The sequence below is a fragment of the Moschus berezovskii genome, chromosome 23 (assembly GCF_049115385.1).
Source record: "Moschus berezovskii isolate FMDL1 chromosome 23, NW_MosBer_1.0, whole genome shotgun sequence".
Classification (NCBI taxonomy): domain Eukaryota; kingdom Metazoa; phylum Chordata; class Mammalia; order Artiodactyla; family Moschidae; genus Moschus; species Moschus berezovskii.
The window spans coordinates 17,133,007-17,421,364 of record NC_142482.1 but is presented as its reverse complement, the minus strand read 5'-3'; the positions used below and the strand labels follow the sequence as shown (position 1 = coordinate 17,421,364).

General features: G+C 38.7%; 1 protein-coding gene across 1 annotated transcript; it reads left to right on the top strand.

Annotated features, from left to right (window-relative positions):
- Positions 1–136,439: 136,439 nt before the first annotated feature.
- On the top strand, positions 136,440–271,896 carry HCRTR2 (hypocretin receptor 2). The gene is made up of 7 exons (XM_055406761.2): positions 136,440–136,662; positions 226,417–226,595; positions 232,882–233,125; positions 250,464–250,579; positions 265,244–265,464; positions 268,435–268,556; positions 271,667–271,896. Exons 1-7 carry the CDS (start codon positions 136,440–136,442, stop codon positions 271,894–271,896), a joined length of 1,335 nt encoding a protein of 444 aa, XP_055262736.1.
- The last annotated feature ends 16,462 nt before the right edge of the window (positions 271,897–288,358 follow it).

Genomic DNA, 288,358 nt, shown 5'->3' with positions numbered 1-288,358 from the left:
CATCTGTATTACGACCAGGGACCAAATAGGAGCATAGAATGAGAAAAATGAATGCAGGAAAAAAAAAAAAAGAATGAATTGTGTGAGGTTGAGGTAAAGATTACCTTCAGAAATGGGAAGAGAAGAAAGGAAAGAGAAAAGGAAGATAACTGTGGGGCAACCCAGGTCAGTTTGGGATTCTTGTAAGGAGTGACTCACATTTGCCCTTAAAGCATGGGCTTTGTCCTTGGGAAGGATGAGTAATTTACTGCCATATTGTAAATGCATTTGAGAGATAAACTGAGACATTCCAGAAAGGCCAAGAGAGAAATGTGACTGAAAAGGGTGGGGAGTTACTGAGCAGGTGTGGAGGGTCTTTATTTACAAACTGAATGCAGATCTGACCCATTGCTTATATTGATGCATGAGTAGTATCAGTTCAGGTCAGTTCAGTCGCTCAGTCATGTCCGACTCTCCGCGACCCCATGAATCACAGCACGCCAGGCCTCCCTGTCCATCACTAACTCCCGGAGTTCACTCAAACTCATGTCCACAGAGTCGGTGATGCCATCCAGCCATCTCATTCTCTGTTGTCCCCTTCTCCTCCCGCCCCCAACCTTTCCCAGCATCAGAGTCTTTTCCAGTGAGTCAACTCATCGCATGAGGTGGCCAAAGTATTGAAGTTTCAGCTTTAGCATCAGTCCTTCCAATGAACACCCAGGATTGATCTCCCTTAGAATTGACTGGTTGGATCTCCTTGCAGTCCAAGGGACTCTCAAGAGTCTTCTCCAACACCACAGTTCAAAAGCATCAATTCTTTGGTGACCAGCTTTCTTCACAGTCCAACTCTCACTTCCATACATGACCACGGGAAAAACCATAGCCTTGACTAGACAGACCTTTGTTGGCAAAGTAATGTCTCTGCTTTTTAATATACTATCAAGGTTGGTCATAACTTTCCTTCCAAGGAGCAAGCGTCTTTTAATTTCATGGCTGCAATCAGCATCTGCAGTGATTTTGGAGCCCCCAAAAATAAAGTCTGACACTGTTTCCACTGTTTTTCCATCTATTTCCCATGAAGTGATGGGACCAGATGCCATGATCTTTGTTTTCTGAATGTTGAGCTTCAAGCCAACCTTTTCACTCTCCTCTTTCACTTTCATCAAGAGGCTTTTGAGTTCCTCTTCACTTTCTGCCATAAGGGTAGTGTCATCTGCATATCTGAGGTTATTGATATTTCTCCCAGCAATCTTGATTCCAGCTTGTGCTTCATCCAGCCCAGTGTTCCTCATGATGTACTCTGCATATAAGTTAAATAAGCAAGGTGACAATATACAGCCTTGACGGACTCCTTTTCCTATTTGGAACCAGTTTGTTGTTCCATGTACAGTTCTGACTGTTGCTTCCTGACCTGCATACAGGTTTCTCAAGAGGCAGGTCAGGTGGTCTGGTATTCCCATTTCTTTCAGAATTTATAGAGCATCACAAAAAGTGAACAATTTAGTTTTTAGTTATCCAGTCTCAGAATAAAGCCTCATACATAGTATATAGGATACCATGTGTTTTTCCAAATCAGTGCCTTGGAGAAAGTGTTAAAAAAGACAGCTATGGAGTCAAACAGGTGTGGATATGCAGAAAGGTAGCAGTTTGCTAGCTGACTGACCTTGAACATTTGCTTAATCTCTCCCCCCCTCAACTCCAAATTGCAGTGCTTTTTATTGGATTAATTTTAAGAATACACATAAATCACTCAGTGTTATGCCTGTCACAAGAAGGGATTAATAAATGTTATGATCATTATCATTATTAATGTATTGAATCAGAACATCTGATGTGGGTTCAGCCCCACAGTTTAGATTATTCTTTGGATTCAGAAGTACCAGCCAATTTCTTTTCTCTCTACCCATCAACTGGATGCTGATATATAGTGGTATCAATGATAAAAATGGTAGAGAATTAAATAAATGTTTCATGATGAAGAAAAATAAGTAGACTTATCTTGTAGGGTGCATAAATCACTGGGCTGAAAATTTCGAATATGGACATTTTGCATATCACAAATAGGCATGTTGCTTTATCTTAAAATGGAATTTTAAAAATAAAACTATATGAATATAATTTTATGTTCAGCTTTATGTTCAACTTATAATGGAATGAATGTATTTTTGGAAAGTTTATTTATTTATTCACAGTCACTCACTGAGCTGACATTGTACCCATTCACTTTCTATGAATTTGGGAAATATGGTGCATAAAAGCAAACCTGGTCTTCTTCTCTCAGAACTTACTGGACAGACATTCATCCACAATTTTAAAAAGTCAAGTTATAGTTTGGTAAGTGCTATAAAAGAGAGCAAGATAGTTCCCAGAGATTTTAAAATGAATCTTACTGAAAACAAAAATTTATAGAAAAATATTTAATGGTTACATTAACTTGCTTTTAGAACACAGTGTCTCCATGGCTGAGTGAGAAAAGGGATCTATTACAACAAGTCAAATGTTTTTTAATGAAAATACAATAAAACTATGGTTAGTTTTTTGTCATATTGAATATGGTACAATAAATTAAGCATCATCATTCAGTCTTCACATATCATTTATAGCTGTGTGCATGTATGTACTCATGAATGTATGGGTGAATATGTACGTATCTACGTATGCCTTTTTCTAAATAGTGTTTCCCTGGAAGAAGCACAAGCTGGAATCAAGATTGCTGGGAGAAATATCAATAACCTCAGATAAGCAGATGACACCACCCTTATGGCAGAAAGTGAAGAGGAACTCAAAAGCCTCTTGATGAAAGTGAAAGAGGAGAGTGAAAAAGTTGGCTTGAAGCTCAACATTCAGAAAACTAAGATCATGGCATCTGGTCCCATCACTTCATGGGAAACAGATGGGGAAACAGTGGAAACAGTGTCAGACTTTATTTTCTGGGGCTCCAAAATCACTGCGGATGCTGATTGCAGCCATGAAATTAAAAGACGCTTACTCCTTGGAAGGAAAGTTATGACCAACCTAGATAGCATATTAGAAAGCAGAGACATTATTTTGCCAACCAAGGTCCATCTAGTCAAGGCTATGATCTTTCCAGTGGTCATGTATGGATGTGAGAGTTGGACTGTGAAGAAAGCTGATCGCCGAAGAATTGATGTTTTGAACTGTGGTGCTGGAGAAGACTCTTGAGAGTCCCTTGGACTGCAAGGAGATCCAACCAGTCCATTCTAAAGGAGATCAGTCCTGGGTGTTCATTGGAAGGACTGATGCTAAAGCTGAAGCTCCAATACTTTGGCCACCTCATGAGAAGAGTTGACTCACTGGAAAAGACTCTGATGCTGGGAGGGATTGGGGGCAGGAGGAGAAGTGGACGACAGAGAATGAGATAGCTGGATGGCATTACCGACTCGATGGAGGTGGGTTTAAGTGAACTCTGGTAGTTGCTGATGGACAGGGAGGCCTGGCGTGCTGTGATTCATGGGGTCGCAAAGAGTCGGACATGACTGAGCGACTGAACTGAAGAAAGGATCCTTGATCATTCCTATTAATTTGTTCAAAGTGTGTTCTGCTTTCCTTTTTGTCTTTTTTGAGAAAATGCTGGTAAAATAGGGGGCTTTTTCATCAGACTTCGTCAGCCTTTACTTCTATTTCTAAGCTACGAAATCTCCACAGTTGAACATTTTCTCTGAGTTCCAGCCTCAATGTATAACTTTATTCTAAATCTATGCACTTAAATGTCATCTTGTCTGAAATTTTAGTTATTATTTTTCAGTTCTGATTGTTCTCATGTATTCTAATTCTTGGTGAATGATTATCACCATCCATCTTGAAGCTCAGGTCAGTCGTGGAGGCTGTTCTGGAGCCTCTTTATAGTCAGCTTGTGAACCGGGACTGTCAGGATCGACTCTCCTTTTACCATACGCGGCACCTCCTCTCTGTTCTCACGGCTACAGCCCCAGATTGGCTCTAAATCTCCTCTCATGCATGCTGATTCAGTAGTGTTCTAAGCTTCTCTCCATTTATTAAGTTCTCACTTTTCCCCTCCTCCAATCTAGTTATTTCTCCCTCTGTCTTCCGTTTTATCATTAGAACGAATGCCTCAGTTTTCAACGTTGAGTTTTTGTTTTTGCTTTTCACTCTCCAGTTTGAAGCCCTTCAGTCACCACTGCCATTCCCAGGACTGCTTTGTCCTGCTGATTTCACGATCTGGGTAATTTCTTCCCTCTTGCAGGTGTACCGGAGGATTACTCTGGCTAAGAAGCCTGGAGATACCTCTGATATTCTTCCCTGTGCACCTTCCTCCTCTGTTACTCTGCTGCATAAACGCTGCTGCGTTGGTCTTTCTGGACTTGAACAATATTCTAAATTCAGTGTGTCTTCTGTGCCTCTTTGGGTTCCCTGCTCTGCATAGAGGCCTGGAACCTACCTCCTGGGAGTAAACTGAAGCCCCACTGGGCTCATCTCATCTGCTTCTCTCATGATCACAATATCATGCTTCCTGTTGTAAAATCTCTAAAAATACTGTTTCATTTATTTCATTCAATATTCTAGTTGTTTAAAGGTGGGAAGATGAATACAATTTCTCTTACTGCATCATGCTCAAAAGGCTAGATCCAGAAATGTACATATTTTTAAAAAGATAAAAAATAATGGGTTTATATTGATATCACCAATTCATATGTAACAGTAAAGAGTGCCTCTGAAATTTAAAATTTTATACTTTATCATTAAGATAATTCTTTGCTTTAGCATACAATATCCAGCCCCTTCATGGATCACAGCCTTGTTGTGGTGAAAACCTTGTTGTGATAAAGAATATTCAAATTACTGGACAATTGTGCTCATTTCACATGCTTGTAAGGTTATGCTCAAAATCCTTCAAGCTGGGCTTTAGCAGTATGGGAATTGAGAACTTCCATATGTACAAGCTGGGTTTAGAAAAAGCAGAGGGACCAGAGATCAAATTGCCAACATTTTCTGGATCATAGAGAAAGCAAGGGAATTCCAGAAACAAAAAAAAATATCTGTTACTGCTTCATTGACTACAAGAAAACCTTTTATTGTATGGCTCACAACAAACTGGAAAATTCTTAAAGACATAGGAGTACTACATCAACCTACCTGTCTCCTGAGAAACCTGTATTCAGCTCAAGAAGCAACAGTTACAACCTTACCTGGAACAACTGACTGGTTCAAAATTAGGAAAGGAGTATATAAATGCTGTGTATTGTCACCCTGCATATTTAACTTATACTCAGAGTACGTCATGTGAAATACCAGTTTGGATGAATCACAAGCTGGAATCAAGATTGCTGGGAGAAATAACAATAACCTCAGATATGCAGATGATATCACTTTAATGGCAGAAATTGAAGAGGAACTAAAGAGCCTCTGGATGAGGGTGAAAGAGGAGAGTGAAAAAAAAAATCTGGCTTAAAACTCAACATTCAAAAAAACTAAGATCATGGCATCTGGTTCCCATCACTTCACTGCAAATAGAAGGGAAAAACATAAACACAGTGACAGATTTTATTTTCTTGGGCTCCAAAATCACTAGGGATGGTGACTACAGCCACATGATTAAAAGATGCTTGTTCCTTGGAAGGAAATTTAGACAGTGTTAAGTAGCAGAGACATCACTTTGCCAACAAAGGTCGACATAGTCAGAGCCTTGATTTTTCCAGTAATGTACAGACATGAGAAAAGTTAAGTCACTCAGTCATGTCTGACTCTTTGTGACCCCTTGGACTGTAGCCTACCAGGCTCCCCCCATCCATGGGGTTTTGCAAGGCAAGAGTACTGGAATGGGTTGCCGTTTCCTTCTCCAGGGGAAGCTTCCTGACTGAGGGATCAAACCCAGGTCTCCCAGACAGATGCTTTACCATCTGAGCCACCAGTTGGACCATAAAGAAGGCTGAGCACTGAAGAATTTAGTTTTTCAAATTGTGGTTCTAGAGAAGATTCTTGAGAATTTTTGAGAAGACTGCAAGGAAAACAAGCCAGTCAATCCTAAGGAAATCAATCCTGAATATTCAGTGGAAGGACTGATGCTGAAGATGAAGCTCCAATATTTTGGTCGCCTGATGTGAAGAGCCAATTTATTGGAAAAGACCCTGATGATGGGAAAGACTAAAAACAGAAGAAGAGGGCAGCAGAGGATGAGATGTTTAGATGGCATCACTGATTCAAAGGACATGAATTGAGCAAACTCCAGGAGATAGTGAAGGACAGGGAAGCCTGGCATACTGTATTCCATGGGGTCTCAAAGAGTTGGACATGACCTGGTGACTGAATAACAATAACAGCAATAGCAATATTCAGATAATAATTTCAAAATAATAATACAATTTTTAGCAGAAAACAATGGGAAAACTAAAATGTGAGATTTTTATACAATTTCTTTTTTTCATAGCATGTATCCCATTGAGGACACTGTGATCTGGGTTTCTTCCCAGGCACTAGTGGTAAAGGGCTTCCCAGGTGGCACTAGTGATAAAGAACCCACCTGCCAATGTAGGAGACATAAGAGATGCAGGTTCAGTCCCTCAGTGGAGAAGATCTCCTGAAGGAGGGTATGGCAATCCACTCCAATATTCTTGTTTGGAGAATTCCATGGACAGGGGAGCCTGGTGGGTTAAGGCCCATAACATTGCAGAGTCAGACACGACTGAAGTGACTTGGCATGAGCATTATAATCTAAGTCAGATAGACACATAGAGGGACATTTCACAATATACCTGACCAAAACTGTCAATGTCATTTAAAAAAAGTGATGAATCTGAGAAATTGTCACAGCCAAGAGGAGCTTGATACATGATTATGAACTGTAATGGAATGGGATCCTGAAATACAAAAAAAAAAAAAAAAAAATAGGCAAAAACTAAGAAAATCTAAATAAACCATGCATAACTGTATCAATACTGACTCATTGATTGTAACAAATGGACCACGTCAATGTAAGATCTTAATAATAAGAGAAATCATGTGTGGATGCATATATGGAAACTCTCTTTAATATCTGCTCAATAATTCTAATACTGTTTTAAGAATGGTTTATATATTTTTTAAAAGCTGTTTTAAAAAGTAGTTTATTAACAGTTGAGGATCTGTGTTTTCCTCTTCCTTGTCTCATCAAATTATTTATTGCTTAACTTGAAACTATTTATTGCAATTTAAAGGAAGATGTTGCATACATTAATTTCAGAGTGAATTTTAATAAGTATATATAAAAATACATTTATATTTCTTTAAATGTAATTATACAATGGTGACAGCAATTAAAGCATTTTAAATGCGAAAAAGAGTCTATATCTCTTACTTTAATTGAGATGCTCATTTTTTAAAGTAAAGCAATCTGTGTGTCATTGAGTCTCATTTTTGGACTTTTTATTCTGTCCTATTCATTTTCATCATTCAACTGTTCGTACCATACTGTTTTAATAATTTTGATTTTTTATATGCTTTCTTATACTTATTAGTTTCTTAATCTAATTTTCTGCCTCCAGAAGGGGAAAAATAATACCCAGTACTTTTACTGGGATTGCATTAAATTTTGAATTAATTTAGAAAAACTTTCATATTTGTAATGTCAAACCATCATGTCCAGGAACCTGCAAATGGTACATATACCATTTGTTTATGTAAGATTTGGTATCTTGTAGTCGTATGTTTTAGTTTGACTTCATAAGCTGTGCCTTGGTATTTTATCTTCCTGTTGCTATTATAAATTAGATTACCTCATTCATTATACATTAAATACATATCACCTTTTTATATTGGGAAATAAAATATTACTGTCTCTGAGAAAATTCTCTTCTCATCCTCAAACTGAATAAATAAAATAATATTTTTCACTTAGTTTCTCATGTTGTCAGCTTGTCTTCTATGGGACTTAAATCACAATACTCTTGCAGACTGTGTGCTCAGAGAATGTGTATTCAAGAAGACCAGGCTAGAGTATACAGTCTCAGAATTAAAGAGAAGTGGAGGGAATAGCTAAGTTGGGGATAAATGGATTGTTGCAGGTGTTGATAGTTATTAAAATGTTAGCCTTTGGAATATTAAAGGGCAAGCATCACATTCATGATGTTAAAATGTTTTTGAGTAAATTAAAAGTGCAAATGTATTTGGCAATTAGCAATACTGAACACGTATTATTATATCATGGTTTTTTGTTTGATTTAAATTTTAGGACCAAGGTTATCCATATTTTAACTTGCCTAAGCCAAAGAGCAGGATCTGAAATGCATACCCTCCTTCTGGTTGTGTTATAATCTTTTAATGGTACCAGACCAACTGAATTTTTACAAAGCTTCTATTATTAAATTTCAGAACGTTTAGGTCATGCCATACTTTTCTTCAATTTATTCAGATTTGTCTTCGCTATTAATTTAATGAAAACATAAGCTAGCTGGAAATTCTTATTGTATCAGGAAAAAAAACACAACACAACATCATGGGCAGATTAGTATGGGAAGGAATATAGTCTTCGGGATCTGTTCCAATATCATTGGAAGACCTACGTATAGACAGTGATCTAGTATTATAAATAGGTACTGGACCCTATCTCTTATAAAGAGCGAGAACCAAGCCAGTGCCCGCGTAGAACAAGAGGCACAGAGGAGGGGAGAGGTGTGTGAAGAGCGCAGGTGAGCGGCCCTCTCGCCCTGTTCCCCTCACCCACTTCCGAAGCACGCTGCCGCGCTCCCACTGAGGGCTCAGGGCCGCTGCGGCGAACCCGTGGTGACTAGACAGCAGACCGAGCGAGCAGACGATCACACAGCTCCTAACACACATGTGCCCTCCACCTCTGAGTAAGGGGAAGCTCGGTCAGGGTGAGCTAAGGAGTGAAGGCGGGAAAGTATTTGGTACCCAGCAGCCTCATCACTAACTGACCCTCTGGGTCCACCGATGTGTGAAGCGTGACGGCCTGAGCGTATGAATTCTTTCCTTCTCCCCCATATGAGGTGGAACCTTATTAACAATATTGTACTGCATTTTGTGACCTGAATGCAAAAGTAATTTGTCAGCTTGTGTTGTTGTTGTTGTTAATACTTAAATACATAGAGAAAAGGGTCTTAAGTATTTCATACATGCTAAATCTGAGAGGTTCTTTGTTTAAAGCTTCAGTGTGTAGATTCATTGAAAGAACATGTGTAGTAAAAATAATTACTGCCAAGGAAAATATGTTTTTTTCCTATATTTTCAAGTTTCACTCCCCTAAATACTCCCGAAACTGCAATACTTTGGCCACCTCATGCGACCAGTTGATTCACTGGAAAAGACTCTGATGCTGGGAAAGTTTGGGGGCGGGAGGAGAAGGGGACGACGGAGAATGAGATGGCTGGATGGCATCACCGACCCTGTGGACATGAGTTTGAGTGTACTCCGGGAGTTGGTGATGGACAGGGAGGCCTGGCGTGCTGTGATTCATGGGGTCGCAGAGAGTCGGACACGACTGAGCAACTGAACTGAACTGAACTGAAATACTCCCTATGTTGTTGTTTAGTCACTAAGTGGTGTCCGACTCTTTTGCAACCCCATAGACTCTAGCCTGCCAAGCTCCTGTGTCCATGGGATTTTCTCAGTTAAGAATACTGCAGTGGGCAGCCATTTCCTTCTCCAGGGGATTTTCCCAACCCAGGGATTGAACCTGTGTCTCTTGTGTCATTGGCAGGAGGATTCTTTACCACTGAGCTGCTAGGGAATCCCAAATAGTCAGTACAGTATCTATCAAAAACTCCATCTTAACATTAAGATCACTATTTGAATAAATAAACGTATATTTAAATATTTAAAATTAAACATTAATTTGTGTAAATTAAACCAATCTTCATTTAAATAGACATATCTAACCAATATCTAGTTAAATATATATCTAAAAAGACTCTTGAAAGTCCCTTGGACTGCAAGAAGATCCAACCAGTCCATTCTAAAGGAGATCAATCCTGGGTGTTCATTGGAAGGACGGATGCTAAAGCTGAAATTGCAATACTTTGGCCACCTCATGAGACGAGTTGACTCACTGGAAAAGACTCTGATGCTGGGAAAGGTTGGGGACGGGAGGAGAAGGGGACAACAGAGAATGAGATGGCTGGATGGCATCACCGACTCTGTGCACATGAGTTTGAGTGAACTCCGGGAGTTGGTGATGGACAGGGAGGCCTGGCGTGCTGTGATTCATGGGGTTGCGGAGAGTCGGACACGACTGAGCGACTGAACTGAACTGAACTGAATAGCTATTATTATATTTAATTTATTTGAATATATTAAATACATCATATATAAATATTTCATATTAACTTTAAATACAGTTTTATTCAATTTTATAGAAAATTAAGTATCTTTTGATGATATTTGTCTGAGGATGTGATATGGTCGTGTGTTGACAGCTAGGCACCCACTGCCTTTATACTTTAAAAATTGCAGATGCTAATACATTGAAAAATGTGGTGCATTTTAACTGATAACAGATTTGTGGACCTAGTTTATTGCCTGAAAAAAAAGAATCCCAAAACATTAAGCTTTCTTAAATTTACTGTATACATTTTTAAAAACCATTTTTTATGTGGCAATGAAGAATATTTGCCATACACACATAAAATATTTGACTATAAATTGAATCTTGCTCACATCTAAATTTTATACATGTATATCTATATATATCTATGCCTTATAGTATATCTATATCTGTATCTATAGTTAATATAAGTCATTGGATAATCATTAGGAGTTTGCCCTCTTGTTCAATAAAGGAAGAAATCAAATGTTCATGTTATGTCTATGAAATACATTGTACCTTTAAAATCTTTCCTCTGCAGCAATAAAAATCTGAAGGTTAAAACCAGAATTCTCAGAAATTGTGGCAATATTATCTATGTCCCCTGCATAAAAAACTAGAGTATTGGTGATATATTCTTCTTCCTTGGTCCAGAGCTCAAAAAATTTGAAGATTTTCCTAGCTCTCTGGTACACACACACCGAGAACTGGTAACTATTCACATAAGCAAATGTCAGTGTACACTGAAGATAGAATCAGTCTCTGGTGACTAAGAGGGAAAAATGAAAATCAAAACAGAACAAGAGTGTTGTCCCTGAAACAATGTTTGAGGAAGAGTTGTGATCGACACCATTAGGTCAGTCTGACATGCATTTTCTATCCACAAAGTAGACCGAGAGTTGCAAAAATAAGTGAGCCCAGATTTTTGCACTCAAGAAGTTAGAAATCTATTGGCAGACACAGTGCACAGTGTCCCTCTCACCTTTTTGCACCATGCCTCTATGTTAAGCACTCCCACATTAATGACTCCAGTCTGGATAATAGCTTCCCTAAAGTTTAAACTCAATATCCAGGTAGCTACCCGACACTCCAGTGCTCATTAGCCCCAGATCTTCTTGACCCCCAGATTTTCACATATTGGCTGATGGCAGCTCCGTCCTTCCAACCTTGGCTCAAATCAAGAACTTCAGAGTCATCCAAGACTTCTCATTTTATTTCACACAGCACACCTCGTCCATCAGATATCCTCTGGGCCTAACTGTCTCTCAGTGGGATCATTCTGACAGCTGCTTCACTGTCCTTATTGTTTTCAGTGTTGCTACTCACCCCAACAGTCCTTTCTCAACACAGCAGCTAGAGTGATTCTTTAAAAATATCCATCTGAGTATGCCACACTTCCACTCAAAACCCTCCAAAGCTTCCATATTGCTTGGAGTAAATGCCAAGTTGCTTAAAAATTGGCATAGGTCTTATAAAACATGATTCCCCATCACCTCTCTTACTCTGGGAATTGAGCACAAAGAGACCCCGTTTACCCCTCCACACACACATATTGGGTTAGGAAACTGAAACCCACTCCAGTATTCTTACCTGGGTAATCCCATGGACATTGGAGCCTGGTGGGCTACAGTCCAATGGGTTGCAGAATGTCGGATGTGACTGAGGATCTGAACACACACCATACAGTGAAGTGAAGTCGCTCAGTCGTGTCCGACTCTTTGCAACCCCATGGACTGTAGCCTACCAGATTCCACCATCCATGGGATTTTCCAGGCAAGAATACTGGAGTTGGTAGCCATTTCCTTCTCCAGGAGATCTTCCCGACCCAGGGATTGAACCCGGGCCTCCCACATAGCAGGCATTGTAGGCAGACGCTTTACCATCTGAGTCACTAGGGAAGATCCCACACCATACAAAGTCTCTCCCATTGTTAAGAAACTGCGTTGCTATGGTTCTTTATTATAATTAATTCACCAATATTTATACAGTATTATTATTACCATTATTGTTTTAATCTGTGTACTTTAAGGTCCACTCAATGTGCTGTACATTTCCATTGGTTTGGACAAATACAAAATGTCACGTGTCCCACATTACTATCTTACATCAAATTGTTTTACTGCCCTCAGATTCCCTGTGCTTCTCATCCTCCCCAATCTCTGACAACCACTGATCAAGTTACCATTACTGTAGTTTTCCCCTTTCCAGATTCTCACTTCAAAGGAATCATCTGGATTTAACCATATCCATGCTTTATTCGTTGGGCAATATTCACTTGATATTTTTTCATATCTTCTCATACAGTGTAATGATTCCTTAATTCTAATCACTGAATAGTATTCCATTGTATGGATGTACCACACTTTGTCTACTCACATCGTCACCTCCAGTTTTGGGTGATTGTGAAGAAAGATGCTCTGAGCATTCCTATGCATATTCCATGTGGCTGTGCTTTCACATAAGTTGGATAAATACTTGGTAGTGTGATTATTTGATCATATTTTGAACCTATATTTAATTTGGAAATAAACTACCAAATGGTCTTCCAAACTGCCTATGGCATTTGCGCTCCCACCAGCAATAAATGAGACTTCCTCTGTTCTACTCCCATGCCATCCTAATTGGTGTGCAGCAGTCTCTTGTTTTAATTTTCATTTCCCTAATCACAGATGACTTGGTTCGCCCTTTCATGTGCTTATTTGCTTTCTGTTTATCTTCTATAAGGTAAAAAACCTTGCCTGCCTTCTAAATTGATTTATTTTCTCAGATAAGTTTGTACATTTTGGAAATAAATCCTTTACCATACATGTGATTTTCACATATTTTCTCCCAGCATGACACTTTTTGTTGTCCTGAAAGTGTCTTTGATGTTCAAATGTTTTAAGTACAGTTTGTCAAATTTTCTTTCTTGTACCGTGCTTTCAATGTCATGTATGGAAACTGATTATCAACCCCATGAATTTCTAATTTTTCATGAGGTCTTTATTAAGAATTTTAAGAACTTGTTTTATTGTTGGTGTGAATATGTTTCTTATTTTGTTACTTGTCTTTTAAATTTATGATCATTTAACAACACAGTTAATTACATCAGTCATTTTTTGGTAATGTTTTCTATACATTTCGTTACTTAAGATGTTTGCCAGTTAAACATCACCTGTATTTTCATATCTCTTTAAAAAGTAGCCTGATTTTTACATTTTAAATCATTAAAATCTTTTTAAAGATTTTTATTGAAGCATCAGTTCAGTTCAGTCACTCAGTCGTGTCCTACTGTTTGTGACCCCATGAACCACAGCACGCCAGGCCTCCCTGTCCATCACCAGCTCCCGGAGTCCACCCAAACCCATGTCCATCGAATTGGTGATGCCATCCAACCATCTCATCCTCTGTCATCCCCTTCTCCTCCTGACCTCAATCTTTACCAGCATCAGGGTCTTTTCAAATGAGTCAACTCTTCGCATGAGGTGGCCAAAGTATTGGCGTTTCAGCTTTGACATCAGTCCTTCCAATGAACCCCAGGACTGATCTCCTTTAGCACGGACTTGTGGGATCTCCTTACAGCCCAAGGGACTCTCGAGAGTCTTCTCCAACACCACAGTTCAAAAGCATCAATTCTTCGGCACTCAGCTTTCTTTACAGTCCAACTCTCACATCCGTACATGACCACTGGAAAAACCATAGCCTTGACTAGATGGACCTTTGTTGACAAAGTAATGTCTCTGCTTTTTAAGATGCTGTCTAGGTTGGTCATAACTTTCCTTCCAAGGAGTAAGCGTCTTTTAATTTCATGGCTGCAATCACCATCTGCAGTGATTTTGGAGCCCAGAAAAATAAAGTCAGCCACTGTTTCCCCATCTGTTTGTCATGAAGCGATGGGACTGGATGCCATAGTTGATTTACAGTTTTGTATTCGTTTCTGGTGTATAGCAAAGCAATTGTTATACATATATACAATCCTTTTCATATTCTTATCTATTATGGCTTATCACAGGATATTGGATATCTTTTCCTGTGCTATGTAGTAGCACTTTGCTAAAATATTTAAGTAAATGCATAGTCTAGTATCTGAGCAACATCCATGGAAAAACTCTCTCAATTTAAACATATGTGTGCATCTGTGTGCATGTGTGCCCAACATGTGTATTCCCATTTGTTCATTAATTTGACTATTAATTTTCATACTGCTACTATAACATATTATGCATAATAGGTCAACTCCCTTTGATATATTTTATATATTCTTCCTTTGATATATTTTAACATTCTTAGCTATTTATTCATGTAGATGAATATAGAAACTATTTACAATCATCTTCTAAGAACTTTCTTATTGATTTTCTAACTAGAATTGCATATATTAAACTTTGGTAAGAATTGACTTTTTGTATTTTTGCTCACTAGTTTGTTCCTTCATTGAAATGAGTACTTGCTGTATAGAATGCGTAAATAACATGTCAGTCAACATCATGGACACAATTTTTCCAGCATGAAGCTTACAATCTAGTGGGGTGTACCTTTTAATTTATTAATAGTTTTATTAATATTTGTGAATTATAATTATATATATATCACTGCATATTAAGATCATTTTTTTTAACCTTTGAAGTGTAAGCTACTGTGTAATTGACAGCAATTAAAGGGCATTTTTTTAATTTTATTTTTATATAGTAATTGCTATTTTCAGGCTTTTCCATTATTTTCTATATTTTGGCATGTGAAATAAAGTTTTCATTTAATTTCATGCAGTAATTTAGAAATGTTTATTTTCAATCTTTTACCTTTACAAAAATGTGCATTTAACTTTGCTTGGAGATGGGACTTTTGCCATATTTTTATCCCTTCCATTGATCAAGTCCCTTGGCAGATGTTTATTTTTGTGTTCCTTCTATAAATCTTCACACCATTGCTAAATTACTCTCATTTTGTAGAACATATTGTCTAAGCTCCAATGTAGTTTATTCCCTTATGCAGTCTCCATCCAAGCAAGAAATATTTAGACTGAATTGCTGACTGATTTGGTCTGTGATGTTTTGGTGTATATTTTATTTGAGCTATAATTTTGTCTTTGTCTCACTGTTGTGGGTGACGGTGAAGAAGCAGAAACATCTTTTTTTCCACATGTTAGAACATTGTGAATTCTTGCTGGTTGGGCTGGGGACTCTTGTCTCTGAGGGTCCTTATTAATATTTGAGTTTCACAGGCAAAGCAGAACATGCAGAGAAAGAAAATTCACAGTAGAGGTGTTTTTAAAGGTCTACTCTCACTGACATAGGCAGAGTTTGAACTCAGGCGGGTGTGGCCATGTCCCAAAGGCAGGGATGAATGTTGCCTTGTGTTTTCATAGCTTTTATGTGCTACAAGCTTTTGGAAATTTTATATATATATACACACACACACATTCTCAAGCTTATTTGTTTTAGTTGTGATATAATAAAATAATGTTATCTGATGTTAGAGTTTTTTCTCATTAAAATGATCCTGTGCATTAGTCTAATTTGGTCCTAAAAGCTCTGAAGAGCACAAAACGCTGATTTAGTACATCTGTTCTGTGGCAAGTGAGAGAGTTTTCTAATTACACCACTTAATTCTGGGGCTCAGGGCTGTACTTTAAGTGATTCCATATCTTGAGTGTTTTGACCGTCATACACTTGGTTCTTTAATTTTGTTCTCCAATCTTCTAAAATCTTTTTTTAAAAAATATTTATTTTTATGTTTTAAATGTTTGCCCATGCTGTGTTGCGTGTGGGATCTTAGTTCTCCAACCAGGGATTGAATCCGTGTCCCCTGCATTGGCAAGTGCAGTCTTAGCCTGCAGACCAGCAAGGCAGACTGGTCTTATTACACCTTAATGGTGGTGCGAGTGTGGGTGTATGAGAAGGAGAAGGACAGGCAGGAAAAACAAGAGAAGCACAGGAACAGTGGTGAGATCACGCCCAGTTTCCCAGTCAATAAAGGTATTTGGGTAAACGGATCAAGAAACAAAACAAAACCAAACAGCAACAACAACAGCACCAAAAGGCACAACTTTTCCCTGCGACTTTAAGATTTCTCTCCTTTTACACAGCACTGACCTTCTGCTGGTCAAAAATCCATATATAACATCCAGAGAGTCAACCAACTGTGGATTGTGTAGTGCCATAGTTCATATTTATTGAAAAAAATCATATATAAATGAATCTACATAGTTCAAACTGCTGTTCAGAGAGTCAACTGTACTTTTATTTATATACAAAATTTTCAACTTTTATTTAAAAAATGCAGTCCCATTTTATATATTTGTACACAAGTGTACATCTGGGTGGCTTTCCAGATGGCTCAGTGGTAAAAAATCCACCTGCCAATGCAGGGAACTTGAGATGCAGTTTCGATTTCTAAGTCAGGAAGATAGTGTGGAGAAGGAAATGGCAATCCACTCCAGGATTCTTGCCTAGGAAATCCCATGGACAGAGGAGCCTGGCAGGCTACAGGCCATGGGGTCACAAAAGAGTCAGACATGACTGAACAGATGAACATGTACATTTAGGTATGTGTTTCCAATGGGTACATTTTTGCATAAATAAGTATATTGTGGATTTAATAGACACCAGTTTTAAAAGGAAGAGTATGTATTGCCACCTGCTAGTTCAAGGTGAGGTCACATTTCATTCTATTAACAAATGAAATTACCAAGTGCAGAAATAATATCTCAGATTTGTGAGTATGAGAAAGCAAAATTCTTGAGAAGACATATTCCACTGATCGGAGAGACTGTTGAGAAACTGAAGTGGAGGCATGAACGATATAGAATAAACCATGGCACTGAGAAACATTTGAATTCTACAAAGTTCTTGTAAGATTTTTTAAAAATCCCAAATGCAGTACTACCTGTCTTATTCTAGACTTGTTTCCTGAATGCCTTTCTATACAGGTGCATCTTAAGCTTTTGGAGATTTTTTATTTTAAAAAGAGAAACATGAAAATTAATATAATAGGAATCTACAGCAAACCAAAACTCAGTTTAACGGTGACAATGAATGAGCACCTATACGTGCTTGGATATTTCTAGAAGCTGGCAACTTAAATGTGATGGAGATACAGTCTCAGCTCCAAAAATTCTTATAACTTAGTTTGAGAAACAAACACATGTGTGAGGAAGTCAAAACTGTAAAAATGGTCTTCTGAGCACTTTAGCTGGAACAGATTAATCTTGAGGGGTTGGAGGAGAACATTTACTATCTTAAAACTCCACTTCTATCAGTCTGCAACAAAGCAACAGATAAAGTAATCCCCTTTCCTGCTTTTTTCTCATTTTCTTCATTTACTGAATCCTGCTTTAATATAAATTTCTTTCTAGCTGTTGCCATCACTTTTTCTCTCTGAGGTTCCTCCAGCCTCTGCTTTCTTATCAAGCTCACATAAGTCCATCTTGAACTTCCTCTAAGGTTATTGCCCTCTTAATGGCTTTTTTTTTTAAACTGGATTTTTATGTTTGTCTCTTTGTTCTGTGTATGCTTTTAAAATGAAAAAATTTAAACATGTAGTGATTGCCTGCCTTGTCTCCAATCTTCTGATTTTTCCTTTGTTACCTCTCTTTTCTGTTATTTCTGATTGTCTACTGGTATCCCTCATTGTAGGTATGATTACTTCATATGTCATTCCATAAGCTGCTCATTTCTCTTCCACTTAATACATAAGGCTGAAGGACTGAACCCAATCGTGATGTTGCCTGCTGTGCTTCGTCTGATTTGTTTCCCTGTATGCTGGGAGAAAATCTCGAGAGGGAGATGCAAAGAACAATACACAGGAGCCTACATTCTGATCCCGGCTTTGCCACTAACTTATAGCTGAATCTCATTCTCTGTCGTCCCCGTCTCCTCCCACCCCCAATCCCTCCTAGCATCAGAGTCTTTTCCAGTGAGTCAACTCGTTGCATGAGGTGGCCAAAGTATTGGAGTTTCAGCTTTAGCATCAGTCCTTCCCATGAACACCCAGGACTGATCTCCTTTAGAATGGACTGGTTGGATCTCCTTGCAGTCCAAGGGACTCTCGAGTCTTCTCCAATACCACAGTTCAAAAGCATCAATTCTTCCGCGATCAGCTTTCTTCACAAGTCCAACTCTCACATCCATACATGACCACTGGAAAAACCATAGCCTTGACTAGACGGACCTTTGTTGGCAAAGTAATGTCTCTGCTTTTTAATATATTATCAAGGTTGGTCATAACTTTCCTTCCAAGGAGTAAGCATTTTGTAATTTCCTGGCTGCAAGGAGCATCCACAGTGATTTTGGAGCCCCCCAAAATAAATTCTGACTCTGTTTCCACTGTTTCCCCATCTATTTCCCATGAAATGATGGGACCAGATTCCATGATCTTTGTTTTCTGAATGTTGAGCTTCAAGCCAACCTTTTCACTCTCCTCTTTCACTTTCATCAAGAGGCTTTTTAGTTCCTCCTCACTTTCTGCCATGGGCTTCCCTGGTGGCTCAGAGGTTAAAGCGTCTGCCTCCAATGCGGGAGACCCGGGTTCGATCCCTAGGTCGGGAAGATCCCCTGGAGAAGGAAACGGTAACCCACTCCAGTATTCTTGCCTGGAGAATCCCATGGACGGAGAAGCCTGGTAGGCTACAGTCCACGGGGTCGCAAAGAGTCGGACACGACTGAGCGACGGAACGGAACGGATAATAGGCTCCAGTTTCATCCACCTCACTCTCTGCCATAAGGGTGGTGTCATCTGCATTTCTGAGGTAACTGATATTTCTCCTGGCAATCTTGATTCCAGCTTGTGCTTCTTTGAGGCCAGCATTCCTTATGATGTACTTTGCATATAAGTTAAATAAGCAGGGTGACATATTCCTTTTCCTATTTGGAACAAGTCCGTTGTTCCATGTCCAGTACTAACTGTTGCTTCCTGACCTGCATATAAGTTTCTCAAGAGGCAGGTCAGGTACTCTGGTATTCCCATCTAATAAATCAGCTACACCTAACCTGTGACCTTCTCTCTTTCAAATATTTGTTGAATTCTCTTCTCCTCTGTGTCATTTCTTAAATTTGTTTGTTCTTATGTGTTAACAAAGTTGTTCCTTTTAAAAAAAATCTTTTGGCTGTGCTGCATGCTATGTGGGATCTTAGGGCCCTGACTCATGCCCTTTGCATTGGCAGCATAAATTCTTAACCTTGGACCACCATGGAAGTCCCAACAGCATTGCTCCACACACACACACACATATATATATTTTTTCTTTTACCATTTTCCATAGCTGTGAGCTTTGGAGAGTGAAAGAAAAATGCACCTGAGAGTAGTTCCATGTATGAATGGAGTTTCACTCTCCCTTTAACCGACTGATATCAGGCTTTTGACCTTAATTTTTCATTAAAACAACTTTCTAAAATGTATCAATGATCTCCATTTTGCCCACACCCAGTAGTTAATTTTCAATCTTTGTCTTAATGTATTTCCCTGTAGCATAAGACAGAGTTAACCAACAACTAGCTCGAGGCTAAATTCTGTAGAAGCAGATTATTTCAAATAGTTTTAATACTGCTATTCTTGACTTCATCACATCCAGCCTTTTCTCATCACTTAGGAGTCACAGAGGAGACTGACAAAACCAGGTAATTAGAATTAGTAACTGTGAAGTACTTTGCCTTTGGTGTAGTGAATGATGTCGCAGAGTTCTGCAGCCTAGAGTGTGCAGGATGGATGAGAGAGAGAAACAGGCAACCCCAGCAACCATCACTGCCCAGACAGTGACCACAAACTGTCCTTACCAAAGAGGATCCCTGCCAGGCAGCTGTAACAGAGGTAGAATTGTCAGACGTTGGGAAGAAATAGGGCCACAGGTTAGCGTAAGGAATGCCAGGGTCAGGTGATGGTTTTTGTAGATCATTCGACAGCTTGGGAATCAAGGATGACTGGTTGAAGCACATCCCCAACACAGATTTCATGCGTTTCCAGCATTGTCTTTATTTTTTGGTTTCTAGAATTAGTATACAAGTGGAAATACCCCGTTGTTTGGGAAACTGGGATACAGATCAGGAAAATGTCACCTTCAAAGAATGGAACATTCTCTAAAGCAAAAATCGGTTCTCTGTTAGATGGAGATGGTTAGTGAATGCATTGGTGCAGAAACAAGTAAGTCAGAAAGAGAAAAACTAATATCATATATTAATGCATATATGTGGAATCTAAAAAAAATGGTACAGATGAACATATGTGCAAAGAGGAAATAGAGATACAGATGTAGAGAACAAATACATGGATACCCTGGGGGGTTGGGTGAGTGGGATGAATTGGGAGATGGGGATTGACATATATATATACACTACTGATATTATTTATAAAATAGGAAGCTAATAAAAATTGCTAACCAATGAAAACCTACTGTATAGCTCAGGAAACCCCACTCAGTGCTCTATGGTGACCTAAACAGCAAGGAAATCCAAGAAAGAGGAGAGAGATTGTATGTACTGCTGATTCACTTGGCTGTACAGAAGAAACGAATACAACAGTCTAAAGCAGCTATATTCCAAGAAAACTAAAAAAAAGGAAAAGTTGTGTCCAATCAGATTAGAGTCATTATGGGATTAGTACAAAAAGGGAACTTGAGATAACTGTACATTAATTAACTTTAATGGTATCCTGTCTTGCTGAAGAAAGGAGTCTATATAAAAAGGATTCAATTTTCAGCTGTAGGCTTTATTCCTAAGACTGTGAGAGAGCAGGTACCCTGAGAAATTCACCTAAGATATACAGCATGCATGTCTTACATGAGCAGGGTGAAGCAATAGCAGTGAGCTACAAAGTGTTAGAGATTTTATTTTTTGTTTGTTTCTTTGTTTTGTTTTTAGAAAACTTTATGGGGCTTCCCTGGTGGCTCAGAGGTTAAAGCGTCTGCCTCCAATGCGGGAGACCCGGGTTCGATCCCTGGGTCGGGAAGATCCCCTGGAGAAGGAAACGGTAACCCACGCCGGTATTCTTGCCTGGAGAATCCCATGGACGGAGAAGCCTGGTAGGCTACAGTCCTCGAGGTCGCAAAGAGTCGGACACGACTGAGCGACGGAACGGAACGGATACAGGCATAGTTTACACAATAAAATGCCCTGATTTATTTTAGTGGATTGAAATTTTCAATGTTATTTCTAATTGTGGTAAAAGTCATATTATAAAAAACATACTATTTTAGCCATGTTTAACAGCACAGCTTAGTGGCATCAAGTACATTAATATTGTTGTGCAACTCTTTCCATCATCCATCTGGAATCTAGAAAAAATAGTACAAATGAACCTATTTGCAAACCAGAAAGAGACACAGACACAGAAAACAAATAAATGGCTACCAAGGAGTAAACTGTTCAGTTCACTCAGTTTTGTCCGACTCTTTGCGACCCCATGGTCTGCAACACACCAGGATTCCCTGTCCATAACCAACTCCCAAGATTGCTCAAACTCATGTTCATTGAGTCGGTGATGCCATCTAACCATCTCATCCTCTGTCGCCCCCTTCACCCACCTTAAACCTTTCCCAGCATCAGGGTCTTTTCAAAAGAGTGAGCTCTTCACATCAGGTGGCCAAAGTATTGGAGTTTTAGCTTCAGCATCAGTCCTTTCAATGAACACCCAGGGCTGATCTCCTTTAGGATGGACTGGTTGGATCTCCTTGTAGTCCAAGGGACTCTCAAGAGTCTTCTCCAACACCACATTTCAAAAGCATCAATTCTTCAGCGCTCAGCTTTCTTTATAGTCCAAATCTCACATCCATACATGACCACTGGAAAAACCATTGCCTTGACTAGATGTACCTTTGTTGTCAAATTAATGTCTCTGCTTTTTAATATGCTGTCTAGGTTGGTCATAAGTTTCCTTCCAAGGAGTAAGCATCTTTTAATTTCATGGCTACAATCACCATCTGCAGTGATTTTGGAACCCAGAAAAATAAAGTCAGCCACGGTTTCCACTGTTTCCCCATCTATTTGCCATGAAGTGATGGGACCAGATATCATGATCTTTGTTTTCTGAGTGTTGAGCTTTAAGCCAACATTTTCACTCTCCTGTTTCACTTTCATCAAGAGGTTCTTTAGTTCTTCGTCACTTTCTGCCATAAGGGTAGTGTCATCTGCATATCTGAGGTTATTGATACTTCTCCCGGCAATCTAGATTCCAGCTTGTGCTTCTTCCAGCCCAGCGTTTTTCATAATGTACTCTGCATATAAGTTAAATAAGCAGAGTGAAAATATACAGCCTTGACTTACTCCTTTTAACTATTTGGAACCAGACTGTTGTTCCATGTCCAGTTCTAACTGTTGCTTCCTGACCTGCATACAGATTTCTCAAAAAGCAGGTCAGGTGGTCTGGTATTCCCATGTCTTTCAGAATTTTCCTCAGTTTATTGTGATCCATACAGTCAAAGGCTTTGGCATAGTCAATGAAGAAATAGATGTTTTTCTGGAACTCTCTTGCTTTCTCCATGATCCAGCGGATGTTGGCAATTTGATCTCTGGTTCCCTTGCCTTTCCTAAAACCAGCTTGAACATCTGGAAGTTCACAGTTCACGTATTGCTGAAGCCTGGCTTGGAGAATTTTGAGCATGACTTTAACAGCATGTGAGTTGAATGCAATTGTTCAGTAGTTTGAGCATTCTTTGGCATTGGCTTTCTTTGGGGTTGAAATGAAAACTGACCTTTTCCAGTCCTGTGGCCACTGCTGAGTTTTCCAAATTTGCTGACATATTGAGTGTTGCACTTTTGTAGCATCATCTTTTCGGATTTAAAATGGCTCAACTGGAATTCCATCACCTCCACTAGCTTTGTTCATAGTGATGCTTCCAAAGGCCCATTTGACTTCACATTCCAGGATGTCTGGCTCCAGGTAAGTGATAACACCATCGTGATTATCTGGGTCATGAAGATCTTTTTTGTATAGATCTTCTGTGTTCTTACCATCTCTTCTTAATATCTTCTGCTTCTGTTAGGTCCATACCATTTCTGTTCTTTACTGAGCCCATCTTTGCATGAAATGTTCCCTTGGTATCTCTAATTTTCTTGAAGAGATCTCTAGTCTTTCCCATTCTATTGTTTTCCACTATTTGCACTGATCACTGAGGAAGGCTTTTATCTCTCCTTGCTATTCTTTGGAACTCTGCATTCAAATGAGTGTATATTTACTTTTCTCCTTTGCTTTTTGCTTCTCTTCTTTCACAGCTATTTGTAAGGCCTCCTCAGACAGCTATTTTGCTTTTTTGCATTTCTTTTTCTTGGGGATGATCTTGCTCACTGTATCCTACAATTTCATGAACCTCTGTCCATAGTTCATCCGGCACTCTTTCTATCAGATCTAATCCCTTAAATCTATTTCTCACTTCCACTGTATAATCATAAGGGATTTGATTTAGGTCATATCTGAATGGTCTAGTGGTTTTCCCTACTTTCTTCAATTTCAGTCTGAATTTGGCAATAAGGAGTTCATGACCTGAGCCACAGTCAGCTCCTGGTCTTGTTTTTGCTGACTGTATAGAGCTTCTCCATCTTTGGCTGCAAAGAATATAATCAATCTGATTTCGGTGTTGACCATCTGGTGATGTCCATGTGTAGAGTCTTCTCTTGTGCTGTTGGAAGAAGGTGTTTGCTATGACTAGTGCATTCTCTTGGAAAAACTCTGTTAGCCTTTGCCATGCTTCATTCTGTACTCCAAGGCCAAATCTGCCTGTTATTTCAGATGTTTCTTGACTTCTTACTTTTGCAGTTCAGTTCCCTATAATGAAAAGGACATCTTTTTTTTTGGTATTAGTTCTAGAAGATCTTGTAGGTCTTCATAGAACCATTCAACTTCACCTTTTTCAGTGCTGCTGGTTGGGAAATAGACTTGGATTACTGTGATATTGAATGGTTTTCCTTATAAATGCACAGAGATCATTGTGTCGTTTTTGAGATTGCATCCAGGTACTGCATTTTAGACTCTTATGTTGACTATGATAGCTACTCCATTTTTTCTAAGGGATTCTTGCCCACAGTAGTAGATATAATGGTCATCTGAGTTAAATTCTCCTATTCCAGTACATTTTAGTTCGATGATACCTAAAATGTCGACATTTACTCTTGTCATCTCCTGTTTGACCACTTCCAATTTGCCTTGATTCATGGACCTAACATTCCAGGTTCCTATGCAGTATTGCTATTTACAGCATTGGACTTTGCTTCTATCACCAGTCACATCCACAACGGGGTGTTGTTTTTGTTTTGGCTCCATCTCTTCATTTTTTCTGGAGTTGTTTCTCCACTGATCTCCAGTAGCACATTGGGCACCTACCAACCTGGGAAGTTCATCTTTCAGTGTCCTCTTTTTGCCTTTTCATAGTGTTCATGGGGTTCTCAAGGCAAGAATACTGAAGTGGTTTGACATTCCCTTTTCCAGTGGACTACATTTTGTCAGAACTCTCCACCATGACCCATCTGTCTTGGGTGGCCCTACACAGTATGGCTCATAGTTTCATTGAGGTATACAAGGCTGTGGTCCATGTAATTAGATTGGTTAGTTTTCTGTGATTGTGGTATTCAAACTGTCTGCCCTCTGATGGAGAAGAATAAGAGGCTTATGGAAGCTTCCTGATGGGATAGACTGACTGAGGGGGAAACTGGGTTCTGTACTGGTGAACAGGGACATGCTCAAGTAAATCTTTAATCCAATTTTCTGTTGATGGGTGGAGCTGTGTTCCCTCCCTGTTATTTACCTGGGGCCAAACTATGGTGGAGGTAATAAAGATAATGGTTCAGTTCAGTTCAGTTCAGTCACTCAGTCCTGTCTGACTCTCTGCAATCCCATGAATCACAGCACGCCAGACCTCCCTGTCCATCACCAACTCCCGGAGTTCACTCAAACTCATGTCCATAGAGTCGGTGATGCCATCCAGCCATCTCATTCTTTGTCGTCCCCTTCTCCTCCCGCCCCCAACTTTTCCCAGCATCAGAGTCTTTTCCAGTGAGTCAACTCTTCACATGAGGTGGCCAAAGTATTGCAGTTTCAGCTTTAGCATCAGTCCTTCCAATGAACACCCAGGATTGATCTCCTTTAGAATGGACTAGTTGGATCTCCTTGCAGTACAAGGGACTCTCAAGATTCTTCTCCAGCACCACAGTTCAAAAGTTCCGCCTTCACTAGATGGACCTTGGTTGGCAAAGTAATGTCTCTGCTTTTTAATATATTATCAAGATTGGTCATAACTTTCCTTCCAAGGAGGAAGCGTCTTTTAATTTCATGGCTGCAATCAGCATCTGAAGTGATTTTGGAGCCCAAAAAAATAAAGTCTGACACTGTCTCCACTGTTTTTCCATCTATTTCCCATGAAGTGATGGGACCAGATGCCATGATCTTTGTTTTCTGAATGTTGAGCTTCAAGCCAACCTTTTCACTCTCCTCTTAAACTTTCATCAAGAGGCTTTTTAGTTCCTCTTCACTTTCTGCCATAAGGGTAATGGCATCTGCATATCTGAGGTTATTGATATTTCTCCCGGCAATCTTGATTCCAGCTTGTGCTTCTTCCAGCCCAGCGTTCCTCATGATGTACTCTGCATATAAGTTAAATAAGCAGGGTGACAATATATAGCCTTGACGGACTCCTTTTCCTATTTGGAACCAGTCTGTTGTTCCATGTCCAGTTCTAACTGTTGCTTCCTGACCTGCATACAGGTTTCTCAAGAGGCAGGTCAGGTGGTCCGGTATTCCCATCTCTTTCAGAATGTTCCACAGTTTATTGTGATCCACACAGTCAAAGGCTTTGGCATAGTCAACGAATCAGAAATAGATGTTTTTTCTGGAACTCTCTTGCTTTCTCCATGATCCAGCGGATGTTGGCAATTTGATCTCTGGTGCCTCTTGTGCCTCTTCCTTTTCTAAAACCTGCTTGCACATCTGGAAGTTCATGGTTCACATATTGCTGAAGCCTGGCTTGGAGAAGTTTGATCATGACTTTACTAGCATGTGAGATGAGTGCAATTGTGCGGTAGTTTGAGCATTCTTTGGCATTGCCTTTCTTTGGGATTGGAATGAAGACTGCCCTTTTCCAGTCCTGTGGCCACTGCTGAGTTTTCCAAATTTGCTGGCATATTGAGTGCAGCACTTTCACAGCATCCTCTTTCAAGATTTGAAATAGCTCAACTGGAATTCCATCACCTCCACTAGCTTTGTTTGTCATGATGCTTTCTAAGGCCCACTTGACTTCACATTCCAAGATGTCTGGCTCCAGGTCAGTGGTCACGTTATCGTGACTGTCTTGGTCGTGAAGATCTTGATAATGGGGACTTCCCTCAGAGGATCCCACGCGTGTACTGCTACACTCAGTGACCCCAACCCTGCGGTAGGCCGCCACAAACCCACACCTCTGCCCGAGACTCCTAGACACCCACAGGGGTGGGATAAATTGGAAGGGATAAAATGCCCTGATTTTAAGCATAGAATTTAATGTTTTGAGTAACATATGCACTCCTGTAATTAGGATCACAATCAGGATATAGAAGACTTCCATCTCCCTAAAATTTTCCACTATCACCTTTCCAGTCAGTTTCCGTGACCAGCTCCAGTCTCAGGCACCACAGACCCGTTTTCTGTTGCTAAATATTAGATTTGTTTTTTCTAGAGTTTCCTATGAGGTAACATATATGAAGTTAATAGTTTAGTACTGAGTGGTGGCTCAGACGGTAAAACGTCTGTCTACAATGTGGGAGACCTGGGTTTGATCCCTGGGTTGGGAAGATCCCCTGGAGAAGGAAATGGCAATCCACTCCAGTACTCTTGCCTGGAAAATCCCATGGATAGAGGAGCCTGGTAGGCTACAGTCCATGGAGTCACAAAGAGTCGGACACGACTGAGTGACTTCACACACTAGATAGGCTTCTCTGGTGGTTCAGATGATAAAGACTCTGCCTGCCATGCAGGAGACCTGGGTTGGATCACTGGGTCAGGAAGATCACCTAGAGAAGGCAATGGCTACCCACTCCAGTATTCTTGACTGGAAAATTCCATGGACAGAGAAACCTGGCAGACTACAGTCCATGGGGTTGCGAAGAGTTGGACAAGACTAAGTGACTAACACACACACACATACACACTATATATACCAATGAACGTTCATTTCTTATGGTATTTAATATGTCAGAATCTTAGTTTTAACATCTACTCTCATAAGTTTGGAGAGTTTGCATCAATTCCTTTGCCCTGAATCATCTGAAAGGAGCTGTGTTACAAGTAATTTAAAAAAACACTGCGTAGGTCTCATTCATTTGTTTATACCTTCAATAATTCATTCAACACATATTCATTAAGCACTTCTTTGTATCAGACAGCAGCTAATTGAGACATAAATGAACAAAGATAAAAACAGTTCCTAGTTCTTCTCTGAGTTTACATCATAATGTAGATGGAAGAACAATGAACACAGTAATTAAACAAAATTTTTAGTTTTTAGAAGATGGTAAGTGCTATTGAAAAAATGAAGCAGAATAAGAGAATTGGCTGCAGAGGTGGTAGGAGAGTTGTAGTTTTCAATAGGGTAACTGGGGTAATCTTCACTGAGAAGGTGATATTTGAGGACATCCTGTAGATGAGGGAGTGAGCCATGAAAATATCTGTCAGAAGGTGATTACAGAAAAAGTTGATGCTAAGACTCAGGAATGAACAAGAAACCATAGCTTGCCAACCCATACTGGCGACCATTGTGTAAAACTGAAGACCATTGTGAAACTGGCCTTCAGCACACAGCTAAGTTCTGCTTGTTTGAACATCTGCTAGTTCAGACTCATACACTTCAAGATTAAATCATCAACTGATTTCACAGGACTCAAGGGTTCCAAAGGCCACTGACTGGTTGAGAAAGTTGCCTAGTTTGCAAATACTCTCCAATGTCTGGCTTGTGCCCTAAAATCCAGCTAATCCAGCCTTCAAATTCCTGACTCTCCCTGAATTTTCAGAGATTGCGCCAAGGCAGCACACTTCTTTCACCTTCACCAAGTTTAATGACTCCAGCTTCAAGAGATCCATAGAATTTGTTGATGGTCTGTGTTGACGGAGGTTTTTTGAAGCCCGAGGCAGGAAAGTACCCGAAATTTTGAAATGACAAGTAGTTCAGTGAGCCTGAAGCTAAGTGACTAAAAGGAAGTGTGGGGAGCAGGGTTGGTCATGAGTTGGTGATGGACAAGGAGGCCTGGCGTGCTGTGATTCATGGGATCGCAAAGAGTCGGTCATGACTGAGTGACTGAACTGAACTGAGGGGGCGAGGACGGGAGTGGGGAGGGTGCGGTTCTTCCCTGGTGGTTCAGTGGTAAAGAATCTATCTGGCAATTGAGGGACACAGGTTCGATACCTGGTCAGAGAACTAAGCCTGAGTGCCTCAACTGCTGAGCTGCATGCTACAATTAGAGAATCTGTGCAATGCATTGAAAGACCCTACATGCTGAGCTAAGACCTAACAGAGCCAAATAAATAAATAAAACTTAGATATAAAGAAAGTACAGTGGGAAATGATATGAGTGAGGCAGGAGGCCACATTGTGGAGAATCTCATTGGCCATTTTAAGGATTTGATGTTGCTCTCAGTTGGTGACAAGTGAAACACTGGAAGATTTTGAGAAGTGATGTGCCATGACCTCACCAGTGTGCGTGAGCGACAGAGCAGAGGAGGGCAGTCTTGAGAACCAACCAGCCAGTTAGGAGCTGTCAGAATAATCAAGGCAAGAGATGCTGTTAGCTCGGGTATATGAACACTATAGATAGTGAGAAAAGGTTGGATTTTGGATCTATTTTGCAGGTGGAGTCCAAGGGATTTATTAACGATTTGAATATGGAAACAAGAGAGACAGAAGAGTCAGGAATGATTCCACTGCAACTAAAAGGGTGAAGTTTGCACTTCCTAATTGGGAAAGACTGCCATAGTACAGGCTGGTGGGGAAATCTGAGTAACTGAGTTTTGCGCATTCTGATGGGGTAATTGTGTCCTCTCAAAATTCTATGCTGAGGACCCAATGCTGTAGTGGCTTTTCAGGTGGTGACTATAATTAGAGATAGAGCTTTTAGAAAAGGAACTGATTAAAGTAAGATACTCAGCTAGACTCTAATTCAGCATGATTCATGTCCTTATAAGAAGAGGGGAGTAAGACACAGAGGGACGACCATGTGAGGACCAGGAAGAGCAGTGCCACCTACAAACTAAGGGGAGAAACCTCAGGAGAAACCAGTTCTAACTCCTCTAGCTTCTAGAATTGTGAGAAAGTAATTTTCTGCTGTTTGCTATGAAAGCCCTAGCAAACTAATACAGAAATGTTAAATTTTGAGATGTTTATTTGTGGCTCACCTGGTAAAGAATCCGCCTGCAGTGTCGGAGACCTGGGTTCGATCCTGGGTTGGGAAGATCCCCTGGAGAAGGGAAAGGCTACCCACTCCAGTATTCTGGCCTGGAGACTTCCATGGACTATACAGTCCATGGGGTCCCAAAGAGTCGGACACAACTGAGTGACTCAATTTTCACTTCATTCAACATCCAAGTAGAGATTTAATTTCATGCAAGAAATGTACAGGAGAGATATAAACTTGGGAGCCATCATCATGCAGATGGTTAAGGCTATTAAACTGTGTGAGATCACAAAGAAAATGATATAGATGAGATCCAGAAAAACAAGCTCTAGGAAATTCCACTTTTAAGGGTGGAGGATAGGGAAATCCTGGGTGGTCCAGTGGGTAAGATTTCCCCTTCGACTGCAGTGGGTGTGCATGTTCGATTCCTGGCCATGTAGCTAAGATCCCACATGACTCAATGCCAAAAGACCAAAACAGAAAAAATACTGTAACAAATTCAATAAAGACTTTAAAAGTGGTCCACATTAAAAAAAAAAAAAAAAAGATGAAGGATAAGATAGGAACAAAAAGTCTCAGCAAAAGAGACTGTAAAAGAGTGACCAGAGTATCATTAAGACAGTATGATAGTCTGGAAACCAAATCAAGAAATTATTCCCTATGCAAAGGAGGAATCAGCTATTTAAAATATTCCTAATGAGTCCAGTCAGTTGAGGGTTGGGAATTGACCATTGTGTTTAGCAATGTGCAGATCCCTGGTCACATCATTGAGACACAACTGGGGAGGAGGTAGAATTCAGTTGCAATGGGTGTCAGTAGGAAAGAGAGTGAGTAAACAGATTCATCTTTTTTGAGTGTGTATGTGCACAGAAGAAGGCACTTTGGATCTGCTTATTATATTTTGAGTAAATAAAGGATGAAATCCAGTTTCCAAGACTGCAAAGCTAAAGCACAGACTTTAATGGGAGTGATCTCTCAAGGTACCTTGAGAGGTTCCCTACTCTGTCTCAGAAATCTCTCCAAATGCTAGACATGATATTCTTTGATGTATGTCTGAAATAAAATTACAGAGACAGGGAGGAAGATCTTACTTGTCCTTGTAGGATTTCTTGCTAAATACAATGAGAGGCCATTTAAGGACTTTATGCAAAGAAAGGCAGCATTTCAGAAAGTGTACTCTGTGTTTTGCATGGAGAATGAATGGAAAGAGTGCTGGCAAGGAGGCTGGTTAGAAGATTCCAGAATATTCTAAAGAAAAAAAAAGTGATTGCATGGAAGAAATGAAGATAGAAGTAAGTAATGGATGGAGCCATTTTTAGAGATAGGATCCAAAGGACTTAGATATAGGAAATAAAATTACATTAGGAATTACAAAATCTTCCACTGGAGATTCCCATAGTTTACGTGTCTCTCCAGCTTCTTGTTTTTTTGGGACTCTTTCCAAATAAATGAAAGTACTGTTTGCAGTGCCATTGCCTTGATTCTCAATTGTTCCTTGCATTCAAAACCTCTTGAAATATAAAGAATAGAATTCAATATACAACTGAGAAATAAGGATACATCCAATTAGTCAAAAGGAAATGAATGCTGAATAGAAGCTCTATTAAAAGAGAAAAGCCTTTAGACTGCTACTAAGTTTTATTGGAGTGGAAACAGTGTCAGACTTTATTTTGGGGGGCTCCAAAATCACTGCGTATGCTGATTGCAGCCAGGAAATAAAAAGACGCTTACTCCTTGGAAGGAAAGTTATGACCAACCTAGATAGTATATTAAAAAGCAGAGATATTACTTTGCCAACCAAGGTCCCTCTATCAAGGCTATGGTTTTTCCAGTGGTCATGTATGGATGTGAGAGTTGGACTGTGAAGAAAGCTGATCGCCGAAGAATTGATGCTTTTGAACTGTGGTGTTGGAGAAGACTCTTGAGGGTCTCTTGGACTGCAAGGAGATCCAACCAGTCCATTCTAAAGGAGATCAATCCTGGGTGTTCACTGGAAGGACTGATGCTAAAGCTGAAACTGCAATACTTTGGCCACCTCATGCGACGAATTGACTCACTGGAAAAGACTCTGATGCTGGGAAGGATTGGGGGCAGGAGAAGAAGGGGACAACAGAGAATGAGATGGCTGGATGGCATCACCGACTTGATGGAGGTGAGTTTGAGTGAACTCCAGGAGTTGGTGATGGACAGGGAGGCCTGGCGTGCTGTGATTCATGGGGTCGCAAAGAGTCGGACACGACTGATCGACTGAACTGAACTGATAGTTGCTTTACAATGTTGTGTTAATTTCTACTGCACAGCAAAATGAACCAACCATATGTAAATATCCCCTCTTTTTTGGATTTCCTTCCCATTCAGGTCACCACAGATCACTGAGTAGAGTTCCCTGTGCGATACAGGAGGTTCTGATCAGTTACATATTCTAAACATAGTAGTGTGTATATGCCAATCTCAATCTCCCAGTTTATCCCACCTTCCCTTTCCCATCTTGGTGTCCATACATTTATTCTCTACATCTGTATCTTTATTTCTGCTTTGCAAAAAGATTCATCTGTACCATTTTTTTTCCCACTCATAAGAAATATGCTAACAACTTTAGAGATTATTTGCATCATTTATCCAGCATAATGTCCCAGAAAAAGTCATATTGTCTCTATAAACAGATTCATTACTGTTTCTTCTTGGATTTCAAATGTGTTCTTAATTAGTTGAAGCATTATTAAAAGCTTCAGTTCAGTTCAGTTCAGTCGCTCAGTCATGTCCGACTCTTTGCGACCCCATGAATCACAGCACGCCAGGCCTCCCTGTCCATCACCAAATCCCGGAGTTCACTCAGACTTATGTCCATTAAAAGCTTAGGTCCACACTTTTTGGACTCCACTTGAGTATTCTTGCCTAGAGAATCCTGTGGGCAGAGGAGCCTGGTGGGCTGCTGTCTGTGGGGTCGCACAGAGTCGTGCTCGACTGAAGAGACTTAGCATACATTCATGCATGAGTTAATAGAGTACCTAAGTGTAACTCTATAGAGAAAAAAGATTTATTTAGTCCAGAAAACTGCATTTCAGCTTCTTTCTTCAGGCTTCTCCTACCAAGTCTGACAATAATGAATTATTAATTCTCTCATTTCTCTCTGTCTTTAAAAGAAAATAAAAAGGAAACATCTTCATGTAACAGAGATGTGGAACAGGCAGAACACTATCACTGTTCTTTTTAGTTGTGTCTTCAAATTTAACTTTTATCCATTTCCAGGGAGATTATGTCCCCAGAAGTCTGAGAATCACATGAATGCAGTTATTCGCACTTTGAATGATTTTTTCCATGTGTCTAAAACCATGCGGAGTCTAGTCAGTGTGTTCAGTTCAGTTCAGTTCAGTTCAGTTCAGCAGAGGCAGAAACCTAACAGAAGCATTCAGTGTCTTAGTTTTTTAAAATGAATATTTTATTAAAACCGGTTTTAAATGTATTCTTCATTCATTTTCTATGAAGCGTCAGCCATTATATAGAGCAGTTGAAGATGCAAGAGATTTAAAATGGCAGAGAAAATTGTCTTTACTTTTGAAAGCCAGGCACCTAGTTCAGATACCAGACATAATTATGTGGAAAAGTCAGGAAAAGGAAAAAGAAACTTGATAATGATTGCAGAAACAATTATTAAAATTTTCATAAAGACAGATGTGATCAAGCTTTAGTGCATTCTTATTCTTCTTCATGTTTAACTTGGCTACAAAATAAAAAACGAAATTATATCTTTAAAAAAGAGCCAGAAAACAGATAATTTTAAGAAACCAATTAAATAGCTTTTCTTTTGATCCATTTTTGGAAGACATCTATAACTCTTTGCTGAGGACTTGGGGTGGTGGAGGTAGGGGGTAGTTAAAGCCAGAAGCAGAGAAAGGAGATCCAACCAGTCCATCCTAAAGGAGATCAGTCCTGAGTGTTCATTGGTAGGACTGATTTTGAAGCTGAAACTCCAATACTTTGGCTGCCTGATGCGAAGAGCTGACTCATTTGAAAAGACCCTAATGCTGGGAAAGATTGAAGGTGGGAGGAGAAGGGAACGACACAGGATGAGATGGTTGGATGGCATTACTGACTTGATGCACATGGGTTTGTGTGGACTCCGGCAGTTGGTGATGGACAGGGAGGCCTGGCGTGCTGCGGTTCATGGGGTCGCAAGGAGTAGGACACGACTGAGCAACTGAACTGAGAGAAACATTGTTTTATACCAAACTTCTCTAAAGCTCTGAAGTTAAAACTTCATGTCTCATTATTAATCCCCAAGGTCATGGAAAGGCCAGCTGTGTTGGCCACCAACATAGTGTGCATATCCTTGAGTTGACAGTGAGCGTGGAAGACCAGCCTCACAAGAGGATATCCAGTTCCAGGTTAAGACAGGACTATGAAAGGTGTTATGGTTTAGCCATAGTGTGAGCATGCTCTGCACACAGTCCCAAGCTCTGCAGGCCTCCCTGAGCACTTAGGCAACAAATTAGGCCAGAACAAATCCATATCAGTTTCAGTGTAACTACTTCTTACAGTAACTCTGCTTCCCTGATATCAGAAGTCAAATTCTTATCTTGCACGTCACCCAATCAGCAGCAGCAGCAGCTCCATGGCACTTGTTTGAAATACAAGCTCTTGGGCCTCAACCCAGATCCGAGTCAGAAAATCTGGGGTTCTGAGCCCAGCAAGTTTAAGTTTGGGAAACAACTAAACAGAAAATTTTCAACCTTGCCCTGACAACCTCAAACATTTATTCATAGATTCCATCCTCAAAGATTCTGATTTAGTTGTTCTTGGGTGCTGCCTGGGCAATGGAATTTTTAAACTCTCCTGAAACTTTTCTGATGTTCAACAAGGGTTGAGAATGATTGGCTATAAGCGGATTTTTGTCTTCAAGGACCATGTCAACTGCACTGCACGAGGCACTGATCCCCTAGACCACTGCAATCATTGAAAGAGTAATTAAATCTTTCTTTACCTACACAACCCACATAAACCCAATTCCCCCCTCCCCACCCCCACCCACCACTTTGGAGACAATATTGATTTTGCTTCCCATATACAGAAGAAAAGTATTTGAAATGCCTAGCATTGTCTTTGGAGAAGGCAATGGCAAGCCACTCCAGTACTCTTGCCTAGAAAATCACATGACGGAGGAGCCTGGTGGGCTGCAGTCCATGGGGTCGCCAAGAGTCCAACACGACTGAGCAACTGCACTTTCACTTTTCCCTTTCATGCACTGGAGAAGGAAATGGCAACCCACTCCAGTGTTCTTGCCTGGAGAATCCCAGGGACGGGGGAGCCTGGTGGGCTACCGTCTATGGGGTCTCAAAGAGTCAGACATGACTGAAGCGACTTAGCAGCAGCAGCAGCAGCATTGTCTTGCAGACTAAAATCAGAAAGGGGGCAGCAGATGTCACAGGTCTTCAGAATTCTTTCTGGATCAGTGCTTTTGCTTCTTCCTGCCCTCTTTTTCCATTCCAGCCTAAAGTGACGCAGTGCTGAGTCTATTCTTGGTGTCTGAGTTCAAATGAATTAATAGATTTTCTCACATGGTGGCTTTGTGGCTATGTGGACTATAGGGAGTCACTTTTCCGTTATATTCTATTTTTTATCTAGGAAATCTGGCTCTACACAAAATGACTCATCCTTTGTCATTTTTACATAAAATATTAAATTACGCCACAGAGTGTGGTATTGTGTGACATTACTTCCCTCTGAGAGGTGACTGCCAGGTTCACGCCCTTTGTTTTTGTTGATACACACCAGTTTATATGTACATGCATACAGATGTGAGTATAATTATGTAGTATAGTACGGTATAGTATAATATATTTAAATTAGACAGTATGAATAAAGAATACATATATTCTTTTCAGTTGTCTATGATCCTACTTGTAATGCTTCTTTCTTTCAGGTGATGGAAGTCACCAGATTTTGCTGATCATTTATAATGTGAATGACTCAGCTATTCATGGACCTGCATTTACTTTATCTCAGAAACACTTGTGGAAATGTCATTTGAGAGAATGATGAAATGGCAGCAGGTGTTTGGGGATGAAATGAGCTACGTGTATACAGTTCAGAGCCTCTTCTTTCTCTTCTGAAGTTTCCAATGGAGGTTTGAGGAGTACTCTCCCTCGGTCAGCGAGATGATGGTTTTCCTTTAAAATTTAGTTCTCTTTAAAAAAAAAGTTAGTGTAATTAAGGGACTAAGTGTAAGGATTGTGGAGCCAAATTGTATGAGTGGCAGTTTGAAGCTCAGGTTGGTCATCTACTAGTATTGTGACATAAGACAAACTGTCTTTTATTTTTCATATTAAACTGGTGATGGAAATTATACTCTTTTTTATGACAGCCAGTTCACATATGCTCTTAGAACAAATCTTTTCACATAATAGGACCTCAGTAAATCTCAACTGTGTGCAAAGATCTTGCTATTCTCACATTCAGATTTATGAATCTATTTTTTAAAGTTATAATCACTAATATAATGAGACTAAACATGAACTTGGGCTTCCCAGGTGGCACTAGTGGTAAAGAATCCACCTGCCAATGCAGGAGACAGAAGAGATGCAGTTTCAATCCCTGGGTGAGGAAGATCCCCTGGAGGAGGGCATGGCAAACTGCTCCATTATTCTCACCTGCAAAATTCCATGGACATAAGACCCTGGCAGGCTACAGTTCATGGGGTCACAAAGAGTCAGACATGTTTGAGCGACTGAGAATGCAAACCTGAGCTCAAATTAGATAGCAATAATTTCTATAACTTCAAAAATGTTTAAAATGAATGCAATAAAACAATCTTGGTTTCAAATGCTCCATCCACACTTAGCTTCCTTGCTTTTTTGCAGGGCTAGTCACTGTGTGATTTTGTCCCTGGTCTTCCCAGACAGATTCCCAGACAGATGCAATCCAGGCAGAAGGGCAGGGGAGAGCTGATAAAACCATACAGTCCTGCCTCTGGTTTCAAGCACTTGCTATGGACAGAGTAATTACTATAACAGAAATTTAAATACCAATGGTGTTAACTGAGAATTACCTATTCAACAAGAACAGAAGTGCATATTTCAGATTATAACCAAAGTGCTAAGTCTTTAAGAATATAGAGTGCTATAGAATGACAGCATATGTCTTCTATGGCTTGTAGTTCACAAAATGCCTTAATAATGATAATAAAATTTACCTTTAGATTATATGATGATTTATAATTTTCATTTAATCCTCCCCCAAAACAATGTGAGGATAGAGATAAATATAGTCACAGAAAAGGGTAGTACCAGGGCTTCCTGGTGGCTCAGATGGTAAAGAATCTGTGTGCAATGCAGGAGACCCAGGCTCAACCCCTGAGTTGGGAAGATCCCCCGGAGAAGGGAATGATTACCCACTCCAGTATTCTTGCCTGGAGAATCCCATGAACAGAGGAGACTGGTGGGGTATAGTCCTTGGGGTCACAAAGAGTCAAAACAACCTGTACTGAACATCAGCAACTCAAATCAGTTAGACTAAATGTTAATAAAACCATTATTTCTTAGAGAAAGTGGTGTAGGGAGTTTATTATCTGATTTTTGGATTGTTCATTATCACTATAAAATAACTTTCAGTTAGTCTCTACTGAAATATAATTACTCCAGTTTGTTATTTTCCAACTAGAAACATGTCTAAATATAAGAAAATAAATCTAAATAAAACTTACCTTTATTTTCCATAGACAGTTTAGGAAGTAGGAACAGGTAACAGGACCATCATGAGCTGGGGAGGCCAGCAGATGGCTAGACCAGCTTTAGGTCTGATGCACTCCAGATATCTTCCATGGGGGTTCCCCACATCCCCTGGGGGTGTCCCTGCATAACTGAGTCCCTGCTACACCTCCTGTAGGGTATCCTTGGGGGTCTGGATTAGATTGAATATCTGAAGCACAGCACAAATTCATGAGAGAAACTCAGATACAACCTTACTGGAACCTTGGTCTTCATTACCTAATCTTATCCTCTCTCCTTTCCCCTCCCTCACTCCTGTATTAAGAAAGTACAACCCCACTTTGCCCTGCACCCCAGGAAGGAGCTTTAGCGGTTATGTGACACATAAAACCGACTGCTTCGTCTACTTCCGCCAGGGCCAAGTGGCCATTCTCTGTGCAGATCTGGTTAAAGGTAGGGATGTGCCAACAACCAGAGACAAAATCTTCAGCGTGAAACGGCTCCATCTCCGAGCCTTTATTGGGTCACTTTTTATCCGGCGTTCTATGTTGTAGTCTGCTGTGGTTATAAAGCAACTGGCGAAACAGCTGCTGCTTGTCCTTCTTTATTTAATTAGCTTTTATTGGAGCATGGTTGCTTTACGGTGTTGTGCGAGTTTCTGCTGTACGTCAAAGTGAATCAGATGCATGTACACATGTTTCCTTTCTGAGTTTCCTTCCCGTTCAGGTCACCACAGATACTATGTGGAGTTCACTCAGCTCTGCATCGGGTTCTCATTAGTTGTCTGTTTCGTCCATAGTATCAGTAGCGTGCTTGCTGCACGCTGCGTGGCTTCAGTCGTGTCTGACGCTTTGTGACCCCATGGACTGTAGCCCGCCAGGCTTCTCTGCCCATGGGATTCTCCAGGCAAGAATACTGGAGTGGGTTGCCATTTCCTTCTCCAGGGGATCTTCCAGGGTACATATGTCAATCCCAATCTCCCAGTACATCCCCCACTTTTCCCCCCTTGGTGTCCATAAGCTTGTTTTCTATGTCTGTGTCTATATTTCTGCATTGCAAATAACACTATTTACACGAAGTAAATTCTACTCCATATTTCTCTGCCCCAGGAACATAGGGGTCCAGACTTACTTAAAAAACCAGTTATTTCACAGGTTTGTATACCCTTGAAAGAGATACTTTCTAGGTACTTCTCTACTTCTTCCCTCTTTCCTCTGTTCCATAAATATTTATTGATGAATACTACACATCAGGTATAGAATTAAGTACTTAGGATCTTCCCATCAAAGAAACAAACAAACAAAAAATTACTTTGCGTCATTATTCTAACCCTTCCCAGCTTTAATAAAGTTGGATCCATTTTGGCCCCTTTGGTCCAAATTTTGGATGACTTCCTTTTCTCCATAAACATCTTTTCTGAAATAGTCTCTCTCAAGTTGCTAGGCAGGACACAGGTGTCTTTCTCTTCAGCTTTCTTCTTGAGATCATTAATCACCAGCTAGATGCTTTCCTAGTTGCTGTGTTTTCAACACACGGGCTTTATTTTATATCTTTATGCAGTGAGTCCTTACTTCTCTTCATCTCTTTGCATAGAAAAGTAAACAACTCCTTCCTTTACCCTTATTGTTCACATTTTTCTGAGCCTAACAGAGAGAAATGGAAATACGCATCTGGTTCTTTGCTGATGATTTTCCCATGTGCAACTAAATCTTCCTTTTGTGCACACCAGCAGAGTGTTAATCATTTTGAACTTTTTAACTATTCTAAATATTTTTATTGTAAATATTTAAAATTTCTAAGCAGCTAAGTAGACCATGTTTCTGCCAACATCCCTTAGATCAGAGAAAAAATAGAATTCCAGAAAACATCTACTTCTGCTTCACTGATTATGCTAAGACCTTTGACTGTGAATTACAACAAACTGGAAAATTCTTAAAGTGAAGAGAATACCAGACCACCTTATTTGTCTCCTGAGAAACCTGTATGCAAAGACAAAAAGCAACAGTCAGAAAAAGACATGAAACAATGGACTGGTTCAATATTGGGAAAGTAGTGCTTCAAGGCTGTATATTGCCACCCTGTTTATTTAATCTATGTGTGAAGTACATCATGAGAAATGCTGGACTAGATGAATCACAAGCTGGAATCAAGACTGCCAGGAGAAATATCAACAACCTCAGATATGCATATGATAACACTCTAATGGCAAAATGTGAAGAGGAACTGAAGAGTCTCTTGATGAAGGCAAAAGAAGAGAGTGAGAAATTTGGCTTAAAACTTAGCATTCAAAAAACTAAGATCACGGAGTCTCTTCATGGCAAATAGATGGGGAAAAAGTGAAAATGGTGACAGATGTTATTTTCTTGGGCTCCAAAATCACTATGAATCATGACTGCAGCCCTGAAATTAAAAGACACATGCTCCTTGGAATAAAACCTATAACAAACCTAGACAGCATATTAAAAACCAGAGACATCACTTTACCAGCAAAGGTGCATATAGTCAAAGATATGTTTCTTAAAGTAGTCTTACATGGTTGTGAGAGGTGGACCATGGAGAAGCTGAGTACTGATAAATTGATGCTTTTGAATTGGGGTGTTGGAGAAGACTCTTAAGCATCCTTTGCACTGCAAAGATCAAACCACTCAATCCTAAAAGAGATCAGTCCTGAATATTCAATGGAAGGACTGATGCTAAAGCTGAAGTTCTAATACTTAGGCCATCTGATGTGAAGAACTGACTCATTGGAAAAGACTCTGATGCTGGGAAAGATTGAAGGCAGGAGGAGATGGAGGTGACAGAGGATGGGATGTTTGGATGGCATCACCAACTCAACGGACATGAATCTGAGTAAACTCTGGGAGACAGTGAAGGACAGGAAAGCCTGGAATGCTGCAGCCCATGGGATCACATAGAGTCGGACATGACTTAGAGACTAAAAACCAACAACAAGGTGTGTCTGCTTCATCACTCTGTGAAAATTTTAAATGATCACTTCATGGGAAATAGATGGGGAAACAGTGAAACATCGTCACACTTTATTTTGGGGGGCTCCAAAATCACTGCAGATGCTCATTGCAGCCATGAAATTAAAAGATGCTTCCTCCTTGGAAGGAAAGTTATGGCCAACCTACATAGCATATTAAAAAGCAAAGACATTACTTTGCCAACCAAGGTCCGTCTGGTCAAGGCTATGGTTTTTTCAGTGGTCATGTATGGATGTGAGAGTTGGACTGTGAAGAAAGCTGACTGCCAAAGAATCGATGCTTTTGAACCGTGGTGTTAGAGAAGACTCTTGAGAGTCCCTTGGACTGCAAGGAGATCCAACCAGTCCATTCTAAAGGAGATCAGTACTGGGTGTTCATTAGAAGGACTGATGCTAAAGCTGAAACTGCAATACTTTGGCCACCTCATGTGACGAGTTGACTCACTGGAAAAGACTCTGATGCTGGGAAGGATTGGGGGCAGGAAGAGAAGGGGACGACAGAGAATGAGATGGCTGGATGGCATCACCGACTTGATGGACATGAGTTTGAGTGAACTCCGGGATTTGGTGATAGACAGGGAGGCCTGGCGTGCTGTGATTCATGGGGTCACAAAGAGTCAGACACGACTGAGCGACTGAACGGAACTGATTAGTTTTCTAGCATATTTAAAATAATTTATTTTATATTGGAGTATAGATGATGAATGATATTGTGCCCGTTTTAGGCATACAGCAAAGTGATTCAGTTTTACATATACATGTATCACTTCTTTTTCAAATTCTTTTCCCATTTAAGTTGTTACAGAATATTGAGCAGAGTTCCCTGTGCTATATGGTAGGTCCTTGTTGATTATCTATTTTATATATAGGAGTGTGTCCATGTCAATCCTTCAATTTTTATTTCATGATTTTCTCCCATAACATTTATCTTCAAATCCACCCATATTCCCTTTCAGCCCTTGGATGAGAAGGAATTGACATCCATTGGTCACATAGAAGAGTTAAGTATTTGAGTCAAAATATGTTTGTAACTTATCAAAGTTTTCCTAAAATACATTTCTTTCTGAGACTTTCTGTTTTAGAGTCACTAAGCAGTGCTTCTGCTCAGTCTACCATAAGGATGCAGGACATTGTATTAAGCTCCCAAACGTGTTTTGCCAGTGCCCTGGGTTGCTAGGCTTAGCATCAGACGACCGGACAAAGTGTCAGATAATGAGGTCCCAAAGCTATCAATCTGTTCACTGGCATGTAAGGTGGGCTTATTGGACCTTGGATTCACAGTGCTGCTCCTGTGGGGAAGAAGGATGACAACAAATCGGCTGTAGGCATACTGAGGGTGGAAAATTCAAAAAAGAGTGGATGGAAATGATGTTATATATAAACACTGAGGCTCAATTTAACGAACAGTTGTTGAGTGACAGTCATGGAAGCTGTTGTCATGAGAGGAATAGTAATAGAGAACTACATTTGAGTGGACTGAAAATGTTAAATCCCAAAGAGCTTTGCAAATAATCAACATAAGCTGTGTCAAAAGTTAAATAGAGGGCCTTGAGACAAATAATGTGAAAAGGGACTTTAAGACACCAGGGCACCCAACGTCGGGATCTAATGCCTGATGATCTGAGGTGTAGCTGATATAATAATAATAGAAAAAAAGCACACAGTAAATGGAATGCATTGAATCGTCCCCAAATCATGCTCCCTATGTCTACAGTCCATGGAAAAACTGTCTTCCAGGACACTGCCACCTGGTGCCAAAAAGTCTGGGGACCACTGGTCTAAAACTTTAGCCTGAAAAACATTTAACTCTTCCAGTACCTCTAAGGTTGTGGGTGAGTGCATGTGGGCATGTGTGTGTAGGAGGTTTAGTTGTTTCTGTTCCTGAAAGTAGTTTGGGCAGTGATTTTTACCTAAGGTCAAACCCACTCATCAAAGACAAAGGCATAATCATTTAATTTGACAAGCATATAAAATTACTCACTGGTTCTTTGGTTGCATTTGTACTTGTAATGTTCCATGCAAATCACATTTGAGAATGTGGCTGTCATGGCTTTTGGCTGAAAGCTGCAAGTCAGCCCATGAACAACCTCAACAGTCAGACAAGGGAGAGAGTCAGGCAGAATGCAACACCTAATATTCTAGACTTGGCAGCACGCAGGGGGACAGGTGGCAGAAACCTTTCATGCTGAAGAGCAGTCTGAAAGGTGACATTGAACGTGGTAATAGAGGAAGGTTTAACAGTCCAATTCTCCAATTTAGAAATGCGGCTGAGAACCAAATGTTCCATAGAGCAGGGATCAAAATTCTCAGTTTAAGGAGGTTTGTATGTAGAAGAAAGGGCATTGCTGTAAGTATCAGGGGGTTATTACCTACCATGCCAGAAGGAAGGGACTGGAGACAGTGTCAGATTCTCTGGGGATGAAAATGAATCTAGGGTGTATGCCTCTGCTAGCATCTCAGAGGTGTGAAAATATAAATGTGGGGTCTTTAGACTGCAGCACTGGCGACTGCAGTTTATAATATAGGGGAAATGTCCAGATTCTAGGACACTAGGTAGGGATCGTCTCCTGGTCTCCATGTTGGTGATTCTGCTATTCAGGGACTTTGAAAAGATAGCTAAGGAAACTAAAAAGAAAGAAAGCTAAAGAATTGGCACCAGTGATCCAAGAGAGAAAGGAGGGATCGGGCAGAACACAGAAGCCAAGGAAACAGAGTCTAATGGCCAAGCCATGCAGTGTCTCCTGTGGAAAGAGGAGAAGACATTGGGATAAAGGAGGTGAGCAGATCCCTAGGGTGGGAGGGATCCACTCAAAACTCGGGACGGTGGTGGGTAGTCCTCGGTGCCGAAAGAGACGAAGCAGGGTTCCAGATCAGAATTCAGTACTGCCAAGTGGCCACTGACTGCTGTCACGTTATTTTCCCTTCAGTTTGGCTCCTTTTGGGAATCTATTTTATTTCCTCCATGATTTGAAGCTGTTTAGGATTTTGCACACCAGTTCTCTAGTCTGTTGCTCTTTTTATTTCTCTCCCCTTTGTCAGCCCTTGGGTTTCTGAGTGCACCCTCTGGTATTCAAGCAGCTTGCAGTTCCACGGGGTTCTTTCTATTTCTGTCATTTCTTCTCTAAGACATTGCTTTAAAAATGCCAAAAGCCCACTCAACCTCTCTTGCCTGACCCCCAGACCCTTTTGACATTCCTCCCTTCTTCCCTACCAGACAGTGCACCCACCAGTCTCTCCTCAGCCCGAGTGCAGGACCCAGAGACTGGGAGCAGCTTTTTTCTTTGGGAATTCTGTTCCTGCTCTTGAAGTCCTTTCTTCTGGATGCCTGCTCCACCCTCCACCTGTGCTGCCACCTGGCGGTTATGAACTGCCATCTTCTGCTCAACCACTTAGTTGGGATCTAATCTCTCTCTTTTAAATGATTTATTCTACTTAGTCATTTATTTTTGGTCATGCGGCATGTGGGATCTTAGTTCCACACCCAGGGATTGGACCCGTGCCCCCGAAGTGGAAATTCAGAGTCTTAACAACTGGATCACCAGGGAATTCCTGAGATCTAGTTTCTTAATATTGACAAATAACAACAGCAATAATAAACCACAACAGGTGACATAAATTGTCAAATAGTTATGAAAGAACACATAAGACTCTCTGCTCTCATGGAACTTAAATAAAAGCATAAAAATATATTTCAGTTTAGATACAGCTAACTTCTAACAAGGTGAATACATGAAGTAGTAAAGACACTATGAAATGTCCAGGAGGTTAAGCTTTATGGGGTAGGCAGGGGCAGACTCTCTGAGGACATGACTTTTGAATAAAGACTTGAGGGTGTCGGGACTTGGGATTCCAGACGGGACGACAGGAACAAAGGCCCTGACGTGGGGCACACACAGATTTAGAATTTGATTCTGAAGGAAGCGGGGAGCTGTAAGGAGGGTTCTAGGCAAAGGAAGGATAGGACTGTGTCACGTTTTGACACATCTAGTCTGATTGCTTTAGAGAAAAATCCATGGTGGCTTAGAGATGTGAACAGACTTTAGCATTCTGAGACTTAAAAGCCTGGTGCCTAACAGAAAAGTCATCTGAGTATACTAGAGGTTGATGACAAAAGTGGTTTTACCCAGAGTCAGACCTAAGGATTTTATAGTATAATTGTGCTCCTTAAAGTATTGGAAGATGATTTAAACATATGGCCTGAACTTGGCTAAAATAGATGGATGGTCAAGACTTAGAAGCAAAGCCTCTACAGTGTGTGTTAGTCGCTCAGTTGTGTCCGACTCTTGCGATCCCACGGACTGTATCTCACCAGGCTCCTCTGTCCGTGGAATTCTCCAGGCAAGAACACTGGAGTGTGTAGCCATTCCCTTCTCCAGGGGATCTTCCTGATCCGGGAATCAAATGCCAAGTCTCCCGCATTGCAGGCAGATTCTTTACCATCTGAGCCACCAGGAAAGCCCTCTCTCTACAGAGGCACTTCTCAAATATTTAGACTTCATTTCCTCAAAAAATTTTGAAAACCCCAGCAGGCTTTTGTTTATGTGGGTTGTTGCATGTGTTGATGCTTACCATAAAGGAAATTAAGATAGTTTAAAATTCATATGTATTTATTTATATGAAATGACAAAAATCCATTGTATGTTCACAAAAATAATGTATTCTTATGGGCTTCCCTCGTGGCTCAGCTGGTAAAGAATCTGCCTGCAATGTGGGAGACCTGGGTTCAATCCCTGGGTCAGAAAGATCCCCTGGAGAAGGGAAAGGCTACCCACTCCAGTATTCTGGCCTGGAGAATTCCACGGACAGAGAAGCCTGGCAGGCTACAGTCGATGGGATCGCAAACAGTCCGACACGACTGAGCGACTTTCACTTTCATGAGTGATAATTATATTGTCAGATAAAAACTTGGAAGAGTAAGCTTGTTTTACACATTTGGAAATCTCTTTAATGTGTGTGTTGGTAGAAAACAGTTAATTTCTCATACTGTTTCATCATTTCATCTGTGGAAATACCATACGTGATGTTCAGTTCAGTTCAGTTCAGTCGCTCAGTCGTGTCCGACTCTCCGCGACCCCATGAATCACAGCACGCCAGGCCTCCCTGTTCATCACCAAATCCCGGAGTTCACTCAGACTCAAGTCCACAGAGTCGGTGATGCCATCCAGCCATCTCATCCTCGGTCGCCCCCTTCTCCTCCCGCCCCCAACCTTTCCCAGCATCAGTCTTTTCCAGTGAGTAACTCATCGCATGAGGTGACCAAAGTATTGCAGTCTCAGCTTTAGCATCAGTCCTTCCAATGAACACCCAGGATCGATCTCCCTTAGAATGGACTGGTTGGATCGCCTTGCGGTACAAGGGACTCTCAAGAGTCTTCTCCAACACCACAGTTCAAAAGCATCAATTCTTCCGCGATCAGCTTTCTTCACAGTCCAACTCTCACATCCATACATGACCACGGGAAAAACCATAGCCTTGACTAGACGGACCTTTGTTGGCAAAGTAATGTCTCTGCTTTTTAATATATTATCAAGGTTGGTCATAACTTTCCTTTCAAGGAGTAAGCATCTTTTAATTTCATGGCTGCAATCAGCATCTGCAGTGATTTTGGAGCCCCAAAAAATAAAGTCTGACACTGTTTCCACTGTTTTTTCATCTATTTCCCATGAAGTGATGGGACCAGATGCCATGATCTTTGTTTTCTGAATGTTGAGCTTCAAGCCAACCTTTTCACTCTCCTCTTTCACTTTCATCAAGAGGCTTTTGAGTTCCTCTTCACTTTCTGCCATAAGGGTAGTGTCATCAGCATATCTGAGAATATTGATATTTCTCCCAGCAATCTTGATTCCAGCTTGTGCTTCTTCCAGCCCAGCGTTCCTCATGATGTACTCTGCATATAAGTTAAATAAGCAAGGTGACAATATACAGCCTTGACGCACTCCTTTTCCTATTTGGAACCAGTGCTTCTGGAAAACACACTCCATGTTCATAACAGTATAAAAGTAAAATCATAATATCTTTTTTTTCTTATTGTTAAATTATTTTTGATTTTGTGAACATGAAAACAGGTCACTGGGTCACAGCTTAAGAATCATTGTTGCAGAAAAAAGGCAAGTTATTATATTGCTTGCAAGTATCTGCTTAGTGCCTTGAAACTAACCCCAATGTCTCCAAATATGGGGGGAAAATGTTCCACTTTAAACAAATGAAGAAGAATGAATACAGTAAAATTATGCTTAAAAAATACCCTAAACATGAGCAGGTATCTTTAACACTATCTTTCTTTCTTTTGTCTCAAAATGTGAAATTTCTGGCAACAGAGACAGAAAAGAGGAATTCTAAAGAATTCAAAAGGATGTGGGTACATACCAGTTCTCTGGGGGTAGTCATTGATGGAAGGTAGTTTTTCCTATTTTTATCTGTGACTTGGGGCAGATGTATAGCTGTGAAGCTATGGTACTTCCCACAAGTCAGTGATCATGAAAGGATCCCCAAGCAAATTTAATTATATCCCTTGATTTAAGTTCTAAAGTCATGTTCTAACATCTCAAACTAATGAGGAAATTTTAATTCTACCTCTATGCATTTTTGAGGCAAATTTCAACAACTATTCCATTAATTTTTTACAAAGTGCAATGCTATGTTGAACATTAGAACTTGTTTATAATAAACTATATATAAGAAGAAAAATTTCTACTTCAGCTGCTATTGTAGAATGATCTTAACTCTTCTTAGTATATTAAGTTCCAGGAATTGCTATATTTGATTGTCTCTCCTTTAGAAAGACTATTTGTATTATTCTTTAGGTAATAAAGTTTAATTTAAAAAAGTAAAAAAATGTAATTTTGCATTAAAATATCCTAACATCTTGCTCTAAGCTTCATTTTGCACATTTCCTGAGCCACACAATCCACGTTGAAACTCAGCCCAAGAAAAGCTGAGTTGGGGACCTTGTTGGTGGTTCAGTGGCTAAGACTCTGCACTCCCAATGCAGGGGGTCCAGGTTCAATCCCTGGTCAGGGAACTAGATCCCACATGCCACAAGTAAAGATCTCTCACACCATAACTAGATCCAGCACAACTGAAAAAAAAAAAGCTAAGTTGATCCCCTCTACCTGCTATAGGAGATCTCCCGTTAAACAGCTTGTCTTTCTGTTATGTCCTGATGAATGCTTTCTTATGATTCAATCCTATCTTATTAGCAAAGGCTTTTCTTGCTAACTTTACCAGTAGAACATCTAACTGTTAGCAAAGAGCTCCATGGGAGATTTCAGAAAGTCTTAGGTAAGGAGACCAGAAGTTTATTCTTTTCACATGATGAATGAGGTATTGTTCCCACTTTACAGAGTGTTGCTAACTTCACCTAGCTCATAGATCATAGATGCATTATCCTCCTTTCATAAAATATTGATATTTGTCTTTTTCTCTGGAGATTCTGTTACAATGGAATACAAGCGTATCTCAGAGACATTGCTAACCGTCATGCTACAAACCTTGTTTGCAAATCAAAAACCAATGCAGTATCTTTGAAATGCAATAAAGTGAACTGCCATAAAATAAGGTATTCCCATAGACGTTTGCCATTCCCTTGTCTTCTTAGCTTGTAGATGATCATAGTACATGTCTGGGCAAGTTCCCAGAAATCATCAGCTCTACAAGTCCAATTTAAGGAAGTAATGCAAGTCTCCAGGGCAAGCTGTCAATTAGGAGTATTAAGAAAATTATATGAAGAATGCTGTATTAAAACTATACCTAGAGCCTACAAGTTCTGTGAGCACAAGAAAGTTGTTTATCTTATTCTCCCAAAGTAGCTGACTACCTGGAATAATGCCAAGCATAAACTAGCACTCAGTAAATGGGGAGTGGATGAGTGAATGATGGATCAGGCAATCAACAGGTGCCTTTTTTTCTGTACGTGCTTCATGTGTGTGTGTGCTCAGTCGTGTCAGACTTTGAGACTCCATGGATTATAGCCCGCCAGGCTCCTCTGTCCATGAAATTTTACAGCAAGAATAGTGGAGTAGGTTGCCATTTCCTTATCCAGGGGATCTTCCCGACCCAAGGGTTGAACCCAAGTCTCTTGTGTCTCCTACAATGGCAGGCAGATTCTTTACCACTGTGCTGCCTGGGAAGCCCTTATGTATGTGCTTATTTACCATTTTTTCCCCTCAAAATAAGGCAGCTATACACATGGGGCTTTCCAGGTGGCACAGTGGTAAAGAATCCACCTGTCAGTGCAGGAGACACAAGAGACACAGGTTCAAACCCTGGGTCAGGAAAGATCCCCTGGAGTAGGAAATAGCAGCCCACTCCAGTGCTCTTGCCTGGAGAATTCCATGGGCAGAGGAGTCTGGTAGGCTACAGTCCATGGGGTCACAAAGAGTCGTACACAGCTAAGGGTGCGTGTGCGCGCGTGCACACACACACACACACACACACACACTTCTATATACATAAGAGAACATCTTGCAAATTAGAGCTCTGGAATCTTGAACCTGAGAGTGCTTTAATCTAACACTGCTTGTTAGCTGGAGGAGGACCAGGTCCTTAAGCAACAATCTTAGATAAAATGATCTCTGAAGGTTGAGTCAAAAAACGTTGCAGAAGCACAGGAATCAGAAGCAGAATAAAGAAAGTAAAAGGACAATCCAAACATACTTGAGATGATAACAGTTTCAGTATAGCTACTTTTGGTAGTTCTTAGGCCCATTGGCTTTATTTCTCACTAAGGAATTTATATCATCTGGTATCATTATTTCAAAACCAACGGGGAAATATGGATATGAGTTTAAATAGCACCAAAATGTTCTGAGACAAAAAATTAGGTAGTGGCTAGACACCTATTTAAATGTTTATGCCTGGAGACTGATGCTATACTGCATTTAAATGACACATGAGAAAAAAATAAAAGGAATTTTAATGTCATGATGACAAAGTAGTTGGAAAATATAAAGAAAAGCACTTCTTTAATTAAAACCTTTTCCCCAAACACGAACAGCATGTGAATTTAGTAAACTGTAGAGTTTCTGAAACAAATGCAACTTAGTCAATTTAGTTTACTGTGTCTCAGATCATGAATTCCTTATTGCCAAATTCAGACTTAAATTGAAGAAAGTAGGGGAAACCAACAAACCATTCAGGTATGACCTAAATCAAATCCCTTATGATTATATAGTGGAAGTGACAAATAGATTCAAGGGATTAGATCTGATAGAGTGCCTGAAGAACTATGGATGGAGGTTCATGACACTGTACAGGAGGCAGTGATCCAAACCACCCCCAAGAAAAAGAAAGGCAAAAAGGTTGTTTGAGGAGGCCTTACAAAGAGCTGAAAAAGAGGAGAAGCTAAAGGCAAAGGGGAAAGTAAATATCTACCCATTTGAATACACAGTTCCAAAGAATAGCAAGGAGAGATCAGAAAGCCTTCCTCAGTGATCAATGCAAAGAAATAGATGAAAAAAATAGAATGGGAAAGACTAGAGCTCTCTTGAAGAAAATTAGGGATTCCAAGGGAAATTTTCTTGCAAAGATGGGCACAATAAAGGACAGAAATGGTATATGGCAAGAATACATAGAAGAACTATATAAAAAAGATCTTCACAACCCAGATAATCACAATGGTGTGATCATTCACCTAGAGCCAGACATCCTGGAATGCAAAGTCAAGCAGGCCTTAGGAAACATCACTATGAACAAAGCTAGTGGAGGTGATGAAATTCCAGTTGAGCTATTTCAAATCCTGAAAGATGATGCCGTGAAAGTGCTGTACTCAATATGCCAGCAAATTTGGAAGACTCAGCAGTGATCACAGGACAGGAAAAGGTCAGTTTTCATTCCAATCCCAAAGAAAGGCAATGCCAAAGACTGCTCAAACAACCACACAATTGCACTCATCTCACACACTAACAAAGTAAAGCTCAAAATTCTCCAAACCAGACTTCAATAGTAGGTGAACCATGAGCTTCCAGATGTTCAAACGGGGTTTAGAAAAGGCAGAAGAATTAAAGATCAAATTCCCAACATCCATGGATCATTGAGAAAGTAAAGAAGTTCCAGAAAAACATCTATTTCTGTTTTATTGACTATGCTAAAGCCTTTGACTGTGTGGATGACAACAAACTGTGGAAAATTCTTAAAGAGATGGAAATACCAGACCACCTGACCTACCTCTTGAGAAATCTGTATGCAGGTCAGGAAGCAACAGATAGAACTGGACATGGAACAACAGACTGTTTCCAAATCAGGAAAGGAGTACGTCAAAGCTGGATATTGTCACCCCGCTCATTTAACTTATATGCAGAGTACATCATGCAAAAGGCCAGGCTGGAGGAAGCACAAGCTGGAATCAAGAGTGCTGGGAGAAATATCAATAACCTCAGATATGCAGATGACACCACCCTTATGGCAGAAAGTGAAGAGGAACTCAAAAGCCTCTTGATGAAAGTGAGAGAGGAGAGTGAAAAAGTTGGCCTAAAACTCAACATTCAGAAAGCTAATATCATGGCATCCAGTCCCATCACTTCATAGCAAATAGATGGGGAAATGGTGGAAACAGTGACAGACTTTATTTTGGGGGGGCTTCAAAATCACTGCAGATGGTGTCTGCAGCCATGAAATTAAAAGGCACTTGCTCCTTGGAAGAAAAGCTATGATCAACTTAGCATATTGAAAAGAAGAGACATTACATTGCTGGCAAAGGTCCATCTAATCAAAGCCATGGTTTTTCCAGTAGTCATGTATGGATGTGAGAGTTGGACTATAAAGAAAGCTGAGCACCAAAGAATTGATGCTTTTGAATTGTGGTGTTGGAGAAGACTCTTGAAAGTCCCTTGGACTTCAGGGAGATACAACCAATCCATCCTAAAGGAGATCAGTCCTGAATATTCATTGGAAGGACTGATGTTGAAGCTGAAACACCAATACTTTGGCTACCTGAGGTAAAGAACTGACTCACCAGAAAAGACTGTGAATCTGTGAAAGATTGAAGGAAGGAGGAGAAGGGGACGCCAGAGGATGAGATGGTTGGATGGCATCACTGACTCGATGGAGGTGAGTCTGAGTGAACTCCAGAAGTTGATGATGGACAGGGAGGCCTCGCAAGCTGCAGTCCATGGGGTCGCAAAGAGTTGGACACGGCTGAGTGACTGAACTGAATAGAACTGAATGCAACTGAATTTTAATATTTCCCTTTTCTGTACTACTTCTTTGCACATTGCATATTACCCACTTATTGAATATTCTTGCCAGGAATGCTTTATTTGTACTCTTTTTCTCTGCTTTCTTGAGGTATAAGTGGTAGACAAAAAATGCACATAATTGTATAAAATAAAGGACTAATGAGGGAACCCACTGTGTAGCACAGAAAACCTTACTCAGTGCTCTGTGATGACCTCAATGTGATAGAAACCCAAGAGAGAGTAGATATATATAATATATATTATGATTGATTTCCTTTGCTATAGTGAGAAACTACACCATTGTAAAGGTCCTGTACTCCAATCAAAACTGATTTAAAATTACACATAATTAATGCATATAATTTGACGAATTTGGACATATGTATACACTATTATAAATCAAGGTCATAAAGATATCTATCACTTGTAAAAGTTTCCTTGTATCTGAGCTTTGTCTTTTTTTTTTCAGAGAAAGAATATTTAGCATGAAGATGAAATAGTGGAAAAAATATATATATTTGTCTCTACCTCTGGTTCTTGGTATAGAACTTTTAAAACCCCTGTAATTTCCTAAGTACAAAGAACACTAGGGACCCTTTTTTTGTTTGTTCTAGTACTTGGTTTTGACCTTATAGAAGCTCCTGACACAGAGGTTCTACAGTTCTTGAGATTTTTTTTTTTGGTGATAGAAGCATTTTTGGTTTTAATGAGGTCACTCGTGGTGGCTCCTGAATAGCTTAAATACAAGGAAGCCATGGTCAGCAGAAAGACTAAGTCATGATTAGAAGGTTGGAACTTCCAGCCCCACCCTCACCTTCTGGGAAGGAGAGTGGGGCTGAAGATTTAGTTAATGATCAATCATGCTTGTTTGATGAAGCCTCCATAAAAAACTCCTGAAGTACGGTGTGCCGAGAGCTTTTGGTTGATGAACATAGCTGTGAACTGGGGGAGTGATATATTCTCCAGGCTCCAAGACGGACAGAAACTTCCATGCTCAGTACCTCACCCTAGGTATCTCTTTGTCTGGCTACACATCTGTGTTTTATTATAGAATAAATTGATAAGTGTTAGGTAAGTGCTTCCCTGAGTTCTTTACATTGTTCTAGCAAATGATCAAACCTGTGGTGGTGGGAGGGGGAGCGGTTTCCTGGGAACCCCCAGGATTCATGCACAGTTGACAAGATCTTCTGAAATAGGAGAGGGCAATCTCGTGGGACTGAGCCCATAACCTGTGGGATTTTTTCCCCACATGAACTGACTTATGTGTCAGAATTAAATTGAATTGGAGAACATTCAGCTGATGTCAGAGAACTGCTTGTTGTTGAAAACCCACATATCTGGTGTCAGAAGGATTTTGAGTGTCAGAGTCAAGGAGGAAAAAAGGAATTTTTCTTAGACAATGTAATCTACTCTCTTAAGTTTTAAAGTGCTTCACATTCACAGAGGTAAAAAAAAAAATTCTGCCTGCAATGCAGGAGACACAGGAGATGAGTGTTTGATACCTGGGTTAGAAAGATCCCCTGGAGAAGGAAATGGTAACCCACCCCTGTGTTCTTGCTGGGAGAATCCCACAGAAAGAGGAGCCTGGTGGACTGCAGTCCATGGGGTCACAAAGAGTTGGACACTACTGAGCCTGAGGCTTCCCTCTCTACCTGGTTATTAACTATAGGCACTACGTTATGCAGTAGAGCTCTGGAACTTCCTCGGTGTATATAACTTTAAGATCATACCCACTGAACAACTCCCTGTATGCCCTTCTCCTCATCCCCCGGTGACCACCATTCTACTTTCTATGTTTGACTATTTCAGATGCCTCATAGAAGAGGAGTCATGTAGTATTTACCCTTCTGTGACTGTCTTATTTCACTTAACATAATGTTCTTCTGAGTTTATCTATACTATTGCATATTGCAGGGATTCCATTTTTAAGGATGAATGATACTCCACTGTATGTATATACTGCATTTTTGTTATCCATTCATCTGTTGATGAATATTTGTGTTGTTTCCCTATCTTAGCTACCGGGAATAACGTTTCAGTGAACACTGAAGAGGAGAAACCTCTTCAAGAACCTGATTTCAAATCTTTTGGACAGATATTCAGAGATACTATTGCAGGATCCTAGGTAGTTCTCGGAGAAGGCAATGGCAAGCCACTCCAATACTCTTGCCTAGAAAATCCCATGGATGGAGGAGCCTGGTAGGCTGCAGTCTGTGGGGTCGCTAAGGGTCGGACACGACTGAGCGACTTCACTTTCACTTTTCACTTGCACACATTGGAGAAGGAAATGGCAACCCACTGCAGTGTTCTTTCCTGGCGAATCCCAGGGACAGGGGAGCCTGGTGGGCTTCTGTCTATGGGGTCACACAGAGTCAGACATGACTGAAGTGACTTAGCAGCAGCAGCAGCAACAGGTAGTTCTACTTCTAAATTTTTGAGGAATCTCCACGCCATTTTCTCATAGTAGCTGAACCATTTTCACTCTACGAACAGTGTACAAAGGTTGCTTTTCTTCACATACTCACCAACACTTGTAATCTTTTGTTTTTCTTCTTTTCATAATTAGATATCCTGACAGGTATGAGGTGATATCTCATTGTGGCTTTGATTTGCATTTCCCTAACACTTAATGATGCTGACCATCTTTTCTTGTGTCTATTGGCCATCTGTTTGTCTTCTTTTTAAAAATGTCTGTTCAGGTTCTATAACCATTTTTAATTAGGTTGTTTCTGTTTTTGACGTTGAGCTGCATGTGTTTTTGTGAATTTCTGGTGAGCATTATCTTCTCCCACCCAGCAGGCAGCCTTTCTGTGTTGCTGATAGCTTTCTTCTCCATGGAAAAGCTTATTAACCCTAATGTAGCTACATTTGTTAAGTTTTACTTTTGTTGCCCTTCCTTAGGAGACATAAAAAAATTGAAAAGACCAATGTCAAAGAGTGTACTGTTCATGTTTTTCCTATGAGTTTTGTGGTTTCAGATTTTAACATTTAAGCCTTTAATCCATTGTGAGTTTATTTTTGTATACGGTGTGAGAAAATATTCCAGTTTGACCTTTTACATATAGGTGTCCAGTTTTCCTAGCATCATTTATTAAAAAGGGTTTTTCTTCCTATTGTATATTCTTGCCCATGTAAGTGTAGGTTCTTTTCTGTAGGTTTTTCTTAATTTTCCTCCTCTTAGAGATGACATTTCCGTCTTGGTTGTTATTCAATAAATGAAACCTGTTATTTTATAAATTTTAAATAATTTTCTGGTTAAGATGAGACAGTAAATTTATTTCTTCTTATCTCATCATGGCTGAATTTGGAAGACGTTCAAATTCTTAATGCATATTTTAAACTTCTATATCTTAAATTCTTACTGTACATTTTTCAAATTCTGTAGCTGTTTATTTCCATGTTCTTTTACCTCTGAATTTGTTTTCAGTTTCTTTGAACTTCTGCTTTCTTCAGAAAATATCTGCCTCTTTTCTTGCTGCATTCCATTTTCCTTTTCTAGTTTTTTCTTGGTCAGGGAGAAAGAGTGGTATTTAAGCTTTATTTTATGTCATATGTTTCTGCTTATAATTAATAAAAGATAAAACAGGTTTTGTATGGAGCTTCTTTCTATTTCAATTTTCTGTGATGATGGTCAGAAGTACAACTTGAGGTTGTTAGGTACTTAAGTTCATAACAAATCAACCTAATTTGTTCATTCCCCCTGAAACACTGTTTCACTTTACCTTGTTTTCTGCCTTGTGGTTCAATTCTTGTTTCATATTGCCACATTTCATTTCACATATCAGGAGATAACTCAGATAGGATGTTTGCAGGGAAACTTATCTCTATCAAGTTACAGGTCTTCAGTTTGCATTTTCTTCATTTCTGTTCACCTCACATAGATTGTAATTTGCAAAGCTAATTTCTTCTTCCTTTTGGTTCCCACCCAGTTCATAGTCAACCAGTTAATAGGACATTTGTGTCCAGATTGCAAAGTCTATTCAGTGAGGTAGTGAAATAAAACTTACCTCTTTTTCTGTCCTTCATTTCTACCTGCCAGAATATTTTTCAGTCTGGCAAGCTTCATTTTTCCCATGGTTTGTTTCTTATACGTCCTTTTATTTTAAAGGAAAAGATTCTTGGTTTGGCTTCTTAACAACTGCTCGGTTTTTTCTGCTGAAAGCTAAATCCTGTTGAGACTTGGAGTGATAAGCACAAATTTTTGTATTCTTCCTCATTGTATTCATATAGTTGGAATATTTTTGTTTTTGTGCCTGTGACTATGTAATCTAGATGTTATATAGTTATATATGATGTAATATTATATAAAATATTGCAATAAAGATATAATCATACATCTGGACAGATATTGGACTTTTGTTTGTTTCTTCGGGTTATACCCCTTGATCTCTCACATATCCAACAGTTCCATGTTGTGACAAACATTAGACTATATGTTTGCACACATGCTCTACTGTATATAAGAGATGAGAAAAATAACGATATAGAATATCTTCAAAATATGACTTACTTTAATTGGGTAATTTTTTTTCTGGTTCACATAAATTGATAGACACAGTCAAGAAATTAAGTTAATTTTTTTTTCTCCTTTTGTTTGTTTTAACCAGGTTAAAATCCTACTTTCAAATGAATGGTGTAATTTTGTGCATGTGTATAAGATGGAAATGGACAATAGAAATTTCTTCAGCCACATCAAGGAAGATGTCAATAGAGCTTCCTTGTAAGGCCTGTGTTTCTTACTTGCTATATCAAAGCAGGTTGTGGATTTACCCTGACATGTCCTTTTGTGACAGGACCATCACATTTTCTGTTGTATACTGCAACTTTTTCATATATTCAGTATCTATTAATCATGCTGCCTCTGGCTACGAAGATGGAGCACCTTGTACCCATAACTATTAGGATCTCTTGAAAAAAATCCATATGAGTCACAGCTCATTTAGCTATTAGAATCTTAGGACTATTTGTTATCAAATGAAATATCCCCATGCCCTGGTTGTGGAGATACCTTCTGGTCTAAATGTTACTCACTTCCAAGGGCCTGTTGCTCTGTTATTTCAAAAAGGCCGTGGTAAACCACCTTGGTGACCCTATACTATATGTCTCAAATCATAAATTACCTAGATTTAAAGGATGAGGCGGGAGAAGCAACTATTTGCAACTATTTTCAATGTCATCTATATCTTTGTTCCCAGTGGATACTAAGTGATCTCTAACTGAGTCATGTCCAGATCTGGTTTTATAATGCAAGTTATTGGGTAAGCAAAGGGAATAAAACCACAGAGTCATTATGCTAATGCCTAGTAATATATCATTATCCCATATTAAAGACCCTGAGCAATAGCTGGAGAAAAGGAAACAGATTGGAAAGAGCTTTTGCTAGTGTTTGATTTTCCTTCCGATCTTGTTTTAGCTTTCAATATATTTATGTTTTCTATCAAGCCTAGGTTTAGAGTGAACAAAATTTAGATGATATTTTATCAGTTTTCCCAATTTGAGACAACTAATGGATCAATTATGGATGGTTTATGTTTGGATCTAGAATAGAGTAGATTTCAGAATCTTGGTGATACAACTTGGAAGTATACAAAGAGTTCAGATGAAGAGGCCAAAAAGAAAGAGGTAAATGCAGAGAGATAAGATTCTCATCTTTCAGAATATTACTGACTAAAGTTGATGGAACAAACATAGAGCTATAAGAACATAATTTAAAGTTACAAAAATAAGAAACTGACAAAAATTATATATAAAAATAAAATTTATATATGTGTATATATATGTTAAATGCATTCATCTATTTATCTATCTGGAGAAGGGAAGAGTAGAGAAAGAAATTCCTTCTTTTACAGTGGAGACTCAGTCTTGTATAATATCATCACATATATCTTGAATCATAGATTTTACACATTTTAAAATAAAAGACAAGCTATTAAAGGATCTAAATGGGAGTGCGTGATTTTTTGTCTCTGAGACTGAGATTTTCATAGTAAGTTTGCTTTTAAAAAATCTGGTTAAAATATTATTTTGATAAAATGTATAAAGGAGACTGTATGATTTCACAGTTCTCAAATTAATGTGGACTCTTTATAGAGTTGGCATTTTAAGTCATATATGAAGACAGAAGAAGATATAAGCTCTCCTGTCTAAATTAAATAAGGACACATATTTTGCAAATATTTACAACAAACCTTCTATGAGCAAGGGTGTTAAATGTAGAATAACAAATTAGATGATTTTGTCAACATATTTAAGAGATGGAGAAAATAAATATTCTGAAAAATTGGAAACAAAGTAAAAAAAATTAATTGCTGCTGCAAAAATGTTGGACTGTTATTCTATAAACCTACTCTAAAAGAATAAATTTAGTCACTGAGAACTCTTCCCAAGTCTCCAGTGTCCATTTTGCATTGGAACCTCAAATATCTCTTTGTGGTTTTATGGATACATTTATTCAAGTACATTTGGAACGCTTAATTCTGATCTCACAGCTTCTGGTGTAAAGTTAGAAACTATGAGATAAGAATAGATCGATAAAACATATTTCCAGAATTTTATAAACCCACTGACTCCCGTAAAAGAAAAATACATACAGACTATGCAAAGCATTGGATAGAATATGTCTTATTTATTAGAACTGGCATGGTATAAATACGCTAGGCTTCAGGTTATACTGAAAGTGAAGTTGTTAGTCACTCAGCCATGAATGACTCTTTGCGACCTCATGGACTGCAGCCCTCCAGGCCCCTCTGTCCATGGAATTCTCTAGGCAAGAATACTGGAGTGGGTTGCCATTCCCTTCTCCAAGGGTTCCCGACCCAGGGATTGAACCCTGGTCTTCTGCATTGCAGGCAGATTATTTACCGTCTGTGCCACCAGCAAAGCCCAGATTATACTGACCTGAGTTCAAATATTGGTTACAACACTTGGTATAGCTACCTTATGATGTCATCATGAAGACTTGAAGGAGTGTTTCATTTAAAATGACTGACTCCATATCCCACAGAAGGTAGCAATTAATATTATTTCTCCTCCCCAAATACAAAGCAGCACACAGTAAAGGGGTCCAGTTGGATGAGCCCCTCTTATTTAAATGCACATCAAAATAAATTGTATAGACTCCTGGAAGGCAACTTTTGGAAAATGGTAGCTGCATTAATAGTTTTGCCAATATGTGATAGTAATTATGAAGCATGTAAATCATTAAGTCCTCAAAAACAATGTGGGAGGACAATAATAAGACCCTTTTTTTCTCTTTCGCTAAAATACAGTTTAATAAGAATGAAAAAAGGATGTCTTAACATAATTGGTAGCTTTTTTGATAAATTTTATTAACTACATTTATGAAAATAGTCAAATGTGCAATTTTTCTTTTTAGTTCTCAAGGTAACTGTTTAGTTTGTGTCTCACTTTATTTGACAAAACTTATATAGAGGCTTATTTAGAAAAAAAGTTATTTTTTACCCTGAGAAAGTTGAGTTTAGCAGGATGTGTGCGTGCACACACACACGCATACACGCTCATGCTCAGTTGCTCAGTTATGTCTGACTCTTCATGATGCCATGAACTGCAGCTCACCAGGCTACTCTGTTCATGCAATTTTCCAGGCAAGAATGCTGAAGTGGGTTGCCATTTCTTACTCCAGGGGATCTCCTCCTTGATCCTGGGATCGAACTCTGTCTCTTACGTCTCCTGCATTTGCAGGATTCTTTACCACTGAGTCACCTGGGAAGCCTATGTAGTGAGAAATAGGGATATGAAGTCAAATCAGGGAGAACCAGATGACCAGATGCAAGGAGTAAAGTATGTTACAACTGTGAATAGAGCCTGTGGTTCACAGAATTGAAGACAAAAAGAAACTGAAAAATGAAGGATAAAAAGTACAGGAGAACCAGAAAATATTAGGGTCAAAAAAATTGCAGGGAGGAATTATTTTCCTAAATATGAGAGTGTAAATGTGTGGTTCAAGAGATTGGTAACAAAAAATAAATAAATAGGCCATGGTTATAGGTAATTCATAAATAAATAAATAGGCCAATTGTTATAGGTTATAGGTAATTAAAGGGATTAGATGCGACAGAGGACCTGAAGAACTATGGAGAGAGGTTCATGACACTGTAAAGGAGGCAGTGATCAATACCATCCCCAAGAAAAAGAAAGGTTGTCTGAGGAGGTCTTACAAATAGCTTAGAAAAGAAGGGAAACTACAGGCAAAGGGGAAAGGAAAGATATACCCATCTGAATGCAGAGTTCCAAAGAATAGCAAAGAGAGATCAGAAAGCCTTCCTCAGTGATCAATGCAAAGAAATAGAGGAAAAAAATAGAATGGGAAAGACTAGAGCTCTCTTGAAGAAAATTAGAGATTCCAAGGGAAATTTTCTTGCAAAGATGGGCACAATAAAGGACAGAAATGGTATGGACCTAACAGAAGCAGAAGATATTAAGAAGAGGTGGTAAGAATACACAGAACTATACAAAAAAAATCTTCATGACACAGATAACCACAATGATGTGATCACTCACCTAGAGCCAGACAGCCTGGAATGTGAAGTCAAGTGGGCCTTAGGAAACATCACTATGAATAAAGCTAGTGGAGGTGAAGGAATTCCATTTGAGCTATATCAAATCCTAAAAGATGATGCTGTGAAAGTGCTACTGCACTCAATATGCCAGCAAATTTGGAAAACTCATCAGTGGCCACAGGACTGGAAAAGCTCAGTTTTCATTCCAATCCCAAAGGAAGACAATGCCAAGTAATGCTCAAACTACCACACAATGCACTCATCTCACACACTAGCAAAGTAATGTCCAAAATTCTCCAAGCCAGACTTCAACGGTAGGTGGACCATGAAATGCCATATGTACAAGCTGGATTTAGAAAGAGAAACCAGAGATCAAATTGCCAACATCTGTTGGATCATGGAAAAAGCAAGAGAGTTGCAGAAAAACACCTACTTCTGCTTTATTGATTATGCCAAAGCCTTTGGCTGTGTGGATCACAGCAAACTGTGGAAAATTCTGAAAGAGATGGGGATACCAGACCACCTGACCTGCCACCTGAGAAATCTGTATGCAGGTCAAGAAGCAACGGTTAGAACCAGAAATGGAACAACAGACTGGTGCCAAATCAGGAAAGGAGTACATCAAGGCTGTATATTGTCACCCTGCTTATTTAACTTATATGCAGAATACATCATGTGAAATTCTGGGCTGGATGAAGCACAAGCTGGAATCAAGGTTGCCGGATTTCTGTTCAAGACCACTAAATGCTGAGATGTGAATGCATACCAAAATAAAATCAATTCATTGTGTTCCAAAAAAAGAAAAAAGTTGCTGGGAGAAATATCAATAATGTCAGATACGGAGGTGAAACCATTCTTATGGCAGAAAGTAAAGAAGAACTAAAGAGTCTCTTGATGAAAGTCAAAGAGGAGAGTGAAAAAGCTGGCTCAAAACTCAGCATTCAGAAAACAAAGGTCATGGCATCCAATGCCATCGCTTCATGGAAATAGATGGGAAAACAGTGGAAACAGTGACAGACTTTATTTTCTTAGGCTCAAAAATCACTCCAGATGGTAATTGCAGCCATGAAATTAAAAAAACACTTGCTACTTGAAAGAAAAGTTATGACCAACCTAGACAGCATATTAAAAAGCAGAGACATTACTTTGCTGACAAAGGTCCATTTAGCCAAAGCTCTTGTTTTTCCAGCAGTCATGTATGGATGTGAGAGTTGGACTCTAAAGAAAATTGAGCGCTGAAGAATTGGTGCTTTTGAACTGTGCTGTTAGAGAAGACTCTTGAGAGTCCCTTGGATGGCAAAGAGATCAAACCAGTCTATCCTAAAGGGGATCAGTCCTGAATATTCATTGGAAGGACTGATGCTGAAGCTGAAGCTCCAATACTTTGGCCACCAGTTACGAAGAACTGACTCATTTGAAAAGACCCCAAGGCTAGGAAATATTGAAGGGGGGAGGAGAAGGGAACGACAAAGGATGAGATGGTTTGACGGCATCACTGACTCAATGGACATGAGTTTGAGTAAGCTCCGGAAGTTCATGATGGACAGGGAAGCCTGGTGTTCTGCAGTCCATGGCATTGCAAAGAGTCAGACATGACTGACCAACTGAACTGATAGGCAATCAAAGTCAAAATACCTTAGAAAAATTCTATGAGGTCTTGGGTAAGTGCTAATGAGGGCTGCTGGACTAACCCAGTAAACCACCCTATACTGATGTGTTGTCCCTCATGGAAATATCAAGGCCTAAAACAAAGGAAGATGTATGTAGCTTGCACTGACGTGTGGATACAATTTGGTTCATTTCCCATGTAATTGATCTAGTGGAGATGTATTAAAGCAAACAGGATTGTTGTTGATGAAATTACCTTAATGTAGATTTTGGTTAATGGGTCTGTTTTAAAATCATTCTGTGTTACACATGACTCTTTGAAAAAGTATTACGGATATCCTTTAGTATGGATACTGGCAACTCGCTGAGTTTATAATTTCAGAATCAGTAGAGAGTGATTGCCAAATCTAACAAAGACCAGAGTCATGTAGCAGCCTGATTCAGGAATGCCTATATATAGAATGAATCCAGAAGTGCCCTGGGTTCTGCCACCTGGGCAGCACACTGCTTCAGAACTGCACTGAAAGACAGAAAAATAGAAGGCAAAATTGTGCATGCCATCTGTACTTTGTAAAGCTTGGGCTAGACATTTTTATATCATTTTTATGCCAGAATTTTGTTGTCAAAGTAATCAATGCTAATCTCATTTTCATTTCTCATTCTTCAGATAAAATGTAACAAATATATATGCATATGTGCAGTATCTTAAATTTGAGAATAACTATTTTAAGTAAATGATAAGGATAAAGTTATATTTAACTCTTTCATATTTTATAATGTAATAATTATAATATTTTATGATTTTATATAAAATTTTAGTTTATATAATATATTGTTCTTTTTTTCCCTTCATTCTCTCTACCACCACGCTGGTCTAAACCACCATCATTTCTCACTTGGCTTAATAGTCAGGACTTTTGCAGCTTCCAGTGACAGAAATCCAAATTTCCACTTAAGCTCTGTTTTCTGTTGGGTTAGCTTCTTAAGCATGTTCTTTCCATGCTGTAGCAAAGATGCCCCAGGAGCTCAGACTTAAATGATTTTTAACATCAGCTTCCCCCAGAAAGAGAAATTCTTTTTTTTTCTCAGCATCATATCAGCTACTAAGAAAGAACCTGTTTGTGCTCTTTATTTGTAACATATAGGCATGTTACTCACTATATTGTCAATACAGTGATCAAAAAGGAAAGCTGAGCATCTAGCTCCAGGGAAGGAAGAATGGCATTAGCTTCATGCATCCCACTTAGATTAGGAATAGGAATGGGATGGTCCCTCAGAGGGATGAAGGATGGACTTAAAAGTATGTTCACTGTGTGACTGACTTTATATTCTTCTCTTCAGATTCAGTTTTTCTCTTCCCTGTTCATTTCTCAAGAAAAAAGTCATTTGTAAAAGTCAGCATGACAATTATCTCAACATAAAATTTTAAAAACCCTAAAGATAAAAACAAAAGTGAGTATGATCACATTACTTCCACATTTGAAGCCCTCCAATGGATTCCTGGGGACTTCCCAGGTGGTGCAGTGGTAAAGAATCCACCTGCCAATACAGGAGACACAAGAAATGCAGTGAGTTTGATCCCTGGGTCGGAGAGATCCCCTGGAGGAGGAAATGGTAACCCACTGCAGTACTCCTGCCTGGGAAATCATATGGACAGAGGAGCCTGGCTGGCGACAATCCAGGGTCACAAAGAATCTGACATGACTGAGCACTGAGTACCCTTGGCAATCACATTCAAAATCTTGAAAGAGTTTATAAGGGTTTTCTGTGGGCAACTCCTTTAGACTGAGCTCCCCACTCCGCCACACTGATCTTATTTCTGTGGTGTCATGTTTTACCAAATATCTTAGTATTCATTTTCTGAAACATCTTCCAAAATCCATCTCCTTCTTCCATATCTGCTCAATTCCACACTTCTCTTCTCAACCTCACTCCTTATCCTGGTCAACACTGAGTGATTTCCAGGTCTCAGAATAAAAATCATTCTCTCAGGAAAGCTGTATGAATCAGTGATTTTCCAGAGTACCAGAACCAGCAGGATGTAATGGATTTAGAGAAAGAGAATTTTTATGATGCATTGGTTCACAGCAACTCTTGTAGCAGGAAAGTCCCACAGTCTCCATCTGCCAATTAAAGGCCCAGGAAAGGTGGTGGTGTTAACCCCACTCAAGCCTGAAGACCCAAGAAGTGGGTGTCAGTCCAAGTCCGAAGGCTCAAGAACCAGACGCAATGTGTATATATGTATATGTATACCCACACATATGCTGAATCACTCTGCTGTTTAACAGGAAGTAACAACAGTGTAAATCAAGCTATAATTCAATAGAAATAAATGTTAAAAGTTAAAGTTAAAAAATTATTTAAGTTTAAACTGTAAAAATAAGTATGCCAAGAACACACATGTGAAAATTTGAGGATAGAACTTTGGTAAAGGCAAGAGTTGTAAACTCAAATGCTTGCAAGAAACAGGCAAGAAGTAGGAAAAAGCAAAGCCACCTAGGGGAAAGAGAGGAGTGGACAGTGGAGTGCTCAGATGGACAACTGTTAACCAGCTCCAGCCACTGGGGGATCAGAATTCCAGATAACCCGATTTGCCAAAAAAACAAAAACAAAAAATGTAAATGTCTTTATTTTAAATATTGGTAAATAATTCCATTTTCTTTTTAAAGTCAACACTGTGAGGGCCAAATGAGATATTTTCATCGTCTTCATGTGAGCTTTGGGAAACAGTTAACGTCTGGTGCAGAAAAGAAAGCCTGTCCTTTGGGATCCTATGGTGCTCCTATTAGTTCGACGGTTTCCATGCATAGCTCGTCCTGATGGGACTCAGTGAGTCCTATTTCACAACTCAGAAGAGCAAGAACAAAGGGAAACAAAACCACTTACATGCTTTTTTCTTGTCCTTTGAAGTTTTAAAATATATTGTAGTTTTGAGTGGCTTTCCAAGCCTTTGTGTACAATCCTAAGTGGAATATATTATACAACCTCAGGTACTGAGATACATATTTTTTTCCCATATTTTCTGTACCAGTTCAGTAAGAGCTTTGTTGTATATGCTTTGGGTTGATTTGTCATATACATTTAAGCCATTCTCTTTGTAAAGGGAAAGTCGCTCAGTCATGTCTGACTCTTTGTGACCCCATGGACTATAAAGTCCATGGAATTCACCAGGCCAGAATACTGGAGTGGGTAGTGGTTCCCTTCCCCAGGGGATCTTCCCAACTCAGATATCGAACCCAGGTCTTCCACATTGCAGGCAGATTCTTTACCAGCTGAGCCACAAGGCATTCTCTTTAATTGCCCCTAAATGCAAATCCCAACGTGTATAAAAAATGCCATCTTGTTCATTTTTAAGTAGAAACAAATTATGGCATATTCTTAGAACTAAAAAAGATAGCCCATCTTTTTTAAGCAAATATTTATTTCACAGAAAGGAGGATGAAAAGACCATGTGGTTTGTATATTAGAAGAAAAGATTTCCTATTTTTCTGTATCAATGATAAATCTGAACAGCATGCATTTGAGGCTGCATTTTTCACTTTAAAGCCATATTTAGGCATAATGGCTTCACTATATGTTTTTATTAAATGCTCTTAATAATTTATACCTTTTAAATGTAACCCAAATTCTAGGTTCACATAGCAGGCTAAGACACATGTTTTCATTGGGTGGGAAAAATTATCCATATTTTGGTATTCTCCACCAAATTTGAGATGCCTGAGAGAGGAAGATAGCAAGAATGCTGCCAGTGGCAGTGCTCCTCAGTCTTTTTATCAAGATAACAGTCTGAAGTGAAGAAAGAGTGCACATCTTTCAAAGTATCTTTAAACTTTCGAGACTCATCACAAAACTTATATTTTGCAATTCATTTTATAATGTAGGATGTTTTTACAAGAGTTTATTTGAGCAAAAATCATTGGGAATTGGGCAGCACTGAACTGGAAGTGGTTAGGAATATTCCTCTGTCAAGAGTTTGGGGAGAGACTTTTACAGAGAAAAGGCTGTGTAAGAAAGGAATTGATTGGCTATAGGGCTTCCCTCTTAGCTCAGTTGGTAAAGAATCTGTCTGCAGTGCAGGAGACCTGGGTGTGATTCCTAGGTAGGGAAGATCCGCTGGAGAAGGAAATGGCGACCCACTCCAGTATTCTTGCCTGGAGAATCTCATGGACAGAGGAGACTGCAGGCTACATGGCTTTGGGGGTGCAAGAGTTGGACACGACTTAGCAACTAAACCACCACCATAGAGTAAAGCCTAGTTGGCTTTTTGTGATTAATCGTCATTAACATTTTGATTTTGTAACCTTAAGGCATTTATAGGCTAAGTTTTGGGTAGCTTTACATAGGCTGGCACAGCACTGGAGCCAACTCAATCTAATGGTCTCCTTGTTTAATTAGATTAAGAGTTCCCCCTTTCAGTCATCCTCTCACTCATGAAAGACTGACCCTAAATTGGGTATTAGCAGCATTCTCAGTTATCAGAGTTCAGTTGCTCTAGTCTCATTGTGGAACCAGTGGATTATAATGTCAGACCTGGAGAACTGTTTTTGTTCTTCATCTTGTTTCTGTTTCTCCAGGTGCAAGGAGACGACCTGATGTACTTATGATGGCTGAGATCATGCATTTAAGACCTTCGAGAAGACCTGTTCACCAGGAGGACTGCAATGATAACTGTTAGGAGAATTATACCAAGAGACTGAAGTATATTCCTTAGCCAGAGCCCCTGTGAACCAAAGCAGTTGGTATCAAATAAGTCAACGAATGTACCTGAAGGAAGTCAGCCTGTTTTGGCCAAGTGGACATTTTGTTAGTTTCCTGTATTCTCTATAATACCAGAAGTGTTGATCAAGGTACGCCAAAAGATATTTGATATGGCACAGACACACCGAATCTAAACCAATTCTATTTTCTAAAACCACCTTATATAAAAAGCCTAGAGACTTTTGTTATACAGCTTTGACTTTAGCAGAAGATTCAGCAATAGTTGCCAGAATTAAGGAAGATTATCTTCCTATGCACTTAAAAATAGAAAAAGCAAGCAGCAAAAGGCAAAACAAGTAAAGGTTTCTTTTTGGAGGGGAAGATCTTAGTTTGTGACCTTGGAAGAGCTGTCAAACTCAAGGCACTATCTGCTTCTGAGGAGGAACTTTCCCAGCCAATTTCAACTTTAGATCTCCAATCAGTATGCAGTTTCAGGAGCTTGGAGGAACTCTTTTTAGCTGAAAGGTGGTGTGGACCTAGGAATCAAGTCCTTGAAGTTTGGTTGCATCTAGGTCATGCGTAGGACCTCCTATGGTTCCTTCCAAGGAACTTCTTTGTTCTTAGTGATTCCAAACCTGGAAAGGTGGCAGAAAATTGGAAACTTTATTCTGGAGAGTTGTAGCCAGATATTTGAAGAAACTAGAAGAATTCAGAATCCAATTCAGTTTGCAGATATGTAACAAAAGTCACAAAGAAACTGACCAGAGAGGAATCTGATATTCACTTGGTTGTGTTATAATTTTATACTGAAACATCATTTTCTTTTCTCTATAATCACTCTCATTTCTATCAAAGATGAACTCAGTAAGATTTGTTTGCATGTAAAATAAGTCTAGTCTCATTAAACTTGACCTGAGTGCAACAAGAATAGTGATTGGCTTTTTTAAAAAACTGCTTTGCTGGAGCTTGTAAAAAATCTTAGACTGCATTTTTTTTTTAAGTCTCTAGGCTGAGAAGACAAGCCAGAAACTCACCATCAGACTTTGCCTGCAGCAATTACAAATTTTGGTGAATATCTCTCTTCTTGAGATCCCAAAGATACAATGAGTTTCTTGGACTTGTTAAGAAGTGACCTTACTTACTCACCAAGTAAAGTTTTTGAGAACCCTATAAGAAAGGTATCAAATTAGTTTTTCCAAGGGATTTTTAATGGCTCCCTAAAGATCAATCCTGGATGTTCATTGGAGGGACTGATGCTAAAGATGAAACTGCAATACTTTGGCCACCTCATGCGACGAGTTGACTCACTGGAAAAGACTCTGATGCTGGGAAAGGTTGGGGGCGGGAGAAGGGGAAGACGGAGAATGAGATGGCTGGATGGCATCACCGACTCTGTGGACATGAGTTTGAGTGTACTCTGGGAGTTGGTGATGGACAGGGAGGCCTGGCGTGCTATGATTCATGGGGTCGCAGAGAGTCGGTCACAACTGAGCGACTGAACTGAACCGAACTGAAAGTCAACCTTAGATCCTTAAAACTATCTGATCATATATGCTTTTACGTGTATTCTCAGATTCAAAGCCCTGATAATATAATTGTTTCCAGTTGTATTCTGTTACAAGAAGAGATTTGTATTGAACTTATGCAAATAACTATATTGCCATGAAAATAAGAATATTCAATAAGTTTCTGAATTCTAGAGGGATCAGGTATGTAGAAAAAATAAATGTTTTAATGCTGTTTAAAGATAACTTACTATAAATCATAGCTAACTTAAGTGAAAAAAAGTTTGAAAAAATCTGGAAAAGTGAAACATTAGTTACTAGCAGTGTTTCAAAGAAAAAGTATAAAAATAATAATCATTCTCATTAGTTTGTTCAATTTCATATTATTAAATCTTATTTTTTTTAATCCAGTTTTTCCATTAGTTTTTAATATTCTTACCAAGTTTAGTCATATGATCTTAAAATTATCAGGAACCTGTATGCTGATAAGACATAAAGTCTCTGCTTTTCAGGTAGATTACCCAAAAGGTAAAGAAGTAAAACCTTCCACAACTTTTTATCAAAAGAAGAGCAATATTCTAAAAAAAAAAAAAACAAACTGTTTTTTAAACAGGGAGAAAACCAAATTTTAATTTTGCACCAATGTTATTTTGATGTAAAAAAAACTCAGTATTTAAAAAATTAAACAAATTCATTCCAATTTATAGTCAGCTTGACAATTCATAAAATTTCTTTTCCAAGATTCCTTTTCCACAAACTTTCTACAACATCTTTTTACATTCATTCAGATTTTTCCCTGTGAGAATTACCTCTCTGAATTTTACTTTTCAGGAGGTGACTCTCGGTTCCTAGAGAAGACCAAGTAGAATGTTTACATCTCAAAGCCACAGAGAAAGAATGTGAATTTCTCCAAGAAGTTCTTTTATTTCCTAAATCTAGGTTCTTATAATATCTGTGCTCTTTTGGAATGAATAGTGGAAGTTTGGGGAATGATAAAAAGGATAGGTGGGCTTTATATTGTTTCTAGAGCCCCATTTCTGTTCTTGAAAAGACTTGATTTGTAAGAAAAGTATACTTGTTTTTAATACCTCAATGAACTGGGTGGCATCCTGAATGCTAGCCAAGTTCTGATGCACCCATCCAATGACATAATCCTCAATTTAATGCTTTATATCAGGGAGAAAACTTTCAACTACGATGAAAATTAAAAGATTCCTATGGTCTAGATTTAAAGCTTTGTTTCTTTGAAATGTTTTATTAAATCCATCCAAAATGGGTTCAAAATGTTTTACTTTCCCTCTGGGTGCAAAGTTTCATTTTAGCTCAGGATAGCATATCTAAAAATACTTTTTGTTTCTTATTTATTTATTTATATTTGAGGTTAATTACTTTATTCTGCATATAAGTTAAATAAGCAGGGTGACAATATACAACCTTGATGTACTCCTTTTCCTATTTGGAACCAGTCTGTTGTTCCATGTACAGTTCTGACTGTTGCTTCCTGACCTGCATACAGGTTTCTCAAGAGGCAGGTCAGGTGGTCTGGTATTCCCATCTCTTTCAGACTGTTCCACAGTTTATTGTGATCCACACAGTCAAAGGCTTTGGCATACATCATGAGGAACGCTGGACTGGAAGAAGCACAGCTGGAATCAAGATTGCTGGGAGAAATATCGATAACCTCAGATATGCAGATGACACTACCCTTATGGCAGAAAGTGAAGAGGAACTCAAAAGCTTCTTGATGAAAGTAAAAGAGGAGAGTGAAAAGGTTGGCTTGAAGCTCAACATTCAGAAGACAAAGATCATGGCATCTGGTCCCATCACTTCATGGGAAATAGATGGGGAAACAGTGGGAACAGTGCCAGACTTTATTTTTTGGGACTCCAAAATCACTGCGGATGCTGATTGCAGCCATGAAATTAAAAGACGCTTGCCTGATGAACTCTGGACAGAGGTTCATGACATTGTACAGGAGACAGGGACCAAGACCATCCCTATGGAAAAGAAATGCAAAAAAGCAAAATGGCTGTCTGAGGAGGCCTTACAAATAGCTGTGAAAAGAAGAAAAGTGAAAAGCAAAGGAGAAAAAGAAAGATATAAACATCTGAATGCAGAGTTCCAAAGAATAGCAAGGAGAGATAAGAAAGCCTTCCTCCATGATCAATGAAAAGAAATAGAGGAAAACAATAGACTAGTAAAAACAAGAGATCTCTTCAAGAAAATTAGATTCCAAGGGAACATTTCATGCAAAGATGGGCTCGATAAAGAACAGAAATGGTATGGACCTAACAGAAGCAGGAGATATTAAGAAGAGATGGCAAGAATACACAGAAGAACTGTACAAAAAAGATCTTCACGACCAAGATAGTCACGATAACGTGATCACTGACCTAGAGCCAGACATCTTGGAATGTGAAGTCAAGTGGGCCTTAGAAAGCATCACTATGAACAAAGCTAGTGGAGGTGATGGAATTCCAGTTGAGCTATTTCAAATCTTGAAAGATGATGCTGTGAAAGTGTTGCACTCAATATGCCAGCAAATTTGGAAAACTCAGCAGTGGCCACAGGACTGGAAAAGGTCAGTCTTCATTCCAATCCCAAAGAATTCTCAAACTACCGCACAATTGCACTCATCTCACACGCTAATAAAGTCATGCTCAAACTTCTCCAAGCCAGGCTTCAGCAACATGTGAACCATGAACTCCCAGATGTTCAAGCAGGTTTTAGAAAAGGCAGAGGCACCAGAGATCAAATTGCCAACATCCTCTGGATCATGGAGAAAGCAAGAGAGTTCCAGAAAAACATCTATTTCTGCTTCATTGACTATGCCAAAGCCTTTGACTGTGTGGATCACAATGAACTGTGGAACATTCTGAAAGAGATGGAAATACCAGACCACCTGACCTGCCTCTTGAGAAACCTGTATGCAGGTCAGGAAGCAACAGTCAGAACTGTACATGGACCAACAGACTGGTTCCAAATAGGAAAAGGAGTACGTCAAGGCTGTATATTGTCACCTTGCTTATTTAACTTATATGCAGAGTACATCATGAGGAACGCTGGGCTGGAAGAAGCACAAGCTGGAATCAAGATTGCTGGGAGAAATATCAATAATCTCAGATATGCAGATGACACTACCCTTATGGCAGAAAGTGAAGAGGAACTCAAAAGCCTCTTGATGAAAGTGAAAGAGGAGAGTGAAAAGGTTGGTTTGAAGCTCAACATTCAAAAAACAAAGATCATGGCATCTGGTCCCATTACTTCATGGGAAATAGATGGAAAAACAGTGGAAACAGTGTCAGACTTTGTTTTTTTGGGCTCCAAAATCACTGCAGATGCTGATTGCAGCCATGAAATTAAAAGACGCTTACTCCTTGAAAGGAAAGTTATGACCAACCTTGATAGTATATTAAAAAGCAGAGACATTACTTTGCCAACCAAAGTCCCTCTAGTCAAGGCTATGGTTTTTCCCATGGTCATGTATGGATGTGAGAGTTGGACTCTGAAGAAAGCTGATCGCCGAAGAATTGATGCTTTTGAACTGTGGTGCTGGAGAAGACTCTTGAGAGTCCCTTGGACTGCAAGGAGATCCAACCAGTCCATTCTAAAGGAGATCAATCCTGGGTGTTCATTGGAAGGACTGATGCTAAAAAATGAAACTGCAATACTTTGGCCACCTCATGCGACGAGTTGATTCACTGGAAAAGACTCTGATGCTGGGAAAGGTTGGGGGCGGGAGGAGAAGGGGACAACAGAGAATGAGATGGCTGGATGGCATCACCGACTCTGTGGACATGAGTTTGAGTGAACTCCGGGAGTTGGTGATGGACAGGGAGGCCTGGCGTGCTGTGATTCATGGTGTCACAGAGAGTCGGACACGACTGATTGACTGAACTGAACTGAACTGAACTACTCCTTGGAAGGAAAGTTATGACCAACCCAGATAGCATATTAAAAAGCAGACACATTACCTTGCCAACCAAGGTCCGTCTAGTCAAGGCTATGGTTTTTCCCATGGTCATGTATGGATGTGAGATTTGGACTGTGAAGAAAGCTGATCACAGAAGAATTGATGCTTTGGAACTGTGGTGCTGGAGAAGACTCTTGAGAGTCTCTTGGACTGCAAGGAGATCCAACCGGTCCATTCTAAAGGAGATCAGTCCTGGGTGTTCACTGGAAGGACTGATGGTAAAACTGAAACTGCAATACTTTGGCCACCTCATGCGACGAGTTGACTCATTGGGAAAGACTCTGATGCTGGGAGGGATTGGGGCCAGGAGGAGAAGGGGACGACAGAGAATGAGATGGCTGGATGGCATCACCGAGTCGATGGAGCTGAGTTTGGGTGAACTCTGGGAGTTGGTATTGGACAGGGAGCCCTGGCGTGCTGTGATTCATGGGGTGGCAGTGAATTGGACACGACTGAGCGGCTGAACTGAACTGAAAAGACCTCAAATATACTGCTTTGTGTATCCCTTGTTGGGGGAATCAGGACCCTGCCTCAAGTCTGCACTGTTGTTTCTGTTAACTGTTCCTCCCTTGTCTCTGCAACCCCTCCCTTTCCTAGTTAACAGCTGTTCAAACCTGCTCTGGAAAGATCACGGAGGCTGAATGAAGCCTATTTCCCATAATCAAGAGATGGGGGACACAGAAAATCTTTTGTTCCCAGGAGCCCCACAGGGTCCAGCTCCATGTCAGTATCTTGTCAAATTTAAGCCAGGGTAAATGTTGCCAGAAGGGGGACCCCTTCCAGGGCCTGAAAATGGGCTCCTGTCTAACACTCAGAAATGAATTGTCATCTGAGACACATGTGGTGACAAAGCAAGAGATTTTATCGGGAAGGGGCACCCAGGTGGAGAGCAGGAGGGTAAGGGGACCCAGGAGGACTACTGTGCCATGTGGCTTGCAGTCTCTGGTTTTATGGTGATGGAATTAGTCTCTGGGCTGTCTTTGGCCAATCATTCTGACTCAGGGTCTTTCTGGGTGATGCACGCATCTCACCCAGCATGGATGCCAGAGAGGAGGATTCTGGGAGGTGGATGGACACACGGTGTCTCCTTTTGACCTTTCCAGAACTCTTCCAGTTGATGGTGGCTTATTTGTTCCGTGTTCCTTACCAGGACCTCCTGTCATAGAACAACTCATGCAAATGGTTACTATGGTGCCTGGCCAGGGTGGGCGGTTTCAGTCAGTGTGCTTCCCCTAACATAAACAGTAAATATTCCTGGCAGTATTGAACAACCTCATAGATTTAAGAGAGTTCCTCAGAGAGGTTGGAAAACATACTACCTTCCCAAGATCCAGAGCTGCTCCTAAAGATAATCAAAAGAAGGAAAGATTCAGACAATTCCTTTGAGATCTGGCAGCAGTTGGCAGCATCCAAGCTGCACACGGAGTGCAACACACACACCTGTCCAGGCATATTTTGGGGGCCAAAAACTGCCAAGCTAAGTTCTCAAGATACAATATGAGACAATCGAGAAGGCAATAGCTATCCCAGGGAAAAAAATCATCAATTACTCATCCTTTCTCCTGACCCTCTGAATTGAAAAAGAAGGTATAACATGAAATTTTATCTTCCTCTCTCCACCAGGCATCACAGATAAAGATCTGGGCAAACTGACTGGGTAAGAATTCTCACTTTGCTGGTTTCTGCATTTTCCTGGGATGCCATCAGTAGGCTCCAGAGTGAGGTGTCACAGAAAGTCTCATTCTGGGCACCAGACACTGTAAAGGAAGAAAAATAATTTTCCCTCCAGCATTTGTAGAGAGTGACTGGTTGAGACCCCTTGTCCTCTTATCCAATTTGTAAATGGATAAGCTTATTGAAGATGGTTAAAAGTTCTTCACCGTGGCCTCTGAAATAAAAGATTACCTTTGTTAAGTTTAGCTTACTTGTTCAGCCTTAAAACACAGTTTATTCACTTGAGGTCTCACAATGACTCCAGTCTGTTTTCTAAGTCAGACACGGTCACACCCCAGAGGTAGTCTTATTGCAAGAAGGAAGATGCCTTGCAAGGCCTGAGAGTGGGCTCTTGTCTAACATTCAGAAATGACTTGTCCGAGGAGACACATGTGCTGGCAAAGCAAGAGACTTTATTTGGAAGGGGCACCTGTGGGGAGAGCAGGAGGGTAGGGGAACCCAGGAGAACGGCTCTACCATGTGGTTCAGAGTCTCAGGTTTTATGGTAATGAGATTAGTTTCTGGGTCGTCTCTCTCTGGCCATTCATTCTGACTCAGAGCCATTCCTGATGGTGTGAACACTGCTCAGGCAAGATGGATTCCAGTACAAAGGACTCTGGGAGGTTGGTAAAACATATGGACTGGGGTCTCCTCTCTTCCTTTGACCTTTTCTGAATTCTCCCAGTTGGTGGGAGCTTGTTAGCTTCTCACTTCTTACCAGGATCTCCTTTTGTAAGATAACTCATACAAGTAGTTACTATTCTGCCTGCCCAGGGTGGGTGGTTTCAGTCAGTGATCCTCCTAACAGACTGATTCTGGCCAGTTTCTGGAGCCAGTCCAGAAAAAGAAATGCTCAAATAAAGTCTGCAACCTTCTAATGCAAAATCTGCAAAGCTAGAATCTGTGGTCTGAGAGGGGCTTTACCCCACCTCCAGAACACTGAGAAAGCAGCAAGCTAAGCAGCTCGGTAGGTACCTCCACCTGGGTGCTGACTGCTCCTGGGGACTGTCAGGGGGGTTCTTTCTTTCCTTCTTCTGACACTAGAACTATTAAAAGGTAAACTGAGGCATATTAAAAATTTCTCAAGAGTTTATTTGAGCAGAAATTGATTCCAGGCAGGCAGCACCAAAGTGGAAGTAGTTGGGAGTGCTCCCAAGGACTCTTTATTGACAAATTATTGTCTCAAATTATTATCATCAAAACAGGAATTTCCTACCCACTCAAGTGTTTGTGGTATTTCAGGGCTTGTGGCGGTGGTAGTTTAGTCACGAAGTCGTGTCTGACTCTTGAGACCTCATGTACTGTTGCCTGGTAGGCTCCTCTGTCCATGGGATTCTCCAGGCAAGAATACTGGAGTGGGTTGCCATTTCCTTCTCCAGGGGATCTTCCCAGCCCAAGGATCAAACCTGGGTCTCCTGCATTGCAGGCAGTTTCTTTACCAACTGAGATATGAGGGAAACCTGGTTAGCATAAATAATCAAACTACCAGGGCTCAAATTTTACTTGATCACTTACCATCTTAGACAAGCCACTAACACAATTAGTGATAAAATAGTGTGTATTATGTATGGATTATATAAGCTCTGCCTTATATAATTGGGAGGAAAATAGAAGTTGTCCTGATGTTTCAATGGAATGCTGTATACAAAACACCCATCACACCATGGGAACCCCATTGAGCCTTCATCACAGAGCATATGCCGTTTCTTGGAAATTCCTGTTATGTATTTGAGATCACAGTTCAGGCAGACCTCAGAGAGAGTACAGGTTTAGTTCTGCTGCTGCTGCTAAGTCGCTTCAGTCGTGTCCGACTCTGTGTGACCCCATAGATGGTAGCCCACCAGGCTCCCCCATCCCTGGATTCTCCAGGCAAGAACACTGGAGTGGGTCTGGACCCCCACAATAAAACGTATATCATTATAAAGCAAGTCACATGATTTTTTTGGTTTCCCAGTACATAGAAAAATCACATTTATACTATATTGTACTCTATTAAGTGTGCAATAGCATTATGTCTAAAAATAATATACATGTCAATTAAAAGTATTTCATTGCTAAAAATTCAAACTATCCCCTGATCTTTCAACAAGTCATACAATTTTTGCTGGTGGAGGATTTTGCTTTGACATTGGTGGCTGCTGATGGATCAGAGTGGTGGTTGATGAAGGTTGGGGTGGCTACACAAACTTCTTAAAATAAGACAGTAATGAAGTTTGATCCATCAGTTGGGTTGAATTTTTCTTCTATTTGAACATTGAGAAGACACTTTAAAGTTAGTTGACTTAATTTCAATAATAGTGTGTCTCAGGGAACAGGAGTCATAACACACACAACATTAATTAAGCTTGCCATCTTAGGGGCATGATTCAAACATGCTCCCAAACAATTAGAATATTATCATCCAAGATCAATTATCACAGATCATCATAACAAATATTGAAATGTTAGAAATATTGTGAGAATTACCAGGATGTGACACAGAGAAGTGAGCAAATGCTGTTGGAAAGAATGGCACCAATGCAGGGTTGCTACAAACTCTCAATTTGTTAAAAAAAAAAAAATGCAACATCCACAAAGCTCAACAAAACAAGCTATGCCATATTTTAAGAATTCTGATGCATATAAATTAGAGATTCAATTATGTTATCTTTTTCACTGATTTATGAATAGATCGTAATAATCATTAAAGAGAAGTGTTCAAGGTGGGGTAAAGCAATGTTCTTAGGCTATTGCTGAAAATCCATTGAAAAAAGCCGGCTGTTGAGAGTAGAGGCACATGGATATGAAGAATGACCTTGGATCCAGTTAGTCTTTCTATTGATGCAAGCAAATCCTAGTCCAAGTACTTTTCTCAGTTAAGTCAGATGACTAATTATGCTGTCTTTTAATGTGTGATTTCAAACAGTAAAATTACATACAGCATCACAAAGAACAGTCTAGACCTGAATCTGAAGTTTCATTTTTTCATTGGCGAAATCTTGATAAGTATAGGTTTAAAAAAAGAAAAAATACACTATAGTATATTATAGTACTTTGCAGTGTTGATGGGAATTCAGTAGCCGCCACCTCCCATCCCAAATCTATCAAATTTGTCAATTCTGGGCCACTCCTCATCCTTAAAATTCATGGAGTGCCTCACCTCATACAGCTTTTTTGCTGATTATTGTCTTCCATGGAGACAGAAAAAAATTTAACCTTGAGTTTAAAATTCCTACCAGCACCTTCTCTTGCCAAGTCATCTCAAAGCGAGCTTTCAAGGTGGCTGCCCATATTACAAAAAGGCTCATTAAATATAATAAAAAGTACTGTTTTAACTATTCCTTTGATCCACTGAAAAAATTCCAGAAGTAAATATGTTGAAGTGTGGTATTCTCAGCAAATGATACAGTGTCAGCATTTAGAAGACATTGAATATTTTCATTAATTTTTAAAGTATATTTTACTGTTTGTTAAAAAGTCAATTCAGCAAATATTTGTTAAACAAATGCTAAGTTTTAAAGATTGTTTTAAGGAATATTCTGATTTCGGAAAGATAATGTATTAAATAATGATTTAATATTAAATTTAATTACTTGCTTAAATTGTCAACCACTAACCATTTTGCAAGTTCAATTTTTCTTACACATCAACATGATAAATATATCAAGCAAAGTCCAGTAAAACACTGGGTTAAATTCAATCAATCTACTGTTATTGTACACACAGCTCTTGCCAGTATCTTGGTATCTCTTTTGCTAACATTATTCATTAAGGCAGTAAAAGTGTCTGCGTATAGTTTAGCTGTTACAAAACATACTGGAGTCTTTGTTCAATTCAAACCAGATTTGACCCTTTCCGTGGCTCAAGAAGTAATGCAAGCACCTCTTACTATGCTAATTTTACCTTCCAAGGTAACTCTGAATGACCGAAAAGGGCACTTAAGAAAATTATTGATTTCTGGTTGACTTGTGTTGGTCATTATCTTGCTTTCAGTTCAGTTCAGTTCAGTTCAATCACTCAGTCGTGTCTGACTCTTTGCGATCCCATGAACCGCAGCATGCCAGGCCTCCCTGTCCATCACCAACTCCCGGAATCCACCCAAACCCATGTCCATTGAGTTGGTGATGCCATCCAAACATCTCATCCTCTGTTGTCCCCTTCTTCTCCTGCCCTCAATCTTTCCCAGCATCAGGGTCTTTTCCAATGAGTCACTTGTTTGTAGGAGCAAAAAATATTTTTGGTAGTTTTCTTTAAAATTGAGATTTTTAGTTATTTTATTTTATTTTTATTTATTTATTTTTATGTTACAATATTATATTGGATGGTTTTGCGATACATTGACATGAATCTGCCCTGGGTGTACATGAGTTCCCCTTCCTGAACCCCTCTCCCACCTCCCTCCTCCCCTTATCCTCCCTCTGGGTCATCCCTGCACACCAGCCCCGAGCATCCTGTAACACCCATCGACCCTGAACTGGCGATTCGTTTCACATATGATAATGTACATGTTTCAATGCCATTCTCCCAAAACATCCCACCCTCAGCCTCTCCCACAGAGTCACAAAGACTGTTCTATACATCTGTGTCTCTTTTGGTGTCTCGTATACAGGGTTATCATTTCCATCTTTCTAAATTGCATATATATGCGTTAGTATACTGTATTGGTGTTTTCTTTCTGGCTTACTTCACTCTGTATAATAGGCTCTAGTTTCATCCACCTCATTGTAACTGATTCAAATGCATTCTTTTTAATGGCTGAGTAAGACTCACTGGAAAAGACTCTGATGCTGGGAAAGGTTGGGGGCGGGAGGAGAAGGGGACGACGGAGAATGAGATGGCTGGATGTCATCACCGACTCTGTGGACATGAGTTTGAGTGAACTCCGGGAGTTGGTGATGGACAGGGAGGCCTGGTGTGCTGTGATTCATGGGGTCGCGGAGAGTCGGACACGACTGAGCGACTGAACTGAACTGAACTGAATACTCCATTGTGTATATTTGAATGTTTTTATTTATTGTCATTATTTAGAAATGGAAATTAGCCTGCTTGCTAAAATGTTCAAACACTATAAAAGGATAAAGGGTGCAAAGGAAGTCTCCTTCCCACTGTGACCAGTTATGTTTCTAAAACAACTACTCTTCCCGGCACTTTGTCTTTTGTTTTAGAGAAATCTATACATATATGAATATATAGATGTCTCCCTCTTTCCATACATAAGAGGGATTGACATAATAGATAAATAGATAGATAAATAAATACATACATAAGCTGCTTGACTATCTTTATTTCTCCTTTATTTTCCTCAAAATGTATAATAGCTCATGCCTATAAACTTTCTCCCTTTTCAGTTTTTTTCTTACTTAGCATTATATTTTAAATGGTTTAATTTTGAAAACAAATTTATCAATTAGTATTATGGCAAGAGGGATAGTTTCATGAATTGTTTGTTTCATTTCAGCTTTCTCTTTTAAGATATCAAGTTTTATGTGCATTTGAACTTCACAGCAATGAGACCAATATTTCAAATATCCATTTCAGTACATCCTTGACTTTCTAAATTTACTGCTGATTTTACCAACAGCTACGTGGTTAGATCTGATCACATGGACCAAGGCGAATGTGGTAAACTGGAGAAGGGAATGGCAAACCACTGCGATATACTTGCCTTGAGAACCTCATGAACAGTATCAAAGGGCAAAATGATAGGACACTGAATGAGGAATTCCCCAGGTTGGTAGGTGCCCAGTATACTACTGGAGATCAGTGGAGAAATAACTCTAGAAGGAATAAAGGGATGGAGCAAAAGCAAAGCCAATACCCAGTTGTGTATGTGACTGGTGATAGAAGCAAGGTCCGGTGCTGTAAAGAGCAATATTGCATAGGAACCTGGAATGTTAGGTCCATGAATCAAGGCAAATTGGAAGTGGTCAAACAGGAGATGGCAAGAGTGAACATAGACATTCTAGGAATCAGTGAATTAAAATGGACTGGAATGGGTGAATTTAACTCAGATGACCATTATATCTACTACTGTGGGTAGGAATCCCTTAGAAGAAATGGAGTAGCCATCATGGTCAACAAAAGAGTCCGAAATGCAGTACTTGGATGCAATCTTAAAAATGACAGAATGATCTCTGTTCGTTTCCAAGGCAAACCGTTCAATATTACAGTAATCCAAGCCTATGCCCCAACCAGTAACACTGAAGAAGCCGAAGTTGATCGGTTCTATGAAGACCTACAAGACCTTTTAGAACTAACACCCCAAAAAGATGTCGTTTTCATTATAGGGGACCAGAATGCAAAAGTAGGAAGTCAAGAAACACCTGGAGTAACAGGCAAATTTGGCCTTGGAGCACGGAATGAAGCAGGGCAAAGGCTAATAGAGTTTTGTCAAGAGAACGCACTGGTCATAGCAAACACCCTCTTCCAACAACACAAGAGAAGACTCTAAACATGGACATCACCAGATGGTCAACAATGAAATCAGATGGATTATATTCTTTGCAGCCAAAGATGGAGAAGCTCTATACAGTCAGCAAAAACAAGACCAGGAGCTGACTGTGGCTCAGATCATGAACTCCTTATTGCCAAATTCAGACTTAAATTGAAGAAAGTAGGGAAAACCACTAGACCATTCAGATATGACCTAAATCAAATCCCTTGTGATTATACAGTAGAAGTAAGAAATAGATTTAAGGGTCTAGATCTGATAGATAGAGTGCCTGATGAACTCTGGACAGAGGTTCGTGACATTGTACAGGAGACAGGGACCAAGACCATCCCCATGGAAAAGAAATGCAAAAAAGCAAAATGGCTGTCTGAGGAGGCCTTACAAATAGCTGTGAAAAGAAGAGAAGTGAAAAGCAAAGGAGAAAAAGAAAGATATAAGCATCTGAATGCAGAGTTCCAAAGAATAGCAAGGAGAGATAAGAAAGACTTCCTCAGTGATCAATGCAAAGAAATAGAGGAAAACAACAGACTAGGAAAAACAAGAGATCTCTTCAAGAAAATTAAAGTTTCCAAGGGAACATTTCACGCAAAGATGGGCTCGATAAAGGAGAGAAATGGTATGGACCTAACAGAAGCAGAAGATATTAAGAAGAGGTGGCAAGAACACACAGAAGAACTGTACAAAAAAGATCTTCATGACCAAGATAGTCACGATAACGTGATCACTGACCTAGAGCCAGACATCTTGGAATGTGAAGTCAAGTGGGCCTTAGAAAGCATCACTATGAACAAAGCTAGTGGAGGTGATGGAATTCCAGTTGAGCTATTTCAAATCTTGAAAGATGATGCTGTGAAAGTGCTTCACTCAATATGCCAGCAAATTTGGAAAACTCAACAGTGGCCACAGGACTGGAAAAGGTCAGTATTCATTCCAATCCCAAAGAAACGGAATGCCAAAGAATGCTCAAACTACCGCACAATTGCACTCATCTCACACGCTAGTAAAGTCATGCTCAAAGTTCTCCAAGCCAGGCTTCAGCATTATGTGAACCGTGAACTCCCAGATGTTCAAGCAGGCTTTAGAAAAGGCAGAGGCACCAGAGATCAAATTGCCAACATCCGCTGGATCATGGAGAAAGCAAGAGAGTTCCAGAAAAACATCTATTTCTGCTTCATTGAGTATGCCAAAGCCTTTGACTGTGTGGATCACAATAAACTGTGGAACATTCTGAAAGAAATGGGAATCCCAGACACCTGACCTGCCTCTTGAGAAACCTGTATGCAGGTCAGGAAGCAACAGTCAGAACTGTACATGGACCAACAGACTGGTTACAAATAGGAAAAGGAGTACGTCAAGGCTGTATATTGTCACCTTGCTTATTTAACTTATGTGCAGAGTACATCATGAGGAACGCTGGGCTGGAAGAAGCACAAGCTGGAATCAAGATTGCTGGGAGAAATATCAATAACCTCAGATATGCAGATGATACTACCCTTATAGTAGAAAGTGAAGAGGAACTCAAAAGCCTCTTGTTGAAAGTGAAAGAGGAGAGTGAAAAGGTTGGCTTGAAGCTCAACATTCAGAAAACAAAGATCATGGCATCTGGTCCTATCACTTCATGGGAAATAGATGGAAAAACAGTGGAGACAGTGTCAGACTTTATTTTTTTGGGCTCCAAAATCACTGCAGATGCTGATTGCAGCCAGGAAATTAAAAGACGCTTACTCCTTGGAAGGAAAGTTATGACCAACCTAGATAGTATATTAAAAAGCAGAGACATTACTTTGCCAACAAAGGTCCGTCTAGTCAAGGCAATGGTTTTTCCCGTGGTCATGTATGGATGTGAGAGTTGGACTGTGAAGAAAGCTGATCGCCGAAGAATTGATGCTTTTGAACTGTGGTGTTGGAGAAGACTCTTGAGAGTCCCTTGGACTGCAAGGAGATCCAACCAGTCCATTCTAAAGGAGTTCAATCCTGGGTGTTCATTGGAAGGACTGATGCTAAATCTGAAATTCCAATACTTTGGCCACCTCATGCGACGAGTTTACTCACTGGAAAAAACTCTGATGCTGGGAAAGATTGGGGGTAGGAGAAGAAGGGGATGGCAGAAAATGAGATGGCTGGATGGCATCACCGACTCTGTGCACATGAATTTGAGTGTACTCCGGGGGTTGGTGATGGACAGGGAGGCCTGGCGTTCTGTGATTCATGGGGTCGGGGCGAGTTGGACACGACTGAGTGCCTGAACTGAACTGAACTGAACTGATGTGGTTAGATGAGTACTTCTATCTTTTTTATTTTTTAATGTACCTGGTTGGCATCTGGAAAAAGTGATTTGGCTGTTGTAATACTCTGTTTGTTTTTCTGAATATCCCTCATGACTTCTGTGTGTATTTCCATGAATTTCAGAATAGCTAAATTTCATAATTTCAACTACCTATACATATTTTCAATCAAACCTTTAATTTTAAATAATTTTGCCTAAAAATAACACATAAATAGATTGATGTTCACAGGAAATACTCTCAAAAAATTCATGATGATGAGAGGTGATTATGACGTTTCATTTTTAGAACTAAGACGAGCAAAAATTGCTGTATGAAATCACACTGCTTTATGGTAGTTTTATTCTGAAGGCAACATTTTTTTTTTGGATTTCTTCATACGGTGATAAACTTAGTTTACAAAAACAAACAAGCAAAACAAATTGGATAATTAGCTTTATGTGTTCCAAGGACTCCCTTGCACACTTGCAAATGGCACCCCCATCCTCTGGTGACCTCACAGCTGTCCTGCTCTGGGTTGCTGTGTTAGCATACAGCTCCTGCTCACCTTGACGACTATAGCTCAAAAGACAACATCTCCACCAAACTCCCACAGGCCAGATTACCCACCACTTAGAATCTAGTCATTTTTTTTCACTCTCTTTTTACACAAACAGAAGACAATTGATTTGGAAAGAAAAATACAACTGGTTTTATTGTGCATAAAATAAAACCTTTACAATCATTTATGATGTATTTTCCCAAATCTGCAAATGATAATCAAGTGGTGATGTTATGAGGAACACTCCACATTCCAGTAAGAGAGCTTATGTGTCTTCACACTTTGACCTGTAGAATAGTTTTCTTTGGGCTGGTTGTTTAATATAAAAAAAAATTTTGCAGGGAATAGAGATACTTACTCAGGCAGGGTGTGATGTGCAAGGATCATATCTTAGTTGATGATCAATAGGTGTGTGGGTGGAGACCAGAAAGACCTTCACAATCATATGTTCCTTTTTTCCAATGACAGTGCTATATTTTTCAGAGGCAAATGATCAGACATATTAGAAATGTGCAAACCAAGGTCTTGAAACTCTAGCCAAGTGGCCAAAGACAGAGCTGTGGTTGAGAATTCTCCAGAAGTGCCTGCAGAGTTAAGGTTTGCTCTTCCCCTGTGCTTCCTTCTCTATTCTAGCTCTGTACCTTATCATATAACTATTTCCATGTTGTATTTATCTATGGCTCTTCTATTGATTTTACTGGCTTATGAGTTCCCAAACTACCAGTTCAATTTTGTGTGAGCAGCCTGAGCACAGAATCTGGTTGTTCATAATTTCTTTAATCTATATAAACCTGTAGCATACAGTAATAATAACCAGTTCATTGCATTGCTGAAACTGTGTGTGTGTGTGTAGTAGCAGCAGTATTAGAAGAATGGCCAGGCATCATGGCAGGTATATTATCTATAATGCTAACTATCATTTTTGTTGTTGTTACTGTTACTTAATACTCTTTGTTATGCTGAAAGGAAAGAGACTGATGTGTCAACTAACTTACATGTAGATTTTAGTAGATATATAGATATATCAGCAGTTGCTTAATCTGAAAAAGATATTAGTTGAAATGAGAGAATGAAACAAAAATAATAAAAATAGATATTGATCTGAGCTTACCCTGAGTTCAAATTTAAATATATACAGTTAAGTTTTCAATTTCTACATCTTTTTTATTTCAGGTCTATAGTGCTTGTTTCTGTGAGATATGTGTGAGCTTTATACTAAATTATCTATGTCCATTTCCCACAGAACTTCAAAATGTTTCAGACATTCAATAATTTTTTTGTGTATTTGTTAGTCGCTCAGTTGGATCTGACTCTTTGTGACCCCCATGAACTGTAGCCCACCAGGCTCCTCTGTCCATGGGATTCTCCAGGCAAAAATACTGGAGTGGGTTCCCATTTATTTCTCCAGGGGACCTTCCCAACCCAGGGATCGAACCTAGGTATCCTGCATTGCAAGCAGATTCTGCTTTTGATCCAAACTAATTTTGCAGTTGAAAGTGGCATATACTTTTTTTGTCACAAGATGTATTTACATTTTTTTAACTTTTAGAAAATATTGTCAACATATGTGTGCCATGTAAAAGTTTATTGATTTTGAAAAGAAATAGAGTAACACATGAAGCTTGAAAAAGTTTCCTTCTCCAGAACTGATCATTTGAAGGAACAGGTGCCTTTATTTGCAGGAAATAAGGTAAGATAGAGTATATAGTTTACTGGTACATATGGGGCTTAACTTATTTTGCTAATGCAAATTATTTTCCATTAAATCCCACTAATTTTGAATCTGCATGCTCAAAATTCTCCAAGCTAAGCTTCAAAAATATGTGAACCAAGAACTTCTAGATGTTCCAGCTGGATTTAGAAAAGGCAGAGGAACCATAGATCAAATTGCCAATATTCGTCGAATCATAGAAAAAGCAAGAAAATTCCAGAAGAACATCTACTTCTGCTTCATTGACCATGCTAAAGCGTTTGTGTGGATCACAACAAACTGTGGAAAATTCTTAAAGAGATGGGAATACCAGACCACCTGACCTGTTTTTGGGCTTCCCTGATAGCAGTTGGTAAAGAATCTGCCTGCAATGCAAGAGACCCTGGTTCAATTCCTGGGTCAGGAAGATCTGCTGGAGAAGGGATAGGCTACCCACTCCAGTTTTCTTGGGCTTCCCTTGTGGCTCAGCTGATAAAAAATCCACCTACAAGGCAGGAGTCTGGGTTCAATCCCTGGGTTGGGAAGATCCCCTGGAGAAGGGAGAAGCTACCCACTCCAGTATTCTGGCCTGGAGAATTCCATGGACTATAAAGTCCATGGGGTTGCAAAGAGTTGGACATGACTGAGTGACTTGCACTTTCACCTGTCTTCTGAGAAACCTGTATGCAGTCCAAGAGGAAAAGTTAGAACCAGACATGGAACAACGAACTGGTTCATAATTGGGAAAGAAGTACATGAAGGCTGTATATACTCACCTTGCTTATTTAACATACATATAGTACATTAGGGAGTTGGTGATGGACAGGGAGGCCTGGTGTGCTGCAGTTCATGGGGTCGCAAAGAGTCGGACATGACTGAGTGACTGAACTGAACTGAACTGATAGTACATTATGTGAAATGCTGGGCTAGATGATGCACAAGCTGAAATCAAGATTGCAGGGAAAAATATCAATAACCCGACTAAGCGACTTCACTTTCACTTTTCACTTTCGCTTTCACACATTGGAGAAGGAAATGGCAACCCACTCCAGTGTTCTTGCCTGGAGAATCCCAGGGACGGGGGAGCCTGGTGGGCTTCCGTCTATGGGGTCACACAGAGTCGGACACGACTGAAGTGACTTAGCAGCAGCAGCAGCAGATATGCAGATGACACCACCCTTATGGCAGAAAGTGAAGAGGAACTAAAGTGCCTTTTGATGAAGGTGAAAGAGTAGAGTGAAGAACCTGGCTTAAAATTCAGCATTCAAAAAGCAAAGATCATGGCATGTAGTCCCATCACTTCATAGCAAAGAGATGGGAAACAATGGAAACAGTGACAGACTATTTTCTTGGGCTCCAAAATCACGGAAGATGGAGATGCAGCTATGAAATTAAAAGACACTTGCTCCTTGGAAGAAAGATTGTGACCAACTTACACAGCATTTTAAAAAGCAGAGACATTACTTTGCCAACAAAGGTCCGTCTAGTCAAAACTATGGTTTTTCCAGTAGTCATGTATGAGTGTGAGAGTTGGACCATAAAGAAAGCTGAGCACTGAATAATTGATGGTTTTGAACTGTGATGTTGGAGAAGACTCTTGAGAGTCCCTTGAACAACAAGGAGACCCAACCAGTCCATCCTAAAGAAAATCAATCCTGAATATCCATTGGAAGGACTGATGCTAAAGCTGAAACTCCAATACTTTGGCCACCTGATCCTAGAGCTGACTTATTGGAAAAGACCCTGATGCTAGGAAAGATTGAAGGCAGGAGGAGAAGGGGACGACAGAGGATGAGATGGTTGGATGGCTTCCCTGACTCAATGGACATGAGTTTAAGCAAGGTTCGGGAGATGGTGAAGGACGGGGATGCCTGGTGTGCTGCAGTCCATGGGGTCACAATGAGTCAGGCATGACTGAGCAACTGAACATCAACAATCTTGAAAGTGCTTTGGAATGTTTAGATTTAATTGTGAAGGATGAATATTATTTAGTGGTTAATCCTTTATTTTAAAAAGTAAAAAACATTTTAAGAAATAGCTTTAAAGGGGAAAGAAGAAAAGAGAGAGAGAGAGACAGTGATGGAGAGACATAAAGAACAGGAGAAGCAGGGGCGGTGGGGGCGGGGAGAGAAAAAATGCCACCATTTTTGTGGTTACATTTGGACTCATTTCTTTATGAAATGTCCAGAACACAGTTTATCTGAAAGGAAATTCATAGATGTTTTCAATTATACCTGAACATCTGGTTCCCAATGATTATGTAAAAAACAGTAATTATTCTGAATAGTACTATAAAGAGAAAAAATCAAGCTCTTCTTCCAGTGGCACTGATTCAGAAGCCATTACTCAAAGGTCATAATAATGAAAGGTACTAACAGTCTAAATGATATGAATTCCATGTGATTAGGTTGGTTCACAAACCTCTCAGAACTATAATTATGTGGAAAAAGGAAAATGTGAAGATGTCACAGGCCATGGAAGGCAGATTTCCATCATCAATAAATGGGTTCTCCTTGCTTTTGAGACACAGGGCTTTAAATAAAGCATCTGATAGCAGAGAATGGGATGCTATATCTATAATTGCATCTTACATCTTGGATCTTATAAAAGATAGAATCAAGGAAAAAATTGCACTTACAATATGATGTCAGCTGATCAAATAACAATTGCATTTAAGATACAGAGATAAGCCATGTCATGAGAATTGAACTGGACACTGTTCACATGATGTCTGGAATATAGACTCATACTGTGAAAGTGTCAGAGTTGATAAACCAACAGAAAGCTAAGTTTGAATGATACCAATAACTCATATGTAAGTACAAATTTATGTTCTATTAAAGCACTTGAGTAAATTGCTACAGTTTCGATAAATTAAACATGAAAGTGACATAATAACCATTTTTTACCCACAGTATAATACAAATGCTCAAAGATGTTGAATCAGACAGATCTAAATTAGCCAATCAGGCATGAGAATCATTCTCAAACTTCAGATAAGTGCTCTTTTTAATGAGAGGGCAATTGAACCTGTAGTAATTATTCTCCACACTCTTTCCATCCACAGGGGTCCTTTTCCTAGATCCTCTGTGCAGAAACTGGAGTTTCTCTTGAGGTTTTTGCCACTAAGTTGCTGTGAACACCCTGTGACTTGTGTCTACTCTTGGGAAACAGTCTTTTAAAACATGGAAAACTCACTCTCTTGTCATTTGGGTTTTCAAAATTTCAACTTCCCTCCACAGTTTGCCTGTTTTCATTTACTTTTTAGAATACTATCCAGATAATAGGTGTTTCAGACCTTAACTGGTGGCTCAGACAGTAAAGAATCTGCCTGCAATGCCGGAGACCCAGGTTCAGTTCCTGGGTTGGGAAGATCCCCTGTAGAAGGGAATGGCTATCCACTCCAGTATTCTTGCTTGGAGACCCCATGGACAGAACAGCCTGGTGGGCTACAGTCCATGGGGTGGCAAAGAGTGGGACACGGCTGAGCAACTAACACTTTAACTTTCACTTTTCAGGTGTTTCCAGTTTATTTTTTTGACCAGATTTTTTTTTTTAGTTATAATAAGCAGGAGGGTTGGGGAATAGTGGGGTTTCACCACTATAGCATACTAGAACTCTCTATTATTGATTTCATGGAATATCATCATAAAGGAATTTGAAAACATCCAATAAAGGTGCTGTTTCTATTTTCCCCATCTACTTGCCATGAAGTGATGGGACCAAATGCCATGATCGTTTTTTGAGTGTTGAGTTTTAAGCCAGCTTTTTCAGTCTCTTGTTTCACCTTCATCTATGACAAACCTAGAAAGTGTATTAAAAAGCAAAGATACCGCTTTTTTCCACAAAGGTCTATATGGTCAAAGCTATGGTTTTTCCAGTGGTCATGTACAGATGTGAGAGTTGGACCATAAAGAAGGCTGAGTGCCGAAGAATTGATGCTCTTGAACTGTGGTGTTGGAGAAGACTCTTGAGAGTCCCTCGGACAGCAAGGAGATTAAACCAGTCAGATCTAAAGGAAATCAACCGTGAATACTCATTGGAGGGACTGAAACTGAAGCTCCAATGCTTTGGTCATTGATGCAAAGAGTGGACTCATTGGATAAGAGCCTGATGCTGGGAAAAGACAGGACAGAAGAGGAGGGAACGGAAGATGAGATGATTGGACGGCATCATTGACCCAATGGAGGTGAGTTTGAGCAAACTCCAGGAGCTGGCGAAGGACCACGAAGGTATGCTTCAGTCCATGGGGTCAAAAAGACTTGGGCAAGACTGAATGGCTGAAAAACAGCAACAATAAAAGATGCTAGTGTCCTAGGTACCATACTTTCAAATCAAAAGGTTCTCTTTTGCATTTGACAACCTTGATCTCACACTCCTGAAAATCTTGGCTTCTCATGGTCCTTTTCAACAAATCTGATCTTTGTTTTCTTTCAATTTTTGGCGTCTTTTGCTCAGCCTAACCCTTAAAATATGAGTTCCCTACTAAACTGTCTTGGTTCCATGGCTTTGTTGAGGCTAATTATGCAATTTCATCAATTCTCCTACTTCTGACAACTGCTTATATGCTGATGATTCATAAATATTTATTTCCTGCTCTAATCAGACCCTAAAGTTTTTTTTTTGCTCATGTCTTAAATGTTGATTAATCATACTCCTGGTTCTTTCCATAGTCATTCATTCGGCAGGTCCAACCTGTAAACTCCTCCTCAAATATGCTACATGCCATAAATGGCACTGTAATCGTCTTCAAAACTAGAAGCCTTCAAGTCACTCCACAGGCTCTTCCTCTTCACTCTCATTTCCTGACAAATGCAGCATCCTGTGTCCTAAATAATTTTTGCCTGCCTTTTCCATATTTCAATTATCTACTCTCAGCACCTTGTCCAGACAAATGCAAGAGCCGCTTCTCAGGTTTTCATCTTTCCTGCTGTTTTCCTCTTGTATTCACCTGCTAAGTTCCTGTCAGAGTGTCCCACCTAAAATACAAACCAAGTCATGCATCTTCTCAGCCAATATCCTTCAACTGCTCCACTCCTCCTGCCAGATGGCATTCAGACTCCCATGCAAATTGGTTTTAGAGCAAATGTGCTTTAACTGTAACTCATTAATCCATTCATCTACATCAATTTCCACTCCTTTTCTTTCACTTTGTGTTTTAGTCTAACACCAACCCATGTATGTTTTCCTGGGCCCACCATGGGGTTTCAGGCCACTATGTCATAATTTGATTAACACTAATGTAATAACCTCTGGACTCCAGTGCATTACAAAGGCCCCTTGGGTGGGCGGCTTCCCCATGGAGGCAGCTTCCTCTCCTGGTGACACACCAGATCACCCCTAGCTCACTTCCTGTGCTGCCTGGCCGTACAGAGCCTGGGGCAGTGGCAGGCAGAGCACAGAAGTGACAAACAGATTCAAGGGATTAGATCTGATAGACAGAGTGACTGAAGAACTATGGACGGATGTTCCTGACATTGTATAGCAGGCACTGATCAAGACCATCCCCAAAAAAGAAGTGCAAAATTGCAAAATGTTTCTCTGAGGAGGCCTTACAAAGAGCTGAGAAAAGAAGAGAAGTGAAAGGCAAAGGAGAAAAGGAAAGATATGCCCATCAAATGCAGAGTTCTAAAGAAGAGCAAGGAGAGATAGGAAAGCCTTTCTCAGTGATCAATGCAAAGAAATAGAGGAAAACAATAGAATGAGAAAGACTTGACTTCTCTTCAAGAAAATTAGATATACCAAGGAAACATTTCATGCAAAGATGGCCACAGTAAAGGACAGAAATGGTATGGACCTAACAGAATCAGAAGATATTAAGAAGAGGTGGCAAGAATACACAGAAGTGAAGTGAAGTGAAGTGAAGTGAAAGTGAAGTCGCTCAGTCATGTCCGACTCTTTGCGACCCCATGGACTATAGCCTACCAGGTTCCTCCGTCCGTGGGATTCTCCAGGCAAGAGTACTGGAGTGGGTTGCCATTTAAAGAACTATACAAAAAAGATCTTCATGACCCAGATAATCACAATGGTGTGATCATTCACCTAGAGCCAGACATCCTGGAATACAAAGTCAAATGGGCCTTAGGAAGCATCACTACACACAAAGCTAGTGAAGGTGATGGAATTCCAGTTGAGCTATTTCAAATACTAAAAGATGATGCTGTGAAAGTGCTGCACTCAATATGCCAGCAAATTTGGAAAACTTAGCAGTGGCCACAGTACTGGAAAAGCTCAGTTTTCATTCCAATCCCAAAGAAAGGCAATGCCAAACAATGTTCAAATTACCACACGAGTGCACTCATTTCACATGCTAGCAAAGTAATGTTCAAAATTCCCCAAGTGAGGCTTCAACCATACACAAACCGTGAACTTCCAGATGTTCAAGCTGGATTTAGAAAAGGCAGAGGAACCAGAGATCAAAATGCCAACAACTGTTGGATCATCGAAAAAGCAAGGGAGTTCCAGAGAAAAATCTACTTCTGCTTTATTGACTACACCAAAGCCTTTGGCTGTGTGGATCACAACAAAATGTGGAAAATTCTTAAAGATATGGGAATACTAGACAACCTTACCTGCCTCCTGAGAAATCTGTTAGAAGCAGCACTTAGCACTGGACATGGAACAACGGACAGTTTCTAAGTTGGGAAAGGAGTATGTCAAGGCTGTATATTGTCACCTTGCTTATATAACTTATATGCAGAGTACATCATGTGAAATGCCAGGCTGGATGAAGTGAAGGCTGGAATCAAGATTGCCAGGAGAAATATCAATAACTTCAGATGTGCAGATGACACCACTCTTACGGCAGAAAGTGAAGAGGAACTAGAGACTCTTGATGAAAGTGAAAGAGGAGAGTGAAAAAACTGGCTTAAAACTCAACATTCAAAAACAATAATCATGGCATCCAGTCTCATCAGTTCATGGCAAACAGATGGGGAAACTGTGGATATCGTGACAGACTTTATTTTCTTGGGCTCCAAAATCAGTGCAGATGGTGAATGCAGTCATGAAATTAGAAGACACTTGTTCCTCGGAAGAAAAGCTATGATCAACATAGACAGAATTTTACAAAGCAGAAACATTATTTTGTCAATGAATGTCTGTCTAGTGAAACCTATGGTTTTTCCGGTAAGTCATGTATGGATGTGAGAGTTGGACTGTAAAGAAAGCTGAGCACCAAAGGACTGATGCTTTTGAACTGTGGTGTTGGAGAAGACTCTTGAGAGTCCCTTGGACTGCAAGGAGATCAAACCAGTCCATCCTAAAGGAAATGAATCCTGAATATTCATTGGAAGGACTGATGCAGAAGCTGAAGCTCCAATACTTTGACCACCTGATCCTAGAGCTGACTTGGAAAAGACCCTGGTGCTGGGAAAGACTGAAGACAGGAGGAGAAGGGGATGACAGAGGATGAGATGGTTGGATGGCATCACTGATTCAATGGACATGAGTTTGAGCAAGCTACAGTAGTTGGTGCTGGACAGGGAAATCTGGTGTGCTTGTAGTCCATGGGGTCGCAAAGAGTCAGACATAACTGAGAGACTGAATTGAATGTAATAACCTAAATGGGAAAAAATTTGAAAAAGTAGAGGTACATACATATGTTTAACTGCATCATTTTGCTATACACCTGAAAGTAGCACAGCATTGTTGACCTGCTAAAATACATGATAAAAATTTTAAATGAACCTGTTTTAGGTGTTAACAGTGTTAGATTCAAGTAAGACATAATGTCTTATCTTGTCTATCACCTCTTTCTTTCCCTCATTTGTGCCAGAGGCACTGACCTAAGCACAGTGATTAAGGCACTTTGATCTCTAATTCTAGTTCTTTCTCTGAGTTGTGGATCTCTGCCCCTAATTTCCTGCTTAATCCCTTCATTTATGCATCTCAAGGGCAGCACATATTCAGTGTGGCCAACACATAGCTTGCAGTCTTTGCTCCCAATGCTGATCCTCTTCCAAGTTCCGTTGTGATGTCTCCACCATGTAGCCACTTGTACCAGCAGGAGACTTGCAGATCTCCTTTTCACTTGTCTCCTTTATTCTCAATAAGGATGCCAACACCTGACTTCACAAATCTCATCTCCAGTATATTTCTGGATTCCTTTCTTTTTCTCTCAAAGCCAACAGCATTGGCCACCTGTGCCATGGATCTTCTTTATCAACTCTTCTCTCCTTTCTGTTCCTCCCCATGTTGCAGACAGATGATACTTTGAAAGTGAACATCTGATGGTGTCAATTGCTGTTGTTTCTGTTCAATTACTAAGTTTTGTCCCACTCTTGTGACCCCATTGACTGTATGTAGTCCACCAACCTCCTCTGTCCATGACTGTTCTCCAGGCAAGAATACTCCAGTGGTTGCCATTTCCTTGTCTAATGGTATCAATTATCTGCTACAATGTTTCACTGGAATAACATTTCCCTTAGAGTAAAGACCAACATTCTTCCTGAGCCTCTAGACCTGGCCTTTAAATCCAGCCTCATTCTTGAAGATCCACTGTTCCCTTCATACCCCAGGGGTTCTCAGTACACTGTGTTTCTTTTTGTTCTTTGCTTTGTTGACACCCACCTCACTCTTACAACATACCTATACACAGAAACAACCTGTCAGTGCCACTCTTTTTGAAGAATAGTATCCACTCCATCAGTATGTTGCAGGAAATAATTGAGTTGAGTATCCTGTGTAGAGCAAGTACAGATACTCTTCAGTTCAGTTCAGTTCAGTCAATCAGTCGTGTCCAACTCTTAGCGACCCCATGAATCACAGCATCCCTGGCCTCCCGGTCCATCACCAACTCTTGGAGTTCACTCAAACTCATGTTCATCGAGTCAGTGATGCCATCCAGCCATCTCATTCTCTGTCGTCCCCTTCTCCTCCTGCCCCTAATCCCTCTCAGCATCAGTCTTTTCCAGTGAGTCAACTCTTTGCATGAGGTGGCCAAAGTATTTTTAGTACTATTATAAGTTTTCATCTTTATCTACCTCTACAGATACTATGAACTAACTTTAATTTTTCTTATTCAATTAATGAGATTCATATCACAAAACTTGGAAAATACTGTCAAATAAAAGGAAAAAATGTTAAAACCACCTAGAATCCTACCATCCAGAAGAACCACTTGGATATTTTGCATGTTATTAAATACATTCTTTTTAAAAATATGTCAGGTCAGCTATTTCCTTGAAGAGAGCATCTCTAACTTGGACAAATTTTCCAAGGACAAATCTTCTCAAGGACAAAAGGAATGTCCTTGAGATTTCTGAATCATAACCATCAGGATTTAGTAAATTCTAAACACAAAAGGAGAAAGTGGTGCTAGCTAAATTTCATAATGAAAAATAAAATTCCAAGTGGTGAGTTTAAACTGAGGATTCAAGAAGAGTGAGGTTGACTTGAAACATGTAGCACCAAAAGGTAAGTCAAACAGTGTATGGAATGATTTCAAGTATACCTAATGTCACAACAACATTTTCTGCAATTAAAAATCTCTACTTTGATGCTATCAAGAAATCCAAAGCTTTCAGGGTAGTCTGTGAGTGGTTTTACGTATATTATTATTGATAATAAAATGCACAGTAATTCACCTTTTATAAGACACTGACTTCAGACTTTTCCTGTCATAGATTGTATTGGGTTGTGCAGAGAAGTGTGAATATAATTTATTTTAAAAATTCAAATTCTAGATATTTCTCAGAAGAGTCAAAGATAGTATAATTTGTTGGAAACAAAATTTTAAGCTCCTTCAAGATGATTGCAAGTTAACATCTTTTTATGAGTATTAAAACCTTTACAGCCTCTGAAACCAATTTAGTTACTTACATAATTTTAATGATTATAACTTTAAATATTAATTTCACAATTTAAACTAATTAGTAGCATTAAATTGACTTATTAACAAAATTAACACTTAGGTGAATTTATTTACTCTTTCAACAGCCCCCCCCACCAATAAACTTTCTTTAGGTGAAAAATACATTTGAAATTAATCATTATACAAAATCTCACTGGATAAGAAAATTAACATACTTTAGGAGTGCTAAAAATAATCTCACAGAAGCAGAATAATATAATATCACTTGCTAAAAAATAAGACTTATCCCTTCAGTTATTCTATAAACATTTGTCGCACCAAAACTATGTGGAAGAACTCTGCTTAGGATGCAAAGAGAAGTGAGACTCTCCTGCTTGGAGGAGCTAATCAGTGAAATAGGAAAGGAAGCAATTACAAAACAATGTTGCAACTATTACAATCAACCTGAGTGTGATGAGTGCCAAAGAAAGCTGGGTGCCTTAAATCTACACACCCAAGTGGCTTTTTCTGAAGACTAAATAAATAACATAACTTGCACATGTATTTGTGGCTATTTTTTAAACACATCTAAATGTCTCTTGAATAAAATTTATGATCATTGGTAGCATTTTCTTTTCGCAATAATTTTGAGTAAACGTATCCAAAAGTCACCCACTATTGTAAAGACGAATCTTCTTAATAAATATGTGTATGTGTGCTCCGTTGCTCAGTCATGTCCAGCTGTTTTGTGACCCCATGGACAATAGCTCACAAGGTTCCTCTGTCCATGGAATTCTCCAGGCAAGAATTCTGAAGTGGGTAGTGTTTCCCTTCTCTAGGGGATCTTTCCTACCTGGGGATCGAACCCACATCTCTTGCATCTCCTGAACTAGCAAGCAGATTCTTTACCATCGTGCCATCTGGGAAACCTGATATGTATATGTACACATACATATATATCTGTTTTTATTGCTAATTTAATGAAAAACATTCTTAAAAATTAGAGATCCATCATTTTGTCTCCTGAACTCGTTTCTACAATGCACCTATTTTAGTGAGAGGTACTAACCTAGGAGTAGCAAGTAGGTTTTAGTCTTGATTGACTGCTGAAGGTCATCTGAAAGTGCAGTGGTGATAAGAATTCTAAAAGCGTCTGGACTAAGTGGGAACCAATGTGGATATTGATTGATTGTTTGCTGTTGTTGTTTAGTCACTAAGTCATGTCCTACTCTTTGCAGCCTCTGTCCATGGTATTTCCCAGGTAAAAATACTGGAGTTGGTTGCCATCTCCTTCTCGAGGGGATCTTCCCAACCCAGGAATGGAACCTATGTCTCCTGCATTGACAGGCAATATTTACTGCTGAGCCACCAGGGAAGTACTATTGGCACAGAAAATGAGAATCATGACCCACTGTGCATGCCACTCCTAAGTGGGTTCATCACAGAGCTGTCACCTGAGGAATATCACAAATGAGGAAGGACATTAAAATTAAACGGTCGGTTCAGTTGCTCACTCATGCCCGACTCTTTGCTGCTCCATGGATTGCAGCACACCAAGCTTCCTTGTCCATCACAAACTTCCAGTGGTTGCTCAAACTCATATGCATTGAGTTGGGGATGCCATCCAACCATATCATCCTGTCTTCCTCTTCTGCTCCTGCCTTCAACCTTTCCCAGCATCAGGGACTTTTTCAATGAGTTGATTCTTCCCATCAGGTGGCCAAAGTATTGGAGCTTCAGCTTCAGCATCAGTCCTGCTAATGAATATTCAGGACTAATTTCTTTTAGGATTGACTGATTGGCTTTGCTTGCAGTACAAGGGACTCTCAAGAGTCTTCTCCAACACCACAGTTCAAAAGCATCAATTCTTCAGCACTCAGCTTTCTTTAGAGTCCAACTCTCACATCCACACATGACCACTGGAAAAACCATAGCCTTGACTAGGAGGACCTTTGTTGACAAAGTAATGTCTTTGCTTTTTAATATGCTGTTTAGGTTGGCCATAGTTTTTCTTCCAAGGAACAAGTATCTTAATTTCATGGCTGCAGTCACCATCTGCAGTGATTTTGGAGCCCCCCAAAATAGAATCTCTCACTGTTTCCATTGTTTCCCCACCTGTTTGCCATGAAGTGATGAGACCAGATGCCATGACCTTAGTTTTCTGAATGTTGAGTTTTAAGCCAACTTTTCCACTCTTCTCTTTCACTTTCATCAAGAGGCTCTTTAGTTCTTTGCTTTCTGCCATAAGGGTGGTGTCATTAGCATATCTGAGAATACTGATATTTCTCCCAGAAATCTTGATCCAGCTTGTGCCTCATCCAGTCTGGCATTTCACATGATGTACTCTGCATATAAGTTGCATAAGCAGGGTCACAATATACAGCCTTGATGTACTCCTTTCCCGATTTTCAACCAGTCTGTTGTTCCATGTCCAGTTCTAACTTTTGCTTCTTGACTTGCACACAGGATTCTCAGGAGGCAGGTGAGGTTGTTTGGTATTCCCATCTCTTGAAGAATTTTCCACAATCTGTTGTGACCCACACAGTCAAAGGCTTTGGCATAGTCAATAAAGCAGAAAGAGATTTTTTTTTTTTTCTGGAATTCTCTTGCTTTTTCAATGATCCAATGGATGTTGGCAATTTGATCTCTGGCTCCTCTGCCTTTTCTAAAACCAGCTTGAACATCTAGAAGTTCTCAGTTCATACACTGCTGAAGCCTCACTTGGGGAATTTTGAGCATTACTTTGCTAGCATGTGAGATGAGTGCCATTGTGCAATAGTTTGAATATTCTTTGACATTGCCTTTCTTTGGGATTGGAATGAAAACTGAGCTTTTCCAGTCCTGTGGCCTCTGCTAAGCTTTCCAAATTTGCTTGTATATTGAGTGTAGCACTTTCACAGCATCATCTTTTAGGATTTGAAATAGCTCAACTGAAATTCCATCGCCTCCACTAGCTTTGTTTGTAGTGATGCTTCCTAAAGCCCACTTGACTTCACATTCCAGGATGTCTGGCACCAGGTGACTGATCACACCATTGTGATTATCTGGGTCATGAAGACCTTTTTTGTATAGTTCTTCTGTGTATTCTTGCCACCTCTTCTTAATATCTTCTGCTTCTGTTAGGTCCACAGCATTTTTGTCCTTCATTGTGCCCATCTTTGCATGAAATCTTCCCTTGGTATCTCTAATTTTCTTGAAGAGATCTCTAGTCTTTCCCATTCTATTGTTTTCCTCTATTTCTTTACCGAGGAAGGCTTTCTTCTTTCTTCTTGCTATTCTCTGGAACCTTGCATTTAATTGGATATATATTTCCTTTTCTCCCTTGCCTTTAGCTTTTCCTCATTTCTCAGCTATTTGTAAGGCCTCCTCAGACAACCTTTTGCCTTTTTGAATTTCTTATTCTTTGGGATGGTCTTGATCACTGCCTCCTGTACAATGTCACAACCTCCGTCCATGGTTCCTCTGACACTCTATCAGATCTAATCCCATGAATCTATTTGTTATTTCCACTGTATAATCATAAGGAATTAGATTTAGTTCATTCCTGAATGATCTAGTGGTTTTCTCTATGTTCTTCAATTTAGGTCTGAATTTGACCATAAGGAGCTCATGATCTGAGCCACAGTCAGCTCCCGGAATTGTTTTTGCTGACTGTATAGAGCTTCTCCATCTTTGGCCGCAAAGAATATAATCAGTCTGATTTTGGTATTGACCACTGGTGATGTCCATGTGTAGAGTCTCCTCTTGTGTTGTTGGAAGAAGGTGTTTGCTGTGACCAGTGCATTCTCTTGGCAAAACTCTATTAGCCTTTTTGCTGCTTCATTCTGTACTCCAAGGCCAAATTTGCCTCCAGGTATTTCTTGACTATTACTTTTGCATTCCAGTCCCCTATAATGAACAGGACATCTTTTTTGGGTGTTAGTTCTGGAAGGTCTTGTAGGTCTTCATAGAACCACTCAGCTTCAGCTTTTACAGCATTACTGGTTGGGGCATAGACTTGGATTACTCTGATATTGAATGGTTTGCCTTGGAAACGAACAGAGATCATTCTGTCATTTTTGAGATTGCACCCAAGTACTGAATTTCTGACTCTTTTGTTCACCATGATGGCCACTCTGCTTCTTATAAGGGATTCTTACCCACAGTAGTAGATGTAATGGTCATCTGAGTTAAATTCACCCACTCCAGCCCATTTTATTTCACTGATTCCTAAAATGTCCATGTTCACTGTTGCCATCTCCTTTTTGCCCACTTATGATTTACCTTGATTCATGGACCTAACATTCCAGGTTACTGTTCTTTACACCATGAAACATTACTTCCATCACCAGTCACATCCACAACTGGGTGTTGTTTTTGCTTTGGTTCCGTCTCTTCATTTTTTCCTGGAGTTATTTCTCCCCTCTTCTCCAGTAACATAATGGGCATCTCCTGACATGGGAAGTTCATCTTTCAGTGTGATATCTTTTTGTCTTCTCATTCTGTTCACGGGGTTCTCAAGGCAAGAATGCTGAAGTGGTTTGCCATTCCATTCTCCAGTGGACCACATTTTGTTTGAACTCTCCATATGAACTGCCCATCTTGGGTGACCCTAAAAGGCTTGACTGATAGTTTCATTGAGTTAGACAAGTCTGTAATCCATGTGATCAGCTTAATTAGTTTAAATGTTAATGTAAAATTAAATGTTACTGGGAAATTTAAGTGTGAACAGTAAAACTGAGGTGCTTCAGTGGGATGCTCCTTACAGATGAGTCAGCTCTCACCTGGGAGGGAGGGAAAGAAGACATTGAGGGGTAATGGGAGTGGGCCTGGCTGTAGGCCAGCCCCTGTACCTCTTATTTATGTTACATTCCTGAGAAGAAACATACAAAAGAGTCTTTGGAGATGAATTGCTTTATGTGTGGGTGTGGTTGATTTTCCTGGTTCACCCTGTAGGGGAGAAAACCAACCTTTTATTGGACACCACAGATCCATGATTGACATAGCTTTTCAGTTGCATGGGACTTTGAAACAACAGTAGGGGATGGAACAGCATGCTGTGCAGTTACATTCAAATAATTCCTTAAATACTGGCGTGAATGACAATCAGAGTAAGAGCCTTGAAATGTGGTGCTCCATTGAGCAACAGACGTTTAATTTGGTAGAATAACAATCTAGATATGATTGCAGCTAGACATACAATATTTGTGTTGAATATAAAATCAAATTAACACCAGTAGGTCAAATGGCAGCACATGTTTTTAGAGTAAATTTTTCCTCTCAGCATGATCTATCAAGCTTATCATTTCCTGTCTCTTTGCTCCTGTTTCCAGTCCCTTCTCTCATGCATTTTTATGAATATACAATTGAAGGTGACAGGCATCCTCCGTTTACTTGCTTTCTTTTCATGTGTGTGTGTGACTCTACACACACACACACATTCACTATGAAGGCCCTTATAAAATTCAGAATGGGTCTGTATCCAAACAGTCAGAGATAACAAACATCAAAAATATGATGTTCATTTCAAAGCATTCTTCAATTATTACATAGTGACCTGAAAGTCAGGAATTTCTTGTTGGATCTGAGCTCATTGACATTCATTTTCATGCTATTTTGAATATCTTTTGCTGAAGAATCATTAGCTTCTAAGAAGGAAAAACAGATATACATATCTGTTTATGTATATGTAAACAGATATGGTTTGCCTTGGGAGCAAACAGATCATTCTGTCATTTTTGAGACTGCATCCAAGTACTGCATTTCAGACTCTTGTGTTGATGGTGATTGCTACTCCATGTCTTCTAAGGGATTCTTGCCCACAGCAGTAGATATAATGGTCATCTGAGTTAAATTCACCCATTCCAGTCCATTTTAGCTCACTGATTCCTAAAATGTTGATGTTCACTCTTGCCATCTCCTGTTTGATCACTTCCAATTTGCCTTGATTCATGGACCTAACATTCCTATGCAATATTGCTCTTTACAGCTTCACATTTTGCTTCCATCACCAGTCACTTCCACAACTGGGTGCTGTTTTTCCTTTGGCTCCATCTCTTTATTCTTTCTGGAGTTATTTCTCCACTGATCTCCAGTGGCATATTAGGCATCTACTGACCTGGGGAGTTCATCTTTCAGTGTCCTGTGTTTTTGCCCTTTCATACTGTCCATGGTGTTCTCAAGGCAAAAATACTGAAGTGGCTTGCCATTCCTTTCTCCAGTGGATCTCGGATTGTCAGAATTCTCCACCATGACCGGTCCATCTTGGGTGACCCTACACAGCATGGCTCATAGTTTCACTGAGTTAGACAAGGCTGTGGTCCATGTGATCAGACTGGTTCGTTTTCTGTTATTGTGGTTTTCAGTCTGTCTGCCCACTGATAGAAAAGTATAAGAGGCTTATGGAAGCTTCTTGATGGGAGAGACTGACTGAGAGAAAGTTGGTGTTACTCTGAAGTTGAACGGTTCTATGAAGACCTACAAGACCTTCTAGAACTAACACCCAAGAAAGGTGTCCTGGTCATTATAGGGGACTGGAATGCAAAAGTCAAGAAATACCTGGAGTAACAGGCAAGTTTGTTGTTGGAGTAAAAAATGAAGCAGGGCAAAGGATAATGGAGTTTTGCCAAGAGAACGCACTGGTCATAGCAAACACCTTCTTCCAACAACACAAGAGGAGACTCTACACATGGACATCATCAGAGGTCAATAACAAAATCAGACTGATTATATTCTTTGCAGCCAAAGATGGAGAAGCTCTATACAGTCAGCAAAAACAAGACTGGGAGCTTAATGTGGCTCAGATCATGAACTTCTTATTGCCAAATTCAGACCTAAATTGAAGAACATAGGGAAAACCACTAGATCATTCAGGAATGAACTAAATCTAATTCCTTATGATTATACAGTGGAAGTAGAAAATAGATTCAAGGGATTAGATCTGATAGAGTGACAGAAGAACTATGGACGGAGGTTGGTGACGTTGTACAGGAGGCAGTGATCAAGACCATCCCAAAGAATAGGAAATGCAAAAAGACAAAAGGTTGTCTGAGGAGGCCTTACAAATAGCTGAGAAATTAAGAGACGCTAAAGGCAAGGGAGAAAAGGAAAGATATACCCATTTGAATGCAGAGTTCCAGAGAATAGCAAGAAGAAAGAAGAAAGCCTTCCTCAGTGATCAATCAAAGAAATAGAGGAAAACAATAGAATGGGAAAGACTAGAGGTCTGTTCAAGAAAATTAGAGATATCAAGGGAAAGATTCTTGCAAAGATGGGCACAATAAAGGACAGAAATGGTATGGGCTTAACAGAAGCAGAAGATATTAAGAAGAGGTGGCAAGAATACACAGAAGAACTATACAAAAAAGATCTTCATGACCCTGATAATCACGATGGTGTCATCAGTCACTTAGAGCCAGACATCTGGAATGCAAAGGCAAGTGGGCCTTAGGAAGCATCACTACAAACAAAGCTAGTGGAGGCAATGGAATTTCAGTTGAGCTATTTCAAATCCTAAAAAACGATGCTGTGCAAGTGATACACTTATTATGTCAGCAAATTTGGAAAACTCAGCAGTGGCCACAGGACTGGAAATGGTCAGTTTTCATTCCAATCCCAAAGAAAGAAAATGCCAAAAATGTTCAGACTACCACACAATGCACTCATCTCACACGCTAGCAAAGTAATGTTCAAATTCTCCAAGCCAGGCTTCATCAGTATGTGAACTGTGAACTTACAGATTTTCAAGCTGGATTTAGAAAAGGCAGAGGAACCAGAGATCGTATTGGCAGCATCCGGTGAATCATCAGAAAAGCAAAAGAGTTCCAGAAAAACATCTATTTCTGCTTTAATGACTATGTCAAAGCCTTTGACTGTGGGGATCAGAACAAACTGTGGAAAATTCTTAAAGGGATGGGAATACCAGACCACCGACCACCTGACCTGCCTCTTGAGAAATCCATATGCAGATCAAGAAGCAACATTTACAACTAGGCATGGAATAACAGATTGGTTTAAAATTGGGAAAGGAGTACATCAAGGCTGTATATTATCACCCTGCTTATGAAACCGATATACAGAGTATATCATGAGAAACGCTGGCCTGGATGAAGCAGAAACTGGTATCAAGTTTAACAGTAGAAATATTAATAACTTCAGATATGTAGGTGACACCACCCTTATGGCAGAAAGTGAAGAAGAACTAAAAAGCCTCTTGTTGAAAGTGAAAGAACAGAGTAAAAAGTTGGTTTAAAACACAGATTCAGAAAACTAAGATCATGGCATCTGGTCCCACCACTTCATGGCAAATAGATGGGGAAACAATGGAAAGAGTGTTAGACTTTATATATTTGGGCTCCAAAATCACTGCAGATGGTGATTACAGCCATAAAATTAAAAAACACTTGCTCCTTGGAAGAAAAGCTATGACCAACCTAGACGGCTTATTAAAAAGCAGAGACATGACTTTGCCAACAAATGTCCATCTATTTAAAACTATGGTTTTTCCAGTATTCATGTATGGATGTAAGATTTGGACCATAAAGAAAGCTGAACACCACAGAATTGATGCTGTTGAACTGTGGTGTTGGAGAAGACTCTTAAGAATCCCTTAAACAGCAAGGAGATCCAACTAGTCCATCCTAAAGGAAATCAGTCCTGAACATTCTTTGGAAGGACTGATGCTGAAGCTGAAACTCAAATACTCTGACCACCTGATGTGAAGAGCTGACACTTTTGAAAAGACCCTGATGCTGGGAAAGATTGAAGGCGGGAGGAGAAGGGGATGACAGAGGATGAGATGGTTGAATGGCATCACCGACTGTATGGACATGAGTTTGAGTAAGCTCCGGGAGTTGGTGATGGACAGGGAGGCCTGGCCTTGTCCAGTCCATGGGGTAGCAAAGAGTTGGACACTACTGAGTGACATACTGAATTGAATAGAAGAGAAATGGACTTATTTGGGAGAATGGTATTGAAACATGTATATTATCATATGTGAAATGAATCGCCAGTCCAGGTTCGATGCATGATACAGGATGCTCGGTGCTGGTGTACTGGGATGAACCAGAGGGATGGGATGGGGAGGGAGGTGGAAGGGGGGTTCAAGATGGGGAACACATGTATACACAGGGCAGATTCATGTTAATATATGGCAAAACCAATGCAATAATGTAATTAGCCTTCAATTAAAACAAATAAATAAAAAGAAGAGAAGAGAAATGGAAAAGACTCTCCTGAAAATATATTGGACCAGATTTGGCCAGTGCGTGGATTGAAAAAGGGAGGTATGCAGGATCCAAAATAGCCTCGAAGTCTCATGGTTCAGTAACCAGGAAAATATTTAGATTTTTATCAAAAGTAAGGGAAGAGAAAGAAAGCTTTGTGGGAGATTCAATTTCAGTTTAGAGGAGAGTCATTGGTTTACCCAAATGTGTTCCATGGAAAGAAATGCAAATCTGGGCCCAAAAGACAAAAGAGTGCTATAGACCTCTAGTCAATCATAAAACCATGAAATGTTCTTAGCAGCATCTTACTCATCTGCTGTTGCTTCAACTGGTTTTGAAAATTTCTCAAAAATTCTTCCCTCTGTCTCCTCACAAACTCTTCCCATATTTTTGAGCTTCTAATTCTTTTCAGCTTGTATTAGAATAACTTGAAGCTTGATTGAAAGGAGACAGTAGTAAGTCTTATAGTGTCCACTATGTCTTGAACCTCTCTCTAAACACATTGCGTAGATTAATTTTCCAAATTATTAATCAATCATTAATTTTCAATACAAATGTATATAAACAATGTGACATTTTTATATCCACTTTTATAGATGGGAGATCTGAGGCATGAAGAAGTTACAAGCTCAAGGTAACTGGTTAAGTAGGGGAGCTAGAATTCAGCCTGATTTCAGAAAATGCACTTTGCATGACTACGGAGGGTGCCTCTGGAATGACTGCACTGCTTTATTTCTTCAATAGGGAGAGGATGAGATGATAACTTGAAGAGTTACACCGTATTACCATCACGTCTTAGGTTAGGAGGACACAAACCGTGGCCACAGTTATGTGGACTTGAATGTGGAAAGGTAGTCGCGTGAGCACGTGCCTCTCTTCCCAGCTGTGCATGTGAACTCAGCAGAGGAGAGACCCAGTGAGTGCTTACTAGTCATGCTGGTCCTCTTGCTTTGCTAGACTAGGGGATTGGGTTTACGAACCAAGTAATAGTACAAACCAACTTAATGTTCTCTTTTTACTTACTTGTATATTTGATTATTATTTATATTTTCTATTGTCATTTAAGTATACTTGGCTTATGACACTATGTTTCAAGTTGTACAAGAGAGTGATTTGATATTTTTATACAGCAAGATGATACCCAAGTTAAGTCTAGTTACCATCTGTCACCTTTCAAAGTTACTACTGAACTTCCTACGCTGTATATTACATCTCCCTGACTCATTTTGCAACTGGAAGTTTTTTCCCCTTAATCTCCAACACCTATTTTACTCATTGCCCACCCCTACACAGTTTGGCAACTACCAGTTACTTCTCTGAATCTATGAGTCTCTTTCTGTTGTATGTTTGTTTATTTATTTTGTTTTTAGATTCTGCATGGAAATAAAATTGTACAGTAATTGTTTTCATTTGACTTATTTCAGTTAGCAATATACTCTCTGGGTCTATTTCTGCTGGTGGAAATTATAAGATATTAGTAATATTCCATTCTGTGTGTGTATATATATATATATATCTCACATATTTATCCATTAATTATTGATGGGTACTTAGGTTGTTTTCATGTCACGGCTATTATAAATAATGCGACAATTAGCATAGAGGTCTATATATTATTTCAAATTAATGTCTTTTTATTTTTTCAGAAAAAATATACACAAGTGGGATTTCTGGATCCTATGATAGTTTTATTTTATTTGGGGGAAACTTCATACTCTTTGCTGTACTGGTTGTACCAGTTCATATCACCACCAACAGTGACTGAGGACTCCCTTTTCTTCACACTTTCATCAACACTGGATATTTGTTTTTGATGGTAGCCATTCTGACAGGTGTGAGGTACTATCTCATTGTGGTTTTGATGTGCATTTCCTTGGTTATTAGTGATTTGACTGGCCTGCTGGAGGGAGGGTACGCTGCAAGAACTAGTGGGCTGAGGGAAGGCTCCAAAGTGGTGCTTGCAGTCCTCATTGTGGTCATGGTAGAATGAGCTCCTCGCAGTGGCTGCCACCGGGGGAGTCCCACATGCTTCCTGCCTCTCTGGGAGGCTCTCCAGGATGAGCAGGTGGGTATTATAAGACTGCTCTTGAACAAGTGCCTCTGTGCTGGGAGCGGGATGTGTGCGGTTCTGTGTGATCCCTGTGAGAGTGGAGTCTCTTTCCCACAGCCTTCGCCTCTCCTGGGTGCAAGCCCTGTTGGCCTTCACAGCTGGATGCTATCGGTGCTCCTCTCATCTTCCTGCTGCAAAGCTCCTGGGCCAGGGAGCCGCTGTGATGCTCAGCTACTCATACCTTGTAGAAAGCCTCTGTCACTGTGATTATCCCCTCATTGTGGTCACCTCCCTGGGGGTGTGGGTTTAACTATAACACATCTCTGCCCCTCCACTGAATTTCACTGTTTTTACTTCTTTGTATCTTTTGTTGTGGAAAATTCTTCCTCCTAGTCTTCATATTGTCATTGTTGATAGTTACTCTGTGAAGAGTTGCAATCTTGGTGTGCCCTTGGGAGGAAATGAGCTCGGTCTCTTCCAACCCCACCATCTTGGCTGCACCAAAAACGCTTTGCTGCTGTCTTAACGGGGCTTCCCTGGTAGGTTTGCTGGTAAGGAATCCACCTGCAACGCATGAGAGTTCAATTCCTGGGTTGGCAGGATCCCCTGGAGAAGGAGAGGCTACCCACTCCAGTATTTTGGGGCTTCCCTGGTGGCTCAGATGGTAAAGAATCCACCTGCAAATGTAGGAGGCCTGGGTTGGATCCCTGGGTTGGGAAGATACCCTGGAGGTGGGCATGGCAACCCACTCCAGTATTCTTGCCTGGAGAATCCCCATGGACAGAGGTGTCTGGAGGGCTACAGTCCATGGCGTCAGAAAGAGTTGGACATGACTGAGAGACTAAGCACAGGCTCTGTTAACAGCTAGTTTGCTTTGTACCCCACATTGTATTAAAAGAAGTGTAAGAGAGTGTCTTGGTTCTCTGAAGTACAGAACTAGTGAAAGTGGAAAACCAAACTAGTTTGAAACAGCTGAGTGTCACGGAATTAAGCCTGAATCTGAAGACCTGATTCTAAGAAATCTTGAATTTAATGAACAGAACCTGAACATTATTATAGTAACAAGTTAAAACAAAATAAGAATGTCATCTTGTTCATTTCCACGCTCTAACTTTTGTTTCCTTGTCTACTTTTTCTACAGGAACAGAATGTAGGAAATTGGGTAGAGAAGTTCCTTTAACCAGGAAATCACAGTTACAAAGAAGTGAAATAGCTCAGTCGTGTCCGACTCTTTGCGACCCCATGGACTGTAGCCTACCAGGTTCCACCCTCCATGGGATTCTCCAGGCAAGAATACTGGAGTGGGTTGCCATTTCCTTCTCCAGGGGATCTTCCCGACCCAGGGATCAAACCTGGGTCTCCCGCATTGCAGGCAGACGCTTTAACCTCTGAACCACCAGGGAAGGGAAGCCCAGTTACAAAAGAATCAAAAATATATTATCACAATCTTTAATATAAATTGCAAAGTGACCTAACCTACATTGTGCAATTTGATTTTTTTTCAACTTGATTTTTATAGTAATTCTTCCAAACTAATAGGAAATATTTTATCATCTCTTCTTTAGAAAGGAAGATGAAACGACAAATTTCAGTGACTTCCCCAAGTTGACACAGTGATTAAATGAGATGTTATTCAAGTTTTCTGAATCCAACTCCTATGCTCCTTTGACTATAACCTTTGGATTTTACAGTAGGATAACTCAGTAGCTGACTCCCCAAAACTCCTTTCTCACTCTTGACTCTATGGCCCCGCACAGTTTGGCAGGAAGGCCTGCTCCCCATGGGACCTCAGCTGATGATGAGTCTCTCTCTTGCAGCTATGCCATCTGGAAGCTGACATCTCTTTAGTTGCTGAGGCAGAGGAAGAGAGCTCTGAGGGGTCTCATACCAGCAATTAAACACTTCATCATTCCTTCTCACAAACCATTATCCAGGAGTAGTCACATGGTGGGGACTTTCAGCCTTCTGTGAGCCTGGAGAGGGAGGGGGAGTGGTGGTGAGTAAGCACAGACGTCTTCTGCCATGACGACCTTGGATGAACAATGTTCGCAGGAATGACATGAACATTAGAAATCATTAGGAAATAATTTCCCATACTTGGGTTTTTTTTTCAATTAATTTCTTTTTATAAACAAAAGTATCAAGGAATAAAATATGTTTAAATTAACCCCAAACACATCATGTACACTAGCCACATTTAATGTGCCAACAGCCTGAAAGGCAGCCAGCTAAAACCTTCCATACACTCTGTGAAAACAACAACCTTTATTGTCCCGAGATTACTGAACATTCTTGGTTTAGGAACTGACCTTTTAGGTGCATCCAACTTAATGTCTAGACAGAGAGAAAGAATAAATATAGCAGCATTTGCTTATTAATTATTTTTTCCTGATAAGAAGGCATTGAAAACTCCCAAGATCCACTGTATTATTTCAGATAGATAGAACTGATATTTTTCAGGAGCTAGAAGTATCAGGCAATTATAAGGATGGATTATCATTCAGTATTGCTCTGAACTCATGAATTTTGAGAGAGTAGCTAGGTAAATGACCAGAGCAATTTTAAATCTTAGAAATCAAAGAAACAGTGGGATTTAATGGAAAAAAAGGTGGACTGCGGAGTCGAACGCCCTTGTTTAGGTTCTTGATTATGCCATTCATTGAGTCTCAGGCTGGTTGAATGTAAAAATATATAAATATTACAACTGTCTTACTGAGTAATTGTGAGAAACCAATGGGATAGTTTTTGTGAAAGCCCTCTCCAGACTGTCAAGCACTAAAATAAAAATAAGTTGTTACTGAAGATTTGTTGGATTGACATGTAGGAAATGAAAGACCAAATCCTATGAAATGTCGGAACCAATCTGGCCCTTACAAACGCGGCCAGAGCAACTTAGAGTTTTCAAGTCTCCTTCCTGGTTCTTAGTGCTGACTTCTAAACGTGGTAAGCTCTGCTCTTCCTTCCTCCACAAAGGCACAGGAAGTTTGGAGTTCATTTCATGGTTAAGAACAATGTGCACTTTCATTATTATTATTCTTGCTAAATCCATCTTATATAATCAGTGAAAAATTTGTGTGTAGGAATAAAAGAAAAACAAAAAGCAGTGAAAAAACTTTAACTTTTCAAGCATGCTGAAAAAAATGAAATAAAGTTTTCTTGTTCTGAAACATTTGCCTATAAAGATATTTCATATGCTCAATTTGATGAGACGATCTAGTTCAAGGTAGATGTAATTTGCTCATTTGTCTCCAGCAAGTAACCTGATCTCCTTCAAACAGAAAGTGTGCCGGTGAGATCCTACAATGTACAGGATCAAGATGTGTACTTGACCAAATTGGCAAACAAATTAGTCAAATAGCTGGAGAAAGTAATAATTCATTAACGCAAAATCTCTCCTGGATGAAATATATGAATGGCATTGCAAAGCAATATGACCTTGTAATGGTGATAGTATTTTTGTTCAAGCTAATGAGTTGAGGAATAGATATTAAAAAAACTCAGTTTTTGGCTGTAATACTCCTTTATACAAACTAATTCCTTCTGGAATATAATCCTTATCTTTAACTTTTTCTAGTGCTAAAATTTTAACATGTGTCATGATAAACTACCTAAACAGCCAGATGGTTAGAGATTTCCTCACCATCTTTTGGATGGCATTGCTTCCGAAAGCAGGTAGTTAACCTACCTCTTCAGGACACTGATGAATATTTCCATATGGGAAGCTAACATGGGCAACAATCCGACCTTGCTGGGCCCGTTTCCTCTCAACTCTGTTCACCCATTCATTTACTCATTCCTTCACTCAACATATAGTCTTGAGATTCCCTTTTGCTAGGCACCCTTCCAGGAGCTGGGAATGAAGCAGTAAGGAGGAAGAAGTTGAGGATGGGGGTTGGGATGGGGCTCTGTAGAGACAGAGGGTATCTCTGAAGAGTTGAGAGGAGCCAGGGACCTAAATTAAACATCCAGACAAAACTTTAGAAGGAGAAATTGTAATTGTATTTGAAAGGAGACTGACCCATCAAAAGTCCAAGGTCAGAGTGCTCTTTTTGTGTTTAAGAAGGAAGCAAATGTAACTACCTTAGCACAGGAAGTGGAGGAAAGGTCCTTGAAGCTAAACCCTGCAGGGCCTTGGAGTTCAGAATGAGAGAATCATGGATTTGCTTTTAGATAGGATGGTTGCTATGGAGAAACGGGGTGTAGGAGAGAAGGACAGGAGTACACTCGTGTTTTAAAGACTACTCTAGCCGGATCTGAAGAATGGACTATTGGAGTGTGTGCTTAGTTGCACAGTCATGCCTGACTCTTTGCAACCCCATGGACTGTAGCCCACCAGGCTCCTCTATCCAAGGGATTCCTAGGCAAGAATATTGGAGTGGGTTGCCATGCCCTCCTCCAGGGGATCTTCCTAACCCAGGGATTGAACCCATATCTCCCACATTGCAGGCAGATTCTTTAATGTCTAAGTCACCAGGGAAGCCCGAGAATACTGGAGTGGGTAGCCTATCCCTTCTCCGGGGACTAAAGGAGATTCCTGTGCAAATAGAGAAGCCAGTTAGGAGACAACTGTGGCACAAGAAGCCCACCTCAATATGCCAAAGGTCTTTAATGCCTATTATTTAAGGGGCAGGTTAACACATGAAATTAACTTCTGAAGCTGGAAGCTCAAGAAGCTCATCTTTGAGACTTGCCTGGTGGTCCTGTGGCTAAGACTCTGTACTCACAAGGCAGGGCGCCTGGGTCCGATCTGGTCAGGAAACTAGATTCCACATGCTGCAACTATGACCTGATCCAGCCAAGTAAATAAATATGTAAGTATATATTTTGAAAAGTCCAGCTTTGATATGGCTTAACTTCATGACTCTGGTTACTTATTTAATACTCCTTAAGGTAGTTGACAAGTTCTATACTCTTTAAAGCCTTGGTTGCACTTATCAGTACAATAGAATGATACCTCTTTCCCTCAGCATGTAATGGTGGCAGGATCAAAGCAGATCGTGTGTAATAAAAGCACTGGGAAAACCATAAACTTCAAAGCATGGTGCTCTGCAAAGGCCAGGTACTATTATGCATAATTATTGGTCCTGATTTGATTTTCAACAAAGAACTCTTTGTTTTCTCAATATTGGTCAAAGAGGAATCAAATGTTATTCTAAAACACAACTAAATCTTGCTTTCTAGTACCCCAGGAAAAGGAAGTGAAATCTGAAGAGGATTATTTATGATTTTTTTAAGAAAAGGTGTGTTTCTTTAAAAATAAATATATATATGAGACATAAAATTGGCAATTTGACATACTTAAAATTGGTAATTTTTAAGATATATATCTTTGAACTGTCATTTTTTCATTATGAAATTGAGCCATGGGGGTTTAATTGACTATATTAAAGATTATGGCTGAATCTCAGGACACTCAGATGCCTGTCTCTGCCTGTGGACCCCAACTTCTGTCCAGACAAACCATAAAGCATGATGAAATGATACTATTGAGTTTTGTAGAATTTAATCTAGTTGAACTCTTTCTGAATGACCAGAACAACCAGCAGGAGGTCTCCCACAATCTGTCCATCCTGACTTCCATCTTCCTTGACCACCTTCTTTTCTTTCTCATAATATTGAAAATTAAGGCCTATAGAAAATTGAAATGGGTGGTTAGGGAGTTCCAGCCTGGTTTTGAGGAGTTCTAGGCCTTTAGGGTGGAGAAGGAAATGGCAACCCACTCCAGTGTTCTTGCCTGGAGAATCCCAGGGACGGGGAAGCCTGGTGGGCTGCCGTCTATGGGGTCACACAGAGTCGGACACGACTGAAGTGACAGAGCAGCAGCAGCAGCAGCAGCAGGCCTTTAGGGAGTCCCTTGCTTTGTGTTTGACTAATCATTTCCTCTTAAGTGGATTCAGCCTTTTCTACAACCTCTTCACTCAGATCTTCTTGCCACGGTTTCCTGGGAGATGACTCCACAATGACTCCATTTTTTGTTTTTTAAGGAACAAATACAGGTGAGGAAGGGAGAAAAGAAAAAAAAATTTTTTTTAAATGTCGCCTTCCCTCCCATCAAGCCCTTTTTTAATATATATTTAACAGCACAACACATTATTAGCAGTCCTAGGAAATACTTATGGAAATTGAGATTTTACAAAATGCATTATATAGGTTCTCTGCTTTTAAAAAACAGACACACACACTGTAAATAAATCATCATTTTATGATGAAGAACCAGAAACACACACAAAAGAAAGCTGTGGAACTAGGAAATTAACCTATGTCTTCCCACTTTTCTCCCACAGACTCACAGCTGCACAGAAAGGCTATGTTAGAATGACCTTGCAGGTGGGTATTCACAAGGCGTTTAATGTTTTGGATTGGATACAGGTGACTCTGCTCTGACAGAGATTAGGGGGACAGGGGAGAGAAGGGGTTTAGGAGGTGGTTGTACCTGGCTTGGAATGTCTGTGCCTTCACTTCCTGGCTTTATAAAAGTACTCCTTTATTTAACAAGTGTTTATAGGCTGCTTATCAAGTGATGGGCTCTGTGATATACGCATACATCAGAAACAGTAAAGGCTCTCATTTTTTAGATGAGAAAAGCAGGAAAGAGAAGCAAAGTCCCTAAGTTTCCAAAGGGAAGACAGGAGAAGAAAGTACTCCCGATTCTAGTTTAATTACCTGTCCATTAGATCATACTGTCTTCCAGTTACTAATAACTATACTGATTTTATTTGTTTAAAGATTACGGCCTTTACAAAAAATATTCCTTCTATCGAACAGCCTATTATTTCTTTAGAGGGAGACATTTCAAATGGACAAAGTAGTTCATGGGTGTTTAGATCAAGCTATTAGATGTTTAAAAAACTATGACATTTCTTTCCAAGGGAAGCATCTATTCCTAAAATAATCATGAGTAGACAGAAGTTGAATAAATAAAAAATTATTTTAACAGATACTATATTAATGGGTACTGTTAATTGATACCCATACATTTAGAAATATGAACTATATATTAAAAAACTATTGCCAAAAACAAGAATGAAAGCTATCAAAACATAAAATACATCCAATTTTTTTTGTTCATTGAATAAGAAATAGAATACCAAGAAAGGGGAAATGCACTGTAAAATTATGTCAGTAAAATTTCACATTTTAATCATAAAAAAGAACAGTAAATTCCAATGTGGTTAATTAAATAGTCAAATCAAGATGTGATGGCTGTCAAAACAGTACATAAAGCACATCAAATAGTGAGATTTATCTCTGCTAAATCTTAAACAACTTCATAAAGATAGTTAGAGAGTCTTTAAAAAAAATGATGACATTGTTTAGAGTTCAACTGACCACTGAATTTTTTTTTAATTTTTATTTTTATTGGAGGCTAATTATTTTACAATATTATATTGGTTGGTTTTGCCATACATTGACATGAATCAGCACTAATGGTGTATATATTTTATTGAACATAAGAAACCTTGATATATAAGTAGTTAATAGAAGACAAATATTTTATTTTTTATTTTGGGGAAGGTATCATAATTCCCCAGATGTTTTATTTTATATTTTTTAAACTAAAGAAGTAACACTGAGATAAAATGGACACACTGAGATTTATTAATAATGCATATTTTTCAAGCTGTTTGTTACCAGACCCATAATTCTGAGTCATCCATATTGTGATTATTTGAAGGAACACCTAGAATTGATTCAAGTCCCTTTAAAGTGGTCAGCAGTACAAATATTGTGAGTAAGATGACATTTTAGAAATGTGCATACCTCTATTCCCATAACATTTCAGAACCTGGGCACAATCTACAAATAAATGGATATAAGCAGATGCTATGTATGCAGGTAGCTGGGTAGACAGAAAAAGAGGACCTGGCATTATATGTAAAACTTTATGTATAAAAACTATTATTTCTAGATAGCCAAGGAAGTTTGAAATTATTGGATAAAACATTAGTTCTGAAAAATACTGTACATATTTGATGTATACAATTGTAATAAACTTGAATCTCTTGACTTCTTACAGTCTGGTATTGGACATTTGGTGTTTTAGTCTAGGAACTCTGCCATCTTTATCACCTGTGTTCTTTTGTGTTTTTCCTTAGAACACAGAATAGAATGATTTTAATTCTATAATTATTTGAATACAATGGAGTTCACAGACTCACCACATGGTCCTGTTATTAACACTTTCATCCCAAATGTTTCTGTGCTTCTTAACATGATGTTAAAAAATTATAATTTGTTCAAAAGGAAGGTTTGTCAGAAAATTATTGGCTTGCTTAGGAATTGATTTCTATTTTCTTCTTATTTAGAATTGTAACTGTGATTAATATAATCTTGGATGATCCCTACCAAGCTAAAGTACAATTTTGTTTATAATAATAGGTAACATTTATTTAGTGTGTGGGTTTTGTGCCAGCTATTTCTAAATTCTTAACCTTTAGAATCTTATTTAACCCATGCAATAATTGCATTAGGGTGAGCAACAATGATATCCATTTAATACTTGGGGAAATGAGACCTAGAGGGAGATAAGTCTCTCACTTATGTACAATATAGAGCAAGCTATGAGCCTGGGTAGCCTGTACAAAACTTCTTGCTAACAGCCTTAGTATAACTGTTCTGTGATGTGGATTAAAGCTAAATTTCAAGCACCACTTGATTAGTCATTAATAGTTTTTATTATCATAACTATGCCTTTGTACTAGTTTTATGTCATTATTAGGCCCTTCAAATAGAGACACAGATGTAGAGAACAAACATGGATACCAAGGGGGAAGGAGGGTTGGGATGAGTTGGGAGATTGAGATTGACATATATATACATATATGTGTGTGTGTACTATTGATACTTTATATACAATAGATAACTAATGAGAAACTTCTCGATAGCACAGGGAACTCTGTTCCTCTGTGGTGACCTAAATGGGAAGGGAATTCAAAAAAGGAAGTATATGTCTATGTATGGCTGGTTCACTTTGCTGTGCAGAAGAAACTACCACAATTCTGTAAAGCAATTAAACTCCAAAAATTCACTCTTCGATCATGGATTGTGTTTGGGAAAAGTGAACAGCAGGAGATCTTGACTGGCAAGTATGTTTTCTTATTTCCCACAAACATTCATTTGTGCCATTGCTCTTCCCTGTCCTAACTCTCACTTAATCATTGCCCTTTTTCAGCAGAATTATTTTCTTTCACATGTCCTTCAGATATTGATGGCCTATAATTTCTGGGTGATGTGAGATGGCCAGCATTTGTGGTCATTAATGACTTGAGAGTCTTCTTGGCTGGTCCGTGCTGTGCTATGAGAGTTGGACTAGTGTACAGTATACAGTTTTAAGAACAATGGTAAGATTTCCCACGTGGTAAGACACCAAGATGGGTGAATTCACCAGTGCCGTCCCTATCCAAATTGTCTTTTTCTTCCTGTTTCCCTCTGGGTCAGTGATTTGCCTCATCATTAGCATCCTGCCCCGAAGGAAAGTCATGAGTATGCTTTGTTGCCTGTCTCACTACTTTCCCCTTTTATGTTCTCCCTGTAAATTTTGCTCCCCGAGTGCTGTTTAAATATTACTGGGAGGCAGTAATAAAAGTAATCCTTTTGTTACTAATGTCCTTTATGTCTTTATAATCTGATATGTAGACTGCCTTATAAACCCCTACTTGGTCTTCATTGATTTATTTCATTTTCCATTAAAAAAAAACCATATTTTTTTTAAAAAAAGAAAACCACTTTTCTTGCAGTTGTTCACATACTATAATAATTCCACACGCCTGAGGAAACGACCTGGGTCTCGAATGTTGCAAGTTCTCACTCAGTTGGTAAAGAATCTACCTGCAGTGCAGTAGACCCCAGTCCGATTCCTTGGTCAGGAAGATCCGCTGGAGAAGGGATAGGCTACCCAATCCAGGATTCTTGGGCTTCCCAGGTGGCTCAGCTGGTAAAGAATCTGCCTGCAATGTGGGAGACCTGGGTTCAATACCTGGGTTGGGAAGATCCTGGAGAAGGGAAAGGCTACACACTCCAGCGTTCTGGCCTGGAGAATTCCATGGACTACATAGTCCATGGGGTCGCAAAGAGTCGGACACGACTGAGCAACTTGCACTTTCAGTTTCCATCTTGCCCAGCCTCCTTTCCAGTTTCTTTACTTCCTTTCTCTTCACACTGTACAATGGTTACACTAAGCTTCTTTCTGTTCTCTGAACATGGTATCTTGTTCTCATTAAAACAACAGCAACAGAAAAAACTGGTATCAAATCTCTCTGACCTCCATCCCTCTTGGCTGAAATCAGAATAGTCCTTTTACTTAGGAGCTAAATTGCACTCCCCACACCATTGGTAGAGAGACTGTTCCTTCTTTCTATTTTTCTATTTTGCAGTTGGCACATTGAGCTTTATTTTGCTTAGTTAAATAAGTGTTAGTTGCTCAGTCGTGCCCAACTCGTTAAACACCATGGACTGCAGCCCACCAGGCTCCTCTGTCCATGGGATTCTCAAGGCAAGAATACTGGACTGGGTTGCCATTTCCTTCTCCAGGGGATCTTCCCAACCCAGGGATCGACCTGGGTCTCCTGCACTGCAGGCAGATTATTTACTGACTGAGCTACAAAGGAAACCCTTATTTTGCTTAATTTATTGGTTTCCCAGCCTATGTTTCTCTTTTTTCTATGTTCATCAGGGATATTGGCCTATAATTTTCTTTTCTGGTAGTGTTCATGTCTGGATTTGGTATTACGGTAATTCTAGCCTCATAATATGAATTTGAGAGTGTTCCCTCTTATTTTGGGGAGAGAATTTGAAGACGGGTATTATTTTTTCTTTGAAGGTTTGGTAGAATTCACCAGCGAAATCATCTGGCTCTGGACTTTTGTTCGTTGAGAGGTGTTTGGTTACTGATTCAACCTCTTTACTAGTAACTGAACCAATTATGATTCACTTCATGATTCACTTTCCTTAGGTTGTATGTTTCTTAGCTTTCTGAATGTTGAGCTTTAAGCCAGCTTTTTCACTTGCCTCTTTCACTTTAGTTCTTCTTTAGTTCTTCTTCGCTTTCTGCCATAAGGGTGGTGTTATCTGTATATCTGAGGTTATTGATATTTCTCCCAGAAATCTTGATTCCAGCCTGTGCTTCATCCAGCCCAGCATTTTGCATGATGTACTCTGCATATAAGTTAAATAAGCAGAGTGACGATATACAGCCTTGACATACTCCTTTTCCTATTTGGAACCAGTCTGTTGTTCCATGTCCAGTTCTAACTGTTGCTTCTTGACCTGCACACAGGTTTCTCAAGAGGCAGGTCAGTTCAGTTCAGTTCAGTCGCTCAGTCGTGTCCGACTCTCCGCGACCCCATGAATCACAGCACGCCAGGCCTCCCTGTCCATCACCAACTCCCGGAGTTCACTCAAACTCATGTCCACAGAGTCGGTGATGCCATCCAGCCATCCCATTCTCTGTCGTCCCCTTCTCCTCCCGCCCCCAACCTTTCCCAGCATCAGAGTCTTTTCCAGTGAGTCAACTCGTCACATGAGGTGACCAAAGTATTGCAGTTTCAGCTTTAGCATCAGTCCTTCCAAAGAACACCCAGGATCGATCTCCCTTAGAATGGACTGGTTGGATCTCCTGGCGGTACAAGGGGCTCTCAAGAGTCTTCTCCAACACCACAGTTCAAAAGTCTGGCATTCCCATCTCTTCAAGAATTTTCCAGTTTGTTGTGATCCACACAGTCAAAGGCTTTGTCATAGTCAATAAAGCAGAAGTAGATGTTTTTCTGGAACTCTCTTGCTTTTTCGATGATCCAGTGGATGTTGGCAATTTGATCTCTGGTTCCTCTGGCTTTTCTAAAACCAGCTTGAGCATCTGGAAGTTCATGGTTCATGGACTATTGAAGCCTGGCTTGGAGAATTTTGAGCATGACTTTGCTAGCGTGTGAGATGAGTGCAATTGTATGGTGCTTTGAGCATTCTTTGGCATTGCCTTTCTTGAGATTGGAATGAAAACTGACCTTTTCCAGTCCTGTTGCCAGTGGTGGGTTTTCTCAATTTGCTGGCATTTACTTCTATTAATTCTCTCTTAGATCTGAATTTTGCTGCATCTCATAAGTTTTGGTATGCTGTATTTCCATTTTCTCAAGTTTTTTTTTTTTTTTTTAATTTCTCTTTTTCTTTGACCTTCAGGCTATTTAGTAACTTGATCATCACGTATGTGTGAATTATCCAATTTTCTTGTAATTGATTTCTGGTTTCATACCATTGTGGTTGGAAAAGATGCTTGGTATAATTTCAATCTTCTTAAATTCTTTAAGGCTTGTTTTTTGAGGTAATATATGACTTGTCCTGAATACATTCCATATATGCTTGAGAAGAATTTGTATTCTGTTCTTTTTGGATGGAAGGCCTGTTTAGTTTATTTGTTCTAATGTGTTGTTCAAGTCAAATGTTTCCTTATTGATTTTCTATCCAGATGATATATCCATTGATGAAAGTAAGGTATTGACATACCTTAAAATTATTGCATTGCTTTCTATTTCTCCATTTAGATCTATTGATATTTACTTTATACAAACCTAAGTTTCAAAATGAAGATTGTATGATATTAGTATTGCATTAACTATGCAAAAACATCCCCTGTAAAAATTTTTGGTACATAGTAAACTAGCAGCAATCACCAAATTAATAAATTATTTTATAATAGAGAAAAATTAGAAGATCTGTATGGAATTGGCATATCTTCAAATTTAAGAAACAATATACAGTGTATTGGAGAAGGCAATGGCAAGCCACTCCAGTACTCTTGCCTAGAAAATCCCATGGATGGAGGAGCCTGGTAGGCTGCAGTCTGTGGGGTCGCTAAGGGTCGGACACGACTGAGTGACTTCACTTTCACTTTTCACTTTCACACATTGGAGAAGGAAATGGCAACCCACTCCAGTGTTCTTGCCTGGAGAATCCCAGGGACGGCGGAGCCTGGTGGGCTTCCGTCTATGGGGTCACACAGAGTTGGACACAACTGAAGTGACTTAGGAAAAAAAAAAATACAGTGTTAATTTTTCTAAAATCTGAAAGAGAGATAATAGTGTTAATTGAAAAGCAACAATTTACTCACATAATAGCAAGGAAACAGTTATATTGTTATAAATTTCTTATTAATATACTAAGAAGACTTATAGACATTAATTTTCATAGTACAAGTTTATAACAAAACTGATATTTCAAGGTCAAAATGCTAATTGAGATTTGTGTAAATGAAAGATGTCTTATTGAAAAGAACTTTAATAATCTTGCAGATAAATTTTCTGATGTTTAAATAATAAAATCAGAGTATCAGGTTAGGGTAAAGATTAGTGGGAAAAAATGAATTTTCCCCTTAATATCACTGTCACACATGCTTATTATGCAAATATTTTTTCCAAACTATTTTTTACATACATTATTCTGATTAGAAATTTTGTTTATCTTTCAAATTTTAGTCGGTGGTTTTCAAACTTCAGATTTCATGTGAATTACCTGGAGATATTGCTTATAATATACACTCTAAGCTAGTAGGTCTGAAGTAGGGCCCAGGTTTCTTTATTTCTAGAAATCTCTTAAGTGATTTCAGTGCTGGTTTTCTGAAGACTACACATTGATTAGAGAAGACTTAGAGCAGTGGTTCTCATTTGTGTTGCATATTAATTAACTAGATGGTTTTTAAAAACTACTGGTGCCTGAACAACAAAAGCAAAAATCTACAAATGAAACTATATCCAACTCAAAAGCTTCTGCAAAAGAAACGACAAAATGAAAAGAAAACTTACGGAATGGGAGAAAAAATTTACTAATCATGTATCAGATAAGCAGTTTTATCTGAAATATATAAATAGCTGATGCAAACTAAATAATGATAACAGAAAAACAGTCTGATTTAAAAATGGGTGGAATGGATATTTTTTCCAAAGAGGACATCAAAATAACTATCAGACACGTGAAAAGATGTTCAACATCACAAATCATCAGGAAAACACAAGTAAAAGGCACAGTGAAACATCTCACACCTCTTAGAATGGCTGTTGTCAATAGGTGCTGGCGGGGATGTACAGTAAAGGGAAGTTTTCTACATGTTTGGTGGGAATGTGAACCAGTACAACCATTATGGAAAACAATATGGATATTCCTTAAAAAACTAAAAATAAGTCTACGACATGATCCAACAATTACACTTTTGGGTATATACCCAAAGAAATGAAAATAGGATTTTGAAGAGACATATGCTTTCATGCTTTCATGCTTATTGTAACATTATTCACAACAGCCAAAATATAGATACAACCTAAATGTTCATCACAGAAAAAAAAATATATATACAATGGAATATTATTGAGTTATAAGAAATTAGGATATTCTGCCATGTGTAGCAATAGAGATGAACCTTTAGCACATTATCCTAAGTGAGATAAGTCAGCTTGAGAAAGAGACTGTATGGTATCACTTATATGTGAAATCTAAACATGTCAAACTCATAGAAGATAGAGTATAAGATGGTGGTTACTAGGGGATAGAGGGTGGAGGGATTAAGAATGATGTTTTTAAACTTGCAAATTTTCAATAAGAAGCAAGTAAGCCATAGAGATCTAATGCACAGTATAATGATTATAGACAACAATATTGTACTACAATCATCAAACTTGCTGAGAGACTGAAAATTAATTATCCAACCACTAACAAGAAAGGATAATTATGTAATGTGATAAAGGTCCTAAATATTGCTGCAACAGCAATCCTATTGCAGCATATAAATGTACCAACTAAACACTTCGTACACCTTAAATTTACATGATGATATATGTCAAATATAGTCAATTAAAAATGGGCCCATTTCAGTTGTAAACATAGATACAGAAGTCCTAAATAAAATATTTGCTAATTAAATTTTTGAAAATGCCCACTGGTACCTGACTCTCATTGTAAGTCATTTTGATTTAATGTGTATATGATATTGCTTGGATATTGTGACTCTTTAAAAGCTTCAAATGTTTACGATAGGCAGCAAATTGGTGAAAACACCAGTTTAGGATATGTTTAAAATTTTGCACACATATTTTCTTCACAAAATGTAAGTTATTGTCATTATTTTCATTTATTTGTAGCATGTTGTATTTGTAGCATGACTATGAATCAATATTTAGATAAAGCTGTAGAATATGAATTAATCCATGGTATTTCATCAAAAATGTATGTAAGTGATGAAAGTACATATTATATTGTGACTCTTTCATAGTGAATGTACAGGGAAATATATGTTAATTTGACTAATAAAGTGTGGCTTACTAAAAATATTACATCTGCACATACACATGTACATACAGATAGCTATTTCACAGAATATCAGCTGTCGACTGGAAATTAAAGGGAAAGCCATTTCTCTTGCATCAGATTATTGGGCTCTGACAACCTCAGCTTTCCCCACCTACACCACCTTCTTCAGATGTTTACATCAAACTAGTGAAGCAACCGTGCCAGAAGCACGGGGCTAGAGTGGTTTATAGGATGGTTGCTAGGGAAACCTAACACTGGGTTGTGATAGAAAGCCAACTCCTTCCTCCTCTGCAGTTTCAGTTTATGGACACTCTTTAATTTATGGCAGGAAAACGTCATATTTCCTACTGCTTCCTATTGCTGAGTCTATATAGGCCTGGGGTTTTGAACTTGGAAATCCACAGATGAGTTCCAGGAAGCGTGTAAATATGATACAAACAATTTAAAAGGAATAGAAGCCATTGCATCTCATTACATCCTTAAATGTGTATGGGAATCACTAAATTTTAAGAACCACCTCTTTAGAGGGATAACTGCATTCAAGAGCTGAGACCCTGAAGCATAAGAAAGCAAAATGGTATTTCTGGTAGAAATATATATATTTTTTCCTACTTTATCCTTGAATGGTAAATGGTAAACTTAGCTATTGTTGTGAGCTTTTATTAAAAAATATTTGCATGGATACTTATAGCCTAAGGACAATTACCTAGTTCGTTACTGTAGTGTGAATATAGCCAGAGGACGTCATAGAAAAGAGAATTTCTCTGTCACATACACTAAAAATCTCTCCCCCCCACCCCATCATTTCTTACGTTTATAATTCTTCCAAAGTTCTGCTTTATTTCCTTTCAACCAAATACAGAATTTATTTTGCAGGGGAAAAAACCCACTTTAATGCTGAGTCCAAAATCTGTTTGCTTATAATTGTTATTCTATTTCAAAAGAGGTCATCAATGCATTAAATATTCAGACGAGTGTGGGCACCCAACAGGCTTTAATACAACACAGCAGGACTTTTCTTTGGGATAGTGCAGATGAGGCTACTCTTTTTCAGGATCTTACCAATAAATGAAAGTGGACCCAACTGAGGGTAGAAAGTGAGGTGGGGAAATTGATATTATTTTTAATTTTAGATGTGCTTTCTGTTCTCTTCTTGTTATCAAGAATGAATACAAGAAAGATCAAATGAGGACATGTCAAAACATCTTGACAAAGCCAAATCTGCTATCCATAAATGAATAATAACTTAGAAATTGAATATAAACCCTTTAATTTCAAATAAAACATGCCAGCCATCATTTGTACTTTACATTATTCTATCAGTCTCAACCCCCAAAATATTTTTTAATTGTAAAGATATGAATAATGTATTAAAACAGTTTTTTATAATAATAGCTTTAGAATTTATTCATTTATTTGTGTGTCTTTACAAAGTTAAAGAAGTTCCCTTCTATACTTAGGTTGTTGAGAGTTTTTATCAAAGATGGAGGTTTTACTTTTTATTTATTCATTTATTTATGCTTACTGAAATATAGTTGTCATGCAATATTATGTTAGTTTCAAGTTTGTTATAGTGATATGAACTTGACATACATTATAAAATTATCACCAAGGTCTAACAGCTCTTTGCCCCCATTCAAGTCATTACAATATTATTGATAGATGCTGTATTTTACATATCTGTGGCTTATTTATTTTATAATTGAAAGTTGAAAATAAATTTAAATGATTTAAGGTATATATTTTTTGCATTCTTTTAAAAAATTTACTGGAATCTAAAATACAATATGAATCAACATATCTATGAAACAGACTCATAGAACAGACTTGTGGAGGCCTAAGGGGAAGAGGGGTAGAAAAGGATTGGAAGTTTGGGATTAGCAGATGCAAGCGATTATGTACAGGATGGATAAACAACAAGGTCCCCCTGCCCATGGAATTCCTCTGCCCATGGAATTTTCTAGGCAAGAATACTGGAGTGGGGTATATTTCCTACTCCAGTGATTCTTCCAGATGCAGGAATTGAATCCGCACCACTTCCATCTCATACTGGCAGGTGGATCACCCAGACAACATATGAAAAAGCAGAGACATTACTTTGCCAACAGAGGTCCATCTAGTCAAGGCTATGTTTTTCCAGTGGTCATGTATGGATGTGAGAGTTGGACTATAAAGAAAGCTGAGCGATGATGAATTGATGCTTTTGAACTGTGGTGTTGGAGAAGACTCTTGAGAGTCCTTTTGACTGCAAGGAGATCCAACCAGTCCATCCTAAAGGAAATCAGTCCTGAATATTCATGGGAAGGACTGATGCTAAAGCTGAAACTCCAATACTTTGGCCACCTGATGTGAAGAACGGACTCACTAGAAAAGACCCTGATGCTGGGAAAGATTGAAGGTGGGAGGAGAAGGGGATGACAGAGAATGAGATGATTGGATGGCATCACTGACTCAATGGATATGAGTTTGAGCAAGCTCCAAGAGTTGGTGATGGACAGGGAAGCCTGGTGTGCTACAGTCCATGGGGTCACAAAGAGTCAGACAAGACTGAGTGACTGAACTGAACTGACCTGAGTGCCACCTGGGAAGCCCTACTGTACAGCATACTGAACTATATTTAATATCCTTTTTACTATAGTAAAAATAATATAAAAAGAGTATATTTGTATAACTGAGTCACTTTGCAATACAACAGAAATTAAGTCAAGAACACTTTAATAAAATTTAAGATATGTTCTAAAAGAGGAGGGAATTTATCTGCCTTGAATCTCAACCTGCATTTAATTATATTTTATTTAAAATTTGAATATTTATTTTCAAAAAATTGTTTGGAGTATGCTATTTAAATAAGGCAAATGCATTTGATTCTTGGAACTTCTCATTAGATACTATTTAGAAAATGTGATAAGGTTAAAACACTTCAATGTTGCTCTTTTGCTGCTATTGTTCAGATGCTCAGTTATGTCTGACTCTTTGCAACCCCATGGACTATAGTATGCCAGGCCTCCCTGTCCTTCACTGTCTCCCAGATTTTGCTCAAGCTCATGTCCATTGAGTTGGTGACACCATCCAACCATTTTATGCTCTGTTGTCCCCTTCTCCTCTTTCCCTCAATCTTTCCCAGCATCAACATCTTTTCCAGTGAGTTGGCTCTTCACATCAGGTGGCTAAAATGTTGGGGCTTCAGCTTTAGCATCAGTCCTTCCAATGAATATTCAGGGTTGATTTCCTTTAGAATTGGTTGGTTTTATCTCCTTGCTGTCCAAGGGACTCTCAAAAGTCTTCTCCAGCACCACAGTTCTAAAGCATCAGTTCTTTGGCATTCAGCCTTCTTTATGGTTCAACTCTCATATCTGTACAAGACTACCGGAAAAACAATAGTTTTGACTATGCAGATCTTTGTTGTGACTCTTTATTAAACCTTATGTTTCTTATCTGAGCTCTTTTCTTTCTTAAAAAAGATGGTACTATAGACCCTGTCTTTGGTAGAGGAACCAAGGGGGATGACCTGTCTTGATGACTCCCTCAGATCAGCCTTAGTGGCCAGGATGCACCCCCAAGACATATTTATCAACTCTCTTATTTTCGTTGCACTATGTTAAAGTATTGATTCAATGCCATGTTTAAACCTATTGAATCAATCCATGATTTTACTGCCAGGTTATAATGGTTTCATTTGTTTGGTTGCTTCTGATTTTCCTCCACTAAATTTCAAAGATTTTCCCCTACTTTTTGTGTGAAATAACAAACTGAGTCAATGGATAAAAATATTTTAGAACTCTAAGCCTCTTTGTAATTGCCAAAGTTTTCATTTAAATATAATTGTATGTGTTAGCACAAAAACCAATCAAGGATGTTTAAATCAACCCCAATTCACATCATTACAAGACATCTAAAAAAATAAGATAATAGCTATCTTGTTGTCTTTAGAAGATATTCAACCATTCAATGTTTTCTATAAATGTGTAGTGTTTTATTTCAGAAAACACTTGTCTGAATTGCCAAGGACAAAAACCTATTCATTGCAGAGATATGAGAGTGTTATGGTTAGATGTTTTCAACATGCATGTTAATTTATTCCAGCATTAGAGAAAAAAGTTTGTAAAGAAGTTAGTTTTCAAGGTGATAGAAAAATTAGATTGAGTCATTCTTATTTTATTTAAATCCATTGTTTACTTCAGAACATATATTAATATATAGTTTGAAAAAATATTTGAGTAAAAATTGTTTAATATTACTTAGAAAAATGTGAGAACAACTCTTGAATGAGAGTGAAAAATGACTCAAATAACTCAGATAACAAATATTACTGTGTCACAAATTTTACTGATAATCTGTAACTTCTGAGCTATGTGATGCTGAACAATTTATCCAAACTTCAGGTATAATTCTGACTTAGAATATGAAGAAAGTTAACAGCACCTTCATCATGGCATTGTGAGGATGAAATAAATCAATTCATGTCAAGTGCTTGGGGCAATGTGCACTCAATACATATACAGTAGTGATAACATTTTATTGTTATATGATTATACTTATATTATGACTATTATTAATGTGGCTATTTCAATACAGCTAGGATGATGGTGACTCATTTTATACAAGCTGTAATAAAGTCCAAGAGTGACAAAGTATAGTAATTTTAGTTATGGGGCTTCCCTTGTGTCTGAGCAGTAAAGAATCCACCTGTGATGCAGGGGACACAGGAGACACAGGAGACACAGGTTCGATCTCAGGGTTGGGAAGATCCCCTGGAGTAGGGCTTGCAACCCACTCCAGTATTCTTGCAGGAAAATTCCAAGGACAGAGCAGCCTGGCAGGTGACCAATTATAGAATCACAAAGAGTCAGACACGACTGAAGCGACTAAGCACAGCATGCACACACAATTTTAGTTAAAGGTACAGATATTTCTCAGAATTCTCCAAGCCAGGCTTCAACAGTATGTGAACCACGAACTTCCATATGTTAAAGCTGGATTTAGAAAAGGCAGAGGAACCAGAGATCAAATTGACAACATCTGTTGGATCATCGAAAAAGCAAGAGAGTTCCAGAAAAAGCATCCATTTCTGCTTTATTGACTATGCCAAAGCCTTTGACTGTGTGGGTCACAACAAACTGTGGAAAATTCTGAAAGAGATAGAAATATTAGACCACAATACTTGCCTCCTGAGAAATCTGTATGCAGGTCAAGAAGCAGCAATTAGAACCAGACAAGGAACAACAGACTGGTTCCAAATTGGGAAAGAAGTATGTCAAGGCTGTATATTGTCATTCCTGCTTATTTAACTTATATGCAGAGTACATTATGTGAAATAATAATGTATTATTATTTCATAATAATAAGCACATATTATTATTTCACAGGCTGGATGAAGCACAAACTGGAATCAAGATTGCCAGGAAAAATGTCAATAACTTAAGATAAGCAAATGACACCACCCTTATGGCAGAAAGCTGAGAAAGAGGAGAGTGAAAAAGTTTGCTTAAAACTCAACATTCAGAAAACTAAGATCATGGCATCCAGTCCCATGACTTCATGGCAAATAGATGGGGAAATGACGGAAACAGTGAGAGATTTTATTTACTTGGGCTCCAAAATCACTGCAGGTGGTGATTGCAGCCATGAAATTAAAAGACGGCTTGCTCCTTGGAAGAAAAACTATGACCAACCTAGACAGCATTTTAAAAAGCAGACACATTACTTTGCCAAAAAAGGTCCATCTAGTCAAAGCTATGGTTTTTCCGGTAGTCATGTAAGGATGTGAGAGTTGGACCATAAAGAAAGCTGAGCCGAAGAATTTATGCTTTTGAACTGTGGTGTTGGAGAAGACTCTTGAGAGTCTCTTGGACTGCAAGGAGATCAAACCAGTCCATCCTAAATGAAATCATTCCTGAATATTCATTGGAAGCACTGATGCCGAAGCTGGAGCTCCAATACTTTGGCCACCTGATGTGCGTAGAACTGACTTATCGGGAAAGACCCTGATGTTGGGAAAGATTGAAGACAAGAGAAGGGAACAACAGAGGATGGATGATTGGATGGCATCACCGGCCTGATAGCCATGAGTTTGAGCAATCTCTGGGAGTTGGTGATGGACAGGAAAGTCTGGCGTGCTGCAGTTTATGGGCTCACAAAGAGTCGGACACGACCGAGGGACTGAACTGAACTGAACTGAGCATGTGTTTCCACCAAGATTGCTGTTTGATTCTTAGCACCCAGCAGTGCCAACACTGGTGATATAAACACTGTGAGTGACAGTTCATAAAGCACACATAATAATCTCATTTAGCCGTCACAACAATTTGTATGTATAAAGTTATTATTAGTCTAGAAATGAGGAATCCAAAGCTTTAAGTTATTGAGACATTTCCTCAAGTTCAATCACAGTAAATAATAAAACTAAAATCAAACCCAGAGTCCTTCTATGAGGCTGGGAGTATTCTGATATCAAAGCCAGACAAAGTAACCATAAGAAAGGAAACTGTGAGGCAACATATGTATATAAATATATCTCATTTAATGCAAGTGGGTGTATGCTCAGTCACTGAACTGTGTCCATCACTTTATGACCCCATGGACTGTAGCCCACCAGGCTCCTCTATACATGGAATTTTCCAGGCAAGAATACTGGAGTGGGTTTCCATTTCCTCCTCCAAGGGGTCTTCCCAACCCAGGAATTGAACCCAGGTCTCCTTCATTGGCAGTCAGATTCTTTCCCACTGAGCCACTGGGGAAGCCCAATAAAGATGCAAAAATCCTCAACAAAATATTAGCAAACTGAATTCATGAACTATGGATGATGTAGCATGAACAAGTGGGATTCACCCCAGGGATATAAGATTGGTTCAACTTAATAACTATAATAGACCATAGCAATTGTTGTATAGCACAAAAAATTCCCCATATGATCATTTCAAGAGATGTAGAAAAAATCAACCAAGTCCAATATATTTTCATGAGAAAAATACCCAACAAGCAAGGGATAGAAGAGAAATTCCTCAGTTTCACAAAGAGCATCTGTGAAAACCCACCGGTAGTGTTGAAAGACTGAAATCTTTCCTTTAAGACCAGGAAAAAGACTAAGGGATCCACTTCCACCTATTCTAGTCAGCACTGTATAGCAGCTAGTTAGACATGAAAACAAAGCAAAATACATCTAGATTGGAAAGGAAGAATTAAAACTATTGTTGGCAGATGACATCATCATATACATAAAAAACTCCAAAGATTTTACACACATAAAATGACTAGAGTTCATGATGAGTCCTTCAAAGTTACAGGATATAAAATCAATATGCAAAAGTCTGTTGTATTTGTAAACACTATCAATGAGCAATCTGGAAATGGAATTTAAAAAGCAAGTCCATTTACAACAGCATTAATAGGAATAAAATGATTAAGAATAAACTTAACCAAGGACATGCAAGTTGTATTGACTGAAAAATATAAAACATTGTTGAAAATAATTTTTGAAGGCCTAAATAAGAGATAATCTATGTTTATTGGAGGACTTAATACTATTAAGATGACAATATTCTATAAATTACCCTACAAATCCAAATTCAAAACAATCTCTATTAAAATTCAATTGTCTTTTTTTCAGACATGGACAAGTTGATCCTAAAATTCATATGGATCTGCAAGCAATCTTTTTTTTTTTTTTGCTTTGCAATATTGTGTTGGTTTTGGCATACACTGACATAAATCCTCCCCGAGTGTACATGTGTTCCCCATCTTGAACCCCACTCCCACCTCCCTCCCCATTCCAACCCTCTGGGTCATCCCAGCACACCAGCCCCAAGCATCCTGTATCATGCATTGAACCTGGACTGGCGATTCGTTTCACGTATGATAATATACATGTTTCAATGAATTGCCAAAATAATCTTGAAAAGAAAGGTAAAAACTGATGGACTCACATTTCTCTATTTTGAAACATCATATGAAGCTATGGGATTTAAAACATTGCTGTATTGATTAAAGGATAGACATACAGATCAATGCAATATAATTGAAAGGCTAAAATTGAACCCATATATGTCTATGGCTAACTGATTTTCGACAAGGGTGCCAAAAGTTTTTAATGTGTAAAAAAGAGTCTTTTTAAATAAGTGTTGATGGGACAACTGTATATCCATATGCAGAAAAAAGAAGAAAAAGAAAAAAATTAATTTGGACCCTTTTCTTATGCCATATGTGAACATTAACTCACAGAAGTCAAAGACCTAGATGTATGCCCTAAAACAATAAAAATCTCCATAGGAAACATAGGTGTAAATCCTTAGGACCTTTGATTAGAAAGTATGATACCAAAAGTAAAATAACAAAAGAAAACATGAATAAAATGGACTTCATCAAAATTAAAGATGTTTTGCATCAAAGGACACCTTCAAGAATGTGAACATACAATCCACAGAACAGGAAACAAACATTTGCAAATCAAGCTTCTGATAAGGGTCTAGTAACCAGAATATATTTTTAAAATGCTTCCAATAATAAAAATACAAGTTTTCAGATAGGCAAATAATTCAAATAGATTTTTTTTTTTTCCAGAGAAGATACACAAATGGCCAAAAAGAACATGGAAGAATGCCCTAAATCATTCAGTTCAGTTCAGTTCAGTCGCTCAGTCGTGTCCGACTCTCCGCGACCCCATGAATCACAGCACGCCAGGCCTCCCTGTCCATCACCAACTCCCGGAGTACACTCAAACTCATGTCCACAGAGTCGGTGATGCCATCCAGCCATCTCACTCTCCGTCGTCCCCTTCTCCTCCCGCCCCCAACCTTTCCCAGCATCAGACTCTTTTCCAGTGAGTCAACTCGTCGCATGAGGTGGCCAAAGTATTGCAGTTTCAGCTTTAGCATCAGTCCCTCCAATGAACACCCAGGATTGATCTCCTTTAGAATGGACTGGTTGGATCTCCTTGCAGTATAAGGGACTCTCAAGAGTCTTCTCCAACACCACAGTTCAAAAGCATCGATTCTTCGGCGATCAGCTTTCTTCACAGTCCAACTCTCACATCCATACATGACCACGGGAAAAACCATTGCCTTGACTAGACGGACCTTGGTTGGCAAAGTAATGTCTCTGCTTTTTAATACACTATCAAGCATTAGGGGAATAGAAATCAAACTTACAGTGAGATCCCGTTTAACACCCACCAGAACAGTGTTCTTGCCTAGAGAATCCCAGGGACAAGGGAGCTTGGTGGGCTGACGTCTATGGGGTCACACAGAGTCGGACAAGACTGAAGCAACTTAGCAGCAGCAGCAGGACAGTTAAAAGATCTTTTTCTGAAGTGTGGGAAAAGGCAAGTATTGGTAAGGATGTGAAGTAATTAATAAACTTATACATTGCTAGTGGTAATGTAGAAGAGTATAACCACTTTGGAAAACAGTCTGGTAATTCCTCAAAAAGTTACATATACAATTACCATGTAAAACAATAATTCTACTCCTAGGTATATATATCTCAGAGAACTGAAAGCAGAAATTAACACAAAAACTTGTATGTGGATCTCATAACAGAATTACAACAGCCAAAAAGTGGAAAAAAATCAACTGCTGAATAAATAAATAAAATGTGATATATCCATACAATGGATTGTTTTTCAGCTATTAAAAATACTGATATATGGTACAGTGTGGGTGAGCCTCAAAACTATTATGCTAAATGAAACAAGGCAGAAACAAAAGCTCACATATTCTGTGACCTCTTTCCTAGGAAATTTCCAGAATAGTTAAATTCAGTTGCTAGCATTTAGGAAGATTGGTGAATGAGAGGTTACGGGGTTTCTCTTTGGGGTGATGGACTCATTCTGGGGTTAGGTAATGGTGATGGTTGAACAAAATGAGAATTATATTATTGATAAAAAGCCCCTGAGTTGTACACTTTAGAAAGGCAGATATTGCACTGGCAGTCTCTTTCTTGGTTAGACAATCTTCAGAGTACTTGCAGGTAACAGACTCTTCTCATAAAAGGGTGCTCATAAAAGTGCTTGCCTAGAATGGGCAAGAACTCCAAAAGTTAGAGTCTGTCGCTTTGTATTGGAGTATAACTGCTTCACAATATTGTATTAGTTTCTTCTGTACGACAAGATGAACCAGCTATATGCAGGCATATATCCTGCCCCACCTGACCCCCTTCCATTTCTCCCATCCCACTCACCTAGGTCATCAGAGAGCACTGAGCTGAGCTCCTTGTGTGATAGGGCAGGTTCCTGGTGGGAATGTAAATTGCTCCAGCCACTATGAAGAATAGTATGGGAGGTCCTTAAAAAACTAAAAATAGAACTACCATTTTATTGTTGTTTTTGAGACACCAAGTCATGTCTAACTCTTTGCAACCCCATAGACTGCAGCAGACCAGGCTTCCTTCACTATCTCCCAGAACTTGCTCAAACTCATGTCCATTGAATCGGTGATGCCATCCAACCATCCCATCCTCTGTCACCCCCTTTTCCTCCTGCCCTCAATCTTTCCTTTCAACAAGTCAGCTCTATCAGGAGACCAAAGTATTGGCGTTTCAGCATCAACATCAGTCCTTCCAATGAACATTCAGCATTGGTTTACTTTAGGATTGACTAGTTTGATCTCTTTGATATCCAAGGGACTCTTAAGAGTCTTCTCCAGCACAACAGTTCAGAAGCATCAATTCTTTGGCTCTCAACATTCTTTATGGTACAACACTCACATCCATACCTGACTACTAGGAAAATCATAGCTTAGACTGTACAGAACTTTCTTGGCAAAGTGATGTCTCTGCTTTTTAATATGCTGTATAGATTTGTCATAGCTTTCCTTCCAAGGAGCAAGTATCTCTGAATTTCATGGCTGCTGTCCTCATCTGCAGTGCCCTGTCTGGAGCCCAAGGAAATAAAATCTGTCCCTGTTTCCACTTTTACCCTTTCTATTTGCTGAGAAGTGATGGGACTGGATTTGTAACAAATTCAATAAAGACTTTTTAAAAAATGTCAAAAAGATACAAATTAACTTTTTTAAAGAGTTACTCCTAATAATATCACATCATCAGAAGCCCCTTTTATCATTTTTATCTGAAAATGTATTTCTAGATTCCCTGCGATTCAAGGATTTTTCCAGAAAGCTCTAGCTCAAGGCCACAGTGTTTGAAGCCTAGAGATATCAGATAACATCTTGCAAACCTAAGGCATTTATTTCCAGAATCTGTCAGCTCAATACAGTCACTACTAAGAATGCTCCAACTTGAAATAATGAATTTTTACTTCTTGAGATAACATAAAAAATTTCATTCTGACAGAAACAAAGGAAAGAAAGCAACTTGCTTTCAAATACTGAGAAGTCAATAGTGGAACACCTTTCTGTTCCTTTCTTTAGTTTAATCTTTAAAATACACAGAGAAACAGAGACATAAACTTCAAACATACTATTATGTAGTCAGCCTTCCTCAAGGCAGTACTAAAGAAAGATGCTTACATCTGGATGATGTCTATTCGGGCAGTTCAATTTTAAAATAATACTCACCCCTCCACACTCCCCACAACTGCTGCCTTCCTTTTGAAAGCAGGATGAAACTTCCTCCTACCAGCCCTCACCTTCAGATCCACCTTTCTCCAACCCAGGCTCCATATCCGTGCCAAGGCGGTTGTTCAAGCCTGACCTCGCTCACCTTGCCTGGTTTTGCCCCCACACTGCGTGTTTTCCCAAGTCTCCATGCGTGGCTGTTCCCTTTGCCTGAGCACTTCCTGTCCTTAACCACTTAGACATCTTCTCCTTCTCTCCAAGGGGTCAGCTCAAGAGTGACTTTCCCTGTGGGGGACCATCCATTCAGTTCCCTCCAAGTGAAATTAGGTGTTCTTTCATGTACTCATGACACTCTCACAGAGTGATCCTATAATTACAACGCTTCTAACTCACCACTGGACTATGAGATCATTGAGGCTGGACTATGTCTTATTGATCATTATGTCTTAGCTCTTAGTGATGTTCTCCTTGGCACATACAGATACTCAGAAGCATTTATTGAAATGGATCCTTAATGTCATTTTAGGGCTACAAAAAGTATGGAAGATCTGGGACAGACTATATAATCTGAGATCTCTGAGCAACATAGCTACAACCACTAAAAGAACCAAAAAATCTGATTTAGAGATGTATTTTCCTTTACCTTCTCATTTTTAATATATTCGGGCTAACAGCAGAGCTAAATAAAAGTGATAAAAAATTAAGCTGGGTAGTTAATTGGAATTAGTCAGATTATTGTGATCTACAATTTTTAAGGAAATGTATTAACACTTAGAGTAATAACAAATAATATTCACATCATGAGATCATATAGTTTAAAATTTTATTCAGCATACATTTTTTATATCATTTTCTATAAACCAGACACTGTTCTAAAAATATCAATTCATTTCATTCTTATAACAGCCTTAAGAGGTCATCATGACAAACTTGGAACTTTCTTTACTGTCTTGTGATTTTGGCCTGACTCCTTCTCCCTATACCCAGCAGAAAGATTTGGAACTGAAGAAAATAATATCAACGGAACAAAGAAATTCTTGTCAAATATCCTAAAAGGTATCCAAAGATCTAATGAAGGAGGTCACGTCAAAATGAATATTGCAATATTCAGCATAATGTGCTGCAAAAAGGTAAAACAAATGATAGCTTGAATATTTTAGTGAATTTTTGTATGACATTGGAGTATTGCATATTTAAAATAAATCACCTGATAAACCCTGAACAGCAGGGTTCCAGAAATGGAATCCTTATAGGATCAAGATAAATCCAGGCTCGTCATAGCATAAAGCAGGCATCAGAACAAAATCTTAAAGACATTCTCGTTTCTCCTTATTGACACTTTTAGTAAAGAGTGATGATTAATTGCAGGTAGAATATTTAAAAAGAGCATGTGACAGGTTAAAGTGCCACCCAGTGAAAGCTAATGGCAGTGAGTATGATGGAATAGCATGATGTCCGTATTTATGGAATGTCAATCGCAAGGAACTTGCAGAGGTTAATGAATAGAGGTTGGAACTAAAGTTACAGCAACTTTCCCCATTTTGAAAAGATTAATACAGGAAAGTGGGAAATACAGACATCATTAAATCAGAGGAACACATTATACCACAGGATCACCTTAGCAGATTTCTATCAGTGACCATGAATGAAGCCACAGAAGGCCTGCTTGTCAAATTTACTGATGACATCAGCGTTCAAGAAGATTTTGTTAAGCCTCAAGTTACCAAAATTAAATTAATTTATGCCTTTACCATTTGGGTAAAGGCAACATGTCACCTCTTCACCCAGGTCTTTTCAACCATCTCTTTCCAACATGGACTTTGGAATTCTCCACTCACTTCATTAGTTTGATTTTCATCGTGGCACTTATCCTTCCTCATAATTATCTGAAGAGTATTTACTAGTATTTATTGATTTCTTGAGTATTTGCTCAAATGTTATTTATTTCTTAAGTATTTTTATTAAATATTTATTAATGCATAAAAGCATTAACCTTGTTCAATTTGTGTCACTGATTGAAATAAAAGCACCAATTAATATTTGTAAAAAAAATACCTATCTATTCATTTCTCTTAAAGATAAATTTGACTAGTGCAGATTGGAAAAATACCACAATAGTATTTCTTCTGAAACATGGCACACATTGAATAATGAAAGCATCAGGCTGGGATCAGAAGACAGTTTTGTCACTGATACCTCACTCAACATTTCATAAATCACTTAATTTCTCCAGGAACAGTTTTCTCACTTGTAAAACTGGGCTAACAATAGCCAGCCTCTCAGGCATTTTTACATTTATGTGCAATAAAGAATTTTATAAACTATAAAGTACAGAACATATATGAAGAATTATGATTGGGGGTGGGATAGGGATCTTAACTAAACACTAGATATGAATTAACAGTGTCTTGTGACTTTTGAAAGAATTGGTTACAAACATTGGTTGCATCCAAAGAATAGTTTAGATTTTGTACTGGCAGAACAGATTACTGCATCTTCTCCTAGTTGCATACTCTGCAAGATACTGACAATTGTCCTAAGACCAGGCCAATGTAGGTTGTGGAGATAGTGTCACTTGAAAAACAATGAGAATAATTGTGGAAATAGTGAACAAAGGAAGCATGGAAGGGGATGGTGGGAATTGTGGTGTTTATTTTGGATACGTGACGGATTGTCATGTGGAAGATATATTGCAAGTGAAGATGCAATAGATGCAAACTAGGAATTAGGAATGAAAAACTGAGAAGGACAAATGGGTTTAAGACCTTATTTTAATGTAAGGAAGAGTTTTCTAACCTTTAGAGCAGTTGCATGATGGTGGAGGTAGTGAATTGTGGTGGTCATATCCAAACTAGGTGGAGACACATGAACAATATTATCAGAAGGCTTTTAATATTAAACTGAAGTTCATGCTAGATGATTCCAAGGTCCTACCCAAGTCCAGAATTGTAATCAATCCAATGCAATACTCCTATCATGATTATTGAAAGTGAAAGGATCATGAACTCAAGCTCTGACAAATCCCCAAGAGCTACTCTTAGAGACAAAATCAATCCATGAGAGAATGGCAGGTGACGCCAGTCCTGAGTCAAAGAGAAGAAAGAGCAGCCAGGGTGTGGGGTTCCCCAGAGAGCTCATGGCTGCTTGCGCACCCCTCCATCCTGCAGTTGTTTGTTGTTTAGTCACTAAGTCATAGCCTTCCATGCTCCTCTGTCCACGGGGTTTCCCAGGCAAGAATACCACTGCATTGGGTTGCCATTTCCTTCTTCAGGGGATCTTCGTGACCCAGGGGTTGAACCATGTCTCCTGCATTGGCATGTGGATATTCTACCACTAAGCCACTAGGGAAATCCACGTCCTCCTGAGAATCCCTTTAATGTTGTGGTTTATTGTCCTTCAAGAATTTGCTGCTATATTTCACAAGACATTTGCAGTTGCAAAGACCAGTTCCAGTTATATACATATATCCTTCAATTCAAAAATGATTTCCAGCTAGTTTGAGGAGCAGGGAGAAGGAGAGGAGGAGATACCTCAAAGATGCAGCAAGTGCTGCCTTGGCAAAGAAAAGCAAATGTTGCCTTAAACGACTTTTGCATCCCCCAACTTGAGGAACACAGTGACTGCCCCTCATCCCTTTCTATTTAAGTGTCCCAGACAAAAACATAGGCACATCCTATATTAACCCTCTGTTGCCAGGCTTCATGTCCAGAGATCTACACTTGAGACATGCAAGGCAGGGGCGTGGGGGGACGGAAAAAAATAAAAGTAGAAAAGAGGGAGATGGAACCCACGGAGACACAGGTTGACATCGTTTTCATGATTTTTTTTTTTTTCCTACTTTAGTCCTAGCTCCCCTGGGCGCGGGAGGAGACTGTGGGCTGCGGACTCGGCGCTGGAACCAGGAGTCACTGAGCTGGAGCCCAGGGAGCGTCCCCTCCCGGTGGCCCTGCTGCAGCCTCCGCTGGTCCCTGGATGCTCAGCCTCGCTGCCTCCTGGTGCAGCATCTCCTGCAAAGACAGCCCCGCCGCCGCCGCACGGGGTGCCCGGTGGGCGCGAGACTCCGAGGCATTGGCTCCGTAACTTTTCACGTCATTTTCTGCTCCGGATCCCCTGGTAGCCGGTCCGCGCCTCCTCCCGCCTCAGAGCGCGGCGCCCATGGGGCAGGGGCCGAGCCGCTTGCAGCACAGAGTGGACCCGGGCTGGAGCCAGGGATGTCCGGCACCAAACTGGAAGACTCCCCACCCTGTCGCAACTGGTCATCTGCTCCGGAGCTGAATGAAACTCAAGAGCCCTTTTTAAACCCCACCGACTATGACGACGAGGAATTCCTGCGGTACCTGTGGAGGGAGTACCTCCACCCCAAAGAATACGAGTGGGTCCTGATCGCCGGCTACATCATCGTGTTCGTGGTGGCGCTTATTGGGAACGTCCTGGGTGAGTGTCGCCCCGGGCAGCCCCCGCGGGGGCCGCCACGTCCACGCCCCCGGGGCTGTCAATACCACTCCTCACCGCAGGGATGCACACAAAGAGGTCGCTGCTCTTGGGGTGGGGTTATTATTATTATTATTATTTTTTTTCAACAGAAGTTTTCGGATTTTAGGAGCCAGAACCAAGCCCTAGAATGGTGATCCTTTATTTCTGCAGAGGCGCGGGGAGCTATCACCTGGGGCAGGGCTGTCCAGGTGAATGTGCCAGAGCGTGGGGGCAGTCAGTCATCATTTTGTATCACGTGGCCATGGCCGGGTGTTTGGGGGTTCCTGGGGGGGAGGTCAGTCTGGCAGGATGCGAAGCTGTGTCCCTAAGGGACAAGCTCTCCTGGGCTGGGGCAGTCATAAAAGATTTGTGAGCCTGGTACAGTGTCCTTTGGCTACAGAGAGGGTTGAGGCTGTCTAAAGGTGGTAATGAAAGGGCAGGGAGTGGGGACGGAGGCAAAGCAAGGAGGTGTGCTCCTGCACAGAAGCTGAATTAAAAGGGACCCATGCCTCGGGGAGCGAGCAAGAAGGAGGAGGGGCCGCTGAGAAAAGTACCAGGGCGATTGCGATCATTCACCCATCCATCTCCCATTCATTCTTTTACCTACCGTACGCGTGTATTTTCCAGGGCACGCTCCGTTTCCAGGCTAGGGAAATATTTGCAACTGATTTATTTTTTTTCCCCAAGGCTGAGACCAAGCTTAGCGCTAGGTTCTCACTGTTCCTCTCTGTCTAGGTTTATATGTAAACACACATTTCTTCGCCCACTTTACACCTCTGCACAATTTCTGAGGGTTGGGGAGGGGGAGTGCAGTGGCGAGATGGTGGCTGTGGTGATGGAATTTATCAGGGCAGCTGGAAACCGATTTTTTTTAAAAAAAAAGCAGCTTTGGAAGGGAGGTTGGACTGCACATGAATTGTGAATGGAAGGAGCGTCTACCTTGATGAATGGAGAGAGAGAGTGGGAGGCGTTTAAGTGCAGAGGGCAGTGTGGAGGGAATCTCTATGGAAAATGACAAGAGAGAAGCCAGGCTAGGAGAAGATGCTCTTGATTACAAAAAGGCGGAGAAGGTGAGTGAGGTGGAATAGTCTGGGAAGCACTGAAGTCCAGAACATAGACTTTGTAACTGCAGTGGAGGCTGATAAGAGACTTGCTAGGCTCTCAGCACCAGCTTGATTTTAACCTTCTCTCCCCAAGGGTGTCAGTCTGGTAAGAAGCATCCAGTGTAGTCCCTCAGCTATTCAGGGGCAGAGTAGCTGATAGATGACTGAAAGGCATTCCTCAGTGCTGGTAGATTATTATCTGATAAGATAGATAAGAACCTTCTGAAAACTTTAGTTGGCCTGTCTACATGTTCTTTTAGCCTGTTTTAATATTGCTGCTGTTTTTAAAGGCAAACATAAAGGAAATCCTTTGAGGATGCAAGTTAGGTGGATGGAGGTGGAAACACATTATTAGGGCTATCTGTTGTAAGGATAAATCTGTTAATCATAATGCTGTGCTTTTCTTGTTTCCCTTCCTGTTATCTAGCCTTAAAACTACAACAATTAGGATATATGGCTACTAGCAGAGCAACATTTTACTGCATTATGCTAATACTTAATGATAAGTGAATAATCAAAATTGAACATCTATTGTGTACCTACTGTGTTCCAGACACTTTCACATATGCTCTCTCACTTAAACCTAAGAGTAACTTACATTTGACAGAAGAAGCAAGACTTAGAGAAATGAAATGAGTTTTTAAGGAACTTGATTCAGATTTGGTTCCATTTCTTCTGACCTCAGTCCAGAATTCTCCACTGTTATTCCACTCTAGATTTAGAAAGCATATAGAGAATGAATTCTTTGCTCCTGGTATCCGAAAGCCTATTGAATGCATTTCCTGTTCTCCTCTGCATCTAAGTCCACTATTAATAAATTACCATGAAGGGTTAATTATTCTGTCATTCTCTCCAACAGAAACCCACCCTGAGAGGAACTTTATTGCATTGCAGTAAAATTTTGACGTTTTGCAGAATGGCTACAAATCACAACTATTTTTCTTTCAGGCTTAAACTCTGTGGTAAAAATTTGCTACATTTTGCTGTTATGTTACTCTAGCTTGCACGGACCTGTGATGCATTATCTTTGTATCCTAATTGCATAGTTTAAGGGTGCGTGTTGGCTAGTCTGAGGAGTGTGTTTTTAATGTCAATAAGGACACACCTCTACAGTAAGGCTGCTTTTTTGGTAACACCAAGGGAGAGGGCACTGTCCACAACCCTAAGTGCTGAAACTGCCCATTTTATTCAGCTTAAAACAAATAAACAAACAAAAAAGACGTGCAAAAAGCACTGTTTTCAAAAAACTGACAGCTGTTTTCTTCAGGACTGGATGGCACTGAAGTCTTCTCTGGCTGAACTGAAACCCATATTCTTTACTGACATATTCCCTGAAAGTTGATGAGGTTGAAGTTTGACATTTAAGCAAATGAGAAGCATCATTACTCACAGACAGCTTCCTGCTCTTGGGAGTCTGTGTCAAATTTGCAAAACAGATTAGATTGCCCCTCCACCCCATCGTATGTCATTTTATGCAGAGTGGCGGGACAAGAAGTCACATTATTCATTCAAGATAAAGAGGCAACATTAGGGATGAAGGTGAAATACCACAGCCCAGGCAGCAGATGTAGTCACTGACCCTTCAGGTCCACTTACCACTTGTACTTTCATGTAACTGACTACTTGGAAAATCTCAACCTTGTTGAACTTGCAAAGAGAATGTAATCAATTAGAAGTCATTACTCCCACAGTGTCCTTTTGTGAACAGAATGACAACATCACTATCTTACTGCCTATTTTTCTGCTCTCCATGGTACCTCTCTCATTATATATCCTCTCCATCATCAGAAGCTTCTTTCCCAAGATAAGAAGCAGTTTCTTAGAAAAAATGTTGACAAAAGTCATTCAAAATAAGGCAAAAAATTAGTCTACATGCAATTTCATGATTATACACATGCTAATAAAAACATGTGTGTGTGTGCTAAGTCACTTCAGTCGTGTCCGACTCTGCACCCTATGAACCATAGCCCACCAGTCTCCTCTGTCCATGAGATTCTCCAGGCAAGAATACTAGGGTGGGTTGCCATGTCGTCCTGCAAGGGATCTTCCTGACCCAGGGATCGTACCCATGTCTTTTGGGTCTCCAACATAGGCAAGCAGGTTCTTTACCACTAGCAGCACCTGTGAAGCCCAATGAAAACATACACATGTCTGATTATAGAATTATAAGTCTTAGAAAGGAAGGTGATTCTTAGTGGAGGTAGTGTTTTTCCACTATCTTCACAATTATGTCACACATAACCTATTCCTAAATATATCTTGTACTTTAGCCAAGTAGCTGCATTCAATTATTTGACCAGTACATCTTGGGCAATGCTTGTTATTGTTCAGACGCTCAGTCCTGTCTGACTCTGCGACCCCATGGACTGCAGCACACCAGGATTCCCTTTCAACGTCTCCCGGAGTTTGCTCAAGCTCATGTCCATTGAGCTGGTGATGTCATCCAACCATCTCATCCTCTGCCATCCCCTTCTCCTCCTGCCCTCAATCTTTCCCAGCATCAGGATCTTTCCCAATGTGTTGGCTCTTTGCGTCAGGTGGCCAAAATGTTGGAGTTTTAGCTTCAGCATCAGTCATAGAGCAATGCTTTGTTTTTAAAATTCCTGTGTTTGTGGGGAGAAGGTTCTTGGGAACACTCAAGGGAATATATTTTTATGTCATTCTTACTACTCCTTGAGTAGAAACTGGATGGAGAGACAGGTTCTAGTCAGTTCAGGTTTTAAATATCTGAAGGAAATGTTACTTCTGCATTCAATTATATGATTTTCACCTGAAGTGCTTTTGTCTTCCCTGTTGTCACCTTCATATGAAAAATGAAAGAACATTCAACAAATAACATCAGTCCAGCTGTGCATCTCACTTCCTGTGTGGCCATTAGCCAAACTGTCAAACTCTCCAAGTCTGTTTTTTCCAATTAAAAATTATGGTTTATAATTACTGACTTGACTCAGACATAGAGAACAGACTTATGGTTGCCAAGGGGGAGAGGGTTTGAGGGAGGAATGGACCAGGAGTTTGGGTTTATCAGATTCTAACTACTGAATATAGATGGATAAACAACAAAGTGCTACTGTATCCTATGATAAACTATAATGGAAAAGTTTATGAAAAACAATGTATTGATTTGTGTAACTTAATCACTTTGCTGTATAGCAGAAATTAACACAACATTGTAAATCAACTATATTTGAATAAATTACACTTATAAAAAAAAAGCAAAATGAAAAACAATTCCTGCCTTGTAGAAATCCTATGAAGATATATGAATATCCTATATATAGAAGACTGCACATATGTATTTTTTTCTGGACACAGTATACACCAAATGCCAATTTCTATCCCTTCATTCTCACTAGAAATCTCTCCCTGGTGTTGTCAGTAGTCATCCTCGGCCTCCATGACCAGTCTGCAGTTTTGCCAAGTCTTCATGGCCTCTATTCTGGTGTTTCCCTCAACTGAGTGTTTTCCTAGAAGCTGTTAGAAACATGACACTGACATACCCACCCAGCTCCACCCACTCACCCCCATCAGATGTGTATTGCATCATACTAACTGTTTAACATTGCCTTCCCACCTCTGTGTGAAAGTCATTCCTAACCATCACAGTAAGTTTCTCTTGGTTTACAATTGGATACATTAGGTTCCATTCACTCAGAGTTTTTGAAGTATTAGTTGGCAGGTCTATCTGTATTGATGTTTTAAATAGCATGCACACACATAATATGTTGACTTAAAGCACACTGCCCATTAAGAAATGTATCCAATAAGAGTTAAACTAAATTGGGAAGGTGGAATGGGAATACATGTAATAGGATTGCTTCTTACCGAGCTGCTAATCGTATGCCCTAGACATGGCAATGGCAAAGTTTCAAAGTTGCAAGTTTCTGTTGCTCCTAAGTCTGAGACCTTTCCTTTCTGCTTATCCTAAAGCCCATCTCAGCTCTGTGGGTCTTTTAGAACCCACCTTTTCTTACACAGGAAGCAGAAAGAATTTAGAGATAATACATTACTCATCTCTGCTGAGACCCAACAGAAGTCATGAATAGTGACCATAAAAGGTAAGATTAGCTGCTAAACTTTAACCTTGACTTTAGTTACAGAATGCAAAGCATGCCTACCTGAAGAAGAATTAAACTGATACCCTCACATTTTTCCTAATATCATAACCACTTAATTTTACCGGGTAAAATAAATCATGTTTTTGACTTGAACAGAATCTCAGTGATAACTTTTTAAATGACTGTCTCATAGATAACAGCAGCATTTATCATGGGCAGACAGTAATGAGATAACATGTGCTACTGATAATTGAAATGGAATGGGTTCTTTGTGTATTTGAAAAAAAAATGATGAGTAAAGTGAAATAAATGAAAATAATACCAACTTATAAAAGAGGCTGAATCTAACACTCAAATACAAATATATGCCCTAACAAAATTTTTTTCTTGATTTTGTTAGGGCATATATATACACTTTTTATGTTTATGTGTGTTTTTATTATTTCATATTTTAGAGCATGTTTGCAAATCCTTCCATACTGCAATTATGTTAGCATTCCTAAGTTCCTGAATCTTACTCAGCTCCTCAGATTTCAGGAATATCCACCGGCGTTATTTCCTTGTGAGAGATCATCTTTTCATCCTTCTTCTTCTAGAATTCTGACATACCTCCCAACCTTAGGGATGCTGGCTCTGTTGGCTCACTGGTGAGGTCCAATCAGTGACAGGTGACAGGTGAAATGAAGGGCATTAAAAAAAAATTCGTTTATCTTTTCTTTTAATTGAAGGATAATTACAATATTGTGTTAGTTTCTGCTGTACAACATAGTTAAGCAGCTATATGTATAGTTATATATTCCTTCCCTCTTGAATCTTCCACAACCACCCCCACCGCACACCTGTAGGTCATCACAGAGCACCAAGATGAGGCCCCTGTGCTTTGCAGCAGGTCTCCATCCTCTGTTATATATGGCAGTATATACATGTCAGTGCTGCTCTCCCAGCTCACCTCCCCGCCATGTGTTCTTGCCCATTCTCTCCATGGCTCTCTTCCTGCCCTGCAAAGAGGACCATCTGTATCACCTTTCTAGATTTCATGCATATGCACTAATATATGACATTTACCTCTTCCTGACTTAATTCACTCTGGTTGTCAGACTCTTTGTTGTTTAGTCACTGAGTCCTCTCTACTCTTTTTACAACCCCATGGACTATAGCCCACTAGGCTCCTCTGTTCATGGAATTCTTCAGGCAGGAATATTGGAGTGGGTTGCCATTTCCTTCTCCAGGGGATCTTCCTGACCCAGGGACTGAGTGCACATCTCCTGCATTGCAGGTGGATTCTTTACCACTGAGTCACCGGAGAAGCCCAAGTACAGATCCATCCAAACTAAAGGGTATTATTTCTCTCCAACTCCTCTTCTCATTGCAAAGGAAAATAAAGAAAATTTATTGAGAATACCAGGTCCTGGAAGCTAGGTTCCACCATGAATATATGTATTTCCTTGATGCCTCATGACAAACATAACAAGGAGGTGAATAGCTTTGATTTACAAATGAAAAACATGAAATTCAGAAAGGTATTCTCCTTGTACCAAAGTTTAGCCAGACAGTAAGCATCAGCACTAGGTTTCCAATATGGATTGATCAGACTCCATGGCCCACCCATGTTCCATTATTTCCTCCTGCCTTTGTCCCATATTTCTAATCCTGACCAAGAAAAATAAAAGAAAATAGAGAATGAGAATGCTACTGAGGTGGGTGCCCTGCAGACGATTTATGGAGCTGTGCTGGCCGGCTGCCACGCTATTCCTCTGCTAGACCACAGTCCTTCAGGTCGGAGGATGAGCTCATTTGATAAGCTAACCAAGGTCAGGCTAGGGTTACTTTGCAAGAGAAAATTTCAAGGTAAAATAGGAGCTGCCAAAAATGCTTTTGCCTGTTCGGGGGGGTAAGGGTGGGGCGGAGTGTGTGACTTATTGGATAAATATTAGATAATTGTGACCAAGGATTATTTTGTTACTGAAGGTGCTATCTCTAGACACAATTAAAGACCAAGGACCTAAACATTTACTATCTCAGATAATCCAAAGATCTTTTTCTTCCCTGTTTTCAAATCTTCTCACAAAATTTATTTTTCTTTTCATAGAAAATCATATTCTTATGGAACCATTTCAAAATCATAAGTTTTTATTGATTTGACTGAGTAGGTCAACATTTATTTCACATAGTAGTGTTCTTAGAGCACAGTGGTGTTGCACATGTCCAAAGAGGCCTTGCCCGTGGCATCATACATGAAATGACCTTTAGACACTGACAGTGGGCCACTTTGAGAGGCTGTTGGATGACATGCGTGACATACATGACCAGTCACTTAGATATCTGACTCAGGACTGAGTTTATTCATTTCATCTTTGTTCCTGATGAGAGATCATCTCTTAACCAAGTAAGTGGTTTGGATTTATATTTAAATAGCTTGAAATTCCTTTGTCATTGGAACTGTTTCCTTAGAAACAAAAACCAAAACTATTCAGAATGAATAAGTACTTTATTCTTGAAAATAATTTCAGATTATTACATTGAGTCTTTTACAGTAATTTGCTCTCAATATCACATACATATGAATGATGTTTGACATTGGTATATTATTTTACTCCTCAGAATACATTGTTACATATATTGCTTCACTTATTCTTCAGAACAATCTAATGAGGTAGGTCTTATTTAATGAAAATGTTAGGTCCCTGAAATGATTTGAATTCATTTTAAAAGTTTGACTACATGGAAACCTCCAGGTAATCTGTGTGAGCTTGGGAAAAGCTTGCCAGCTTCCTATATCCCGAAAAGCTGGAATAAAGATATTAACTCCCATTGTCTGATCTTCAGCTACGATGTCTTTGGCACCTGACTTTGTCAGCATTCTGAGTTCAGACACAAATTAACGAGATTTACAAAACTTGCACATTCATAAGTAAATAAATCCAACATCTTAATTGAAAATAAGAAGTTTCACAAGTCATAATACTTGAAGCTCTTTCAATTATCATGATCTCTTTCTGTAGACAAAACTATGTGAAGAGCTTTATTGGTCTGAAAAAGTAGGCTGTGCCATACTAGCAAATGAACCCTAAATTCTTATTGGTTTAGCATCACAGAAGATCATTTCTTATCGGTTTGACATCTAACGTGGCTTGAAGAGTCCCTCATGTCCAATGACTCAAGGTCCAGATGTCCTCTCTGTTCATGGACTGCCCCAGCATACAGCCTCTGTGAAGTTATCCTCCAGGAGGGGTCGCAGCATCCCCCCATTGCTCAGTATTCACACCCTGTGTTGTACCTTTTCATATCATGCCAGAAGTGATCTGGGTGACCAGCAACATACATACATAATTTATGCCAGTTTTCTAAGTATGGTGAATTTGTGCCTGAACTCAGAATGTTGATAAAAACCAGGTGCTAAAGACATGATAGCTGAAGGTTAGACAATGAGAGTATCCTTATCCTGCCTTCTTGGAATACAGCAGAAGTGACAGTATGTCACCTTCAAGGTTACATTATAAAAGATCATAGCTTCATCTTGGGTGTTCACTTTCTTGATCTTGGAATTCTTGCTCTGGATAAAGTAAGCTGCTTTGTTGAGAGCAACTCATGTGTTAAGAAACTGAAATATCCAGCCAACAGCCACATAGGAAACATGGTCTGCTAACAACAACCACATGCATGATCTTAAAGTAAATCCTACAGCCAGATTGAACCTTGAGATGATGCCAACAACATCCTCCCCTGCCCTCACCAGCTTGACTTAATGACAGATTCTGAGACAGTATCTAGCTAAGCTTCTTGCAGATTCCTGACCTTGTTGAAGCTATGAGATAATGTTTGTTGCTTCAAGTTTTTATTTTTTTTAAAATCTGGGGTTAAGTTGTTTTACAGCCTCTTTGTTGTCATGATTGGAGAAGAGTGAGCTGGAAAATGCACAATGGCTCTTAACTATCATTGCCAAAAAGCAATACATGCTGCTCAAGCTCCTAACCCTCTGAGCAAATCCAATCCCATTGTATCAACCTACCTGCAAGTGCTGCTGAAACGTTTAACAGTCTCTGTCACAGGAACCAGACAAAGTTGTTAAAAGTACTTAAACTTGCATAGTTTTAGAACAAGAGAACTTAGAGGAATCGAGCACATAATGGCAAAAGGCTAAGATGAGCTGGTAGATATTTCCTCACCACATTTTGGATCTCTGGCAATAGAAGTAACATATAGTATTGGGAGATTTTGTGCCAGTTACTGTAGTAAGAATTCAGGGTCCAAAGATAGTAGAAATCAAGGAACCTACACACTAGGTGAAGAGACAAATAGATTCACAGATAATCCGAATATAAGGTGTCAAGTGCTCTGACAGATGAGTTACAGCATGCTGTCAAAGCACGTAGGAAGGACACCTAGTTCCCTTTAGGGGATTAGAGAGAGGTCCAGGAGAAGATGACTCCTACGCTGAGTTTTAATGCAGGAATTCACATCAAACAGGTGAAGAAAATTGAGAAAGGTGTTCTAGGCAGAGGAAACAGCAAAAGCAAAATCAGAGAGGCGTGAAATAGCATAAGCATGCAGAGAATGTTAAGCGACTGGGTAAGCGCAGATGAGGAGAGGCTAAGGATGGAACTGGGGCGGTAGATACGGGCCGGGTTACGCAGTGCAGCGGGTCTCACCTTCTCTGAGACTGCAGCTTATAGGGGTCCTTCAGGGACTTTAAGGCGGGTGCTGTCACTGAGAGACTCGGGAAGGTTTTCACACTGGAGTCTGTGTCCTGTTTGCGTGCATATGTGCTCAGTCACTCAGTCGTGTCTGACTCTTTGTGACCCCATGGACTGTAGCCCGCCAGGCTTTTCTGTCGGTAGGATTTTCCTGGCAAGAATACTGGAGGATACCTGGTAAGAATACTCCGGGGTATTTTCCCTACCCAGGGATGGAACCCGCATCTCCTGCATTGCAGGCGGATTCTTACCATTGAGCCACCTGTGTCTTGTCTGGGGCTCTCTTAATCAAACCTGGCTTCCCTGGTGGCTCAGAGGGTAAAGTGTCTCCCTGCAATGCAGGGGACCCAGGTTCAATCCCTGAGTTGGGAAGATCCCCTGGAGAAGGAAATGGGAACCCACTCCAGTATCCTTGCCTGGAAAATCCCATGGACAGAGGAGCCCAGTAGGCTACAGTCCATGGGGTCGCAAAGAGTCAGACACGACTTCACTTTCACTTTTCATTTTAATCGAGCCTACTTTGATTAAAAAAAAACCTGATAGTTGAATGCAATCAAAATTCTTCTAAGTGACTTTCCATATGCTCCCTAAGATATAACAGGAGAAAGTGAGAAAATGAAGAAAGGGGTAAAGAAAAGAAGAGAAAAGATGAAGATTAAAATATAGGGACTAATGTTACTGTGTTTGCTTTGCTGAACATTTAAATTTGAGAAGAAATTTCTCTTTAAAATATTTTTTCATATTTCTTTCCTGAAAGATCCACATGCCAGTCTCTTGTGTCATAGTTCTATTAATATTTTCCAATATTCTATACAGCTTTTCACTAAAATTATTTTCATATTAACTTGTTTTGGAGGTTTCAATGGGTCACCATGCTCCCAGCCATCCATCACTTTAAAGTTTAGATCATTTTTTCACCTCACACTAAAACCCAAAAGATGACAAATTTGAGATCTAATGAAAATTTTTATTTTCCAACTAAATTCCAAATTTTTTACTCCAGTTTACTTGCAACTTTCTAAATATGCTCATTTGAAAATTTGCTTTATATGGCATTGTAATCATTCCAGTAATCAATGAAGATAATACATTGACACTAGGTCAGCCTTTAGGGAATTATAGGAAACACATCTTTACGTGTTGACATGGTAACACTTCAAATTTCTAAAACTGTAGTCACTATGAAAACTTTTTTTGCTATTCCTAACTCACAAGGGAAATACAGCACAGATGACAACCTGTAATATCCCTTTCTAGATTTTCAGGGAATGTTTGTTCCTACTCCGTGACTTTAAGGTGAATTTATGAGGCAAACACATGTGGAGCCTTGATTTTACTATTTTATTGTCAGAATTGGAGTCACAAAACCAGTATCTATAGTAATTTATTTCATAAATTCAGAATGAATTTGATGAGTCATCCACTTTGGTAGAGAACCATATTATTGTAAATACCATTTTGAAGGCAACTTATCTTTCTTAAAATGTACAGATTGAGCTAACCTTTCTCACAGAAGTAGAGAGGTGTGGTTAATGCTTATTAACCATTTTGTCATTGGGTGAAACTGAGTCAACATTTCATTGTAAAAAATAGCTAAAACTTGATCTCCCCAATCAGAATACTTAATACAAAGTTTCTCAAGTTTAGAAAGCTGAAAAACAAATTCATTAAAACATCTCACCAACTGGTGTAGGAAAAAGATTTCATAATTGTTGGGATGTTTATGTGCTTGGGCTTGATTTATATTATATTTCAGCCACAGGAAGCCTGGAAAGCCTTGTTCTTTGAAATCATCAGAGATGGTGATGGTGACTCATAGATTCCTGAAAGTCAGTAAGATTATCTTAGTTTATAAATTTATGTGTTTTCTTCCCCAGACATGATCACTGACTGCAACTGGCCACTGACAGGAGGCCAAACTATCTCAGTGGAAAAGGGGAAAATAATAAGAATTTAAGAAGTTTAATACACATAAAAATACATGAGCACATGCACACACACACACACACATTTTGGGGATTGTATTACATGAATAATATGATTTTGATGTGCCCTATTTTTTCATGCAAGATTAAGAAGCTACCTTCCAAACTTTTAAAATGTCCAAAAATCTGGACATAAAGCCTTGACTTTCCCAAAGTCAAGAGATATTCTCAAATATCCCCTGAGTGAATGGATTAGACTTTAGGGAAGTTAAAAAATAAATACACTAGCGGTGAAGATGTCTTGATTACATTCATGTAAGAAGGAGCACCCCTTACGTGATTGCTCTTTTTAGCAAAATTTATATTCTTTGAACAGACTCAACATAGTCCTGTTTTAGGGTCTTCACAATTTCTAACCCCCTCTGGTTTGCTCCTGGCTGGTCCCTGCCCAGCTCACATTGTCACATCCTAAGAGATGGTCTCTAAGGAGGCATCTCGTTTTGCATCTCTACCCACAATGTTAGCGTCTTATTTTGTATCTGTATAGAACTTACTACTATTAGGAAATTTCCTGGTTGTACAGTGGTTAGGACCCTGTGCTTTCTCTGCCGAGGGCCTGGGTTCAGTCCCTGTTCAGGGAACCAAGATACCAGAAGCTTCATGGCATGCATAAAAATAATGATGATAATGATAAAATAAAAGAAGTTGTGATAGAAGGGGCAGACCTGAAAATTAAAGGAAAAAACATTTAAAAGAACTTAGTACTATTAGAAATGATACTGTTCATTGGCTCATTTTATTGTGTCCTATAAGTAATATATAAGTTCCAAGAGAGTAGTTCCTTTATTTCTCATTGGTGTAGGTGAGTCATTAGCATCTAGAACAGTGCCCGACACACAGCAATGAATTAAAGTATTAGATTTCCACCAGAAGAAATACTTTAGATATAAGCACATTTTAAAAATTAGGAATTGCAGATTTTAAATTTCTTCTATATACAATTTCAAAACAAACCTCAATCATTTGACTCATTTGGGATGATTTTGTTCAATATCTTGAGAACACACACATTAAAATAAATATTATATATGATTAGGGGAAACTATTTATAAAATCTCTCCCCATCACTCTAATTCTATTGACAATACCAGGAAGATTATTTTGCTCTCCTCTTGAGGAGCAAATGAGATTTACAAGCATATTCAAGAAATATGCTTTCAAATAGCATACTGTATTCCTGCAATTACTGAGGAGAACATGTAATGTATAAAATCCGTAGTTAAAACCCACTTTGTTTCAAAGTGATTTTTAGTTTTTTATTTTTTATGTTTTCATAGAAGCCTAAGGAAATGTGTGACCACTTGTGTCCCAGATGGGATACGAGAGCTGAGACTGAATGTTGTCACGACCTCATGCTTTCTGTAAGAATAAAAGGGCTAAACATATCCCTGTATGAGCCCAAGATGATTCAGGAATGCCCGCAGAGCCTCAGATCTAGGAATCCTTTGTCATTTCCCTCCATTGATAGTGGCGATAGACTGCAGACAATGCAAAAAACAATCATATTTTCAGCTGGAGCCCAGGGGTAATGTTGGTAATAACTGGAGAGTTCCACATTCTTTTAATGTGGAACAAGAGAAATAATAAGCCCATTGACTAATTCTGGCCCTCAATTTCCTGAAATAGCCATCAAATTAAAAAAATTTGAAAACCAAAGCACAGTCTTGCCCAGAGATGGGAGACATTGTTAATTCTAGCAGACTTATGACCAACTCAAACAATATTATCAATATTTCTCATTACTGTGAATCAGTGAATTATAATAGAATTTACATGTTAGGATTTCAGGAGTTGTCATATTACCCTAATTAACTAGCTCTTCAACAAGAGCATTTGTCATCTGCCATCTAAGTTACTCCTAACAAGTGTGACAGGATGATTATTCACTCCTTTACCCAGGAAGTGGAATTTTGTATTACACGACTGCTCTGTGGTAGGTGCTTGAATAGACTGTGTTAGTGTGTTAGGTGTTGAATAAATTTGCATGGTATCACTTGGCCTTTCTCTTCCTGAGCAGGAAGTAAATATGCTGCTCTGTCCTGCATTTCCATTTTCCTTTGCCAGTGCCTCCATGCTAGTACGTAGAGAAAGTTGAAAAATGTGTGTGCAACTAAAGGAGAACACAAATATTAAAGGAGAACACAAATTCTCATGTACTTTCTCTTTTTTGAAACTCAACTGAAATGGACTTGAGTTTCAATGACTCATCAATCCTGCCTCAGTGATCTAAAGCTCATCTTAAGCTACCTGGACATAGGAGTTAAAGGAGTGAGAGCAAGAGTCAAGCTGGGTGCAGATTTTCTTTTCTAGTGAATGGAAGTTCATAAGACTTCTCTGAGAACCAAGTCACCATTAGCACCAGTGACAATATCTACAGAATCTTGAAATCATGCAAATATATTTTTCATCCAAATGGAGGCAAAGGCAGTGTAAGGAAGCAGAGGGCTTAGTCCAACTACAGCAGCAAAAGGTACACAAAATAAAGCAGCCTGGACCAACATACTGGCTTTCTAGGGCTTATCTAATTTGGAGCTGTTTCCTTTTCTTATTTCATTCAGCAAATATTTATTGAGCACCCACAACGTGTAATCTGTTCTATTACATTCTGTGGAGGAAATACAAAGTGAAGGAGGCACGGTCCTTACCTACAAGGAATTTCTAATCTTGGAGGAGAGACTGACATGTCAAAAATAGTCTGTGGTATGAGGGTTATTGGAGAAACACACGCTAAGTACTAGACCATAGAAACATAACTTTTAGATCTGATTTGGGGTAGGAAGTGGGGCTTCCCTGGTGGTTCCAATGGTAAAGAATCTGCCTGCCATACAGGAGACCAAATTTTGATTCTGGAGAAGGGGATGGCAACTCACTCCAGTATTCTTGCCTGAAGAATTCTATGGACAGAGAAGCCTGGTGGGCTACAGTCCATGGGGTCCCAAAGTGGCCGACATGACTAATCAACTAGTGTGTATGTGTTGAAGGAGCAGGGGGTGGGTAGGAAGGACCCTTTCCCTGAGGAGGTGGCATTTGAGGCTTTACTGACATGTGAGTATAATTGTGAAAAGTTCCAAAAAATGAAAAGAAAATACATCTAATTTGATGAAGTTTTATATATACACATAAATATAAAACTGTGCTGAAAACAGGCTTCCCTGGTAGCTCAGCTGGTAAAGAATCCACCTGCAATTCAGGAGACTCCAGTTCGATTCCTGGGTTGGGAAATCCCCTGGAAAAGGGACGGGCTATGCATTCCAATATTCTGGCCTAGAGAATTCCATGGACTATACAGTCCATGGAGTTACAAAGAGTTGGACATGACTGAGTGACTTTTACATGCTGAAAATATCATTCAAGGAATTTCAGTAAAAAACAGGCTTCCATTATTTTTTAATTTTAATTTCAAAGAATAGAGAGTTCAAGTAATATTTTTGATGCTTTGCATTGCTTTCATGATCTACTTTATTTTGTGGGTATCTGTGAAGTCTCCCCTATATTTTTATATCATGGTGGATTGGATTTTAAAAGTAATGACATCCCTTGAGTTTATTTTAAAATGAGTTCTGACAGACAGGAGCTTTTCTGGCGAAGATGAATCTGGGGCAAAGGTAAGAATGGGTTGAAGTTATGAGACCAGGCACTGGGAAGCCTATTGAGACTCTTCAAGAGACTCTTCAGGGAAGCGATTATGAGGATAAAAACAGGACAGTGGAATTGAATATGAAAAAAGAAACAAATATGAAACTTTCTGGAAAAGAAATCAGCAACTCAGAGATGTGGAAAATTGACGGGAACAGAAAAGAATCTTCTGATTAATAGAACTTTTTGGCCAATGAAAGTACAATGATTGCCTTTTTCTCAACATAGGCAGGACATAGAGAAAGAAAACCAGGCTTTGTGAGTAGAGGGATCATGGTGAATTTGCCAGCAGGTTGAGTTTGCATTGTCAGAGTAATATGCATATGAGCCTATCCAGCAGGAAGTAGGGCTGGATGACCCACATGCCTCTAACAATTAGTTTGCTACTCTGAGATAATGTTTTTCCTCTTTGTGGCTGTGCAGGCAACATATGCAGTTTATGTGAGAATTAGACTTCTGAAATAAAGTTTTCAAGGGAATGTAAACTTCTTAATGGGTACAGCAAATAGCGAGATCTTTTTTGCAACACTAAATTCTTTCGCTCAACAATATTTATTGTGTGTCTATAGCAACAAACTGGACAAAACTTACTCTTTTAGAAAGTTTATATTCTAATGGTGGTATTAAGGACATATTTTGACTGTTGAACCAATAGGATTTACTGATAGATTGCATGTGGGTGTGAAACAGTGGGGAGTCAATATTTTCAGGCCAAGTAGATGATGAGTAGTGTCAGGTGAGATTCAGAATCCTGGGCGATGTGTGAGTTAGATGTAGGGAAGGAGAGAGAGTCAAAATTTTGATGTCAGACAATCTAAATCTGAGACAGTATCTGTAGGTGTATTGTGAACATTTGAATAGTCAGGAGTTTAAGCAAAAAAGACAAACCAGGCAAAAAAAAAAAAAAAAACAACCCGAGATTTTGTAACCAATATCCTCTTTTATATCCTTTTTTTTTAAAGAAATGAGGAAAATTTTACTGAGAGAACTCTTAAAGATAAGAATTAGTAAAAGGGGTTGCTATATCTTCTTTTTTGTTGTTTTATTTTATAATGTAATATATCTGATTGGCAATGTTGTAATAGGTTCAGGTGTACAGCAAAGGGGCTCAGTTATGTGTATACATATATCCATTCGCCCCTAAATTCTCCTTTCATCCAGGCAGCCACATAAAGCAGAGTTCCTTGTGCTATACAGTAGGTCCTGGTGGTTATCCATTTTAAATACAGCAGAGTGTGCCTTGTCCATCCCAAACTCATTTTAACATATTCCCCACAGATAGGAAAAATGGTAGAAGGAAATGCACAGTGAATTAAAAAAAAAAATGTTCCTTACAGGTTATTTTACTCTTTTTTTTCCCTATATGAAATTATTACAGCTATACTTCCTTGAATCTTGAAAACAGTCACCCTGAACTGTACTTTCAAAAACAAAAACAAAAAACTGGGGAATGCGGTAAAAATTTCATTTTCAGTGCTCATGCGTGACTTACTGAGTCAAAAGTTTAGGGATGCTGACTGTAGAATCTCCATTTTAAATAGGACTGAATAGGAATTTCCTGTCACAGAAAAAAGTAAAGATGAGCCTCATTATTTGAGACCTCCTATTTTTGGAGGCCAATATGAAAGTCCTGTGCTTTTATATTTGACACAAGTTCGATTGTGTCAATAAAGATCTATCAGAGGAGAGAAGATAAAAGGACCTGCTTTCAAATGTGATTAGGCAGAAAAATAGCAACAACAAAAAAATGTGGCAAAAAAGACTAATAGGAGGGATTAAAGGAAGAAAAGGAAGGGTTAAATGTGTGGGAGCACCCACATTCCTCTCAGTGATAGCTTTGCAGTAATATTTTGTTATAACATTTTTAAGCAAGGTGTCAGTGTGTGCAGTGGCTCAATTTATTATTGTAGTAGCCAACACATGCTTACTGCTATGCATCTTTACCTAAATAGGACATTTCAGAAGTCTGGTACGACAGGCAGAATTCACTGCATATAGAATTACTATATGCAATTACATACATAATTACTATTTTTCTGCAACAACAGAAAAATTCTAGAAAAAGTAGAATTAGTAGTGCAAAGCATTTGTCTTTTCTAGTTTATAATTTTCTACATGGAGTTACTGTTTCAGGATTAAAACAAAATTTACTTCCTTTTACAGTCTATAAACCATTAAACATATATTGCCATGCATAATAAACATAGTCAATTATGTCATGGAAAGAATTGGATGGCTGCTATATAGATAAAAGGTGTTTGACCACACAAAAGTTCGGGTTCTGATTTAGATGTGTGGTGCTGATTTATTAAAGTATAAATGTCAGGAGTTATTGGTCACAGAATAGATAGTAGGGTTAGGTGACATTCTAAAAACATCAAAAACTTTTTGGCAATAACATTGAAAGGATAGGAACACTGAAAGGATAAGGATTAAGACAAAGAATAAACACTGTCTTCCAAGGACTTGTCTACACTAAGATTTTAGAAATGCAATTTTCACTGAAATGTCCTTAATCCTCTATACAGAACAGTTCAATGGTTCAGTCACTCAGTCGTGTCTGACTCTTTGCGACCCCATGGACTGCAGCACGCCAGACTTCCTTGTCCATCACCAACTCCTGGAATTGATCAAACTCATGTCCATTAAGTCAGTGATGCCATCCAACCATCTCATCCTCTGCTGTCCCCTTCTCCTCCTTCATTCAATCTTTCCCAGCATCAGGGTCTTTTCAAATGAGTCAGCTCTTCACATTAGGTGGCCAAAGTATTGGAATTTCAGCTTCAGCATCAGTCCTTCCAATGAGTATTCATGACTGATACCTTTCAGGATGGACTGATTGGATCTCCTTGCAGTCCAAGGGACTCTCAAGAGTCTTCTCCAACACCAAAGTTCAAAAGCATCAGTTCTTTGGTGCTCAGCTTTCTTTATAGTCCAACTCTCACATCCGTACATGACTACTTGTAAAACCATAGTTTTGACTAGACGAAATTTGCTGGGAAATTAATGTCTCTGTTTTTTATTATGCTGTCTAGGTTAGTCAAAACTTTTCTTCCAAGGAGCAAGCGTATTTTAATTTCATACCTGCAGTCATCATCTGCAATGATTTTAGAGCCCAAGAAAATAAAGTTTGTCATGATTTCCTTAGTTTCCCCATCTATTTGCCATGACGTGATGGGACCGGATGCCATGATCTTCATTTTTTGAATGTTGAGTTTTAAGCCAACTTCTCCCACTCTCCTCTTTCACTTTCATCAAGAGGCTTTTTAGTTCCTCTTCACTTTCTGCCATAAGGGTGGTGTCATCTGAGTATTTCTCCTGGCAGTCTTGACTCCAACTTGTGCTTCATCCAGCCCAGCATTTCTCATGATATATTCTGCATATAAGTTAAATAACAGGGTGACAGTATACAGCCTTGGTGTACTTCTTTCCTGATTTGAAACCAGTCTGTCCCATGTCCAGTTCTAACTGTTGCTTCTTGACTGGCATACAAATTTCTCAGGAGGCAGGTAAAGTGGTCTGGTATTCCCATGTCTTTAAGAATTTTCCCACTGTTTGTTGTGATCCACATAGTCAAAGGATATATGGAAACAAGGAGGAAATTATAAGACACTAACAAGGTCCATCCAATCCACTGTAGACAGATGGTTATGTACCCTTTTCTTCAATTCACTTGAATTTGCAAATATTCTACCTCCAAAAAGCAGGTGTTATAAAAATATTGTGAAGGATTTATAGGACTTGAGGTATATTTGGCTACAATAGGTTAGGGAAGGTATAATTTTATTTTGGACTATAATAAATTCTAGTTTGGAATATGTAAGTGCAATTATTTTCCTGAATCTTGCATATATATTGTACACATACGCAAAGACATGTGTATACTTACATGTATTTTAAGGAGTTATTAGCGGCATTACTTATAGATTATTTGGATTTCTAAATTCAATTAATAAACTCAAATTTAAAGCACATATTTTTACCCCAATAAAAATATATCGGATCTATTTATATCTTGGCTTTTGTTAAGAAAGCCATTATCTTCAACTTTCCGGCAACTAGATCCTACAAGTTATTATTTTCTGTAAGATAAGTATTGATTGATAAGACTTTTAAAGCTCATTTGTTATTAAATCTGTCTTCCTCTTTTATAGGCAATCTCTAAGTACTCTATGTTACTCTGTAAACCCTGGATACAACACAGGGATAGATGTTGTAGTTCTTCTGCTTATTTTTCTATTCAATATTATAGTTAAGTGTTGAAAGTTCTGTTTTCGTTGCTGTTCAGTCATTGCTTGTCTGACTCTTTGCCATAGATTGCAGCATGCCAGGCTGCCCTAACCTTCACTATCTCCCAGAGTTTGCTCAAATTCATGTCCATTTAGTTGGTGATACTGTCTAACCATCCCATCCTCCACCACCCTCTTCTCCTTTTTCTTCAGTCTTTCCCAGAATCAGGATCTTTTCCAGTGAATCAGATCTTTGCACCACATGGTCAAAGTATTGGAACTTCAGCTTCAACATTAATCTGTCCAATGAATATTCAGCAATAATTTCCTTTAGGATTGACTGGTTTGATTTCCTTGCAGTCCAAGAGTCTCTCCAGCACCACAATTCAAAAGCATCAATTCTTCGACACTCAGGTTTCTTTATGGCTCATCTCTCACATCATACATGACTACTGGAAAAGTCATAGCTTTGACTATATAGGCCTTTGTCAACAAAATAATGTCTCTGCTTTTTAATACACTGTCTAGTTTTGTTAGCTTTCCTTCCAAGGAACAAGCATCTCTGAATTTCATGGCTTCGGTCACCATCTGTGGTGATTTTGGAGCCCAAGAAAATAAAATCTGTCACTGTTTCAACTTTTCCTCTTCTGTTTACCATGAAGTAATGGGACCAGGTAGCATTGTGTGATTATAAGAAAACATGACCTGTGCTGATTTAAGGAGTGAAGAAAGTTTAATGAAGGTTTCTGATAATGATTACAAGGTTGTAGGGACTGATATTTTTGGTCATGGAGTACTATTTTCTTGCAAGAGAAGGTCAGCATTTTGCCTGGATCCTGATGTTCTCCAGAGATCTAATTTGGGTGATGAGCTACTGTTTAATGAGTGCAAATTAATTCTGAGTAATAGAATATTCATTCATTTATTCATTAAATGAGTGTATATTTATTGACAGGCATTCTTCTAGAAGAAACAAAGATCAAAAAGATACCATCATTGTCCTCAAGGAGTTAACAGTCTCCCAGAAGGACAGAAATGCAATGTGTAGAAGAAAAAGGCCATGGGCTCTCTACCGTTAGAGAAGTAAGAACAATGTACTGAATACGTGTGCATGCAAAGTCACTTTAGTCGTGTCCAACTCTTTGTGACCCTATGGACTGTAGCCCACCAGGCTTCTCTGTCCATGGGATTCTCCAGGGAAGAACACTGGAGTGGGTTGCCATGTCCTCCTCAAGGCGTTCTTCCAGACCCAGAGATCAAACCCGTGTCTCTTATGTAGCTTGCATTGGCAAGCGGGTTCTTTACCACTAGCACCATCTAGGAAGCCCCACTGAATATAAGATATGTGTATAAAATTAGCTCAGTGGAAACATTAACACAAGAGACTGGGGCAGCTGGCAGTGACGGACAAGAGGGACAAAAGACAAACCAAAAACTGCTATTGATACGGGGTGAAACCAAACTAAATTTTTGCCACCTCAGAATCACAGAACGGTCTTGGTCCTTAATAATCTGTTGTCCCTGTACTCCATGTAGCAAACCTTAGGGTTTTTCTCCCCTCTGGCAAATGACAGTCTATGGAGAAATTCCCATTGCTTCCATCCCATCCTCCTGCTCACCTATGAGTCTTGGTCAAAGTATCATTATCTACAAATTTCTCATCCAGTATAATAGTTTGGTTGTTCATTATTACTTTCTTTTAAATGGATTAAGTAAATAAATAAATCCTTTTCAGAATTCTCTGCTGGTCCAGAGGTTTGGACCCTATGCTTCCACTGCAGGAGGTACAAGTTCGATTTGAGGTCAGAGAACTAAGATCCTGCATGCTGCATGGTGCAGCAAAGAATAATAATACTATAACAAAGTAATAAAAGTAAATAAATGTAAACAAACCCTTCAGTGTTAGCATCATTAATTTTATCAATGTTATCAATTAACATCTTATCAATGTTAATTTTATCTATTTTATTAATGATTCTAAAACTACAGAGTTAATTCTGTTAACGTTAATGCTATTGGCTTTCTTTGCTTGTTCTTTCTTCTCTGTTCCTGACTTCAGACTGGTTCTCAACTTGCTCCACCTCAGCAGTGGAACAGAAATGAGTGAAAAATCTTAAGCTTGTCGTCTGCCTCTGTAGCATCAGGCAAAGTTTTATTTTTTCATAACAGATTTAAAAAGCATACTCTAAGTAAGTTTTTCTTTCATTTGTTTAAATCCTCTTTATTTCTCGAGGTCCTAAATAGTTGAGTTATGAGGACAGTATCTCCTACATTTGTATTATTAATTTAGTATTATTAAGAACAAGAGTAGACCGTAACAAATCTGAGAATGAGAGTTTCTATAATTAACTTCAATGTTTCAGTTTTAGTTTTTTGCAATAGCTTTAGGACACATACAGTATAATTGAAAACATTGTTTATTTGCAAGCTCATATATTTAAAATCCTAATAGGAGAAAATATTTTGTGTTTCTGAGTATTTAAATGACTTCCCTCTTAAAAGGATTAATGCTTCGTTATTGAAAAACAATAGTTAAAGAAGTGGAATTTATTTTAAACATGTGCTTTTATATTACAACCAATCTTGTCATCTGGAAACACTGATCATTTTAGTGGAATTTTGAAAATGATTTAATATATAACTGTGGACATTTATTTTAAAATTTCAGATCAGAAAATATATCTGACATGGTAACTATTCTTTAACTATGTGTTATTCCTACTTCACTGTGATCACTATTGGACTTAAAATATTGATACTGAAGTCTAATTTTATAATAAACATGATGAACAAAGTCATGGAAACTTGAGATTTACTTTGGAAGAGTCTATTCTGTTCTGTCAAACTTCCCAATATTCTGTTTCTATAAATTTGATATTTAATTATGTGGTTTTGTCACCAAGTGGCTGAAAGTATGACTTTTGGGACACAAAACAATGAGATATCAATGACGGTCCTTTATCACGAATCTAGTGTTTTTTGAATGACAGAGACATTGGCCTATCGCATATCTAAAACACAATAAAAATATGGCTGTTAATGAAAATATAGTTATATGGAAAGATAAAATTAGAAAAAATTAAACATGGAGTGATTAATATAAAATATTTAAAAATCTAATAATGAAGACACAGATTTTGTTATCTCTAATCATATTTTCATATTTTATCACCAAAAACACTGCAGAAATGGTATTTACAAAGCTATGCACTTTCAGAATAAAGGGCAAAAGAGAAGAATGAATGGGGAAAAGACCTAGTAACAATATAGAACAGAAATAGTAAAGGAAGATAAAATGATATGTAAGTAGGATATTGACTTTTTAAAATACATAAATATCACAATATAAGACAAATCAGGAAGGGAAACATCACACACAAACATAAACCAAAATAATGAAGTGAAAGGAAAAGCATACCAAAATAACTTGAAGACTGATTTAAAGCTTGAAATATATTTATGTGATGGGATCATGAAAAAGTGCTGTATCAAATTGTTCTAGGTATCCAAGGAAGATAAAACCGAGTAAATGGGGAAAAAATGACTTAAATCAGAGAGAATCAGAGTAGCTGAAATAGGCATAGGAAGAATACAGAAGATAAAAAGATGCACAATCTCTACAACTCAACAATGTGGAAAATGTCAAGACTTTAAAATTTCACTACAGCATAGGGATCTGTAATAGATACCTGTTGCTTTTCCCATATCAGCACTAGCTTTACCTTTAGAAAACCATTGTTTGCCACTCCATGTAAATATGGTGGAGAGAGGGAAGAGACTGCCAATCACAGTATGCCCGCTCTCAGAGTCAGAGCTCAGTCGTGTCCGACTCTGTGTGACGTCACAGACTGCAGCACGCCAGGCTTCTCTGTCCTTTACCATCTCCCAGAATTTGCTCAAACTCATGTCCATTGAGTCAGTGATGCCATCCAACTATCTCACCCGGTATCCTCCCCTTCTCCTCCCGCCTTCAGTCTTTCCCAGCATCAGGGTCTTTTCCAAAGAATCAGCTCTTCTCATCAGGTGGCCAAAGTATTAGACCTTCAGCTTCAGCATCCTTCCTTCCAATGAATATTCAGGACTGATTTCCTTTAGGATGGACTGGTTGGATCTCCTTGCAATCCAAGGGACTCTCAAGAGTCTTCTCCAACACCACACTTCAAAAGCATCAAGTCTTCTATGCTCAGCCTTTTTCAGGGTCAGAGACACAAGGGCTAATCATTATCCATCCCCACCACCATGTTTAGTAAAGGGACAATATTTTGATCCAAATGGAAATAGAGTTTTTCTGTTGGATTTTACATATGACTTATAGGAGGTAAAGAAACTTTTTATTTTTTTAATCTGAGATTTTGCTACTAGGAATGATTAGACCTAAAGATGCCTAAGATCTTTCCTTGGTAACATAGAGAAAAAATCAACAATAGCAGAAGAATTAGACCAGTTTCCACAGATAGAGATCGAGAGATGGAAAGAACCCTAAAGATATTCGTTGGGCTCTGTAGACCTAATTAGACCACTCCTTCCCATGCACATGAACTTTATTTGTTTACACTTACTAGATTTGGGTGGTTGCACTGCAAAGTACTGATTAAAACAGGTTGTTTTACCACAATGAGATACCATTTCATACCAGTCAGAATGGCTGCTATCCAAAAGTCTACATGCAATAAATGCTGGAGAGGGTGTAGAGAGAATGGAACCCTCTTACACTGTTGGTGGGAATGAAAACTAGTACAGCCACTATGGAGAACAGTGTGGAGATTCCTCAAAAAACTGGAAATAGAACTTCCATATGATCCAGCAATCGCACTCCTGGGCATACACACCGAGGAAACCAGAATTGAAAGAGACACATGTACTCCAATGTTCATTGCAGCACTGTTTATAATAGCCAGGACATGGAAGCAACCTAGATGTCCATCTGCAGACGAATGGATAAGAAAGCTTTGGTACATATACACAATGGAGTATTATTCAGCCATTAAAAAGAATACATTTGAATCAGTTCTAATGAGGTGGATGAAACTGGAGCCTATTATACAGAGTGAAGTAAGCCAGAAAGAAAAACACCAATACAGTATACTAACGCATATATATGGAATTTAGAAAGATGCAAATGATGACCCTGTATACGAGACAGCAAAAGATACACAGATGTATAGAACAGTGTTTGGGACTCTGTGGGAGAGGGTGAGGGTGGGATGATTTGGGAGAATGGCATTGAAACATGTATGTTGTCGTATGTGAAACAAATCACCAGTTCAGGGTCGATGCATGTTATAGGATGCTCGGAGCTGGCGTGTGGGGATGACCCAGAGGGAGGAAAAAGAGAGGAGGGGGGTGGGAGGGGGGTTCAGGAGGGGGAACTTATGTACACCCGGGGAGAATTCATGTCAATGTATGGCAAAACCAACCAATATAATATTGTAAAATAATTTGCCTCCAATAAAAAATTAATTAATTAATTAAAAAAATTAAAAAAAAATAAACACAATATGTGATACATATACAAAAAAAAAACCAGGTTGTTTTAATCCCAACCCACATCATACAGACAGAGAAAATGAAAATTAAATTAAAAAAAAAGGATAAAATGGAGAAGGAATGTGAGAAGCTCTGTCTATATTTTCTGACATGGTTTACACTTGTCAGAGATTTAAGTTTATGTAGAAGAATGAAGATGATACGCATGTAGCCTGGGTGGTCCTCCAGTGAGCCCTAACTAAACAGGTCAAGGAGTATGCTGTGCCCTCAGGAACCACAAATCTATATTTGTGACTAATCGTACTGTAACATGACCAATGTATCTGATTATCCCTAGAAACCTAACCTCACCATAATGTCAATAATTCTACCTCTAAGTTAATCTAACATTAATTCCATAACTAATTCTGATCATAGTCATAATCCAATCACTCCTAAATTTGACTTGAAAAGCAACTATAAAACAAACAAAAAGTACCTCTCAACAAAAGCCAACCATGAAGCTAAACCTAATGGCATCTCTAACCCTAACCTTAACCACAAAACTAAAATTAACCCCAATTTGATCTAACAGTAACTGCATTGTTGTTATTGTTGTTCAGTTGCAAGTTGTGTCTGACTGTTTGTGACCCAGTGGACTGCAGCCCTCCAGGCTCCTCTGTCCATGGAATTTTCAGGCAAGAATACTGGAGTGAGTTGCCATTTCCTACTCCAGGGGATCTTCCCCACCCAGGGATTGAATGCACATCACCTGAGTCTCCTGCATTGGCAGGCATTTTTACCATTGAGCCACCTGTGACTTAGACCTAGCTATAATTCTAATTCTATCCCCAGTCATATCTCTAACCACAACCTTAACACAACAAATCTTAACCATACAAAACTCTAAAATTCTACCTAGAACCCTAATTCTATTCCTATCAATAACCCCACCCTATGGGGTCCATGGGGTCCCAAAGAGTCAGATATGACTGACTGAACTGATCAATAACCCTAACACTAAAACAAACCCTAAACCTTATCTCTATCCCTAATACAACATACAGCCACATATTTAACACTAACCTTAAATTTCATACTAACTTCAAACGCACCTTTAACCTAAACCTTAAACATTAACCCTGAGCCTCTCTTTCATCTTGCATCAAATTCTAAAAGTAACATTAAACCTAATTCTTACCCTAAACTTAAAATTAACCCTAGTACTATCTTTAACTCAGCCCTAACATTAACCCCAAGGCTACCTCAAACTCTAACACTAACCCAAATCCTGCCTCTAACCCCAACTCTAATTCCAAACCTGGCCCATAATTATTTTAGCACTCATGAGTGCTCTGTGCATCACTGCTTGGCCTGCCTATCTTCTGACTTTCCTCACTGCATTTTGATATTGAATCATGAAACAGCACAGTGGGATTTTGGTCTGAGAACTATTGCTGCTGCTGCTGCTGCTGCTAAGTCACTTCAGTCGTGTCCGACTCTGTGTGACCCCATAGACGGAAGCCCACCAGGCTCCCCCGTCACTGGGATTCTCCAGCAAGAACACTGGAGTGGGTTGCCATTTCCTTCTCCAATGTGTGAAAGTGAAGTCGCTCAGTCGTGTCCGACCCTTAGCGACCCCACGGACTGCAGCCCACCAGGCTCTTCCATCCATGGGATTTTCTAGGCAAGAGTACTGGAGTGGCTTGCCATTGCCTTCTCCAGAGAACTATTAATACTACCCATGATTTGCTCTGTTGGAAGTGGACACAGCAGAGAAAACAAGCTAACAAAAAAGAAGTTTAGTGGGGTAGGGTGGGTTAAAGGCTGATGGAATTGAAAAGGCTAGGATACATCTCACAGATACCTGGATCCAGAGGTCTCAATGCTGCCATCAGGATCTGTTCTGTTTCCATCTTCAAACTCTAATCTCTTATCCATTTGCTTTTTTCCTAAGTTTCTGTGACACACTTGGATCAACTCCCGGGGAAAAAGTCATTTTTTTTTCTTCTTGCTTAAGACTAAATCCCAGGATTAATTTAGATTGAACATTGTTGACTTTGCCTTTGGGTCAGGTTGTCGTCTTAACCATCATAAATAACATGGCATGATGCTCCAGTTGGCCAATTATGAATCTCATGCCCATTTCCAGGAGTATGACCAATGCCACTGGATGTACTTGTATGAAATGCAGGAGCCTGTGGGGGTTCTCCACAAAAGAAAAATCAGGTAACTATTAACAGGAGAAATAGAAATGAATGTTGGATGACAAAAAGCACAAATGTCCACCAAAATTTTTGAGAAAGAGTTCCATTTGATTATCATTTAGCTCAAATTCCTAATTTTAGGAAAAAGGATATTGTAGGTTTGACTTTTTTGTTTTTTTTTTACACAACACATCACAAAATTAAGGATGTTCACTATCTTGAAAATTTGGAGACTAGTAAAAGACGCTTAGAAAAGAAAAGATTGAATACTTTCAAATGTTAACAGTGGCCTTCTATCTTGGGTAATATAGGTGCTTCCTGGGGAAAACTGACTCATGAATTTCTTTTTTCTCTATTAATAATTCTTTAATACTACTTTTTTTGTTTTATCTCCTTTCTTTTTCTAATCTATCCACTAGTAAATATGTTCAAATTTATGTACTAAATTGATTTTTCCTCATATTACATTCTATCAAAAAAGCAATGAGAAAGTAAATACAAAACAAAATCATGCTTTTAAGGATATCTCTTATATGCACTTTAAAATAATCACATTTGTTTTACTCTAAAAAGCATTAACAAGAAGAGGTAACCTGAGGATAATTTAAAGCTAGGGAACAAAATATTCACTGTAATTGATTATGTGAGAAAAATATTAAAATTCCAGGTTTCTCCCGTGTTTGTGTGAATTAAATGAAAAATTCATAAGGGAAAGATTTAATCAGTCAGTCAAAAATCTAAATCCATCAAAACATTATGCACTGCATACTATCAATTTGTTTGGGACTTGAATGAATACATTTTTTAAAAAACCTACATTTTGCACTATGAATGTGAATGAGTACAGGCATATCTCATTTTACTATACTTGCTTTATTTTACTTCTCAGATATTACATTTTGTTTCTAAAAAGTTCAAAATTTATGGCAACCTTGCATCAAGCAAGTCTAGCAACACTGTTTTTCCCAACAGCATGTGTGAAATTTGTGTCTCTGTGTCACATTTTGATAATTCTCACAATATTTCAAACTTTTTGATTACTATTATATTTTTATAATGATCTGTGATCAGTGATCTTTAATGTTACTACTGTAGCTATTTGAGGGCACCAGGAACCACAGCCATGTGAGATAGCAAATGTGATCAATAAATGTGTGTTCTGACTGCTCCAATGACTGGCTGTTTCCCCATCTCTCTCTTGCTCCTTGGGCTTGCCTATTTCCTGAGATGCATCAATATAGAAATTAGGCCAGTTAATAACTCAAAGTGGCCTCTAAGTGTTCAAATAAAATGAAAAGACATATGTCTCTCACTTTAAATCTAAAACTAATAATACTAAGCTTAGTGAGGAAGGCATGCTGAAAGCTGAGATAAGTCAAGAGGTAGGCCTTTTGTGCCAAACTGTTGGCCAAGTTGCAGATGCAAATGGAAAGTTCTTGAAGGAAATGAAAAGAGCTACTCCAGTGAACACACAGATCTTAAGAAATGATACAGCCTTATTGCTGAGATGGAGAGAGTTTTAGTGTCCAGATAGAATATCAAACCAGTCACAATATTCTCTTAAGTCAAAACCTAATCCAGAGGAAGGCCCTAACTCCCTTCAACTCTAGGGAGGCTGAGAGAGAGGAGGAAGTTGCAGAAGAAAGTGTGAAACTAACAGAGTTTGGTTCATGAGATTTAAGGAAAGAAGCCACCTCCATGACATAGAAGTGCAAGTTGAAGCAGCAAATGCTGATGTAGAAGTACGGGTTCTGTCCAGACCACTGGAATCAAGCAAATAACTATGCTGCAGCAAGTTGTCCAGAGATTTAGCTAAGATAATTCATCAAGGAGGCTGTGCTGAACAACATGCTTTTCAATGTAGATGAAACATCTATTGGAAAAAGATGCCACCTAAGACTTTCATAGCTAAAGAGGAGAAGTCCAATGCCTGGTTTCAAAAGATAGTCTGACTCTCTTGTTAAGGGCTAATGCTAGTGGTGAGACTTGAAGTTGAATCCAAAGTTAATTTAGCATGTTAAAATCCTAGGGCTTTTAAGAATTATGCTAAATCTACTCTGTGCACTAGAAAGGAACAGAAAGTCCTGAATGACATCAGATTTGCTTATGAAATGGTTTGATGAATATTTTAAGCCCCCTATTGAAGGGTACTACTCAGAAAAAAAGATTCCTTTCCAATTACTGCTCATTGAGAATGCACTTGGACACTCAAGAGCTCTGATAGAGATGTACAAGGAGATTCGTGTTGTTTTCCTGCTTGCTAACACAACATTATTTCGGCACGCCATGAATCAAGGAATAATTTTGAGCTTTAAATTTTATTTAAGAAACACATTTCACAAAGCCAGAGCTGCAATAGATGGTGATTCACCTTATTGAACATGAACAAAATAAATTGAAAACTTCCTGTAAAGAATTCACCATTCTAGAACCCATTAAGAACATTCATGATTTCAAAGGAAGAGACCAAAATATCAGCATTCACAAGAGTTTGGAAGAACTTGATTCCAACCCTCATGGATGACTTTGATGGATTCAAAACTTCAGTGGGGGAAGTAACCGCAGATGTGATGGATATAGCAAGAGAGCTAGAATTGGAATGGAGCCTGAAGATGTGACTGAATGGTTGCAATCTCAGAATAAAACGTGAATGAATGAGGATTAGCTTCTATGGATCACTAGGGAAAGTGGTTTCTTTGGATGGGATCTACTCGTGTGAAGATTGTTGAAATGACAAAAAAGCGTTTCTAATTTTACATAAACTTAACTGATAAAACAGTGGCAGGGTTTGAAAGGATTGACTCTAAGTTTGAAAGAAGTTCTACTGTGGGGAAAATGCTATCAAACCAGATTGTATGCTACAAAGAAATCTTTTATTTGTAAGTAGGAGCCAGTCAATGAGGCAAACATCATTGCTGTCTTATATTAAGAAATTGCAATGGTTACCCTAAACTTCAGCAACCACCAACCTGCTCAGTCAACAGCTGTCAACATGGAGGCAAGACTCTCCACCAGCAAAAAGATTGCACCTTCCTGAATGCTCAGATGATGGTTAATATTTTAGCAACAACATATTTTAAAATTAAGGGATATTCATTATTTTAGACTACATACGATATAGAGTAAATATAACTTTTTTATGTGCACTAGAAAATCAGAAATATCCTGCAACTTGCTGTATTGGGATATTTGCTTGATTCCAGTGGTCTGGACAGAACCCGTACTATCTTTGAGGTATGGTTGTACAGCACATTGGTTTAAAGGTTGGCCTTTGGTGTCCGACTACCTGAGCTCTGTCCCTCACTGCTCCAGGTAAACATTCCCTTTCATCTGACTTCTCTACCTAAAAATTTCACTTTGATTGCAGCAATCAAGTAAAAATGCACATTATTTAAAATCTTTTTGTTAAAAGAATTTAGCTGAATATAGATGCTCTCTTCTTGTGTCTGCAACTTCTATCCTTAAAATGCCCCCCTGAACTTTACTATTACGTTTTTGTGCTTGTTCGCTTTCTAAAATAATTTTTAGTGATTTTGAAAGTGAGACATGCAAACAATTCTACCATTGTTGATTTTAAGTCTATCAATTGTTTAGTAAAGGCATCTATTGCTCTTTATCCCTCTGTCTTATTTATAATTTTTCATGATTCCACATATCTCTTTACAGTTTCATTTATACCATATTTAAGACTAAAATCTATAGAGTAATTTCAGAATTTTGCCACTGATAACAAAACATTTAGTATAATTAAGGCTCTTCTTGCTGGCAACTATAGGTTCAATATATCTTATACAATATTATGATACAATTTATAATTTTTGTATAATAGTTTTCATCATTTCCTTTTTTTCTGCATGCTTATTTACAAATTATTTGCTGTTATTCTATAATATGGTTTTAATATTCAACTATGATTGTTGTTAGTTGCTAAGTAATGTCTGACTCTTTGCCACCTCATGGACTGTAGCCCATTAGGCTTTTCTTTCCATGGGATTACCCAGGCAACAATACTGGAACGGGTTGCCATTTTCTCCTCAGGGAGCTCTTCCTGACCCAACCCATGGACTGAACCCATGTCTCCTACATTGGCAGGCAGAGTCTTTACAATTGAGCCACCAGGGAAGCCAAAACTATAGTTATTCATACTTTCCCCATTGTCAGTGTCTTAATTTTGATATATGTATTGAATTCGTAGACCCAAATTCCTCTTTCTTGGCAGAGTGTAATTTTTTTTTAATTTATTTATTTTAATTGGAGGCTAATTACTATACAATATTGTAGTGGTTTTTGCCATGCATTGACAGAATCAGCCATGGGTGTACATGTGTTCCCCATTCTGAAGCTCCCTCCCACCTCCCTCCCCATCCCATCCCTCAGTACGTGAATGTGAGATTGACTGGACATAACATTGTTAATAGCAATATAGTTTTAAAATCTGATTCTGTATATAGTTTTCCAAATGTCTTTGTGCTTTTGTTCTGTGAAGAAATAATTTTAGTCAAACCTGACATTTTGCTTTTTGAGAAGTAGCAAGTTTTTCTCTATAATCCTTACTCATATTAACTAAAGCTGTATGAATACATGTCATCCGATTTGAGTCTCGTATTTAAAAAATTTTCTATTTGCTTAGTGCTCAATTTTCTTCAGTGGTTGATTTAATTTTAGACTGTACTTACTTGTATCTATTATCTTCCCTTACAAAATTTTATCTCATTCTCTTATGTCTGGGTTATTTCTCCGCTAAGTGTTGTTTCTAGTTTCTAGTGCCTCTGGTGAATGTTTTAAATTCCTCCCTTGAATTTCAAGTCTCATTTCACTGTTCTATTGTTTATTTTATTTTAATTAATTTTTGAGGTAACATTGGTTTATATCATTATTTATTTCATCTCTATAGCATTATGTTTCTACTTTTGTACACACGTATAGAGAGCTCCACCACCAAGTTTAGTTTCCATTCATCACACACAGTTAATCCTTTTCACTCATTTCACCCTCTCCCAATCCCTTCCCTGCTACCCACTACTCTGTTCCCTGTATCTGAATGTTTCTTTTGATTTGGTTTGATTTGTTCATTTATTTGGCTTTTGTTTTTTGTTTTTTATATTGCACATATGAGTGAAATTACGCGGTATTTGTCCTTCTCTGTCTGACTTGCTTCACTTAACATAATATACTCAAGGTCCATCCATGTTGTTGCCAATGGCAAGATTTCATAATGGCTAAGTTGTATTCCATTGTATGTTCTATCCTTGAGAAAGTTCCACGTGTGCTTGAGAAGAATGTGTTTTCTGCTGCATTTGGATGCAATGTCCTATACAAATCTGTCAGATCCATCTGGTATAATGTTTCATATATAACCACTGGTTTCTTGTTGACTCTCTGCCTGGATCAAATAACGTGGGATATTAAAATCCCCTACTATTATTATGTTGCTGTCAATTTCTTCCTTTAAGTCCACTAACAATTGTTGTATATATGCTGGTGCTCCTACATGGGTGCATATGTACTAATAACTGTCATGTTCCTGGTGAATTGCCCCTTTTATCATCACATGTGGTCTGTCTTTGTGTACTGTCACCTCTTTTTGGCTCACAGTCTATTTTGTTTGGTATGACTATGACTGTGCCCACTGTCTTTTGACTGCCACTGGCTTGGAGCATCTCCTTCATCCCTTCAGTTTGAGCCTATGTTTTTCTTTAGAATTGAGGTGAATATCCTGGAGGCAGCATATAGATATGACTTTTCTTTCATCCAGCAAGCCTGTGTCTTTCAATTGGTGGATTTAATCCATTTATAATTAGGATGATAATTAATAGAAGGAAGTGGCAAGGTATATTCAAAGTTCAGAAAGGGAAAAAACCTGCAACCTAAGATGCTCTACCCAGCAAGATTATCATTTAGAATAGAAGGAGAGATAAAGAATTTCTCAAATAAGTGAAAACTAAAATAATACAGCAATACTAAGCCTATCCTAAGAGAAATATTGAAAAATTTTCTCTAAATAGAAAAGAAGCAAGAATCTATAGGAAAAGGAAAATCACGATAGTAAAAACGAATACATAGGTCACTTAAATAAGGTAGCGCATCGATTTTTTAAAAAATAAAAAGAAATTAAAGTGATTATAACTCTAATAAATGACAAAAAGACAAACATTAAGATGCAAAATGGGTCCTCAATATCATAAAACATTGGGGAGAGGAGTGATAAAATATAGCTAATTTTTAAGAATTTATCTATTTTAATTCATCTGCTTTTTGGTCTTAGCTCATTCATGAGTCTTTACTCTGTTTCCAGAGAAGCGACCATCCTGTTCCATTTTTGGAAATTCTCAAGCAGTAATTTTCCCAAGATTGTCATCTGCTTAAAATAATTTTTAACCGTGCCTTGTTCTTGAGTCTTCAGTCCCATGTTCTTTTCTCTTTATTTGTGTATCTTTCCTCTCTTCATGCCCATTGTTCATTTGCCTTTTTAATTTAAGGTTGATTTGCAGCTCCTCTCCCTCTCACAATAGTGAACTCCAGAGAAGTGTTATTGGCAGGTTTTCCTCCTCATATTCAATCCACATAGGAGTATAATACCTACCTAAATTTAAGAAATTCACACGATGAGCATTTGGAGCTAATGTTGAAATCTTTTTTCTACAAACTATGATGTACTCCAACTCAACTAGAACTAGCTACAGTTTTAAATTCTTGAAATAAAGTTTCACCTAAAGGATTAAAAAGATTAAATCACCCAACAGGTATTGATTCCACCTCTCTTCCCTGCTCTAGCCTAGCTGCAATTTCTCACTTGGATAAGTAATGATCTAATTTCCCTCCTGTTGGCATCCACATTGCATGCTTCCATGAGCATAGACAGTGGAGCTGACAAGAATAGCAAGACAAACATGCTTGGTAAGGTTTCCCAGATTTTAGAGGATGATTATCTTTTCCCTCCTGGTCCTTGGAGCTTCTTGTATTTGGAACTAGGGACAGGCAGAACGGAGGTATTAGACCTCATCTGTTTTCTTTGATGTTGTGTGTCTTGCTCTGCTTTAGGCAAAGAAACACATGTAATTCAAGAATTTCCATGAAGCTGCATCAATGATGTGATTAGTGAAATTCCATTTAGACTTAGATCTTTGCTGTTCTTTCCTTTTCTTTTTTTTCTATATTTATGCTTAGGTCATGCTAACTATTCTGGCAAATGCAAACAGGAAACTTAGAGAAGGTGCATCAAATTGCACATATAACAGTTCGAAAACACATGTTTGTGAAATTCTAAAGGTTAATTTCAATAACACAATTCTAATTTGCATTGGCAGATGATACGATTTTTAGTGATTCTTTGTCTATTTATGAATATATTATTAAATGGCAAACACAATGCAAGAATTATCCTTTTTGTTGCTTAGCTATATTGACTTATTAGTAGCAGAAGAAAAAGTCAGGCAAAACAGATTTTTTTTGTTAATATAAATAAACCTATAAATGCCGTATACAGTATTTAGGTAGCATTTATACAAATCTAATAGCTACATTCCACCTCCTATTTAGCTGTAGGTTAATTTAATGCTATATACTTCAAGAACATTTTTGTAGACCTAGTTTTTTTTTCTACCCCGATTATTTAGATCCACAAACTGAAAATTATCTAGAAAAGTAAGCCAGAAATATCTTCTATTAACATTTTCTTGTGTCACTCATATATATGATATGATAATTGTATTGGCTTGAAATGTTTCTTGACCATAAATTTAAATAATGAATTATTCAAGAAGCAATTTTAAGAATTTTATATTAGAAATGAACTTAAGATAAAACAATATTAGAAAAACAAAAGTTCCTGTACTCACAACAGAGGTGAGTTCAAGGTTATATGAGAGGTTATATTCCCTCTAATTTGGGAAGAAGAATACAGGCAATTTTTCAGATTGAGTAATAATTAATTACATCTTCAAAAAATCTTTGAAATCTATATAAAATAAAGTTTTTTTTTTAATTTTCCAATTTTACTATTCAGTCAGGAAATGATAACTTGCTACCTTCATAGATCTGTTTCTTTTCTTTCTGTTACCTATTTTTACTTTTTTTCCCCCACCCACAAAGTTAAATCCCATTGGAAAATATTGAATATCCATACACAAGAGGTTTACTTTTTGTGGAGGTGGTTCAGTTCAGTTCAGTTCAGTCGCTCAGTCCTGTCCGACTCTCCGCGACCCCATGAATCACAGCATGCCAGGCCTCCCTGTCCATCACCAACTCCCGGAGTTCACTCAAACTCATGTCCACAGAGTCGGTGATGCCATCCAGCCATCTCATTCTCCGTCGTCCCCTTCTCCTCCCGCCCCCAACCTTTCCCAGCATCAGAGTCTTTTCCAGTGAGTCAACTCGTCGCATGAGGTGGCCAAAGTATTGCAGTTTCAGCTTTAGCATCAGTCCCTCCAATGAACATCCAGGATTGATTTCCTCTAGAATGGACTGGTTGGATCTCCTTGCAGTACAAGGGACTCTCAAGAGTCTTCTCCAACACCACAGTTCAAAAGCATCGATTCTTCAGGATCAGTCCATCTAAATCTGAACTTTCAGATTCCTTTATATGCCTGACTTCAAAACCTGAACTGTCTCCCTAGAATGACTGATTTCAGGATATGGCCCTGTGAAAAGCACGGCAGGTGCAAACAGTATGGGGGGACAGAGTTCAAATGTTGTCTATGTTACATTTGGTTCAACACAAAGCTGCTTTAAATCTATTTATATTATATAAAAATGTGAAAACAACTGGGTTAGAGTACTCCATGTTTTATTGATATGTCAAAACAGAGCTGGAAACGTAATTAAAGTACCTTGGATCCCTTCTCTAAGACTGCCTAAATAAAAAGATAAAAAGTATACCCTAACTTTTGGCTCAGAGGTTAAAGCTTCTGCCTCCAATGTGGGAGACCCGGGTTCGATCCCTGGGTCGGGAAGATCCCCTGGAGAAGGAAAGGGTAACCCACTCCAGTATTCTTGCCTGGAGAATCCCATGGATGGAGAAGCCTGTTAGGCTACAGTCCACGGGGTCGCATAGAGTCGGACACGACTGAGCGACGGAACAGAACAGAACAGAACTTTATAAGGAGAATATCTATATGAGAGTGTACAAAATAAAAATTTTCTGAAAGAAATCAATTTATCCTTTGCACTATATGTAAAAACTCATTTGACAAATAATATACATAGATCAAGATCGAGAACTTTTTTTCCTGATTATTTGCTATCTCTCTTATTAAATAATGAGAGGCTTCCCTGGTAGCTTGGATGGCAAAGAATCTGCCTGCAATGCAGGAGGCCTGGGTTCGATCGCTGGGTTGGGAAGATTCCCCTGAAGAAGGGAATGGCAACCCACTCCAGTATTCTTGCTTGGAGAATTCCACGGACAGAGGAGCCTGATGGGCTATAGTCCATGGGGTCACAAAGAGTTGGACACGACTGAGTGACTAACACTGTTATTACTTTTTCTTAATAAATAATGATACTCATTGATATTTGATGTTGCAATCATGGCTTGGGTTTTGGGTTTTTATTGTTGCTGTTGTTTTTTTCCTTGTGGGTCTATTATGTTCAATTTTATTAGAAGGATAATTGATAGAGAAATGAACAAGACAGAAACAATCCCTGTCCTTGTGGAGCTCATATCTACTGGGAGTTGAGAAACAATGAACAAAAGCAATAAGTAAAATATGTACACTAAAATTTTAGATGAAGTTAAGTGCTGTGGAAAAAAATGGAATGACAGGTATGGGTTTATTTTACAATTTGATGGTCAGGCAAGTTCTCAATTAAGCAGAGATCTTTAGAAGGGAGTGATCACCCCATACAGATATCCAAGGAAAGGCCATTTCAAACAAAGAAAACCTTTAGAGCAAAAACCCTGATGTAGAATCATACCCAGGGTAGGTGTAGAAAACCAAAGAGTTAATGACAAGGAAAAGAGATGTAGTTGGGGACCAGATGAAATATCTAATGAGATCTTGTAAAGCACCATATGGACTTAAGATATTGTTTTCTCAAAGTGAGATGAAAATCCATTAGAAGGATTTGGGCAGAGAAGTGGATGATCTGACTTATGTTTTGCAGGCTCACTCTGTTGTTGGATTTAAAACAGACTCTCAGAACGTGTATCAAAGGCAGTATTGACATCACTCTTTTTTTTTTTTTAGTTAGGGTATAATTTCTTTACAATGTTGTATTAGTTTCTGCTGTACAATGAAGTGTATCAGTTATATGTACACATATATCTCCTCCCTTTTGGACCTCCCTTCTTCCCACCTGCCCCGCATCCAACCCATCCCACTAGTTATCTATTTAATACATAGGATATATGTATATATATATATATCTTAATCCTGGTCTCCCAGTCCATCCCCACACCTATCCCACCCCCGTGGCCTCACGTCTGTTCCCTATGTCTGTGTCCCTATTCCTGCCCTGCAAATAGGTTCATCTATGCGACGAGTTGACTCACTGGAAAAGACTCTGATGCTGGGAAAGGTTGGGGGCGGGAGGAGAAGGGGACGACGGAGAATGAGATGGCTGGATGGCATCATCGACTCTGTGGACATGAGTTTGAGTGTACTCCGGGAGTTGGTGATGGACAGGGAGGCCTGGCGTGCTGTGATTCATGGGGTCGCGGAGAGTCGGACAGGACTGATCGACTGAACTGAACTGAACTGAACTGATACCATTTCTCTAGACTCCGCACATATGTGTTAACACATAATACACTCTTATCTGCTCATCACTTAACTCTCCAGCCTGACTTCAAGTTCCTATGATTTTTTGAATGAAGGCTTTTCTATGCTCTCTCTTAAAGAAAGTGAGACTATAATCTGTTCACATATCCAGACAATTAAAAGTGCTGTGGAGCACAGAGCAGAAGCCTCTCACCTTATGACTAATGGTGATCAGTAGATAAACACTCCAGCTCTCTCTTACTCCTTTGCAGGGGTAACTGAGATATATGACCCCTTCTTAATTAAGTTCAAATTGCTGACAGTGATATCTTGCTGATGACATAAGCTTTATCTATTTTTTTCTCTTCACTTCTCCATTTATCAAGAGTGCTTCTGGAGAAAATCTCCCAAATCAACTACATTTGCTTGAATACTTTTCTTAAAATCTTCTTCTAGGGGACACTCAACTGAGATTGGGCCCAAAAGAAGCAGAGAAGCACTTTACAGCATTGTAGTGCGATAGGAGAGAGCATGGTAGCTTGGATCAAAGAGAGAGAAATGGAGACCGTGAGAACTCTCATGCTCTGGACAAACTTTGAAAGCAGAGCCAAAATTATTTGTTGACAAATGGACTGTGAAAAATGATTTTTAAAACAGAGAGAACGCAATAGATGTCACCAAAGTCGTTACCTTAAGCTAGTGAAAGCTTGGATTCAGGAGCATTCAAATTCAAAAATACCAAAATTCATTTTTACATATTTGAATTTGAGATGTCTATTAGATATCTGAGTGGAGAAGCTAAGTAGTCGAGTGGATTTAAAAGAGAATAAGAAGATAAGAATCAGACACTTTGATATAGGCAATTCTTTCAATGAGTTTTACAATTATAAGAAAGAAAAAAATCTAGAAATGGTAAGTGCATGGAAAGAAATAGAATCAAAAGTAATTTCTTGATTTTTGGCATTTTTATTGGTTCATATTTTTTTTTTAGATAACAAAATATCATCCTTTATATTCTTCTCCATGTTTTAAACATTGCTTGGGCTGCCTAGTGTAACACATCTGTATCTATTGTTAATCTAGTATAGTTTAAGTAACTTGGATTTTTCATCCATTTTTCATATGGGTTTTTCATTAGATAAATATTTTATATATATTAATTATCACATTTTTACAGTTGTTAAATGTTTTTTTTTTCATTTATTGAAAACGTTCTTTCATTTTTTTTTTCCAGAAAATTAGGGCCTAAGTACATATTTAAGGCTTTGAGAAGCATTTAATAAGACTAAGAGAAGTTGAAGATTTGGTTGAAGAAAATTTCATGTTTTGATATTAGAAAAAACTAAGCTATGGCTCAACCAGTTTTAATACAAATGTAGGTGCAGTTATACAAATCATCAATTAATATTTATTTGAATTCATAATATCTGAAACACTTTAAAACTTAGAGAACCACTAGGAATAATTATATAAAAGTAAAATGGCAAGATATTATAAATAAGATCTCATAACTGAGATAGCACCTGAATAATTTCTTCATCTTCTTTGAAAAAAAAAATTAATCTCCTATTTGTACTTATTGTACTTATTTTCTGAAACTAGCTATGTGTTCAGAAGATGAGCTAAGATAAAGCATAAGAAATGATACAGATTTTCAAAAAGAAATTGGAGATAATGGAAATTGTGTGAGGCTATTAAGAATTTACTGAGCATTTGGTTTATTTAAAAAAAATAAATGGAAAGAATATGATGAAAAATAGCATCTACCTTTTAGCATTTGCAAAGTTACTGATGACTTTAAAAACAACAAATCAAGACTTCAAGTCCACATCCTTGGCTCATTTAACTAGAACAAATATAAGTATGTGCTGCAGAAAATAAGATATGTGACATTTACTGAAAATACAAAAGGTTTTGTATGCCTTATACAACAGAAAGATTTTTATCATTTAATTAATTTCAAAACCTTTTTAGCATAACCCAGTCCCCTTTAAAGATCACATCAAAAGAGGCAAAAACAATTGAATAATCATTATCGAATACTTTTTGTGGGTGTGAGTATTATCACTAACTTAGGGTAAATTTCCAAGTTCAGGAATTATCAAGCAATGAAAGAAAAAACGAACTTGTTTAGAAGACAGGAGACTTTATTATATTTCTGTCTTTACGAGTAATTGATGTTTGAACATATAAGATATGTTTATTCTCCCTGGCTTGTTTTACTTTTCTATAAAATGGAAAGATTGAAAACTTCCAAATTATCTCATAAATGAAATAACTTTTGCAATTACATATGGAAATTCATAGATCCACAGATTATTGAGATTGAATCCTTTTATTATGCTTCATAATAGGGTTGGAAATTAATTCTGAATTCTGTCCAATTTATATTCATCAATAAATAGATACATTTCACTAATAAAAGAAGAAAAAATTATTTTACTGGTGTGTGTTTCTAGCTTGTAAAATAAACTTTCAATTATGAAAGCATTTGTTGTCATTCTAAATGCAATATGTATTAATAATATATAAAACAGAATGTTTGCTTTGAAATTAGTTAAATGAAGAAGTTAAGGATTTGAATTTTCCACTAATTTAATTCAATGGTTTCCATATCAAGTGTGAAAAATATGGATGAATTCTTTGATACTTGCCATTTGAAATAAACCTAAAAATCCAATTAGATTATGAACATTTCAGAGGCAAGGACCAAACTGATACTTTTTGAAGTTGTATTAGGACAAAGAGATGGAAGCAATAGGTAGAACTTTGTAGCTTGCATTAGGGAAGAACTTCTAACAATTGTAAATGATGAAACAGCTGATACAATGTGTGCGTTAGTCGCTCAGTCTTGTCTGATTCTTTGTGACCCCATGGACAGTAGCCCACTAGACTCCTCTGTCCATGGGATTCTCCAGGCAAGAATACTGGAGTGGGTTGTCATGCCTTCCTCCAGGGGAGCTTCCCAACCCAGAGACTGAACCCCCATCTCTTGCACAGGAGGACTCTATCTACCATCTGAGCTACCAAGGGAGCCTGACTGAAATAATATCAGCTCCTAAACATTTCAAATTCTTAAATAATTCACTGTAACAGGGCTATTGCCTTGAGTGGGAGATCAGACAAGGTGACCTACATGTTTTTTCCTAACAGTAAACAGCACAACTCAGTTTTGTTTGTTTATTTTTTCCTATCTTCTATGGAAGTGAAGAAAGTATTAGTCGCACAGTCCTGTCCAACTCTTTGTGACCCCATGGACTATATATAGCCCACCAGGCTCCTCTGCCCATGGGATTCTCCAGGCAAGAATACTGGAGTGGATTGCCATTTCCTTCCCTATATATCTTCCCAAACATGAGTCGCCCACATTGCAGGCAGATTCTTTACCATCTGAGCCGCCACTAATGTCAAAAGATGGCATGTAATAAACCATCACTGAATGTTAATATATCTGCATTCACTAAAAATAGTCTGCTACCAATCCAGATATTGAAATAAACAGTTTATCTTTGTGATCTTAGAACAAATTTAGCTTTTAAAATGGTGCCATTTCTTGGTTTAACATGTCTTCCTTGAATCTAGCTAAGTTTTAACAGCATCATCTTTGGATATGGCTGAGATTTATGTTAGGAAAATCTTTGGACAACCGTGGATTGCTACCTTAATGAGAAAACATTCAATCTTTTTAACAAGAGCTATTTTTAGTTTGGGCTTCAAAGAAGCAGACTTCTAAATTTTATCTGTAAACCCCATTTAAGAATGTGTTACTCATAGATTTGCCTCATTACTGATTATATCTAAACCTTCAGGGATACGTATTTTGATGGGAATAGGAAGGCTCTTCTAAGCTGTTACCCATGCCATCCATTTCTGCTGTGATTCATGTGGATGAAGTTACATCTCACACTTTAAGCTGGTGTCATTCTTTTCATTTTCTGCTGCGATGTGCATTTAAGGACCTCCAGATTAAATCTAAGTGGAATTCAGCTGTGATAAATATTTATAGATATATTTAGATGAGCTCAATAATGAGCTGTGTTTTAATCAACATCAGACTGAGAGAAACTATGTAAATGAAAGAACCATGCATTGAGTTGACATTTGTGCAAAAGTACTACTTAACTAGAGTTCATGTGTAAACTAAGCAGAGTTACTTAGAATACAAAGATATCTCAAATTACATTGTTATTAAAATCATATCCTTCGGGTCTTAATTCAAGGCCGCAATACAGGTACTGCTGCTGAGGCATCTCTAGAAATGAGACATGGAGAACTGAAATATATCTGCAAGTTCAAAAATCATATTGTACTTAACATGATTCTTTTATTACAGATGAATTTTAAAGTTAACCTTTGCACATTTAAAATTTTATGCTGTGTTGACATGGCAATAAGGTACATCATTGTTGTTGCTGTTTAGTCACCTAGTCGCGTCCGACTCTTTGTCACCCCATGGACTGTAGCACACCAGGCCTCTGTCCCTCACCATCTCCCGAAGTTTACCCAAGTTCATGGTCACTGAACCATCTCATCCTCTCATCCAGCCATCTCATCCTCTGACACTGTCTTCTCCTTCTGCCCTCAATCTTTCCCAGCATCAGGAACTTTTCCAATGAGTCAGCTGTTTGCATCAGATGACCAAAATAATGGAGTTTCAGCTTCAGCATCAGTCCTTCCAATGAGTATACAGAGTTTCTTTCTGTTAAGACTGACTGGTTTGATCTCTTTGCTGTCCAAGTGACTCTCAGAAGTATTCTCCAGAACCATAGTTCTAAGGCATCAATTCTTCTGTGCTCCACCTTCTTTACAGTCCAGCTCTCACAACTGTGCATGATCACTGGGAAAACAATTGCCTTGACTATATGGACATTTGTTGGCTGAGTAATGTCTCTGCTTTTCAACACACTGTCTAGGTTTGTCATAGCTTTCCTGATAAGAAGCAAACATCTTCTGATTTCATGACTGCAGTCACCATTTGCAGTGATTTTAGAGCCCAAGAAGAGGATATCTGTCACTATTTTCACCTTTTCCCTTCTATTTGCCATGGCTGTATGCCATAATCTTAGTTTTGTTTGTTTGTTTTTTTATATTTAGTTTTAAGCAGCACTTTCACACTCCTCCTTCACCCTCATCAAGAAGCTCTTTAGCTCCTCTTTGTTTTCTGCCATTAGAGTAGTAACATCTGCATATCTGAGGTTGTTGATGTTTCTCCAGCCTATCTTCATTCCAACTTGTAGCTCATCCAGCCCGGCATTTCTCATGACATACTCAGCATATAGATTAAACAAACAGGGTGACAGCAGATATCTGTGTCATACTCCTTTCTCAATCTTGAAACAATCATTTGTTCCGTACAGAATTCTAACTATTGCTACTTCACCGGCATACAGGTTTCTAAGGAGACAGAAAAGATGGTCTGGTATTCTCATCTCTTTAAGAGCTTTCCACAGTTTGTTATGATCCACACAGTCAAATACTTTAGGGTAGTCAATGAAACAGGTAGACATTTCTCTGGAATTTCCTTGCTTTCTCTATGATCCAGCAAATGTTGACAATTTAATCTCTGGTTCCTCTGCCTTTTCTAAACCCAACTTGGACATCTAGAAGTTCTTCATTTGCATAATGCTGAATTCTAAAATGCAAGATTTTAAGTGGGACCTTACTAACATGGGAGATGAATGCACTTGTCTAATGCTTAGAACATTCTTTATTACTACCCTTCTTGGGAATTTGGATGAGGATTGACTTTTCCAGTCCTGTGACCAACGCTGGGTCTTCCAGATTTGTTGACATATTGAGTGCAATGCTTTGATACCATTAACCTTTAGGATTTTGAATAGCTCTGACTGGAATTCCATGCCATTCACTAGCTTTATTAACATCAGTGCTTTCTAAGGCCCACTTGACTTCGCACTCCAGAATGTCTGACCCTGGGTGGCTGACCACACAATTGTAGGTTTCTGGTTCATTAAGATCTTTTTGTCCATAGTTCATATAGATGAAAGATCATTAAGACCTTTCATCCATATGTCTTCTAGATCTAATCTCTTGAATCTGTTGATTACCTCCACTGAAAATTCATAGAGATTTGATTTAAATCATACCGACTGGTCTAGTGGTTTTCACACTATCTTTAGTTTAAGCCTGACATTTGCTGTGACAAACTGATGATCTGAGCCACTGTCAGCTCCAGGTCTTCTTTGTGCTGACTGTATACAACTTCTCTATCTTCTGCTAAAAGACTGTAACAAATTTGATTTTAATATTGACCATTTGGTAATGTCAATATGTAAAGTCATCTCTTGTGTTGTTGAAAAAGGTGTTTGCTATGACCAATGCATTCTCTTGGCAGAATTCAGTAGGCTTTTGCCCTGCTTCATTTTGTTCTACAAGGCCAAATTTGCATTTTATTCCAGGTATTTCTTGACTTCCTACTTTTGCATTACAATCCCCAATGAGGAATAGAACTTTTTTTTTTTTTTTGGTGTTCCCTAGTTTGTTTGTTTGTTTTGCACAACGCTGGGCTGGAAGAAGCACAGGCTGGAATCAAGATTGCTGGGAGAAATATCAATAACCTCAGATATGCAGATGACACCACCCTTATGGCAGAAAGTGAAGAGGAACTCAAAAGTCTCTTGATGAAAGTGAAAGAGGAGAGTGAAAAGGTTGGCTTGAAGCTCAACATTCAGAAAACAAAGATCATGGCATCTGGTCCCATCACTTCATGGGAAATAGATGGAAAAACAGTGGAAACAGTGTCAGACTTTATTTTTTGGGGCTCTAAAATCACTGCGGATGCTGATTGCAGCCATGAAATAAAAAGACGCTTACTCCTTGGAAGGAAAGTTATGACCAACCTTGATAGTATATTAAAAAGCAGAGACATTACTTTGCCAACCAAGGTCCCTCTAGTCAAGGCTATGGTTTTTCCCGTGGTCACGTATGGATGTGAGAGTTGGACTGTGAAGAAAGCTGATTGCCGAAGAATTGATGCTTTTGAACTGTGGTGTTGGAGAAGACTCTTGAGAGTCCCTTGTACTACAAGGAGATCCAACCAGTCCATTCTAAATGAGATCAGTTCTGGGTGTTCATTGGAAGGACTGATGCTAAAGCTGAAACTCCAATACTTTGGCCACATCATGTGACGAGTTGATTCACTGGAAAAGACTCTGATGCTAGGAAAGGTTGGGGGCGGGAAGAGAAAGGGACAACAGAGAATGAGATGGCTGGATGGCATCACCGACTTTGTGGACATGAGTTTGAGTGAACTGCGGGAGTTGGTGATGGACAGGGAGGCCTGGCGTGCTGTGATTCATGGGGTCGTGGAGAGTCGGACACGACTGAGTCACTGAACTAAACTGAACTGAACTGAGATCTCTAAATACAGTACTCCTCTCTGACCTTCCAGCTTTTGGACTTACAGTGTTCTTGATGTGTAGCTGCTTGGCCAACTTCTACTTCTCCTTTAGGCCTCAATTTTAACATCACATCCTCTGAGAAGTGTGCTGTGATTCCCAGGGAACTGGGATGTTTAGTCTCACAGCAAGCTGGACTATATGTCACATCACCTCATTTTATTATTTTTTCTTTTTTAATTAATTTTATATTGAAGGATAATTGTTTTACAAAATTTTGTTGTTTTCTGTCAAACCTCAGCATGAATCAGCCATAGGCATACACATATCCCCTTCACTTGTGAACTCCCTCCCGTCTCCCTCCCCATTTCACTCCTCTACATTGATACAGAGCCCCTTTTTGAGTTTCCTGAACCACACAGCAAATTCCCACTGACTGTCTACTTTACATATGGTAGTGTAAGTTTCTATGTTATTCTTTCCATCTAACCCTCTCCTCCCCTCCCCCCATATCCATAAGTATATTCTCTATGTCTGTTTCTCCATTGTTGCCATGTAAATAAATTCATTACCATTTTTCTACATTCCATATATATGTGTTCAGTTCAGTTCAGTCACTCAGTCATGTCCAACTCTTTGCGATCCCATAAATCACAGCATGCCAGGCCTCCCTGTCCATCACCAACTCCCAGAGTTCACTCAAATTCACGTCCATTAAGTCGGTGATTCCATCCAGCCATCTCATTCTCTGTCGTCCCCTTCTCTTCCTGTCCCCAATCCCTCCCAGCATCAGAGTCTTTTCCAGTGAGTCAACTCTTCCCATGAGGTGGCCAAAGTATTGGAGTTTCAGCTTTAACATCAGTCCTAACAGTGAACACCCAGGACTGATCTCCTTCAGGATGAACTGGTTGGATCTCCTTGCAGTCCAAGGGACTCTCAAGAGTCTTCTCCAACACCACAGTTCAAAAGCATCAATTCTTTGGTGATCAGCTTTCTTCACGGTCCAACTCTCACATCCATACGTGACCACTGGAAAAACCATAGCCTTGACTAGAGGGACCTTGGTTGGCAAGATAATGTCTCTGCTTTTTAATATGCTATCAAGGTTGGTCATAACTTTCCTTCCAAGGAGTAAGCGCCTTTTAATTTCATGGCTGCAATCAGCATCTGCAGTGATTTTGGAGCCCAAAATAATAAAGTCTGACACTGTTTCCACTGTTTCTCCATCTATTTCCCATGAAGTAATGGGACCAGATGCCATGATCTTAGTTTTCTGAATGTTGAGCTTTAAGTCAACTTTTTCACTCTCCTCTTTCACTTTCATCAAGAGGCTTTTGAGTTCCTCTTCACTTTCTGCCATAAGGATGGTGTCATCTGCATATCTGAGGTTATTGATATTTCTCCCAGCAATCTTGATTCCAGCGTGTGCTTCTTCCAGCCAAGCGTTCCTCATGATGTACTCTGCATATAAGTTAAATAAGTAGGGTGACAGTATACAGCCTTGACGTATTCCTTTGCCTATTTGGAACCAGTCTGTTGTTCCATGTCCAGTTCTAACTGTTGCTTCCTGACCTGCATATAGGTTTCTCAAGAGGCAGGTCAGGTGGTCTGGTATTCCGATCTCTTTCAGACGTTTGCACAGTTTATTGTGATCCACACAGTCAAAGGCTTTGGCATAGTCAATAAAGTAGAAATTGATGTTTTTCTGTAACTCTCTTGCTTTTTCCATGATCCAGTGGACGTTGGTAATTTGATCTCTGGTTCCTATGCCTTTTCTAAAACCAGCTTGAACATCTGGAAGTTCACGGTTCACGTATTGCTGAAGCCTGGCTTGGAGAATTTTGAGCATGATTTTATATATGTTAGAATATGGCATTTATCTTTCTCGTTCTGACTCACTTCAATCTGTATAATAGGTTATAGGTGCATCCATCTCTTCAGAACAGACTCAAATGCAATCCTTTTTATAGCTGAGTAATATTCCATTGTGTATACTTACCACATCCTCTTTATGCATTCATCTGGCAATGGATATCTAGTTTGCTTCCATGTTTTAGCTATTTTAAATAGTGCTACAGTGAACAATGGGATACATGTGTCTCTTTACATTTTGGTTTCCTCAGGGCATATGCCTAGGGGTGGGATTACTGTGTCATATGGTGGTTTTATTCCTAGTTTTTTAAGGAATCTTCATACCGTCTTCCATAGTGGCTGAATCAATTTACACTCCCACCTGCAGTGCAAAAGTATTCCCTTTTCTCCACACCCTTTCCAGACTTTTTGATAATGGTACACTGACCAGTGTGAGATGATATCTCATTGTAGCTTTGATTTGCATTTCTCTAATAATGAGTGATGTTGAGTATCTTTGCATGTGTTTGTCAGCCATCTGTATGTCTTCTTTGGAGAAATGTCTGTTTAGGTCTTTTTCCCACTTTTTGATTGGGTTGTTTGTTTTTCTGGTATTGAATTGTATTAGCTGCTTGTGAATTTTGGAAATTAATCCTTTGTCAGTTGTTTCATTTGCTATTATTTTCTCCTTTATTTCATTCTTTAACATGTAGCTGTCCAGTTTTTGAAGCACCATTTATTGAATAGTCTGTCTTTGCCCCATTGTATATTCCCATAGGTGATTGAGTTTATTTCTGGGCTTTCTATATTGGTCTATATTTGTGTTTTGTGCCAGTATCATACTGTCCTGATGACTGTAGCTTTGTAGTATAACCTGAAGTCAGGAAGCTTGATTCCTTCAGCTCCATTCTTCTTTCTCAAGACTGTTTTAGATATTCAGGGTCTTCTGTGTTTCCATATGAATTGTGAAATTTTTTGTTCCGGTTCTGTGAAAAATGCCATTGGTAATTTGATAGGGATTGCATTAAATCTGTAGGTTGCATTTGGTAGTATAGTCATTTTCACAATATTGATTCTTCCTATACAGAAACGTAGAATATCTCTCCATCTGTTTATGTCATCTTTGATTTCTTGCATTAGTGTCTTATAATTTTCTGTGTACTCGTCTTTTGTTTCCTTAGGTAAGTTTATTCCTAGATATTTAATTCTTTTTGTTTCAGTGGTGAATGGGATTGATTCCTTAATTGCTCTTTCTGATTTTTCATTATTAGTATATAGAAATGTAAGTAATTTCTGGGTATTGATTTTGTATCCTGCTGCTGCTGCTGCTGCTGCTAAGTCACTTCAGTCGTGTCCGACTCTGTGTGACCCCATAGACAGAAGCCCACCAGGCTCCCCCATCCCTGGGATTCTCCAGGCAAGAACACTGGAGTGGGTTGCCATTTCCTTCTCCAATGTGTGAAAGTGAAAAGTGAAAGTGAAGTCGCTCAGTCGTGTCCGACCCTTAGCGACCCCATGGACTGCAGCCTACCAGGCTCCTCCATCCATGGGATTTTCTAGGCAAGAGTACTGGAGTGGCTTGCCATTGCCTTCTCCGTTGTATCCTGCAACTTTGCCAAATTCACTGATTCATTTCAGTTCAGTCGCTCAGTCGTGTCCAACTCTTTGCGACCCCATGAATCGCAGCACGCCAGGCCTCCCTGTCCATCACCAATTCCCAGAGTTTACCCAAACTCGTCCCTAGAGTTGGTGATGCCATCCAGCCATCTCATCCTCTGTCATCCCCTTCTCCTCCTGTCCCCAGTGCCTCCCAGCATCAGGGTCTTTTCCAATGAGTCAACTCTTTGCATGATGTGGACAAAGTATTGGAGTTTCAGCTTCAGCATCAGTGCTTCCAATGAACACCCAGGACTGATCTCCATTAGAATGGATTGGTTGGATCTCCTTGAAGTCCAAGGGACTCTCAAGGTCTTCTCCAACATCACAGTTCAAAAGCATCAATTCTTCGGCGATCAGCTTTCTTCACAGTCCAACTCTCACATCCATACATGACCACTGGAAAAACCATAGCCTTGACTAGATGGACCTTGGTTGGCAAAGTAATGTGTCTGTTTTTTAATATGCTATCTAGGTTGGTCATAACTTTAGATCTAGTAATTTTCTGATACTATTTTTCGGGTTTTTTTAAACACATCTGCAAACAGTAGAGCTTTACTTCTTCTTTTCTGATCTGGATTCCATTTATTTCTTTTTCTTCTCTGATTGCTATAGCTAGAACTTCCATAACTATGTTGAATAATAGTGGTGAAAGTGGACACCCTTGTCTTGTTCCTGATCTTAGGGGAAATGCTTTCAGATTTTCACCATTGAGAATAAGGTTTACTGTAGGCTTATCATATATGGCCTTTACTATGTTAGGTAGATTCCTTCTATGCCCATTTTTTTTGAAGTTTTAGTCATAAATGAGTGCTGATTTTGTCAGAGGCTTTTTCTGCATCTATTGAGATGATCATATAGATGTTATCTTTCAATTTGTTAATACGATGTCTCACATGATTGATTTGTGTATATTGAAGAATCCTTGCATCTCTGGAATAAACCCAACTTGATCATGGTGTATGAGCTTTTAATGTGTTGTTGAATTCTGTTTGCTAAAATTTTGTTGAGGATTTTTGTGTCTATGTTCATCAGTGATGTTGGCCTGTGGTTTTCTTTTTTTGTGATGTCTTTGTCTGGTTTTGGTATCAGGGTGATGGTGGCCTCGTGGAATGCGTTTGGAAGTGCTCCTTCCTCAGCAGTTTTTTGAAAGAGTTTTAGAAGGATAGGCATTAGTTCTTCTTTAAATGCTTGATAGAATTCTGTGAAGCCACCTGGTCCTGGGCTTTGGTTTTTTGGGAGAATTTTCATCACAGCCTCAATTTCAGTGCTTGTGATTGGGTTGTTCATAATTTTTATTTCTTGCTGGTTCAGTCTTGGAAGACTGAACTTTACTAAGAATCTGTCCATTTCTTCCAGGTTATCTATTTTATTGCCATAAAGTTGTTCATAATAGTTTCTTATAATCCTTTGTATTTTTGCATTGTTTGTTGTAACCTCTGCTTTTTCATTTCTAATTTTCTTGATTTGATTCTTCTCTCTTTTTCTCTGATGTGTCTGGCTAAGTGTTTGTCAATCTTGTTTATCTTCTCAAAGAACCAGCTTTTAGTTTTTTTCATCTTTACTACTGTTTCTTTCATTTCTTTTTCATTTATTTCTGCTTGAATCCTTATGATTTCTTTCTGTCTACTAAATTTAGGGTTTTCTTCTTTTTCAAGTCCCTTTAGGAGTAAAGTTAGACTGTCTATTCGATGTTTTTCTTGTTTCTTGAGGTACGATTTTACTGCTATAAACTTCCCTCTTAGAACTGCTTTTGCTGCACCCCATAGATTTTGAGTTGTCCTGTTTTCATTTTCACTTGCTTCTAGAAATTTTTTTATTTCTTTTTTGATTTCTTCAGTAACCTATTGGTTATTTAGAAATGTGTTGTTTAATCTCCATGTGTTTGCATTTCTTACAGTTTTTTCTTGTAATTTATATCTAGTCTCACAGCATTGTAGTCAGAGAAGATCCTTGATATAATTTCAATTTTCTTAAACTTACTGAGGTTTGATTTGTGACCCAAGATATGGTCTGTCCTGGAGAATGTTCCATGTGCACTGAAGAAGAAGGTGTATTCTTCTGCATTTGAATGGAATGTCCTGAAGATATCAATGAGATCCATCTCATCTAATGTATCATTTAAGACTTATGTTTCCTTGTTACTTTTTTATTTTGATGCTCTACCCATTGGTGTGAGTGGGGTGTTAAAGTCTCCTATTATTGTGTTACTGGCAATTTCTCCTTTTATGTCTATAAGTGTTTTTCTTATATAATGAGGTGCTCCTATGTTGGGTGCATGGATATTTATAATTATTATGCCTTCCGCTTGGATTGATCCCTTGATCATTATGTAGTGTCCATTCTTATCTCTTGTAATATTCTTTATTTAAATGTCTCTTTTGTCTGATATGAGGATTGCTAGTACAGCTTTCTTTTGCTTCCTATTTGTATGGAATATATTTTCCCAGCCTCTCACTTTCAGTCTGTATGTGGGTTTTTTGTATATATATGGATCTTGTTTTTGTATCCATTCAGCCAGTCTGTGCCTTTTCGTTGGAGTATTTAATCCATTTATATTTAAAGTAATTATTGATATATATGTTCCTATTGCCACTTCACTGATGCTAAAGCTGAAACTCCAATACTCTGGCCACCTCATGTGAAGAGTTGACTCACTGGAAAAGACTCTGATGCCGGGAAGGATTGGGGGCGGGAGGATACAGGGACAACAGAGAATGAGATGGCTGGATGGCATCACCGACTCTGTGGACATGAGTTTGAGTGAACTCTGGGAGTTGGTGATGGACAGGGAGGCCTGGCGTGCTGTGATTCATGGGGTCGCAAAGAGTCAGACATGACTGAGCGACTGAACTGAACTGAACTGATTGCCACTTTTTAATTGGGGTTGATTTTGTAGTTCTTTTTTCTTCTCTTGTATTTCTTGACTATATAATGTTTCCCTTTAACATTTGTTGTAAAATTGGTTTGGTGGTACTGAATTTTCTTAACTTTTGCTTGTCTGAAAAGCTTTTTGTTTCCCCATCAATTTTGAATGAGATGATCCTTTCTGGGTACAGTAATCTTGGTTGTAGATTTTTCCCTTTCAGTACTTTAAATATATCCTGCAATTCCCTTCTGGCCAGCAAACTTTCTGCTGAAAGAGCAGCTGTTAAGCATATGGGGTTTCCCTTCTATGTTATTTGTTGCTTCTTCCTTGCTGCTTTTAATATTCTTTCTTTGTGTTTAGTCTTTGTTAGCTTGATCTGTATGTGTCTTGGTGTGTTTCTCCTTGGTTTATCCTCTATGGGTCTCTTTGTTCCTGTTGGACTTGATTGCTTATTTCCTTTTCCATGTTGGGGAAATTTTCAACTATAAACTCTTCAAAAATTTTCTCATACACTTTCTTTTTCTCTTCTTCTGGAACCCCTGTAATTTGAATGTTGGGACATTTGATATTGTTCCAGAAGTCTCTGAGACTATCCTCAGCTCTTTACATTCTTTTTACTTTATTCTGTTCTTCAGAAGTTATTTCCGCCATTTTATCTTCCAGCTCACTGATTCTTCTGCTTCAGATATTCTGCTGTTGATTCCTTCTAGAGTAGTTTTAATTTCAGTACTTGTGTTGTTTGTCTCTGTATGCTTATTCTTTAACTCTTCTAGGTCTTTGTTAATTGATTCTTGCATTTTTTCCATTCTGTTTTCAAGGTTTTTGATCATTTTTACTGTCATTATGCTGAATTCTTTTTCAGGTAATTTTCCTCTTTCCTCTTCATATTTGTACTTCTGTTTTTTTAGTTTATTCCTTCATTTCTCTATGTTTTCCTTTTTTTTTTTTTTTAAGTTATTGTGTTTGACGTCTCCTTTTCCCAGACTTCAAGGAAAGTTGAATTCTTTCCTTGAAGAAGTTTGAATCCTTTCTTCCTTTTGGTTTCTGCCCTCCTAAGGTTGGTCCAGTGGTTTGTGTGAGCTTCGTATAGGGTGAGATTTGTGCTGAGTTTTTATTTGTTTGCTTGTTTTTCCTCTGATGGGCAAGGCTCAGTGAGGTGGTACTTCTGTCTGCTGATGATTGGGTTGGCATTTTTGTTTTGTTTGTTGTTTAGATGAGGTGTCCTGCATAGGGTGCTACTGGTGGTTGGGTGATACCAGGTCTTGAATTCAAGTGGTTTCCTTTGTGTGAGTTCTCACTCTTTGTTTTTCCCTAGGATTAGTTCTCTGATAGTCTAGGGTCTTGGAGTCAGTGCTCCCACTCCAAAAGCTCAGGATTTGATCTCTAATCAGGAGTGAAGATTCCACAAGTGATTTGTTATGGCATTAAGGGAGAGTAAAACAAATATCCAAAAATGGGAAACCAGAGATGAACCCCAGACAACTGACAGTTACAAAATCAGGCAAATAATAATTAAATTAATGGAATATACACATATACATATACACCCATTAAGCAAAGTGAAAACAGTCCAACAAAAATAAAGTACAGTAGATTGATCTGGTAAATTCAGGAAATCAAAAATTATACTTACCAGTTAAGAACAAAACTAACTTAAACACAAACTGGAAAGTAAAACTAAAGGAAGGTGTCAAGTAGGGAATAAAGCAATGAAAGCAAAACTATCAAACATGCTGAAAGGAAAAAAAAGAATGAATAGATATACAAAATCAAATAGAGGTAGATGAAGAAGATTTATATACATTAAAGATTAACTGCAAGGGAAAAAGAACAGTGGGAATGGAAAAAGAAGGAATAAATGTAAAAAAATAGTTTAAAAAATTAAAATTATAAAAAAGAGAAAAGAGAAAAAACTGAAGAGGAAAGAAAAAAGGGGAAAAAAGGAAAACTTCACAGAACTGCAAAAGCCCAATGTAAAGGCAGAGGTTTATGACAACAGTATTCTGTTTGACTAAATATACACATGTACATATACCCATAAGCAAAATCAAAACAGTTCAACAAAAATTAGGTACAATAAATTGACCCAGCAAACAAAGGAAACCAAAAATTATATCTATCAGAACAAAACTAATTAAAGCAGAAACTGGAAAATAAAATTAAAGCAAGGTGTGAAATTGGGAATAATTCAGTGAAAATAAATATGTTGAGAGGAAAGGAGAGAAAGAAAAAAGCATAGATATACAAGGTTAAATAGAGGTAGATAAAGAAGATTTATGTATGTTAAAGTTTATCTGCAAGGGGAAAGAACAGTAGGAAAAGAAAACAAAGGAAGAAATGTAGAAAAAATAATAATAGGTTTAAAAAATTAAAAATAAAAATAGGAAAACTTCACAGAACTGCAAAAGCCCAACGTAGAGGCAAAAGTTTATGACAATGATAAAAAAAAAAAATGTGACTGAGGAAAAAGGAAAACAGAAAGTTCAAAAGCTTAATTGGATTTCTTAGTGCCAGTAAAATTGACAACTACAAAAGAGTGGGAGGAAAGGGAAAAAAAATCCAAAAGAATCTACAGAAAAAGTAAAAAAAAAAAAAAAATTAGGAGTAATGAATGTTTTACTTGAATCACTGCTGTCAGAGTCCTTTCCCTTGCTGGGAATCACAGTCCACCTCACCTCCCTAGGATGCCCTCCAACACAGTCCTGATCTCTGGACCTGCCATGGGGGCAGCTCAGATTCTAATCTGGTCCTACTCCTGTGTGTTCTTGCCTCCAATGTCCACAGCTATCAGCACTAGTGTGTTTTCTTTTGTGGAAGCTCTCAGTGATAGTTTATATATTCCATAGACACAGTATGACTCGATGATCCTGTGGACTTAATCTGCAGCTTGTACAGCTGGTGGGAAGATTATAGGTTTTCTTCCTTAGCAACATGGCCCCTGGGTTTCAACTGTGGTTTTATTTCCACCTCTGTATGTGGGTCGTCCACTTGGGTTTGCTTCTAAGGCTGCCCTGGAGGACTTGGGTCTGCCCCTGTGAGGGCCAGGTGTGGAGGCTTTGCAGCTGCTTGGGTCACTGGGGATCTTGCAGCACCAGGTACTCATGAGTTTTGGCTGATAGGAGAGCAGGAAATATAGTGTTGTAGATGGGTATGGCAACCAGTATTGGCCAATATGCTCCAGTATTCTTGCCTGGAGAACCCTCTCTCTGACAGAGAAGCCTGGCAGGCCACAGTCTAAAGGGCTGCAAAGAGTCAGACAGGACCAATGCAACCCTGCGTGCATAAACAGGAGAATTTATTTTTTTCACCTGTGGCAGCTCTGCCCCAGTGAGAGTTGAGCGTGAAGGTGGTGCAGCTGCTTGGCTTGCAGGGACCCTGGTGGTGCCAAGTGTTCAGGGACACAAACTGCCTCTGTGGCAGGAGTTATGGCATTATCAGAGTCTTTTTTGAGCCTCTTGTACCTGGCAATCAAAAGGCCTCTTTGGCTTGTCTTTCTCCGCAGCTCTGCCCATCCAGGCACATAGAGGGATTCTTTGCCTGGGGTCCTTCTCTGTTGTTTGGTGCATCAGGCACATAGAGGGGCCACAGGATTGGGATCCTCCTCTGAAGTTTGGGGCATCAGTCACTTAAAGGAGCACCATGAGTAGGTGAATACACAGAAGAACTATACAAAAAAAGATCTTCACGATCTAGATAATCATGATGGTGTGATCACTTACCTAGAGCCAGCCATTCTGGAATTTGAGGTCAAGTGGGCATTTGAAAGCATTACTATGAACAAAGCTAGTGGAGGTGATGGAATTCCAGTTGAGCTATTTCAAATCCTAAAAGATAATGCTGTGAAAGTGCTGCAGTCAATATGCCAGCAAATTTGGAAAACTCAGAGTGATCCCAGGACTGGAAAACGTCAGTTTTCATTCCAGTCCCAAAGAAAGGCAATGCCAAAGAATGCTCAAACTACCATACAATTGCACTCATATCACAGAAAGAAATGCTCAAAATTCTCCAAGCTAGGCTTCAACAGTTTGGTGAACTTCCAGGTGTTCAAGCTGGTTTTAGAAAAGGCAGAGGAACCAGAGATCAAATTGCCAACATCTACTGGATAATCGAAAAAGCAAGAGTTCAAGAAAAACATCTATTTCTGCTTTATTGACTATGCCAAAGCCTTTGACTGTGTGGATCACAACAAACTCTGGAAAATTCTGAAAGAGGTGGGAATACCAGACCACCTGACCTGCCTCTTGAGAAATCTGTATGCAGGTCAGGAAGCAACAGTTAGAATTGGACATGGAACAACAGACTGGTTCCAAATAGGGAAAGGAGTATGTCAAGGCTGTATATTGTCACCCTGCTTATTTAACTTATATGAAGAGTACATCATGAGAAATGCTGGGCTGGATGAAGCACAAGCTGGAATCAAGATTGCTGGGAGAAATATCAATAACCTCAGATATGCAGATGACACCACGCTTATGGCAGAAAGTGAAGAGGAACTCAAAAGCCTCTTGATGAAAGTGAAAGAGGAGAGTGAAAAAGTTGACTTAAAGCTCAACATTCAGAAAACTAAGATCATGGCATCTGGTCCCATCACTTCATGGGAAATAGATGGGGAAACAGTGGAAGCAGTGACCGACTTAATTTTGGGGGGCTCCAAAATCACTGCAGATGATGATTGCAGCCATGAAATTAAAATACGCTTGCTCCTTGGAAGAAAAGTTATGATCAACCTAGATAGCATATTAAAAAGAAGAGACATTAATTTGCCACCAAATGTCTGTCTAGTCAAGGGTATGATTTCTCTAGTAGTCCTTTATGGATATGAGAGTTGGACTCCAAAGAAAGCTGAATGCCAAAGAATTGATGCTTTTGAACTGTGGTGTTGGAGAAGACTCTTGAGAGTCCCTTGGACTGCAAGGAGATCCAACCAGTCCATCCTAAAGGAGATCAATCCTGAATATTCATTGGAAGGACTGATGTTGAAGCTGAAACCCCAATACTTTGGCCACCTGATGCGAAAAACTGACTCATTTGAAAAGACCCTGATGCTGAGAAAGATTGAAGGCAGGAGGAGAATGAGACGACAGAGGATGAAATGGTTGAATGGCATCATGACTCAATGGATATGAGTTTGAGTAAACTCTGGGAGTTGGTGATGGACAGGGAGGCCTGGCGTGCTGCAGTCCATGGTGTCACAAAGAGTTGGACACGACTGAGCGGCTGAACTGAACTAGTTGGGGTCTTATTCTGTAGTTCACTGCATCAGGCGTTTGATGGGCCAGCCTCTCTATTGTTCAGCTGCCCATGTTGGCGTGTGGAGAGAGGGTATGGTGATGGCTCCACCCCCTATGCATGACTCAGCAGTATCTCCTTGCTTCCATGGCTGCCTGACTTTCCTCCACAGGCATTTCCCACCACGATCTCCTCCCTCGTATCCCCTTGATCTGCCTTTCTGCACTTAACAGCATCCCTCACACTGGGATTGCTCCACAATTCCTCAACTTCAGCTCCCAGCCACTGCCCTTTCCAGGAGACTTGCATTCCTGCCCGGCATATGTTAGACTGCAGCAAGGACTGTCTGATTCTCATTCCATTTAGGCTGCCACAGATGAGCTATTTTATTCTCAGCCTTAAATGTTTCTTCTCTGACTCAGACAATTACCCTACTGTGGGGATCGGACCCCTGCTTCAGTTTCCCCACCTGCCAAGGATAGGTCCAGTACTACTAATACTCCTGTTTTTCACCCTAGTTCCTTTGTCCTACCGAGTTTTGCATGGTTCTATATCTTCTTTTCAGCTGGTCAGGTCCTCCTGTCTGCTCTCAGGTGGTGTTCTGCATACACTTCTGTGTCTGAAGGTGTATTCCTGATGTACCTGTGAAGAAAGATGTACTCCATGTCCACCTAGTCCTCCTCCATCTTGTTCTCTTATTTTATTTTTATTATTTGTCCAATGATGTCTCACCAGCTAGCCCAAGAGTGCTGTGAGAATGGAGCTATCTTGCCCTCTATTTAGCACAAAGTCTCTAATTAGATAAGTGCACTACCGCAACACCAATGACAGTAATTACTGCACAGACTCCAATATGCATGGAAAAACAAAAGAGCCCAAGTAGCCAAAGAAATCTTGAGAAAAAAGAACAAAGCTTCACGCTAACTTCAGACTATACCAAAAACCTACAGTAGTCAAAATATTATGGTGCTGTCACAAAACAGATATGTAGATCCATGTAACAAAATAGAGAACCCAGAAATAAACCCATGCACGTGTGGTCAATTAATCTACAAGGAAGGAAGGAAGCAGGAAAATACAGAGGGGAAAAGAGAGTCTCTTCAATAAATGGTGTTGGCAAAACTGCATAGCTGCATGAAAAATAATGAAATTAGAACATTTTCTCACACCATACACATTTCTACTATACCCTGGTGGCTCAGATGGTAAAGAATCTGCCTGCAATGAAGGAGATCCAGGTTTGATCCCTGGGTTGGGAAGATCCCCTGGAGAAGGGAATGGCTATCCACTCCAGTAATTTTGTCTGGAGAATTCCATGGACAGAAGAGCCTAGGGGGCTACAGTCCATGAGGTCATGGAAGAATCAGACATGACTTAGCAACTAACACATACAAAAATAAACTCCAAGTGGATTAAAGACCTAAATATAAGACCCCAAACCCACAAAAGGTATAGAAAACATAGGCAGTATACTTTTTGACATCAGCCTCAGCAATATTTTTTGGAAGTGTCTGTTCAGGCAAGAAAAACAGGAGTAAAAATAAGCAGAAGTACCAGATCAAATTTTGCACATCAAAAGAAACTATCAACAAGTGGAAAAGGCTACCAATTGAATTTTTAAAATATATTTGCAAATGATGTGTCTATAAGAGATTAATGTCTCGCCATATGGTACAGTAGTTGTACACCTTGGTATTTATGCAAATGAACTGAAAACTTATGCCCATGTAAATCTTGCACAAATGCTTAAATCAGCTTTATTCACAATTACCAAAATTTGGAAGCAACCAAGATGCCCTTCCATGGGTGAATGGATAAACAAATTGTGGCACATCCAGACTATGAAATATTAGTCAGCACCAAAAAAGCAGCTATCAAATCAAGAAAAGAGGAGGACTTGAAAATGCATATTTGTAAGAGAAAGAAGTCACAGAAGCTAAATACGTTTTGATTATGGAAATACTATAATTTCTATAATATGACATTTCAGAAAATGTGAAATTTTGATGACAGCAAAACAATAGTAGTTGCCAGGAACTCAAAAGGAGAGATGAATAGGTGGAGTACAGAGAATTTCAGAATGATGAAAATATTCTGTATGACAGTATGACAGTAGATACTTTATACACTTGTCAAAGCTGTGGAAGGTATAATGTCAAGAGTGAGCCCTCAAGTGTACTATGGACTCTGAGTTATTATGATGTATCAATGTAGATTCATCCTTGGTAAAATTATGCCATTTTGAGAAGTGGGAGAAATTATACATGAATAGAGTTAGGACATATATGGGAAATCTGTGTACCTTTCTCTCATCTTTATTGTGAACATAAACTCCCCCCCCCCCCGCAAAAATCATCTGTAAAAAAGTGTGGGAGAAGATATTTGCAAACTGTGTATCTGTTAAGTGGGTAATATACAAAATATAGAAAGAATCCTTATGACTCTATAGCAAAAAGCATATATAATTCAATTTGAAAATGGGCAAAGAATCTGAGTAGACATTTTTCTAAAGAAGACATATAATTGGTCAACAGGTATAGGAAAAAACTCTCTACATCACTAATCATTAAGGAAGTTCAAATCAAAACCACAAGATATAATCTCACACCAGATACAATGGCCATTGTTTTTTAACAAAGCAAAAAATACAGTAAGAGTCAGCAAGGTTTTGGATTAATTGGGACCTTTGTGTACTGTTGGTGTGATTGTGAAATAGTGCAGCTGCTATGGAAAACAGTGTGGAGTTTCCCCGAGTAATTAAAAATAAAACTAACATATAATACAGAAGTCATAATTTTGTGTGTTTTCCCAAAAGAACTGAAAACAAAATCTAGAAGGGATATTTGTACTCCCATGTTCATTGCAGTATTATTCAGGAAAACTAAGTGGTAGATAAAAAGTGTGGTGTATACACATACTAACTTAGTACTCAGTCTTAATATGTGCTACAACATTCATGAACTTTGAGACCATTATGTAAAGTAAAATAATCCAGTCATAGAAGGACAAATACTGCATGATTCCACTTATATGATGTCTCTTAAATAAACTCAGTATCAGAAAATAGAACTCTGATTACCAGGTGTGGTAGAAAGGAGAAAATTAGGAGTTGCAGCTCAATGCGTATAGAGTTTCAATCATGCAAAGTGAAAAATTCTAAATATCTGTTGTACAACTATGAGCATGATTTAACAACACTGTACATTAAAATTTTGTTTGGAGAAAAGGTTTCATGGTTTCCTGTGTTTACCACAATATTGGGCTTAATATTAAAAAACAATTGCTTGAGAATTTGCCAAATGTAGTAACTTGAGTTCATTTAAGATGCCACCAAAAAAAAAAAATAAAGAGAGAAAGAGAGACAGTAGTCTGTTTAATTTGTCAATATATCTCTTATCATTTCAGGGAATTTTACAGATGCAAAGTATATAAATATTTTTTTGTCCTAATGACCCATTTTTTCTAGTAACTTCCCCTTTTTCTTTGGTAACTGCTAATGACACTGTATTTGACATTTTGCTAAATTCTATCTCAGCAGCTGGGAACCTTTCAGTTGTATCCATGTGCTGCCAAACTATTAGCAGACGTGGTCAAGCCTGTCACAACAGTCCATCTGGCTACTTCGGTGAAGAGGTCCTTACTCAGTTCTCCTTTATGCTTTCTCTGAATTATCATTACCCAGTAAACATGAATTAAAAACAGCATTGTTTGTGAACTTCCTTGAAGAAATATTTAACACCACGGAATGGGATATATTTTCTTGGTTTGGTATCCTTGACCCTAATTAACTTCTAGGAAAAACTTATACTTACAAAGTCATTTTTAATTGTTGGAGGTCAGATAGGATCTTTTTTTTACTGTCATTATTTTGTTACTTACATTTTAATTAAGTTATAAAATTAACTCTAGGTTTGTTACCTCTTGATAGTTGATCACTTGAATACTTTTTATACTATATTTTTTTCAACTTTCTATATGGCATGTTCAGTTCAGTCGTGCCCAACTCTTTGCGACCCCATGAATCACAGCACGCCAAGCCTCCCTGTCCATCACCATCCCCCGGAGTTAACTCAAAATCATGTCCATCGAGTCGGTGATGCCATCCAGCCATCTCATTCTCTGTCGTCCCCTTCTCCTCCTGCCCCCAATCCCTCCCAGCATCAGACTCTTTTCCAGTGAGTCAGCTCGTCGCATGAGGTGGCCAAAGTATTGGAGTTTCAGCTTTAGCATCAGTCCTTCCAATGAACACCCAGCATTGATCTCCTTTAGAATGGACCCTTTCCAATTTAGGATAAACTGTAGGGTTAATTAAAAATCTGGCTGTCCTGGAGAAAGCTAAATAAAAAATCTCCCACAGGTCACCTGGCATAAAATGCAATCACATGTAATTCACATGCATCACATGCTCACTGTTTTATAATTGATCATTTTAAAATAACTTAATTCATTATGAGTAAAGAGGAAACTACTCATATTAAGCACCATCAATAGAAGCAAACTCTAAGCCAAATCTCCACATACTAAGCAATATAATTGAAGAAAATGCATATTATCAAGTAGCTGCATTTTCTGAAACTCACATTTTAGAGACAGTTGGCACTATTTCAAATGTATGATCTTATCCTCTATTTAGAAGGTGAGGTATCTTTGCAGATTTAGAGTTATCTTGTGAATATTCTTTAATCTTATTAATTAAAGTGTTCTACTTTCTTAAGTAAATTTTGATCTGTAGGCATTAATTTAGGTAAAAGAAAGGAAATTAGGAATTTAGATGTGGCAATTACTTATAGTGTATACTACTGGTCTGTATTCACATAGGTGAATACACCTATTTCCTTTATTTACAGATATACAAACAGAAAAGGGCCTTTAAAAATGGTGCATATGTTCTTTAATCCTCATCCTTATGTTTTTTACTTCAGTAATTTTTTTCCTTATCAGTAATAACTTTATTTTTTTAATTTTTATTGAAGTACAGTTGATTTACAATGTTTTGTTAGTTTCTTCTGTACATAAAAGTGAGTCAGTTATGCGTATACATATATCCACTCTTTTCAGATTATTTTCCCATTATAGGTCATTACAGAGTACTGAGTAGAGTTCCTGTGCTGCAAGTACATACTTATTAGTTATCTATTTTATGTATAGTAGTTTGTATATATCAATCCCAATCTCCAAATTTATCCCTCCCCCAATTTTCCCTTGGTTTAAATTTGTTTTCTATATCTGTGGCTCTATTTCTGTTTTGTAATTAAGTTCATTTGTACCATTTTTTTTGGATTCCTCATACCACCCTGAAAAGACCTTGTCCAGTACTATTTAAAAAAAACGACTTGTTCTTCTCATCTTTGCTCCTAGCTTTCTATGAGCTGGATTATTAATGATAATTGATGAGTAGTTGCGTAGTGCTCCAGTCCCAAAGGGTGAGCCTCAGGTATGCGAGTTTTTGTAAGGATGGTCTGTGTAGGCAAAGAAAATAACTCAGGAAATGCTTCTTGAAAAGTTCTACTATGACATATTCCAGAACCTGTGCAAAGCATAGAGAAATAAAAAGGTGAATCTAATTCATTCTCTCTCATTCATTCAACAGTGTTCAAGTACCTGATAATGACAATGCAATGTCATTATTCCAATGTCATGCAATTCCATATGCATATGTTTTCCAGATGTATGAAGAGTAATGTAATTAATACACTGTAAATGCATTTAAACATTTCACTATAATCCATTGAAATTGTAATTAGTATTTTCTTCATCAACAGACACTAAAAGTAGAATTTCTGTTCAGTATAACTTCTAAGTATCAGTTCAGTTCAGTCACTCAGTCGTGTCCGACTCTCCGCAACCCCATGAATCACAGCACGCCAGGCCTCCCTCTCCATCACCAACTCCCGGAGTTCACTCAAACTCATGTCCACAGAGTCAGTGATGCCATCCAGCCATCTCATTCTCAGTCGTCGTCTCCTTCTCCTCCCGCCCCCAACCTTTCCCAGCATCAGAGTCTTTTCCAGTGAGTATAACTGCTATTAAATGCCTTTGACATTATTTGCCTTACATACAGGTTTCCCTGTATGGCTGGTGGCTCAGACAATAAAAAATCCATCTGCCAATTCATGAGATATGGGTTCAAGACCTGGGTCAGAAATATCCCCTGGAGAAGAGAATGGCTACCCATTCCAATATTCTTGTCTGGAGAACTCCATGGACAGAGGAGCCTGGCAGGCTACAGTCCATGGAGTCCTGAAGAGTTGGACATGACTGAGCAACTAACAGAGACACACTTACATGCATGTATTTGTACAAAAATATTTGGTAAGCATTAAGTCATGTGCTTATTATGGAAGAAAAGACTTTTGTTTGGTCCCCAAGAAAACATTTCTCCCTTTCTTGGGTATCGATGTTCAGTGGGATGGGCCAGCAAGATGGTGTTAAGTTCAGGAGCTTCAGGTCACAGAATCCTTGGGAGGTTTATAAGACCTGCAGTAGTCAAATGTCATCAATGCGTATACCTTTCCAGAGCGTGCCGATCCACACACCTTTCCTCTTGACTATTCTTCTTTTTCCTTCTGTGGCTTAATGGCCTTGGTTGAGGCCCTGTTACAATATATGAATCCAAATGTTCTAAAGTGCTTTCTATTTGTTTAAATTGGAATCTGAAAGGAAAGAAGTGATCCTTATGGCATAAGTGAAGTTTAAGGTTATGTAAATTAACTGTGTGCCTGTTCTGTCCCTTCAGTTGTGTCCAACACTTTGCAGTTCTATGGACTGTAGCCCACCAGGGTCCTCTGTCCATGGGATTCTCTAGGGAAGAATACTGGATTGGGTTGCCAGGCCCCCCTCCAAAATTAATTGTACTTATGTTCATTCTCTGAGCCATTTGAGCTTATGGCATGATATCAAATCCTAGAAGATTCTCTGCAATATCAAAAACTCATGAAAACAAATGTGAAGAAAACTGCCCCATGGACTATAGCCTAGCAGGCTCCTCTGTCCATGGGATTTTCCAGGCAAGAATCCTGGAGTGGGTTGCCATTTCCTTCTCCAAATTAAAAAACTAACTTTTCTTATTTCTAATGTAATATGTGTATTTTATAAAAAGTGGTGGAATTAAAATTTTGAAGTATTTGGATGAAGTAAAAGAAGGGGAAATCAGCATAATATAATAATAATTATAATTGATATTTGCTGAGTATTCTGTTAGATACCAAACATTGGTCTGTTACTTGGATTTTCTCACTTAGCTCTTAGAATTCTCTGTGAAGACAGTATTATCAATATTTTTATCCCAATTTTACAGTTAAGGCTTAAGAGAGGTTTAAATGACTACAGAAGATTATATACTAATAGTAAGTTGCTGACACTCATTCAGTTGGGCAATAATTATTGATTATTTGCTGGGAGTCAGGCATGGAAATATCAATGCGTGTATTTCAGTTAATTTTTACAATAATTTCAGGGAGTAGGAATTAGTGTCCTTATTAGCTTTATATCACTCAAATAGGTTAATTCAAGTCACAGAGCTATCGCATGTTGGAACCTGAATCAGAATCCGGTTCTCTATGACTCTAGTTTCTCTCCCCACCCTTTGAATGTGTGTATATTTGTGCATATATGCACATACACATATAAAAATGCATCCCAATTTTCTGCAACATGAGTAAGTTTTTTTAAACTGTGTTTGAATGAGGAATTTCGTACTACATGAAAAGCTATTTTTATGCAGTTTACTTAGCCAATCACACAGAATTAAATATTTGACTATTGACTGTCCTTTTATGTCCTTGTGTGTTTCTATAGTTGTAATCTATTCCCATGGAAACTATATTATTCTGAGGACAAATACTGCATTGTATGGCTGTCTAATTTCCTCATGGTAGTCCTTGATTCAAGGCAGGTGTTCTTGGTTACCCTAGGAATGGGAGTTGAAAATGAGAAGTCAGTCATGGAACTAGACAAAATGAAAGTGAGATTTAGGAGTCTATATAAATCCATATCATGAATGTATCAACCTTGCAGGACAGAGGATTCAGAGAAGACATATGAAGATGGACTTAACAATTATATTTATCCAGATAAGTAGTCACTTGACATTGGGTAAACAGGTCATTATTTGGACACCTTAACTGGTGTCTGGAAGATGCTTCAGTGACTTTGAGCCTAATGTGCTGTGGTGCAAATAAGTAGTGAGGGAGGAGTCAGTTAAGATTTTGAAAAATGCAAAAGCCATAGTTGAAGTACAGAGTGATTACCAGGACAGTGATAAATAACAGAATCACAGCAGAAATCCATGCAGACTCAGAGAATGGCATGAAAAGTGATAGGGCTGGGGGAAAATCAGTCAGGCAGAGTAGGGGCAGAAAACATATTTGAAATTTTTATATAAGAGTTCAAAGAAGAAAGTTAAAGCCTGGAGAACAAATAATTTTTAGTCCCAATTTTAAAGGATATGAGTTTTACAAGCAAAAGTTAAAATGTAAACGTTCACTGTGTAGTATTACAGGATTTGGTCACCCTGAGCTTGTGAATTCAGTCTGTGATGCTGTTTCATAGCATATTTAACTCACAATATAGATGAAAAGGTAAGGTGTCCTGCACCTTATAGTCCAGGGCTGCTGAGAATTCAGGGTCTAAATATTCATTATATCTATTCTTTTCCATTGGAACCAAGTGACTTCCTCAGTAAATTGCTAATTATTACTTGATAAACATTATAAGTGAACATTATAGGTGTCACTTTTTTCCAATGACAAGTTCCATTGTTTTGCTGTCATCAGACAAATGGCCCTTGAGATCTCATCTACATTTCATTTTTCTATCGAAATCTAGTTCAACGTCCTGTATGAACTGAAAACAACTTTCTTAGACAATAAGTTCTTTTGTATTCTTAAAGCATTTTGGATTAAACACTTCAATTTCTTTATCTTTTTTTCTAAAATAACTTTAACAGTAAAATAGCTGAACACTTTTTAAGTTTTCTTCATTCTATGTTCTGTAGTATTTAGATGTAGATGTAAACAACTACTAAGATTTAACAAACATAAACTTAATAAATGATTTGTTTTTATAGGTGGTATTTGCACTAATATCTCTAATAATACTAATTACAATGAAGTCAACAACAGAAAGGAACTTAAGATCCTTGCAACCTCTTAACTATTGGTTTATAGACCAGCAGTAGCAATTACCGAATACAGAAACGTCAAAATATTTTTCAAAATGTATAATATGAATTTAAAGAGTTTTTGCATGAATTTAAATGAAATCCCTGTAAATGAATTAAAATGAATTTATAATGTCTAATATAAGTTAACAAAAAGGTGAATTAGGGAAATTATTTCTCCTGGATTGATCTATTCCAGAATGTGGAGGGGGCAGTATTGCAGGAATGGCATCAGAACATTTTCCCATCAGCTGCCATAGTGATTGACATCTATTACATCTCTGTAAGTTTCTATTTAATATGAATGTGTGCAAGACATATGGAAGCAGATGAGAGTCTAAACCGCAATACATAGTTTTGTATTTTTTCACAAAATGAACAATCATATGTTAAAACATATAACTTATTTTTGTAAACAAAATTTACCTTCAATAAATATATACTGAAAGAATGAATTAATGAGTAAAAATTCAGGCAAAAACTCAAGTGTGGCTCAGTCATCTCAGTGTCATCATCCAAAGAAACATCTCCAAGGATTCCTTTCTAGTTCATGCCTAGCCAGCCAGACCAAGGTCCATACTACATAGTGGACTGAGTACTTTCTCTGCATCAGAACCAGCTTGCTCCTTACCCACCTTCAGAAGGTATGCCTGGAATGACAGGGAATTCACTTCTGTACAGCATCTTTTATTGTGGGTTGATTCAGTGAGGAAGAATCGGTCCTTTAATATTTTCCAAGATTAACCCAAGTAAACGATGTTTCTCATACTCCCATGTTGCTAGGTTCTTTCCCATACTAGACAAGAGGGTCATTTCCAGGAGGTGGTATGTGTAAGCACTGAGAAAAAGGCACCGTTTTTCCGAAAAACATGGTCCAATCAAAACAGCCTACTTAACACTACCAATCTACACATACTTCTGTAACTAAGCAAAATGCATGAAATTGAAAAACAGCAGTCCCTTTTGTATAATATGGGATTCCCTGGTGGCTCTCCTGCCTTCAATGCAGGAGACTCAGGTTTAATACCTGGGTTGGGAAGATCTCCTGGAAAAGAAAATGGCAACCCATGCCAGTGTTCTTGCCTGGAGCATCCCATGGATGGAGGAGGCTGGCAGGTGGGTGTCGCAAGAGTCAGACATGACTGAGCGACTTCACTTTCAATTTTATGTATAATATAATAGGCATAGTCTTAAGATGTTATGTAAAGGGAACTTTTTAAACTTTGACTAACAAAATTTAAATATCAGTTTTCAGTGTTTTAATTTATAGTAACAAAATTAGACATGTACAAAGTACATCATGAGGAACACTGGGCTGGAAGAAGCACAAGCTAGAATCAAGATTGCCGGGAGAAGTATCAATAACCTCAGATATGCAGATGACACCACCCTTATGGCAGAAAGTGAAGAGGAACTCAAAAGCTTCTTGATGAAAGTGAAAGAGGAGAGTGAAAAGTTTGGCTTGAAGCACAACATTCAGAAAGCAAAGATCATGGCATCTGGTCCCATCACTTCATGGGAAATAGATGGGGAAACAGTGTCAGACTTTATTTTTTTGGGCTCCAAAATCATTGCGGATGCTGATTGCAGCCATGAAATTAAAAGACGCTTACACCTTGGAAGGAAAGTTATGACCAACCTAGATAGCATATTAAAAAGCAGAGACATTACTTTGCCATCAAAGGTCCATCTGGTCAAGGCTAGCTATGATTTTTCCAGTGGTCATGTATGGATGTGAGAGTTGGACTGTGAAGAAAGCTGATCGCCAAAGAGTTGATGCTTTTGAACTATGGTGTTGGAGAAGACTCTTGAGAGTCCCTTGGACTGCAAGGAGATCCAACCAGTCCATTCTAAAGGAGATCAGTCCTGGGTATTCACTGGAAGGACTGATGCTAAAGCTGAAACTCCAATACTTTGGCCACCTCGTGTGACGAGTTGACTCACTGGAGAAGAGTCTCATGCTGGGAGGGGTTGGGGGTGGGAGGAGAAGGGGATGACAGAGAATGAGATGGCTGGATGGCATCACCGACTCGATGGACGTGAGTTTGAGTGAACTCCAGGAGTTGGTGATGGACAGGAAGGCCTGGCGTGCTGTGATTCATGGGGTCGCAATGAGCTGGACACGACTGAGCTGAACTTAACTGATGGAGAGAGAAATACACTTTAAAAAATTTTTTATTGGAATATAGTTGCTTTACAATGCTGCATTAGTTTCTGCTGTACAATGAACTGAATCATCAATATGTATACATATATCCCCTTTTTCAGGTTTCCTTCCCATTTCAGTCACCACAGGGCACTGAATAGACTTTCCTGTGCTATGTAACACAGGAAAGTTATCTATTTTATAGTTATTGTTAGTTATCTATTTTATACATAATAGTGTAAATAAGAAGTGGAGCGAGGAAAAAATATTCATATGAAGGTACACAGTGGATCATCTTCTTTGTTTTAATGAGTAACAAAATTAAAACAAGCTCCCATTTTCACGACTAAAAGTGTCAGGGTTGTTGATTTCTAAACAAGTGTCTACTTCCTGGCTTTTCAGTTAGAAATGTATGACCCTGTCACAGCATGTTTACTTATCATAAAGTATTGTTTGAACAATAACAACAAAATGAATGAAAGTAAAGAAGAAAAAGTAAAGATCCCAGCCATAACCAGAGACTGCCAAGACTTGCTAAATTGTGAGCTGGTGAATGCCAAACTAAAGACGAGCCAACATGAGCGATTTTGACAAGACTTCCCTTTAATAAATGCTGCATCATCTTAGGCAAGTTTGTACCTTTAATCATGCATTCTGTTCTCGTGGCTCTAAATTTAACCACACAGCATATTTCTGATGGATGTTCCTTAAGCACATCACATTTAACCTGTTCCAAATGGAACTCATAATTTCCTCACCTCCACTCTGCTCTTCCTACTTATTAATTTCTCTATCTTTGTTAATTGTCCACCCTCTTCCATAGAACAGATGTGTCCTAACCCATTTTGCATATCAAATTATTTCCTTCTTACTTCAAAGAGCTATTCTGACAGAACCATTTGGCCTCAGCATATAATTAAAAACTTAACAATACTAATAGCTGTTTCAAACAGCATCTTCTCTTTGTCAATGTGCAAGTATTTACAATAATTTGCATGTAATTCACTTTCATATCCATTCACTAGGGTATGAATATTACTTAGTCAAATAGACAATTAATTAATATAATCTTTACATAGTAACTTATTAAAATGCACTACACAACTGCTGTTTACTTGGGACTTCTCACTGGATCCATAGGCATGTGAATTCTGAACAACTGTGGCTGATTATAACATTGCTCTTCTTGTCTAAAGGAGCCAGGTACAGGTTAAAAAATTTTTTTTTCTCTGAATTGAGAATAAAAATCTCACGTTCTCCAATGTGCTATTTATATAAGATGTCCCCTTACCTTATTCAGTGTGAACTCTGAAACTAGGAAATGTTTATTGATCATTGATTACAGGTTATCTAATGAGTAAAAATCACAATCTCCAGTGAAATTTTTAAAATACCCAGGGCTAGAAGTCTACACTGTTGTAAAACAGAGAAAGTTTGTGGCAAATTTACTGTTTCACTCAGTTGAAAATTTGTAATTTTTGATGAATATCTATTAGGCGTTCATGGGACTTCCCAGGTGGAGCTAGTGTCAAAGAACCCACCTGCCAATGCAGGAGACAATCCCTGAGTCAGGAAGATCCCCTGGAGAAGGGCATGGCATCCACTCCAGTATTCTTGCCTGGAGAATCCCATGGACAGAGGAACCTGGCAGGCTACAGTCCATAGGGCTGCAAAGAGTTGGACATGACTGAAGCAACTTAGCACACACCCACATCATGCATTCATGCTACAAGCTCCTTGCTGAATGTTTTTGTGTTCATTAATACATGCTTATGAGATAAGTACAAGGATGTCAATCTTATAAGCTTCAAAACTGATGCACAGAGCTAGTTACTCAGTTGTGTCTGACTTTTTGCAACCCCATGGACCATATACAACCAGACCCCTCTATCCGTGGAATTCTCCAGGCAAGAATGCTAGAGTGGGTAGCCATTCTCTTCTTAAGGGGTTCTTCCGAACCCAGGGATAAAATGCAGGCAGATTCTCTACTGTTTGAGCCACCATGGGAAGCTGAAGCACAGTGAGGTTAAGTGACTTGCCCAAAGTTAAAGGATATTGAAGCTGAAATTTAAAGTAGGTTTTTTTAACTCCACAATATATGATCTTTACCCCTATAGAATCTATTTATATTTGAGAGAATAATTATAATACAAATGAACTGATGATTTTTAAAAATAAGCTCTCATTTAAAATTTTTCTTTCAGAAAACAGTGCTTTCACACCTCCACATTTTTAGCATTGATTTGGAGAAGTGAATGTCTTATGATTCAAGAAAAGTGAGATACATTTTATAGGGCAATTGGGAGACAAAGACGCATTTTTGAAAATTAATTAAGCTATTTTAAAAAACACTTTAGTTACTGTATTATCAAACTTAATGGAAACGTCATGATCTTTGATAAGTTTAGAATTAGTAAGATTTGGGGGAAATGCAGTCTTTCCTTATACTTGCTCAGTTATTGCAAAGATTACTATATTCAGAGATAGGAAAGGAAATATGATTTAAAATTATTTAGTAAAGTTAAACGTGTAGTAATAAGTAGAAAATCCACTTATGATCATTAAATATAAATTACCATAAAATATAAATCAACATGGTTTGCAAGAGATTGAATGTTTCATAATTGTAATGCCCATGCCCAAATAGATTTTCCTTCAGTCTCTAGCTTAGTTGCAAACACATTTAATGTGGTCCATCCTATTATCTAAAAGGTCATTCTGTTGTTTTCAGTCTTCATCTAAGAAACTCTAAGACATGATTTCAGGGATTTATGTAAGCAGAAGTGATATAAAGTGCCAAAGGAGAAGTAGGTACTATGATTTACCTATATTGAATTCCTTTCTATTCTCTCAAGAATCAAATAGTCATGACAAATTCTCTAATGTCAAGAACAAATGAGTTGTGCAAATTTCATATAATCAGTCACTTAATAACCATTAATTAAGCATCTTTTTTATTTAGAAATGAGGTCCTGACTTTGAAAAATAAAAAAATAAATACAGACTCTGTAAAATGACGTACAATTTAAGGCCCAAGAAGCTATATAAAGTGGTTAAAAATACAAAAGTTTAGAAGTACTATAGGAAGAGGGGAAATAAAAGGCTGGCTTAATTTGAAGAATATCTAATTTAAAACAAGTCCAGATTAAAACCAGGGAATGATAATGCTAATTTTGAAGGAAATCACATTCTAAAGTAGCCATCAAACTGCCCCATAAAAATTTTAACAAGACTTCCTTAAAATAACGTAAATTCTGGAGAGTGATGTTCTCTTTGCTTCCAAATAGCCAATAAACATATAAAATATGCTACACTTGACTCAATAAAATATCTAACAACCACAGAAAATACCTGACACTACCAAGTGTTCACAAGTACATGGAGCAACTAGGATACTCTCATCTGCTAGCTAGAGCAAGAACTGGTGGTATAATCAGCATTTTAGAAAACTCTGGGCAACTTTGTAATAGCACTGGTGATATGCATACCTCAGATAGCAATTTGGCTCAGACAGACCTATGTGTCAGAAACTCATACTATGTCCACCAAAAGCATGTGCAAATATGTTTACAAGAGTCTTGAATTAGAACCAACAAAAAGGTCCGTGGATAATAAATAAATATTAATGGATTGGAACCTATACAGCAAGGAAAATTATAAAACTACAGCTACACATACAACATAAAAGATCTCATAAATATAATGATGAGAAAAATAAGTCAGATACAAAATAAAACATGCATTTTAATCTCATTCAAATTAAGTTAAAGAAGCAAAAATTAGCCTATGCTGTTACAAATCAGGATACCAGTTTCCTTTGGTTATAGGTTGAGTACATTTCTTTCTGGTCTTATATTTGCATATTTTCTAAATGTTTGATACTTCAGTAAAAAATAAGCTAAAAGCAGCAAAACAATAACAGCAAAAGCAAAGCACATTAACTCTAAGAAACAATTAAGCAAATTGATATTTAAAAATAAATGCACTGGAAATATCTTCTCTCACTCTGTGGCATTATCTTCATACTCTTTTGATGTACCTTAATTTTAGGGTTATTTAATTTATCAAATGTTCCCTTTATATTTAATATTTTTGAGAAAATTGGCTCAAGAAATGCTTGTCTATCCAAAGGTCATCTGATGGGAGAATTATTTTTCCTCTTTTACGTTTATAATTGACCTGGGATTAATATTTATTTATTGTGTGATGTAGAAATAAAATTTCATTTATTTCATGTAAATATCAATTTATCCAGAACCATTTACAGCAAAGAAAGGTGGTGTGCACTTATCATGCAGAAGGGTCCCTTTTCTCAAGGAGATCAGGAGTCTGTATAGGTGGTCACTTTCTCAACTTTAAATTTTGGTTTCTTGACCTATTTTTTTTTGTGCCAGCATTGTACTGTTTTGTTTACGTTATAGTAAGATTTTATAGATGGTAAAGTGTGATCCTTTAAATTTGTTCTTCAATATCATCTTGGCTAGGCCCACTGCATTTTCATACATATTTTAAAATCAACTTATTAATCTTTACCAAACAAAAGCTTAGATGTTGACTAGGGATGCATTGAATTTATACAACAATTTTAGAGAAGATTTACATTCTTCTACTATTCGTTCTTCAATGACTATGGTTTATGCTTTATTTATATATATTATTTTCTAATATTTTTATATTTTATGATCTTTCTTTTTAGGGGTTATATGCAACTCTCATTAAAGTTTTCCTAGATGTTGAATATTTTTATTGTACAACTGGTATCATCTTTGTAACTGTATTTTTCTAGTTATTTAGCTTTTTTTTTAATAAAAACAATTGATTTCTATATGTATGCTGGATTTTTGGATATTCATTTTGTGTACTTTGTATGGTGTGTACTGCCAGCAAATGTGATTAATTCATTTAGTGGGATTAGTAGTTTATCTGGAGATTTTTCCATGCTTTTACTTACAGAATTATGTCCTTTATGAATAATAGGTTTTATTGCATTCTTTCTAACCTCTATGACTTTGTGCCATCAAGTTGAACAAGTATGCCCTTTTATTTCATCTTTAAGTAACTGTTAAAAAGCTGGAAATGAGATATATGTAGTATAATATTAATTGCTAATATTAATCTGGAATGAGGTCTCTAGTGATATATCATAGGACTCTATTTTTGTTCAGTTTTAAAAAATATTGGATTACATCTCTCCTTGGCAAATATGTTTTAAATATTGTTTCTTCCTCATTTCACTTCTCATGTATTCAGAGTCCAATTACTTAATACATGTATTTTAGAATGTAAACAATATATTATTCATATTATTGTCTGTATTTCCTATTGTTTTCTCTGTATTGTTTAGTTTGGATATTTTACTGTTAGCTTGGATTGTTCCATTGGTTAGCGCTATCCATCTAATCATCTATGGAATTCATTGTTGTGTTTCCCGTTAACATATTTTTAAGTCTAAAACTCCCCTTAAATATTTTCTAATTATTCATTAATTTTTACTGGAGTAGAGTTGCTTTACAGTGTTGTGTTACTTTCTACCATACAGCCAAGTGAATCAGCTACACACACACACACACACACACACACACACATATGTATATCCCTTCTTGTTTGGATATTCTTCCCATTTAAGTCACCATATTCAATTACTTATTAATAGTCCACATAATATAACATAATTTCTTAAGCTTATTAATCTAATTGTTTTTACATTTCTGAAATATTTATTATTTTCTTTTCCTATAGACTTTGGTCTTATGGTATTGGCTTTGTGTCTGCCTGATGATTTTTTTTATAGAATGAATGACATTTTGTATGAAAATCTGTAGAAATCATTTGATGCTCTGGCTAATGGTATCTTCTTCCATAAGGAATTTGTGTTTGCTTTGGCAGGCAGTTAGTGTTGATACAGAAAACCTCTATCCAGCCACTAGGTGAAGGCATTTGTAGCTGGGCTTCGGGGAAGCTTGTCTCCTTCAGACGCATCTCTACTGGAGTTTGCTCTTTCGGGCTGCCGCTGAAAGCCAGGCTTGTTTACCTCGTTGATGGATTCTGAGCTACAGAGATTGCCCTCTGTTCAATAAGCCTGCTCAAATTCCTGCTCAACTTCTCACATCGTTTGCTGCTACATCTATTTTCAGTCAGCTGATTCTTGCAAACTGCCAAAAACTTTGAGAAGAGGTGTTGAATGTCAGCAAGCAATGTCTTCTTTCCGTTTCTCCAGTACATTGTCCCTTCAAGTCCTCACTGCTTGGGAAGCTTCCAGTGTTGTAAAGAGATGTGTGACACTCCTGGTTGTTTCAGATGGGAGGTTTGCTCTGTAACAAGCTTATCTGTCATAACCAGAAATATAAACTATTTTCTTAGAGTAAAACTGATGTACTGCTGAGTACGATAATAGTATTTCAAAAGAAATAAAGGCACCTTTGGATATTTGCCAACCAAGAGTATTTGGCTGAAATTGCATAATTCTCTGAACATGACAGGTCTCCCCCTTCTCGTTCTATTTCTATCCCTGGTTGATTTTATCTTCTCAGCTGTCTTTAATCTTTATCACTAATCCAATGAATTCCAAATATTTACCTGTAACTGAAAAATAGCTTCTGAAATACAGACCCATAAATCCAAATACCAAAATATCCCTTTTGGATATTTTGATAGCAAAATAACTCACAAGTGTTTCAAACTCACATAAAGAAAAGGGAATTTTTCATCTTCTATCTCTGCTTCCACATGAATCCACCTCATTCTCTTCTGTTTCATAACCCATAAGCAATAAGGTGAGCAATAAGATCTCCCTACCTGCTAAGCAACGTACTGGGTGATCATCCTCGGTTCTTTTTACTTTCTTCATCCTCATATCTAATCCCTCACCATGGCTTTATGTTTCAACTTCATTATTATTTCTTGAATTCATTTGTTTTCAGCATTCTTTTGTCCTCATGTGTGTCCTTGGAATTCTAAAAAGTCTAAAAATTGGCTCCCTTGCTTCCAGTTTAAGAGCATATATAATTTCCACACTCCCCCAAGTCATCTTTGAAAAAATAGAAACAGAGTCTTGTCACTTTCTTGCTTAAAGTCTTTTAGTGACTCTCCCTAATCTTTGGGAAAGTGTCTAAGTACTTTATGAGTTGAATGTGAAGTAAATGCAAAATATATAGAAGATGAAAAAATGAAATTTAACATTATGGTATGGAAAGCAAGACTGAGCCAAGAACTGGCATTAAAACTTTGGAAATTAGCTTCCTAGAGATGAGAATTGAAGTTGTGAGTGTAAATAATAACAAAGAAGGAAAGAGCATGGATGAAAAATGAAAGAGGATTAAAGATATCCATGAAATGAATGAGGGAAAGTATTTCTACAAAGAAGGCCAAAAGTTTAAGTTTATTGAAGGCAGTAAGATAAATGGAATTCAAGTGTCAAGCAAAGGATAGATCACTTGTGTGTCCTAATTAGTGCCAATGGGCCAAAGATGAGAACTGACCATATGTCTCTGAAGAGCTCTGAGCATAGGATAGAGATCCAGATGGAATTCTGAGAGGCTGTCCTGGGAACAAACATAGTGATTTATCTGTAATGAGTAAAAAGACATGGATAACCAAGAAGTTGATACCAACTTCCAGACAAATTCCTTTGATGTCTACTAGATGTAGCCATTAATAGAACTACAGATGCTGAGACCCTGGAGTCTTCCTCCCCCCTTCACTTTCCCTCCAGGCCAGCCTCAAAGGCCTGAGGATACTAATTAACATTAGGATGCTCTGGTCTCTGGCACCTTGAGTACAGAACCTTGTTATCCTCAGTAGTTGAGCCCTCCCCGACCTCTCACAGACAATGGAAGTCAAGCTGGCTTCCCATCTGCCCCTCTGAAGAATTTCCTTTGGACTTGATTCCTGTGAATTATTACCTGCCTTGCATTTCTGTTGTATAGTCCTCCTTCTGTGTGGTTTCCTGGTACATTTGTGCCTATGTGAAGATACTGTCTTTCTAAATCCCTTCTCAACGACTTACTAATTGTGGTATCACAATTATTCCCCACACTACCTCACTGGTGTTAACATGAGAATTACTGCCTTTGTTAAAATAATGACCTCATTCATTACTAGGGAAATGCAGATCAAAATTACAAGGAGGGATCACCTCACACTGGTCAGAATGGCCATCATCAAAAAATGTACAAACAATAAATGCTGAAGAGGATGTGGAGGAAAGGGAAATTTTGTGCACTGTTGGTGGGAATGTACATTGATACAGCCGTATAGAGAACAGTATGGAGATTCCTTTTAAAAAAATGAGGAATAAAACTCCCATGTGACTCAGCAATCCTACAACTAGGCATATGCTCTGAGAAAACCATAACTGAAAAAGACACCTGTACCCCATTGTTCATTGCAACACTGTTTGCAATAACACTGTTTACAATACGAATGGAAACAACCTAGATGTCCATCAAGGGATGAATGGATAAAGAGGTTGTGGTACATATATACAATGGAATATTACTCAGCCATAAAAAGGAACACGTTTGAGTCCATTGTGGTGAGGTGGATGAACCCAGAGTCTGTTAAATGAGTGAAATAAGTTGGAAAGAGAAAACTAAATAATACATATATATGAAATCTAGAAAAATGGTACTGATGAACACATTTACAGGACAAGAATAGAGATGCAGATATGGAGGGCCATCTTGTGGGCACAGTGAGGGCAGGAAAGAGTGGGACAACTTGAGAGAGTATCTCTGAAATTACACATTGCATGCGTGCTAAGTCCCTTCAGTCGTGTTTGACTCTTCGCAACCCTCTGGACTGTAACCTGCCAGGCTCCTTTGTCCATGGGATTCCCCAGGGAAGAATACTGGAGTGGGTTGCCATGCCCTCCTCCAGGGCATCTTCCCAACCCAGGGATAAAACCTGTGTCTCCTATATCTCCTGTACTGATAGGCAGATTCTTTACCACTAGCACCATCTGAGAAGTCAATATGTTAAATAAATAGCTAAAGGGAAGTTGCTGTATAACACAGGGTGCTCAGTGTGGTAGTCTGTGACAATCTAGAAGGATGGGGTGCAGTGGGGGTGTGGGGGAAGGTTCAAGTGGGAGGGACATTCATACTTATGGCTGATTCACACTGTATGGCAGAAGTCAACATAATATTGTAAAGCGAACATCCCTCCAATTAAAAATAAATTTAAAAATATACAGATACACAGAAGTCTAAAGAACAAAACACCATCAGAGAACAAAACGGAGATCCCGGAGATCAAAAAAAGACAAGGGCAGAGATGAAGAATTCCACAGAAGCATTGGAAAATAAAGCTGAGAAAGTTCTTTTGGAGAATAGAACAAGAGAATAAGAAATAAAAAAAAAAGAAAATTAGGGGATCACTAAGGGGGAAAGGGAGCCTAGCAACTTAATAAAATTCTCGAGAACAGAGAAAAAAAATAAAGCTCAACATTCAGAGAACTAAGATCATGGCATCTGGTCCCATCACTTCATGGAAAACAGATGGTGAAACAGTGGAAACAGTGGCTGACTTTATTTTTGTGGGCTCCAAATTCACTGCAGATGCTGATTGTAGCCATGAAATTAAAAGACGCTTACTCCTTGGAAGGAAAGTTATGACCAACCTAGACAGCATCTTATAAAGCAGAGACATTACTTTGCCAACAAAGGTCCATCTAGTCAAGGCTATGGTTTTTCCCGTGGTCATGTATGGATGTGAGAGTTGGACTATAAAGAAAGCTGATCGCCGAAGAATTGATGCTTGTGAACTGTGGTGTTGGAGAAGACTCTTGAGAGTCCCCTGGACAGCAAGGAGATCCAACCAGTCTATCCTAAAGGAGATCAGTCCTGGGTGTTCATTGAAAGGACTGATGTTGAAGTTGAAACTCCAATACTTTGGCCACCTGATGCGAAGAGCTGTCTCATTTGAAAAGACCCTGATGGTGGGAAAGATTGAGAGCAGGAGGAGAAGGGGACGACGGAGGGTGAGATGGTTGGATGGCATCACTGACTCAATGGACATGGGTTTGGGTGGACTCTGGGAGTTGATGATGGACAGGGAGGCCTGGTGTGCTGCAGTTCACAGGATCACAGAGTCAGACACAACTGAGCAACAGAACTGAACTGAACTGAATAAGAAAATATTTGTCAAATTGCAGACTTCTATATTTTCTCGAGGAAACAGAAACCGAAATACAATGCAAACGTTGTTATCTGTGATTCTATAGTAACTTTTCTGAAGTTTTCTTTACCTTAATGTTAGATAACCATTGGGGATGCATTTCACACCACAAGTGTGCTTCTTGTCAGTGTCCCATCTGTCAGACTTGCCAGAAAAGAAGTGGCACCTGTGCCTTCTGCTCCTCTGAGCACAGACACATTTACAGACAGCCATCCCGGACGTGTGGGTGGAGATAGGAGGTTGAGTCAGGAATTATTGGCATGTTTGCCCAGGAAGATAAGGAAGCGAAACTAACAATAGGAAAGAGGACCAATGCCAAGGGGGTGATGTGTAATGCACATGAGAAAGGAAAGTATCCGGGGGTTTTACCCTTTGCAGACAGCACCAATAGTCTCTCCTGTTTCATAGATCTGCTCACTGTAATGATTTTGGATGACTCCTTTCCTGCTTTCAAGATAGATTTCTCATGGGAGTTAAATAGATACTATCTTCTATGTGTATTCAATTGTTTTTTGTTGTTGTTGTTTTTCATTTAGGAAACGTTTTATTTCATCTTGATTAATTCATTTATTTAAGTATTTAATTTAAAAGACATTAGCCGTGAGTGTGTGTGTGCGCACGCGCACTGTCATGTCCAACTCTTCGAGACCCCAGAGACTGTAGCCCACTGCTCATCTGCCCATGAGATTTTCCTGGCAATTATACTGTAGTGCGTTGCCATTTCCTCTTCCAGGGTATCTTCCCAACCCAAGGATACAAAATCGCACCGCTTGTGTGCATTGGCAGGAGGATTCTTTAAAGCTGAGCCACATGGGATTCCTGTTAGCCATTTTATTCTTTCTTAAAGATTTAATCTAGAAAAATCCCACTTGAAACAAGTGTATTTATTTTTATATTATAAAGAATATTACAATTCATGTATGTTTCAAACTCATCTCTTAAGTGACAGGGTGAGCAGTTTCAAAGTCTTTCACTGACACTTTGTGGCAAACGGTGGAACTACAGTGTTGCTTAAGTTGTTTTCTGACGTTTTATATGTGTAATATAACAAATAACAATCAATAAATTGCCATGTTACACATCAGTATACATTCATATATACATTAATAAAGAAAAATCCAGAAATTGCATAGCTATTCATTAAGACACTAAATTACAATGTCACAACCTACTACAAACAGCACTTTGATTTCACAAAGAAATAATTTCAGTTATATCTTTAAAAATCATGTGTTGACTATCTTTAACACTGCTATTAATATATTAGAACTGAGGTGCATTTGAATAAATGTGTTCTCTTTCATTCTTTTAGCTTTTCATGAATTTTTAAAAAATCATAAAACTAAGATTGTTACCTAGAATTTTCATTCTGTGCTTAGGATTTTAGAGGAATGTTATTGGTGGCTTCCCTGGTGGCTCCTGCAATGTGGGAGACCTGGGTTCGATCTCTGGCTTGGTTAGAACCCCTGGAGAAGGAAAAGGCTACCCACTCCAGTATTTGGCCTGCAGAATTCCATGGACTATTCCATGGGGTCGCAAATAGTCGGAGATGACTGAGCGACTTTCATTCTTTCACTCACATTGTTGGGTCAAAAATTTTGTTTCCCATTTTTTATAACTACTTGTTTTCATGGAAAGTGATTTTTAAAATTGTGATAAAGCATTCATAATTTAAAATTCACCACTTTAACCATCCTCAAGTGTACAATTCATTGGCAGTAAGTACATTCTTATTATCATTCAATCATCACCATCGTGTATCTCCAGAACATTTTTCATCTTGTAAAACTAAAATTCTTTCTACGTAAACAATTATAACCCACTCTCTCCTCCCCCAAGACCCTGGCAACTAGCATTCTTCTTTCTGTCTTAAGGGATTTGACTAAGTACTTCATATAAGTAGAATTATATAATCATTGTCTTTTTGTGTCTGGGTTATTTCAGTTAGCATAGCACCTATATATTGTTTTAATGTTTAAAAATTAAATAAATATGAAAATGCTTAAAATAACTTGAAATATTTAGTTCAGATCTTTCAAGAAGCACAATAACATACTAATTATATATCATACAGTCTCCTCTTTATATCATAATCAATTGCAAGTTGACATACATAGTTCAAGACCTACATGTATGTTTAATAAAAGATGCAGTCTCACCAACAGATTAACACTGTATCACCCTAGTTTAAATTTGTCCAAGTGCAAGGACTGATTGGAGAGATAAATTAACTTTGTCCATATATAGTCTGATGGTTATTAAAACAAAAGCCAGTTCATCATAAATGCAGATTAAAGTTGCAACGGGCTTTTTCTGTTAATACTTTCTTTTCTCTTTTGAAAATCAGTTTAAGTTTGGCCCATCCAATTACAGGCACTGGCTTCTTAAAGGCTGCATCTCTATATTGCAGTTTAAATCCCCCTCTACATCACTGGCTACAGATGCTCTCATACAGATGGAGTCATGTTCCATCTGTCAGTACTGCAGAGAAAAGATGCATGTGATATATCATCGGATTCTTACAGAAGAAGAGATGACGGACCAGATGAGGGGTGAAAGAGAAAGGAATAAATGGACTTTTATCTTCGTGCACCTCTGCATCTCAAAAAATCTGTTTAAAAAAAAATCCATGTTAGAAGTATTAATAGATTTTCAGTCAATCTGCACCCCCAACACTCTGTAATTCCCCCTCACCCCTATGTGTACAAACATCCCTCACCTCTTCCTGGTTAGTGCAGGCCGACTTTTAAGTGCAGCCTAATCACAAACTAACTTTAATGTTGGTGGATCATGATCACTCAGAGAACCAGTTTCAAAAATAGTACCAAGTTCATGTCTCAGCCCTACCAAGGCTCATCAGAAGGCTATATGTGGGGAATTGAGTGCCAGGAAAATAACTGACAGGCAGCCAAGTTCCCTGTCAAGTGTCAGACTTTACTTAAAAGAAATGAGGAAAATAAATGCTCCATTCAGCCACTGGGTTTTTTCCTCTCCTTTTAAAGAACCTCATGATTCTTTATAATACTCAGGCAGTACATACACTGTAAGTGTATGAACACAGCAGTGTTATGAATATTTAGTTATTGCAAAGAAAGTTCTAGGCAGTGTTTGCACTGGGAGAAAAGCTTTTGAAACCAAGAAGTGTAAGAGAAAGAAAAAGCCCAGCTCAAACTGAAAAGGAGTCTTTGTACCAATAAGAAAATAACAACAGAAAATGCAAAACCCAGAATAGTCCATAATACTTTTAGAATTTGATTCATGATCAGGAAAGGTACAAGTAATGTTTTTTTTTCTTTCCCTTAATTTAAACTGCTTCTGTCTTTTCAAAAAATGTTATTGTAGTATATTTGATTTAAAATGCTGTGTTAGTTTCAGGTGTGCAACAAAATGCATCGGTTATATTTATATGTATGTGCATAGGCTTTTGCAGAACACTGAGTAAACTTCCCTGTGCTGTGTTGTAGATCCTTGCTGTTTATCTATTTTATGTAGTAGTGAGTGTATGTTACCCAAATCTCCTAATTCACCCCTTCATTCCCCACGTTCCCCTTGGTACCTGTACGTTTGATTTTGAGATCTGCAAGTCTGTTTCTGTTTTTCAAAATAAGTTCACTTGTACCATTTTTATTGGATTCCACATAGAAGTGATATTGTATGGCATTTGTCTTTCTCTGACTTCACTTAGTATGATAATATGTAGGTCAAAAGAATTTATGTTACTGAGAATGGCATTATTTCATTTTTTATGATGTAATATAGTTTCAAAAGAGAAAGAAGTCATGTTGAGCTAGACTAAGTAAGAGAAATTTCATGAAACCAACTCTATCATTTGATTCGTTGGATTTTGTTTCTCTCTCTCTTTTTTTTTTTTTTTTTTGAGGGGCTAGTATATAGTTGAGTTTAATATGGGATTGAAATGGAGTGTGGTCACTTCTAAACAGAGGAATGGCATTAGTAAACACTTTGACATGGAACATGCTAGATATAAAGTGAAATATCTAACTAATCCTGTAGCTCTGAAGTATGGACAGCCTTGCAAGACTTAAGGGAAAGTTCAACAAGACCTGGGTGGTAGAATGTCTATCTGAGGATTTTTCACTTAATCCTGAAGGAGAGGAGAAACTCCTGTTGAAATGAAAGAGATAATCTAACTGACGGGAATGGTACCCATGGATAAAGTGGACAGGAGTACAGAGAGCGGGTTCAGGGAGGTCATTGCAATGCTCCAGCTAATGGCTATCACAATCTAACCAAGCATCTGTAGTGGGAATAGAAAAACAGTTACAGAGGCAAGAGATACTTGGGGGATTTTAAACATAGGTTACAGAGAAAAAAGAAGCATGCTATACTTCAGAGAAGTGTAAAGTCCGGGCATGAGAATATAGGAAAAGATGATGAATTTAACTCTGTATAATTTTGATGTCTTACGAGGAGAAGGCTGTGTTTCCATTGTACCTTTAATATTTTGAATGGGCCAATGAATAAATTAACACAATAATGGATATTTGTTCAACCCAATTTGAGGAGATGAGCCCCCAAAGATGTGCTCAGTTCTGAATAGCTAGCTCATTTAAAAAGAATTTCTGGTTATCTTCAGCATTTTCTCAGTAAAGAGACCAGGGCCATGAGAGGGATAATCTTGCTATCATGTTGCAATGTTGCACCCAGGGAATTAAGTTTTGGGAAATAGGCATAGTCATAATCTTAAGTCAAGTTAAGTTGGAAGTAGTCAAACAGGAGATGGCAAGAGTAAATATCGACAATTTAGGAATCAGTGAACTAAACTAGACTGGAATGGGTAAATTTAACTCACATGACCATTATATCTACTACTGCAGGCAAGAATCCCTTAGAAGAAATGGAGTAGCCATCATAGTCAACAAAAGAGTCAGAAATGCAGTATTTGGGTGCAATCTCAAAAATGACAGAATGATCTCTGTTAGTTTCCAAGGCAAACCGTTCAATATCACAGTAATCTAAGTCTATGCTCCAACCAGTAATGCTGAAGTGGCTGAAGTCGAATGGTTCTATGAAGACCTACAAGACTTTCTAGAATTAACACCCAAAAAAGACGTCCTGTTCATTACAGGAGACTGGAATGCAAAAGTAAGAAGTCAGGAAATACCTGGAGTAAGGCAAATTTGGCCTTGGAGTACAGAATGAAGCAGAGCAAAGGCTAATAGAGTTCTGCCAAGAGAACACACTGGTCATAGCAAACGTCCTCTTCCAACAACACAAGAGAAGACTCTACACATGGACATCACCAGATGGTCAACACCGAAATCAGACTGATTATATTCTTTGCAGCCAAAGATGAAGAAGCTCTGTACAGCCAATAAAAAGAGGACCAGGAGCTGAATATGGCTCAGATCATGAAATCCTTATTGCCAAATTCAGACTTAAATTGAAGAAGATACGGAAAAACACTAGACCATTCAGGTATGACCTAAATCAAATCCCTTACAGTGGAAGTGACAAATAGTTTCAAGGGATTAGATCTGATAGAGTGCCTGAAGAGCTATGGACAGAGGTTCATGACATTGTACAGGAGGCAGTGATTAAGACCATCCCCAAGAAAAAGAAATTTAAAAAGGCAAAATGGTTGTCTGAGAAGGCTTTACAAACAGTTATGAAAAGAAGCAAAAGGCAAAATAGAAAAGGAAATATATATCCATCTGAATGCAGAGTTCCAAAAATTAGCAAGGAGAGATAAGAAAGCCTTCCTCAGTGATCAAGGCAAAGATATAGAGGAAAACAAGAGAATGGGAAAGTTTAGAGAACTCTTCAAGAAAATTAGAGACACCAAGCTGTATATTTAAGCTTCTTCAGCATTACTTTTCATGCAAAGATGGGCACAGTAAAGGACAGAAATGGTATGGCCCTAACAGAAGCAGAGAATATTAAGAAGAGGTGGCAAGAATACACAGAAGAGCCATACAAAAATGATTTTCATGACCCAGATAACCACGATGGTGTGATCACTAAACTAGAGCCAGACATCCTGGAATGAGAAGTCAAGTGGGCCTTAGGAAGCATCACTACGGACAAAGCTAGTGGAGGTGATGGAATCCCAGTGCAGCTATTTCAAATCCTAAATGTTGAGGCTACGAAAGTGCTGCACTTAATATGCCTGCAAATTTGGAAAGCCCAGCAATGACCACAGGACTGGAAAAGGTCAGTTTTCTTTCCATTCCCAAAGAAGAGCAATGCCAAAGAATGTTCAAACTACTACACAATTGCACTCATCTCCCATGCCAGCAAAGTAATGCTCAAAGTCCTCCAAGGCAGGCTTCAACAGTAGGTGAACCATGAAATTCCATATGTACAAGCTGGATTTATAAAAGGCAGAGGAACCAGAGATCCAATTGCCAACATCCGTTGGATCATCAGAAATACAAGAGAGTTCCAGTAAAAACATCTACTTCTGCTTTATTGACTATACCAAAGCCTCTGGCTGTGTGGATCAAAGCAAACTGGAAAATTCTTCAAGAGATGGGAATACCAGACCACCTGACCTTCCTCCTAAGAAATCTGTATGCAGGTCAGGAAACAACAGTTAGAATTCTACATAGAACAATGGACTGATTCTAAATTGGGAAAGGAGTACATCAAATCTGTGTATTTCAGCTTCTTCAGCATTACTGTTCAGGGCATAGACTTGGATTACTGTGATATTGAATGATTTGCCTTGGCAACAAACAGAGATCATTCTGTCTTTTTTTCAGATTGCATCCAATTACTGCATATCAAACTCTTTTGTTGACTATGATGGCTACTCCATTTCTTCTCTGAGATTCTTGCCCACAGTAGTAGATATAATGGTCATTTGAGTTATATTCACCCATTCCAGTCTATTTTAGTTCATTGATTCCTAAAATGTTAGTGTTTACTCTTGTCATCTCCTGTTTGACCACTTCCAATTTTCCTTGATTCATGGACCAAACATTCCAGGTTCCTATGCAATATTGCTCTTACAGCATTGGACTTTACTTCCATCACCAGTCACATCCACACCTGGGAAGGTTCCATAAGCCTCTTAAACAATAATCACAGAAAAGTAAATAATCTGATCACATGACCACAGCATTGTCTAACTCAATGGGACTATGAGCAATGCCGTGTAGGGCCACCCAAGATGGACAGGTCATGGCAGAGAGTTCTGACAAAACGTGGTTCCCTGGAGAAGGGAATGGCAAACCACGTCAGTATTCTAACTGAGGTACAGTGAGCCCCCAATCCAATGGGACTGGTGTCCCTGTCAGAAGATAGCCATGTGGATACAGAGAGGCAGGAGAAAAGACCATGTGATGATGGAGGAGAAGGAGACTGGATATACAGAGCCACACCCAGGGAAGGCCATGTTAACAGCCAACCACCAGAAACCATGAGAGCAGCAAGGAAGGAATTATCTACAAGTTTCAGAGGCAGCATGACCCTCCTGACCTTGATTTTTGACTTCTGACTCCAGAACTCTGTGAAAATAGGTTTGTGTGGCTTTAAAACACCCAACCTGCAGTACTCTTAAAGCAGCTCTGGGAAATTAATACAGGTATGATGTAGAAAAAGGAGGTAAGTTTATTCCTTGGGTTCCAGAAACGAATAAAGAACCCATGAACAGAACTGAAGGGGAAACAGACATCATCTCAACATGAATAACAACTTGCTGGTAGGTAAATTCACCACAAAATAGAAGCCAAGGGCTTAAGCAAGCCATAAATTGTTGTTGCTTTTGTTGTTTAGTCCCTAAGTCATGTCCTACTCTTTTGAAACCCCATGGACTGTAAACTTCCAGGCTCCCCTGTCCATGAGATTTCCCAGGCAAGAATACTGGAGTAGGTTTCCACTTTCTTCTCCAGGGGCTCTTCCTGACTGAGGGATTGAACTCCAGTCTCCTGCATTGGCAGGATGATTCTTTTACAACTGAGCCACCAGGGCAGCCCTAAGTTGCAAATTCCCCACTATTAAAAATGTGCAAGTAGAAATGAATCAGGAATACTGCAGAGCTGATTTATGCATCTGATTAAACCGATGATCTCCGACTCTAGAAATCAATGGACATGCATTAAAGTCTTGCCAAAGAGAGGTAGACAGCTGCCTTTCACCTCTGCTTCACTGATAGGTGCTGAAACATAATAGAATGGTATGCATAGTGTATAAGATTAAATCTAAAGTCAGCATTTACTAGCTATTCATCCTTAGGTAGACTCCGTTGCATCAGTTTTGCACATGTTAAACAGAAATAGTAATCACTTTATACTGTTATTATGGAGATTAAACTAGTTAATAATTTAAATTGTTTAAAACAGAACACAGGAAATATAAGTGTTTATTGGTGATCTACTTGCTCTCACATTGCTTAGCATCGTGCATTAACACTGGCCTCCCATCACTGCCATTCCTCACCCTCAAAATATGGAGAATTGGGAGTCAAACTAGAACTGATTGTATTTTTTTAAAGTTTCATTTTCTTTTCTAGATCCCACTTGGACCATTTATTGACCAAGTATCAGAAGTGTGATTTTTTTTTTCTGTTTTCTCATAACAAGCCACGATAATGTGTTAGTCAACTGGTAAGGTGGATTTGTGTGTGTGCGTGTGTTTCAAGCATTTCTGAGAAGTAAATGATTCAGCAGCAGCATTTTCAGACAATAAAGACTACAGTTTATCCTAACAAAGCTCTCTTGAGTTTTCAGTACTTATGTGCTAGAATTGGAGGAAGATGTGAAGTCTTCACAATTAAATCCTCAGAAATTCAGATATTTCATTAAATGAGCATCTGTTGGTGACTGGAGTGTAATTTCAGCTTCAGGAGCTAGTAAAAGAATTTTTCAACATATGACACTCCTAATAACAGTTACATAATTGTCAAAAAGAAATCCTCACTAAATGACTCAAATTTAACAAAATACACTTTTATTTCTTCACTAAGGAAGGTTACTAATCACTGCATCACTTGGGTGCATGGATGACAGCTTTGACAGGTTAACAATACTTCAGGTAAATTCAGTTACTTAGTTACATTCCGTGAAGAAAATCCATCAACAGATGTGGGTAGCAATGCTTATATATAATTCTGGGACCAGTGATTATGTAACCTTTGGATCCATCAGAGGGAGGAAGGAGAATCAAGGAACTAGATGCTCTTTCCATAAGGAGTGGCTTAGTGACAGCACACATTTTAAAAAGGGGGATGCTCTGAGAAAGTGAGGGAGGCTTGGCTGTGAGAGTATGTTTGATCTGAGGCAAAGTTTAGAGGCCAACAAGCGTAGTAGAAAGGAAAGCGTTTCTAGAATTTAGATGTGCTTTTTTAAAATAACTCTTTCATTCACAAAAGAAGGTAACCAATGTGGTGGAACGACCAGCACTTCACTTGGTGTATAAGCCCAGTTGTCATAGTGATTCCCTGCTTTATAAGCTATTTGTCCCCAACAAGTTCCACAAAATCCCTGTGTGTCAATGACATCATAATATACAAAACATCAGTAATGATGAATTCCCTTGGGATTGTCATTGAGATTGAATATCCACCTCACTATCTGGCAATAATAGGTACTGAATAATTGTAGGCTTTTGTCTTTAAGTGTCTTCATCTCTTATAAGTCCTAAAGGCAGAGTTTGGGAGCAGATATGGGTCAATATGATGGATAAGGCAACACCACAGTTCACTGAAAAATAGCAAGCTCTTTATTCATCTCAATTCAGCAAATATCAATATTTCTTGAGTATCTACTACATGCTGCCCACTGAGGGGATAAAATGATAAATCAAAGATTGTTCTTTAATTTCTGGAAAATGAAATTCAAAATCAAGTAAAACAAACACAGCCATATGAGCCACTGAGAAATGCCTTGCAAGGTAAGGGAACTGATTTTAAGCATATATTGAGAATTCACACAGATTGATTCAGTGAAAACACAGAGCAGCCTTAAATTTTCTCCCCTTGGCAATATTTATTTGTGAAATTGCAGGGGTACTAGCCAGCTTGATAGTATTCCCTAATCAGACCTATTTTGTTTAGTTACTGCCTTGGTCTGTCAATCCTGCTGTAACAGAGTACCATGAACTGAATGGCTTATAAACAACAGAAGTTTGTGTCTCAGTTCTGGATTCTGAGAAGTGCAAGGTCAAGGCTCTGGCAGCTTCAGCATCTTGGCAGAGTCCATTTCCTGGTTCATAAAAAACAGGCAATTTTTTGCTGTATCCTCTCATGGTGGAAGAGGTGAAAGATCTCTCTGTATAAGGAGAGATCCCTTATATTAGCTCCCTTTATAAGGACCTAATGCCCTTGACAAAGCCTCCACCCTCATGTCCAACTCATTTTCCAAAGGTCCACTTCCTAATACCATCACACTGGGGGTTAGGAGCCTTTCTTTTTTCAATTGAAGTATAGTTGATTTACAATGTTTTGTTAATTACTGTAGTACAGCAAAGTGATTCAGTTATATTTACATAGACATATACATTCTTTTTTAATTATTACTTTCCATTATGGCTTATCATAGGGTATTGATTATAGCTCCCTATGCTATATAGTAGGAGTGGCTTCCCAGGTGCTCAGTGGTTAAAAATTCCACCTGCCAACGCAGGAGACACAGGAGACCTGGGTTCAATCCCTGGGTTGGGAAGATCCCCTGGAGTAAGAAATGGCAACCCACTCCAGTATTCTTGCCTGGAAAATTCCATGGACAGAGAAACCTGGCAGGCTACAGTCCATGGGGTCGCAAAAAGTTGGACATAACTGTGCATGAACACACACTATACCGTAGGATCTAATTGCTTATCCATTCTATACATAAAACTTACATCTGCTAATCCCAACTTCCCAGCCCTTCACTCCCTCAGCCCCTTTCTCCTCCGCAACCACCAATCTGTTCTCTATATCTGTGACCCTGTTTCTTCTTCAAAAGCAGATCTATTTGTGCCATATTTTCGATTTCCACATATAATGGATATTGTGTATTATTTGTCTTTATCTGACTTACTTCACTTAATGCAACAATCTCTAGTTCCATCCATGTTGCTGCAGAGGACACGATTTCATTCTTTTTCATGGCTGAATAATATTCTTCTGTGTATATGTACCCCATATTCTTTTGAGGGGGTAGGATCTTAATATATGGATTTCTGTTTCATTGCACCTTCCACATCATGGACGTTCAGTCCATAACAGAGACCATTCCTTTCTCTTTCCGAATCAGTTTGTGTGGCCGTGTGGAAGAACCACCACATGAGGACGGTGACCAATTACTTCATTGTCAACCTTTCTCTGGCTGATGTGCTTGTGACCATCACCTGCCTTCCAGCCACGTTAGTTGTGGACATTACTGAGACCTGGTTCTTCGGACAGTCCCTCTGTAAAGTGATTCCTTATTTACAGGTAAATGCTTTGTACTCTTTTGGGGGGGTTCAAACACAAAAACTACCAAAAAATGTGTAATCATTTTAATTTATAGCCATGGTCCATTAGTAAATACTTAGTGCATTAAGAGAGAAATTAGCAAACTTAAGGAAAGTAATACTAGAAACTTTGGGTAAACAAGGTAAGTTCTGGGTAAAAAAGTGTTAGAATCCTGTGCTGTATAAACCTTTTGCTTCTTTGATCTCTAATTTTATGATTATAAATTAAAGAACTTTAACAAATCAATGATTGAGGTTATCCCAATCCAAATAATTGAGTTTTTTTTTTTTTTTTGAGCCTTGTGGGCTACAGTCCATGGGGTTGCAAAAGAAGCAGACATGACTTAGGGACTAAACAACAACAACAATATCTAAAATATACAAAGAGTTGTTAAAACTAAGCAATCTGAAAGCAAACAACCCAACTAAAACATAGACCAAAGACATTAACGACACCTTACTAAAGAAGATATACAAATGGCAAAGAAACATATGAAAAGATGTCCTTCATCACATCTCATCAGTGAACTGCAAATTAAAATAATGAAATATTACTACATACTTATTAGAACGGCCAAACTATGAAACTCTGACAACAACAAAAGCTGGCAAGGATGTGGAGCAACAGGAACTCTCATTCATTGCTGGCGAGGATAATGAAAACTGTTATAGCTATTTTGGAAGACTGATTTTTTTTAACAAAACTGTCCCAGTATATGATCCAGCAATTTCATTCCTTGATATTTACTCTCAAAAGTTGAAAATTTACATACACAGAAAATCTCTCATGAAAATGTCTATTGCAGCTTTATCCATGATGACCAAAATTTTGAGGTAACTAAGATGTCCTTCAGTGGATTAACAGATAAACTAACTGGAGTACAACCAGATAATAGAATATTATTCAGTGATGAAAAGAAATGAGTTGCAGGACATGTTCAGTTCAGTTGCTCAGTCATGTCTGATTCTGCAACCCCATGGACTGCAGCACTCTAGGCTTCCCTGTCCATCACCAACTCCTGGAGCTTGCTCAAACTCATGTCCATCAAGTTGGTGATGCCATCCAACCATCTCATCCTCTGTCATCCCCTTCTCCTCCTGCCTTCAATATTTCTTAGCATCAGGGTCTTTTCCAATAAGTCAGTTCTCATCAGGTGGCCAAAGTATTGGAGTTTTGGCTTCAGCATCAGTCCTTCCTTCCAATGAATATTCAGGACTGATTTCTTTAAGGATTGACTGGTTGGATCTCCTTGTAGACCAAGGGACTCTTAAGAGTCTTCTCCAACACCATGATTCAAAAGCATCAATTCCTTGGTGCTCAGCTTTCTTTATAGTCCAACTCTCACATCCATACACAACTACTGGAAAAATCATAGCTTCGACTAGATGGACTTTTGACAGCAAAGTAATGTCTCTGCTTTTTAATACACTGTCTAGGTTGGTCATAGCTTTTCTTCTAAGAAGCAAACGTCTTTTAATTTCATGGCTGCAGTCACCATCTGCAGTGATTTTGGAGCCCAAGGAAAGTCTATCACTGTTTCCATTGTTTCCCCATATATTTGCCAAGAAGTGATGGGACCAGATGCCATGATCTTAGTTTTCTGAACGTTGAGTTTTAAGCCAACTTTTTCATTCTCCTCTTTCACTTTCATCAAGAGGCTCATTAGTTCCTCTTACTTTCTGCCATAAGGGTGGTATCATCTGCATATCTGAGGTTATTGATATTTCTCCTGGCAATATGTATAACAGTGTGTGCTTCATCCTACAAGCCTTCCCAGGTGGTGCCAATGGGTAAAGAATCATCCTTCTAATGCAGTAGACACAAGAGATGGGAGTTTGAACCATGGATTGGGAAGATCCCCTGGAATAGGAAATGGCAACCCACTCCAGTATTCTTGCCTGGAAGATTCCAGGGACAGAGGAGTCTGGCTATGGGGTTGCAGTGAGTGGTTAGCCTATCCCTCTTCCAGGGGGACTTCCTGACCCAGGAATTGAACCAGGGTCTCCTGCATTGCAGGCAGATTCTTTACCATATGAAAAGAATACTACTACCTGAGAATAGTACTACCCAGGAAGCCCTGTAGGAGCAGTGAACTGCTTTTTCAGAGTGACTGTTTCAATATAACTGAAGAGTCTCTGCACAGGAAAAGAACACAAGTCTACTGAGATTCGGGTGATGGGTGTTCGGTGGCGGATGGTCTCCCTCTTTCTCTCAGTCACACTTTCCTACATTCCAGTCTATTAGTGCCCATCATCCAACCTTTGCAATTTGGCAGAATTTCCATTTCTACTTGTCGTGGATCTCTGGTGCTGTTTGTCACGTCTGTATGCTATCATGAAACTGACTCCTCTACCAAAGAAAACTTCCCACTTTGAGCTGACCACAGGGCACTCATAGGACAAATGCAAGATAAAGCATCGACAGCAAAAGAAAGTTCACATCATCTCACTTTGCTTCACTCACAGTGTTCACAATTCACACTACATTCATTTCTGAAATGATTTACTATCAGTTTGGTTTGACTTACTGTCAAAACTCAATGAAAAAGGCACCCAGAAGTGCACTCCTACAAGTGAAAAGCAACAACAGAACTCTCATTTATAATCATTTATGATAAGGTACAATTGTGTACCACCTTTGAGAAAATCATGTAAATTGGATTCTAATTGTACACTACAGTATATTATACACCAGCAAATACAGTAGTCAAACAACGACTGTTAAATCACTGATGCCTAAGTGTTCATTCAATGGATTATACCATTAGATTATCCAAACAGCATATTGTCTCATGGGAAGGCACTGCACCCTGGCTCACCATTGGCACTGGACAGCCATCTCTCAAGCGCACTGATTGGAACTGATTATTGCTAGCAGTTGAAGGAACTCCTAGAAATGACTTCAGAATTTGAATCACATTACTTCTATCCCATTCACCCATGTTGATTAGAATTTATGAAAAGCAAGATACTAAGCCTTGTTGAGAACTTTTCGTTTCTAATTGCTAGAGAGGATAAATATAGCCCTGGCTCAGTAGTATGAAAGGTCACCTGTGTAGAGCTAGATGACCACTCTATCCCCAGGTTGGCAAGGGTTTAGAAGGGCTCTGGGTTCTTGACACATTCTCAGGGAGGAATGGAGGATGAACAAAGAGTGGACACTGGAGAAAGGTGTGAATGTCCCCTAAGGCAGTGCCAAAGAATTTCCAGGTGCCATCAACAAGGTGGAATCAAGATTGCCAGAGAAATATCAACCAACTCAGATATGTAGATGAAACAACTCCAGTGGCAGAAAGTGAAGAGGAACTAAAGATCCTCTTGATGAGGGTGAAAGAGGAGAATGAAAAAGCTGGCTTGAAACTTAACACTAAAAAAAAATAAATAAATATAAATGATCACTTCATGGCAAATAGAAGGGGGAAAAGGGGAAGCAGTGGCAGGTTTTCCTTTCTTGGGCTTCAAAAATCACTGCAGACGGTGACTGCAGCCATGAAATTTAAAGACACTTGCTCCTTGGAAGGAAAGCAATGACAAACCTAGACAGCATGTTAAAAAGCAGAAATGTTACTTTGCCAACAAAGGTCTGTCTAGTCAAAGCTGTAGTTTTTTCAAGTAGTTATATATGGATATGAAAGTTGGACAATGTAAAAGGCTGAGCACCAAAAATTGATGCCTTTGAACTCTGGTGCTAGAAATGACTCTCAAAAGTCCCTTGGACTGCAAAGAAATCAAGTTAGCCAATCCTAAAGGAAATCAACCATGAATATTCACTGGAAGGACTGATGGTAAAGCTGAAGCTTCAATATTTTGACTGCCGCATGCAAAGAGTCAACTCATTAGAAAAGACCCTGATGCTGGGAGAGATTGAAGGCAGGAGAAAGGGACAACAGGGGATGAGATGGTTGGATGGCATCACCAATTCAATGGACATGAGTTTGAGCAAGCTCCAGGAGCTGGTGAAGGACAGGGAAGCCTGGCATTCTGCAGACCATGGGGTTGCAAAGAGTCGGACACGACTAAGCAACTGAACAGCAACAAATCAACCAACATAAACCTACTCTGATAGAGTTCATCCCTTTCAAATTAAAGTTCAAATTAACCCCCCAGAATTTAGAACAGCTTATATCTTTACTTATAATTTCTATAACTATTCTTCACTGTAAAGCAGTCTGTTCCAATTAAAAGCTAGAACTCTAAGCTCGAGAACAGAAGAAGATATGAATAGGATAATCACCATCACCGCTGCCATCATCATAACAAGGAGTAACACACTTGTCATTTATATACCAGGCCCAGATTAGGCATTTCACGTGTTGACTGAATTCTTCTGACAAGTCCGCGGTAGTTATGATTATTATGCAAGTTTACTGATGAGAAAACTGAGGCATAGCTTAATTAACTTACCCAAGATCTCACATTTAGCAAGTGCCATGTGGTGCAACCCAGGAAACATGGCAGCGGAATTGATTTCAATTGTACTGTCATCTATTCTAAAGAGAATCAAATGAATCAGAGTTGGCAAGCATCTTATTGTCAATTTTACTGATTTAATAGGAAAAAAATACACACATTTGCGAACAGTTGTTAAGTAGGTGACCCACATTGTTCAGCTAGCTGGGAGGAGATGAGAATGGCTATGTGGTCCTGATGCTTAGCCCAGAACTTCTCCTCCTCTGCCGGATCAGCATGTACATCCCTCTCACGCATCTGTACCTATCGTCAACGCATCAACAAGCAAGGTCCTGATGTAAGAAGCAGAGATACCCTCCCATTCACATATTATAGGATCAATACAACTAAGACAGAAAAATAGAGAAAGATGACTCTGCCACATAATAAACACAAGAAGCACTGTGCCAGGTACTGTTTTGCACAGTCCCTCCTGCCATTGGTCTTTGTTCCACAGAGAAGATAAACAGTACATGAATGAATTAAACACGCCGTAAGTGTTGAGAAGAAAGTGAATAGAAATCTGTAAATAATAATAATAATAACAGAAAGGAGAATGAGGCTTGTTTTTAAAGAGAGGGTTTTGAAACAAGTGATTTTGTCAACCAATGGTCTGTTCATTCAGTATAGAATGCACTAAATATAATTAAATAAACTTGGGGCTTCCCAGGTTTCGTTAGTGGTAAAGAACCTGCCTGCCAGTGCAGTAGATTTAACAGATGCAGGTTTGATCCCTGGGTTAGGAAGGTCCCCTGGAGGAGGGCCTGGCAACCCACCGCAGTATTCTTGCCTGGCGAATCCCATGGACAGAGGATCCTGGCGGGCTACAGTCTATAGCGTTGCACAGAGTAGGACACGACTGAAGTGACCTGGCACGGCACAGCAATTGCATAAACTGATCATGGGGGATGGGCATACATGACATGTTTCTTTACTGTCTTCTTAAAGTTCCAAGCTAAATGTGTGTGATTAATTATACATAAATCTGGATTAGGTGAACCTATTTGAACTTTAGAGGTATGTTGCTTATTCCAGCAATGAGCAAACCATGGCAAGGAGATCTATATAGAAGATTCCTTTTTATCACAACTCATGCATTTGCATGTTGAAAATGAACAAATAACCTTGGTTATTTAAAAATAAGAAATGAGATACCAATAATTCAAAAATGCTAATTAAATGCAATTGCAATCAAATTCTTGTATGTTAATTTAAAAGAAAGCCATGTCATCGTATTATTGTGTGTAAGTAAAAGAAAAATTTCCAGTTCAGACTACGAACATATGTTTTTACCTTTGAAGGTAAGATTTCCCTTATCAATGGAAAAATACCAAAACAAATCATGTTTGTCTTTATTCAAAGAGTGTCATATAAATCAAAACACTTGGCATAAAAAAAGAGGCAGCTTCCCAAGTGGTGCTAGCTGTAAAGAGCCCACCTGCCAATGCCGAAGAAGACTCGAGTTCAAATCCAGGATCCCCTGGAAGTATTCTTGCCTGGAGAATTCCATGAACAGAGGAGCCTAGTGGGCTACAGTCCATGGGCTTGCAAAAAGTCAGACTCAACCGAAGAAACTTAGCACTCAGACATAACACACTTTTATATTTAATAGGAAGTAGGTAATTCTTTTTCTTGATACATTTCTAATATTACTTGTGGCAGATTCTTTTTCTTTTTTTAATAGCATTTGAATGAAATGTCTTTTGCCAACTTTGAATCTGGTTATCTGTGTGCCTAGCCCTCTGAAACAGTACACATATTGAGAGACATCCATGTAACAGCTGAGCTTCCCTGTACTCCCTTCCTTCTTTCTTTAGACCGTGTCCGTGTCTGTGTCTGTCCTCACACTGAGCTGCATCGCCTTGGACCGGTGGTATGCTATCTGTCACCCTCTGATGTTTAAGAGCACAGCCAAGCGGGCCCGGAACAGCATCGTCATCATCTGGATCGTGTCCTGCGTCATAATGATCCCTCAGGCCATTGTCATGGAGTGCAGCACCATGCTGCCCGGCTTAGCCAATAAAACCGCCCTCTTTACCGTCTGTGATGAGCGCTGGGGAGGCAAGTTCAGTGTGGTCCTTAAACTGATATGACAGCTGTGAATTGGAAATCTGACTTGCATAACGCTTGTAAAGCTGGCCTTCTTTATTTTATTGACATTCATTAGTATCATTTTGCAAAAACATGAAAAATCAAGTTGAAATCCAAAACGATTTCACAGAATCCCTCCACCCATTTTGAAACTTTAGATGCACGACTATCTAGCTGTTGTATTGTTCAGCTGGGGACTATGAACTTTTCTTAGGTTTTCTAAAACATTGAAAGGACTCATTTATAATAACCCAAATATGTATTTTGAAATTATTAGCATTTTATAACATGGTAGAACATTATATTTCCACAGGTGTCGGGTTCCCTAATGGGGCTTCAAATACAACTGAATTTTTCATGTTAAAGTCATGTGCAGCCTGGAAACATGACTGTCTTGTCTATTGACTATGGTGATCTTTGAGTCAAACCAGCTAAATATGCTTTCTCTATTCATAATACAGTAAATTGATAAATTTTACCACTGACATAATTATTTTCTGATTTCAGAGTTATACTTATCATGGAATTATGATCCTACTTGATTTCCCATCTGACATGGTCAGTAGTTAAATTAAACAATCAGAAGATGGAGGTGTTATGGTCCTTTGGTTCAGAACTCTCAGCAACAGTCTGAGTTCTGTAACAGTGGAACCACTTTTATCAGTGCCTGATGATGGTACGAATCCGGACATAGCAAAGAATGAAAGAAAATAAAATAATGCTGCATTTCCCAGCACTGTTTAAAAATTATCACATGAAATTTAAAGAAAACAATCTATTCTCCTCTGGTTAGGTATATTACAATGGTTCATATTTAGACACTGTAAACGTTAGGAAAGCATTTGTCTATTGGAAAGATGTATCAGTAGAGGCAGTGTACCCCAAGGATGGCTGGCTCATGGACTTCTGATTTTCAAGTATTTGAATCTCTGAATTCATGTTAATTCCTAACTTGGTATTTTATTGGAACCCTGAAAAGAGAAAAAACAAGGACTGAAAAATTAGGCATATATTTTCACTGCTGTAGAATAAATCTCAAAAAATATTGCAGTTACTCCATATATTATCCAAAGACTTATAATACTCAAAATTTCAAAAGCTGCTTTATCTTTTATTCCAGATATTAAGTGCCCCTTTATAAAATTTAGTTTTTCCCTTCATTTCTAACATTGCAATTCTTTTGCTATATTTCTTTCTGGATCTTCTTCAGCTTTTCATGAGTTTCCTCATTAACAACGCAGACAAAAACAAAATGAGTGGAAAGTTCCAAAATGATAAAAATATTCTTAAGTGTTTTTGGTCCCATTTGTTTAATGTTCAAACAACATCTTGAGTACTTAGGATATGCCAGAAATTGTGCCAACCTGAAGAGAAATAGGCTCTGCCTAAGGGAACACATTGTATATACTGAGGTTGAAAGGCAAATAAATAAAGTTTTATAGTGTGATTAGTATTTTAATATACTTAGATATAAAGTGCTAGGAGCACAAATTAGAGGACAGACTCAGTCCTGGCCATTTGGACAAAGTTTACAAGCAGCTGCTAACACTTCAGCAAAGCATTAAAGATGAACAGGGAGGAAATCAGGGGGCAGTTCATTTACTCAGGGTTTGAGCTCTGGTCACTTAGAATGAACTTGTTTTGCCTCTTGATTTGGCTATGTTTTAATGGTTAAATGGGGCTTCCCTGGTGGCTCAGACAGTAAATAATCTGCCTGCAGTTGGGGAGACCCAGATTCGATCCCGAGGTTGGAAAGAGCCCCTAGAGAAGGGAATGGCTACCCACTCCAGTCTTGCCCGGAGAATCCCATGAACGGAGGACCCTGGCAAGAGTCAGACGTGAGTGAGCGACTAACACTTCCACTTTCTTTATAATGTCTAAATATCTCAATTCTTTTTCAGTTTAAGAAAAACTGAAAATGTGGAGATTCGCTAGCATGAGTGTGATTCTCTCTCAGTGCACAATTTAATAATTTGGTTGATTAAATGACTATAATCTACCCCTTTAAAAAATTAAAAAAGATTTTCCAGACAAGGAATAGGGGAAAGGGAAAAACTCCTGAGGGTGTCCTAGGAAGTAGGAAAACCCACACAATGGGCACCATCCCTTGAAGAAGAAAGTAAGAAAGTTCAAACATAGTTTCTGGATTGTAGGGGTAGACAGTCTAAAGAATTGTGTTTGGGGAAAGGTGGGCTGGGGACCAACTGTGACATGTCTCTTAGGTAATTCCTATACAATGAGTTCTATTTGGAAAAGAAACTAAAGATCTCTTGATTCGAGCAATTTAGTTAATCATGATGAAATTGAACCATAAATTATTTGTTCAATATTATGAAGCAAACAAGCACATTTAAATCAGAGTGTTGCTGAACCCAGGTTTGGTTGCTTGCCACACAAAAAGTCAGTAATTGAGAGGAAAGTTTCTGGAGAAAGGAAATATGACTCAATCAGAAAAGCTGACAATGTGAGGAGAAGGTGCACTCCCAAGACCAACTGAAGGATCCTCTCAGCCATGACAATTTTTAAAGGGAAAAAGAGGGGAAGGATCCTAGTGAATCACTGCGGCAAGAGGTTGGGTTCTGCATTTGTCTCCATTATGTGCAGACTGGCTGACTCTCTTTTTATATGGTCTAGATGGTCTGCCTGCAGGATTGCTAACGGAGCTACTGAGGGGAGATATCTAGTCATTCTTTCACTGCTTAGTTCTTCATTCTTACTTCTGTAAATCTAGGAAAAGAACCAGCAGGGTAGGCAAGGCATAGTGCACATTCAGGAGAAAGTTAAGTCAGGAGCTAGGTTAAATTACCTAGTGATCCCCTCCCTATAATTAGATTCTATTAAGGCTAGTGTGTGTGTGTGTGTGTGTGTGTGTGTTAGTTGAGTCCGAGTCTTTACTACCCCATGGACTGTAACTCACCAAGTTCCTATATCCATGGGATTTCCAAGATAAGAATACTGGAGTGGGTAGCCATTTCCTTCTCCAGGGGCTCTTCCTGACTCAGGGATCAAACCTGGATCTCCTGCATTTCAGGTGGATTCTTTACCCTCTGAGTCTAGAGGGGCACAGAAATGGGCAGACAAGAAATGGCCAAAAGAGCTTTTTTCAGCCCACACATTGATCATCTGTAAGTTCATGGAGACAGTAATTAGATTAAAATTCCCACCTATTATTCAACATGTGTCAGTAGTATAGTCTTTATTTTGGTAATTAGCTTCATTTATAAGTTTGGCAGACTGATTCTATAAACTTGTCCTTTTTATAGTGTTGCCCCGAATGATTAAGTTGCATTAACCACAATGAGCAAAAAGATTGTAGAATTAGGGGATCCAGTTAGTCATTATGATTAAGTAAATAGCTGCATCGTTTTCGAATTACCTTTAAGCAACAGATATAAATCTCTAAAACTCATCCTGACCTCTGACATTTTATTACCTATAGGTAATATTTATTACCTACATTTATGGAAGGAGTATTTTCTTTAAAAAATAAGAAATTATTGTCAAATATCTAAAAACTTAAATTCAGTTTTCAGAAGTCATTTATAAAACCTATTTGAAAGTGATTTTATATTGGTGTTTAATTATTCTAAATGTTTTTAAAGGCAAAGTAATACTGTATTGAGTTGATCATCCACAAAGTCAAGCAATAAAAGATATTATATTAGATTTTCATACATTAAATTAAATCAAATAACTATGTTTTCAAGAAGTGTATGAAAAATGAAAAGTAGATTCTGATCATTTTGCTCATTAGACATCAGTTTATTATAATGATTTTGCATAGCATAAGTTTTGTTAATATAAGCTATGTATGTCTACATTTCTTTTGTTTTTTTTAATTAATTAATTTATTTATTTAGTTTTGGCTTCACTGGGTCTTTGATGCCTCCAGAGCTTAGTCTAGTTTCTGTGAGCAGGGGCTCCTCTCGAGTTACAGTGCAAGGACTTTTCATTTCAGAGGTTTCTCTTGTTGCAGAGCATGGGCTTCTAGGGTCCACGGACTCCAGTAGATGTGGTTCATGGGCTTTATATTTAGAGCACAGCTTAGTAGTTGTGGCTCATGGACTTAGTTGCCAGCAGCATGTGGAATCCTCCTGGACCAGATTCGAACTTGTGTCCCCTGCATTGGCAGGCAAATTCTCAAGCATGAACCACCAAAGAAGTCTCTGTAAGTCTATCTTTAACTTAAAATTTTTAAGCTTGGACAAAAATGTGTGATAGTCAGAAGCTAAAGTCACCAAAAGGGTTCAAACCTGAGTTCGATCTGGAGAAGGGAAAGGATAACCACTCCAATATTCTTATCTGGGAAATCCCATTGACACAGGAGACTGGTGGGCTACAGTCCATGGGGTTGTAAAGCTAAAGGTCAGCTTTCATTCCAGTCCCAAAGAAAGGCAATGCCAAAGAATGCTCAAACTACCACATAATTGCACTCATTTCATGCACTAGCAAAGTAATGCTCAAAATTCTTCAAGCTAGGCTTAAACAGTACGTGAACTGAGAACTTCCAGATGTTCAAACTGGATTTAGAAAAGGCAGAGGAACCAGAGATCAAATTACCAACATCCCCTGGATCATAGAAAAGGCAAGAGAATTCCAGAAAACCATCTACTTCTGCTTCATTGACTACCCTAAAAGAATTTGATTGTGTGGATCACCACAAACTGTGGAAAATTCTTAAAGAGATAGGAATACCAGACCACCTTATGTGCCTCCTGAGAAATGTATATGCAGGTCAAGAAGCAACAGTTAGAACCAGACATGGAAAATTAACTGCTTCCAAACTGGGAAAGGAGTACGTCAAGACTATATATTGTCACCCTGCTTATTCAACTTACATGCAGAGTACATCAAGAGAAATGCTGGGCTGGATGAAGCACAAGCTGGAATCAAGATTGCCAAGAGAAATATCAATAATCTCAGACCTGCAGATGACACCACCCTATGGCAGAAAGTGAGGAGGAACTAAAGCCTATTTATGAAAATGAAAGAGGAGAGTGAAAAAAGCTGGCTTAAAACTCACCATTCAGAAAACTAAGATCATGGCATCCAGTCTCATCACTTCATGGCAAATAGATGGGAAAACAATGGAAACAGTGATAGACTTTTCTCCAAAATCACTGCAGATGGTGACTGAAGCCATGAAATTAAAATATGCTCCTTGAAAGAAAAGGTATGACAAACCAGGGCAGCATGTTAAAAAAGTAGAGACATTGCATTGCCAACAAAGGTCCATCTAGTTAAAGCTATGGTTTTTCCAGTAGTCATGTATGGATGTGAGATTTGGACCATAACGAAAGCTGAGCACTGAAGAATTGATGCTTTCTAACTGTGGTGGTGGAGAAGACCCTTGAGAGTCCCTTGGACTGCAAGGAGATAAAACCAGTCAATAAAGGGAATCAGTCCTGAATATTCATTGGAAGGCTGACACTGCAGCTGAAGCTCTGATACTTTGGCCACCTGATGCAAGGAGCTGACTCATTAGAAAAGACCCTGATGCTGGAAAAGATGGAAGGCATTAGGAGAAGCGGATGACAGAAGATGAGATGGTTGGATGGCATCACCGACTCAATGGTCATGAGTTTGACCAAGCTTCGGGAGATGGTGAAAGACAGGGAAGCCTGGCATGCTGCAGTCCATGGGGTCACAAAGAGTTGGACATGACTGGGTGACTGAAAAACAACAACAAAGTCACTGTAGGATGCTATATTTTACAGGGTTGGCTCTCTAAAGTTCAAACATCTTGAAAGTCCAAATACCATTTAGCCTAATTAAAAAAATATTTATTGTGAAGTATCTTTTACTTGTGCTTACTCATAAACTGTATTTCTTATCTTTCAGTATCAGTCAGTCGCTCACTTTTGTCCGACTCTTTGAGAACCCATGGAACGTAGCACAGCAGGCTTCCCAGTCCATCACCAAGTCCAGGAGATTACTCAAACTAATGTCCATTGAGTCGGTGATGCCATCCAACCATCTCATCCTCTGTCGTCCCCTTCTCCTCCTAACTTCAATATTTCCCAGCGTCAGGGTCTTTTCCAATGAGTCAGTTGTTCACATCAGCTGGCCAAAGTATTGGAGTTTCAGCTTCAGCATCAGTCCTTCCAATGAATATTCAGGACTGATTTTCTTTAGGATGGACTGGTTGGATCTCCTTGCAGTCCAAGGGACTCTCAAGAGTTTTATCCAACACCACAGTTCAAAAGCATCAATTCATCAGCGCTCAGCTTTCTTTCTAGTCCAACTCTCACATTTGTACATGACTACTGGAAAAACCATAGCTTTGACTAGACAGATCTTTGTTGGCAAAATAATGTCTCTGCTTTTTGATATGCTGTATATGTTGGTCATAACTTTTCTACCAAGGAGTATTTGTCTTTTAATTTCATGGCTGCAGTCACCACATGCAGTAAATTTGGACAGCCAAAAAACAAAGCCTGTCACTGTTTTCATTGTTTCCCCATCTATTCATCATGAAGTTATGGGATCAGATTCCATGATTTTAGTTTTCTGAATGTTGAGTTTAAGCCAGCTTTTTCACTCTCCTCTTTCACATTCGTCAAGAGGCTCTTTAGTTCTTCTTCACTTTCCGCCATAAGGGTGGTATGATCCGCATTAGTTCAGTTCAGTATCTCAGTCGTGTCCGAGGTGGTATGATCTGTGTATCTGAGGTTATTGATATTTCTCCCTGCAATCTTGATTCCAGCTTGTGATTCTTCCAGCCCAGCATTTCTCATAATGTACTCTGCATATACTTAAATAAGCAGGATGACAATATACAGCCTTGTCGGACTCCTTTCGCAATTTGGAACCAGTCATTTTTTCCATGTCCAATTCTAACTGTTGCTTCCTGACCTGTGTACAGATTTCTCAAGAGGCAGGTCAGGTGATCTGGTATTCCCATCTCTTGTAGAATTTTCCACAGTTTGCTGTGATCCACTGAGTCAAAAGCTTTGGCATAGTCAATAAAACAAAAATAGATGTTTTTCTAGAACTTTCTTGATTTTTTGATGATCCAACAGATGTTGGTAATTTTATCTCTTGTTCCTCTGCCTTTTCTAAATCCAGCTTGAGCATCTGTAAGTTCTTAGTTCACATATTGTTGAAGCCTGGCTTGGAAAATTTTGAGCATTACTTTACTAGCATGTGCGATGAGTGCAATTGTGCAGTAGTTTAGAACATTTGGTGGCATTATCCTTCTTTGGGATTGGAATGAAAAGTGACTTTTTCCAGTCCTGTGGCCACTACTGAGTTTTCCAAATTTGTTGGCAAGCACTGAAAGTGCTGAGTGCAGCACTTTCACAGCATCATCTTTTAGGATTTGAAATAGCTCAACTGGAATTCCATCACCACCACTAGCTTTGTTCATAGTGATGCTTCCAAAGGCCCAGTTGACTTTGCATTCCAAGGTGTCTGGCTCTAGGTGAGTGATCACACCATCATGATTATCTGGGTTGTGGAGCTCTTTTTTGTAGAGTTCTTCTGTGTATTCTTGCCACCTCTTCTTAATATCCTCTGCTTCTGTTATGCCCATACCATTTCTGTCCTTTATTGTGCCCATCGTTGCTTGAAATTTTCCCTTGGTATCTCTCATTTTCTTGACGAGATCTCTTGTCTTTCCCATTCTGTTACTTTCTTCTATTTCTTTGCATTGATCACTGACAAAGGCTTTCTTTTCTCCTGTTGCTCTTCTTAGGAACTCTGCATTCAGATGGGTATGTCTTTCCTTTTCTCTTTTGATTTTGCTTTTCTTCTTTCACAGCTATTTGTAAGGCCTCCTCAGACAGCCATCTTGATTTTTTGCATTTCTTTTTATTGGGGATGGTCTTTATTCCTGTCTCCTGTACAATGTCACAAACCTGCATCCATAGTTCTTCAGGAACTCTATCAGATCTAATCCCTTGAATCTATTTCTCACTTTCACTGAATAATCATAAGGGATTTGATTTAGGTCATACTTGAATGGTCTAGTGTTTTTTCTTACTTCCTTCAACTTAAGTCTGAATTTGGCAATAAGGAGTTCATGATCTGAGCTACAGTCAGCTCACAGTCTTGTTTGTGCTGACTGTATAAAGCTTCTCCATATTTACCTGCAAAGAATATAATTAATCTGATTTTGGTATTGACCATCTGGTGATGTCCATAATTAGAGTCTTCTTTTGTGTTATTGGAAGAGGGTGTTTGCTATGACCAATGCATTCTCTTGGCAAAACTCTGTTAGCATTTGCCCTGCTTCATTCTGTACTCCAACTCCAAATTTGCCTGTTACTCCAGATGTTTCCAGAGAAGGCAATGGCAACCCACTCCAGTACTCTTGCCTGGAAAATCCCATGGATGGATAAGCCTGGTAGGCTGCAGTTCATGGAGTCCCTAAGAATCGGACACGAATGAACACCTTCACTTTCACTTTTCACTTTGATGCATTGGAGAAGGAAATGACAACCCACTCCAGTGTTCTTGTCTGGAGAATCCCAGGGATGGGGTAGCCTGGTGGGCTGCCATCTATGGAGTCGCACAGAGTCAGACACGATGAAGCAACTTAGCAGCAGCAGCAGCCAAATGTTTCTTGACTTCCTCCTTTTGCATTCCAGTCCCCTATAATGAAAAGGACATCTTTTTTGGGTGTTAATTCTAGAAGATCTTGTTGGTTTTCAAAGAACCGTTCAACTTCAACTTCCTCAGGATTAATGGCCGGGGCATAGACTTGCATTACTGTGATATTGTGTGGTTTGCCTTGGAAACGAACAGAGATCATTCTGTCTTTTTCAAGAGTGCATCCAAGTACTGCATTTCAGACTCTTTTGTTGACTATGATGGCTACTCCATTTTCTAAGGGATTCTTCCCACAGTAGTAGATATAATGGTCATATGAATTAAACTCACCCATTCCAGTCCATTTTAGTTCTCTAATTCCTAAAATATTGACGTTCACACTTGTCATCTCCTGTTTGACCACTTCCAATTTGTCTTGATTCATGGACCTAACACCAGATTTCTATGCAATATTGCTCTTTATAGCATCGGACTTTGCTTCCATCAGCATGGCTTAGTTTCATTGAGTTAGACAGGGCTGTGGTCCATGTGATCAGATCAACTAGTTTTCTGTGATTATGATTTCAGTGTGTCTGCCCTCTGATGCCCCCTCACAATACCTACAGTCTTATTTAGGTTTCTCTTACCTTGGTGGTGGAATATCTCTTCACAGCTGCTCTAACAAAGTGCAGCCACTGTACCTTACCTTGGACATAGGGTAGCCCCTCTCAGCCATGCTTCTTCACATGATCGGTTGTGTCGGGGCCGGTGTCTCTCACGTGCGCCACCAGGGCCAGAGTCTCTCGCGTCTAAGCCATGCTGTGTGGGGAAACCCAAGATGGAAGGGTCATGGTGGAGAGGTCTGACAGAATGTGGTCCACTGGAGAAGAGAATGGCAAACCACTTCAGTATACTTGCCTTGAGAACCCCATGAACAGTATCAAAAGGCAAAATGATAGGATACTGAATGAGGAATTCCCCAGGTCGGTAGGTGCCCAGTATGCTACTGGAGGTCAGTAGCAAATTGGAAGTGGTCAAACAGGAGATGACAAGAGTGAACATCAACATTCTAGGATTCAGTGAACTAAAATGGACTGGAATGGGTGAATTTAACTCAGATGACCATTATATCTACTACTGTGGGCAGGAATCCCTTAGAAGAAATGGAGTGGCCAACATGATCAACAGAAGAGTTCAAAATGCAGTACTTGGATGCAATCTTAAAAATGACAGAATGATTTCTGTTCATTTCCAAGCCAAACCGTTCAATATTACAGTAATCCAAGCCTATGCCCAAACAAGTAATGCTGAAGAAGCCAAAGTTGAATGGTTCTATGAAGACCTTTTAGAACTAACACCAAAAAAAGATGTCTTTTTCATTATAGGGGACTGGAATGCAAAAGGAGGAAGTCAAGAAACACCTGGAGTAACAGGCAAATTTGGCCTCGGAGCACAAAATGAAGCAGGGCAAAGGCTAATAGAGTTTTGTCAAGAGAATGCACTGGTCATAGCAAACACCCTCTTCCAACAACACAAGAGAAGACTCTACACATGGACATCACCAGATGGTCAACACTGAAATCAGATTGATTATATTCTTTGCAGCCAAAGATGGAGAAGCTCTATACAGTTAGCAAAAACAAGACCAGGAGCTGCCTGTGGCTCAGATCATGAACTCCTTATTGCCAAATTCAGACTGAAATTGAAGAAAGTAGGGAAAACCACTAGACCAATCAGATATGACCGAAATCAGATCCCTTATGATTATACAGTGGAAGTAATGAATAGATTTAAGGGACTAGATCTGATAGATAGAGTGCCTGATGAACTATGGACGGAGGTTCATGACATTGTACAGGAGACAGGGACCAAGACCATCCCCATGGAAAAGAAATGCAAAAAAGCAAAATGGCTGTCTGAGGAAGCCTTACAAATAGCAATGAAAAGAAGAGAAGCAAAAAGCAAAGGAGAAAAGGAAAGATATAAGCATCTGAATGCAGAGTTCCAAAGAATAACAAGGAGAGATTAGAAAGCCTCCCTCCATGATCAATGCAAAGAAATAGAGGAAAACAACAGAATAGGAAAGACAAGAGATCTCTTCAAGAAAATTAGAGCTATCAAGGGAACATTTCATGCAAAGATGGGCTCAATAAAGGACAGAAATGGTATGGACCTAACAGAAGCAGAAGATATTAAGAAGAGGTGGCAAGAATACACAGAAGAACTGTACAAAAAAGATCTTCACGACCAAGATAATCACAATGGCGTGATCACTCACCTGGAACCAGACATCTTGGAATGTGAAGTCAAGTGGGCCTTAGAGAGCATCACTACGAACAAAGCTAGTGGAGGTGAAGGAATTCCAGTTGAGCTATTTCAAATCCTGAAAGATGATGCTGTGAAAGTGCTGCACTCAATATGCCAGCAAATTTATAAAATTCAGCAGTGGCCACAGGACTGGAAAAGGCCAGTCTTCATTCCAATCCCAAAGAAAGGCAATGCCAAAGAATGCTCAAACTACCACACAATTGCACTCATCTCACACGCTAGTAAAGCCATGCTCAAAATTCTCCAAGACAGGCTTCAGCAATATGTGAACTGTGAACTTCCAGATGTTCAAGCAGGTTTTAGAAAAGGCAGAGGCACCAGAGATCAAATTGCCAACATCCGCTGGATCATGGAGAAAGCAAGAGAGTTCCAGAAAAACATCTATTTCTGCTTCATTGACTATGCCAAAGTCTTTGACTGTGTGGATCACAATAAACTGTGGAACATTCTGAAGAAGATGGGAATACCAGACCACCTGACCTGCCTCTTGAGAAACCTGTATGCAGGTCAGGAAGCAACAGTTAGAACTGGGCATGGAACAACAGATGGGTTCCAAAAAGGAAAAGGAGTCCATCAAGGCTGTATACTGTCACCCTGCTTATTTAAATTCCATGCAGAGTACATCATGAGGAATGCTGGGCTGGAAGAAGCACAAACTGGAATCAAGATTGCCGGGAGAAATATCAATAACCTCAGATATGCAAATGACATCTCCCTTATGGCAGAAAGTGAAGAGGAACTCAAAATCCTCTTGATGAAAGTGAAATAGGAGAGTTTAAAGGTTGGCTTGAAGCTCAACATTGAGAAAACAAAGATCATGGCATCTGGTCCCATCACTTCATGGGAAATAGATGGAAAAACAGTGGAAACAGTGTCAGACTTTATTTTTTGGGGCTCCAAAATCACTGCAGATGCTAATTGCAGCCATGAAATTAAAAGACACTTATGGAAGGAAAGTTATGACCAACCTAGATAGCATATTAAAAAGCAGAGACATTACTTTGCTAACTAAGGTCCGTCTAGTCAAGGCTATGGTTTCTCCCGTGGTCATGTATGGATGTGATAGTTGGACTATGAAGAAAGCTGATCGCCGAAGAAATGATGCTTTTGAACTGTGGTGCTGGAAAAGACTCTTGAGAGTCCCTTGGACTGCAAGGAGATCCAACCAGTCCATTCTAGAGGATATCAATCCTGGGTGTTCATTTGAAGGACTGATGCTAAAGCTGAAACTGCAATACTTTGGCCACCTCATGCGACGAGTTGACTCACTGGAAAAGAGTCTCATGCTGGGAGAGATTGGGGGAGGGAGGAGAAGGGGACGACAGAGAATGAGATGGCTGGATGGCATCACCAACTTGATGGGCATGAGTTTGAGTGAACTCCGGGAGTTGGTGATGGACAGGGAGGCCTGGTGTGCTGTGATTCATGGGGTCGCAAAGAGTCAGACACGACTGAGCAACTGAACTGAACTTGCTTCCATCCCCAGTCAGATCCACAACTGGGTGTTGTTTTCTGTGTGATTGTGGTTTTCAATCTGTCTGCCTTCTAATGGAGAAGGATAAGAGGTTTATGGAAACTTCCGATGGGAAGAGACTGACTGAGGGAGAACCTGGGTCTTGTTCTTTTGGGCGGGGCCGTGCTCTGCTGCTGCTGCTGCTGCTGCTAAGTCACTTCAGTCATGTCCGAATCTGTGTGACCCCATAGATGGCAGCCCACCAGGCTCCCCCATCCCTGGGATTTTCCAGGCTAGAACACTGGAGTGGGTTGCCATCCCTTTCTCCAACATGTGAAAGTGAAAAGTGAAAGTGAAGTCGCTCAGTCGTGTCCGACCCTTAGTGACCCCACGGACTGCAGCCTACCAGGCTCCTCCATAGTAAATCTTTAATCCAACTTTCTATTGATGGGTGGAGCTGTGTTCCCTCCTTGTTATTTACCTGTTATTTTCCTTATCTTCAGTTCAGTTCAGTTCAGTCGCTCAGTCGTGACCGACTCTTTACAACCCCATGAATCACAGCATGCCAGGCCTCCCTGGCAATCACCAACTCCCAGAGGTCACTCAAACTCACCTCCATCGAGTCGGTGATGCCATCCAGCCATCTCATTCTCTGTCGTCCCCTTCTCCTCCTGCCCCCAATCCCTCCCAGCATCAGAGTCTTTTCCAGTGAGTCAACTCGCTGCATGAGGTGGCCAAAGTATTGGAGTTTCAGCTTTAGCATCAGTCCTTCCAATGAACACCCAGGATTGATATCCTCTAGAATGGACTGGTTGGATCTCCTTGCAGTCCAAGGGACTCTCAAGAGTCTTCTCCAGCACCACAGTTCAAAAGCATCAATTCTTCAGCGATCAGCTTTCTTCACAGTCCAACTCTCACATCAATGCAGACCACAGGAAAAACCATAGCCTTGACTAGATGGACCTTAGTTGGCAAAGTAATGTCTCTGCTTTTTAATATACTATCTAGGTTGGTCATAACTTTCCTTCCAAGGAGTAAGAGTCTTTTAATTTCATGGCTGCAATCAGCATCTGCAGTGATTTTGGAGCCCCAAAAAATAAAGTCTGACACTGTTTCCACATTTTTTCCATCTATTTCCCATGAAGTGATGGGACCAGATGCCATGATCTTTGTTTTCTCAATGTTGAGCTTCAAGCCAACCTTTTCATTCTCCTCTTTCACTTTCATCAAGAGGCTTTTGAGTTCCTCTTCACTGTCTAAGTTAAATCAATGATCTAATTCTAAAAGTATACAGAGATGTCATAATTGTCATATAACCAACATTGCAGTGTGGAAAGTGTGTAAACCATGTAGATTCATATCTATCAAGTCACTTTTGGAAAAGTCTTGCAAATACTGTCTCCCTCATGTTACAAAATATCTGAGAACTCTGTCTTCTGAAAATCAGACCACAAATGTGGAATATTTTATGGATGTATCATTATTGCAGCTCACTATGTTCTTTATTACCTATAGTTTGTTCATAAAAGACCACAAGCCATTAAGTTTTTGTCACATACACTTGACACTCAAAAATAAAATGTGTTATTATTTATTTTAATGATTTTTAAAAGATCTTTGTGTATGTTCATTGTTTGCTTCAGTCACATTAATTTATACTTCTGAAATTTTTTAATTCTTTCAAAATTATAACCATACTTTCTTGATTTCTTTTTTTGTAAATACTTCCACAGGATAAATCATAATTGAAGAAAGTAACTTTCTTTCTGCACTCAATCCAAGATATGTTTTTACCAGTCATTAATCCAACTTTTAATGAGCATATAGTGTTTATCAAATGGTGTTTTGGATACTGGGGATCTATAATCTCCCTCCTCTTGGATTGTACTGTCAAATTATTCTTTGGTGGTTTGAAAAATAGTAATAATAATGGAGATATTCTTTACATCATGGCTTTTGGCCTATTGTCAGATTGGGAAAGAATATAAATATGTGTTTATTAATAGGAACATTTATTGAAAACCTTTATCAGGAAAAAGATAATAAAATATATGAAAAATTAAGGTATACTTTAACAGATACACGAACTTTGAAAAGATTGTTCAAATTGAAAATTTGGAAAATTATATTATTTTTTTTCCAGTGAATTCTTGATAGGTATAACATGAAGGAGAAAATGTCATTTTTAGATAATTATATTAACATGTTCACTTGATAATGGACCTCAACTCATTTAAGTTTTGTCTGTCCAGTACATGATATTATTATTTAATGTGATTTTTAAGTTTATTTTTTAATTGAAAGATAATGGCTTTGTAGCATTTTGTTGTTTTCGGAGAAACATCAACATGAATGAGTCTTAGGTGTACATTGTACACATGTCCCCTCCCTCTTGAAAGCCCTCCCATCTCCCTCCCCATCCCACCCCTCTAGGTTGATACAGACCCTCTGTTTGAGTTCCCTGAGACATACAGCAAATTCCCATAGGATATCTATTCTACATACAGTAATTTAAGTTTCCATATTTCTCTCTCCATACATCAAAACTAAAGAAAGATCTACATTTGCTCCCTATTTGCTGATTTGGTGTATATATACAAGAATTTAAGCAGATTATGCCTATTTATCGGTTGAGTAGGGACACCAAATTTTAATAGCTTTTAATCTTTAAAATGATGTTTTCTAATTTAGGGAATGCTTAAGTGAATACATTTTAGGCACATGAATGTCTTAAAATATATAAAAGATATTTCTCATCAAGTGCAGAGAAAAATCAAAGACAGTTTTAACATATAATTTAAACTATCAATGTTATTTCTGGATTTTCAATTAGCTTAGACTCTGAGCATGAAATGAGGAATTTAAGATGATTATGTTTCCCCAATTATCTAAAATAATCTCTTGAGTGAAACAATCTATCCTAGCCTGCAAATATAATTTTGCTTTATCAACTTTTGTCTGTGTTGGCATTCATTATCATAATATGCCTTTACTTGTCAATTACATCTTTTTCCAACTATTTATAAATATGCCACTTACAGAATGAGTTTTGTTTCCCATCTGTTTAAAACTGCAGCCTGTTATCATAGTGTTGATATCCATCTCTGCGTTTAAAAAACAAATGACCTACGAAATCTACCTGTCTCCACTCACTCAGTTTAGTTTGGGGCAGACATCAGGGATTCATGGGTATGTATGCTTCAAAGGTACATTTTTATACAGGAAGATTATGTGACACTTTCTTCAAAACAAATAAAAGTTCAAAGCCACTCAGGTGCCTGGGAAGTGCCAGGTAACTCTCCGTTCCTTTTTAATTGGCTCCCCTAATGCTGCATGGACTGTGGAGCTTCAAAGGAAAAGGATGTATGTTATTCCTCCCTTCAGGCTGCCCAGATTCTATCACTTTTTATGTAACTGGCCTGTTTTACAGGACAAACTTGAAAGAAAGTTAGAAGCTGATGAACTCAGCGTGAGCCACCTGGGGCCCCAAGGAAGTTAAAAATGACACCTCAAGTTGATCTCTTAGAGCTCCTGGCACCACATGCACCCTGCCATCCTCTCTAAAGATAGTAGTGGAGAAAAACATCTGTCTGAGAAAGAAGGCAGTGTTAAGAGTAAAAATAAGACTATTAAGTTCTAGAAGATAAGACTATGAAATCACTATTATGGAGGGTATTTAACTCACTGATACATTTAAAATATATTCAGTAAGAAGTCAGTGAATTGCCAACCTTTGTTATCAGTGATTATGGTCATTATCATAATTATTTTTGGCTAGACCTGAGGATAAATTGCTGTTATCACATTTGATCACATAACTGAGTCTTCATGCTTCAAAATACTCTCTGAAGTAATGAAACAAATGTAATCTATAAAAATGATAGCATTGTCCTTCCATAATAGTACAGAACCAATCCCGTTGTCAATATCAAGCTCAAAATAAGTTATGCAATTTTTAGAATTAAAAAAATCTATTTTGCTAGCATTTAGTTAGAATTGTATCTAGTTAGTGGCATTTAATATCCATGGTATCCATCTAGTATATATCGTTTCTTGTTTTGCATTAAGTAAGAGTAGCTGGATCACTGTGACATATTCAAATACTAGTATAAGAGAAATATCCTTTAAAGTATTTTAAAAGTCAGCCATGGATATATTTTAGAAAAGCTAAAAATTAATATTAAGCCACAAGGCCACTCAATTGATTGATTCCTTAAGAAATGCCTTAATCTGTGATACATATCACCTGTATACACAGAATTAATGATAAATAAGAAATTACTACAATCCTAGATGTGCTTATGCCTTATTGATAAGAAAATACCCATATTGGTTTGAAAACTAACTTTAAAGAATCCTAAAATTTTCATTTTTGTTAAAAGTAAATGCATTAACATACAAACACAACTTACTTAAATAAGCATTTTGTATATGTTCCAGGAAGTCAACAACAAGAATTTTTATCAAATGTTTGCTATTTTATTTTTAGAAAAAAACATTCCAAATTTGTATTTTCAGATACAACTGGGAATAATTTCCCGATTTTTAAGAAAGAAATTAAGAGGAATCAACTTAATTTACAGTCTTTTGCAATTTTAACAAAAGCTTTAGCAATTAAATTTTGATAATGTCCCTTCTTGTAAATCCAAATATAGGACAATCCAAATTGTTTTATTAATAGCCAGATGTAATCAAGAGAAAAAAAAGGTTTTTAATAAAAGAACACTTGGCTTTGGATAGACTGTATAGCACAAATTAAAATAATGTTTCATTGCCTCTTCTCTCTGAGTGGATTAAAGGACATTAAGACTTTGCATTTAGTACTTAAATGTAAGTAGCTGTTATTTTAAATCACTTTTCCCTTTGTGTATATATCATGACAGTAAAATCATATCGAAGGTAAAGTGTATTTTAAAAGCAAAACATTGACAAATGTACCTTTAAAAAATCTATGAATTATAACATAAGGCTTTATTATTTTGACTTTCATTCCAGGTGAAATTTACCCCAAGATGTATCACATCTGCTTCTTCCTGGTGACATACATGGCACCACTGTGTCTTATGGTGTTGGCCTATCTACAAATATTCCGTAAACTCTGGTGTAGACAAGTAAGTGATTTTGAATACTTTTCTTGTGTTTTCTTTATAATGTCCTTGAAAACAAAATTTGAGTGAATTGAACCAATATAATAAGTTTAGCAAAGAATTGTGTGTTCTTCTAATAACGTTTTCCACTAAATAATGAAGATCTAGTCATGAAAATGGGCTTGCCTGGTGGCTCAGATGGTAAAGAATCTGCCTGCAATGCAGGAGACCCAGGTTCAATCCTGGGTTGGGAAGATTCCCCTGGAGAAGGGGATGGCTACCCATTCAATATTCTTGCCTGGTCTAGGCATTTTTAAGGGTGATATTTAGGAAATGTTATTTTATGAACTGCCTTAATGGCTAAATCTTAAACCTCTGTGATTAATTGACTTATTTTTGTCTAGGACTAATATACATTTTACTTTTTATGAGAAATAAATAAAAATTCCCTTAAAATTTCCTGAGACTGCAAGCAAATATTTATATACTGCAATTTTATTATGTGGGTAAATCTCCAACTTCAAAGATTTTATTTTGTTTAGAAGAATCGGGTGGAATTGAGAATTTTAGAAATTGTTTATAATGCTGATCTGAGAGCACTGAAATTTGTTATATAACTTTGCTCTGTATTAATTTGCTCAGTTATTCATTGATCAAATGGTTGCATTTCTTTCACACACAGACTGATAGAAGTTCCAGTCTGTGGCACTGACGAAGTCATAGTCTAGAAGAAGGAAACAGTCAATTGCAGGATAAAAATCACCTTAATAAGTATAAGCCACAGGAGATCAGAGGAAAGCTTAGTGGAGGTACATCTAATTCAGACCAGGTAACATTTAAGCTGAATTTTGATGAGTTGAAAGAAATCAAGGAATGTGTAGTGGTTCATAAAGGGACAGACAAAGGATATAACTCGGCATCTTATACTTGCAAATTGTTTCTTAAAGTGCCACATTTCTCAGAAATGTACCTGTCTCTTTTCCTAAATTTTGAGTTTGTGGAAAACCATGTTCTTAGTCTGTTGGCTCTGACATATTTTATCCAACTGAAAGAATTTACTGGGCCACTTTCCTCATTAAAAGGATTTCATAAAATTTTATTTGGGGGTGAATATGAGTCTTAATTTGGATCTGCTTCATCCTTTATTATTCAAAGCAATTTTCACAGTCATCTTTTATCCTCTCATAGGAGCAACAGCTACATTTTTCAACCCTGTATGTCTCCAAATCTTTTCTTTTCTTCTAATTTTTTAAGTCAGTTCTTTTCTGACCTTATAAATGCATTCTGTTCCCCAGTCTTTGCAATTAAAATAACAAATGTGTATCACTATAAGCCATGAATGGTGATCGTCAAGATCCTAGAGACGATTTCCTCAACACTGTCCACCTGACCATGAAGCCAACTGCAAATATTTTAGTGTTTTTTCCTTTTGTACCCCACTTTCTGGTAAGTGTTGTCAAACTGTTCCATTTTTGCTCAGTTATTCTACTGTGAAAAAACCCAAGGTATGTGGTTTGCGATAGCTTATCTCGCTCATGTTCTATATCAGGGGTGAGGGTGACTGTGACTGAGGTCCCCTGGTCTTCTCAGCTCAGACCTTCATCTAAAGGAACAGCATTCCCCTGGGCATGCCGTTTTGGGATCCAGGGAAAGGGCGAGAGAGCTGGAAGAAAATGCAAATTCTTTGAAAATGTTTGCTTTGAACTGGCATATGCTAAGTCTCCTCACTTTTCATTGGCTCAGACAAGTCATGTGGTTAAGCTTGAACAAATGGAGATCTCCTTACAAGCTGGGCAAGTGGATGACCAGAGCTGATATAATACAGAAATTAAAAACACAGATTGAAGGTCCAGACTGCATCAGTTTAAATCCTAACACTTCAGTTTAGCACATGCATGAATACTGTCAATTACGTAAATTTCTGTGCCAAGCAGAATGGATAGCATCTAGCTCACAGAGTCAATACACTTGATGGATCAATTCAAGTGCCTCAAGCATGAAAGTTCAGTTCAGTTCAGTTCAGTCACTCAGTCGTGTCTGACTCTTTGCGACCCCATGAATCACAGCACACCAGGCCTCCCTGTCCATCACCAACTCCCGGACCTCACTCAAACTCATGTCCATTGAGTCGGTGATGCCATCCACCCATCTCATTCTCTGTCATCCCTGTCTCCTCCCACCCCCAATCCCTCCCAGCATCAGACTCTGTTCCAGTTAGTCAACTCGTCACATGAGGTGGCCAAAGTATTGGAGTTTCAGCTTTAGCATCAGTCCTTCCAATGAACACCCAGGACTGATCTCCTATAGAATGGACTGGTTTGACCTCCTTGCAGTCCAAGGGACTCTCAAGAGTCTTCTCCAACACCACAGTTCAAAAGCATCAATTCTTCGGTGATCAGCTTTCTTCACAGTCCAACTCTCACATCCATACATGACCACAGGAAAAACCATAGCCTTGACTAGACAGATCTTAGTTGGCAAAGTAATGTCTCGGCTTTTTAATATGCTATCTAGGTTGGTCATAACTTTCCTTCCAAGGAGTAAGCGTCTTTTAATTTCATGGTTGCAATCAGCATCTGCAGTGATTTTGGAGCCCAAAAAATAAAGTCTGACATTGTTTCCATTGTTTCCCCATCTATTTCCCATGAAGTGATGGGACCACATGCCATGATCTTTGTTTTCTCAATGTTGAGTTTCAAGCCAACCTTTTCACTCTCCTCTTTCACTTTCATCAAGAGGCCTTTGAGTTCCTCTTCACTTTCTGCCATAAGGGTGGTGTCATCTGCATATCTGAGGTTATTGATATTTCTCCTGGCAATCTTGATTCCAGCTTGTGCTTCTTCCAGCCCAGCATTCCTCATGATGTACTCTGTATATAAGTTAAATAAACAGGGTGACAATATACAACCTTGACGTACTCCTTTTCCTATTTGGAACCAGTCTGTTGTTCCATGTCCAGTTCTAACTGTTGCTTCCTGACCTGCATACAGGTTTCTCAAGAGGCAGGTCAGGTGGTCTGGTATTCCCATCTCTTTCAGAATGTTCCACAGTTTATTGTGATCCACACAGTCAAAGGCTTTGGCATAGTCAATGAAGCAAAAATAGATGTTTTTCTGGAACTCTCTTACTTTCTCCATGATCCAGCGGATGTTGGCCATTTGATCTCTGGTGCCTCTGCCTTTTCTAAAACCTGCTTGAACATCTGGAAGTTCACGGTTCACATATTGCTGAAGCCTGGCTTGGAGAATTTTGAGCATGGCTTTACTAGCGTGTGAGATGAGTGCAATTGTGCGGTAGTTTGAGCATTCTTTGGCATTGCCTTTCTTTGGGATTGGAATGAAGACTGACCTTTTCCAGTCCTGTGGCCACTGCTGAGTTTTCCAAATTTGCTGGCATATTGAGTGCAGCACTTTCACAGCATCATCTTTCAGGATTTGAAATAGCTCAATTGTAATTCCATCACCTCCACTAGCTTTGTTCATAGTGATGCTCTCTAAGGCCCACTTGACTTCACATTCCAAGATGTCTGGTTCCAGGTGAGTGATCACGCCATTGTGATTATCTTGGTCTTGAAGATCTTTTTTGTACAGTTCTTCTGTGTATTCTTGCCACCTCTTCTTAATATCTTCTGCTTCTGTTAGGAAAAGTGCTGGTTAAATAAAATATCTTCATAGTATATGCTATTATTTGGCCTTTCAACTCACTCTGCTTATATTTCTAAAATAACAAGCATGTTTTGGATTGATGTCTGTGACTGCTTTCTTAGATAGACCTCTTGCATAGCACGTTTAAGTAACATGATAGTGATTTTTTGTCTGTCTTTTCTAATCTACTAAGACAGAGAGTATATAGACTAGTCTTCATCTTGTAGCCCTACAACTAGAACCTGCTTAGTACATTCCAGTTACTCGATAAAAATTTATAAGAAAAAATTAGTGGAAGAATAAGAGAAAGTGCTGGGAAAGTTTTGATAGATGAGCAAAGAGGGGAATACATTGTTCAGTCACTGAGAATAAAGTTCACAGGAAAACTAGAAAACACATTGGTGAGCATGTAAGCATAAAAATATTGTAGATTTAGGTTGACATTTTAATGAGAAATATTTCCAGTGTTAAGTGCATCCCTATTTTCATATTTTTACTTGTTAGTATACATTAAACATAATAGATGCTTATATTTGTTTATTTACTTACAGAATGACACAGCTTCCAAATTTCTTGTATGCACACGAATCTGTTTTGCTCATCATCTTCTCAACACTTAACATATTAGCTTACACAAAAAAGTATTCAAAAAGTGCTTGTTAAATAATTATATAACTGCCAAATCCCAACCGGTTTACATCTTCATTATAGTTCTCAAACTCTAAAGTAAGTTCAAAATTATATTGAAGATTTAGAAAAAGTACATTTTTTTTAAAATGAATCGTCCTGATTAGCAGAAGCCACATGATACAGAAGATTTGCAATAAAATGCTTGGGTTGTGAAACTAAAAACATTTACAAACAGATTGCAGTGGAAAACAACGAGTTCATCTGAGCTCCCATCAGCAATGATGATAAAGTAAATTAACCTCAAGTGGTGATTATGTAGAATTCTTCTTGAGCAACTCTCAAATTCCAACTGTGAGTGTCTAAAAACAGAGTTCCAAGGCATTATGTGTGCCATAGGCCACATCAAGTGAGCCATCAAACAGAGGTCCTGTCCTATTTGCTCAAAATTATAGAGATGCATGGAATCTGTTACATTCTTTGAAATTTCTAAGTATTAGTTTATTAGGGAACAAAGTGTTTGTCCTAGTCTGACTTTCTCAAGGATTTTAAACCTCATTAAAAGAACTATCCAATACTTTGCTCTAAACAAGGCTTAAATATTCTTTTTGACAGTGTGACTCAGAGAATTCAGTCAGTTTAGAAATTCTACAGACTCTAGAACTCCTCTTTCTAAGACTCACTAAATCTTCGCTCTTGTGCATCTGGCAACATTTTTTTAGTTCTAGCTCTTATATAAGTCAACACTTCAATCTTCTGTGAACTCATGCCAATTCATCCCATACATATTTATTGACAACCTACCATGTATCTGGGACTGCGTGAGAATTAGGGATGAACTGTACTGGTACTTGAGTCTGGAACTGAATCTCCATGGGCCTTCTCTGATGGCTAAGTGGGTAAAGAATCTGGGAGACACAGGAGATGTGAGTTTGATCCATGGATTGGGAAGAAGCCCTGGAAAAGGAAATGGCAACCCACTCCAGTATATTTTCCTGGGAAATCCCATGGAGACAGGAACCTGACCGGCTTCTCCATGGGTTCAGAAACAGTCAGACATGACTAAGCAGCTAACTCAAGGGCTAAAATTTTGAAAGAATTACTCGGTCCAATTCTTATCACATTTTTTTCTGATACCTTTTATTCTTCAACATTCTTCAAAAAGAACTTAAAATAATTAATATTAGATGATAATGAGTCAGTCTAGTATGAGGAAATAAACAGCAAATTGTAATTACAGAGGCAGAATCAAATGCCAGTAATTTAAGTTCACACTGAGATAAAAATAATGATGTATGTAAATATAGAAGAGAGTATAAATGTATTTTTGTTTGAAATTCTTTTCTTCTCCTATTGGAGTTTAGATAACATTGTAAAGCAATAATTATAAAACTGTGACTCTTTAGCTTATCATGTCAGTTCAGTTCAGTTCAGTTCAGTCGCTCAGTCGTGTCCGACTCTCCGCGACCCCATGAATCACAGCACGCCAGGCCTCCCTTTCCATCACCAACTCCCGGAGTTCACTCAAACTCATGTCCACAGAGTCGGTGATGCCATCCAGACATCTCATTCTCGGTCGTCCCCTTCTCCTCCCGCCCCCAACCTTTCCCAGCTTATCATGTATGAAGATGTAATTCAAGTGGAGGAGGGAATGAAGCTATATTGGAACAAAGTTTTTGTATACTACTGTATACTGTTTTTGACATTAATCCAAACAGATTGCTTAACTTGTTAATTGTAGTCCTCAAGGCAACCACTAAAAAATAATTCAAAAAGAATGTGGTGCAAGAAGCAACAGAATAAAAGTTGTACTAGAAAATATCTGTTTAACAGAAAATAAAGAAGTAATAGAGGAACAAAATAGGCACTATATATATATATATATTTACATACATATATATGGAAATGGAAACAAAAAGCAAAAGGATAGATGTAAATTTTATCTTCTCAATAGTTACATTAAATGTAAATGAATGAGCAGTTTAGAGATTGGCAGAATAGATAAACAAACAAGATGACTCAACTGTATGCTGTCTACAAAAGACGCAAATAGACTAAAAGTAAAATAATGAATAAAGAGGTACTATACAAACAGTTCTCTTGAAAAGCTCTTTTAGCCTTTGCCCTGCTTCATTCCGTACCCCAAGGCCAAATTTGCCTGTTTCTCCAGCTGTTTCTTGAGTTCCTCCTTTTGCATTCCAGTCCCCTATAATGAAAAGGACATCTTTTTTGGGTGTTAGTTCTAAAAGGTCTTGTAGGTCTTCATAGAACTGTTCAACTTCAGCTTCTTCAGCGTTACTGGTTGGGGCATAGGCTTGGATCATCATGATATTGAATGGTTTGCCTTGGAAATGAACAGAAATCATTTGGAGCTGACTGTGGCTCAGATCATTAACTCCTTATTGGAAATTCAGACTTAACTTGAAGAAAGTAGGGAAAACCACTAGACCATCCAGGTATGACCTAAATCAAATCTCTTATGATTATACAGTGGAAATGAGAAATAGATTTAAGGGACTAGATCTGATAGATAGAGTGCCTGATGAACTATAGACAGAGGTTCGTGACATTGTACAGGAGACAGGGACCAAAACAATCCCCATGGAAAGAAATGCAGAAAAGCAAAATGGCTGTCTGAGGAGGACTTACAAATAGCTGTGAAAAGAAGAGAAGCAAAAAGCAAAGGAGAAAAGAAAAGATATTCCCATTTGAATGCAGAGTTCCAAAGAATAGCAAGGAGAGATAAGAAAGCCTTCCACAGTGATCAATGCAAAGAAATAGAGGAAAACAGCAGAAAGAGAAGACTAGAGATCTCGTCAAGAAAATTAGACATACCAAGGGAATATTTCATGCAAAGATGGGCTTGATAAAGGACAGAAATAGTATGGACCTAACAGAAGCAGAAGATATTAAGAAGAGATGGCAAGAATACACAGAAGAATTGTACAAAAAATAACTTCATGACCAAGATAATCACGATGGTGTGATCACTCACCTAGAATCAGACATCCTGGCATGTGAAGTCAAATGGGCATTAGAAAGCATCACTATGAAAAAAGCTAGTGGAGGTGATGGAATTCCAGTGGAGCTATTTCAAATCCTGCAAGATGATGCTGTGAAAGTGCTGCACTCAATATGCCAGCAAATTTGGAAAACTCACCAGCAGCCACAGGACTGGAAAAGGTCAGTTTTCATGCCAATCCCAAAGAAAGGCAATGCCAAAGAATGCTCACACTACTGCACCATTGCACTCATCTCACACGCTAGTAAAGTCATGCTCTAAATTCTCCAAGCCAGGCTTCAGCAATACGTGAACTGTGAACTTCCAGATGTTCAAGCTGGATTTAGAAAAGGCAGAGGAACCAGAGATCAAATTGCCAACATCCGCTGGATCATAGAAAAAACAAGAGTGTTCCAGAAAAACATCTATTTTTGCTTTATTGACTATGCCAAAGCCTTTGACTGTGTTGATCACAATAAACTGTGGAAAATTCTGAAAGAGATGGGAATACCGGACCACCTGACCTGCCTCTTGAGAAACCTGTATGCAGGTCAGGAAGCAACAGTTAGAGCTGGACATGGAACAACAGACTGGTTCCAAATAGGAAAAGGAGTATGTCAAGGCTGTGTATTGTCACCCTGCTTATTTAACTTATATGCAGAGTACATCATGAGGAATGCTGGGCTGGAAGAAGCACAAGCTGGAATCAAGATTGCCAGGAGAAATATCAATAACCTCAGATATGCAGATGACACCACCCTTATGACAGAAAGTGAAGAGAAACTAAAAAATCTCTTGATGAAAGTGAAAGAGGAGAGTGAAAAAGTTGGCTTAAAGCTCAACATTCAGAAAATTAATATCATGGCATCTGGTCCTATCACTTCATGGCAAATAGATGGGGAAATAGCGGAAACAGTGGCTGACTTTATCTTTCTAGGCTCCAAAATCACTGCAGATGGTGATTACAGCCAGGAAATTAAAAGGCGCTTACTCCTTGGAAGGAAAGTTATGACCAACCTTGATAGTATATTAAAAAGCAGAGACATTACTTTGCCAACAAAGGTCCGTCTAGTCAAGGCTATGGTTTTTCCAGTGGTCATGTATGGATGCGAGAGTTGGACTGTGAAGAAAGCTGATCGCCGAAGAATTGATGCTTTTGAACTGTGGTGTTGGAGAAGACTCTTGAGAGTCCCTTGGACTGCAAGGAGGTCAAACCAGTCCATTCTAAAGGAGATCAGTCCTGGGTGTTCATTGGAAGAACTGATGCTGAAGCTGAAACTCCAATACTTTTGGCCACCTCATGCGAAGAGTTGACTCGTTGGAAAAGACCCTGATGCTGGGAGGGATTGGGGGCAGTAGGAGAAGGGGACAACAGAGGATAAGATGGCTGGATGGCATCACCGACTCGATGGACATGAGTTTGGGTAGACTCTGGGAGTTGGTGATGGACAGGGAGGCCTGGTGTGCTGCAATTCATGGGGTCACAAAGAGTTGGACACGACTGAGCGACTGAACTGAACTGATATAAACAGTATAGTACCAGGTTGCACTAGTGGTAAAAAACCTGCCTGCCAATGCAGGATACATTGGTGCGTTAGATCCCTGGTTGGGGAAGATCCCCTGGGGGAGGATATGGCAACCCATCCCAGTATTCTTGCCTGAAGCATCCCAGCCTGGTGGACTACAGCCCATGATGTCACAAGAGTCAGACATAACTGAAGCGACTTAGCATGCATGCAAACAGTAACCAAAGGAAAGCTGAAGTAGCTGCACTTATATTAAACATAATAAGCTTAATGAAAAGTGTTACTACAAATAAAGAAGGATATTTCATAATGATAAATCATTCAGTTAAGAAATTCTAAACCTATATGCATTTAACAACGGAAGCCCACAATACTTGAAGCAGGAGCTAGCAGAATTAGGGACATATAGATCAATTGGGAAAAACTGATATATTAACAAATTAAATCTTCTGATCTGTGAACATGGTACATCTGTTCATTTATTTAGGTCTTCTTTAATAGCTCTTAGAAATTTTCATAATTTTATCTATACATATTTTGTCCACATTTTGCTAAATGTACTTCTAGAATACATGTTTTGCTATTGAAATTTTTGTTATTTTTAATTTAAACTTCAAATCATTTATCACTAGTATATAGAAATATAGTGAATTTTGTTTACTGACTTAGGGTCTTGCATATTGCTAAATTCATGATTTTAGTTCTAGTGGCATTCTTATAAATCCTTTAAGGCTTTCTTTGTAAGCAATGATGTGTTCTCAATAGAATCAATTTATATACTGCAAGGAGATCCAACCAGTCCATTCTGGAGGAGATCAATCCTGGGTGTTCAAAACCGACTCGATGGATATGAGTTTGAGTGAACTCCAGGAGTTGGTGATGGACAGGGAAGCCTGGCGTGCTGTCTTTCATGGGGTCGCAAAGAGTCGGACACGACTGAGTGACTGAACTGAACTGAACTATCTTTTTAAATTGTCTTCTTCTACTGGCTAGGATCTCCAGTACAATGTTGAGTTGATGTGTGAGAGAAACCTTTGTTGGTTTGTTCCCAGTCTTGGAGGAAATTGCTCATCTTTAGCACTAAGTTGGATGATAGACCAAAGACTTTTCATAGATGCCCTTTGTCAAGTTGAGAAAGATTCTATTACTAGTTTACATTGAAGTTGTTGAATTTTTCAAGTGTTTTTCCTTCCTTTAATGACATTTTCATAGTTTTTTCTACAAATATGATAAATTACATTGATTGATTTCTTACATGTTAAACCCATACTGTATTATCAGAATAAATTTGATTGCTTTATTGAGTCAAATCTATTATGTTTTTGTATATTGTTGGATTTGGCTTAACAATCTATATTTTGGGGATTTTTTTCTCTCTCTTCATGTGAAACATTTGGTCAGTGGTTTTCCTTTGTTCTCACAGTATTGATTATCAGGGTAACTGGCCTCATTAAAATTCATTAAAATATTATCTTTTCTTTGAATTTCAGAAAGAGTCTAAATAAGATAGAAATTATTCTTTATATTTTGATTGAATATTACATCAATGAGGCTATCTGAGCCTGGAGTTTTTGTTTGTTGGTTTGCGGGAAATAGATGGAAAAACAGTGGAAACAGCGTCAGACTTTATTTTTTTGGGCTCCAAAATCACTGCAGATGCTGATTGCAGCCATGAAATTAAAAGACGCTTACTCCTTGGAAAGAAAGTTATGACCAACCTTGACAGTATATTAAAAAGCAGAGACATTACTTTGCCAACAAAGGTCTGTCTAGTCAAGGCAATGGTTTTTCCTGTGGTCATGTATGGATGTGAGAGTTGGACTGTGAAGAAGGCTGATCGCCGAAGAATCGATGCTTTTGAACTGTGGTGTTGGAGAAGACTCTTGAGAGTTCCTTGTACTGCAAGGAGATCCAACCAGTCCATTCTAAAGGAGATCAGTCCTGGGTGTTCATTGGAAGGACTGATGCTAAAGCTGAAACTGCAATACTTTGGCCACCTCATGCAACGAGTTGATTCACTGGAAAAGACTCTGATGCTGGGAAAGGTTGGGGGCGGGAGGAGAAGGGGACGACAGAGAATGGGATGGCTGGATGGCATCACCGACTCTGTGGACATGAGTTTGAGTGAACTCCGGGAGTTGGTGATGGACAGGGAGGCCTGGCATGCTGTGATTCATGGGGTCACAGAGAGTCAGACACGACTGAGCGACTGAACTGAACTGAACTGAACTTTGTTGTAACAGGGTTTGTAAAGACAAACAGGTGTCAGTTTAATTATGTTTTCTTTCATTTTATTTATTCATTTCATATAAGTTCACTGTTCACAGTCTTCTTTTATGCTCTTTTTAATGTTCGTAGCGTGTTTGCTTGTCCCGGCGGCGGTGACTTCTTCAGACAGGGCAGGTTTCAAGGGCCATCATTTACATGGTAGTTCCATTTCCTAACTGTGTTAATACGTGTTCCAGGATGTGTTTTCACATCAAAGGTGATTATAAAGTTTAAGTGTAATAGTGGAATAAAAGCAGTACGTGTGGGTTTAGGTATGTGCTGTGTGTATGTGTGCTGTCTGTGTGTGTGTGTGTGTGTGTGTGTGTGTGTGTATAGTGCTATGTATTGTGTTTGTATAGTATGTGTGTGTGCTTTCCACAGTCAGCAATTGTTTAGCCCTTGCTGAGATGGCAAGGAAAAGACCTTCCCCTGTGGACAAATGGCCCGAGTCTCTCAAAAGCCCTTTTGTATGATTATTATTGCCTTTATGCAACTAAAAATTAAAGTGTGTGCTCAGTCATGTCTGACTCGTGGTGACCCCACGGACTGTAGTGCACCAGGCTCCTCTGTCCATGGGGTGGGTTCCCATTTCCTTCCCTAGGGGATCTTCCTGACCCAGGGATCAAATCTCCATCAACTGCATTGGAGGCTTATTCTTTTACTACTGAGCCACCTGGGAAGCCCCTTTATATAACTAAGCATGTTTTTTTAAAAATTGTTAACTTTCATATCAGATTGTGTTGAAGTTTGTAGATGGAAATACTACATCACAATGGGAAAAGATGAACTTTCCAATAAGACACATCTGTGTGCATATTCACCCACTCCAGTGTTCTTGCCTGGAGAATCCCAGGGACAGGGGAGCCTGGTGGGCTTCCGTCTATGGGGTCGCACAGAGTCGGACACGACTGAAGTGACTTAGCAGCAGCAGTAGTGTGCATATTCTGACTTGTCACTTATTAAACATATAGACTGGATATTTTATTTAATCTTTCTCAAAACTGCTTGATAATCTGTAAAATGGATTTACAATAACTATTTTTTTAAGGAAAGCATTAATAATTACTCAAGATTTTGCATCATTCCTGGTGCTCAGTTAATATCAACAATTTCTATTGATACTGAACTGACTTTCTGTCGACATAGACAAATTATCAGTGGGGACTACTGTATGTCTTCTCACAACGTGTGCAGGATTAGCTTCTTCTATCTGTATTTAGATCATCATCTAAGAGAGGATATCATTACCACTTTTTTTATGATTGCGGGAACCACAGTCATGCTCACTGTCGCAGTTTCTCTTTATGGCAACTTTTTCTGATAGTTGCAGAAGTCATCAGATGCAGGATATTGATTCTTTTTCCCTCAGGGGAGCACTGAATAATTGCTTCAGTTTAAATGCTCTTAGAGATTGTTTAGGAAAGAGTTCAAGACAATTTAGCAGACATTAATAGGGTTACTCATGCTAGAGGTCTTCTGGGAATTTCCAACATCCATTGCAATTTCTCAATTATTTTTAAAAATGACTGCTTAAAAAAAGACTCATAGAGAAGGAAGGATTCTCAGTCAATAGATAAGAAGATTGAGTGGGGCCACCTTGATGTGAAAGGTCACCCTACATGGCAGAACATGGAGAATCCAAAGATAAATCATTTGCCAAATGTTTTTTTCAATTTAAAGGCAGGTTTTCCTTATTTTCATTTGCTCCTTTTTGAGAGGGAATAGTTATGTTCAAAAGAAGCATCATATCAATTCATCTCTGTGGAAATCAAAGTAAAATTCTGTTCTCAAAGATTGTCTAACAGACTTGGATCTTGTGATGGATAAAGCAACAGAATCCATCCAACATCCATTGTGAGAGACCGTAGGGACACGCTGGTCTGTTCTGGCTTTCAGTGCAGAGATAAAAGCAACCGCTGAGTAATCTTAATAGAACTAGGATGTTCTTATGGTGTGCATGTTGGCACATTTACCTCTTAAAAAACTACACATACTGAATTTTATTGTTTTGCTCACTAAACCCTATCAATCTTCATGAGCTTATAATTAAGACAGTATTATACTTGGAGGGACTCCCTGCTATTATCAAATAACTCTGAAAAGAAATGGAAAAGTACAAGTTGTGTAACTGACGTTACAAATTCCAGCTATTGGAAATGATCATGGAAGACCACGAGGGATTTTCAAGGTTTTTATATGAATTTTAAAGGGCCGGGCCACAAAGTTGACTTCAAGAAATTTTGTAAGAACAAATAATAAGCAACAGAGACTATTTTGTTTCGTTTTTATTCCTTTTATTTAAAAGTTTACAGCAAGGAGCTCCAACCAGTCCATTCTAAAGGAGATCAATCCTGGGTGTTCATTGGAAGGACTGATGCTAAAGCTGAAACTGCAATACTTTGGCCACCTAATGCAACGAGTTGACTTACTGGAAAAGACTCTGATGCTAGGAAAGGTTGGGGGCGGGAGGAGAAGGGGACGACAGAGAATGAGATGGCTGGATGGCATCACCGACTCTATGGACATGAGTTTGAGTGTACTCTGGGAGTTGGTGATGGATAGGGAGGCCTGGCGTGCTGTGATTCGTGGGGTCGCAGAGATTCATGGACACGACTGAGCGACTGAACTGAACTGAACTGAACTGAAACCCGAGAAAGAGAAAACCTAACAGAAGTCCCAACTCTCCATTTGCCAGCAGGTGGCAGTGTTGACGCATGAAAAGCCGGGCGGGTTACTTTGAAATCACCTGCTTAGGTTTTCAGTCTGTTTTAACTCTAGGTATCTGAGCTGAATCAGAATTCCTAATAGGTGCTCTGCTTCCCCAGTTTTCATTTCTGTCTCTTTTAAATCAGGAATTTTTTTCTTAAAGAGTCGTTATAAAGTCACAGAAAATTTGAGTGGAATCTACAGAGTTTTCCTATCTCTGCCCTCCCTCCATTCATGAGTAGCCCATTATCAGCATCCTCCAGCAGCGTGATACATTTGTTAAAACTGATGAACCTGCAGCTCCCCATCATGGTCACAGTTTACTTTATGATTCACTTTTGATGTACATTCTATGCGTTTAGATGGTATATTCAGACACAATGTATAATGTGTGAGGAAATGCATCCATCATGCAGAGTATATCCCCTGCCCCGAAATCCTCTGTGCTATGCTAATTCATCCATCTCCCCTTACCCCTGGCAACCACTAATCATTCTACTTTCCATCTGCTCACCTTTCTCAGGATATCACACATTTGGAACCCTACAACAGGTAACCTTCTTAGAGTGGTCCCATTCACTTAGTAGTATGCATCTAAGGTCCCTCTCTATTTTTCTCATGGCTTCATAACTCATTTCTTTTTAGTACTGAAAATTATTCCTTTGTGGGGACAACTTCTCTTATAAAGAGCTATGTTTTCCATTTGCAGCTCTCTTTAGACCTTGACAAAATTGTGATGTTGCAACTGTTTTGTTTCCACCCAGACTCCTACTTGGCCCTTGCCGGTTTTACTCCAGAGCACACTCCACTCAGCAAACCTCCCAGGCCACAGGTGTCTGGGATACTTTCCTTACTGTGTCTTCCAATTACTCCTCCGAAGTGGAACTTTCCTAAATCAGATCTGTACCCCTTTCAGATTCCTGGAACATCTTCTGTCGTCCAGAGAAAATGGAAGGCCCTGCAGCCTCTTTCACAGCCTCGGGGGCCTGGACAGCAGACCAAATCCAGGATTAGCGCCGTGGCTGCTGAAATAAAGCAGATTCGAGCCAGACGGAAAACAGCCCGGATGTTGATGGTTGTGCTGTTGGTGTTTGCAATTTGCTATCTCCCAATTAGCATCCTCAATGTGCTAAAGAGGTAAAACTCACTTATTATTTGAAAATGAAGAGACCTGCCATTTCTCTTGGTTCTTCATTAAGGACTTTATTTTTTTAAAGCCAGAGAAAAATTCAAAGCTGTCTGCCGAGATAGTTTGTCAGGCCAGATAACTCATGTGTTGTTGTTACCAGCAGGTAAGAACACACAGCTTTTTAGAGTGCTGGGACTTTAAATGCTCTTATCCGTGCTAATTCTCTATTGAATGACAGACAGAAAACAGATGTTCCCCCTGACCTCTTCAAGTTAATTGCTGAATCTCAGATGCAGAAAAAATTCTAATGCAAAGAACTCATTTACAGCTTGGAGCTCTTTTTTGATCAGAACAAATGGGTTTTCCAACTTTGTTCTCAAAGACATAGGGAATGGTGACAGAATTTTATCTGAAGGACAAAAAGAGATAAGAATTGTGTTAGCATTCTAATTATACTTAAAAATGCATTTATGAGCCCCCCCACACACACACAGATGGAATCACAGCACATACTGTGTTTTGAATGCTTAAACAGAAGGAAAGAAAATCCATTTTTCTGAAGTCAGCAAATCAAGTTTAGGGTGAATAGATGAATAGTGTTAATAACCAAAATCAACACGAAGCTTTTCAGTGAGAGAAGTTATGTTCCCGTAACCCTGCAGATACACATTTAAGTTAAAACAATTGGCCAACATGATCAGCTGATATGGGGCTGTGGTACCCAGAAATCTTCAACCATCTTTATTAGAAATTATCTTAATAGTTGCACAGAGGCTGGTCCCAAGGTAATACTGGTTCTGTTTGTCAGAGGACTCGAACGAAAACGAGGATTGCGCCTCTCATTTTCCCCTGACTCAGTCAAGATCCTATCCTCACAGCTGGGGGCTCTGAAGAGAGGCAGCTTTGGCTGGAATCACACAGTCTGAAGGTGGTATAACCAGCTGCAAAGATTTGTCATTCTCTTTGGGGCTTTGTCTTTGATTGCTTAATGACTTTTTTCTTTACTTTTTTTTTTAATAAATTTTATTGAAGTAATGTTGCTTTACAAAGCTGTGTTAGTTTCAGCTGCACAGCGAAGTGATTCAGTTATACATATATATATTCTTAATGAATTTATCAATGGTAAAGAAAGAGAAAATGAACTTTTCAGCAATGTTGTTTAGTACAGGCACAGTGTTATCTGTGGCAGCTTTGGTCCTTGAGATATACAGCGGCTTACAAGAAAAGGGATTCTTTGCCCTCCACTTATATATTAAAATTCCCTTATATTTTCTTATATTTTAAATTCCCTTCTTAATTTTCCTGCCCATAGGAATCATATACAAATATATTCTAGTCTGATGCAAAATGATGTTTTCTGTTCCTAAGAACCTATAAACATACTAGATAGGTTTTCTCTCTTTCTCTTTTTTTTGTACTTTTATTTTAGTCTGTCTAAACAGTAAAAATTGGATTTACTGCTCTCTCAAAGACACACTTGGATTTCCTGCATCTGAGCCCTAGTACCTTCCCTTTAGCTAGTTCCAAATACCTACTTGACCATAATATTTCTATGCTTCTGACTTACAGACCTTCCTTTCCAAGGAAAATAAGTGGCTTTCTAAGGAGAAAACCCATGTTAAATTTAAAATAGTTTCCATTTTTTTAGTCTTCTGGTCTTTGTCACAAAATAAAAATTTCGAAAGAACCTTTAAAGTTGTTTTTCTCTTTACCACATACATTTTCTTCAAATACTTGTCTCTGTTTGCCCTCTTTTATACTTTTATTTTCTTTCTCTTACAAATAAAATCCTTAATTTTTTTCTTTAGAAGTCAGTTTGTCTGGCTAGTCAAAACCAACATCTTTAAAGCAAGTCTGATATGTATATTATTTCAAGGATATATTGTGATAGAGGGTCATAACATATTAATTCCATTTATGCACATTGTCTCATTGTATATTATATTTTTGTAAGACTAGAGTACTCCACAGAATATCACTTTATTCCAACAATGTATTTCTATTACATGCACAAAATCCACAATCAGTGATGAAACCTCTATCAAGAAATGCATTATAATCTTCAGCCTGCAAATTTGTAGAGTGGTGACAAGTTGCCTGCTGTTGTCTAGTGAATAGAATTTGATAGCTGAGCTATTTCAAAGTATACAACAAATTTTAAAAATGGCCTTTAAGGATATAGTAATAAAATATTTGTCAGAGTTTAAAATAATGAATACAAATATTAAAACTTAAAATTTTTAAGAAATTACCTGAATTTTGCCAACTGAAAACTAGTTCTCCTCTGCATATTAAAAAAAAAAATCCCAGAAGCCCAATTTCAGCAAAGTGGGAAGACTGAAGTTGAAGAAATGTAATACTCTCATCAATGCACAAATGAAAGTAGGAAGTAGTACATATAGGCAGCAATTTAGGAGTGCTATATATACACACTGCTATATTTTAAATAGATAACCAACAAAGACCTGCTGTATACTACAGAGAACTCTGCTCAATATTCTGTAATAACCTATATGGGAAAAGAACTTCATAAAGAAGAAATACATGTATATGTGCAAGTGAATCACTTTGTTGTACTCCTGAAATGAGCACATTGTTAATCTTATAGTCCGATTTAAAATAAAGATTAAATAAGATGAAATGGAATACTAACAGACACTGCTCCATCGCATGTAGACACAGCATGAAAGAAGGGAGACAGATACACGGTCAACCTCTGTATTCTTACTGCGTCATCCTTCACAAGGGAGAGAGCCCCTTCTCTGACCTGAGCTGGCTCTTGATTTATCACACTACTAACTGTGCCCTTAGGTGCCCTTCAGGGACCGAAGTTCTTAAGCCTGTAAGTGGTCCATCCTGCAGGGCAGCACGGGAGCCAGGTGGCTGCGACCTAGGCCCTTGTTGACCCTTGACTTTGCTTATGTAAAGGAACTTTCCAGAACCTCACTGACTTCCTGTTACTGTGTCTTTTCCTGCAGAGTGTTTGGGATGTTTGCCCACACGGAAGACAGAGAGACTGTATATGCCTGGTTTACATTTGCACACTGGCTTGTATATGCCAACAGTGCTGCGAACCCAATTATTTATAATTTTCTCAGTGGTGAGTTTTCACCTGTTTCTTCTCTACAAACTACAGCCCAGGGCAAGGGACGGATGACCAGATGCTGTGAACACTCTTGAACTGCAGGAAGAGCTTAGTTGCAATATAATAAGGATTTTTTTGCTGATCTGACTGGTCTTTAGTTTTTCTTCCCTTATGAGAAGGAATACTTGTTACCTAACAATCAGAGAAAATTATCTAAGTAACTTTTTTCCATTAAATTTAGAAGAAAAGTTGAAATAGGAGAGTGAAATTGTGAGAACTGGATGAGAATCTTGCTTGTCATGTATTAAACTTATGATTTACAAAGATGTGAAATCATTTAATCTGAAAATAAAGCAGCCTTGATTATATAATTTCCTTTGCCAATATTTATAGCCTAATTGAGATGGAGTTGGAACCTTTGTATTTTTAGGTATTTCTCTGTATTTACATTTCTCTTGTGGGTGATTAATGTCTCTTGGGCTTATCTCAAGATTTCTCACTGACCCAAAAAATTATATTCCTCCTAAATAACACTGAATTAAACAGACCACATGCACGTAGCTCTGCAACTGATTCCACCCATCTCTGTTTATGGAATCAATATAATTATAAAGATAATTTAACTAAATACTTTTTAATGGTATAACCACTTTTAAAAAGTCTATTTGTTTATTTATTTGGCCTCACCATGTGACATACGGGATCTTAGGGGCCTGACCAGGGATTGGACCCAAGCCCCCTGCATTGATAGCCACCAGCAAAGTCCTCCTCAAAAGGCAAACGAACAAATTAGTAAGGCTTTTTTTAAATAACTTTTTTTCAGTCATGGCATGTACCCTCCATATGGCTGTCCAGATGGCACAGTGGGAAAGAATCCACCTGCCAATGCAGATGTGGTTTCGACCTTTGGATCGGGGGATCCCCAGTAGAAGGAAATGGCAACCCCACTCCACCATTCTTGCCTGGGAAATTCCATGGACAGAGGATCCTGGAGGGTATAGTCTATGGGGTCACAAAGAGTCAGACACCACAGAGCAGCCTAGCACGCATGCACCTTCTATACCTCTGCTTTATTTCATCTTTCAGCGAATCAGATGGTGTATATGTGAAGGGTGTTTTGTATTCATTTCACCCTTTCAAGCCTCCCTCTGCTCACTCAACTCCAGTCTCCAAAATAAAGACTACATTCAGACTGGGATACCCAGAGCCCACAGCTCACGTGCTGTTTGAAAGCAGGGGTGTGTAGAGCCAGGACTTAAAAAGAATCCCTGGGCTTGGGAGTGCCTAAAGCCCTGAGCTTGCACTAAGCAGGGGAAATTCTATGAGCGCGTAAGAGGGAGAAGCATGTGAAGCAGAAGCCAGTGAACGAGTCAAAGTGCCGTGATGGGGTTAAGAGTGACGCAAGAGGGTCACTGGGCCCTGATTGTAATCACTCAATAACCCAGGTAGGTAATCGAAGCTCAGAGACAAGAAATGGTGATTTCCAATGCTGTCATTTACACTCAGAGACTTAAAAGGTCACTGTTTCATGGTTATCCGTCTTCAGTGTGACATCAATAACTTAAGGATAAGGAAAAGATTCTAGGGTTTTTTAATTTTCATTCAGTTTTTTTGTTCTGCCTTATGCAGATTACAGGACTTTCCTGGTAGCTCAGATGGTAAAGCGTCTGCCTACAGTGTGGGAGACCAGGGTTCAATCCCTGGGTAGGGAAGATCTCCTAGAGAAGGAAATGGCCACCCACTCCAGTGTTCTTGCCTGGAAAATCCCATGGACAGAGGAGCCTGGCAGGCTACAGTCCATGGGGTCGCAAAGAGTTGGACACAACTGAGCGACTTCACTTTCACTTTCTTTCACTCAGATTACAAAAGGAAACTTTCTAGATAGTTTAACGTACTTTCCTACATATTTTGCTGAACTGGTTGTGTCAGTAGAACAATTTCTTCACAGTACAACGCAAGGGTGATTTCGGCAAACTTTTGGCCATGTACAGCATATGTTTCATCAGTTTTGAAATTATTAAATATCTCTGGGCTCCATTCTGCTGGCGCTCAATTGTACTACAGTAATCTAGTGAAAAATAACCCACCTTCACAAATATATGTAGTTTGCCTATAAAAACATTAAACAAACTTTAAACATTGAGCATGTAAAACAGTCTCACTATTTTATGGAAATGTCTCATCATTTCAACAATATACCAAGCATTATTTATTTCATTATTATGACTAATATTCATTGTATATATGTATATTTGCAGCAATATGAATGGACCTAGAAATTATCATACTAAGATAGAGAAAGACAAATCTCATGATATCAATTACATGTGGGATCTTAAAAAAATATGCAAATGAATATATTTACAAAACAGTAACAGACCCACAGACATAGAAAACAAAGTTATGGTTGCCAAAGGGAAAAGTGAGGGGAAGTGGGAGGGATAAATTAAGAGTTTGGGATTAAAATATGCACACTACTATTTATAAATACATATAAATGTGTGTGTGTGTGTGTGTATACACACATATATATACATACAAGGTCTTCCCTTGTGACTCAGACAGTAAAGAATCTGCCTACATTGCAGGAGATCCAGTCTCAATCCCTGGATTTGGAAGATTCCCTGGAGAAGGGCAAGGCTACCCACTCCAATATTCTTGCCTGGAGAATTACATGGACAGAGGAGCCTGGTGGGCTATAGTCCATGGGATTGCAAAGGGTCAGACATGACTGGGAGACTTACACATTCACTTTCAAATATAAAAATAGATAAACATCAAGGACCTACTGTATATCACAGGGAAATATACTCAATTATTTTCTAACAACATATAAGGGAATCTGAAAAATTATAACTGAATGACTGTGCTGTACCCCTGACTAACATGATACTGTTAATCAAAGATACTTCAATTTTAAAATAAATGATTTTTTAACAAAGATTGCACAAAGATTCTGATAAAGAAATTTCCTTTTTCTATCTCCCCACCACCACCATTATAAAATGTTGCACCGGCATGTAGATTTGGCTCCAGGAAGTCACTCATTTGAACCCTATTGGAGATTGGTTAAAATATACTGACTGCAAAATTCTTTTCTCCTTTCATTCTCCCTGGTCATCCAGGAAAGTTTCGAGAGGAATTTAAAGCCGCATTTTCTTGCTGTTGCCTTGGGGTTCATCACCGCCAGGAGGACCGGCTGGCCAGGGGACGGACGAGCACGGAGAGCCGCAAGTCCCTGACCACGCAGATCAGCAACTTTGATAACGTGTCGAAACTGTCTGAGCAGGTGGTTCTCACGAGTATCAGCACCCTCCCAGCGGCCAACGGCGCCGGGCCCCTCCAGAACTGGTAGGAGTCTGACGCCTAGGAGAAGGATGTCTGAGGACCACTCTTCTTTTTTTAAACCTCTGTACACAGAAACTTTGTTATGCTACTGATCTGAAGCGAGAACTACTGTGTGGACCGCTCCCCCCTTTTGTTTTTTTAAGGGAAAATGATCTCTTGTTCTTTGGAAATAAAGTCAGTTCAAAATCATTTCTCAACCTTTGATTGGGATATGTTAGAAGTCGAACCTTTCACTGGATTTCTTTTCAGGCTGTTTCACTTTTAACTTCATGTACCAGGATTAGCGTCAATTAAACGTGAAAATTTCCAATGCTAATTGTTATTTGAATCTACCTTCAAATTGGTGGGTAAAAGTTTCCCAAACTTATCTTTTGATTTTCTTTTGGTTGCTAAAAGAAGTAGCAGTTACTAGCTCTGGATTAACAAGAGATATGTTAGTTGACTTTATAGCTTTAAAAATTACTAAAGAGCAGTGTCATTATGATGTGATATCTGAGAGTATATTTATATACAAAACAGCATATTATATTAGATAACTCAAAATCTATATTTCAAAACTAAATATATAGGCTATTCAACTTTATCTTCCATTAGTTGTGTAACTCAGTGACACAGTTTTCTTAGGTTTGTAATCTTACCATGACTTGTATTTCTCATTTTAATAAATAGCCAGGAAGGCTCTGTATTCACACAAAAATTTTGGAGTAACATAAATTTGCAATTTCCATATCTGAGGAAAGATTTTAACATTGAAGAATAAGATACAACATAATCACATTCTTCTAACCAGTAAAAATGAGATAATTGGTCTTACTAGGAGAAATTAAGAATGCAATTTACAAGGAAAAGTAGTAGTATAATACCAAATCACTCTGGGTCCCATATGGGACAGGTTAATGTCATGGAGAGTTGATGGTAATTATTTGTATTTATTTGCATTTTATAAACATTTATCAGGTCTTCTCCAGTGGCTCAGCAGTAAAAAAAAAAAAAAAAAAAAATTAAATGAAGGAGCTGCAGGAGATGTGGGTTCCATCCCTGGTTTGGGCAGATCCCCTGGAGAAGGATTTGCAACCCACTCCAGTATTCTTGCTGGAGAATTTGACATGGACAGAGGAGCCTGGTGGGCTACAGTCCATAGGGTTGCAGAGTTGGACATGACTAAAGCAACTTAGCAAGCATGCAAAGAAACATCTATCAAACACCTCCCAGAAGGTACCCACTGTGCTAGGATGGATGTGAACATGCCTTTGAGAGAGCTCCAGTCCACTGAGGGGAGCTTGTTGGTAGAGGATGCAGAGAAATGATTCAGACTCAGAGTAGGAAGGAACCAGTGATGGCAGTCCTCACCCTGACATGGGCAAGAAGGTTGCAATTTTTTGTTTCTGTTTAATTAGGGTGACTCTTGATGTCAGTGAATTCTATCCATACCTGTGGCTGAGAGCCAGGTGTCTAGGAGAATGCAGGGTTTTGCTCTTAATTCACACACAAAGGAATAGAAGTGTAGTATATTTTGTGCAAATGGAAGATCTGGGGTTCAAAGCACTGAATATTTTCAATTTGCTTCTCTGAAAAATTATTTCGATTCAAATAGTCACTTTAAAATTAAAACAAAAGAGGTGTTTGTGGTAATTGCACTTCTTATAGTACAGTAGCAGGTATCCTTATTTTATTAAAGTAAAAATTAAGGAGAGTATTTAAGAAAGCTTTTCATAGAACGTAAAAATTATGTTGTTTTTTTTGTTACTTTTTTTCACCTCATCACTTTCAGAGAGAATATAACCAAATTATCCACAAATGGTTTTCATGTCTTAAATTTGGGATTACTATGTGCTTTTTACTACTCAAAGCAAAAACTACCCTTGAACAAAGTTTATTGAAATTATATTGCTAGTTATCAGAATGATATCAATGAAAGCAAATTTTGTAATTCTCATTTCTCCTCTTTGTATATCTGAGAACTTTTTTTTTTTCTTATTTATGCTGTGTGAAAAGAGAATTGTGATTTTCACATTGTGATAGGAACTGGCACTTTAGTTTGAGGATAATGCCAAATAATATTGATAATATGCCTTAATAGCTAAGTAGTATCGCAGAGTGAGAGCTAAATGTTTCAGATCCTAGCATATCTAGTTAACTGTCATTTAAGAAGAGAGAGGACAAGAAACCTAGAGCCAGAGCTGAAGAGACGGAGAGGCTCGGAGAGGTGCGTCGTGTAACGGCATGAAGGGTGGACTCAGAAGTCAGAATTCCTTCACTCTAAATCAGTAATTCTCAGAATGTGGTTCCTGAACCATCATTGTCAGCACCACCTGAGAACTCATTAGCTGTGCACATTTTCACCCTGTCCCAGATCAGAAACTTTGAGCGTGGTACTCAGGAATCTGTGTGCTCACAAGCCCCACAGGTGCTTCCAAAGGGTCTTCACATTTGGACCTCTGCTCCAGACACTAGCATCTAGCCCCTGATCACTAACCCATGTGAAATGAAATATTTTACTCCCCAGGTATCTACAACAGGGATCATCATCATCAGTACTGTCAACCTGTTTGGAGGTCAGAAAGAAGAGGCGAGTACCAATGTTGAAAACCACTCAGCATCATCTCAGTCAAAGACACAGTGGGTCCTGAAATACTTGCCCCTGGGTTACCAGGGCAGTGTGGAGAGAAGACAGGTTGTAAGGCCCTTGTGTGCTTTACGGCTGCCTGGGTGATCTGAGTTTCTAACTAAAACTTTCAAATCTCCAGTTTTATTTACCTTTGTAAAAGTCTAAATTTGTTGAAGCAGATATTTTCCAAGAAGGATAGAACATTTTCCAAGAAGGAAAGAACAAATAAACACACACCAGTCCTTATAAGAAACTGTAGGAATGGGCTATCAGCCCATGCATACTTCTGCCAACTAGTTGATGCAGGAATCCTCCTAAGAGGTCTGGATTTAGTCCTGACCTTAATAGGACAAAGGGGAAAGAAACAGGTGTTCCCCAAACCTGCCAATCTTATGGAAAAAAGGGTCAACTACTTACCCCATTATGTGCTATTAATGACACAAATGAGATTTCCGAAAGGAGTATGCTGGGACTATTTGATGCTACACATAAAATATGTATCTCTCTTGCTTTGCTGTATTTCAAAATTGAATTTAAAATGTCATTAATGTTACTGAAATTTTGTTATCAATAAGAATGATAATAGTTTTATCTCATATAGGATCCATTTGAACTTTATTATTTCTGAATTTCTACAAACTTATGACAATATTAACATTTAGATTCATTTGTTCTTGGCAAAAGGATGATGCTCAGTTTCTGAAGAAGATGGCTTCTAAATTCTCCAAGGCAGGGAACATTTCTTAGGTATTAAATAACTGTTATAAATCATGGATAAATTAATTACAAAAGTGTTAGGCACAATAATATTGAACTTCACTCCCAGTGTACATTGTTTTCATGAAGATAAAGAAAAATATGCTTATAAGATATAATCTGAATGTATATAAACTTGAATGACAACATCAGAATGACAAACTACGGGGATAACTTTGGACAAAAATTGTAAGGAGAGCTATTACTATTTTAATACTAGTGCAATAATAGATGTTTTTGCACTTGATATAAATAATAATAATCAATTGTATTTCAAAAATTCTGGGCAGCCATTAACATTTAGAGAGCTTTGCAATTCCAGTTAATTTTACAACAGAAGACTTTTCTACTTCCTACAAGTTATAAGTCAAAAAAGAAAAAAAATTCTACTAGGTTATGTGCTTTAGCTTTCAAATGGCATGGAGCAAAAGTATAGATTTCTTTTCAGAGACAATATATGTAAACACAGAAAATACTGTCAATTTAAGTCTACTCTATTACATTATGTACATAGTAAATGAAGTGCAAAGGCATGAAAAACACTTATCTCCTCAAATTCAAGGGGGTCTGTTTTCTATAGAACTATTGCAATTAAAAAGGGAGTGAATTACTCTGTCCACTTTGCCACATATTTCTATAATCTCAAAATTTCTTTGTAAGTTTTGGAGTTATAACACTTTTTAAGTTTTTCATAAAATGTATTTCTATAATTGTTGTATGCCACGTGTGTAACATCATGTCATTTAACAGTTATTTTATACATTTAAAGTTCTTTATGCCTGACATTGGGTCTTCATGAAGAAATTTCTTATCCAATCTGATGTGATTGTGTACCAACTACCATGAATGATGCTGCTTAGGTAGTTTTTAAGTAAAAACCATACTGAGAATTCTAGAATCACATTCACACCATCCTCTCCATTGTATGAAAGATATTGTTGTTGTTCATTAGATAAGTTGGATATTCACTCATAACTACTGTCAAATCTCAGCAGTTAAGGATTGAATTAAGCCCTCTGGTGCAGTACTTAATGACCCAAATATGTTTCCCAATAAGTTTATATAATCAGAGATAATCATGATATAAAAGTTTTTTAATGCTGTTTTTAAGAGCAGGTACTATAATAAAGATGGTTAGAATTAAGATAGAAATATTTCATAAAAATTATGTAAAACTGCATATATAGAGTATTAAATTTTGAAGCTTTTATCTGAGTTAAGAGATTAAATCTTCTTTTGACTTAGAGGAAATGATGACCTTGTGATTTTCAATTTGTTCTTAGATGAGTACATTTGGCATTTACATAAATAAGCAGCTTTTCTCTTGGTCATTGTCTCTAAAACTTTTAAGGCTATTTTAAGTTCACCGATAAATTTTAAAATGTGTATTTCCTGCTTTCTATTCTGATAAATGACGGAATCAACTGTCAAGGATTTTAATTTAAAAATTCATTTTTATTCAGCACTGTTGATTCTAAGTTTGATCAAAATGACGCCAAAGTACCTGGGGAAGGTCATTGCTTGGCTCCTCCTAGAGAAAGGAGATTTGAAGGTGGGGTAGTTTCTAAACTTAAAATGAAACTCAGGGTGGAATCCCGGGAGAAACCGGCTGTTGAGGCGGTGAGGGTCTCTGCTTTGAGTGATCTAACAGGACAGACTAGGCACTTGGCCAGACCTCCTCCCAGAACCATGAAGCAAGCTCACCCAGCTTCACTTTGTCACTTTCATCGGGGCCAGTGGCCAGGAATGGAAGTCACAAGGACAGTTCTCAAAGCACTCCTTGGACCTTGCCCTTCTGACACGACTGTTTCACTCTCCAGCTCCTATCCAGCCCCCAGGCCCACCTCCAGCCTAGCAGGGAAGACACCAGCCTCCCCCCCCCCACCCCCTGCCCCAGTCCCCAGTCCCCACACCAGCCTGCCTTGCCCTGCAGAGTTCCTGGCCTCCTCTGGCCCAACCCCAGCCAATAGATATGTAAGTATGATTCACTTCTTGGGTTATCGCTTGAGGTGAACCAGGGGTAAGTGACTCATTTGTGAACAAATGAAGCAGAGCTCAAGAAAAAAGGGAAAAAAATTTACATTGCTATATCCAAATATTCACAATTTTATATTCCCTCAAAACCCCAATTTTGTCTTCAATATCTGCGTGTTCCTGTGGTCTTCTGATCTGTGTCTGCTACCTATTAAAGCCCCAGCTAAGCTCACTGCCTCTGCTTAGAAAGGACCCCAGTGTTGAGACCCTCAGGCCAGGCAATAGCAGGTCACCAGGATGTGCGCTGGAACTGGTGCTGCTGGCACCACTTTTGAAAACAAAGCATCTATTCCATCGCTTTTCATCAACCTGGTCCCAATGCAAGAGCAGAAAAGTAAAATACTAACCAACAATAACAAAAAACTCAATTTAAAGCAAACAAAAAGTGTGGTTGTTTTTAAGTAATCACTGTCTAATTAATTGCACAAGGTTTGAGTTAATATGTTAAATCTCAAAGGAATAATGGTACAAATAAAATGTTTATGAGGCTGGGAAATTCTTTAGCAGACCATGGCAACCCAACACTTAATTTATTGCAGATGTGACAGCAAGAGCATCTTCAGAAAGAAGTGCTGCTCCCTCCCAATGGGGTGAAGATCTGAAAGCTCTCCTTATGCAGTTAAAGTGGACAGACTGGAACTTGTTTACAAAGCTTGGCCTCAATCATGTACGATATCCATTAAGGAATGGGGAAAATGGTCATTTAAGAATATTCTCAGTATATACATGCATGCATGAATAAATTTGTATAACTGAGTGACTTAGACAGCAGACATTGTTTTGACTTAGAGGAAATGATGACTTTGTGATTTCAAATATAAAGGGAAGCCCTTTATATCAGTTCAGTTCAAGTGACTCAGTTGTGTCCGACTCCTTGCGACTCCATGAACTGCAGCACGCCAGGCTTCCCTTTCCATCACCAACTCCCGGAGCTTGCTCAAACTCATGTCCATTGAGTCGGTAATGCCATCCAACCATCTCATCTTCTGTCATCCCCTTCCCCTCCTGACTTCAGTCTTTCCCAGCATCGGGGTCTTTTCCAATGAGTCAGTTCTTTCCATTAAGTAGCCAAAGTATTGGAGCTTCAGCTTCTGCATCAGTTCTTCCAATAAATATTCAGGATTGATTTCCTTTAGTATTGCCTGGTTGGATCTCCTTGCAGTCCAAGAGACTCTCAAGAGTCTTCTCCAACACCACAGTTCACAAGCATCAGTTATTCGGCGCTCAGCTTTCTTTAGAGTCCAACTCTCACATCCATACATGACCACTGGAAAAACCATGGGTTTGACTAGATTAACCTTTCTTGGCAAAGTCATGTCTCTGCTTTTTAATATGCTGTCTAGGTTGGTCATAGCTTTTCTTCCAAGGAACAAGCATCTTTTAATTTCATGGCTGCAGTCCCCATCTGCAGTGATCTTGGAGCCCATAAAAATAAAGTCTGTCATTGTTTCCATTGTTGCCCCATCTATATGCCATGAAGTGATGGGACCGGATGCCAGGATCTTTGTTTTTTGAATGTTGAGTTTTAAGCCAACTTTTTCACTCTCTGCTTTCATTTTCATCAAGAGGCTCTTTAGTTACTCTTTGCTTTCTGCCTTAAGGGTGGTGTTATCTGCATATCTGAGGTTATTGATGTTTCTCCCGGCAATCTTGATTCCAGCTTGTGCTTCACCCAGCCCAGCATTTTGCATGGTTTAATTGGCATATAAATTAAATAAACAGGGTTACAATATACAACCTTGACGTACATCTTTCCCTATTTGGAACCAGTCCTTTGTGTTGTTTCTGGTTCTAACTGTTGCTTCTTGATCTGCATGCAGATTTGTCAGGAGGCAGGTCAGGTGGTCTGGTATTCCCATCTCTTTAAGAATTTTCCACTGTTTCTTGTGATCCATCCAGCCAAGGCTTTGGCATAGTCAATAAATCATAAGTAGACATTTTTCTGAAACTCTCTTGCTTTTTTTTGATGTTCCAATGGATGTTGGCAATTTAATCTCTGGTTCCTCTGCCTTTTCTAAATATTGCTTGAACATCTGGAAGTTTTCAGTTCACATACTGTTGAAGCGTCACTTGGAGATTTTTGAGCATTACATTCCTATAATGTGAGATGAGTGCAATTGTGCAGTATTTTGAACATTCTTTGTCATTGCCTTTCTTTGGGATTGGAATGATAACTGACCTTTTCCAGTTCTGTGTCCACTGCTGAGTTTTCCAAATTTGCCGGTATGTTGTGTGCAACATTTTCACAGAGTCATCTTTTAGGACTTGAAATAGCTCAGCTGGAATTCCATCACCTCCTCTAGCTTTATATGTAGTGATGCTTCCTAAGGCCCAGTTGACTTCAGAGTCCAGGATTTTTGGCTCTAGGTGAATGATCACACCATCGTGGTTATCTGTGTCATTAAGATCTCTTTGTACAGTTCTTCTGTGCATTCCTCCCACCTTTTCTTAATATCTTCTGCTTCTGTTAGGTTTGTACCATTTCTGTCCTTTACTGTGCCCATCTTTGCATGAAATGTTCCTTTGGTATCCCTAATTTTCTTGAAGAGATCTCTAGTCTTTCCCACTCTATTATTTTTATCTACTTCTTTGCATTGATCCCAGAGGAAGGCTTTCTTTTATCTCCTTGTCCCTGCAGTGCAGGTGGGTTCTTTACCCTTTAACTATCAGGGAAACCCAGCCCTTTCTATACACATAAATATATATATTTATATGTATTATTACATATTAATATTATGTTAATATGTACTATTGCATATTAATATTTATATATACATATTAATTATTTATAATTAATCATGTATTTATATAATTTTTATATATAATAATAGATATTATATAATTATAATTTATTATATAAAGTATATTTATATATAATTCTTAATAATATATTAATATAATGTATATTTAATATTAATTTATAATATTATATATTATATATTATATTATATATTATATAATTATATTATACAATATAATTATATTATATATTATGTAGTTATATATTCTAATTATATAATTATAATTATATAATATATATTATATTATATTACAATATGACATATTATAATATACATATTATGATATTAAATAAATATAAGAATATAAATATAATATATATTATATAATATATAATTGATATGTATAATTTTTATACATATAATATTTATATATATATGTATAATACATCATATTTATATATACATATTATAGGGCTCGTAGGTCACACTGGTTGTAAAGAATCCACCTGCCGAAACAGTAGACCCAAGAGAAGAGTACTCGACCCCTCAGTTGTGAAGAGCCCTGGAGCACGAAATGGCCCCCCATGAGTGACTGTGCACACAGACATGTCGATATATCTTATATATATTTACACAACTGATCCTTGAATAACACATATTCAACCTGCAACCTGCACAGATCTACTTATACTAAGATTTTTTAACCGTAACTTCTTAAACTGTGGATAAAGATCCACTAGAAAGTTATTTGCAGATTTTCTACTAAGTGGGGGTGTCCTAACCTCAATATTGTTCAAGGGTCAATTGTAGATCAATAGATGAAGAGATAGATGGATAGATAGATGGATAGAAAAATAGATCAATGGATACCTAAGTAAATAAATAAATAATCTCACTGAGTTGTCTAGTATGAGAGTATCTCACAAAGTATAGTAGCTTCATATCCCAGCCGTTTAGAGTTCACTTTTCAAGTTTGGTGATGCTTTAGTCACTAAGTTGTATCCAGTTTTGAGACCCCATGGACTGTAGCATCGGGCTCCATTGTCCATGGAATTTCCCAGGCAAGAATACTGGAGTAGGTTGCCATTTCCTTCGCCGGGGGATCTTCCTGACCTGCTTTGGCAGGTAGATTCTTTACCACTGAGCTCCCTGGGAGCTCCTTCTCATCCAAGTTATCTTCCAGTTTGGCGGCTAGTTTTCCTCACTCTTACAAGTACACAGCTTTTATGGTTTTGCTTTTCCAGACAGCCTTTTACCTAAGACCAGTATTTTGTCCTTTATTTATTATGTATTCGTTTGTTGATTTATTTTATTAGCACTCATATTGTTATCATAATTTGGAACAAGGTTAAAGGAGAAGTCTGTAAACTGTGTGTAAACCTTCTCTAAAATAATCAGTAGGTATCTAGAGTCCTTGATGCCAGAGACCATTTCTATGTTGTTTAGCTACATTCCTGGTTCTTGGAAGGAATGGAGCCTGTCACAAAGAAGTCACCTGATAAATATCTGTTGAATTAATGAAATAATGATAATTGCATGTGAATTCGGAGAAGGCAATGGCAAGCCACTCCAGTACTCTTGCCTAGAAAATCCCATGGATGGAGGAGCCTGGTGGGCTGCAGTCCGTGGGGTCGCTAAGGGTCGGACACGACTGAGCGACTTCACTTTCACTTTTCCCTTTCACGCATTGGAGAAGGAAATGGCAACCCACTCCAGTGTTCTTGCCTGGAGAACCCCAGGGATGAGGGAGCCTGGTGGGCTTCCATCTATGGGGTCGCACAGAGTCGGACACGACTGAAGTAGCAGCAGCAGCATGTAAATTATTTTCTCAGATCATTCTTTTATCCCATTTTGTCTCAGTTTTTTCCATGTGCCGTCTGGAATTCCCTTTTCATGATGAACAATCAATGCCTATATTCTCAGAGTTTATATCACTCATGCATTATTTTTTTGTCAAAATTAAACCATATGTGGAGGTTGACAGCATAGATTCCCATTCTCTTTGTACTGGAGTAGCACCAAAACTGTCCTTTGCACCAATCCAAGCCCCAAATGACTGCTCTTCCCTCTGTAAGTGAAACCTGGCCCCACGGAGAGGCTCACGGCTGTGGACCTCCCCCCCACCACCGGTGCTGACTTGTCCGCCTTTCCGTCTCCCTTCCCTTCCCTCATGTACGTCGTCACTTGGATCTGTGCGGATGATGCACCCAGGGATCCCGCTTCACGGCTCTTGCTCTCCTCAATGTGAAAGGCTCAATTCCACTGTTCTTGCTCAACAAGCCCGCACAGCCCCACATAGTGCAGATCACAGGCTCCACCTTGTACTTTATCGTCTCCTGTGACAAGAGGTATTTTGCAGAAATGCAAGACTCCCATCGTATTCTAAGTCAACAGTTGCTCATCTACCCTTTCCTCTCACACTTATGTTCCCACTGCAACTTCCCTCCTGAACCCCAGAGACATGACTGGATTCTTTACCCTTTTATTTTATTCTAATTCGTCTGCCCCGAACTGGACTTAACTTCTTCCCCACCCAGAGTAAACCAAGACACCCAAGTGGTACTGTACTCATTAGGAAATTTTATTTAAAAATTTTTGGTAGAAAATCCAAGTTTTAATGTATTTATTTTTATCAAATACAGCTGATTTATAGTGTTGTGTTAGTTTCTAGAGTACAGCAAAGTAATTAAATTATACATATATATATATATTATTTTTCATATGCTTTTCCATTATGGATTATCCTATGATATTCAATATAATCCTCTGTGCTATACAGTAGGATCTTGTTGTTTATCTAGCCTATGTAATATATATAGTTGGCATCTGCTAGTCCAAACGGAGAAGGCAATGGCAAGCCACTCCAGTACTCTTGCCTTGAAAATCGCATGGACAGAGAAGCCTGGTGGGCTGCAGTCCATGGGGTCGCTACTAGTTGGACACGACTGAGCGACTTCACTTTCACTTTTCACTTTCACACATTGGAGAAGGAAATGGCAGCCCACTCCAATGTTCTTGCCTGGAGAATCCCAGGGACGGCGGAGCCTGGTCGGCTGCCATCTATGGGGTCGCACAGAGTCGGACACGACTGAAGCGACTTAGCAGCAGCAGCAGCTAATCCAAAACTCCCAATCCTTCCCCTCGCCACCAGTTTGGTAACCACAAATCTGTTCTCTGTATCTCTGAGTCTGTTCCAAGATGCGTTCATTTGTGCCAGATTTTAGATTCCACATGCAACTGATATTAGATGATATTTGTCCTTCTCTGTCTGACTTAGTGTGATCATCTCCAGGTCCATTGGCGCTGCTGTAAATGATGTTTTGTTCTTTTTTATAGCTGAGTAATATTCCATCATGTGTGTGTGTGCGTGTGTATGTGTGTGTATCAGTTCAGTTCAGTCACTCAGTCATGTCCAACTGTTTGCAACCCCATGGGTTGCAGCACGCCAGGCTTCCCTGTCCATCAGCATCTCCTGGATTTTACTCAAACTCATGTCCATAGAGTCGGTGATGACATCCAACCATCTCATCCTCTATCATCCCCTTCTGCATCCCCCCACCCCTTCAATCTTTCCCAGCATCAGGGTCTTTCCAAATGAGTCAGTTCATCACATCAGGTGGCCAAAGTATTGGAGTTTCAGCTTCAACATCAGTCTTTCCAATGAATATTCAGTACTGATTTCCTTTAGGATGGACAGGTTGGATCTCCTTGCAGTCCAATGGACTCTCAAGGGTCTTCTCCAACAACACAGTTCAAAAGCACCAATTCTTTGGTGCTCAGCTTTCTTTACAGTTCATCTCTCACACCCATAAATGACTACTAGGAAAACAAAAGTTTTGAATAGATGGACCTTTATTGGCAAAGTAATATCTCTGTTTTTTAATATGCTAGCTATTTTGGTCATAACTTTTCTTCCAGGGAGCAAATGTCTTTTAATTTCAAGGCTGCAGTCACCATCTGCAGTGATTTGGGAGACTTAAAAATATAATATTTCTCAATGTTTCCATTGTTTCCTGATCTATCTGCCATGCAGTGATGGGACTGGATGCCATGCTCTTAGTTTTCTGAATGTTGAGTTTTAAGCGAACTGTTTCACTTTCCACTTTCACTTTCTTCAGAAGGCTCTTTAGTTCTTCTTCACTTTCTGCCATAAGGGTGGTGTCATCTGCATATCTGAGGTTTCTGATATTTCTCCCAGCATATAATATATATATTATATAGTAGTAAAAAATCCACCTGCCAGTAAGTGCAGGGGTCCAAAAGACAAGGGTTTGATCCCTGGTTTGGGAAGATCCCCTAGAGTAAGAAGTGGTAACCCCAACCCCGTATTCACCTGGAAATATCCATGGACAGAGGAGCCTGGCGAGCTACAGTACACGGGGTCACAGAAAGTCAGATACAACTGAGGCAAACACACACACAAGGCAAACACACACAGGCCACACCTTCCTTATCCATTCATCTATCAACGAACATTAAGGTTGTTGCCATGCCTTGGCTATTGTGAATAATGTTGCTATGAGTGTAGGGATGTGTGTATCTTTTCAAGTTATAGTTTTTCTGTATATATGCCCAGGAGTGGGGTTGTTGCATCATATGGCAGTTCTATTTTAGTTTTTTGAGGAACCTCCATATTGTTTCCCATAGTGGCTGCACTTACATTCCCCCCGATAGTGTAGGAGGGTTCCCATTTAGAAGACATCATTTACTTAAAAAATGCTTTTTTCCCTGATGAAGTTCATTACAGTTTTCATAGCACAGACAGCCTGCTGCCCTATGACTTGAGAATAAATGAACTGGGCAAGGAGTAAAAGTCACTGAGTTCGGTAGCCTGCAGTCACGTCTCTTTGACTTAGAGATGCCCGTCTCCAGGTGGAAAGTCAGCCTTGGCATGAGTCACATCACCTTCCTTTCCCCGTCTCTGCCGTCACACGCCCTTATGGTTTTTCCTCCTGCATCAGAAGCTGTTCCAAAGATAATTCAATCATTTAGAAATGCTTATTAAGACCATATAAATTTGCTTAACTTGATCTTGCAAATCCTCTCTAATTCTTCCTTCTCATTGTCCAATCTTCACTTTTCATTGTGTGTTTGAGGGCAGGAGTGGGTTATCTCATTTTCTCCTGGGCTAGCTATGAGTAATTTCTTTATTTATTCTTTTTTTAATATTTTTTATTTTTTTAAATTTTAATTGGAGGCTAATTACTTTACATTACTGTATTGGTTTTGCCATACATTGGCATGAATCTGCCCCAGGTATACATGTGTTCCCCATCTTGAACCCCACCTCCACATCCCTCCCCATATCATCCCTCTGGGTCATCCCAGTGCACCAGCCCCGAGCATCCTGTATCACACATCGAACCTGGACTGGTGATTTGTTTCACATATGATAATATACATGTTTCAATGCCATTCTCCCAAATCATCCCACCTTCACCCTCTCCCACAGAGTCCAAAAGACTGTTCTATACATCTGTGTCTCTTTTAAAAATAGTAAATAGTAGATTATCCCTTACAAATGCATCTGGAGCCGGGACATTTTGCTTTCTAAATCCTGCACTTCATTCCTTCCAGTGCTGTCGTCATAGTGGAACTCACCTTACCATCTTCCTCATCCTGACAAGGCAGCAACATGCCCTTCATCTCATTGTAAAGCTAATCATGTTGCACTGTTTCCCACTCTAAGGGGAATATTCTCCACATGCTCTGTCCAATGTTCTATCTTTTAAGAATAGAATGAATTCATTTAAATGCTTTTATTTTAAAACGGTACCTTTCTCTTTACAATTATGCGTCTTCCTTTGCCTTTGCTAATCCTCAAACCCTACTTTCCTCTTGTGAAAATATTAGGTCTTTAGGATGTATTATTATCAAGAAGCATCTATAGACCTTGTTTTCTTCTGTTCATTTTGCTCTTGTTTTACCAAGAGAATCTGAATATTTCACTTCAACTATGCCTCCCTGTTGTTACTCTCCTGTTGAAGGGGGGATCTCTTCCTTACCTTCTTGCCCCTAAATGGTGCCCTTATGATGACTTATTTTACACATAACTGGACTGAGGAAATCAGAAGACTGAGAAAGACAAAATCCTTTCCTGATTCCATTCACACAAACCTGTGGTTCCAAAGTTAACAGCATTCTGGTAGTCTCATGGGAGTTTTGTTCATGCTTATCACTCATTAATGACTTACAGGCAGGTTAAAAGCAGCCATGATTGCAACTTGTTTCAAAACCAAAACCTTCTCCCTACCCCATCAAAGTCCAAGGGTAAGCCTGCTACTAATGTTTAAATAAATATTTTCTTGAGTCAAGGTCTGTATAATTTGGAGATTAATCCTTTATCAGTTGCTTCATTTGCTATTATTTTCTCCCATTCTGAAGGCTGTCTTTTCACCTTACTTATAGTTTCCTTTGCTGTGCAGAAGCTTTTGATTTTAATTAGGTCCCATTTGTTTATTTTTGCTTTTATTTCCAATATTCTGGGAGGTGGGTCATGGAGGATCCTGCTGTGATTTATGTCGGAGAGTGTTTTTCCTACATTGTCCTCTAGGAGTTTTATAGTTTCTGGTCTTACATTTAGCTCTCTAATCCATTTTGAGTTTATTTTGGTGTATGGTGTTAGGAAGTGTTCTAGTTTCATTCTTTTACAAGTGGCTGACCAGTTTTCCAGAAAAATAAATGACCCAATCAAAAAATGGGCCAAAGAAGTAAACAGACATTTCTCCAAAGAAGACATACAGATGGCTTACAAACACATGAAAAAATGCTCAACATCCCTCATAATCAGAGAGATGCAAATCAAAACCACAATGAGATACCATTTCACACCAGTCAGAATGGCTGCTATCCAAAAGTCTACATGCAATAAATGCTGGAGAGGATGTGGAGAGAAAGGAACCCTCTTACACTGTTGGTGGGAATGCAAACTAGTACAGCCACTATGGAGAACAGTGTGGAGATTCCTCAAAAAACTGGAAATAGAACTGCCATATGATCCAGCAATCGCACTCCTGGGCATACACACCGAGAAAACCAGAATTGAAAGAGACACGTGTACTCCAATGTTCATTGCAGCACTGTTTATAATAGCCAGGACATGGAAGCAACCTAGATGTCCATCTGCAGACGAATGGATAAGAAAGCTTTGGTACATATACACAATGGAGTATTATTCAGCCATTAAAAAGAATACATTTGAATCAGTTCTAATGAGGTGGATGAAACTGGAGCTTATTATACAGAGTGAAGTAAGCCAGAAAGAAAAACACCAATACAGTATACTAACACATATATATGGAATTTAGAAAGATGCAAATGATAACACTGTATACGAGACAGCAAAAGAGACACAGATGTATAGAACAGTCTTTGGGACTCTGTGGGAGAGGGTGAGGGTGGGATGATTTGGGAGAATGGCATTGAAACACATATGTTGTCATATGTGAAAAGAATCACTAGTTCAGGGTCAATGCATGTTATAGGATGCTCGGGGCTGGCATGCGGGGATGACCCAGAGGGAGGATAAAGGGAGGAGGGAGGTGGGAGGGGGGTTCAGGAGGGGGAACTTATGTAAACCCGGGGCAAATTCATATCAATGTATGGCAAAACCAACCAATATAATATTGTAAAATAATTTGCCTCCAATAAAAAATAAATTAATTACCTAAAAAAAAAAAAAAAGAGTCAAGGTCTGTTAGATGGCACCCTCATAAGATTTTCCAAAGCAATGGCACAGTAACGAGTTCTACCCCCTCCTTTAAATATTTGAAAAACTTGGTTTAATACAATATCTTGAGAAACCTGTATGTAGGTCAGGAAGCAACAGTTAGAACTGTACATGGAACAACAGACTGGTTCCAAATAGGAAAAGGTGTACGTCAAGGTTGTATATTGTCACCTTGCTTATTTAACTTATATGCAGAGTACATCATGAGGAACGCTGGGCTGGAAGAAGCACAAGCTGGAATCAAGATTGCTGGGAGAAATATCAATAACCTCAGATATGCAGATGACACTACCCTTATGGCAGAAAGTGAAGAGGAACTCAAAAACCTCTTGATGAAAGTGAAAGAGGAGAGTGAAAAGGTTGGCTTGAAGCTCAACATTCAGAAAACAAAGATCATGGCATCTGGTCCCATCACTTCATGGGAAATAGATGGAAAAACAGTGGAAACAGTGTCAGACTTTATTTTTTTGGGCTCCAAAATCACTGCAGATGCTGATTGCAGCCATGAAATTAAAAGACGTTTGCTCCTTGGAAGGAAAGTTATGACCAACCTTGATAGTACATTAAAAACCAGAGACATTACTTTGCCAACAAAGGTCCA

What these genes read in the sequence shown, in the direction of transcription:
- HCRTR2 (XM_055406761.2), top strand. Translation starts at nt 136,440, where the DNA reads ATGTCCGGCACCAAACTGGAAGACTCCCCACCCTGTCGCAACTGGTCA. An exon ending in CTGTGATGAGCGCTGGGGAG is followed by an intron (nt 233,126 to 250,463) that starts GCAAGTTCAGTG and finishes CTTTCATTCCAG; the next exon opens with GTGAAATTTACCCCAAGATG. An exon ending in TATTTATAATTTTCTCAGTG is followed by an intron (nt 268,557 to 271,666) that starts GTGAGTTTTCAC and finishes CTGGTCATCCAG; the next exon opens with GAAAGTTTCGAGAGGAATTT.